Source organism: Mauremys mutica, chromosome 4, assembly GCF_020497125.1.
Source record: "Mauremys mutica isolate MM-2020 ecotype Southern chromosome 4, ASM2049712v1, whole genome shotgun sequence".
NCBI lineage: Eukaryota > Metazoa > Chordata > Testudines > Geoemydidae > Mauremys > Mauremys mutica.
The window spans coordinates 94755297-94985986 of NC_059075.1; the positions used below are offsets into that span (position 1 = coordinate 94755297).

At 41.9% G+C, this 230690-nt stretch overlaps 3 protein-coding genes across 9 annotated transcripts; 1 reads left to right on the forward strand and 2 right to left on the reverse strand.

Annotated features, from left to right (window-relative positions):
* Positions 1 to 2221: 2221 nt before the first annotated feature.
* On the reverse strand, positions 2222 to 75599 carry OVCH2 (ovochymase 2). Of its 3 annotated transcripts, XM_045012770.1 has the most exons (23): positions 75326 to 75599; positions 74599 to 74688; positions 32664 to 32761; positions 28980 to 29089; positions 28139 to 28230; positions 24086 to 24258; positions 22151 to 22246; positions 20895 to 21046; positions 19934 to 20129; positions 18165 to 18188; positions 16429 to 16519; positions 16187 to 16320; positions 14929 to 15069; positions 12378 to 12508; positions 11705 to 11798; positions 9936 to 10067; positions 9600 to 9671; positions 8766 to 8952; positions 7237 to 7306; positions 5959 to 6154; positions 5372 to 5523; positions 4854 to 5019; positions 2222 to 2848 (listed from the first exon to the last, which is right to left on the reverse strand). In XM_045012770.1, the coding sequence occupies exons 3-23, from the start codon at positions 32752 to 32754 to the stop codon at positions 2808 to 2810; spliced, it is 2541 nt and encodes an 846-aa protein (XP_044868705.1). In that variant the 5' UTR covers positions 32755 to 32761; positions 74599 to 74688; positions 75326 to 75599; the 3' UTR covers positions 2222 to 2807. The 3 variants fall into 3 exon arrangements, with proteins under 3 accessions (XP_044868705.1, XP_044868706.1, XP_044868707.1); XM_045012771.1 differs by lacking the exons at positions 74599 to 74688; positions 75326 to 75599 and adding an exon at positions 72291 to 72315; XM_045012772.1 differs by lacking the exons at positions 28139 to 28230; positions 32664 to 32761; positions 74599 to 74688; positions 75326 to 75599 and having other exon boundaries at positions 28980 to 29076.
* Positions 75600 to 75995: 396 nt separating this feature from the next.
* On the reverse strand, positions 75996 to 164618 carry FAR1 (fatty acyl-CoA reductase 1). 5 transcript variants are annotated; one of them, XM_045014738.1, is made up of 12 exons: positions 164457 to 164607; positions 123913 to 124107; positions 117296 to 117471; positions 114188 to 114367; positions 105844 to 106021; positions 104339 to 104383; positions 104121 to 104248; positions 103565 to 103632; positions 100968 to 101139; positions 93245 to 93374; positions 81709 to 81836; positions 75996 to 79009 (listed from the first exon to the last, which is right to left on the reverse strand). In XM_045014738.1, the coding sequence occupies exons 2-12, from the start codon at positions 124099 to 124101 to the stop codon at positions 78847 to 78849; spliced, it is 1557 nt and encodes a 518-aa protein (XP_044870673.1). In that variant the 5' UTR covers positions 124102 to 124107; positions 164457 to 164607; the 3' UTR covers positions 75996 to 78846. The 5 variants fall into 5 exon arrangements, with proteins under 5 accessions (XP_044870673.1, XP_044870675.1, XP_044870674.1 ...); XM_045014740.1 differs by having other exon boundaries at positions 104130 to 104248; positions 164457 to 164606; XM_045014739.1 differs by lacking the exon at positions 100968 to 101139 and adding an exon at positions 101461 to 101632 and having other exon boundaries at positions 104130 to 104248; positions 164457 to 164605.
* A 57237-nt stretch (positions 164619 to 221855) lies between these two features.
* On the forward strand, positions 221856 to 222620 carry PTH (parathyroid hormone). The gene is made up of 2 exons (XM_045012855.1): positions 221856 to 221941; positions 222332 to 222620. Exons 1-2 carry the CDS (start codon positions 221856 to 221858, stop codon positions 222618 to 222620), a joined length of 375 nt encoding a protein of 124 aa, XP_044868790.1.
* The last annotated feature ends 8070 nt before the right edge of the window (positions 222621 to 230690 follow it).

Genomic DNA, 230690 nt, shown 5'->3' on the forward strand with positions numbered 1-230690 from the left:
TCCTCACACTTTCCCTAGGTTTTATAGCCTTAGATTTTGAAGTATTTTCATGTGCTCTGGGAGCTTTTGGTATGGTCTTGACAGAATATTTTCAGTGGAGGGAAGACTCTTGTCAAAGGTGCCTGACACATAGGTTTGGAGAGCAATATTCTCTTTGTTTTGCACAGTTGCCTAAAACTTTCTCAGTTGCACCATAATAAAAAAAAATAAAATCAGAAGACTGAGACCCAAACCCTCCAAAGGTTAGATTGCAAACAACTGAGTCAGACTGATAAACTTAGTGACAGATCTCTGAAGACAACGGGGATTTTGCCATTCAAATGGCTATAATCACAATTGGGCTCTTTACTTGTATTCTGACTACTTACCTTAGTCATTAAAATATTCTCTGACTTGATTATTCTTTAAACTAAATATTGTACCATTATATTTATGATCTTTTCTAAACTGACTTTTGGATGCAGATTTTCAAACACTCAGCCATGCACAAAAATGCATGTGCAATTGTATGGCTAATTTGCATTGACAGTTGCTGAAATTCCATCTGCAAATCAGGTTCATGCAAGTTGCCATGTGGGCATTAGGTAAACAACTGTGGTTTGCATGTGAAAATATCTGATTTGCAAGGACCACCTTGTTACAGTATTTGCATGTGTAGCAGTTCTGTGTATAATTCTAGGCTTTTGACTTGGCAGATCTGGCCCTTGAAATGCTTTTAAATTAGTTAAGTAATGCTAAGAACTTTTCTCATTACTTGTTGAGCTGATGTGATCAACTATTCATGTGTTCAAATATTTTAGAATAAAGAAGGGCAAGTGGTTGACGTTTCAACAGTGACAATCCTACATCTTACACATCCCTGATGTACCTTGTCCACATTCCCAACATGGAGTGGCTGATATTGGACTCAAATAGTAAAGAATTCAAGTAGGGTAATGTAATTAATGCAAATCAACTTGGGTTTATGGAAAATAGTTCCTGTCAAAGTAACTCAATTTTTTTTTATGAGATTACAAGTTTGGTTGATAAAGGTTAGTGTCGATGTAATATACTTCTCTAAGGCGTTTGACTAGGTATTGCATGACATTTTGATAAAAAAGATGGAATAATATAAAATTAACATGGCACACATTACATGGATTAAAATCTGGCTAACTGATAGCTCTCAAAATATAATTGCAAATGGGGACTCGTCATTGAGCAGGTGTTTTCAGTGAGGTCCCACAGAAAACAAAATCATCACTGATAAAATTTGCAGATAACATGAAGATTGGGGGAGTGGTAAATAACAAAGGAGAGTTCACTGGTTCAGTGCAATCTGGATCACTTGGTAAACTAGGTGAACTAGGTGCAAGTAATCAATATACATTTTAATACAGCTATCTGTAAAAAATATGCATCTAGGAAAAAATAACATAGGCCATACTTACAGGATGGGGGACTCTATCCTGAGAAGCAGTGACTCTGAAAAAGTTTTGGGGGCATGGTGGATAATCAGCTGAACATGAGTTCCTAGTGTGACATTGTGGACAAAAGAGCAAATGCGATCCTGGGATACATAAACAGAGGAATCTCATGCACAAGTAGAGAGGTTATTTTACCTTTATATTTGGTGCTGGTGTGACTGCTGCTGAAATAGTGTCCAGTTCTGTGCCCACAATTCAAGAAGGACGTTGATAAATTGGAGAGGGTTTAGAGAAGAGCCATAAGAATAATTAAAATATTAGAAAATATGCTTTATAATGATGAGCTAAATAGATTGATAAACTAAAAGCTCAAAGAGAAGGTTAAGGGGTGATTTGATTACAGGCTACAAGTATCTACAGGGGAATAAATATTTAATAACGGACTCTTCAGTCTAGAAGAGAAAGATGTAACGTGATTCAATGGCTGGAAGTTGATGTTTGACACATTCAGACTGGAAATAAGGCATAATTTTTTAATGGTGAGAGAGTAAGCAGCCAGTGGGACAATTTACCATTGGCATCAATGGATTCTCCTTCACTGACCATTTTAAAATCACAATTGGATGTTTTTTTTCTAAAAGATCTGATCTAACAGTTATTTTGGGGAAGTTCCATGGCCTGTGTTGTACAGGAGGTCAGACAAAATGATCACAATGGTCCCTTCTGGCCTTGGAATCTATGAGCCATAATGGCCCATAAGCAGTTAGACTCTACAAAAGTTCATGCAGCCATTTTCAGTGCATAACTATTTTTATTATACGGTCACATATTACATATAAAAATATTGAGCCAAATCCTACAGTCCTTTCTCAGTCCTTCCAGTCAACATGTCTATTTCTGACTGAGTCACTACTAAAGAGGGCAGCCTAACAGAAACTAATAGATGAATATGACTGATTTCAAGCCCTCTATCAACAATTCATAAAGTGTAGTTTCAAAGCCAGACACAATGGACCTGATTCTCCTTTCACTTAAACTGATGAGAGTCAACGCAATCAATGGAGTTAAACTGGTGTAAACAAGTTAAAGGCCCAGTAAAATGTACCAAAAAAACAAAACAAAACAACTCTGCTAAATTTACAGGATGTTGATATTATTAAAAAGATGCAAGGGATTAAAATGAATATGTGACCATGAAACGCATCCCTTATCTTACAGATCCACTGAGTTTTCTAAATACAAAATGAGGAGCTTAATGTCCAAAAGCCACATTCAAAGGAATTTTAATCTTTACTTGGAAAACTGTAAACCACTAGAAGGTCGCTAGAGGTCATGGCGAATTTCCTTGTGAAGGCAGAACTGCTGGAGCAGATGATGCGAGGTACCAGATCTTCACTGAATTTAGCTGTTGTCTTGAAAGTTTGGAAATCCTTGTGCCTTGCCTGCATATGGTAGCAATGCATTCATATTAGTGAACAGCACAGAAAGCAAAGCTGTTGCATCAGTTCTATACTGATTATATTTTATGTAAACAAGCCCTCAGCAAGAATTTCTGTAGTTAAATGTTACCAAGACTGGCAATTAATGTTAAATTATCTTAACTAGCAGAAGTATTGCAAAGTTTAAAAATTGCTGCTAAAAAAAAAAAAAGTCACCCCATGGGGCAGAGAAGTGGATTATTCTGCATTCTAACTCAGCTTTCTTGCTGTAGTGGCTATCACAACAAGTTTAGACACCTGCAGCCAGATCCTCAGCTGGCACTAATCATCACTCCTACACTGAAGTCAACAAACCTGCTCCAATTTATACCAGCTGATGATCTGGCCCATAAAGAGATACCGTCCCACTCAATTCATGTTACTGAGTAAAAAGGAAAACCACCAGTACTGTAACAATTATGTCTTCTGTACCTGAAAAACAGATCTCAAATTGAAAAAGCTGGAGCCTGATTCTACTCCCATCGAAGTTGATGGTAAAATTCTCATTGACTTCTGCAGGAGCTCCTGAAAACTAGCCTTTTTATTTTAGTCAATACAGGTTCTTACATGACCCTCATCACTGTCATATTTGAGCACCTTCCAATAGTTCACTGAGTGACATGACTCACAAGTGTCACGTTCATTTCATTCCCTCCCTCTCCTATCTTCCTTCTAACACCTGCAGATTTCTGAAATTATGTTAAACTGTAATGTGTGACTGCCCCAAAAATACACAGGTTAAACAATGGGTAACTTAACTGAAGCTAGACTCAGACGACCATCAATGAGTTTGGAATTTGGCCTTTACTGTATGGGAACGTGTTCAGACAGATTAACACACTATAGGTCAAATTCTGCCAAGAGTTACACTGCTGGAATCCTACTGACAGAGGAGAAATCTGCTTTCCTTGACAGACTTATATGCTAAGTTTGTATTTGTTATTTGGGGGTACACTACAACAAGGCCTGTTAGAACTGGTCTTTTGAGCTGTATAGCATGAAATTGAGTAGATCTAGAAAAATGACAACTGGAAAAACTTTTAAAAGATTCCCTGGTGAAAACTTCCAAGGGTTCTCAACTAACCTGTCAAGACTACACGTTCATACATTGGAATAAATGGAGATGCCACTGAAATTGTTTTGTCATCTAGTGTCATTACATTTCGAAAAATTGGAAAAGCAAAGCAGATTAAGGAAACACACTACTGACTTGAAGAAATAGAATCAAAGGTAGGAATAATAATATATGACAGGGGTAGCCAAACTTACTGACCCTCCGAGCTGCATATGATAATCTTCAGAAGTTTGAGAGCTGGGCTCAGGGTGCGCCTGTCTGGGCTCAGGGCTTCAGCCCTGCAGGGCGTGCTTGCCTGGACTAAAGGTAGGGTGACCAGATGTCCTGATTTTATAGGGACAGTCCCAATTTTGGGGTCTTTTTCTTATATAGGCTCCTATTACCCCCTTGCCCCGTCCTGATTTTTCACATTTGTTGTCTGGTCACCCTAACTAAAGGGGAGGGTCTTGGGCATCAGAGCTTCAGTTGCAGTGGGGCTGAAGCCCCAAGCCCTGGTGGGCATGGCCCGCAGGGCAGAGGCCCCGAGAGCCCCCCTCCCACTGGGCAGATGCTCAGAGCTCTCTCTCCCCCATCCCCAAGTCTGGTAGGTGGAGAATGGGGTGCGGAGGGCTCTGAGAGTTGTACTTTAACTGTAAAAGAGCCACATGTGGCTCACGAGCTGTGGTTTGGCCACCCCGATATACGATGAAGAGTCAAGGCTGAGATTTTCAAAAGTGACTACGATTTTGGGTGCCTCCATTCCCGGGTGCCCAACCTGAGACATGTTAAAGGGACCTGCCATTCAGGAAGTGCTAAGGACCTGTCCTCTGAAAAGGACTAGGCCCTTTTAATGTGCCTCAGGGTGGGCACCTAAAGCAAACTCCGTGGCTTCTCCCCCCCCCACCCAATACATACCAGTATTGTTAATATAGTGATTGATCCAGTCAATGAAAACAGCAACGTTTGTATATACTCCTGGGTAGTTTTTTCTTCCACAACCGAAGCCCCAGCTTATTAGTCCACTCAGAGTGTAAAATCCTGACTCTTCTGAAGGACAAACTAATGGTCCACCTGAGTCACCCTACATGGTAAGAGAAAATAGTTTATGTTACAAATTAACATTGCCTTTTCAATATGCTGCCATGACAAACCTTGACTCATTATATGTTTGATTCATACTTAACTCATTTCTTTTCATCCTTTTTTATCAAAGGCTCAAGATGTGCCATTTTGGGGACGTGTGGGTGGGTGTGTAATATGAATAGCTGATGGCACTGTTGGAATGCCAAATTGTTTCACAATGTACCAGGTAAGTAATTTTTGTCCACAGTGAAGCAAACCCTTCCACTCACATCTCAGCACTCCCTATGTCAGAATCAAAGATCTTTTCAGTTCCCTGATAAGTACAATAGTGGTACTTTGTGTTAACTTACTGTGCACGAGTCCTTTCCCTCCTCCAGAGGGAATCCAGCACAGAGCATCCGCTGGGTCACCTTGCTGGGATAATTTACATAGTAATTCTGACATGTCTCAGAGACTAGGATTGGGACTTCCAGCTGCTGAAGTTTATTGGACTTTTCTCTGTCTTGAAATGAAAAATATCTTAAAATCAGCAAAAACACAGACTCGTGATGAACACGGATATATACCTACCTCCTGCCATAGACACGAGCGCTGAAAAATACCCCTGGGATCACCATGCCCTTCCTCCTGACAACGCAGGATTGCTCTCTACAAGACATTCTATCATGCTTTGTCCTATCTTTAAATGTTTCAAGTGACAATGTTTCCAGTACTCCCCCTCTGCAGACTGTACCACATTTTAATATATCTGATTCTTATCATGCCCCATTCACACCTCACCATCCATGTAATCAAGAACAGCTCCCAATTAACACATTACTTTTCTAGGAGCCAAATAAAGATACGATTCGCTGTCTCATGTGCCCTATAGTGTTTGTTAAAATATATCTGCAGTATGCAGTATGCACAGCCCCATGAAATGAAAAGTCTTGCATACCTTCATTATGAATACCCCACCCTGTGGTGGTGCACACCCTAGAAGGCTGAACCACCTCATCCTTCTCAGGCAGGCACACTGGACGCACATAGTGATTAAACTCCAGGGGCTCAGTCAATTGCAATAATGCAATATCGGAATCCATAGTGATCTCGTTAAAATCTTGATGAATAATGTACCGCTTCACTGATCTTCTCTAGAAAAGGGAAGACACAGCAATTCATTGAATGATCTGGGAGCCTGGTGCTTTAAATCATTCCAGTTTTATGAATGTGCCTGGAGCTCTGGTGATGGTGTATAAAGAACAACCGAGATTATTAATGATTAAGGCTGCATGTCTGTCACAGAGGTCATGGAAATCATGGATTCTGTGACTTTCCATGACCTCCGTGACTTCTGCAGTGGCTTACCTGGGCGGGGGGGCTCCCCAGCTCCCACCAGCATGGCCCTGCAGCTCCTAGGCAGCATGGCCAGTGGGGCACCACCCCTGCAGCTCCCATTGGCTGAAGTTTCCAGCCGATGGGAGCTGCAGAGCCAGCGCTTGTGGCAGGAGCAGCGCACGGAGCCCCCCCGGCTGCCCCTCTCCCCGGGTAGGGAGCCTGTCAGCCTCACCGCCTAGCCCCCTCTCCAAGCACCAATGTGGGGGTCCCAGACCAGCACCCCAGCCTATCTCCCCGACACCCACAGTCCCCTAGCCCAAGTTTTAGTTAGGGGTATATAGTAAAAGTCATGGACAGGTCATGGGCTGTGAATTTTTGTTTACTGCCTGTGACCTGTCCATGACTTTTATTAAAAATACCTGTGACTAAAATGTAGCCTTATTACTGATTAACCGCTTGAAAGCAGCTGTCTTGTCATGATAGGTAAGGGATACACATGTAGGACATTCAGGAACTAAAGTCAGCAGAATGGGATGCGGAAGGGCTGCACACAGACTGAACTGCCACTGTTCTGTGACAACAGACAGTGTCTGTATTGGCAACGATCACCAGGTCTTACAGAATGTAGAGCTAAGATACTGGAGCAGTTGTGGCTGAGCCATTCCTCCACCATGAGCTTCCCCCTTTGCACCCTGCACACTTGTGAGTTGGGAGCAGTGCTCAGAGTTTGGGGCTCACTGCTGCTCACTTCCAAGTTCTGTACTGGCACCTAAACTTCCTCATGCGCATGTGTAGCCTCCATTAACATTTGCGCAGCAGCTCAACAATCTGCTGCATCCTCCATGCTACCAGTTAGTGAGAAGTATTTAATGTACAAACCAGGTTTAATTCATAATACCTGACTGTGCTCTTGCTCTGTAATATCATGGAGTCCAGCAACCACCATCCATAAATCTCTGTACTGTTCCCTAAAGAAGAAGAAGAAAGCAGGAACATTCTCAGGGCTGTTCTCACCATGAAGTTTATTTAACAATCTCTGGCATGATTAATCCTTAAGAATCTAAGATTAAAATTCAGGGGCCCAATCCTATCCCATAAATCAACGGGAATAACTTCAGTAGCAGCACGATCAAGTCCTGTAACTTGGCAGTGTGATTAGGCAAAATAATAATTTGAGCTAGGAAGAAAGAGCTTGCGGGGTCTGATTCGTATGCAAAGCATCTAGAGAAGCAGCAGGACACAGACATGCTAGGGACAAAACCAACACTTAACACCATTTTTTTAGTTTCATGTCAGTTTTTCATTAAACAAAATTAAAAATGATTAGCAGAATCACAGAGATCAAAAAACACAACAGAAAAACTCTGTCATACCCTTTACAGTTGTTTCTCTTTTTGTTGAGACAACAAAAACGCTGAAGGATTGACTAAATCAATTAATGCAGAACCACTAGAGGCCATATAAAGATTCTGATGGGATGAGATCATGCAAAGTAGAATTTTCCTCTGACCACAGTTCTCATAGGGTTGTTTTCTTTTCTTTTGTTTTTTTAAATACAGCAAATCAGGACATGTGGGGTAAAATTTCCAAAGCCACCTAAGTCCCATTTTCAGAAGTGGCTTAGGCAGTTCAGAGAATAAGTTCCATTAAAAAAAATCAGCGGGGTTTAGGACCCTAAATGCCTGAGTCACTTCTGAAAATTTGACCTCTGATCTTTAAAGACAATCTCAAAATTATTTGAAAATGGACCAGAATTTCTAGGGTCAACCCTGGGAGAAGAAGCTCTTGCAGAAAGAGAGCCCCTGCTGTGGAAAGAAAACCTGATGGTAAGAACAGGAGGATCTTTATATGTGCTTTTCATTAAATTAGAAAATGAAAACAGTCATATAAGATTCATTACAAATGATCTAGAAAACACTCAAGAGAGTTACAGTACTTTTTGGAAAATATATTTTTAGAAGGAGCTGCTGCTGCTCAGGTCTATGATTAACTCCTTCCATAAAAGTGTCCTCCCCAACACCGGTAACAAGGAGTAGGATCTGTGGGTTTATGAGCTTCTTAATAATGACAAGCCTATCACAACCCTCTGGGCAGATAGACCAGGCCTCCTGTTGATATCCCAGGGTCTAAACAGATTCTGAGGGATCTTCTGGATTTTTGGATGGGCCCTGGCAGTTCATGCTATGGAGAGGCACAGGACAGTCAGGGAGGAATTCCCCAGGGCTGGCAGATAGATTTGGGGAGTATAAATCTTGTCAGTATCCCTTTAAGTGTCAAATTAATTGTATGAGAAGATGTTAGCTGCCCATGCTTTACACCAATCTAATAGAACAAAATCCAAACACATACATCACATTGTACATGACATCTTGTGATAAAGAACTCCCCACAGAAATCTTATAGTATCTTCTTCCCACATGTACCTACTTATAATTAAAGCAGTGAGCAGCTGTGACAACCCACTCTTTGGTAAGAGCTGCTCCTCCACAGATGTGCTCGGCTGAAATCTGTATGCTGACCTGCCAAGGCCATGAGTAGGGGACAGCTTCCTCACCACCCATTATCCTACTGAAGAGAAACCTGGGCTGATTTGAAGGCACTCCACAGATGTCATCTGTTATATGGAACAGAAAGGGTTTATATACTCAAGGAGAGTTCAGTTTTCAGTTGGGGATAGAGTTTACTGTGTTTACTGCATTTACTGTGACGGTAGCCTACCTCAACAACCTTTTTCCTAACCCTAAACCTCCCCCACTGCAATGCATCAAAACGTGTAGGGACACCACTGCCAAGAGAAGATGTTCATTGCAGAAACAGAGCCTATTTATAAGAGTAAGATCATCTACAGTACAGTTAATTAGCCTTAGGTCTGCAGTAAATTGAGGATTCATCCCAGTCTATAAACCTTTAGGGGTAAAAAGACAATTTCTAAAAGTACAGGCATGTTTCTCCAGTGCCTGGTGTTATCATTTACACTAGTACAAAGTGGTTTTTTGCAAAATGTTACCAAATCAAAATAGTGGCATTTTAAACCCACATTTTACTGGTGTGAGTGATCGCACAAGGTGCAGCACCAGAGAATCAGGCCCTACTACTCTAAAGCCAACTCTTTATTTCTTTATACCTTTATTTCTTTAGTAGTTCTTAACTGGAGCATCTTGGAGCAACTCAAGGTACAATCATAAGCCATTCTTCTCCCCTCCTTCCCACCCAAATTGTACCACATTCCCACTGAAGAAGGCGTATCACAGGCTGACTTACCTGGAATTTCTGTGGTGGTATTTAGACCCTCAGAAAGTGCTGCTTCATTGTTCAAAGCTGATATGTTTAAATCTAGCAAGTAAAAATAGCATATTAGAGCATTTCAAATGAAGTTACTCCTGGTTTTGTCACAGACACAAACTAGTAATTTCTTGTGATTTTAGAAACCTATCTACAAGGGGACAACATCTGATGATGGAAATCTTCAGTTACATTTTACTGGGAGACTTACCCAGAGCAAAACCAGGTGAAATACCAAGATTCACTGCAGAGCCCCAATGCTGCCCTCAAGGCAAAGCAGGCTGTCACATATACACTATCTTTCAATTCTTTTACCTGTTACATGAATGAAGGAGAATGTGGCTCGGAATCCCCCAAAGGTCTCGGTTTCATCTGAATGAAAGATGATCAGCATCATGCTGGAGGTGCTCAAAACAGGCGCTGGGACAGCAAACCCACAAGACCTAGCTAAAGACAGATCCAAGATTTACAAATGATTAAATATAACTCTTATCATATATTTTACTGGCAACAGAAGAAAAGAGGAAGGAGGAAAGAAGCAGCACACTTTTTCCAAAACACAGATATGATTGGAAAGAAACCTAGTTTTGTATATGTTAGAAAGATCTCTCATGGAACTCAGCAACAATATTTCGATCCAAATTCTGAACTTCCCAAAAATCCAAGGAGTTTGGATCCAGGACTTTGGTTCATAAATAAAGAAGCAATTTGCAAAATTCAATTTTGGGTTTAGGTTTTCAGATCCCTCCCAGGTCTCAGGATAATTAGATCTTGGTCCATGTCTAACCTCAGCTATCAAGATGAGGATTTGTGGAGCATTCGTTCATAGATTTATATCTGCCAGCTCTGTTGTGGGTATTTTGTATCCTTTTCATCATGTTTCACAACTGTGGGAGTAATACATTGGGGATTTGGCTTTCCTTGCATCCAAGCATTCTACTGTCATTAACTGATCAAGTTATTACAAAAAATGAATATAATTTGTTATTTACAAATGGTACCATACTGTTAGACATTCTATGTCCCTTTTCCTCGCACCTTCTCATCTCAAAAAAACTACTGTTACCTTCCAAAGACACAAAGCTGCCCCCAATAGTACAACAATATTCTCCAGCTGCTTTCAGATTCCTCCAAACAAAGCCAATTTTGGTCAGTAAAGAGCAATCAAAGCCTACAGGTGAATTCAGCCTTGCTATGCTGCTGCAAAGGGGCTGAAAGTAACCATAAGACTATCCTGGGAAATATCCCCAGTGCAGGAATCCCACTCCACCCAATCCCATGCATGAAACGGGCTGGAGTGGCAAGGCATTGGCCATGGCAGTCCTGTACTCCTGCACAGCCTATGGAAGCCATTGCGGGAGGTGCAAGTTAAGGCAATCCTGAGGGCTTCCTTAGACCATCCAGGGCCCAAATGGTCCCCAACAGTCCCTGAATAAAGAGAGGCACAAGCTACATCCCCTGTGCCTTTGCTCCAACACTAGCACCAGCACAGGGATGAATTGGGCCTATTATGTATTCCAAGCCCTGGACAAACCAAAGAACAAGTCCTTGGGCCCAGTTCTCCTCTAACTTACTGGTACACTGCCATAAACCAGGAGCAATTCCAGTGAAGTTAATGAGAGTTACACCAATATTTCAACAGGGATAGTGAAGAAGAACAAGCCCCTGAAAAGCAAACTGAACTCAGGTCACCTCAGGTGTTTTGTATAATCAATGTGTCAAACACCAGTGCTGCAAAACAAATATCTGGCAGTATTTCCTAAGCACTGCATTTAGGATACAATTTAAATATCTACATCATTAAAATCTTGGATATATGTTTCTCTATCTAAGTAAATGGATAGTAGATAATGTTCCTCTGAAAAGGATCAGTGGTGAAAAATGTCAGTGTGTACTGTACTGAGAAGAGTATTCAGTTCAGCATCTAGTGGCAGTAGAGGGGAATTGCTCTTTTTTGATTTGTTACTTGGCTTTACAGGCTGTCAAGTTTTTACTTGCTAAATTATAGTGTTTGGAGATACAAAATGAGAACAACAGAAGCCAGGTCTGAATTAATGACCTGGATTGAAAATCAAAAAACAAACCTATTTCTTCCTCTTTTGTAACATCCTCATATGCTGTTACAGAGTCATAGGAGCAGTCTTCATTTTCCTCTATTTCAAAATACTCATATGTAAGCTTAAAAAGAAAAAGGAAAGAATTAGATTATAGAGCTAGTAGTAAGAGATGGGAAGACCGATTACTGATCTTTAATACCCTCTAAGGTCCCCTTGCTCCTCTAAGGACAGGATACAGTCCCCTGATAGAAGATCTATGCGATATTAAACTGATGCTCTGTTTTGTCTTCAACAAAAGGCTAATAGGAGGAAAATCATTATGTTCATAGCTAATAAGAGAAATATACTTTTAATTTACATTAGTAATGAACCAAAACACCCAATTCAAACATCTCCAAAACTTTGGAGAAATCTGCATTTAGACCTGGATCCAGATCCACAATTTGCAACTAGTGCAAGCAGGCCAAGTCTAAATGATTCCAAACTTTGTTACAGTTCTAACAAATCTGAAATATCATGAGAATACAGCTGCTTTGGGGGTGGAATGTAACAGCCATGCACTGGACCCAGCAGCACAACACAAGAATTGAAGGTGCAACTAAAGTAAGCTTTCGTTGCCAGCGCTTAGAGTATGACTTATATCTTTCCAAAAGAAATGATCTACACAGAATGAAAGGTGTAAGACCTTCCTGCATTGTACCTTGATTACATGGTTCTCTGGAGCATGAACAATCCAGTGACAGTCTGCCAGATTGTTGTAGGGCTCAGGATAGTTCATACTTTGTATCACTCCTCCTTCAAAGAGGACAGCTAAGGACCTGCAGCCAGAATCTAGAAACACATAGGAAAAAAAATCAAAGGGAATCAAGTGTTTTCCTATTAATTGTCCACTTAAAGGAGGGGAAAGTGATCAGGAAGAGTCAGCATGGATTCACCAAGGGCAAATCATGCCTGACTAACCTAATTGCCTTCTATGATGAGATAACCGGCTCTGTGGATGAGGGGAAAGCAGTGGATGTGCTATTTCTTGACTTTAGCAAAGCTTTTGATACAGTCTCCCACAGTATTTTTGCCAGCAAGTTAAAGAAGTATGGGCTGGATGAATGGACGGTAAGGTGGATAGAAAACTGGCTAGATGGTCGGGCTCAACGGGTAGTGATCAATGGTTCCATGTCTAGTTGGCAGCCGGTATCAAGTGGAGTGCCCCAAGGGTCGGTGCTGGGGCCGGTTTTGTTCAATATCTTCATTAACAATCTGGAGGATGGTGTGGACTGCACCCTTAGCAAGTTTGCAGATGACACTAAACTGGGAGGAGTGGTTGATACGCTGGAGGGTAGGGATAGGATACAGAGGGACCTAGACAAATTAGAGGATTGGGCCAAAAGAAATATGATGAGGTTCAACAAGGACAAGTGCAGAGTCCTGCACTTAGGACGGAAGAATCCCATGCACTGCTACAGACTAGGGACCGAATGGCTGGGCAGCAGTTCTGCAGAAAAGGACTTAGGGGTTACGGTGGACGAAAAGCTGAATATGAGTCAACAGTGTGCCCTTGTTGCCAAGAAGGCTAATGGCATTTTGGGTTGTATAAGTAGGGGCATTTCCAGCAGATTGAGGGATGTGATCATTCCCCTCTATTCAGCACTGGTGAGGCCTCATTTGGAGTACTGTGTCCAGTTTTGGGCCCCACACTACAAGAAGGATGTGGATAAATTGGAGAGAGTCCAGCGGAGGGCAACAAAAATGATTAGGGGCCTGGAGCACATGACTTATGAGAAGAGGCTGAGGAAACTGGGATTGTTTAGCCTGCAGAAGAGAAGAATGAGGGGGGATTTGATAGCTGCTTTCAACTACCTGAAAGGGGGTTCCAAAGAGGATGGATCTAGACTGTTCTCAGTGGTAGAAGATGACAGAACAAGGAGTAATGGTCTCAAGTTGCAGAGGGGGAGGTTTAGGTTGGACATTAGGAAAAACTTTTTCACTAGTAGGGTGGTGAAGAACTGGAATGGGTTACCTAGGGAGGTGGTGGAATCTCCTTCCTTAGAGGTTTTTAAGGTCAGGCTTGACAAAGCCCTGGCTGGGATGATTTAGTTGGGTTTGTTCCTGCTTTGAGCAGGGGGTTGGACTAGATGACCTCCTGAGGTCCCTTCCAACCCTGAGATTCTATGATTCTATGATTAACTTCAAATCCTGAACTGCTCCCAAGCAGCACTGTCACAGGTGAACTACAGAAAAAGAAAGGGAGAATGATTTGGCCCATTACTGTGATCCATGCACAGAGGGGACCCTCTCCCCTCAGATCATCCCCCTCCCAGATGGAAGAGAGAGCCATCCCACTGCAGTAATGTAACGTTCTTCTTCCAACCCTTCAGAGAACACTCTGCAGGTACTGGGATCCATGCAGAGCCACAGCAGAATGAGTGTGACAAGAAAAGGCCAGGAAGATGCACTTCGCCTCCCCCTGTACCCCTCACGTTGGAAAGGTAACATGGCCAATGGATGTGCTTCCTCCAGATGGCAATCTCCTTTAAGAGGAGTGCTGGAGGGAGTTGCCACACAGTTGCAGAAGCCTTTAAAAAGGAATCACTCTGCCAAGGAATGAAGCAAACAGAGTCACAGAGACACAAGGCCTCTCTCTGCTTGATATGGGGATCTTCCAGATTTGGAGGCTGGCCCTGGGACTTGTTCCATGGGGAAAACAAACCCTACCCAAAAATATTTCCTCCTACTTAGCAGTCTCCCTTGGACTCCCTGCTAGGAAGGAGTGATTGGACTCAGGATCGTTTATAGCATCTTTTGCCTGAGGATCTCTGTCACGTCACAAATATTAATTAATTAAATAAGCCTTAGAACACCCCTGTGCTATAGGGAACAGGATGTGATCCCATTTGATTGGTGGGGAGGAAATTACAGGGGGGCCTCTCACTGCGACAATCTCTCTCCTGATTCTTCATAGCAAAAGGGTTTTTCAGGACAGCCCCCTGGTAGTCCCATTTGCAGTTAGTTCCCTTGTCCTCTCCATCCCATCATCTGCTTAGAAAGAGAACTCACACACCGTCATCCTTTATGCTAGTGCTTTTTCAGCCTCAACCCAAGCCTCAGTCTGAACTTAATCAAGATCCATCCCCACTTTCTCAGGCCATGTGCCTGACAATGCAACTACATAGGTCTCAGAACAAATAACTTCATTGTATAAAATCCAATGCATTCTTGAATTAACAGGGAGGATATAATACAGCACTAACACTTACCAGGAAGAGCATCTGGTGAAAGAGCTCTGTACACCATTGAAAATCCAGTTCCAGATACCTTGTTATCAGAGACAAATTTCAGCTTTATACCATTGGAGCTGACCAAAATGGGTAGTGGAGAGTCAACCCCACAGAATCTCCCTGCAAATTACGTATTTATTATTAGAGAACGATCATTTTTAAAAAAACATAGTAAAGTTAGTTGAGAAAATATATACACATCAAAATAATAAAACCTCAGCTACAGTATTTGGTCATAAAAGAAATCAAAAGTACAGATATAACTAGAATTCTTACAGCCCCCTCAGTTTGCGCTTTTCAAAAGTCCAAAAGCTTTTACAGCTAAAAGCTAGAAAAAGCCCCAAAGCTAGAAACCAATATCCTCTGTGCTGGCCCATTATCATTTCACTGAACCTCCAGTTCCTCCTGCAAACATTTTCCCCCAATAAATTGCAATAACTAGGTAATACCACTCACTCCTGCATGAATGGTCAGCAGGCTTTCAACCAAGGAACTTTTTTTTTTTTAAAGTTTTAAAAAAAGTTAAAAAAAAAAAAGCTAACAGGCTTTATTTTCTGGAATTTATAAAATGGCTCAAGGCAGCTCCCGCTTTAATATTTACAATGCAAAACATAACAGTAAATGCACAAGGGACTGTACAGCATGGCCACTGCCTGGCAGAGGGCTAGGAACGCTCCAGTAGCCACGCTTGAGGCCAGGAGGGGCTCTGTCTATTACTCAGCAGACAGACAGCTCCCCGGCACTCCGGACAGACAGGGTGGGAGCGCAGAGTGAGCAGGGCAGCATAAGCCAGATCACTGGGAGAGCACGCACTGAGGCAGCACAGCCTCCCGGAGCTCACAGCAGCAAGCACATCACACTGCTGCTCTGTACATTTCAGCTCCCTTTCTCGGACGGTGGTCAGGCTCAGGTCCCACTGCTCCGAACCTTGCACTAGTGCAGCAGAAGGAAGGGACCCCAATGGGGCTGCAGTGGACAGAGCTGCTCTCAGACAAGCCTCTACCACTTGAGGTTAAAGGGTAACACCATTAGCTAGCAGAAGTAGTAAACTGCTATCATCTAGTGGCCAAGCTCTTAGAGGGAGACATAACATATAACTTGCAAGCATGAGTTCAGTGGGATCAGTGACATCACATACACAGTCTGACACCAGTAGATCCAGTTTCTATTATAACTTTAAATTTCACTGAAGGACTCTATGAAAATATTTCATAGAATCACTTAAAAATCAACTCACCAACAAGTCTGTCATCTTTCGAATACACTGACAAAGAATCATAGTCACAGAACGTGTCTGACTCCACATCAAAGTGGGAGAAATTAAGTAGTATATGCATTCCTTCTGGGACCAGCAGAGTCCACACACACAACCTGCAATGACACAAACTGGATGAGTTCTTGTCTGCAGTCAAACAACAAACTACAGCTGCAAGATCATTGTATGTAGCTTCTGAAAAAGGAATGCTTGCATCTACTCACTGGTTGTTTTGATAGAAATGTTTGGTACTTTCTGGGAAATGTAATTCACCTTCATTGCTGGGGAGTTTACCATCCTGGATGCTACATGATGCTGCATTGTGGGGGTTTGAAATGAAACAACAGAAAATCAGGTTTGACATACAGTCATCTGCTACTCCCAAAAGCTCATCTGGCATGTAAGGAGGATTACGAGATTACAGTTTTAAAATTTCCAGATACATTTTTGTCACAAGATTAGATTTGTATTGTGTCTCCCTCCTGCTTACCCCTTTATTCACAGATATGTGAACAGACAGCAAAGTTTTGATGCACAGTGAGGCCCAGAAAAAAAAAAACAATCTAAATCCCTTTATATTTGTACTATAAGAGCATTAGTGCAACATTTTTATCATAAGGACTGTCAAACAATTAAAAAATAATGACAATTGCAAGATTAAAAAAATAGTCACAATTAATCACAGGTTTAATCGCACTGTTAAACAATAATAGAATACCAATTTAAATGTATTAAATATTTTGGATGATTTCAACTACAACACAGAATACAAAGTGTACAGTCTTCATTTTATATTATTTGTGATTAAATATTTGCACTGTAAAAAAACCAAAAAACTGTATTTTTCAATTCACCTCATACAAGTACTGTAGAGCAATCTCTTTATAGTGAAAGTGCAACTTATAAATGTAGAATTATTATTATTATTATTTTTAACATAACTGCACTCAAAAACAAAACAATATAATACTTAAGATCCTACAAGTGGAAGCATGAAGGAGTATACGAATGTTTAGCGTATCTGGCACGTAAATACCTTTCAATGCCAGCTACAATAGTGCCATGCAAATATCTGTTTTCACTTTCATGTGACACTGAAAATAAGCAGGCAGCATTATCTCCCATAAATGTAAAACTTGTCTTAGCGATTGGCTGAACGAGTAGAACTGAGTGGACTTGTAGGAGGTAAATTGAAAAATATACTATTTCTTTTGTTTATCTTTTTACAGCGCAAATATTTAAAATAAAAATAATAATATACAGTGAGCACTGTACACTTTGTATTCTCTGTTGTAATTTAAATCAATATATTTGAAAATGTAGTAAAACCACCAAAATATTTATAATAAATTTAAATTGGTATTCTATTATTGTTTAACAGTGTGATTAAAACAGTTTTTAATAGTGACTATATTTTTTAATCTAGTTAATTTGTTTTGCATTAATCGCATGTATTAACTGTGATTGACAGCCCTATAGATAAACCTACTTGTTTACTGAAGAGTTGAGTACAACTACATAATAGAAAAGAAGAATGCAAACCCCAAACTCTATTTTTTACATATAACATTTTAAAATATGCTCACTCTGTTTCTGGTTCTCATGTACTATTTGAGTTTTCATTCCTACACTGCAGGGGAATATTTAACTATTTTTTAAAATATCTGTTTACAAGGAATGCAAATAAAAATGAATGAAAACATTTTTTTTTATATTAGGTGCTCTAAAGGATTTTTTTTTAATCCCATTGATCTTTCTGAGGTCAACCATATTTAAGCACGCTCTTAGGTGCTTTCCTGAGTAAAGACTTAAGCATGAACTTAAAAAAAACTTTAAACACATGCTCAAATGCTTTGCTGAATCAGGGTTTAATTGTTTACAAGATCAGACCATAAATATGTATTTTCCCCCATCATTTGCCTTAATATCTCTAACACAGGTAGAAGTTTAAAGAACTCACCTGTAGAACTTTTCATTTTCAAATCTAATTTGGGGAAGGAAAAAAAAAGGGATTTTAGAGAAGCACATTTAGTGTCATGACAAATCTTCTGTACACTTTGCCCTTATTGAAATGAATAAGTTTGTAAAAACTACAGTGAATTTTAATCAAACTTCTTTTTTCAATCAGAAATTGCTAACTCTGGGCCAGACTCTGCCACCTGTAGGGCTTGTCTGCAGTCACATGAAAGTAATTCTGGAATAAGATGGGGGTGTGAATTTTAAAATGGGTATTCCAGAATAACTCCATATGTGGACACACTTATTCTGGAATAACAGCACTTTTTATCAGTTTAGTTTAATCTATTTTCAAGTGGATTAAGCTAGTTCAGAAAAAGGCATTCATTCTGGAATAAGAAAGTGTGCCCACACACATAGCTATTCCAGAATAACTCATATGCAGACAAGTCCTTAATCAAGTAGAGTAGCATCCTATTCTGAGTAGTCCCATTGAGTTGAATGTGATTACTTGTGGAGTAAGGTACTACTTAGCAAATTAAGGGGGGCAGAATCTGGCTGGTAGTGTCATAAAAATGACATTCTGGGCCGGATGCTCAGTTGTACTGATCTGACATTGTGAAGGGGCCATAAGGTGGGTGCAAATGGAATTTATGATATTTTATGGGCTGCTTCTAAAGCACCCCTTTTTATGTTGAGCTAGGTTATTTCCAAATAATTTAAGCAGAATAACAAAAATAAGTAATAAAGAAAAACAGTATATGAATAGGGCTAATACATTTTCCACTCAAATGTTTTCTTGATGGAAAATTGGAATTTCAATTAAATGAAAATCTGCATGCTTTCCTCAAGACATTTCAATTTTTCATTAGAAACCAAAACTCTGAAAACAAAATGTTTGGTTTTTTATTTGATTTCAGTTTTTTATATTTCAGTTTTTCAAATCAAAAGTTGAAACTTTTCAGTGACATTTTCACTAAAAACTTTTTAAAAAAAATTTGTTTAAATATTCTGTGGAAAAAAACATTTTACAGCCAGTACATGTGAATCTCAGCTAATGCATATTTGTCTCCACTCATACTCCCACAATCCTTGATCTCATTTAAAGAAAATAGCCCAAATTTGAAGAAAATATTAGCTCAATTTATAACTGCTCTTTAAGTAAAATTCACCCTTGTGTAGAGTGACAGCAAAAAGCCTATGCACTATTTAAGTCATCAGCCCCATTAATTTAGAAGTGGTAAATAATCCTCATGCTGACCCTCTGCAAAAGAGGGTATTTCACCCTCTGTTACAGCGAGGGAAAAGGTGTGAGAGGTGGAGAACTCATGCAAGTATGGACTTCTCCATACAGTTACAATGCCTGACTCAGCACAGCTCACTCAAGAAAAGCTCCCATTGACTTCAAGAAGTGCAGGTTTGGGCCCAAAAGATCACCAATATTCTGCTGTAAATTAATGAAAAGGGTGTAAATGAATGAAAGTTCCATTTTAACACACTAACTGAATTCAATCCTTGAAACTCAATTGTTTTCCAGGGAGAAGATAAAATAAAATAATAGAATAGTCACCATTTGCAACAGTTCTAAACAATGACCTTTCTATTCTATCAGCAATCCAAGTGCTGTCCAGCTAGACACATAATGAAATCCATAATAGTTATTTGCTATGAAGCAAAGCTTAAAAAAGAAAAGAAAAATTTGGAGCCATGAAGAACACACCAGGAAGTCATTACTCCTACTTATTACTAAAGTATTTATGGAGGTTTTATTACCAGTATTGACGTTTTCTTGAATCCAGGAGAGCACCTTACGGAGATCTGTGAAAACCCCTGGTGATCCTCTCTGATCATACTTTTTCCTCATGTTATCATTCCAGCTCCGAGCACATCCCATACCCCAGGAGGTCACCCCAGCTAGAGTCCAGGCACCATGCTTACGCTTACACAAAAGAGGGCCTCCAGAATCACCCTATAATAAAGGTAACCCATCTTAATATAAAGCATATATATGACTAAGCAAGCATGAACTCCCACTGGATGATTCCAGAAAAAATCCAGCTGAATTTTGTACAGGAGTAATCCCCCAGCTATTTTAGGGCATGTCCCTTTAAGACAACCAAGGAAATGAGACAGTGCCTCCACAGCTGGACTTGCTATATTTAGTCAGGATCATTGTGGGAGGGAGGAAAAAACAGATAGACAAACATGTTCCCTGCCTCCAAAATGCATGTCCACATTTTTTAGTGCCAGAGTGGGATGAGTTATGGCCTTAGCACAGAACTGAAGCGAGGAACTCTTGAATTCTAGTTTTGATTCTGACACTGACTCCCTCTGTGGCCAGGAGTGTGTCATTTAACTTCTATGCCTCAGTTTTTCCTTCTTGATAATCAGAGCACCACTTTGTTACTTACCTCCCTGGGGTATTATGAGGCTTCATTAGTTAATGCTTATGAAGTGTTCTGAATATGGGAAGATTGCACTGGGACATGTTCCAAAAGGCTAACCTGAAAGGTTCTCCAAACCCTAAGTAAGTTCGAGGAACCCATACCACAAGGGATGTGAGAATAAAATGGAGTGAAGTCATAAATGGATTATACTGGCCATCCTTGAAGAGTTAAAAATATCAAATGGATTACAATGCCTATCGTATTACAGAGTATGTCTATTCACTCAAACACAGACACACACACATGTGAGCTACAGCATGGTCTGCAAGGCTATCTGTTCCACCAACCTGGCATGCATCCTTTCCTCCATCTGGAAATCCAGCACACATTAAAGTGTCTCCTCGGATCGGATTCCGTAAGGTTGACAAAGCTCTAGAACATTCCTTGTTGCCTATGATTGGCAAGTCTACTTCATGCAAGACCTGAGGGAGGATTCCATCTAAAAAAGAAAAAATAAGGAAACTAGTTTGCTAGACATACTGAAAGGTGAACTGAAAGTTCAGTGGATAATGATAGTTTTTGTGGGGGGGTTGGTGAAGTTTCATATTCTAAATGTTGTATTTTGAGAAACAGCCATTGTGTATATGAATGTGTGAAGTTTTATGTGGATGTATATATTTCAAATCAAATATTGATCCTTGGCTGCATAAAATTTCAGCTGTCTTGATTTGAAAATGTAGGCCACTATCCAGTAGTGACATCTGTGCAGGCACTGGGATCTGCCCATGCAGAGGCCATTGCAGGATAGGAGCCTTAGAAAACATGTTTTAATTAAAAAAAGACCACTCTTAAAACAAAAATCAGCTTGTTTCCCCTCCAAAAAGTCCTGTTTTCATGCAAAACCTCCCCCTGACCTTTTCACCCTATGAAACTGGATTATTTTTGTAACTATGAAATACAACTCCTGATGTTAAGATTTTCATATATACCACAGGTGTATTTTAAGTGTGTTATAAAACCCTTATTGATACATATAGAAAGAATTTCAGTTCTCCTTTAAAGAAAAAGCAAAACTATTCCACCCTCAGACAGTTGAACTAAAAGAAAAGTTCAAATGTTCAAAATAAAATACTTGGATATGTAGTAGGACTTGAATTTATACCGCCTGCTTCCACAACCTCCTTTGGAAAACTACTGGTACTTCTGTAACAGTCAGGGTGAAATTTACTCTTGTGCACAGTGCAGAGGGGCCACACAAAGCCATTGTACCACTTAAGCCCTGTTTTGAGGTTCCAATTCTGATTCTTAGCTGCTGTTTTCTTCCTGGCCCACTTGTGGCCTAGATGCCTAAATTGTCTGCGTTCTGACTTTCAGATACAAGCTGACCCAACCTAATATGTTACAAAACTGAAGAGTCAGAAAAATGTCTAATGCAAAGCCTTATAATCCCAGTTAAAAGAACTCTCTCTCACAGAGTTTACACCATTTGTCTGGTCTGTAGATCTGATGGGCTGCACATACTGCTAAACATCTAAATAGAAAAGAAAATAAAGGAGCTTATAAGCAGTACTAAGAAAATTAAAAAGTTACTTCAGTGGCTTACTCTCTTTTAGACGGCCCCAACCACAAGTGGTACAAACATCTCCCGGCTCAAACTTTTCACCCACATCAGGAAGGCAGGCTGGGAAAACTGATGAACCTACCATGAATATACATGGAATTTCTTGTTAAACATTTGAAAGAAGAGCCTAAGTACATAAGCTTTGTTCTACTTCTCAACTAATCCTTTAAATAAAATAGCACTGCAGTTTATCGTGACATCTATCAGAGGGTTAATCTGAAAAGACAGCTGTTACAAGCTGCTGGAAACTCATTCATGCCTCAGTGTATGCCTAATGGTCTCGGACGCTATTCGGTGGTCCAGAGACATTTACACAGAGCACGTCACCGGCCACCATCAATACCAAGAGTGAGCCGGTGTGACTCCACGCACCCGCAAGGGGGAAGAGACCTGTAAACTTCCCCTGTTGGACTTTATCCCCTGAGCCCTGAACCAACCAAACTGAACTCTGCCCTGTGAGGGGCACCCTATCATCACTACCCAGTCCGCTCATTTATTCACGCCCACGACTATCCATAACCTGTTTGTATGAGTGATGTGCCCTCACTGCTTGCTGGCTGTACCTTGAACCCACCCACCGTATACCCCGCATTGGGGACATGACAGACTGTGTATATGATAACCAATGCCTGTTTTTCAAAGCACCTCTGAGGAGGTTACCTTCTTTCCTGGTGCTTTATTGGATGAATGTATTCTTTTAACCTGAGAATTCATTGGTTCATTGTGTTGCCATTTGTTAGCTTGACAGAATGGAAGACCAGATTAAGTCAGGTATTATAGACCCAGGCCCTCAGATTCTCAAATTATCTGTCTATAACAGAATCTAAATTTTCCTATTAAAAAAAAATCTGGTCCTCATGGTCGCAAAGGAAACCATGCAAATGTGAACCAAATGTAAACAACATAGTAATGCGTGCCTGAGTCTGCAGAGAACCTGAAACAATAGGTCTGAGAGAGATAACTGGCTCATGCATCTCAATGTGGTGTTAACACCAAGACACACTGCTCCAGAAGGCACTGTCAACGCTACTCCAGGAGACATCCCTGTGTAAAATGAGAGAGTGCAGTGGGCCCAGCTCACCAACCCTGACTGCTGGAGTAAGTACTGAAAAAACGAATGCAAGCTGCTGTCCCTGCCTCTGTTTCCTACTCCCAAATGGAGATGGGTCCATGCTGTCACTACTGGGGTTACAAAGAACTCCATGTCTTTTGTCTGCCTCTATGGGAAGGAGAGGGGAACTCCAGTCACCTCTACTGCAAGTGGTTAGTGGGGTGATGACATGGCAGCAGGACCATAGAAACGGCCTATGTCATGTTATGTCTAGGGCCATAGATGCTGGAACAAAGGGTGCTACCACACCCCTGGCTTGACATGGTTTTCATTATATATGGGGTTTACAGTTTGGTGCAGCAGCTCTCACCACCCCCTGTATACAAATTGTTCCAGCACCACCGTCTTGGCCCTGAATTGCCTTAATCTGGCCCCACTGGAACATACTGGGAGTGCCACTCGGTGGACACACAAACCTAATTTCTTTTCAACACAAGCATTTCAGTTAAATACTTAGGGCCAAATTCTAACACCTGTACTCCCAATGAGTAATACCCTATTCTTCAAGGTTCTGCTCCATGTGATTAAGTCTATTCAACTCAGTTATTTTTCTGACTTGCCTCCAGACCTTTAATTACTCTTTCTCCAAAACACAAAGGCCATACACACTGATGTATTCTTTTTTCTCCGTCTCCATTATGCTGCATATATTATGGTACAATTATTTTTTCTGTGAAGAAATGCATTTAAAATTATGCATAAAATATTTCTCCTTAGGAGTTATGCTTTAACAAGAATGTTTAACAGGGAGGTCTGTGAGCTTGATATTTATAATTGCAAACTATTGTATAGAATTGTGGCCTTACTAAAGTTGAAAGCACCATCCAGCTTCACAAGGGCAATATCATAATTCATTGGTCTTTTGGGGTTGAAATTTGGGTGTTTAATGATGGCTTTAACTGGTAGCGTCTGCTCTCCTTCGTCCACGAGACTTAAATCATGTTCTCCAGCAGTGATGTTCAGGTAATCGCGTAACTGTCTGTAGGGTAGAAAGTAAACGTTTAAAGAGTAAAAGTAGAAAAACGCGACAATGAAAAATATAGGCATTCTTAGGTATGTCTGTACTGCAATCAGAGGTGAGATTGCAGCATGTGCAGACACCTCCAAGCTAACTTTACTTTAGGTAGCAGTAAAGCATGGACTTCAGCATGGGCAAGCTATCTGGGTAAATACTCAGCATCCTGAGTGGGCTTGTACAGCCCATGCTGAGGCCTGTGCTGTTGCAGATTGACTGCTGTTGGTACTGAAAATACCTGAGGAGCTAGCTTGAATCCAGCTATCACACCTCCAAATGCAGTGTAGACATCCCCTCAGTCTTTATAACATACAACTTTGATAAGGACTGCCATTATATAGCACTTCCCATCCACAGATCTTAAAGCACTTTACAAACATTAATAGATTATCCTCACAATACCCATATGAAGTAAGCAAAGATGGGGAAACTGAGGCACACAGTAGTGACTTGCTCAAGCAAAACAGCAAGTCAGTGGCAGACCCAGGAACTTCCTTATTCCTAGCCCTGTGCTCTCAATATTAGATCATGATTTTTTTTTCTTTCAGTTGGGAAAACTAAGCCAAAGAGAAACTAACCTGTGACTTCCCCAGGATCATCCAGTGAGTCAGTGGCAGAATCAGGACTAGAACCCAGATCAAAATATTCCCAGTTCTGTGTCCTAACAGTAAGGGTGAAATTCACCACTGTGCAGAGGAAAGCACTGCCCTTCACACTATTTAATTCCCATTTGGACCCTATTGTGAGGGCATAAGTGCCATTAAGTGGTATATCATCCCTGTGCTGGCTCTCTGCATAGAAATGGATTCCAGCCTAGATCTCAATGAAATTAGCAATGCAGTACAGTAGTTACACAAAACTACTGCACATATAGATTAGACACTTCAGTAGTTAGGAAGTGCTGGTTTTCTATAGAGAAATTCAGTTTTCATCTCCTTAGGCTGGGATTTACAAATGCACCTAAAGGAGTTAGATGCCAATTCTGTGGCAAGTTAGCACCTAACTCCCTTAGATGCCTCTGAAAATCCCAGCCTAATTTGTTAAAATTATTTACAGGTAGTAACCAGACAAGGCATTTTCCTATTAACGGTCAAAACTGAACCCCCGTCCCTTTGATGAATCTGCTCAGTGATATGAGTCATTCTTAATTTTTTAAAAGTAACTGTTATACATTTATAAGCATTGGTAGCTTTCTGGTCTCTTAATGAAAGTGCTACTTCATAGGGCTTAAGCCAAGGGACAGAAACTGAGGCTAATTCAGCTCCTTCCTCTCCCCTCAGCTCCCTTCTGCGCAGGGCTGGCTCCAGGTTTTCTGCCGCTCCAAGCGGCGGAACAAACAAACAAACAAAAAAAAGGCCAATCGGCCACTCCGTTCTTCAGTGGCAGTTCGGCAGCGGGTCTTTCACTCCCTTTCTTCCTCTTCGGCGGCACTTCAGCGGCAGCTCAAAGAGGAAGAGAGGGACTGAGGGACCTGCCGCCGAATTCCCGCTGAAGACCCGGACATGCCGCCCCTTTGTATTGGCCACCCCAAGCACCTGCTTCCTTAGCTGGTGTCTGGAGCCGGCCCTGCTGCTGCGGGATCTTTAATTACTATGTGTGACCCAGGGACCCCTTGATGCCAACTGGCAGAGGACACAGGGAGTATATACGGTTTTACAGGGATCCCTTGATTTGGATAGATTCATAATAGTTCACCGAAAGATAATATGTAGGGTCTCTACTGAGAGCCAGTACCTCATAATCATCATTGTGACATGTATGGATGGATAATTAAGGAGTTATGTATCTATACTGAAAATTATGTTCTTAAGCTCTTGGAGGCAGGTCACCAGGAGGTGACATACCTCAGAAATGTTCCTTTCAGGCAGGAGGTAACAGACATTTATCTCCCTGTCTGGCCATTTGGGTAGTGTGTATTGTATGCCTCACAGTGTATGCCTATTTGCATACTGAGCTAAGGGCTAAGTAAGGCTGTGAAAAAACACCTCCCGAGCGACAAAAGTTTTAGCACTGAAAAGTGCCAGCATAGACAGCACTTTATCACCAGGAGCGCAGCTCCTAGCAATAAAGCTATCACCCCTCATTTGGGGTGGTTATTTATCATCGGGGCGGCTCTAGGAATTTGGCCGCCCCAAGCACGGCGGCATGCCGCAGGGGGCGCGCTGCCGGTCGCCGGTCCCGCGGCTCCGGGGGACCTCTTGCAGACGTGCCTGCGGAGGGTCCGCAGGCATGCCTGCAGGAGGTCCACCGGAGCCGAGGGACCAGCGGACCCTCCACAGGCATGACTGCGGAAGGTCCGCCGGAGCCGCCTGCCGCCTTCCCAGTAAAATGCCGCCCCAAGCGCGCGCTTGGCGCGCTGGGGTCTGGAGCTGGCCCTGTTTATCATTGCCAGGAGAGCTCTGACCCAGCGATAAAGCGTGACTACACTGCCCATGTCACAGAGCTGCCGCTGCCATGCTGTAACGTGGGCAGTGTAGACATACCCTAAGACTGCAAAAATCGACAAGAGAGGAAATCTACAGGATGAAACAAACAGCAGGGAATTCCCTACTTATGAATAAAAGACTAAGGGTTGTTCTGGTATATCTTGGAGTGCAAAGGAACACACTAGGCCTGTCACCAAGGAAGCAAGTTGACAGCGAGCTTGTCTCAGAGAAGGCCACAGCCAAGCCGGGCTGTAAAGTGCTGCAAGGATTTTGGGTGCTCAATACTCTACAAGACATGATTATGTGTAGGCTCTAGAATGTGTGTTATTTTATATTTTATGTAACCATTTGTTTCCAATACTTCTCTTTGGTACTACCCGAATCTCTACTTTGTTAAATAATCTTATCCTTGATTTCACAATACACATATCTAAGTGCTGTGTGTTAGGTGGAGTCGTGATCTGAGGAGGAACTGGCAAGCTGGGGCATGCTGCTTCTTTGGAAGCAGCAAATCTGTGACTACTGCAAATATGCAGTCAGTGGACCAGAGGCTGGACACTCCAGAGAGATGCTTGGTGGGCTCAAGGGTTGGAGTGTGCCAGTCGCTAATCTATAGAGTGACAATGGAACCTGCAAGCCTTAAAGAAGAGAAAGTGCTTGTGTTGCCCGTGGAAATAGGGAACTGACCTACAACAGGCATAGACAAGGCTTCCTCACGCTAAGGGCAGGTTGTAGCGAGGAGCCTCATAACCCTGGGTTCCCTCAAGATGGGTCATACCGTGGGAGGCTAGATCAAGGGTATCAATCATTGCTAATTGCGAAGAGACTCTCCAGCAGCAGTGCACTCCCTCGTTCTATAATGGGACCCAGTTTGTACTCAGAGGTAAGAGTGCCACATACTGAGTCTCTAGCTCTCTTCCATTAGCACCCTGGATTTTATTGGACATCTTTCATCCAGCAAGATTCCAGTTTTTGTTAAGGTCTGTTTCTTTTGAAGAGCCTGATCCTGCATTTCAAAATTCCCGGTTATTTCACTGGAAGTTTGTGGCATGCAATTAGGCAGGATTGAGCCCTTAGTGTCTTGCATTATGCTGCCTCTAAGTAACCTTTACAGAAGTATTACACTCCATTGGTATAACTGGATGCATATTCCCACCCCCGAACAACACAGCTGCTCCTTACTACTCTTTGGGTGTATTTTCCTCTTTTAAATTGCTTGTGAACTTTTATGAGTTCTTTTCCACACACCACCCCCCACCCACCCAATAAAAATTCAATTTGCAACCAGTATTTTTCAGATGGAAAGGTTATTGGTGTCTGTAAACAATTTCCACGGACAAATGCTATAGCGCAAGCACTTTTACTAGCAATACACTTTTCTTCACTTGCAGCCCTGTAGTGAAATTCCTCATCCATACCTGTCTAAAACACAGTGAGCTGCCGTGACCACCCATTGAGCAGAAACAATGGTGCCTCCACAGAAATGCCTTTGCCATCGTTTCAAGGAAACCTGCATTATAAAGAATGCCTGTCATGTTAAAAATCTGTACATCTGATCTAATCTAGGAGAGAGAGCATTCTCAAAGCCTTCACCACATTACAGTTAACACTGCTTAAGAAAATTCAACAATACTTCTTGGCATTTGGGTGGGGTTTGGTGTCCTCAGCTCTTAGAACTCCCATTGAGCCCCAGTAGGTGTCTAGTTTTATCTCCAAACAATTTTGTGACATGAGTACAAATTATATATATTTCACAGAGGCAAAAAGATGGACATATTCAGCAGGGGACTGGGTTGTTTAGACTCTATACATTATTGATCCTAACTCAGACAAGTTGCCAGAAGCCTTCACAGCTGTTTGGTGTCCTATGTGAAATGAGTTTGTGGTCTCAGACCACCAAACAGTACAAGACACCACCCTCTTCCCAATCACTACATTCTCTGGAGGTATGTGATGGTTCTTTTATTTTCTAAACAAGTTCACCCATTCCTATTTACAACAGACCAGCTACAGACTCCCTTTAAGACCCAATAATAAACATAACAAAAGTTTCTAGGAACTTGGAGAGAGTGGAAATTATTCCTGCCTTCTGTCTGCTTCACTGCTCTTGCTAAAAGCAGCATGGAACTCAACAATAGAGCACCAGATGTGCCAATGAGCACAAAGTACCCCGGCCTTTCTGCTTCTGTTACATCTATGAAAAGTTGGGCCTTTGTTCCCAAAGTGGCACAGGATAAAACCGCATTTTCTTGCGCTAACCTGCCATGGATGCGAGCCTTGTTTCACCTGGTTCCCACCAACAATGCGAGTAAGGTGGTTGAAATTATTCCATGGCTTCATTTCATGTGGCTTCTGTCCACACCTAGAATCTGAACAGTACCAAAACCAAATCAAATCAAAGAAAAAGAAAGAAAGAAAATGAGTTTGTGTGTATCATTCTGTTCTTGACTCTCTAGCACCAAAGATTTCAACACCAACAAGTATGCAGACATTCAAGGGTAGAATCAAGTAGGAGACATAAGGGACCAATCCTGTAGTCCTCTCATATAATCAACTCCCACTGAACACTCATTAATGTGCTTGGTCTCTATAGGATCAGGAATAATTCTGTGTTTCCTCATTGCCTTTTTATTCTGGATCTAAAATGCTGCAGCTGCACCACTGTAGCGCTTCAGTGAAGTAGCTACCTATGCTGACAGGAGAGGCTCCCCAGTCAGCATAGGTAACCCACCTCTCCTAGAAGCAGTAGCTAGGTTGATGGGAGAATTCTCCTGTCGACCTAGCACTGTCTATACCAGGAGTTAGATCGGTTTAACTGCATCGCTCAGGAGTGTGGATTTTTCCCCTAATGTCCTCATGTAGACCAGGCCTCAGGTTCTCCATTTTTTGTGCCTGCACAGTCAGAAAGAAACTTCAGCTTTCAAGGTGACAAAAGCTGCTCCAGTGCTGCTTTTCTTCAGCCCTGCTTTGAAGTACTCACAAATCCAGGGAACAGTTTTGATATGTTCTAATACATCATGGGACACTGATATTGTGAGATGTCTGTTTGCTCTGCTCTGTATTTCTGAGTAGTGGCATCAGCTTCCTTCATTTTGAGAGGGGAGGGCAGATTTGCATTTTTTCTTACACTATGAAGCCATTTTTAGGCTTTCCCATCTTTTCCTCCGATAGCTGCACTCCCTGTTTTTCAGATTGTAAGCATTTTATGGGGTCATTCATGGTAGAGGGAAGATAGGGACTCATTTCTACACCCTGTGAGACAAAGTGAACCCATCTTCAAGCCCGATCCTCCAATCAGTTTCACACTGGTGGAATACTTCACCTGTCCAGAGCCTTACTGACTTCAGTGGGGCTCTGCTGAAATGCAGGAGTGCAGCTCAGGCTGCGGGATTAGAGCCTCAGAATTTGTCTTACATTCTTGAATTTGCCACCAGCAAAGTGCACTTTATTGGCTAATTAATGGAGGGAAGCAGTGGAGCAAAAGTCTGACAGAATTGGTTTAACCTGCAATTGGTTATAGATTCATAGAAATGTGGGGCTGGAAGGGACCCCGAGAAGTCATCTAGTTCAGCCCCCACCCTGTGCTGAGGCAGGACCATGTAAACCTAGTCATCCCTGACAGGTGAGTGCCCCCTCATGTAAAACCAGCTCTATCTCTAAGTACTTCATGCATGAGACCAGTGACTCACCCCATGGCTATATGTTCTGAGATCTGAAGGCAATCACTAATGTAGAGAACTTGTATTAGACCAGCCAAGAGCAACTGTTTACATACTACAGGAGCTCTCCATTTGGGTGTTCTCATGTTTTATTTTTACTAATATGACTTTTCTTCTGCCATGAACAAATATTAGGAGGCAAACAAAGAAAAATATATTTAGGAACACTTAAAACCCCTTTAATCTGAAATTCCCTTTTGGGAATGAATCGCTATTCCACTAACTCCCTCAATTATTGGACCATGCATTTAGCCAAACTTTTTTGCATCCCTCAAAACATTTTGGACAAATGGGGTTGACCTACCCACTACATAGGCTTTGATAAATCAACAATTTATGGGTGGACTTTTCAAAAGCATTCAGCACTGGCCTAACTCTGCTCCCACTCAGCTCGGCTCTCTAAGGCAGAGATATATTTATATATTTTAAATGTGTGGTACAGAAAAAACATTTACAGCAATAATATGAGTTTATAGAGGTTTATTGCAAAGCTAAACGCAATCCTTCCAACTTCAGCAACTACTTGCAATCTGTATTAATGAAAAGGGCATTTTTTGATGCATTTTCCAAACCCAGCATATTACCCATAATTCCCATTTTTGCTTTTCTATTTTAAACTGTGTGAAAATTTTCAGTGAAGTCAAAAGTCTCCAAAGCACTTAACAGACCATGTATATAGGGTTATCTCAACTATCTCTGCAATGCAACCACTTGTGTGGCAGAATGCTGCAGTAATATGTGCCATCATTTAGGATACCAAGAGTAGCTGGCTGTATTTGTAATAAAATGCTCCAGGGACACTTTTGACTTCAATATGCGTGAAAACATTAAAATAAAAAAAACAACATGGGAACTATGGTAATTTGCTGGGTTTGAGCAATGCAACTCCAAAATTTCCCTTTTCACTAGTTCAGCTTTGCAAGCATCTGCCAGAACTGGATGGTTTGCTGCAAGCTTTGGCACTCCGCCACCAATAAAACTTAGTCCTATTGCTATCAGAATATTTTGTCTACACACACACACACACACACACATTTTACAAAACAACAATTATATTGCTGCCTCAGTGAATCAAGCCTGATATTTAATTTACCCTTTTGCACAAGTGAAATTGAGTTCACAAAAAAAATATAATTGGCCTGATTCTGATCTCATATGGATTTACTGCATTGGAGTTTCTCTGGATTCTCAGACTGTAATTGAAATCAGACCCAGCTGACCACAGGCATATTTTTGTATTATACAGTAAGAGACTGATAGAAATCCACAACATGACTGTTAACACTTCTAATAATGATTGCCATATTCCTAAACCAAACAGCAATTAAAAAAATCATGAAATGTGATTAAATTGGACACAGTTGTGAAAACAATCCAGATTAGTCATTATATTTCTACCTGGTGTGGCTGGAGAGACATTTCCAACAGTGGCTTGTGTCTTGACACCCATATAAAAAGTGAAACAAATAATCTACATAAATGAAATAATTAGGAATATTCAGGATTTCCCCCCCCCCCCCAAAATTGGTCCAAATGGAGTACATTCTGGGATTTTAAAATACAAGACAATTTAAAAGAGGAGCTAGTCCAAGTCATTTCATTTCAACTGAAGTAAAGACTTTGGGTTGGTAACATACAATTGGCATTGAAATAATGACATCAGTTTTAATCTGGAGACTACATCTGTACAGATTTTGGTGCAAACCTGTGAAGGTCTTATTTTGATTTAGTTCAGCTTGTTAAAGGAACAATTAAGCTAAACCGAAAAATACTTTTATTCTCAAGTGTCCACTCATAGTCAGGCAGTGACATAACAAAAGGAGTGGATTAAACCTCATACTGTAGACCAGCGGTTTTCAAACTTTTTGAGCTGAGCCCCCTCCCCCCTTCGAGTTACAATTTTTGGTTGCGCTCCCCCCTCAATCACACAAAAAGAGATTAGTCACAGGATGGAGGTGGCGTTCCCTCTCTGAGCCCTGCCATGCCAGGCTGAAGCCCAAGCCACCTGGCGTTGCTGCTCGCCACCCCAATGTTCCTCTGTGTCCCTTTAGAGGGGCGCACCCAACAGTTTGAAAACCTCTGCTGTGGACAGACATGACTTAGGGTCAGATTCTCAACTGGTATAAATTAGTGTAACTCCTTTATTTCCATGGAACTAGACTGTTTTACACCATCTGAGAATCTAGGCTTTTGCCTTTAGAAAATGATTAAATTTTGATCCTACCTTTTTGTAGACGCAGTGGCACGGAGTTTCCTTCTCTAAGACAAACTATCCCAATCACGAATAAAAGCAGCTCGCCTAGGGCTACTGGCATTTTGAGGCTGTAAGTGACCAAGTAAAGATGGGAAGAGTTTTTATAGGGGGAAAGAAGAAAATAACGCTGTGGGAGACCAGCAATTGACTAATTAAAGTGAAGGTTACTCATTAATCCAGCCATAAAGCGTTTACTGGGCACAACTAAATTTTCCAAATTTAACCAAGCATGATACCTTCATAAACCTAAAGTTACTGAGGTCTTTGTTGCTAAATATTTTCTGAAGTCTCACAGAAAAAATAAACAGACAATTCAAGACAAATAGCAGAACCATAAATTATTGCATGCTCCCCTAGCTGATATCTAGCTAATACAGTACACATATAATAGCATCACACCCGAGAAAACCAATTGGTTGTAATTCTAGGTCACTACAGTTTTCACAGTTCTTATTGCTGGTGTATGTGAAGTTCACTTACTGTATTTTACGTTTGCCAACACAGCAGATCTGAGAAATATATTGACTATGGTACGCCCACATCTCCATGGTACGCCCACATCTCGAATACTGTATACAGATGTGGTTTCCTGACCTCAAAAAAGATATACAGGCACTGGAAAAGGTTCAGAGAAGGGCAACTAAAATGATTAGGGGTTTGGAGAGGGTCCCATATGAAGAAAGATTAAAGAGGCTAGGACTCTTCAGCTTGGAAAAGAGGAGACTAAAGGGGGATATGATAGAGGTATATAAAATCATGAGTGATGTGGAGAAAGTGGATAAGGAAAAGTTATTTACTTATTCCCATAATACAAGAACTAGGAGTCACCAAATGAAATTAATAGGCAGCAGGTTTAAAACAAATAAAAGGAAGTTCTTCTTCACGCAGCGCACAGTCAACTTGTGGAACTCCTTACCTGAGGAGGTAGTGAAGGCTAGGACTATAACAGCGTTTAAAAGAGAACTGGATAAATTCATGGTGGTTAAGTCCATAAATGGCTATTAGCCAGAATGGGTAAGGAATGGTTTCCCTAGCCTCTGTTTGTCAGAGGATGGAGATGGATGGCAGGAGAGAGATCACTTGATCATTGCCTGTTAGGTTCACTTCCTCTGGGGCACCTGGCATTGGCCACTGTCAGTAGACAGATACTAGGCTAGATGGACCTTTGGTCTGACCCGGTACGGCCGTTCTTATGTTCTTATTATGTGTTCAAGCTGTACAAGACACAAAATAAAGACTGTCCCTGACTCAAAGAGCCTATGTGTAAAATTTTCAAAAGTGCAGAATCAAAGTCCTATTTTCAAAGGGACATAGGCACCTAAGGCCCAGATTTTTAAAGGTATTTCAGTGTTGTTCAACTCAGCGTTGCCAGGTCTAATTGATATAGATGACAAGGTCCCATTTTCAAAAGTGCCTTTGACACTTGGGGAGAGAGAAGGTGGGTGAGATAATCTCTAATATACTGGAAACAACATGGCTACAGCACCGCAAAACAAACTTGACACTTAAGAGTCTCTTTGAAAAAGTCAAAGGGACTTAGGCTCCTAATTCTTGAAGTACTTTTGACTCACAATGACACTCAAGTTCCTAAATGTTGGTCTCATTTTCAAAAGTGACTTCAGTACTTAGGAAACTAAGTCCCACTGACTTTCAAGGAGACTCCTAAGCGCCAAGGTCACTTTTGAAAATGGGACTTAGGGCAGTGCAACACTTGTAATGCTGAGTGAAGCAACACCTAAATACCCTTAAAAACCTGGACCTTTGGACCTGACATATCACAGGAACCTAAGTCTCATTGTGAGTCAAAGTGTCTAAGTCATTCTTGAAAATGGGACTTAGGCTCCTAAATCATTTTGCTGCTTTTGAAAATTTTGTACTAAGGAGCCTAAACAAGACAGACAGAGTAGACAGGTTGCACTGAGAAGCCTAGAAAAGAGAATGCATCACCATTTATTCTTTTTTTTCCTCATTAAATTAGTAAGCAACTATAGTCTGGTTTGAAATATTTGGAACAAAATAAAACAGATTTGACCAAAATATCAGTATAGCAAAAGTGAACTTGTGTAAAATACATAAGGACCAAAATTAGGTATCACCACAGTTTGTGTTATCACTGAAGAAAATAAATAATCCTAGGAAATCTGAAAGACACAAATAAAGGTACAAGTCTTATCTAAACTGGGAAAAAAGATGTACTCTTACAATGATCACTAACAGATTGTAAAATCTTACTGCAGTCAGGGCAAGTTAAAGTTTTACCTCAGTTTAGCTTGTCAACGTAAATCCTAGGCTCCCTTAGCTGTCATGTTGTAAAAGACACCATTTTTCCTAGTGTAGCCATACCCACAAAAAACAAAAGGCAATAACACTCTTTCCTGCACAGGGTGTACATTAAAATCTGAGACAAGATATGAGATGAACAATACGTACGTATTTCTATATATCTCGCTATCTAAAATCTTGAGCAAATTCAGAGTCCACCGAAATACACATATCCACACAGGCTCTAAAAAATGACATAACTCCACACTGCAAACAGATAATGTGCCATTTTTTTTCCTTTACAAAAAGGACATTTCATTACTAAGATTATGATTACCATTTTCATAGGGCACATATATTTTCTTTCATTCATTCACGCTCTGAAAATAAATAATTCCCCACTGATCACATAAATATGATTTTGCCTGTTAACCTCTAAATCTCTTCCGAACATGTTCTCATGTGCAGTGCACATGCCACTTTCTAATCAGCCATTAATTTCATAATCTCACACTCCAAACTACACCGCTTCAGCACTGACCACTTGATCCATTATTCCGTTATAGATTCTTGCCATTCGCTTCCTGATTTTCAACCAAACTCAACTGTATACAGATCTTATCCTAGAAACAGCCTTGAGCAGCTGCTCTTCTGCTGAAAAAAGATCCCGTTTCCTTGCTGGTCCTGAGGGCTGCCTTTTTCTGACTCCTTGTACCTGCTTTGCAAAGTAAAGAATAAACATCAACTGCATATAATGAAGAGGTCACTGATTAGCCCATCACAGTGACATCTTTCAGGATCACAAAGTCTAACAGCTACAGTGTAACTACTTATTTTTCCATACGACACTGAGCCTGACATATCTATTTCTCATTGGTAATATGACAATGTATTCACACAGTGTCACTTACAATAAGAATAAGCAGTCAGCTCGTTTGGAATTTAGAATACAGAGAGGAAACACTTACTGTGCAGTGACCTAGGAGGTCCAAGGGGAACGGCACAGAACAACATGTACTATACACTCTGTCTCTTGTCTAAGACAACAAAAGAGGAGCATAGGCTCTTGCCTTCTCTAACTGCTCTTTGTTCTCTTCTTCCACTGCCTATTTATCTTTGCCCTGCTGCACATTGGATAAGATGCAATAGCAGCTCCAGACAAAGGCACTGATAAACCCATCCTCATTCTCCATTGCTTGGCTGCTGTCGCTCCTATAACTTGCAACCTTGGCAATCAGCATCACAAGTCTCATTCCATACAGACTAAACATGGGCCAGAACAGAAACCCTGAATTTGATCATCCTCTTCTACGTGTTCAGAAGCCAAACCCAGATCTAGATTTGTATTTTCCAAATGGTCACTATATTTATAATAGGTCAAACCAAACCCTTGAACCCAAAAGCCCAGGAACTTTGGGATGTTTGAAATCCAGGTCTGGATTTAACAGCTTGAGCCCATCTCTAATCCCAGTATTGCAGTGCTGGCCAATGCCTGACTGCCCGTCCTGTCACTTTTCCAGCTGTATATTTCATTTTCAGGTATTATAAACAAGTTTGAATTCCATTGTACTTCAAATGCACCAGGGCCTTGCTTCCTCTCTCTCAGATTATCACACAAAGAACACATTTACCAGCAAGAACAGGCAAAGAAGATGGAAAATCCCTGTCTTTAGAACTGAATCTTATTCAGTTGAAGCCTAAACACTTTTTTAGTATTACAAAATTTGAAACAACTCTGGTTGTTTTGCAGAAGAACAAAAAATACTCAAAACTTTCATTACATAGCAGCTAAAGTCAAACAGCAATGGGCAATTGTCTTTATTTGATCACCGCTTGAGCAAGCGGTTATTTGTTTCAGTGGCATAAAGATTTGGACCCAAGCAAAGGCAGGGCCCCATTTGCAGACATCAGAGCGTCAGAAAGATCAGAGGCTGTGATTTGCCTCCCATTTTATCCCACTACCAGAAAAGGACACTGGGTATGGAGTTTGCCTCACTTCCTATCCAACACAAATGATTAGGTGGTGAGTATGCTCACCCTTTGGTCTTACTGCCACAGGACAAAAAACAAAACAAAGACACCCCAAGCAGTTAATTTACAATCAGTTCCAATGCTGGAGGGTATTTAGGCTGCTAGAGGTCTCACAGGAAAGACTTTTAAATGAGCAAAACATTTTTACAATGAGTTAAAGCTTTTAAAAGGTCACCTAGTCACACTTGTTAAATTGCTCATAAGAGATCATTGGCAAGAATTCAAGTTTTAATGGTTAGACAAAATTAAAACTTGGAACTCCACTAAGTCACTCATCCATAGATATTACAATTTCATTACCCTTGTAAATCCAACCCTTCTTATTTGAAAGGAATTTGATTCAGGATGATTTAGACAGAGCTGCCCCTGGAATTTAATTCCCGAGGGCCTGATTTTCCTCTCATTCCAGTTTCACCCCAGTGTAACTCTACTGATTTCAAATTGAGGGCTTGTCTACACTGGCACTTTACAGCACTGCAACTTTCTCGCTCAGGGGTGTGAAAAAATAACCCCCGAGTGCCGCAAGTTTCAGAGCTGTACAGCATCAGCGTAGACAGTGCATCAGCGCTGGGAATGCAGTGGAGGTGGGGGGTTTAAGAGTGCTGGGAGAGCTCTCTCCCAGTGCTCTGCTGTGAGTACATAAGCCGTGTTAAAGCGTTGCCGCGGCAGCACTTTAATGTTGCCAGTGTACACTAGCCCTGAGTTACTCCTGATTTGCACCTGTATAATTTAGAGGGGACTCAAGTTTGTCCAAAAGAAATAGCTGCAACTATTACATAACATTTACCAAAGAATATAAAAACAGTTGGTTTTACAGCTTCTGTTGTTGATTACACACAAGGAAAGAGGCCCTTAATAAAATAAAAGCACATCTGCAATTTCAATAGGCTAGTTTCCTCTTTTAGAGAATATGTACTGTACAACATCTGAGAAATGTTGACCTTTCATCCACTTACATAACCAGACATTCCTTACCATACTTCAGTGATTTATTTATAGGAGGGGGAGTCAAGGAAATTCCCCTCTTGAAACTATCCAATCTTTGGCTGTAAATGTTCAATAACTTTCCAGCCAAGAAATGTACTTTTCCCCTACCTTCCTTATATATTTAATTGTGGGTTGTGTTATCATTTGCTAAGTATATTAAGACATGCAATTTAACTCCATCCATGGCTTGGAGATATTTACATAACTTAGTCCCCACCTCTAGGAAATTTACAAATAAATCACTGGAGTAGTTATGCTGTTTCAGTCAAGAATATAGGGCCTGATACAAAGTCAGTTGAAGTCAGTGGGAGTTGCTCCATTTGGATCTGACCCATAGTTGTGTTCTACAGTTTCTCTTTACTTTTTTGGGGAGGTTTAGTTTTAATTTATCACACATAACAGTCAACTTCAGCCCTCAGCAAGTGGGTGCAATTCTCACGGACTTCAGTGGCAATTGCATCCACTTATGCCAGGGCTGAATTTTGTCCACCTGGATTTTATATTATATCACATCTACTATCACAGAGGAGAGTGGAGGAGACACAGAAATGATAACAGCTGCAGACTCCGTGACACACTTTGTGAGGGACCAGGACTGGGATCCTAAGGTGTTGATTAACACTACTAATGATTAAAACAATCATAACTGTGACATATTGAAACCATGCTCCACATAGCGTATATGGCAGGAGTACTGAAGTACCCTTTACTAGTTGGTTGAATAATCCACCAGATAGTGTGCAGTTTGAACTGACTCCAAAGTATGTACAGTAAGTAGCAGAGAGTCTGGTGACATAAAAAAGGGAATGGGCGAAAATGACCATGAATGTATGATCAGTGGTAATTTATAGCAGTGGGTCAAGATCACAGTATATAGGATTAAAATGGAACAGGCTCAAGCCTACCTACTCTAAGCACTCTCCAGAGATCAATTGTAACCTGGAATATCCTCCTATCACGTGAGGACAAGAATTGCATAACATCAGAGCAGAATCCATAATGTTCAAGATTTTCAGATTGTAAGGCTAGCAGGGGCCCTTCTGATTATGTAGTATGACCTGTATAATACAGGTGATAGACTTTCACTCAGCAATTCCTGTGTCAAGTCTGTGACTTCTGGTTAAGCTAGAGATGTTTGATCATTTAGGTTCATAGACAGAACTGGGTACATATCGCCAAAAGGATTTGTGGACAGTTTTTCGGATGGAAACTGGGAATTTGAACTGAGTATTTGCAATCCTTTTTATTCATTTTCCACAAACATTCAGACCCATGACTTTTAAACTGCAAGGATGTTTCTGGAAAGTGAAAGTCTTGCTGATGCTCAGGCAACTACATATTTGGGCAAAATCTGGTGTCAGAAGTGTTTGTCAAGTGCCACTTTAAAATCTCTTCGATTTCCCTTTGTCTGTTAGTAAGAATTTTAATCATCCAATTAAGAAGAACCACCAATGACTTAAATGACCAATAACATGCCATGAATAACAAACGGCAATAACTGAAAACTCACTTCTGGCAAACAGTTTCCAAACAACCTGTGAGATGTATGTTCACACAGAGCATCCATTTAACTATTTGAAATCCCCTGCCTTTTGTTTTGGTGGGATCCACTTGTTTCTTGTTTGTGATGGAATTAGTAACTGCTTTCAGAGGAGGCTGAAAGTCTTTATCTGCTTTAATTAGAACCCTGGGGAACGTACTAGGCATGCTACAGCTTAAATCTCTTAGTTCTGTCAATAACTCATACACACTTACTAAAGGGATCCATAACTTTTAACAGTGTCTTTCATCTTCAACCTTTACTACTGTTTGCTATTGTTCCTTGCCCCCCCGCCCCAATTACTACATGTGGCATTCAGAATGGGCATAGATGTGTTAAGTGAGTGCTTCTGCAAAGAACCACCAAAAAAACCCATGAACCAAACATCTCAGGAACCATAAGAAAAAAGGTCATAGTGCATTTTTCTCTTCCTAATTGTTCATATACTAGCACATATTTTCAGTCTATTGTGTATTATTAACAAAAATTGAGAAGCCCTATGTTAAACCATGGAGACCACATCTTCGCAGCTTGTCCTACTGGCCCCCTCTCCTCCCTCCCAAGATCCCACATGTGATTGCAAAATATCCCTGCTCCAATTACCATTGCTTACAAAGAAAAGTAAAGGAGTGAAATCCTGGCCTCACTAAAGTCAACAAGAATTTTACCATTGACTTTAGTGAGGCCAGGTTTTCACCCAAGGTGTTTAGACATTTTAACTTTAACATAATAATCACTTTGTCCTTCTTGAAAATAATTGATGACTCATACTGTCTCCTTTGGTTCTTCCTTTAATCTCTCCCTCCCATCTTTTTTGTTCCTCTGTCCTCCCTTATTCCTCTATACAGGCTTCCTGTTCCCCTTCTTTCCCACTCCTCTGTACCTGCTGTCCGGTGCATGGTTTACCTGGCATGTATTACCTTGCCACCTGCTCCTCCTCCATATGCAACCTATCTGGCTCCTTTCTCCCATATTCCCCCCCGCACATGCTGTCAGAAGCCTGGTCCCATTCACCACTGGACACTGCCTCTCCTGAAGTTTACTCACTAGCAGTTGCTGGCTCCCCTTCCTCTCCCACTAGCAGCGTTGGTGTTTCTGCTCCCTGAGGCCATGTCTACGCCAGAAATACCTGGATACTAACACCAGCCTAGGGGCCAAGAGGGGCTCCTTGATGTGTCTTTTGCTTTGTATACAACAATAATATGAAGGAACCACACATAAGCAGAGCCTAAAGTGGTATGTTTACTGAATATACACAAAATGTGAGGTTCAGCTACATATGCACACCGCTATTCTGACAGGGCTCTGGAGACTCCTAAAATATAGAACACGGTGAGCATCACTAGGGCTCACAAACTATATCAAGGGATATTCCTATTCACCAACTCCTCTTTCTGACCATAGCAACAGGCCCTAATATAGCCAGTAGGCTGGCTCCTTCTTGTTTTTCCTCAGATTGATTGCTTACTCACAATGAAGAGCTTAGAGGCTTTAGAAGAACCGGGAAACAAGAAGCAGGTGCCAACACCGTGTGAGCTGCCTGCTCTCTGCAGATTCCCAGGCAAGTGCTCTTCAGTTTGAGAATCACTGCATGAGGGCATTTAACTATTGAAATGTGTGTTTAGCACTTTATCTTTGATCTGAAATAGTTCACTCTACCTTATCTAATGTGGGGTACATGAAGTGGAGTGCAGAACAAGATCTGAGAGTACTGCATTGTGGTGCAATGACAGAACATTTCCATTCATCTGTTCCTATTTATAACAATAATGTGCTTTTCACCTGGGTCTATTGTACCAAATTTCTTAAAGAAACTCATACTGCAGGAAATAAGATTCTTATGGAGGGAGTGTTGCCTAGTGATCAGAAAGGGTAACTGGGAGCAACGTGTTATGGGTTCTATTCCCGCTCTGCCAATTATTTATTATGTGGTTCTGGGCAAATTGCAGCATGCATATGCCTCAATTTAATCCTCTGAAATATGGGAACAACAACAGCAGCCTTACAGGAGCTGCAAGGTTTACTTTGTTAATGCTCACAGTGGTACTTGGAACTCCCTGGATGAAAACCAGGAAGGGTCTTATTTATTTATTTATTTAAGGCCCCTTTGGCAGCATTAAAGGAGCCTTAAAATGGGAGTAAATGTAAGTTAAAGTTAGTCGTAAGTCTCTTTTTACACTGCCGGAAAAGACTAAAGTGGCCTTAGTGGTGTAATTGAGAATCTGCACACACACACACACACACTCCCCCCACCCAAGTATTATTTAAACCCAAAGACAAATTCTCTTGGACTGAGACTGCTTGCTAAAGACTTGGTTCATTCACCAGTTCCTCCCCCACTACCATTGTGCTCCCACTATCACCTTCTATATAAACTGAAAGGGCTAATGTTCTTGCTTCACATGGCAACATTTAGTTATGCTTTATTGCTTCCAATTAATTGAAGTAAGGAAGCAGATGGAGATAACTGTGTCTAACAGTGTTTTCTCTTGATTTGCTGTACCCTTTAAGTACTTATGCTGACCCTTCAGAGCACAGAAACAGTACAATGGCAAGACAACTGGCTCTGTATTCAAAGGGCTGTGCGCTTGCAATAAACACACAGAAATTCCATGGGCACCACTTAGGACCTTTCTCCCCAGGCTTTCAACTTTCAAAGCTAGCTTCTAAAATTGCAACAAGATCAATTTGCTTGCACAAACGGTGGTGCAATTTTTCGAAGCCAGCTTTGAAAAATCCACTACCTGTGAATAGAGGGCTAACAGGGATAATACTCCTTCCCAACTTCACTCTTTTGGGACCACTTCGGTTTTTCCTGGTCTCCAGTGAATTTCTGTTACTGCTGAGCTAGCATGACTTATTCTATTAGGACAGACATGGGCTTCTCTATGACAAATATCAGAGTGAGCTATACTTTGAAGTAGTTTATATTTGAAGCTGTTTTTTCTTACCAGTACTGATTTTACTCTTAAGGTTAAAAAACAACAACAACAAACAACCACCACCACCTTCTATCACAGAAAGGTGACCAGTGTTAACAAATGCAGAGTAGTTGCAAATGCTATGAACAGTACAAGCATTTGAGACTGACAAAGACCAAAGACTTCCTTTGGGTTAGAAACTGCCCCTAGATTTTCTGCACAACTGAATAAGGAAACAGGTAATAACTTGCACTTATCTACTTCCTTTCATTTGAACATCTCAAAGTGCTTCACAGCCAGGCAGTGCCCCGGCATGGAGACCCATGGGCCTGAGCGTGCAAGGCAGCTCCCACCTGCTTCATGTATGCCAGCTCTCAGCAGGAGGTGATGGTTTTCAAACTCCACATGTTCCCCATGCCACCCCATTTTTCCACCCCCATGGCTTTACACCCTGGGTGGCTGTCCCACTCACTCCGCCCTGGTTACAGCCCTGACACCCATGTTACATAGGTGTCGTTGACGATACAAGGTAGCACAGAATCAGGCCTCATGTTTCCAGTTAGCCTCTCTGCTGTTTTGCATTAAGTTAATTGCTGTCCCATATTTCACATATTTATTTCTGCAATGCTCATTATCCTACACATACAGAAGAGTCTGAAACTGCTTTGCCAGTTAGAAGCTGAATAACATTTTCTTTAAAACTTATTTTACACCATACTCGTGACAGGGAAAAATCATTGCTATAATTTCACTGGTTTAGCAAAACAGACATCTATCAGCCAAGCTTAGTAGAAAAAATATGTTAGCTTCATGGACAGCGTGTACCACAATAGTTCTGAACGTGAGAATCACAGAGCTATGACATTTCCATTAGGAACACATAAAGAGGGCAGTTTTCTAAGGCAACTGGACAGTGAACTCTCCCTGCCAAGAACATCCTTTACTCAGTTTTCTGGACATATGTTTCTCCTCTCTTGATGGCTCTCATGAGAAGGATTCTGAGGAAGTGATATTGCTGCTCTCTATAAATGTTTCATCCAGATCATGCACAGCTGTGGACATTTTCTCTCTGGGCCTAATCCTGTGAGAGGCTGAGTGCACTCTGAGAGTCAAAGGTTTTCAGCACCTTGCATGATCAAACCCTTCTCTGACAGCTGGGAAGATCAAAATGAATGTCTTTTTGAAATTCTGACTTGAGAAGAAATATTACATGCTCTCAATTACTTGTTTCTTCTCTTTGTTTTGTAACATCAACGGAGAATCAGCAAGTCATTCTTATGTGCAATTTTACAAGAGACAGGCAAAGGAGGACCATGGAACATGTTCTTTTCTTGAGCACTTCCTCCTAGGACTGTTCTAAGAGGATATTCTACGTGTGATTTCACAGCTCACAAGTTTGGATTGTGCCAGCACATTTATTTCTTCTGAAGTTCAAAACAATTCAGAAGAGGAGCAATTTCTGCTGACGCTCAAATCTACTTAGATGACATTTATATTATACACATAAATTGCACATGCCTCCATCTAGCCAAATCAATGGGCAACACATTCATGGTTCTACATAAAAATCTAACAATGTGATTATTTTGATTGCCATGATTTTTCATACTCCATGCTGAATGTGTTTAGAATTTAGTTTAATGTGTGACTAAGACTGGAGGAAGGCATCTAAGTTGTCATGAGATAAAAGGGAAGGTCCTTTCATGGACTGAGATCTGGTTAAAAGACAGGGAACAAAGGGTAGGAATAAATGGTAAATTCTCAGAATGGAGAGGGGTAACTAGTGGTGTTCCCCAAGGGTCTGTCCTAGGACCAATCCTATTCAACTTATTCATAAATGATCTGGAGAAAGGGGTAAAAAGTGAGGTGGCAAAGTCTGCAGATGATACTAAACTGCTCAAGATAGTTAGGACCAAAGCAGACTGTGAAGAACATCAGAAAGATCTCACAAAACTAAGTTACTGGGCAACAAAATGGCAAATGAAATTTAATGTGAATAAATGTAAAGTAATGCACATTGGAAAAAAAATAACCCCAACTATACATACACTATGATGGGGGCTAATTTAGCTACAACAAATCAGGAAAAAGATCTCGGAGTCATTGTGGATAGTTCTCTGAAGACATCCATGCAGTGTGCAGAGGCAGTCAAAAAAGCAAACAGGATGTTAGGAATCATTAAAAAGGGGATAGAGAATAAGACAGAGAATATATCATTGCCCTTATATAAATTCATGGTATGCCCACATCTTGAATACTGCATAGAGATGTGGTCTCCTCATCTTAAAAAAGATATACTGGCACTAGAAAAGGTTCAGAAAAGGGCAACTAAAATGATTAGGGGTTTGGAACGGGTCCCATATGAGGAGATATTAAAGAGGCTAGGACTTTTCAGCTTGGAAAAGAGGAAACTAAGTGGGGATATGATAGAGGTATATAAAATCATGAGTGATGTGGAGAAAGTAGATAAGGAAAAGTTATTTACTTATTCCCATAATACAAGAACTAGGGACCACCAAATGAAATTAATGGGCAGCAGGTTTAAAACAAATAAAAGGAAGTTCTTCTTCACACAGCACACAGTCAACTTGTGGAACTCCTTGCCTGAGGAGGTTGTGAAGGCTAGAACTATAACAGGGTTTAAAAGAGAACTAGATAAATTCATGGAGGTTAAGTCCATTAATGGCTATTAGCCAGGATGGGTAAAGAATGGTGTCCCTAGTTTCTGTTTGTCAGAGGGTGGGGATGGGGGTTAGGTTCACTCCCTCTGGGGCACCTGGCATTGGCCACTGTTGGTAGACAGGATACTGAGCTAGATGGACCTTTGGTCTGACCCAGTACGGCCGGTCTTATGTACAATCTTAAACTGCCGAGTAATATACTCATAATAGCAGATGTTCTCTATACTCTGCCTTAGGCAGACACAGCAGCCAGTTAAACTATTACATTTTTGCTTGGAAAGGTACTGAAACTGTTTATGCTAACAACGATGCTGCTGCTCCAGTGAAAATGATACATGTGCCCAGTAGCATGATACCAGCCTCCAAGCCCATACATCAGCAAGCTGATATGCATGGACTGTACTCCAGGTGCACAACAAGATCTTGGTATCAATTATTTTGTTTTTGCACAACCCATTTATAAATGTGTCACTGCTAGCAGCCTCATACAGAGATCCAGGTGGGACAGAGTCCAACCAGCCCTATCACAGCTACTGGACCTATCAAACTGGCTCAGGATTCCAGAGAGAGGAAGTGTTAAGCCAATCAGTGCGTTCTCTCCCAGGCAGTTAACAGTGAATATTTTAGCTATGGCAGGAAGCTGGCATGCAACCAGGGACTATTTGCTCTTGGCTATGCTTGGTCTCCATGGCCAAATAACTCTTACCACCTAGGACCACGGCTAAAAGGCAATCAGTAGATGGAAGAATCAGACAACAGCCACAATGGACAGAGATTGGCATCATCTTTTGGGATTAATGCAGGTTTGCAGCCCTCAGTTGAGGTAAAGTTTTGTAGCGGCTAAAAGGGATGATGCAAGATAGTTACAATGTTCTCATGGAAAAGAGATACAGAGAATAGTTCAGTGCAATATTAAAAGTTGAGTATTATGATCATACTGTTGCCCCTTTTCAACTCTAATGGCTACTCAACGTTCGGGGCCTGAGGATGTTCCAGTTGGAAGTATAAATTGATGGAGTCTGGTATTTGCTTTGATGCAATCTTGTTTATTACAAGAAATGCACAAATTTCTGCTTCACAGAATGCAGGAGAAAGCAAGAACAAAGGGAGCCTCTTTAGCCAACAAACCCAGAAGCTTTCTCTAGCTTTTTTCAGGGTCATATTGTGCTCACAGGCTACTGCTTGGCCTTCTTGTCTTTGGCCTCTGCTTCTCTCTCTGTTCCAGTTTCTGAGAGTGCTGCCCTCTCTCTCACCCCCCCCACCCCCAAAACCTTATATCCACTCAGTCCAAACCCCCTGGGTGTTTTTTCAAAGCCAGCTTTGAAAATTCCACTACTCATGAATAGAGGGCTAACAGGGATAATACTCATTCCCAACTTCACTCTTTTGGGACCACTCCAATTTTTCCTGGTCTCCAGTGAATTTCTGTTACTGCTGAGCTAGCATGACTTATTCTATTAGGACAGACGTGCTTCTCTATGACAAATATCAGAAGGAGCTGTACTTTGAAATAGCTTATATTTGAAGCTGTTTTTCTTACCAATACTGATTTTACCCTTAAGGTTAAAAAAAACAACAACCCATACACACATCCTTCTATCACAGAAAGGTGACCAATGTCAACAAATGCAGAGTGCCCATGACCATGGGGGGATGAAGGGAGAAGACATCTTATTGACTCAGCCTGAAAGTTATGTTAATTAAAGAGTCTGTACTCACCCAGTCTCAGAAAGATTTGTGATCAATGTAGTCACCCATATCTCTCAAATATGACAATACTATTATTATTTATATTGCACTAAGACTCCAAATAATCACTTAAATCTTACATAGCACTTTTTAACCATAAATTTCAAAGCACTTTACGAAGGTCAGTAGTGCTATCCCCATTTTACAGACAGGGAAATTGAGGCACAGAGTAGTGATATGAATTGACCAAGGTCACCCAGCAGGCCAGTGGCAAGGCAAGAAACAGAACCCAAGGTCTCAGCTCCCAGTCAGGCACCTTATCTACTGAACCACACCACTAGGTGTTTTCCAAATACAGAGGTAGACACTCCCACCACCAAAGACCACACAGTCTAAGAAACAAACAGGAGAGGACTAAGACGGACGGGCAGGAGGAGCAAGGTGAAGGTGCAGACAGTATTTGTTAGCTCCAGGCTGGAACCTTTCAGAGACTGCCCTGTTGCAGGCAGGGGAAGGTGGAAGCCTGCTGGAGGAATGGTGGAATCTCTGGTGCCAGGAAAATGGGAATGACAGAGGGCTGTGATGGTGGCTGCTGCCTGTCTAGATGCCCATGGAACTTGGAGGGGGTGGGTGTCCAGGAGGAGAAGTCTGGAAAGGCCCTGCCCTCATGCCTACACAATGCTCCCATAGCTGCCATGATTTCTCTGGCCACTAAGGAAAACAGGAGTAATAACTTATCTTGTAGCCACCTCTGTGCTTCTAGGTGCATGTAACTGGGTAAAAAGTATTCAGAGCCTTGACACAGCACAGCACTATTAGTACCAGTTTTTGAGTAAACTGCATAACTGTGACACTACAACAGACCGTCCCCTCTCACTCACAATAACTGGCCTTCCTGGCTACTGAAAATGTGGTGCAGGATTTGGAGATCATTAGAGGGCACAAACTCCAAAGCAGAGAGGCCCTCCCATAAGAATGTCTTGCTGCCTCTCCTTGTGCCCCGGGAACAGTCAACCAGTGCAGTCCAATGGATTGCAGCTGCCACCAGGGGGCATAGTGAGGGGTGTTTTCAAAGGTAACTAGATTCTAAATCTAGGTCAGTGGTTCTCACTTTTTTGGGGGGCGGGGGGCAGACCACTTGAAAATTGCTGAGGGTCTCGGCAGACCACTTAATGATCTTTCCAAATGTTGTTTGGACCGTTAGCTAACTTTTGTAAAGCACTTTGGATAAAAGCGCTATATTAAAAACAATTTTTTTTCCTTCTACAAATAAAAGCACACAATTCATATTTTAATATCAGTAGTCTCACCTTTCTAATGCGATGGATGTGCCCTCTCTCCCCCACTGTGGCAGCCCCTGAGCTAGGGCTGGGAAGGAGGGGGGTCTCTCCCCTGCGACAGCAGCCACAGAGCTGAGGCTGGGAAGGAGGGGGGTCTCTCCCCGGTAGCTGCAGCCCTGGAGCTGGGGAAAGTTGTCTCTATCTCTGGCTGTCGCAGCCCTTCACGTCCCAGGTTTCCCCTATCCCCCTCTTCTCACCCCACTGCCCACTATTCCCCCCAAGGCCACCACCTCACCTTACACATGCATCTTCTCCAGGGTCCAGGCACCTAATTAGTGGAGCCATGTCTGCGCAGCTCCACTAATTAGGTGGGTGGCCCTTCGTTCTCTCGTGTGCTGCCACCCTGGCCTGCACTTTAGAGGGAACTACCTGTGGACCACCTGAATGAAACTCGCAGACCACAGTTTGATAACCCCTGTTTTAGGTCTTCATAGATAATTATCAGCATCCTGAATTGCACCTGGAAGTGAACTGGAAACAAATGAAAGGCAGCAGCGTATGGAGCATCAATGTGATGTGCTCATGCCACCCTTCTCCACTTAGAGGCTGCCAGCCATGATCTTCCCTCACTAAGCCTCTTTTGACTAGTATCCAATGGTTGTGGCAAGCAGAATGCCTTGCGATAGTCTAGCATGAAAGTGACAAAGCCATGCAGAACTGTGGCAAAGTCTTCATTACGGGAGAAAGGGTTACACATTCCAGGCCAGCTGAAGATGACTAAATCCCTTCAGACACTCCCCCCAGCCTAACAATTAGGAGTCCAGGAGCATGGAGGGCTCTCATAAGAGCTCTAGACTGTACCTCCCCAAGAAAAAAAAACACGTGACCACAGATTCTAGAGCTCTCCTCTCCTCTCCTCTGTGCTACTACAGGCACAGCAGCTATGACTAATGCTGCAGAATTGCCTCCTACTAGCCCAGGCACAGCCAAGCTGTTTGCAGCTGCAAATGCTGAGCTATGGCAGTCTGAGTATTAAGTTAAGGGTATTATGATCTGGGAGTCGTGGTGGGTCAGAACCTCAACATGAATCAACAATGCAATGCTGTTGCAAAAAAAGCAAATGCAGTTTTGGGTTGCATTAACAGAGGCATGCAAGTCACTGGTGGGAGAGGTGATAGTACCACTCTACTTGGTGCTGGTTAGGCCTCAGTTGGAGTATTGCATCCAGTTTTGGTCACCAATATATAGAAAGAATGTAGAGAAACTGGAAAGGATCCAGAGGTGAGTGACAAAGATGATCAAAAGGGATGGAATGCAAACCATATGAGTAAAGGCTGAAGGAACTGGGTATGTTTAGTTTTGAAAAGAGGAGATTAAGGGGGATACATGTTAGTGGTCTTCAAATACTTGAAAGGCTGCCATAAAGCAGATGGAGAAAAATCGTTCTCTCTTGACACAGAGGGCAGGATAAGAGGCAATGGGTTCAAAAACTACAGCATAGCAGATTTAGAATAGATCTTAGGAAAACCTTCCTAACTAACTGTCCATTGTCCTGCTGTTCTTACAGACTGCCTAGGCAAGTCGTGGAATTTCCTTCACTGGAAGTTTTCAAGAAGAGGCTGGAGAGCCATCTGTCTTGGATGGTTTAGACACAACAAATCCTGGGTCTTGGCAGGGGGTTAGAGTAGATGACCCTTGCGGTCCCTTCTAAGCCTTCTAAGTTCTATGATCTAACTGGGACAAGAGCAAAATCCACTTCCAGGATGTGATTGACCATTATTATATTTATGCAAATTAGTCTCTTGACCTACAACATCATTGATACTCTGTTCCTAGGCAGTTATAGAGCAAAAATGGACTACCAAGCCAAATTGTAACAGGGATGAGATCTTCAGATTCCAATCCAGTTGTGACCTAAGCTTGAAGAGGAATCTCCATCTCCAGTTGTGAAAGAAAATTTCATTGTTTCAGCTGCCACCAACACCCTACTTGCAAGCTAAGGGCCCATTCCTGCATTCCTTGTGCACCTACATACCCACTAACTTCAGTGGGCATTTTTGGTACTCATGGAATAGAGGATCAGACTCTGTATGGGCATGTGACCCAATGGGAATTGTGGGTTCTGCCTATTTCAAAAGGGAGTGAGGTTCAATTCAGAGAGACTCCAACAAAGCTGTGTCACTTCCAACTACGCTGAGGTGCACCTGAGAGCACAATTTAGCTGGACATACTTATTCATCCAGCTGCCCCATTAATATAATCAGACTTAGTCATTTTACATTGGAAATAAGAGGTCACTAAAGTGTCTTCATCCTTCTACATGTTTGCTCTGTTTTAAGTTCTGCCATGAGATGGCAGTGCAATACCATGGTGATTGATGTGATCTATATCTGACATCTTCAGACTGCCAAAGACGGGGAGGCGAACTAGTTATAACAACAGCACAACACTCCTCTCCCCCTCTCCATATTTAAGAAGTTCTTTAAAACAGCCCCTGAATTTCCTTACTCTACTGCCTTTGATTAAGCTAGCTGGGAGACACCATTCAAACCAGATGAGATATCTGAAATCATTGCAGGCAGAGTATGAAAATCTAGTTCATAATTCTTTTAATAGATTCTTCAAATTACTCCATTTTTCACAATCTCATGTCCTATTAAAGGGCTATTACCTTCAAATTTCCCCCTCATTTAAATTGCCCACAGGGTGGGTACAATGTTTTAAATAGATTTTTAGGAGAAATTTTGAACTGTTTTCATAACTGCAGAGAGACCAAGTGATTTGTGATGATATAATGTAACCATAAAGCAGGTTAACATTTCATAATGAATAACAGAAGCAACAGTTTATTGTACATTTCTTACTGTATGAACCCATGTGAATTTATAGACTGATTGATTCAGATCCCTGGGCACAAGGGAGTGCAATTTACAAACCCCTTCACTCACACAGGGAAACTGAGCTGGAGGAAGGAACTGAGCTAGGTTTTCCTGCAGCTTGACATTCTACTATGTTCCATAGACCTGTGGAGGATACCACGGAGATGTATTATGCCCACTGCCTAGCTTTGCCAGACAGCTCTCAACCTCCTGGAGAAAAGGGGTTTGTAGTCTGCATGCACAAATGCAATGCACTCCAGGAACACATTGCTTAAGTTCTGCTGGCAGGCAATGAATCAAGCTCTGTACAGTTTCCCCCATCAGTGAAATGCAGCCCCTGCTGGGGAGGAACATGGCAGGCCTTATGCCTCAGTATATACTACATGACAGGTTTAAAGACAGAAAGGGAAGAACAGCTTTCCAATTGAAATTGAGAGGTATTTAAGAACAGGTGGAATATAATTACTGGGGCTGGCCAGAAAACAAAAATTCTGTTTTGCAAAAAATTTTGAGGTTTCACAATTTATTTTTCACTTTTCTTTTTCTTTTGTTCTAATGACTTTTGAATTACTATTTTTTTTTGACAAAACACATGGAGACAGACAGTCATAGACACACTCCACAACAGCCAATAGCTCAATGGTTAGCGCATTTGCCTGGGATGTGGGAGACCCAGGTTTAAGTCCCTGCTCTCAGTCAGACAGACAGAGACGTGGCAGACCCAGGCAATTGGCTATGCTAGGGTTTCTGGGTCCAATAAAAGATTAAGTCAAACCCATACACTTCTGCAAAAAGTTTCATTTTTGACAAATGGGCATTTTCCATTAAAAAAAATTCCCAACCAGCTCTAGTAGTTATCCAGACTGGAACTCAGACAGGATTCCCACATTAACTTGCAAGTAGACCTTCCCATAGGATCTTTCATGACTGTAAATGGCCAGGATTGTGGTTTTATGGCTCCTCCAGCAGCCTAATGGCTCCCCGGCACTCTGGTCAGCATTGGTTTAGTACTGAATCAGAGGAATGATCAGCATCTAATGAATTGCCAGCACCACCTCTTGTAACAACTGGATTTTACTGGGAGGTCCCCCATTCAAGTTCTGTGCCTGCATAGCACATCTTATTTATGTTTGTATGGATCCAGGTTTGAAAAAAAAATGCAAAGACATCTAAAAGAAATCTGTATAGGTGAAAGATCTTGCAGTAAGATGGACACAGATTAATATTCACAAATTATCCTATGGACTTTGCATCCTATGGGACTTTATTGGCATGTGAAACAGACACCTTTTTACTGAGCGCAGCATTATGTTGATAGCACAATATCTGCTACCAGTTCTACAAGAAAGTAACCAACAGATACCAGCTTCCTGCAGAGAAACTGGCTAAAACCGCCAAACAACAGTATTTCTTATGTTGAGGGCACACAATGCACCCCTTTTCCTCTAGGAAAGTGCCATAGCAATCCTCCGGAACACTGCAGCTCACAATTACTGCAGAATATCCTAGAGTTGTGTGCCACTCCGTACCAGATCATAGTTCCAGAATATCACTAGCTGCACTGTTCCTTGCCCTAACGGAATATGCATTGGGTGCATCACTAATTGAAAGGATTGCACAGCTTGCTTTCTTTTTCCTCCCCTCTGTTCTAGAGAGAACCCATCAAAGACAAAGCACTTAGTTTTCCCTCAGTAATATTGTCACAACTGATTACACCAATATAAATAATCAAGCAAACTTCTACACTGCTCAAACTACTTCTCACAGAGGGATGACGAGGAAAGAGACAGCTATAGGTATTTCTTTTTAAATACTTGGGAAGTGCTGAAATATTACAGTGATGCATCCCCTGAATAGTAACTTTCAGTGAGGCTCATATTAACCCAATACTGCTCCCCAGTACCCAGCCAAAGTAATTCCATGTGCTGTGGGGGACAGAAGGGACAGGAGCCATCTCCCCAGGGCTGTGGAGTAGAAGCTTGATCCTGCACCACTGAAGTTGTTGACTTCAGTGGAAGCGCACATCTTAGAAGCAAAGCTGTTCCTTTGTCCTTGGTAGCTTGTGTGCCCTCTGCATTCCCTACTCCCCCGGCCCCAAAAAGCTGCTGCATGCCCCATGGTCTAGAGCCCTCCCCTGGCCTTTGGGATCCTGCCCTGCTCCCAGGCAACAGAAACAATCTAATCCTAATCTAAAAGTCCAAATCCTGTCCCTCCTCCACAGTAGGAAATAGTTCAAGTAATTTCTAGTACAGCAACCTTTCAGAAGTGCTGTGCCGAGTCTTCATTTGTTCACTCCAATTTAAGGTTTCGCATGCCAGTAATACATTTTAACGTTTTGAGAAGGTCTCTTTCTATAAGTCTATAATATATAACTAAACTATTGTTGTATGTAAAGTAAATAAGGTTTTAAAATGTTTAAGAAGCTTCATTTAAATTAAATTAAAATGCAGAGCCCCCCGGACCGGTGGCCAGGACCCAGGCAGTGTGCGTGCCACTGAAAATCAGCTTGCGTGCCGCCTTTGGCACGCATGCCATAGGTTGCCTATCCCTGGTCTAATATTTTAAATATAGTGATTATGACCAGGAAAGCAACCATACAAAAAACTGCATGCTCTTCCTCAACAGATAGAGCCTCAGTAATACATCAGCAGCCCCCCCATCAGCTCCAGCCCCCACCCCAGCACCTCCCAACCACTGGCATCCCCGCCAATCAGCGCCTCCCCCTCCCTCCCCGCACCTCCTGATCAGCATTTTTGTGGCATGCAGGAGGCTCTGGCGGGGATGGGGGAGGAGCGAGGGCACAGCATGCTCAGGAAAGGGGTGGGAGGGGTGGAGTGGGGGCAGGGCCTGTGACAGAGCCAGGGGTTGAGCAGTGAGGACCCCCCAGCACATGGAAAATTGGAGCCTGTAGCTCCAGCCTGGGAGTTGGTGCCTATACAAGGAGCTGCATATTAACTTCTGAAGAGCCGCATGTGGCTCTAGAGTCGCAGGTTGGCCACCCCGTATTAAAGGGCTATTACCCTCAAGTTTCCCCCTCTCATTTAAATTGTCCACTGTGTGGGTACAATGTTTTAATACTTTTTGAGTCCCTGGCTGACCTCTCCCTTAAAGAATAAGCCTGACACTCTGCTGTCTGGGGGCCACCAGAAAGGGAGCACCTTGGAATTCACAGGAACGATAGGGGAGAGGGAGTGAACTGGCAGCTGCAAGGGGCTGCTAAGAGTAAACAGCCAGTTTCTGATGCTATGGGTAGCACAAAGGAAAAGGGACAAGGGGAAGGATGGTCCAGTGATGAGGGCACAAAACTGGGACTTAATAGGCCTGGTTTGCATTTGCTGTTCTGCCACAGACATCCTATTGACACAGTCTCTTTCTGCCTCAGTTCCCCATGTGTCCAATGAGGATAATAGAACCTCCTGACCTCACTAGGGTCTTGTGAAGATAACAACATTAAAGACTGTAAGACTCTCAATAGCTAGGAAAAGCAGCACCAAGGCTCCATGTAGTCAGCAGGGCTGGGGGGACTGAATCAAGCAACCCCTCCTGCATTAGAACAGCACAGACCTTTGGGGTTTGATAACCTTTCTACAGGTTTGAGCTTTTTAAACCTGCCATAGTGAACCCTACATCATTAACTGTCCAGCCCACTATCCTATAGAATTTCAGAGAAAAATCATATCCCTGCTATAAATTCTATAGGATAGCAAAATAAACAGAAAGGATTTCACTCATTTGCTGTTAAATTCTGTTTTTAGAACAGTTTTTATGGAGCCTGATTCAACTTCTATAGAAGCCTCTTGGTTTTGTTGTTTTTCTTTTCTGTAATATTTCATAGAAGTCTAAAACCAACAAATCACATTAGCCCCACCAATATTCATCAGGGAGGAAAGGCACAGGCATATAATCTATAGAGGGATGCAGGGATCCTCACCCCAAGAATCTAGGTTAAAATGCTGCTCTCACCTCTGATAAATTGTCAAAATGATTTGCTAGGTCTCCGATCTTCCCCACAAACCCACTGTGGGCATGGCTACACCAACTTCTTTGCTCCCTGCAGCAGGGGGACCTCTGAAGTATCACAGAGGGAGAAAAGACACAGGCTGTGTGCATCTGGAGAGACAGAATGAATCCCCCATGCTCAATACAGGCTGGGAGAGGAGCAAAGGGGTTTAGGCATATTCTATGGAAATAGCATATGTGCTCCTGGATCAAGAAGTTGGGTGAAGGGTAGTGGGAGGAGCAAGGGAGAAACCTGGAAACCTATGACTGACTTAACAGGCTTCTTTATTGGCAATGTTAGGCCTTGGCGACAGCTATGTCTTTCTCCCTGTTTTGCAAGTTCTTTAGCCCAGTGGCGCCTGAACTGGGGGTGGGGGTGGTCATAGCCCTCAGACTTTTTGAAAGTGGACGGGCCAGGCATGCCAATTTTCACAGAGGCGGACCCTGCCCTCTTCCCCTCCAGTGTGGAGCCCAGGCAATTGTGGGAGCCGCGTGGACCCTCCACCTGCCCACAGTGTGTGTGCGGGGGGTGGGGAGGCATGTGCAGGCTGAGAGCAGCCCATATCCCCACCCTCTAGGCTCCTCACCTGCCCCATGGCAGGTGGAGGATCTGCGACAGCTCCCCGTGCGGCTCTTCCCAACCCAGCTCTGGAGAGCGGTGGGCCTTGGAGCCACAGCCTGGCCATTGTAAGAGTCACGCAGGCAGCTGTGGGGAGACACAGACCCGCCACCTGCGCTGGGCAGAGGGACTGGGGGTGGGGAAACGGGACAGGGGTTGCTCTCTGTGGGCACACGACTGGCAGATGGATGGTCCACGTCTCCGCCCCCCCCCCTCCACTGCCCTCGCTGCTCTTATCAAGGCTGGGCTGTGGCTCCAAGATCCTGCCCCCAGACAGAGTCAGGTTGGGGAGAGCTGCACAGGCAGCTGTGGGGCTCCTGGGTCCCTCCACCTGCCCTGGGTGGGGGAAGGGATACTGGCAGGGGGCTGCTTTTGGCCCCACCCACGTCGGGGGGTGGCAGTCTCCCCTCTCTTGCTCCGGCTTCACTGGGGGCGGGCCCTTGGCAGGGAAGAGAAGGGAAGGGGTCCCGGGGAGGAGGGCTGTGGGGCCCCCCAGCCCCTCCTCACTTTTGGGAAGGCTCCAACACCCTTGCTTTAACCCCTCAAGATATGTCTACATTGCCCATTGAAGTGAGCTTCCCAGGCTAGGTTGGCAAACTTGGCTTAGTGGGGTGTGCACTAGTGATATAAAAATGTGCAGACAGTGCTTTGAAGCCATGGCTCAGGGGCTCAGGCTCTGAAGCATAGGGAAAAAGGTGTGGGGAAGGGGCTGCACCACTGTAGCACTTCAGTGTAGACACTACCTATGACAATAGGAAGGCTTCTCCCATCAATGTAGGTAATCCACCTCCCTGGGAGGCAGTAATAAGGTCAATGGAAGAATTCTTCCAGTGACCTAAAACGATCTGCACTGGGGGTTAGGCTGGTATAGCTAGAGCTCTCAGGGATGGAGCTGCTAATGGCCATCCTCTGCCAGTGCCACCCCACAAGAACTCCCTGGGGTACAGGCCTTCCTGGGTGAGAGGAGTTATGGCCAGGAGTTCCTAAACTGAGTCTTCCCACTTGTAGGAACAGCCCATAGCTAACACAGGCAGCCAGGAGGAAATTAGGCTGCTCTAACGTGGTGGGGGGCTGAACTAGCCCCAGCAGAGGACAGGCATAAAGGGAACATGAAACTATTTTTGCCCTCCCCTGCTCAGTCCCTGTGCTGAGTTCAGTGTTGCTGAGAGGATGAATTTGCCTCCTTCCCCTTCCCCCACCATGTCTTTGGCATTTGTGATGAACAATTTAAAACAGAGGCAATTTCAGTTTCCATTTTAAGCAAAATAAGAATCATGTATGCAAGCGGGTTTGGGGAGTTTCTGGGAAAGTCTTGGTCCACTCTTTACTGCCCCCAGTGGAGGAGCAGATTGATCTATAGGCCAAAGCATTCATTCTTCATTTCAGGAGAGCTGAATTAGGTGTATCTCTATATATTAAAAATCCAATCTCATAGAACTGGAAGGGACCCTGAAAGGTCATTAAGTCCAGCCCCCTGCCTTCACTAGCAGAACCAAGTACTGATTTTTTGCCCCAGATCCCTAAAGCCCCCTCAAGGATTGAACTCACAACTCTGGGTTTAGCAGGCCAATGCTCAAACCACTGAGCTATCCCTCCCCATGAGTGACAAACTCAGGAGGCGCAGCCTCACCTCCAGTTACCCACATCAAATAATCCTTCTAACTGCACACATCTGGCAGGTGATGTTTGAGAGACCCATACCTGGGACAAGGACATGGAACGGGGTCAAGGGTGAGAAGTACTGGCAGAACCATATATGGGGATTTGCAGAGCACTGCCCAGAGGAGGCCTCGCTGAAGCCAGAGACATTAGCCCCTCACTTTCATGAGCTGCCACTTCACATAAAAAGCCTAAGAAAAAAAGTAGTTGGAAAATAGGAATCCATCAGCAATACAGACTTAAGTGCTTGAAGGGGAGGAAATAATAATGTCTGCCACTGGCCTATGGCTCCTTTTTCCTTATCTCCAAACTGAGACATGCCTCTCCTCCATTCTGTACTGAGAAACCCCTTTTGACCAACATGATGCAAAACCAAGTTGCCAGTTTTGCTTACAAAGTCAATTCCTTTTAGGGAATGTAACCTTTCTTCCTGTGTAGCAGGCTTGATGGAGCCTTGTGTTATGTGAAGGGCCCTTACAGGCAGGTAGTCTGGACATAAGGAAGTTGTGGCATCCCAAGGCCTCTGCACCCCTCTAATTTAATCTGTGCAGGTTATGGGGTGGTTCCACTGACTATCAACAGGGATACGGCTAGTGAGAGGATGGGGCGAGGACAAACAGGTAGTGTGTGCTGATTCCACCCATCTCCCAGTGGCTCTCTTACGGAGCCCCTATTTTATGTACACGCTCACACACACAGAAGGTCAAAGCCCCATTGTCCTAGTGCAGTACAAACGGAGGGAGATAGGGTCACTGTCTACGTAGTCAAGACAAATAGTAACAGACAACATAAGCAAACTATGTGATCAAAGACTATTTCATGTCCTTCATGGTTTATTGATATTCTCAGAGCATTTTGTGTTCAGGACTGGTTTAGTTACTGATGTGAGATGATTTTCAAGGACAAAACTCCAGTCACATGTGAGTGCAGAGTACAAAGAAACCTCATTTACCCTTGATCTTTGTGTAAACTTCCCATTGATAGCAATGCAATGTAGTTGTAGCCGTGTTGGTCCCAGGGTTTTAGAGAGACAAGGTGGGTGAAGTAATATCTTTTATTGGACTAACTGTTAGACAGACAGCGCGCGCACGCTTGTCTCTCTCACCAACAGAAGTTGGTCCAATAGAAGATACTATCTCCCACCCGTCTCACTGACAGCTATGGCAGTTTCCAAGTAGACTGAAGTAATATGTAGTCGTGTAGCACCCGCACTCCTAATACCAGGCAAAGCCCTATGCTTCTATTAAAAAAAAGTCAGATTTTCTGTGTCCATGAGCAGACAGGGCCTTCATTTTTAAGGGTTTCATCTGCAATGTAGCCACATTCTTAAATCTTTTACTGTACTGGGGCTCCAAGGCCTAATCCAATGCCTGCTGATAACAATCGAGCTACTTGACTCCAATGGGCATTTAGACTGATTCCTTCACCTGTCTGGTTGTTTTCCAATCTATAAAATGGCTGTAATTATATTTCCCCACCCCAAAGGGGGGTTGTGAAGCTTTAGTTAATTAACATTTGTAAAGCACTTTGAGATCCTTGGAAGAAATGAGCTACAGCAATACAAAGTATCACTGGCATAATACTAGTTTAGTACTCCACCAAAACATGCTTCCCAATGTAGGCCTGGATTCTGTACCATTAGTCTCAATAGGAGCCGAGACAGGCCCAGAGTCTATTTGCTAAGTTCCATCCTAAAAGGAACTTTAGCCACAGATGCCAGAGTTTGCCATGGAAATACTGACAGTATCTTAACCACCGGGGTTGCAAGTGATGTTGCAGGTATGCAAGTTACTTGGTACTAAGCATCAGAATTTCTCTGCCTTGGGTAGGAGAAAAAGAAGAACCAGTGCCAAGAGTTGGGTGTGCACAGTATTACTTTACAGTATGTAAAGGAGATAAGCAGGCGTGCAGAACAATTACACACAGAAGCTATCACAAATGAAATTAACAATCCTGAAAGAACTGCCCAGCAGTGATAGATCAGTGTCTAGAGTTGTAATTTGCTAGAACATAGTAACAGTATTTGCTTTTCAAAAAGTAAAGTGTACAATAACTATCAAGCCTTGCCATCCGAAATGTTAGATAAGAGCAGCAAAGTTCTAAGAGCAAAAGACATTTGCACAATTCCTGTTTTTTAAACTTTCCCTCTGGTCCCTCCTACCCTTTCTGTTCAGAACATGAATTCGTCAGTCCACAAGTTCAATTAAGCAGCAGCAGCAGCAGCATCTGTGATCCTGTAATTAAAGCTGTGTCAGCACTTCCACCCTGAAACATCACTTTGCTGTGCTTTCAACTCTCCTGCAAAAATTAACTCCAGAACAAAGCTCAATACAAACAAATCTCAGTTGGGGAGACAAATAAAAAATAAAATAGCTTTTCTACCAACATGCACAATTTGTCAGCTCCCATGTCTGTGTTCAGCTGAGTAATGAGATCGAAGTCCCATATATGGGATGTAAGTGAACATATTGTTTTCCTGACCACTACCACCTCCCTCATCCTTAATCTCTTCTTGTTCATCTCATTCACGGTCACCCTTTACCACACGTATACAGGGCCGGCGCAACCCATTAGGCGACCTAGGTAGTTGCCTAGGTCGCCTAACATTTGGGGGGGCGGCAACCACAGTGGACGGATCTTCGGCCACCCTGGTCATCGTCTGTATTTTGGGGGCAGGACCTTCCGCCGCCTAGGGCGCCAAAAAAGCTGGTGGCGCTCCTGCATGTATATAAAGTTTTGTGTCTGTTAAAGCTTTCCAGCTGAAAGTCCATTTACCATCTGTCAGCCATTCAAAATCCTGGTGATACAAATGAGGGTCCTATCTTCCAATGTGCTCTGTGTTGTCATCTCCCACTTGCTGCTGAGGAGCAGAGACTTCAAACCTTTATGCACATGAGCAATCATATTAAGTCAATTGGGCTGCTCACAGAACTATTTGTCTGAGTAACCATTTGAAGGATTAGGCCCTCCAGACATATTCCTTTTTCAAGAAAGCTCAGTAGGGGTTTGGAGAAGACTATCTCTGCAAAAATACTCTAATTTGTCAGCACCAGGTGCAGTAATTAACTTAACCCTTAAGTAAAAGTGAATCACTATCTTGGAGACATAAGTCAGTGTATAGTCTTGTAGTATATCTATGTAGTATATTTCCAGTATATCTATAATGCTAAGGTTGGCACAACCGTCCTTTTGTTCTCCAAAAGGTATAGGAAACATCCTGTTGCATATTTTTCATTTGGTCACTTTTGGCTGATAACAATTAGAACGTCACATGGAGAAAAAGTAGTGACACTGAAAAACTATACGTATTTTGAAGGTCTGCAGGCAAACTATAGTAAATCCTGAAGATTAATTGCAATTAGAGATGCTAATTTTTACATTGCAATGCTTGTCTTTTCCAAAAATGTATCGCCAATAGCCATAATGTAGTATTTACTGTTGACAAAGAAATACAGCTTTAAATCAGCTGTACTTTGCCCTCAAAGAACTACTTGGCTATATCACATTACAGGAAGTGCTATCAATTGTGTGGTAATGTGAAAGAAATGGGTGGTTCCGTACACCAGCTATTTTTTGTTTGTTTTATTTGTTTGCCTTCAAACTCCACAGTAGTGGATTATATATATAAGTGGTATGTGTCTCCTGGGGTCATAGGACTGCAAGCCTCTGTTACTAGAGAACAGGGGTAGGCAACTTATGGCATGCGTGCTGAAGGAGGCACGCAAGCTGATTTTCAGTGGCACTAACACTGCCCGGGTCCTGCCCACCGGTCCAGGGGGCTCTGCATTTTAATTTAAATTTTAAATGACGCTTCTTAAACATTTTAAAAACCTTATCTACTTTACATATAACAATAATTTAGTTATATATTATAGACTTATAGAAAGACCTTCCAAAAACATTAAAATGTATTACTGGCATGTGAAACCTTAAATTAGAGTGAATAAATGAAGACTCGGCACACCACTTCTGAAAAGTTGTCGACCCCTGCTATAGAACATGCTAATTGCCAAGTAGCACAGATCTGGGCTTTGTGTTTAATACTGTTTCCAATAAACAGTTCTAATCTTTACAGACATCATTTTCTTTTATTCATTCACATAGTAAAGACAGGACAGGCAAGCCTTACAGTTTGATTGGCTAAGGCAGATGAGTAATTATGCATCATTCCTTCAAAACATTGCACATTTTTTCGCTAGTGATCTTACTAATTTCTATAGTCCCTATTGTTATGGCAGCCCCTTATAGGTTTACATTAAATATAGGCATGGCTACCTAGTATCTTAACATTATTATTTGTATTGTTGTAGTGCCTTGGGGTCCCAGTCCTGGAACAGGAACCCATTGTGGTAGGTGCTGTACAAACAGAAAATAAAAGATGGTCCCAGCCCCTAAGTGTTTCTAATCTAATACTACAGCACATGCGGTAGTCAAGGATGAAAAGCAGTTTTAAATTAGAACTGTCTGCACATGTTCACCCCTTTCAGCTGAAACCTTGCAAGCTGTTCAGTATGGACAGATCCCTGCACAGAGCTCCACTGACTTCACTGGGGCTCTACATAGGTGCAGATGTCCACCCAAGCAGAACAGATTACCTGATCAGGGCCTAAATGCACACCTACAAGAGTAACGTACATGGCTCGCTATGTCAAAACTCTCATATTATCAGCCAAAACACCAGTGTCATACCTTTCACTCCTTTGCCACACTCTTCAATAGCAAGTTTTCATTTGTCACTTCTGGGCAGGTTTAAAAGTAGAGACTTGCAGACATGAATTCAAGAAAAGTAATTTTGAAGTGGTTATGGTGAGTGTGATGCTCTGTACCCTGTGGGAACACTCTACACCCCCATGTTCATCTTTATAAAATGATTGTGTGGTCTCCAATGCAAAGTTTGTCATGTTGGGTGTCTTCGGAAGGCTCATGATGCACTGAGCATGGTTTTAGTGATGTTATAGTAACTGTTATAGTAATGTTATTGGTTGTAATTTCATGTATATAGTTATGAGGCTGAAAATGTATCCTCAAGGCTTAAAGCAAGCCCATGCAAAAAACTCTCAAAGAACAGAGAAGCGGTTCACATCTCGTTAGGGCATGGATGGGATAAACCCAGCCCAGCTTCACAGGAACAATGGACACTGGCTTAGGCGGGAACAAAAGAAAGAATGTTAGACCAGGGGTCTCAAACATGCGGCCCGCAGGGCTATTTTCAGCAGACCACCCCCACCCCCCCAGCCTACCTCCAGGCCAGGGGTGGGCAAACTACAGCTGCAGGATTCCCCCCCCCCCCCGAGCCCCACACCGCTCCCTGAAGTGGCTGGCATCACGTTCCTGCGGCCGGGGAGGGGTGGGGGGGGGGGAGAAGCAGAGGGCTCCATCCGTGTGTTGCCCTGGCTTCCAGGCACTGCCCCCCCCGCAGCTCCCATTGGCCAGGAATGGGGAACCATGGCCAATGGGAGCTTTGGGGGAGGTATCTGGAGGTGCGGCAAGCAGTGTGTGGAGCCCTGTCTCTCCCCTCCCCCAGGGGCTGCAGGGACATTGTTCCACCTACTTCTGCACCCCACCCACCAACTCTCTGCACTGAGCTCCCGCCTGCACCTCAACCACCTGCCCTGAGCTCCCTGCTGCATTCCTGCCCTGCGCTCCCGCCTGCACCTCAACCCCCTGCCTGCACCCCAACCCCCTGCCCTGAGCCCCCTGCCTGCACCCCAACCCCCTGCCCTGAGCCCCCTGCTGCACCCCAACCCCGTCCTGAGCCCCCTGCTGCACCCCAAGCCCCTGTCCTGAGCCCCCTGCTGCACCCCACACCCCAACCCCCTGCCCTGAGCCCCTTGCTGCATCCTACACCTTCTGCACCCTGAGCCCCCTGCTGGCACCCCAACCCCCTGCCCTGAGCCCGCACCACACCCCTCATTCACCCTGTGGGGGCAGGGAGGGGATGGAGTTGGGGTGGGGACTTCAGGACAGGGGTTAGAATGGGGGCAGGGAAGGGGTGGGAAGAGGTGGGGCCTCATGGAAGGGGTGGAGTGGTGGCAGGGCTGGGGGCAGCGTGGGGGGTGTCAATGATGCAGCCCTCGGGCCAATGAACTAGCCCTCATATGGCCCTTCATGGTCATTTGAGTTTGAGACCCCTGTGTTAGACCGTCGAGGGAGTCACCCTCTTCTTAACTGTGATGAAGTAATGCTCACCTGACTCTGAAAGGGGGGGGGGGGCGCAAAGCCAAGAGGAAAGAAAGGACAAGATAAAAGGGAGAGACATTTGCCATGCTCTCTCTCTTCCACCTCCATCTACAGACACCGCCACCACCAAGCAACTGAAATGCTAATCAAAGGGAAGAGCCTGACTGAAAAATAATCAGCCAGCCTGAGGTGCGAAGCATCTAAGTTTGTAAGGGGACTGAAAGTGTTAAGATCAGCTTATAATGTGTTTTGCTTTTATTTCATTTGACCAAATCTGACTTGTTATGCTTTGACTTATAATCACTTAAAATCTATCTTTATAGCTAATAAATCTGTTTGTTTATTCTACCTGGAGCAGTGCGTTCGGTTTGAAGTGTGTCAGAGGCTCCCCTTGGGATAACAAGCCTGATAAATTGACAAACTTATAGAAATGTAACAAATAAATTGATAAACTTATAGAAGCTTGCAGCATCCAATGGGCATAACTGGACACTGCAAGATGGAGGTTCCTATGGTTGTTTCTGGGACCGGAGATATTGGCTAGTGTCATTCGCTTGCAAGTAGCTGGGAGTAGCTTACATGCCCGAGGCTGTGCATGAACAGCCCAGGAGTGGGGATTCTCACAGCAGAGCAGGGTAAGGCTGGCTCCCAGAGTCAAGGATTGGAGTGGCCTAGCAGATCACTGGTCCAGATAACACCACATGGGAACGTCACAGTGAGAATTTCAGAAATGAGGTTTATTTATTTATTTTTATTTTTAATTATCTGAGTGTTCAGTTGCCTCTCACATTCAGCTCAGAGGACATTGTTTTTACTGTCTGTGGACAGGTCCATTTTAGATAACCTATTCTGTCTTGACACTGCATGTCTAGCTCATCCTCAAGGATGCCTGACATGAAAAGGTTACCCATTAAACCTGGATGCCAAGCAACTGTGAAGCTACTTTGAGTGAAGGGAGCATCTGTGTTCAGATTCCTCCAATCTGAGTTATATGCCAACTGTACAGATCATTGCTGGCACTGTGGGGACTAATTTCTTGCATTTCAACAAAAGTCCAACAAGCAAGAAATAGGATTTTTCCTACTTCCAAAATAAGTTAGAGAAATCAAGTGCAATCTTGCCATTTTAAACAAAAACTAAATGTGGATATTTGTCAGTATTGCCTTATTGCTCTGACACTGACTGGTTTTAATAATGCCCTGTAGTCCCAATACTTTTATGGTAAAGGTTAAAGTAAGGATATAATTAGAAGCAGGGTTATTTGACAAGAGTTTCCACCACCTAAAAATAAACAAACAGAAAAATAAATAAATAAATAGTGGAAGGTGCCTTTATATGCTACAGCTCTGTGTTTCAGTATTTCTGCTCTGTCTATGAAGTTTGGCATTTGCCCACTTAAAAAGTATTTTTAGTTTACAAACTCATAGAATTTCATTTAAATCAATCACAATATTCCTTTCACATGGGCTCCAAACTAATACTGGACATTAGTTTCTAAAAATGATAGCTTAACTATGCTTTTAAAAAAAAAGAATAATTCTTTTTCAGTATATATCTAACCCAAATTCAGATCATTACTAGAGAAGCTTTTATAGTACTCGATTGCACGACATACATTCTGTCACTAAAATACTCTCAGCAACCTGATTCTCTTTATAATTCCAAGTCACATTCTCTGCTACTTAGCCCATTGTACTCCCAGGCACAGGTTGCTTAGCATCCAGTATTTGCTCTGGAATGTACAAGCCAGCATGAAAGAGTAACTAACGCATCCGGAAACTGACTTATTAGGCTAAGTGCAGCACATTCCTATTAAAAATGAATGGGCTTGGTTTTAAATGAGGGTCACAAACAGTAAAAGTTACCTTACAGGCTTCTTTTTCCAAATGAAATATTTAACAGAGGAAAACCACAGGTGTCAGTGTCAGAGATTCATTTTGTAGTTTAAAAACTGCAACTGCATATTAAAAACAAGTTAGATTAATTCTGCTTGCTACTAAACCTGTGCACTTTAGGTAAGAACATAGTTTAGAATGATATTTGTTGTAGCCATGTTGGAAGGAGAAATCTTTCATTTGTTTCCAAGAACAATATTAGTCATATTCCTGCTCAACAAGAAAACCTAAACCATGTTTTATTTAGTTACTAATGTACCTCAGTCACTAAAATATTTACAACCAAAAATGTACTACCTTTTCAGAACAAAATGCTGAATGCTTGGCTCCCCAACCCAGCACAAAAGCCCCAATCCTTAATGTTAACTGAGACAACAAGATTTCAAAAGCTGGCTGAAACAAAGTGCTCCAAAAGAATGCCAAACACAGATTGTGGTGGAACAAGAGAAAGTAGCTCCAGAAATCTGGACCTTCCACTGAGAAAGTCCTATTGCTGAGAAATGATTAAACCAGAAAGAGTGTAGAAGCATCCTGAAGAAAAATGTGGGGGAGAATGGTGCTCTCTCAGATAGCTGGGTCACAGATTATATGAAGGCTTAAAGTTGAGTGAAGAGCAGAGGCTCCCTTGGTATAAAGACAGAAGATTGCAGTTTGAAATCTCTCCATGAATCCTCTACTACTGGATTATTTAGGGGGACTGGTATTCAAGTTTCCAGTTGAGAAGAGGTTACATTTAAAGCTTGAGACCCTGCGCAATGGGGAATTTTTGACACAGTGTGCCTGCTCACTTTTTATCAATTACACTGGTGAAACTCATGAACTTCAGTGGGGTTGCACAGTTTTAACCAATGGCAGAATATGCATCACTGTGCCTTAGTTATTTATTAGCCAGAAATTTAGCACTACAGGTGTATATTGGTGCTTTACAAAACACAAAAAGAGCAACTCCCTTAGCTATACTGCTTAATGCCTATGTTAAATAAACAGGAGACAAAATAGGGGGTCTTGGGGCAAGAGAGGTTTGAAAGACAAAGCCTTACAAAAGGATGGGGTTATTTGGAAGGTTCACACCCACCCACACCATCCCAGGAAAGTTACACGGCATTGTTGTTTTTAATATATTTAAAACTATAGTTTAAGCACCTCCTTAAATAACTGGGTTTGTGAAGAGACTTGAAAAAGGTGGAGGCATAGCAAATGGGTCAGGAAGTGTCATGCCTCCATCTAATCACATGTACTAATATATCTAAAAACTTTATGAGAATCAGGAAATAGTCCCTTACTGTACACATACAAGAAAAGAAATTATTTGTGATTGCTTTAAATCATCTATCTGACCTAGTTTCTCCCATACAAGAGTTGGCTCTGCAGTGTATATTCCCCCCACTCAGCCCTTTCTTGTATCATTCTCAAATACCACAGCCAGCCAGCCAAGCAGCCTCCCTTCAGGAAGCCTTCCAACTGTCAAGTTTCAAAGAGAATCTCCCAGAGGGGTAGGGGAACAGCAGCTGGGGTTGCCAGCAAGGACTGCAGTGCCCTATCATTAACACTTTAATACAGGCAAGGCACCATCTGTTTCACTGCTTCTCCTCCTCCCCCAAAGTCCTGAAGCTAAAAGTATTTCTGTAGGATGGACAAAGTGGAAGAAGGGCCCATTGGGTTAGCAATGTTGGAGCACATTTACTGATGCACCTGGACTGGGTAGGTGAGGGAACAGTTTTGGGGAAAATTAAAAATATACAAGAAACATACTTATCACATTTTTCTATTTAGATTGTAAACTATATAGGGCAGGAACATCATCTTCCTGGGTGTTTGTACAGCTCTGAGCACAATGAAGCTTTTATTTTAAAACCTACCGACCGCTATGCCTACCTTCATGCCTCCAGCTTCCATCCCGGACACACCACAAGATCCATTGTCTACAGCCAAACACTGAGGTACAACCGTATCTGCTCTAACCCCACAGACAGAGACCAACACCTAGAAAATCTCCTCCAAGCATTCTCAAGACTACAGTACCCACACGAGGAAATAAGGAAACAGATCAACAGAGCCAGACGTGTACCCAGAAGCCTCCTACTGGAAGACAAACCCAAGAAAGAAACCAACAGGACTCCACTGGCCATCACATACAGTCCCCAGCTAAAACCCCTACAACGCATCATCAGGGATCTACAACCCATCCTGGACAATGATCCCACACTTTCACAGGCCTTGGGTGGCAGACCAGTTCTCGCCCACAGACAACCTGCCAACCTGAAGCATATTCTCACCAGCAACTGCACACCGCACCATAGTAACTCTAGCTCAGAAACCAATCCATGCAACAAACCTCGATGCCAACTCTGCCCACATATCTACACCAGCAACACCATCACAGGACCAAACCAGATCAGCCACAACATCACCGGTTCATTCACCTGCACTTCCACCAATGTAATATATGCCATCATATGCCAGCAATGCCCCTCTGCTATGTACATCGGCCAAACTGGACAGTCTCTAAGGAAAAGGATAAATGGACACAAATCAGACATTAGGAATGGCAATATACAAAAACCTGTAGGAGAACACTTCAACCTCCCTGGCCACACAATAGCAGATCTTAAGGTGGCCATCCTACAGCAAAAAAACTTTAGGACCAGACTTCAAAGAGAAACTGCTGAGCTCCAGTGCATCTGCAAATTTGACACCATCAGCTCAGGACTAAACAAAGACTGTGAATGGCTTGCCAATTACAGAACCAGTTTCTCCTCCCTTGGTTTTCACACCTCAACTGCTAGAACAGGGCCTCATCCACTCTGATTGATCTAACCTCATTATCTCTAGCTTGCTTCTTGCTTGCTTATATATATACCTGCCCCAGGAAATTTCCACCACTTGCATCCGAAGAAGTGGGTATTCACCCACGAAAGCTCATGCTGCAAAACGTCTGTTAGTCTATAAGGTGCCACAGGATTCTTTGCTGCTTCTAATGAAGCTTTTAGGTGCTTCTATAGAATACATGTAATAATAAAAGGAACACTGTCGAGATGTATCAGGGGGTAGCCGTGTTAGTCTGGATCTGTAAAGCGACAAAGAGTCCTGAGACACCTTATAGACTAACAGACGTGTTGGAGCTTTTGTGGGTGAATACCCACTTCGTCAGACGCATGCACCACAAAAGCTTATGCTCCAACACGTCTGTTAGGCTATAAGGTGCCACAGGACTCTGTCGCTTTTTACTGTCAAGATGGATAAGCTTCCCCTCATAACTTATCAAGTTATCCACCTCACATGCTCATGATCTAACTCACCAGTTGTCCCACCTAGAACGGGGATCACCACACATTCCTGTCTTTGGGTTTTCATTTTTTTCTTTAACTTTCAAACTCAAACTCAGAGTGGGATTTAGAACCTTTCACTGGTTTGAATCTGGATCATGGCTGAAGATATGTAAATTGTTGCTTGCTGCTGTTACTTGCTCATGTGAAATTAACTGTAGTCTCAGTGCAAGCCCTATGCACAAATGTAACCACAAGCCATCACTGACAGGATCAGCAGAGAAGCTAAAGCACAAGTGAGCATGAAGACAAATATTGAAGCCTCTTGTTTCTTGGTCACAGACATATTGGCAAGGTGGCGTAGGGAAGTTTGTGCAGTTGTCAATGATGTATCTGTTCTGTGCAAAAATAGTTCTCTAGTTCTGGTACATTTCACGGGAGCTAAATTTACTTAAGAACCTGAAAAGCAATTCCTCTATACTCCTGTTTGAAACAGAGTTGTCTCGTTGTAGCCAGTCAAGTTGAATGATGTTCAATTCCCCTTCTACTGGCTAGACATGAATTTAGAAATGAAAAAGAATACAAGAACATTAAAATGGCCATACTAGGTCAGGCCAAAGGTCCATCTAGCCCAGTATCCTGTCTTCTGACAGTGGCCAATGCCAGGTGCCCCAGAGGGAATGAACAGAACAGGTAATCATCAAGTGATCCATCCTGTCGCTCATTCCCAGCTTCTGGCAACTACATGCTTGTTGACTCCTTCAAAGAATTCTAGTAGATTGGTGAGGCATGATTTCCCTTTACAAAAACCATGTTGACTCTTCCACAACAAATTATGTTCATCTCTGTATCTGACAATTTTATTCTTTACTATATTTTCAACCAGTTTGCCTGGTACTGAAGTATGCCTTACTGGCCTGTAATTGCCAGGATCACCTCTGGAGCCCTTTTAAAAAATTGGCATCACCTCCATTAGCTATCCTCCAGTCATTTGGTACAGAAGCTGATTTAAATGATAGGTCACAAACTACAGTTAGTAGTTCTACAATTTCACATTTGAGTTGCTTCAGAACTCTTGGGTGAATACTATCTGGTCCTGGTGTCTTATAACTGTTTAGTTTATCAATTTGTTCCAAAACACAACTGCTACTCTGAAACCTCAATCTTGGATAGTTCCTCAGATTTGTCATCTAAACAGAATGGCTCAGGTTTGGGAAACTCACGGCTGAAGATGTGGGTGAAGACTGATTCAAAGAATCCATTTAATTTCTCCGCAATGGCCTTATCGTCCTTGAGTGCTCGTTTAGCATCTTGATCTTCCAGTGGCTCCACTGGTTGTTTAGCAGGCTTCTTGCTTCGGATGTGCTTAGATTTTTTGCTATTATTTTTTGAGTCTTTGGCTAGCTGTTCTTCAAATTCTTTTGGGCCTTCCTAATTATATTTTTACACTTCGTTTGCCAGAGAGTTTATGCTCCTATTTTCCTCATTAGAATTTAACTTTCACTTTTTAAAGGATGCCTTTTTTGTCTCTCATTTCTTTTTTTTACTTTATTGTTTAGTCACGGTGGCAGTTTTTTGGTTCTGATTATGTTTTTTAATTTGAGGTATACATTTAAGTTGAGCCTCAATTATGGTGTCTTTAAAAAGTTTCCATGCAGCTTGCAGGGATTTCACTTTTGGCACTATACCTTTTAATTTCGGTTTAACTAACTTCCTCATTTTTGTGTAATCTCCCTTTCTGAAATTAAATGCTAGTGTTAAGCTGCTGTGGTGTTTTCCCCGCCACAGAGATGTTACATTTAATTATTTTATGGTCACTATTACCAAATGGTCCAGCTATAGTCACCTCTTGGACCAGATCCTGCACTCCACTTAGGACAAAATCAAGAACTGCCTTTCCTCTTGTGGGTTCCAGGACTAGCTGCTTCAATAAGCAGTCATTTAAGGGGGCAAGAAACTTCATCTCTGCATCCCATCCTGAGGTGACATGTACCTAGTCAATATGGGGATAGTTGAAATCCCCCATTATTTTTTTTATAGCCTCTCTCATCTCCCTGAGCATTTCACAGTCACTATCACCATCCTGGTCAGGTGGTCAGTAATATATCTCATCTGTTATAATCTTATTATTAGAGCATAGAATTACTATCCATAGAGATTTTATGGTACAGTTTGGTTCATTTAAGATTTTTACTTCATTTGATTCTTTCACATATAATACCATCCCCCACCAGCATGACCTGTTCTGTCCTCCTGATACATTTTGCACCCTGGTATTACTGTGCCCCATTGATTATCCTCATTCCACCAAGTTTCTGTGATGCCTATTACATCAATAGCCTCATTTAATACGAGGCACTCTAGTTCACCCATCTTATTATTTAGACTTCTAGCATTGGTATATAAGCACTTTAAAAAGTTGTAATAACAGACAGCTAAAAAGTGACATGATGTAATTGAATGGGACTCTTTCACTGGACTGTTTCTCATCAGATCCTATCCATATTTTTATCATCTTCCATCCTCTCCCCTTTACTAGGAAATAAAGAATCTCCATTAATAGATCTTCCCCTAAAGGATGCCTCTGACCGAACTACATGGTCCGCCGCACCTGTCGGCTTTCCCCCAGCCCTAAGTTTAAAAACTGCCCTACGCTGGTACTTAAAAGGTCAATCTGGTTCCATTTTGATTTAATTTAATTTAGCATTTCAGAGAATGCTACCATGGAGGTCCTGGACCTCAAGTCATCTGGTCCACCCCAATACAGGATGGTTCCTTCTATGCATTCTCTTTTGCTTCATAGTTATTTAATAGTTCCCAAGCAATAAAGCTTCCACCACTTTCCAGAAGAGGCTTTAAATTTAATATTCTGCCTACCAGTAAGATATTCCTAATATTTAGCCTGAATTGCCCCATTTTATAATATCACCCATTACTGCCCTTGTACAGTAATTCCTCGCTTAACGCTGTAGTTATGTTCCTGAAAAATGCGAGTTTAAGCAAAACGATGTTAAGTGAATCCAATTTCCCCATAAGAATTAATGTCAATAGGGTGGGGGTTAGGTTCCAGGGAGATTTTTTTCACCAGACAAAAAACTATATATTATATAGATATACACACAGTATATGTTTTAAACAATTTAATCCTGTTCACAGCTATGATGATTGTGAAGCTTGGTTGAGGTGGTGAAGTTAGAGGGTGGAAGAGGGAGGGATATTTCCTGGGGAATGCCTTACTGCTAAATGATGAACTAGCACTCGGCTGAGCCCTCAAGGGTTAACACATTGTTGTTATGTAGCCTCTCACACAAGGCAGCACGAACACGAGGGAGGGGAGACAGCATAGCAGACAGAGACAGACACACACCTTGTGTGTGGCAGAGAGAGAGAGAGAGAGAGAGATGCACACTGCCCCTTTAAATAAGCTGACCCACTCTTAAGTGCATTGTCTTTTTAAGTGGCTGCTGCACAGGGAACTTAGGGGAGCAGGGGAGCTGATAGCGGGGCTCTGGTACACCCTGGTTCCAAGTCCCCACCAGCTAGCTGCAACGGGCTGCTCTTCCTGCAAGCAGTGGACAAAGCAGGCGGCTGCCAAACAACATTAGAAAAAAGAGCATTGCACAACTTTAAACGAGCATGTTCCCTAATTGATCAGCAACGTAACAATGAAACGTTAACCAGGACGACTTTAAGTGAGGAGTTACTGTACCAATCTAAATATTTCCATCTTTCATATGCTTGTAGAGGACTGTTATACTCTCTGCCCCCTTCTCATCATTGCTTAGCTGTATGTTTAGCTTTTAATCTTTCCTTATAAAGCTGCTCCACACTCCACTTTTGTTGCATACTGGAAAAATGAATAAAGGAGAGAGCATTCAGTAAACTGCAAGCCCAGAACTAAACATTATATTCCAGGTGTAATCTCACCAGAGGCATACAGAAAGGGACTGTCTTAGCCAATTACAAATTCACATAAATTACTGTCCAAAGATCTCTTGACATTACTATTTTCCAGGTTTATCACTCCAATTGATTACCTGGGTGTAGGGGAAGTTTTGACCAGCTGTATTAGCTTGTATTTTACCAAAATGAATCATTATTACTTACTTGCATTCTTTCTCCTTTCACTAATGCTCCAAACTAGGATCAAGGGGTCCCTTAGGGTATGGCTACACTTACGGTTTGCAGCGCTGGTAGTTTGCAGCGCTGGTCATCCAGCTGTGTAGGAGCAGCGCTGGTGTGTGGCCACACTCACAGCTACCAGCGCTGGTGTGTGGCCACATTTGCAGCATTAGCAGCGCTGTTGGGAGTGATGCATTATGGGCAGCTATCCCAGCATTCAAGTGGCCGCAACGTGCTTTTCAAAAGAGGGGGGTGGAGTGGGGTCTAGTGTGACAGGGAGTGGGGGGAGAGAGAGTGTGGATTTTTGGAGCCAACACTGTGTGTTTAGCTTCCTGCCTTGAAAAATCAGAACATTTTTCCGACCCCTTAGTCTTAACTCTTAATTGCAAACAGCCTGCATCCAACACGACTCCCCGCTGTTTCATTCGCTCCCTGCCTGCCTCTCATTTGATTGTTTACAGCCAGGTACAGATGATCACAGCAAACAGGAGCTCCGTTTGTTTTTTAGATAAGCGGCAACGGAGCTCCGCGGAGCTCATTCACAACAAAACAAAGAGAGGCTGCATAACAAAACAAAGAGTAATTTATAAAAGCATTCTGGGATACATCCTTATACCCTGGAGGCCAATCACAGCGCTGGTGTGTGGCCACACTTGATGACCAGCGCTGCAGCACCAGCGCTGGAATCTTTATTCCCCATGCTGAGTGAGGTGTACGGCCAGCGCTGCAGCCAGGGAGTTGCAGCGCTGGAAGTGCCCTGCAGGTTTGGCCACTTACTAATTGCAGCGCTGGTGGAGGCTTTCCAGCGCTGCAACTCGCCAGTGTAGCCATACCCTTAGAGATTAAAGAATGATACTTCAGGGTTTTTTATTTAATGCCTTACTTGCATCATAACATCAACAAGTTTTGTACATTACTGCAACCTTTTAGCTATTTCACTTATTTTGCATGTGAAGTCCAGTTTACAGTGCCACTGAAGTACTATTAGGAAGATTTATACAGGTCAAGTCCAAACAAGTCAACAATGCATGTGGATGGGAAGAAGCAGAGTAGATTGTTGCTATGTCTCTCATCCCTTTCCAGGGAGACCAAGCACTCACCTAGCAATTCTAGAATATTACAATTCTAGATTTTGTGTCATCTTCTGTTTCACTTTCTTAAAAGGAGAGAGACTAGATTACCCTCAACAATGTTGGGGTTTTAGTTTTTGCTCACTAGACTGCTATAGAATGCTGGCTATGATGGTCAGAGAAATGTCACATACTGCACTTTTTAAAAAATGTAAGTTTTTACTATCTGTATCTCTACAGTGCATATCAGAATGAAACCCAACAATAAAAATAAAAGTGTATTCATTTTTGGGAAAATCAGAGTGTCCTTACAATTACTGCCATGAGAGGAACAGCCATTCAATTAGTAAGTGAAATTAAAGGCCACTGTTAGCAGCCACCATACTAGAAGTTGATAGGATGCAATTAGAAATAAGAGAAAAATCCCACACATTGCATTCAAACCACCATTCTTAATGCTTTAAATTTTCTCAGTACATTTCTAAACTAATCAGAACTTTTAACCTCACCAATTAGTCATTATTTTCATTTTCCACAGTAATGCACACAGTTAAAATTGCTCAAAGCTGTCACTGTTTCAGCCCTTCCATATCGTGAAAAGACAAGATGGTAGTACAATTACTAATTATCTATCAATATGAGTCACAGATCTGTTGAAGGGTAGAGAAAGCCAAAGAGACTGCCAACCTTGTACCACAGAAAGTAACAAGATAGTGTTGGAGGAAAAATGTGTTTGAGCTTATAAATAAATCCTGAAAGTGGAAGCACAGTTAAAATTTACCTTGAGGGGACAGAGAAATAGGACTGGTGGTCAAGTTAACTAACCTTTTATTTATCCAGTCACCTGGAGCAGACAAAAGAAACAGCAAGCTTCTTCAAACAGACAAAGCCAAAGTAGATGCATTGCAAGAGGCACTATAATAAATTTAAGAAAAGCTTGAAGTTAAAAAGGAAAAAATGAGGCCCTCTGAACCCAGTTTGCCCTCTCCCTTATACAGATCACTACACTGCAGATTCGAAGCAGGAGTGGGTAATTCACACTTACACGGTTCACTGAGCTATTGCATAGCTTCTAGCAAGTCACAAGTACTGTGAACACTTGCTTTAATCTTTTCCATATTAAGCTTTTTTTTTTTTTTTTTTTTTTGAAAAGGACAGCATGAATAGAATATATTTTAAGCATTTGCCAACATTTGTCTACAGCAGTGTCCTAGCTTCGTTTCTGTATTAAATTATCAGTTTGTCCCCCAGTATCATATGAAGTATGCAAATTTAGTGCTAGTTAATATTTTATCTACACCTCTCATCTCTCCTATATAACAGGATACATGTTTCCTTAGATCTGACATTTACTTCAGTCTGACACAACCATCCCTGTACATTATTGTAAATACTAGATCAGGAATTTATGAAGGAAGGTTATCAAATTTGGTATATTGTTTATAGTTTCCTGCAGTACAAATATCTGAGTCTTAGACATTAGAAAAGTGTGTGTGTGTGCGCGCGCACGCGCGTGTGTGAAGAATTAACAAATCCAACCTATCATGCTTACCAGTGTAATCTTTCAAAGGGCAAGTGAAAACAGGCATGAATGTCATGCCTTAGCCCTGGTGAGTTATGAACACTGTTTTTGTACAGAGCTACACTTCCTCCTGCATTCTCCTCAGAAGTTCCAGGTTTTCCATCTCTGTGGTACAGTGATTGCAATTCACTCACACAAACTTAAAGACTACAGCTTATTGCAAAGCCACGGTGTACTGCACATTTGGTGGGAATAAACTTGCGGTGTTAACTAGTATTTCCTTAGCTTTCATATTTAGGTTCATTTTCCTCCTAACCTTCAACCCTTTTACCTGCAAAAGGAAGTATTCATGCACTCAGATATACAGAAATTGACATTACCAACAAAGAGATGGTGATAGTTAGTAACAAACTTCAATATAACCAAATATTCCTAGCTATGCACTTGAGCAATACCTCAAAAATCTTAGTCTGTGCTCTGTCCTCTTAAATAAAAACAACAGCATGAGAGTATGATACCCTTACCAATTAGACTTTCTGTAAGAAAACACAAAAATGCATATGTAACCACAAAGAGCTTATCAAGATAGTATAACCTTGAATTCTGTAAATCCTATTTTCAATTAAGTATTCCACACAATTTAACTTAAAACTTGAGAAATTCAGTATATGTAAAGATGCAATAAATATTATAAACGGCATATTTAAGGGATTTGTTTATTTTTGGTTTACAAACAAAGGCACCCGATGTTTCTATTGATGTCTTATAAAAGCTTACAGATTTAACATTTCTTTTAGAGTATCTGTTCCTATGGCAGAAAATCCCATTATAGGAAAAAAGCACTTTTCCCTTGGTCCCATATTTTAAATACCGGTATACCCGTTTAATGACCATCTGTTTTCACACTGCTCTTCCTCCTACTTAACATGTCAAATTTCACTGTTATTTAGTGAGTTACAGGACATGTTAACCTTACGGTATCAAAATATAGATCCAGTATGTTCTCATTAATATTTATAGTTCTGGAAACAGAAAACTGCAAACATTAATACGAGAAAAAAAAAGCAAAAATATAGTGTCCTGTATGGGAAAAAAGTGCCTTCAGATAAAATTTTAATGGCTGATTCATGTGGAATGACAGAATAAATGTACTTAATGTGATAAGTCACTATCATGAATTAAACAAGGTGACTGATGAGTTTGTGTATGAAACAAAAATAGTAATCCACAGCTAACCATAGTCTCAATTATAAAGAAAAGCCTGGGGTTTTTAAATGGTTACATTTACATGGGAAAGATTAGAGATTCTTATGCTCAAAATGATGCAATTACTTCAGTCATTTATTCATTCAATAGCAGAGATTCCTTTAAAGAGTGCTATGGACAAGAAAAATCAATTCAGTGGCTTCATAGTTCTCAGTTGCTCAGTTTAAAAGAATTATGTAAAAAACAAGTTATTGTTACAGAGAGAAAAAGTTGTTTAACTATTAATTTCACAATCTTGATATATTTCGGCCTCTCTCCAAGTTCACCCACATACCAAGACCAGAAAAGGTGGGTCATTAGATTCCAGGCACTTTCTGCAGAAAATCTACATTTCATTAACAGTATATTTTCAAGTCCAATAACAGAAGATGCACAGGGAGGCAGCTATGACAAATACATTAGGAATATTACAGTTAAGTGTAACACTCTGAATCACAAAAGCCAGAATTTATTGTAGTTTCAACCATTGTCAGAGGTCTCTCACACTTCATGGTGTGGTCCTAAACCATTATAGTTTTGTATCACTGTAAAGAATATACACACAAGAATCTTTAAAAGGAGGTAAGGTTTTAAGTACTTACTACAGAGTATTTAGCTTCAACAAAGGAAGCTGTTCTTTCCAAAATTAGATATACACCCACGTGAAATAAAGTGTTTTCCTTTCAAGTTAGCTTTTCACAAGAACAGCAAAATAAGCTCATTGCACATTTACTTCAAATGGGAAAAGAAAACAAATATGTATATATGTTTTATGTAATTTTTGTATGATTAATTCAAAATTTTCCTTTCCAGGCATATTCAAAAACACATACTGGATTTAAGTACAGCATAAACTGATCATTTTAATGAGAACATATCATGTAGGTGTGCAGGTCAGTGTGTCAAATAAAAGCAATGTTAAAAATGTTTTAAAATAGAACTGTAGGCAATTGAGATATAAAGGGAAATTCATTAAGTGTTGCATCAAAATAGAATTCAGCTGTTTCTTGCAGTTAGTCAATACGTATTTCTCCTGCTAAAACAAAATAGACATGCAGAAAAATAGATTTCTTCAATTTTAGCCAAGAGTTTGCTACTAAATATTGTAAACTTAAAAAAAATTCTTAATTTATTTAAGATGTGTAGGATTCCTCTTCTCCCTACCTCCCCAGTGAAATGCAGGTTTGTGTTGGATCATTATTTAATGTGTTGCTTGCAAGTATGTTAACTTCAATCCTTCACGTAGTAAGATAATTTTGTTGGGATTATGATTATGGGAGATAGCATACCTTGCTAAACCATTTTTATTGACGGAGAATATACAATTTGTTTTAGCCAACCAGAACTTAAAATATATTCTATGAATAATATAAATAGTAGCAAAGACTATGGAAATTCCTCTAGGAGAGGTTATTCTTGAACTAGGTGTGTAATTATTGTCTCTGTGTTCCTGATCTAGCCATCATCTAGGGCGAAGAAATTCAACAGCTTACATTTCTGTTCTTTTCACGGTTATTGTTCCTTTTCTTTTATTTCTTTTTTCAATACAAGGATTGATTTTGCTTTCAGACACGCAAATGGTTTTCACTAACTTTAATGGGAGTTTCATGACAGTGTATAAGGGCAGAAATAATCAGTGTGTGCATTTTGAAGACTAGATCAGACAACTAGCCTTTCAATTAAGAGAGATGCATTTCTTTTAATGAAGGAGTCTTCATCATATCCTTACCATCTTTGAGGAAGGAAGTGAGGGAAAGGTGATAAAAGTCAAGAACAGAACAACATAAGGAGCTATCAGTAATTTACAAAGATCCACGGTCACTCATATGGGCTTGTAAGGGCACAAAAGTCACTAATCTAGGAGAGTCTCAAATAAATAGGTCTACAAACTGAGTCAATATTTTGTTCTTACTGAATGTGCCTATTTACAGTAAATATTAAAACCAGAAGTTAATTGTTAAGGCAGATTTCAATCAAATGCATTCCAGAACTGCACAGTTATATTGGTCAATAATCCAAATGTTTCTGCCCAGGCCAAAGAGTTAAACTTGCTGTGGATAAATTTTTGTTTGTAATGCTAACACATTTGTCTAATGTCAATTTGATCCAGTATTCAACTGTTTTATTCTCTAAGTTTTCATGGAATACACAATTAAACATTACATATACTGTACTGTATATTTCACACTCCAGGTCTAAGATGATTTCATGTTTTTACAAAAGATGAGATGACTAAGTACATTTTACAGGCTTTGTGCAGTTAGACCACCATATGCATAGATGTCCTAATGCTAAAATTCTTCTCTTCAGTATCTCATAGTACTGGATGCTCTAAAGTAGGAGAGGAACTTGTAACACAGACTAACCACGAAGTACCAGATGTTTCTCGCCATTTGTGATCTTGCAATAAAGATACGCCAGATCAGGATCACAAGGACTGTATTGAAGCCATAACGTATGTTCCTTAACCTGGGAAAGAATTAAAGAAAATGTAAAAATTGTAAGTGTTGAGAAAACACTGAGCTGTGCAGATGCAAGATGCTATAGAGTGCAACCTCTAATTGATTATGGAATACAAGGCATTCCACGCTTTTCACACCCCAAGTAGCACTGTGGGCCAAATTAACTGAACGAAGGGGCAGCAGCTCATCTGCAGTTATCCCAGACGGCTGGGACCAGACTTAATCATTGAGAAAGGGGCTTGGCAAGAATGGAGAGGAAAGCCACATAACTGGGTTAGTGACTGTACTACAGAATAAACAGAAATATAATATGTCAACAGTAAAGGATATTTATCAAGCAAATTCAAGGCCAACACATGGTTGTTTTCCCATGTATTTTTAGACAGGACACTAATCCTTAGTTTCCAGAACATGCACCATTCATTTCTTTAACAGGTTTAGCATACACAGTACTGACTGACTGTGGCTGACAAAAAAAATTGTAGGTTTTTCAGCTATGGGAACCCTAGAACGCACCTACAACTTTAGACGTACTCCTTTTGAAGACAGAATCTCAGACCATTTAAAAAAGCTTAAAAATATTTAATTTTCTTTGTAATGCATCTCTGAAGGTAGGTAGTTTTCACAGGTGTGAATCCAAGATGGTGGCCCTAAACCATGTAACAGGACTTTGTAGCTTCTCTAATCCACGGTCATTCAGTTTTTGGTCTTTTTTATTTAAAATAAGCACAATTAGTATGAGTACTGCAGATATAGCTCAAAAAAAAAAATGAAGTCAACTAGCAGACACGATAGAACTACTTCACTCTCTAGATTGGCTGAATCATTTCCCTGTTTAAAAAAAAATAGTTATAACACTATTTGTATCATATAAAAAGTGTTCTCTTGCTCTCTGACTGGAGAGAGATCTGTTCTTAAGGTAGACATATGTAATTAAATTGATTCTTCTCTTTACGAAGCTAGATAAACTGCTTAGTGAATTTTAAAACTACTCTGTTGGCCAAACAGACTTCTTCACACCAAACGAAAAAAGACATTGTGACTAAGCACTGTAAAAGTTGCACTGAAATCTACATATGAAGACTAAGTTTATGAATTTCCAGAGCACATATCACTGTAGCATCTGGACAAAAATATTTAAAATGTTCTCATAATCAGTGGTGTAGGATTTATGTATGAAAGTAGTGGAGATAACAATACAACTTTATACATGGAGATACTATGGGACCTCTATAGTAACACAGAAGAAAAGTTACTGACAAAGGAAGCCATTCACAGTTTGTGATAAACAAGTGTTGCTCAGTATCAATGTGAGAGATGCTGAAGACAGTCAAAGCTGCCTTAATGCAAGTGATTTAGTGGCTTTTTGTTTATTTTCACGTAGTGTCCAATTCATCTAAGCGCCATAACTGTAGCTACTATATTACTGCGCTTCCAGACACTAGATGACACCAATTTCTCTTCTCACTCTTCCTTAGTAACTGGCGTCAGAACTGCTCAATAGACAAAGCTCTGGTGATCTTTAACTGGCTCTTCTGCTGTGCAGCTTAGTCTTTTTTTAAATCTTACTAGAGACAAGACATAGTAGCACACTGCTCTTCCCATTCTCTGCCAGAATGGCCAGAAAGGGTAAAAATGGTTTTACTGATTACAAGCTGTGTAGAACTGGTATGTTCTGCATGCAGATTGGTCAGACCACTCAGAAAGAAAGTAGGCCAGCCTCTCTCATTCACTAAGTCCTAACAAATTCACATATTGAAAGAGGTAGAATTGACTGGCTACCAAATTTTGACAGTAACCCAGTTGGCACTGTGAAAGCAGATGGAAGGATCCCAGCCAAAGCTCAGGCACCCAGGAAACAGACGAAATTGCGTTGCATGCCATTTTTTTTTTCCAAAGCTGGTATTTGCCCACCTACTGCAGTGCAGTTACTGTTTCATGTCATAGCCAAATGTCTCTCTCTCTACAAAACTAAATCCATTCTCTTACTCCCACACTGCCAAAGCCTATCCATCCTTCATCCAGGGAAACAGTTCTACACAGTAGTAGTTTATCTGAAAAGCCAATCCTCTGCTAAGCCCCCACATCAGTTCTAGATTCAAGAAGTAGATTCCTTCAAACTCTAGGCAGCTGGTGGCTGTATATGGCTAAACAGGCTCCCATTCTGGACTGAACACCAGACCTGAGAAAAAGGACATTCCAGAGCCCAAACCTCTTTCAGCTCAGAAAGAAAAGTTTAATATAGAAAAGTCTATCTCTGACTGAAGCATGCTTAATACTGAACTGGACAGAACAGTTCTCATGGCAACAATGCATTGCCCATTGTATGGGGACGGAAGGGTGGGGGGGGATGGAAGGGTGGGGGGCAATGTCAGGGGGTTTAGGAGGGAGAGCAGAGGAGCTACAACAGAAGGACTCAGCAGACAGCAGAACCAGTTGAGAGAGTGGCTCCTCTATTCCAAAGTGAGGGAATACAAGACAGACCCTTTCATTTCCACACAGAACCAGTCTTCCAAAGCATTACAACAAACTCTGATAAGAATGGATTGATCACTTTGACAGAGGGGGAATAGATTACTCCATTAGAATTATATTAAAAAAGCATGATTAAGCCATAGGACAAGAAGGGACAGAGGTAGACAAGGAAAGGAAAAACAATATGCAGAAAGGGTAATATATGAAGAAATCACTGAAATGCAAACCTACTTCTTCAAGTGTTTCCTAGCTGCAGGGAGACCAGACATTTCCTCATTCAGTACATATTTCTTAGTTCCCATACAGTAGTTCTCCATGTACTCTGCCCAGTGTAACTGTCGAACATCAAAATTAAACACCTACATAAAAAGAGAACCTAATGGTTAAAACTTTTAAGAAAAAAATCATTACATTAACTTTACACTTCAGTCTCATAATGCAACAACAAAAATTGACATGTCATGGTCAGATCTCCATCACAAAATGATTGCAAGGAAATAATTGTGTCCCGTGCTTTCATAAAAAAAATACCCGGAAGTGCAAAGATCTAGATTTTATTTTCTGGCTCTACCACAGGCTTAATGTGTGACCTTCAGCAAGATAGCTAGTGACTCATTTTCCCCATCTGAAAAATTTCTTATAAGTGTGTTGCTTGGTCTTACAGAGTTTGTGGGTCTGTCTATATTGCAATTAAAAACCCATGGCTGGCCCATGCCAGCTGACTTGGGCTCACAGGGCTCAAGCTAACAGGTTGTTTAACTGTGATTCAGGTGTTCAGGCTGCAACCTGGGCTCTAGGACCCTGTACATCTACACCACTGTGAGCCCAAGTGTAGACAAACTGTCTAAATATCAGAGGGGTAGCCATGTTAGTCTGGATCTGTAAAAGCAGCAAAGAGTCTTGTGGCACCTTATAGACTAACAGACAGTTTAGAGCATGAGCTTTCGTGGGTGAATACCCACTTCGTCGGATGCATGCATCCGACGAAGTGGGTATTCACCCACGAAAGCTCATGCTCCAAACTGTCTAAAGAGGCCTAGGCATTTATACTACTGTTTTCCATTGTGAGGTGTTCAAATTGATGGCATGTACATTATTCTTTAGTATTATTTAACGCCACAATAGATTGAATGGTCTAAGATTTTGTTATTTTAGTCCTTCAACCATTTTCTTTGTTACCTATGCAGTTCTTTTAAAACACTTGACTTGTAGGACTTTACATTCTGTATGTATTCTATGTGGTTACCACCTAGGAGTTTCTTCATCACTCTGGTAGCTTTAGGAACTTAATTTTTCAGTGTGGATTTCTGGATTCCCTAATATCAAAAACAGTCTGTGATGTCAGTCATGACAAGTCTCTTAAAACACTACAATTTTCTAGAGGTTTTAACCTTACAAATGCTACAGATTTCCGAAAACAGAACTAGAGAGATCATGACAAGGGCAAAAGTCAAGTAAACAGTTCTGTAAGCTGGAAAAATGTCCTTGGTAATTTATCCAGATTCATAAAGTTGATATTACATATGCTAACTCCTTAGCATCCATGCTGCCAATTCACAAAATAAGCAGCTTCACAGTTCTCTTGGATCACTGGAAAATATCAGGAAAAATAAACCTCCTAGAACTGAGGAGACAGTCTCCTCTCTCCTAACAATTTATCTTATTTCAATATTCAAAATATTGAGAAGATTAACATACATTTCAAGACATGTATATAAAATGCAAATGTACTGAAACAATCTAGAAATAAAACTTTCTAGTGCCAATATGAATTATGCTTGAAAGCTCTCAAAATTAAAAGTTTTAAATCATAATGTTTAAGATATTATATTTTCATTTCACATCAAGAAAGTCCATTATTTAACTTTCAAATTGTTCAAAAATTACTTTGGGCACATTCTTCAATTTTAGGAAACTTCTCTGTAGGCAAAGGCTATTTGGTGGCTTTGCAACAATCCAAAGTATATTCCTATTCCCCTTGAAGGTCAGAACAAGAGACTAGCAGTCCAGAATTGCTTAGTTAAGGAAGATGATCTGGGATTAAGTTTGAAAAAACAGATACCAACTGGCTGTTCTGTTTGATCAAACAGTATAAAGTGCAGTGTGTCCACTCTCCCATTAAAACCTGCACAGCCTTCAAACTTAAAATCAAAACACTACCACATCTCTAGTTTAATGGAAGAGAAGTAGCTGCACTAGGTTTTTATAGTTATTTCAGACATTTTACCCTGAGTTTTGGGATGATTTTAACTTTTAATCATGTTTCCAAAACCTATTCTTTATCATTTGCTTTTTCTAGGTTACTTTCATTTAGTATCACTCAATAATATTCCCAGGATATTTTATATAACATCAATGTTAATCAATGTAATACTGTTTTTATTTTACATTGCTTTACTCGATGCATGTTTATCTTGCTTTTTACTAATTGTTTTAATTAACTTTCACATTTTGCACCTCACCATTCGTTTATGATTGCATACACATGCTCTAGTCCACCTTCATCCAGAATGAGCATGCATGCACACACATCCCCATCAAAGGAGGAGGAAGGAATAGAAGAACAGAGCTTGATTTTTAATCGAAAAAAGAAATGGAGAAGGAAATCATCAGTTCAAAGCCTCCAAACCAAAATAAAACATTTTTGACAAATGAAAGTGCTTCCATCTAGATGCGTGTGTATGTGTTTTAGCTGTGCTGATGCCTAGGTACTATGGATATGAACCTATAAGATTCTGAGGAACAGTATCTTCTGAGGACTTTCAATGGGCTTGTTCAAATGGGATGGTCTTCTAGTGAAGAACTGTATTAGCATCCACAATGCTGGCCACAACTGACCAGGACAAACAGGTTTTAAGCATCATGTCTGCTAACACAACTCTTCATAATACCATTTAAACATGATGAAATCATCTAGTAAAGACCAGCCCAAGGTGAGTTGTAGGTGTTCAGCATCAACTAGTATAAAATAATGCTACTTCTGTTCATGGTAAATGAGGCTTAGTTACCATTTAATAAAAAAAGTGTTTGGAGTTCCTCAGATAATTTGCACTCTTTATAGTGAGTTTATTATAATTACATTTTCCCCTCTCCGTCTTAGATGTACTTTTTCAGAGTGAATCTTACCAGTTTACAAAGTGCTAGATTACGTACTTAAGATACATGTACTCCACAAATGTATCCTTGCTGTAGAAGACATTCTACAGGTAAAAGAACCATATATTCCTGCTTTAGCAACATCTTTCACACTATCTGAAGACCACTTGGTAACTCAGGAAGAAGACAAGAAACTTTGCATAATTTTTTTCCATCAGTGCAGAAGACTGGGTTAGGTTATGCCAAAACTTTACTTATAGAGAAAGAACCAGCTGCCATGTTTGGCTTCTTCTGCCGCAGTCTGAGTGTACGTAATCACATTAGTGAGAACAAAAAGGCCCAGGCACATACTAAACAAAGACACCTGTGTCAGAAGAGACACAGGGCAATTAAAGTTATTTAGTTTTAACTGCACTTCCTGAATTTTGGTCCAAGAGCCTTATTACTGCTATATAAAGCAGTCCTTGAAAGAGATCAACCCAGGGCTGATAAAAAACCTGGAGCTTGTTTTCTTTGTTCCTGGATTTATGTACTTTGTACAAAATGAGTAAACAAGCATATATCTGTGGTCTCAAAGATTGCTCTGAGATGCTTCTCAAACGTTTTCTTGTTTTGGAAAAAAAGACTGGGATTGTAATAGAAGAGTGACTCCTGATCTTTTTCCAGGCCCTGTCCCTAGAAGCAAGACTGTGCTTTAACTATTATTGTTGTTAGCAGATTTCAGGATGGTTTTCCCTAAATAACGTGGATGTGGATTTATTTTTGTCTGAAAACTATATTAAAGCTCAACTAAGGCATTCACCCACATCACTTATTTTAATCCATGTTAGAAAAAAGTTCTTAGATTCAAATTTAGTTTTTTTAAAATTTGTTTGGACTAGACTGAACAGGAAAGTATTGAGCCAAGTCATTTATACAGGCCCTGGCAAAGGTCTGCAATCCCTGCGACATTTCATTGACAAGCCTCTATAAGGTGGCCCCTGCATTAAATTAATCCAAAAGGCGTAACTCTACACTCCTATAGGCCAGATTCCACTATAAAAGCAAATTTTTCTTGGGCATCAGCATACAAGAGAATTTGCCAATTGAGAGAAGTTCAGAGTGCTTATGAATTTTGCACTCCCCAATAGATCCAGCAGGTCCTCTGGTCAGGTTGTAGGATATGGGTCAGGTTGGGTAATAGCATTTAACTTCCTAAAGTCCACACACAACCTCATGGTTTTTATCCTTTTTAGGTACCATCACAATAGGAGATGATGCCAAGGAACTTTTTGATTTAGTAATCACCCCCATATCCAGCATGCTTTCCACTTCCTCCTGAATTTCCTTCTGCGTGTCTCTGTTAGCATGATATGCTTTGCTACGAGAAGGGCATAGCCCTGAGTTTCAATGGAATGGACAATCTTGTCAGTTAAACCTGGCTGGTTGGAAAATACCTGTCTGTGGTGCTTCAAAGGGGCTAAAATCAGGGCTGGATTACACAATAGGCAGACTAACCACGTGCTTAGGGCACCAGCAAAGTAGGGGGCACCAAAAAAGAGGGTTTTTTTGGAAAAAATTTGGTATTTGATATTTACAAAAAAAAGCATCGAAGTAGTCATCATGGGAAAAAAAATCAGAACTTTGTTAGACTTCCTTACACTCCACAACACACACTTCCCCCGTTTTTATGTTCTCTTTTTATTACTTATCCCCACCTAAACCAGGGGGGGCGTCCTACTAACGTAGATCAAAATAATGCGACGAAATCAGATTCTGTTATGTATTGCCATAAATTTGTTTTATTATTGATATATTCTTCTGAGTTATATGTATGTGATTCTTTTTTCTTTCATATATATTGTTGAAGTAGAGAAAGAACTGACAGGGATTTGTAAGGGATCTTAATGCATGACAGTCTCTGTTAGCAAGAGTTAGGCTAACTGTAACCCTAATAACGCGAGATTTGTAGAAGCGAGGATTGTGTGAGGCGAGTGGAAAAGAACTGTGTGAGAAGTTGTTGCGACCTTGTGTAGATAAGAGACTCCAGTCTACATTTTGTATTAAGTGAGAAAAACAAGATATGAGGATGACCTATGTATAAACAAAATGCAGCTGTTGCTTATTATTGTCTGTAACAAAAGTATAAATGCTTGCTGTAATTGTTTACCTGTTGAGAGACCGGTCTACGAAGGGGAGACCCTATGTCCTAGTGCACTCTCTCCCTGCTGTAGCTGCTAAACAGAATAAAGTATCTGACTTTGCTGTACCCAAACAAATAAGTGAGAACTAAGTTTTTCTCCGACATTTTTATTATATAATATATATATATATATATATATATATATATATATACATATACATATACATATACATATACATACACACACACACACACACACACACACACACACACACACACATATACACACACAAAAAATAGTGTATGTTGTGTAATTTTTTATTTTATTTTATTTTTTTAAGTTCAGGTAACTGAGATAAGGGGCAGTAACCAACTGAGTGGAGCACAGAAACGTAAACTGGCGGAAGAAAAGAAAAGAAACAAAACATTAGTGAAATTTTCCAAAATCTTCCAAAGCTGACATTTTTCAAAGCAAATCCATCAGAAGCAACATCTTCTCTCAGTAGCACAGACATTGTTTCAAAACCTGTAGGTGTTTCAGAGACTGAACCTTCTCCTATTGGTGAAACAAACACCATTCCAGAACATGTGGATGTGTCAGAGACTAACTGATCATCCTACTCCTGGTGGTAAAACAGACATTGTTCTAGAAGGTGTGGATATGTCAAAGACTGAACCGGCTCATGCTGTAAACAATAGGAGAATAGATCCCGGTATGTGAGTTGATTTCAGTACCGATGTAGCAGCTTACTGGATAGATCGTGGACCAAATGACTGTCAACACCACACTGGGCCATTTGAGAAATCACATCGGACTTTTACCAATGGCAAACAAACAAGATACTGTCCACAAAAAATATTTTTCGGCATGAAAGCGAATGGTGAGAAATACACTCAAGAATGGCTACTGTATTCACCATCAACAGGGTCTGTGTACTGTTTTGTTTGCAAACTTTTTGCATATAAACCTTCAACATCCCGGTTTGCTGCAGATGGATTTAGTGACTGGCAGAATACTGTTTTAATTGTGAGTAGTGCTATTTCCATGTTGTTCAGAGATTCAATGTTGACATATTTAAATCGAAGACAGGGATTTGGATTGACACAAAAATTGGAAGAACAAATTAAAGGGGAGCGTGAATACTGGCAACCTGTCTTGCAGCGTGTTATAGCTGTTATTCAAACATTAGCTGAATGTGGTCTGCCTTTCCGGGGATCAAATGACACATTTGGATCATTGCAGAATGGAAATTTCTAGGGATTGTTGGAGCTTGTGGCTCAGTTTGACCCATTTTTAGCAGGCCATATCACAAAATATGGGAATGCTGGCAAAGGTAACCCATCATACTCATCCAAGACAATATGTGATGAACTCGTTGGTCTAATGAGTGACAAAGTTCATTCAGCTATTGTGCATGAAATAAGTACTGCTGGGTACTTCAGTTTATCTGTCGACTCTACACCTGATCTTTCACATATTGATCAATTGAGTATTGTACTAAGATGTGTCTCCCCCACAGATGGAAAACCAGTTGAACGATTTATAACATTCCTCAATTTGAAAAGCCACACTGTGAAGAAATGGCAAATCAAGTACTGCATTATCTGTGCCAAGTTTGCAAAATAGATTTCTCAAAGTGCAGAGGTCAATCTTATGACAATGCTGCCAACATGTCAGGGTGTTATCAAGGAACGGAGAAGCAGCTTTTAGAACAGAACAAATATGCCATACTCATACCATGTGCTGCACACTCTCTCAATCTTGTTGGCCGCAGTGCTGTTGATTGTTGTCTGGCGGCAGTAAGGTTTTTCTCAACAGTCCAGTTACTTTATACATTTTTCTCTGCCTCAACACACCGATGAGCAGTTCTTAAAACATATTTGGGCAATGATCGTGTGTTGAAATCTTTCTAATACTCGCTGGGAGGCACATGCAGTGGCAACAAGTGCAATTCTGGAGTCCTACTCAAAGATTGTGAATGCAGTAGAAAGTATAGCTGAAGACCAATCACAAAAGGGAGAAACTATACGAGAGGCAGAAAACATTGCAAACAAGATGCAGGAACTAGAGTTTGTATTCATGTTGACCATGTGGAGTAAAATTTTACAAACACTTTTACCACACAAGTCAAGCTCTCCAAGAAAAAGAACTGGATTTGAAAACATGTGCAGACCTCTGTCAATCATTAGCAGACGACTTACACACTTTGAGGAATGATTTCAAAAGATTTGAAGACGTATCAAAAGATATCTTGCCTAACTACAAAGCAGCCGTCATGCAAGCGAATCAGGAAAAAACAAGCAAATGATAGAAGTGCAACAGAAACGACACTGAATCCTAGAGACAAATTTTGCGTATCTACTTATTACGCTATAATTGATACACTTGAAGCTCATATGAAGAGGAGAGGTGAAGTGTACAAAGAAGTATCAAGTAGATTTTCTTTTCTAAATGATATGGACTTATTTGATGAGCAATATTCACAAGGTTCTCAAAAGCTAGTTGACTCATACCGTTGACTTGAACATGAATCTCTGTTGAGAAGTACGGCAGTTCCACTGTTATATGCGCGCAAAGTTTAATGAAACAGGAAAAATGAAATTCAGTCACATTGATCTTCATGACACAATATTGAAAGATGGAATACAATGTGTATTTCCAAATGCAGAGATCTCACTATGTATTTTTCTAACATTGATGATTACTAACTGCTCTGCAAAACACTCTTTCTCAGCTGAAAAGAATAAAAAACCCTCAGAGAACAACGTATCAGGGCAGACTGGATTCACTTTCCCTATTGTGTATGGAAGCAGACATGCTTCGTCGAGTCAGCTTCGATTAACTTATCCAGAATTTTGCATACATGTAAGTTGTGTCATTTCGAAAAATAAAATTTTATTTTATGGTATTGTTTTTATTTTGAATTACATATGGGGGGGCACCATAATCTTTTAGTGTTTAGGACCTCTAAAGGTCTTAATCCAGCCCTGGCTAAAATCTCCTGCTTCTGGATTGGGATCAAACCCTCACACATCTCAGTGCTCTCCAAAAGAATCTCTTCCTTACCCTCCCTGACCAAATCAATTGAAGGGGCAGTAAATGTTCCCTCATCAGTACAACAAATCATATTCACTAGCATCTCCCTTTCATGGTAAGCTTTCAATCTATTGACATGTATAGTTTGTACAGCTCCCCTGCCATGGCACTTCCTTACATCATAAATGACCTCATTCACTCAATCATCTGAAAAGGTCTTTTCCCAAAATCCTGCATTTTGTTTTTCCTCACTGGAATCAACTCTAACACCAAATCTCCTAAGTCAAAAGATCTTTCTTCAGCATGCCTGTCATACCAAGAGGTCTCAAAAGGCTGATTCCTTTCAAAGTTCTGCTGCACAAAATCCATCATAGCCTTTAAATTCTCTTTAAAATGAGTGACTACCCCCCTACAGGCTGGCCTATCTCCTCTGTACTGCCCTCCCAAGAGCTTTGAATAAAATCTAGGGGTATCCCCGCATTTTCTATAAAGTAGATTAAAGGGGACAAAGATGACAGATTCTTAGGGAATGCTTCTATATGCAAACAACAAATAAGGGAGTAACTCATCCCAGTCATTCTCTCAGCTGGTAACATACATCTTCAACATACCTCTCAAAGTCCCATTAAATCTCTCCACCACATCATTAGTTTCTGGATGATAGAGGGCAGCCTTTGTATGCCTCACTCCATACAATTCCCATAACCTTTTGAAAACTAGACATGAAATTTGCGCCCTGCTCTGACAAGATTTCCCTGTGAAAACATGCTCTGCTAAAAATGGTTTAAAAGGCAGTAGCTGCCATCTCAGCTTCGATATTCACCTCATGTATAATCAATTGCTTCTGGGCCACCAAATCAAACAGTTTTTCATATCTGCCTTCAGTCCCTGCCCCCCTTATCCATTTTCTTATAAAATTACACATTTTACGCACATATTCAACAAGTGATACTGTCAAACATCTTAAGCTTTCTATATTTCAATTGATAGGACTCAGATGTAATTTTAAACCTTTTCAATAGATTTTCTTTTACATCTTAGCATCACCTTCCCCCATATCATTAAAAACTTCTCTAGCTTTCCTGATTAAGCTGGTCAAGAGGATAGGCATTCACTTATCCTCTGCGATCTTGTGGATACCATACAGTCTCAAAACGTGGACAGGAACTCTTCCACACAGTCACTCTCTTTGTAAATCAGGCAGATTTTCTCCTACTCCCTGGTGCTGGGGGCAGTGTGGGGGGAGGGGGAGGATGCCCCAGTATTTTCAGTTGCAATGTGTGAGCTCTCTCCTCAGCCTCCTATTGTTCCATGAGTCTCTAGTAGGCTCTCTCTTCAATCTGTTTGTTGGCTGGTGCCATATGTTCCATCTGTCTTCAGTGTGCTCTCTCCTCAGCTTATCTAGTATCCCTGATCCACAGCTCTGCCATCATTCTCTCTTGCTCGCGTACTTCCTGAGCTGCCAGGTACTGCAACTTGGCCTGTTCCTCTGCAGCATCTGGGGAAGCAGGGCACTTGGACCCCTGGTCAAAGCTTATGAGCAAAGCTCTCAGTTCCTAATCTGAGGCTTTTAATGGGCTATCCCCCTATTTTTACATAACTTCCAAGGCCTTTTGTGTCAAGACCATGATATGGCTGATTCACTCATTGCAACTAATCTTTAACCCTTAAAAACCTCTCAAAAGAGTTTAAATTTAAACTTTTAACAGCACTGGCGTTATGATCTAGAAGCCCAATTGACCTGTGGCACGTGAATCCCGCAAACACTACACCAATTTTCACACCGTCTGGAGTGACCCATGACTATGCATGCCAACTGCAGGGTGGAGTGTTAAAAAGCAGGGCAGACACCCCAAATTGGTGGTATGTTCTATAATTAGAATTCACCAACCCAGTAACAAATGTGACCTCCTAAACCACTATAATAGTCTTATCTGGCGTTACAGACAGTCCCCTTGGGCATTCCAGTCTATCTTGCCACCCAGACATGCTGGACTTAGTGACAGTTGGTTGCAATACATCACAGATCACAAAAGATTCAGGTGTCTTCCAGTCCCAACAGACCAGTCATTTACTCCAGGTCAATTTGTATCTCAGACCTCAAACTAAGACAATGCTTATAGCCAATCCTATAGTAAACTAACTATGGATTTGTTAACTAGGAAAAAGAAACGAGCGTGTTATTTACAGGTTAAAGCAGACATATAAAGAAATGAGTTACAGTCTATGGTTCCAAAAGCTGATAGTTGTAGCAATCTGTCAGCACTGAATGTCTTTTAGGGCTAACCGATACCAAGCAGCATGAGGATCTCTTACTTATGTTTAGGAATCTTTGACCCCCAGAGTCCAGACTGCATAAAAATCCAGCTGCTCCTTGTCAGGAATTTTTATGTACCCTCACCCGCGAAGCTAAGCTTATGGGACGAGTTCATGCGCAGACCTCTCCTTCCTGGAGGGAAGTTAGAAATGCAGTCAAAGTCTCTGTTCTTTAATGCTACACAATATATAATTTGCCTTCAAAGGTCCATCCTGTCTATAGGACAAGCACTTTACCTTAATCAATGCTTCTTTTATGCTACACAATTACAGAGGTTTATAATGCAAACACTCAATATAAGCAGCAAAGAGTCCTGTGGCACCTTATAGACTAACAGATGTTTTGCAGCATGAGCTTTCGTGGGTGAATACCCACTTCTTTGGATGCCCGAAGAAGTGGGTATTCACCCACGAAAGCTCATGGTGCAAAACATCTGTTAGTCTATAAGGTGCCACAGGACTCTTTGCTGCTTCTACAGAACCAGACTAACACGGCTACCCCTCTGATACTCAATATAAGTTTATACCATGGGCTACAGAGATAAGTCAGATCAATACATGCAGCATCCTACAAGCATTTCATGAAGTCTAAACACAAAACACATTGTTATAAATCCAGTACCCATCTTAACCATGCTAACACATAGGGGAACTAGATTGACAAATTCCTGATGCTAAAACAATGTTCAGCTGAGGCCTCAAGCCCTGGAAAGAGCTGGTATCTGGTCTGCCAGCATCACAATAACCACGCAAGGTCCTACTTCTTACAGACCACAGTATGGAGCCATTTTTTACTAACAAAATGGGGGGGGGAGCTACTTTCATAAATTGTTTCAGCAAGCATAGCTCCTTTCCCCTCATATGAAAAGAGCAGAGTTATTTAAAAAAAATCAAGTTATGCTGCTGCCTAATATTTTTAAAACTGCTTTCTCCATATTACACCTTACCACACTGGGGCAAAAAAATTTATGATAGGTGTGTGTGTTTTCAAAGACCATTTCACCTACCTTATTCATGGTGTACACAAAAATCACAGACAGTTATAGTTAAACAACCAGTTTTGTTTTGTTTTTTTAAAATTAATTAAATTAATTTATTTTAATTAAACTTCCATTACCCAGTCTTAAGTAAATAGATTCACTTCTTTTAAATCCTTAAATGACTGATAAGAGGTGTATTACACGAAGATTACTTGCCTTTTTGTCTTCAGGGCTTAGTTGGTTCATTAGCATATTGACATTCTCAGTGTTCCAAATCCAAGAATTGCTTGTAAAGTATTCTATTAACATCATGGCCTTGTGAAGACGGGTTATTGTTTTCATCATCCTATTGCCCAAGGAAAGGGATTTACAGATTACAATAGCAAAAAAACATATCCAAAACGAACATACCCATACTGTCCAAACCACCTCTCAATTTCCCCATAACACAATGAATTAATACCAACACAGGAACTCCCAAATCACCCAGCAAACCAAGCATGTCCACCTTTAACAGATAAATAGAATATTCCTGCATATTTTATATTTTTAAATGTACTGGAGATCCAATTTTTGCCAGCTGTTGCAATCTGAAATTTTGATTCAGCAACCTAAAACGGTGTTCTAATGGTTCTACCTTTCAAAGTATTTAGAAAAGAAATATAACAAAAGACGACAGATATTAGAAGAACATCTTCCTACTAGCTTTTCTTGCAATTCTAAAACATTAACAGGTTGAAAAGACTTATTATTCGTAATAAAAATATCTATTCTTATGCATAATAATTTAACTTGATGAGAAGTATTTACAGCCAAATTCTATGGTGTGGCTGATGGGGGGCAGGGAGAGAGGAGGAAAAGGAGGAACATGTATGCAAAGAAGTTTGTATTTGCACTCCCCTAAGTCTAGTGGCAGCTCAAGTTCAGGGGAACTGGCCCAAACTAGAGCAGCCCTATTATGGCTAGAAATAGCCTCAAGTAGCAGAGGATTGACATAGCAAATGCATGGCCTGGCCCTGCTGCCAGTCCTTGTCTCTACTTTGCTGGCCACAGAGTGAAGAGTGGTTCAAGGAGGGTCCCCCTTGAGAGGGGCGATCCATTCCTAGCTGGCAATGCCTACAGAGCAGTGCAAAGCAGCCACTCCGGAGGATCTAACCCCAAATATGCAGAAATATTCTATCATCCTTTATTGCCCAACTTAAGCCACTTTGTAAAATATAACATTTGGAGTACAGTGGGATTCAATTATAAGAATCGATCTGGGCAAATTCCTTGTTGACCAGAACAGCTGAACATGGATCCATGAAACAATGAGTTTTGCCCAGAATGGAAGTGTCCATAACAAGCAAGTTCTGTCTTGCCAGGACAGCGAATTCTGCTTGGTATTGTAATGCCAAGGCTAGTCAGTCAAGTTATATCTGGCTCCAAATGGCGCTTATACAAACCATCATCCTTTACCTTACTAGCTCACAAAAGGATCCATTTCTTTCCTGCTTTTGCAGACTCCCAATAAATCATTTCCAGTCCGATCCTTATAACTGAATACACTGATCAGTGTAAACAAGGGGAAGGAGAGGAACAAGAAACAAAACCCACCACCAATATGAAACTGCTTTTGGACCATAACATTTGCTTCAGATAACTGAATGACCATTCACAGTGAGCAACAAAGGTCACTTACAGGTAACTGTTCTTTGAGAGTTGCCTCTGAGCAGTCACACTTATAGGTGGGATATGGTGCTCTGTGAAGTTGAGTCAGGGAACCTCAACCAAAGCAGAGTCCATTGAACTATATTAATGCACCCCTTAGTGAGGTCAATGGCCAACATCAATGTATAAGGGAGTTCAGCTATTCCCCCCTCCTCCTCCCTGCCCTCAGTTTTTTCTCCTGGACCATGGAGCCCCAAAATGTGAAGAGAATTCTGAGATAGAAGGGAATGTGGGCAGGAAGCATAAATGCACAAGAGATTCAAACAACAGTTACTAGTAACTTTCCTTAAGGACCTCTGTGCATTCCCACTTGTGGGAGAATCATGAACTTCCTTGTCCACAAGAGCTGAGTGCTTGAGATCTTGTGCTCTGATTTTTTTTCATGCCCTCAGAAATGAGGTGCTAGGAGAAAGAAAAAATCCTCTATTGGAACTGGATACATCTGTTGTCCCTGCAGGAGACTGCTGGCAATGAGAAGGGTGTGAGCAAGCTATCTACCTGAATTGAGCAGGAACTTTCAGATAGGGAGAAAAAGTCCACCCTTCAGTTTTGGTTGAAAGATATCAAACAGGCAATCCTGCTGCAGTGTGTGGGCCATCCTGTTCAGTGGCTCATGGAACCCTTCAATGGTTTCTCCACCAGTAAGTGTTTTCATCTGCTGATGTCTCATTAATAGGGAGGTCATTGTCATCATCCTGTCTGAAGCTGAAGTGGCAATTCCAGTAAGGATAATGAAGCAGGTATGGGAACTGATGGATTTATCAGCAAGGCTGGAGTTCAAGGTGAGGCTTCTGGTTGCATAGTTGCCACTGCCAGCAGAAGTGAAAGTTGTTGTGGCAGAAGCAAAGTCACTGGGACCAGGTGCAGAGACCATGCTGATGCCACGTTTGTGCGGTGAGACAGTCTGACAAACCATATCAAACTGAACAATTAGGGCTCCCTAAGGCACCCCATAGGGAATCCCACCAGCTGGAGGAACCCAGAATTATTCAGATGAGGAGGTGGGGTGTGGAGATCATGAAAGTTCCTCTTCTGGCGTACTGTCAAAGGGAGTGGCCTTGCCCAAACCAATCAAATAATGCAGATGTCTGATTCTCAGTAAATGAATGAGCAAGTAGAACTTGGCTTAATGTCTTAGGCTGCTCTGAACATTCTGAGACTGCAAATGGGAAAGGGCTGCTCTTTCTTCAGACAAGAGAAACTAAAATTAGACTACGCTAAACTAAACAGGGAGATTATACTAAGCAGAAGTAGCAAAGTTCCTAATGCTCCTTGTTGCAGAAGAAAAGGAACTGAGAGAGATAGGGAATACCCTTCCTTATGTACAATAAGATGTTAGTAGTTGACATCACTAGGAGACACTAGTGCAACTCCAGTGGACACGGCTTTGGCAGAGATTCTGTAATTCGACTTCAGGGGGCACCATTCCCCACCCACAAGTGGGAATTCAGAGGACACAAAGAACATCAAGTTCCACTGTGACGACATTAACAACCTGAAGTGTTCTTTAAAATACATATTTTAGATTGTTGCAAAGACGATTGTTAGACATATGTAAATAAACATAACATACACAAATAATGAGGCAATAGAACAATATGATCAGATAATACTGCATCACACTTTCTCCTAGCAATCATAAAATGGTTAGAGTTTTTCAATATATTTCTTTATCTCAAAGAACTAAATGCCAGCCATGGTTAATGAGGCACACAGAGAATGTGCCAATAATTTGTAGAGGTTAGCCAGTGCTACTCATCCCATACTTTCATGAGCTCAAAATTAAGTAAAAGAAAAAATAGAAAATATATTAAATATGAACAAGGATTTAAAAACAAAAACAGTTAACTAAGCAATTCAAATATGTAAAATATCAAAAGTACAAGTTTCATTCAAAGTTCCCTTGCTTTATTAAAGTTTTGCACAAAAAATAAATAAATAAATCTAGAAAACATCTCCACGTTACAAATAATTCTATTGAAAAATAAGAGCTAGTGCCTTCATTAAATCATAGCTCTGCTGATGTATAAGCCTTTGGATAATCTTTTATTGTATTGCTCTTAACTCTTTGCGGGTGTTTGCATATGTATTCTACGTACAGAAAAAGTTACTGAGAGAAATCTGCCACCTTAAATAATTTTTGCATAATTTTGCATAATTTTTGCAGTTTCTTCATGAGGCATGGAATGAAAGTGCAGGAGAGAATTTGTAATAAAACAAACATTTATATCTCCCAAACAAAATAAGGACAGAAGATCTCAAACAATTTCTTAAAGCCCTTATCTAGCTGCTTTTCTGCTAGAAACTTAATTCACTGCTTCTATATGTTCCATTAGGTAGACCACTGGTAGGTCCTTGGCCACAAACACCGCAGTGTAGTTCAAACACCTGCAATGTTACGATCATGACTGGAGAACATACCTGTAAAGTTTTAGTGTGCTGTGGAACATAGTCATATAGAATGGCATATATTCATGCCTAAGTACACAGCAAAGAGCTGCATCAAAGGAACCCATAGAAAGGAAAGGCAGATATATGTGGTGCTGGAATGTGCCATGCATCAGTCTCTTATTTCCTTCATGGCTGCTCAGTATGTGAGTAGTAGGGAATGGTGCAGCTGGGCAATATGCTATGTTCTATGCTATGTAAGGAATTGGGATTGCATACAAGCTAAATATGCTATACTTCAACGGAACTCCAATATAAGATGTGGATGAAAGAAGCGGCAATAATTCCCTCTTACTGGCTTTTATACGATACAGAAGGTGTATGCATGCACAGATGGGATGGATGTCAAAAGGGAGACAGCTAAGGCATCACTTCAGTTCAAAAACATGAGGATGGGGATTCAATACTCTGGTCACACTAAGGCTTGAGCACCACAAATGCCTTTTAAAAACCAAAACCAAAAACACACACACAAAAACCGAAGGAGAAAAGTACCAGAGACATGCGATAACCGAGTTGTAAATGCAAAGCTGTAAGGCCAGGCCAGGCCAGGTCAGGCCTGCTACAGTGGTGAAGTTGGACTACATCTTATAACCTTCCAGATCATAGACACTGTGCTCTCTCCTCTAAACCAGTTGGTATACAATAATGATTTCACCAGGACTCTTGAAACATTAGCTGTAATGAAAACTGTTGTGCCATTTGACAGCCTGTTTTAAGGTTCAGTTAGGAAGAAAACACCAAGACAACAGACCTGGAGGTGACTGAGGACAGACCTGAATAATTATAGCATTAGTTTCTTTAAAACTGTTTTTTTTTAAAGTGCCTAATAAGCTTTTAAATTCCTTGTTAAATTATGTCAATTTTTTGGACCAAAATTCCAATACAAGTGTACAACATTTATGCATCAGTTGGAATCCTACATATCTTTCCAACAACTCTGCAGTCTTCACAGATGCATCAGGCTTGGAAGGGAAAGTTTTCATGCCCAACAGAAAAATACACCTCCATTTTCTGAGTAAATGTACCCTTCATTCACTCATGGTTTATAATACATCAACAACGTGTGGGGAGTTTTACAGGCAAGTTAAAATAATCCCTACTCTAGATAACCTGGATTTGAAATAAGATCACATAAAATGATATTTTTAACCCTGGCTACACAATTTATCACTTCATTTTTTATTAAAACTACTTCAAACAACAGCTTTTGGATAGATCTCTAAATTCATGACTGCCGTATCTTCCATCTTTCTACAGGGATACTGAGTTAGTGTTTGTAAGCAGTTTGAAATCCTCAGATAAAAGATGCTGAATTATTATTTGTAATGCCTAGAGGACAGGGCATTATTGTGCCCTGTATAAACATACAAGTAAGGTAAGTGCAAAGCATTGTTAGGTTTTTGGGGTTTGTTTTGTTTTTAAATAGAAGTGGTCAGATTTCTTCACACATAGCACATTCTGAGCAAAGGATGTGCTGCCAGTAACACTGCCAAGAATGATTATTATACCATTTACCAAAAAGAACAGCATTTGTATAATTATAAAAATCAGATTGGTCTCACATCAATTCCTATAAGAAAAAATAGAAGAATTTAAGAACAGCCATATTGGGTCAGTCCATCAAGCCCAGTATCCTGTTTTCCAACAGTGGCCAGTGCCAGGTGCCCCAGAGGGAATGAACAGAACAGGTAATCAAGTGATCCATCCCCTGTTGCCCATTCCCAGCTTCAGACAAAGAGGCTAGGGACACCATCCTTGCCAATCCTGGCTAATAGCCATTGATGGACCTATCCTCCATGAACTTATCTAGTTCTTTTTTGAACCCTGTCATAGTCTTGGCCTTTACAACATCTTCTGGCAAGGAGTTCCACAGATTCACTGTGCATTGTGTGGAAAAAATACTTCTGTTTGTTTTAAACCTGCTGCCTATTAATTTCATTTGGTGATCCCTAGTTCGTGTGTTATTAGGAGTAAATAACACTTCCTTATTTACTTTCTAACACCAGTCATGATTTTATAGACCTATAGATACAAGGCCTACAGTAATACTGTTTGCACAAAATTTGGGGCAAGTGTTAAACCCCTCCACCATCCCTACTTCTTCCTGAAGTTTTTGTATGACACTGTAACCTAGGTTAACCTAAGAGTTTTAAATTGCTTTTAATTTTTCTAACATTTCCTCCAGATGCAGAAATTCTGATAAACAAAAACAGACACCTCAAGAATAAAAATGTTTAAAGTGCTGACATGATTAAATGAAGCATGTCAGAAAACATGATTTGATCATGTAAAGCAAGACTAAGAATTTGGAAAGAAAATTCTGTGAACACAAAGCTCCTGCTGTTACTTTGATGAACAGTTTGTCGGGAATGTCATACAACTTGTCTGAACTGTAGGAGTAACCTCAAGAAAGTTTTTCTACTTCTGTTAAGATCTTCCTTCTCCTTTGGCAGTATCATACATCAATTACATGACAAAGCATTGCAGAATAAAAATTATAGTGGATTTCTCATTTATAGTATGTCATTATTTGCATATTAGATACCGCAGTTGAACACACACTTCAGAAAATCATTTTAAGTGTGTTAATACTCCAAGACACAGCATAGAAATAGCACATAAAGGACAATGACAAACAAAACACTACTGTGAAGTAGTTACAGGGAGAACAATATTGATGTCAGTTTGACTGTACAGATTTCACCATGTTTGGAAGACTCTGGGCTGCCCTAACTTGTGCCATCTAGTAATGGAAGCCAAAGGCTAGCCAGATGGAGTGGAAAGTTACTAAATGTATACATCAATTATTATAAGAAATTATTATTTGTCTTCTGGTAGCACATAGAGGCTAGAGCCCCACTGTGTTATGCCTTGTACAAACAAAAAAAGAAAGAGATGGTTCTTGCCCCGAACATATTACAGTCTAAGAAATGTTATTGCATGTTATGTGCAAACGGGAGTGTTTTCTTCACTTTTTGCCAATACCTTTTATTGAGACAATTCCACAGTCAAGCAGGTCTGGCATATGTTAAAAAAATCTTAAAATATTCCTACTGGCCAATTAAGAGTCATTTTTTAAAAATTTACTGATGAAAAAAATCTTTGTTTTTCCCAATAATAAGATCTCGATTCTGGGATAGTGAATGACTCATTTATTATATACACTATTTCAACTCTCCACTATGATTGCAATGTAGTTGGAAAATAAATATTTCCAAAAACAGGCTTGCCATATAAATGCAGCAGAGAAGTCTAGAGGATTGTACTGCTTTTGAAGTCTGGAACAATAGAAAGGAAGTAGTAGTTAGACCTCACTCTGTGTAATTTAGTTTTTATTTATTATTTAGCTAAAAATTATATCATTTTCCCACTTCAAAAAGTTAGTCCAATAAAGAAATTAAATATTATAAACTGAACGGAATGTTGAGATAATACAAGTAATTAATTATCTGGAAAAGTCCTGCATATAAGATATGAAACTGCATCATCCACAACAAAATATAAAAATTGTGTGCCATGTTTGTGGAATTTCTCTCTCCACATTCAGTTTATAATAGCAATAACGACCTCAGAGCAGGACATTTCTTAGGGCTTAGTGACTGACTAGCGTTACCAGCCTGAGGCACAGCTCAAAGTCAATTCTTCCTAGACAGTCATTAATCCTCTCGGAATACCCAGCCAGTTGATTGTTATTGCTTATATTAGTAGATCTAAGGTAAAGCTCATGCGATTATCATCTCTACAAGCCTCCACCACCTTTTAGCACTGTCCTCCTTACCACGGTTTCTGACCTGTCAACCTGAGAACAACATCGTGCAATAATGCAGGTAGTATATGGCTGACCGCAGTCCAATACTGATGCAAAAGGGGGTTGGAACGGATATTAACATTGGGGCGCCTTAGTGCTTGTTCTAAAGGATTCATCTTGAAACTCAAATTTAGGTAATACTCTGTAGGAAAAATAAGGATCAAAATATTTTGAATATTTATTATTCCGAGAGAGCCTGTAGTTAGGTCTTGAATTCAAGTTATCCCAACATCACAAGGATTATTCAGATCCCAGAACAAAATAAAATACCCAGACAATGCATTCTCATTACTGGCAGGGAGTGAAAAAGTCTTGAATTCAAAGATCTCTTCTTATTTAGAGATGACTCGACCTTAATAAGCAAGCAAAATCTGGAAAATAATTCAATATTAATATACATTTTCATGTAAACATGGGTTTGTTTAAACAGAGGAACAGGTAAGACAGCGCTAGTCACCATTACCTTGGGCTTCTTCCAGTAATCCTGAGGTAGATATCATACAGGAATGCTGGGGCCTTATGGCTTACAGCAATCCAGTAATGATATAAAAGGTGATTGGAGGTTAGATTTACATTGGGCCGTCTGAAGGCCTGTTCGAGAGGATTCCTCTTGAAAGTGGAAATTACATGGTATTCTGAAGAAGAAAAGTTGTGTAATAGGTTTGATGATAACCATGTAAAATTTAATGGTTTTCAAAGTACATTACAGTAAAGTACTTACTCTTAATGTTACTTCAAATATAAAAACTTTCCTAACATTTCTGCCACCCCACCCATCAACTAAAACAAAATTATGAAACTGTTCAACTTGAATTGCTATTGGACTGTCACTCTTTGTCCCAAGAGGTACTTCATACACCCACAACTCTATTGTTTGTTTTTAATATTGTACTTCACTGTAGCATCTCTCTTTCTGTTCCTCTTTCTTACTTAAGAAAAAACACTACTCAATCTTCTGGTTGTAAACAATTTAAATAAAATAGCTTTGTATACTATATATTTAGCAATAATCCTAATCCTAATCTGTTATAGTACAAATTATTTTAACCTTCCTTTTAATCATATCATAGGCATTTCTAAACATTTGATCTGCATTTCAAAAGACATTTTAACAAATGGTTCACTTCTTAAACATTTAAAGAAAAAACCTGTATTAGGGTTTTATTCTGCATTTCTTGCACATCCAACACTCACTGAGGTCAACAGGAACTTCAGCTGTGAAAGACATGCAGGATTGGGCCCTTAAGAAGGTACATGCATATTTACTTCAGCTTTCTAAACATCTCCCATATTTTTCACATTGTGGTAAGAACACATTTTCTCCAAGGAACCAAAGTAAATTGTGATTTAACTAAGAACCAGTAGTTCTCCAACCAATTTGCTTGGAAGATTAAATGGTCGAAATGTTTTTATTTATTTATATATACTCAGAGAGGGTGTGTGTGTGTGTGTGTGTGTGTGTGTGTGTGTGTGTGTGTGTGTGTGTGTGTGTGTGTGTGTGTGTGTGTGTGTGTGTGTGTGTGTGTGTGTGTGTGTGTGTGTGAAACTGCATAAATAAGAACAAACTCAGTACATAGAAAATCCTTAGAACTAATTTTAAACTAGCTACAGGGCAGTCTGTGAAATGAAATATATAAATATTTGGAATAAATATATTCCAAACCTATTAAAACTTCTGATCATAAAGATAAAAACATATGCATTAAAATGTTAGAAATCTTACATTTTCATATAAGAAAACAAACATTATATGTCTAATATTAAAATACTGCAGAAACAGATTAGACTAATTCAAAGTATGTTAAGAGTTGAAAATAGGTGGCCAAATTTAAGGATTATTTTTCTGTATTTGATACCTCATGTAACTACCTAAAGGTAAAAACAATAACTACATCAATCTGACTACTCAAAAGCAAAGTTGCCATCATACCTCTCAAGTGTGCTGCTCTGTGCAAAATCCATCTCACTTTTGGACTATTGTTCTATTATTTGTTACTTGTATTACTGTAGTGCTTATAAGTCATGAACCAGGACCCCACTGTGGTAGGCACTGTACAGACACAGAACAAGAAGTTCTAGATGCGTTTAGCTAGACTGCCGCTAAACCCAGCGGTGAATACCTTGCCAACATCATGGGGTCTCTACTGCTCCCTGTGATCAGTGCTTTACTCACTCTACCCACGAACTGCAGGCAGATTAGGTTGTGGGAACTATTAGGAAAGCTGTAGGACTTCCACATTTCAGATGAAGGTGGGACTGGGAAGAGCTACTACCAGGAAAATAAACAGTGAATGGAGGGGGAAGAAACAGGGAACAGAGGATAAAATTAAAAAGTGATAGAACACATTGCAAAGTTGAGAGGTATGACAGCTGAATTTCGGATTATAAAAATGCTAACATTTTAAAATCCGTGCTCTCAAGTCCTTTCAGAGAAGTTACTAAAGTTGATACAAGGGCTTTATAAAAATACACATTATCTAACGGCCACATTTTGGGCCTTTTATTATTCAATAAAAAAATTTCTATTGAAGTTTACAGAGAACACGTATAGAAAGAACACAGCATACCAACTTCACCCCAGTGGAAAGGATTGGTGCCACCTGTTGTGCAATTGTACACCATGATGTTTCTTGGTCTGAAAAAACCATCACATATAATTAATTAAAAATAAATTAAAATTTGGTACACAATAGCCCAAACCAGAATTATTTATCCAAATCAGTCTTGTCCCCTGAATTCTGGAGTTTGGATAAGGGGGGGGGACCAATCTAATCACCTTAATTTTATCTCCATACTTCAAGTATTTTTCTTCCCAACAGCTGTTGTAATAATTCCTCTCTCTCTCATGAAACAAATATTTAAGCTTCAACTCTAATATTTATAATTTAAACTGACAGCTATAAGGATCAGGAAGGAATTTCCCCCTCATCTACAGTATTGCACAACTGACTAAACACATTATCAGATACTGGCCATTTGCTTAATGGGCTAATATGGTGAATCCTAAATTCCATAATAGTGTGGGAAAAGCAAACTATAGACGAGCAGTTAATAGATGGTTAGGTTTATAAAAACATCACACAACCACTTTTGGGGCTAATTAAAAATGAACTGCATTGTCACCTGCTATACCTATTAACTCCAGAATACCAAGCTGCAGCCAGTGTTGTGTTGACAACTACATCTACTGGAACAAGATCTGCAACTGCACTGTTGGAGGCTCTCATTGTTCGAAGAATTCCTTTTCCTGCCTTAAATAACAAAAACAGAAGAGACACCAATAAAACATTTCAAGTAATGTGTTTCCTTTCAAAGACAGTTGTATTAAAATGTTTACTTACCGCAATAAAAAGACCACTGGGCCCATTAAAGTTATCAATCCATCCCTATTGTGTAAAGAAACCAAAAGCAATTTCAGTAGAAGTTTACTGAGTTCAACATAGAGTTTGTATTTGACAAACATTTACTGTCACAATTTAAAGGAGACAACATTTTACTTCCTCACTCCTACTTTTGTTTCAAATATAAAAGGTACTTTCAGTTTGCATACCTGTGACAGCATTTAATTAACAGCTACAACTCCTCCAGCAGAAGAGCCACACGCAATTTAACTAGCTCCTCAAAATGAGCTGCTGTGTATTCATTTCTTTCCAAATAAATGGTGGGATTAAAATAATTTTGTAACACACGTTTACAGTTTGAAGGAAGTTTCCTAACAGCAGCTATAAAGTCAAGACATACTTTGACCTGAGAAGTAGATAAACAATTTTGCTGTCCCTTATTAGATTTCTTCCACTTTCTAGAGGAGTCTCAATTTTAAATGCCTACATTCAGTACCAAAAGGAAGGACAATTCTGATTTTGGTGATCTGTAAGAGCTTGAGAAAGATTCTCCTGAGTTAGGAAAACAGCCCCAAAACTAGTCACAAAAGGACTAGCCCAGATTGGGAGAAATGTCAGATAGCATTCAGCTGCTAAAGCAACATCTAAAACACTCCCTTTCCTATGGCTGTCATGTAGGGTGGCTATGAACAGGGGGCGCTCCAGGGCATCTCTGTGCTCTGTTAATCCCCAGTTTCTGTTGCAAGTTGAAGGGGAAATGGGTCAGTAAAGGCATCTCCAGGATCAGGAAGCACAAATGTGGCAAAGAAAAATAAAAGATCAAGGCTTTAGTTTTGCATGTGTTTTAGTCACTTAGAAGTCATGGGAACTAACTGATGAGAGAAACTTCAGTTCTTTATAGATACACAGAAACTCACTGAAGTCAAAACTACTTTCCTCAAGGCTACACTATTTAGTCTCCTTATCAGAAACAGTTCTGGATATATATATAAATATATATATATATATAAATATATATATATATATAAATATATATGAATATATATATATATATATGAATATATATATATATATGAGAGAGAGAGAGAGAGAGAGAGAGAGAGAGAGAGAGAGAGAGTGTGTGTGTGTGTGTGTGTGTGTGTAAAATATCACTTTAGGAAAGCATCATATTCACTCCAGTAGTTCGAACTTAATATACCCTTCCTGCGTTTTAACAAATATTTCTTAATTCGCTTGATAGGCCCATACAATCCAGAGGTCAGAGTAATTTATCCTTTAAATCTATGGGTTTCTTATACAAAAACCTACACACAGAAAGCTGTCAACCAAATTAGGCAGATTTGTAACTCAGTTTGCTATCCACAAGTGACTAAGTTTCAACTTGGATTTCTATAGACTTCTGAACTAGATCCCTAGCAACATAGGCTATCAAGGATGCATGCATAGGTTACAGGTCAAGAAACATGGATTGTAGAATATTCAGAGGGAGGCTCAAAAAGACTTACAGGGAAAGGCTCCTTCCAGCTGGCACCAACAATTGACGGCCGTATAATGGCTATGTTTAATTTTGCACCTTCCTGCTGCACAACATATTCTGCTAAGGCTTTTGTATATGTGTAAGTATTAGGTCTGTCTCCTATCAGTTTTGGAGTAATGTCATTCACTAGACCATCATCCATCCACCTAAAGAATCAAAAAGGACAATTTAAATACTGTACAATTCACTTAAAAGGAGTACATAAGTCTGAAAGAAAGCAGAGAAATTAAAAACAAACTTATCAAGAAAAAAATGCTTATGACTGCCTCATTTATTTCAAAGCAACAATCATAAGAAACTGAAGCTGTAAAGTTCCACAGAAGCAATGTAGACAAAGAATGGCATAAACACAGTAAAGCAAGGAATTTTGCTGTAGTGTTTATTGGTAAGTTTTACAAGTTGCATTAGGAAAAGCTTTGGAAGTAATTTAATACTGCCACTCCAAAGCTCTGTAACAGCCCTAGTGTCCAATACCAGATCATCAATGAATTTTAAAACCCAATAGCCTGATTTTCAGAGATGCGTAGCACCATTTTGCACAAAAGCTAACAAGCATAGCACCTCTGAAAAATCAGTCCTCAGATAAATCAGCACTTTTGACGCTGGTATGCAAGCACATATATGTAGGTTGTACAATAGTGACGTTCTGCAGACAATTTACACCAAGCTCAGTTCTGCAATCTGTACAACTCCCTCAGATTTCACTTATGAGAAACAGTTTCCTTTATTTAGAAGCCAAAGCCTGATCTCATTAGAAGCAAAAAATAACAGTTGAACACTAACAGTATTTAGCCCTTAATGCTCACTCTGTTTAATAAACAGCTCTCTCAGACTGGAGGTGAGTAAAGTGTGGAAGAACTGTACTGAAAGAAGAGTTTGATGTCAATTTCAGGAGACTAAGGGCTGGTCTATATTAGAAATCTTGCACCAATAAGGCTAAATTGATTTAAAACCCACTACACTTAAAAACAGATTTAAAAAAAAATCACTTATCTCAAAGCAACATGGGTACAAGCAATTTAAACCTGCAAGTGTGTCTAAAAATAAGGGCTTGCACTGGTGTAGCTTATTTAGTTATTCAGGTTAAAGTTTTCTTACACAGACCAACCCCTTTATGTTTAGAAACATTGCAATGTGCTAAATAAAAGTTTATTTTGTGAATTGTGTTAAAAATCTGAAGGGTTATTTTTGAAGGAAGAAGAATTTACAGGAATTATTAAATGGCAATATAAAAAGAAAATGGATACAAAATTGATCTCTGATCAATACAAGATTTCTCAAAAGCAACAGATCACTGCACAAGAAAACCCACAACTGAATGTACTGTGCACCACCACATTTCCAGAAGTTCAATTGCAACACAAAAATTGATAGACAAAATAAAATAATATCCAGTAAAATCCCAGAACTGCTTGCAAACTTGGTTTAAAATAAAAGCAAAACATACTTTTTAACACATATCAATTCACAATTAATTCTCCCCCATTTTTCTGTAGTGCATTAATTCATACCATATTTAAAAAAAAAAGAAGTGAGGGGACAGTGCATATTTGATACACAATTAGTGGACTTGGCCCATTAGTTATGGCTAATGACGAGACTGCCATCTTCAAGATTTTATATTGCCACTTTTCTGCCTACCCCCTTCTCATTTAATGTTTACATTTTCTGCTACATGCCAGCTATATACGTTAAGTTATTTCCCAATTTTCTTGGCTCTTCCAAGATGATGTTAAACATAGTTTTTCCAAATAACATAATGAGCAAGGTGAAAAACCCTCCTATAGGCATAGGCTCAAACTGAGAGAAGTCATGTTAGTTGGTGTGTAATGAAGGCCTGTCTGAGCATAGAAGTATTACCAGTTTAAATTAAATCAATTTTTAAAAAATTTAAAAAGACACGCCTTTAGTTAAACCGGTGCAACTGTGTGCGTGTAGACAAGGCCTGAAAGCTTCCTTACACCTACTTAGATCACCTTACAAGGGAGCCTAAAATGGTGTAAGTTACATACTAAACATTTAGAAGGTGAAAACTGAAATAGACTACTTCTTACACCTTGTCTAGACTTGCTGAATATATTGGTATCTATTAAAAACGAGTTTTAAACACCTTTAAAAATCAGCTAGTTTTGGCAAAATCAGGGGAGACCATAACCAGCTATCATGTTTTTAAAAGGTATTAAAAGCTGTTTACATCAGGTTTTCCATAAATTTTGAGCCAGAGAAGGGACCACTGTACAAAAAAGGCCACAGAACATTTAAACAACACTTAAAACACTGAACACTCTTTTTAGACTAGGAAAAAAGATGTTTAAGGCCTTTTCTGTACACACTCCTCTTGCTTTACCCTTCTCTTCTGGCTCCTTAGTATTAGTTACAATTTAGGTCCCCTTACATTTAGTGAATCAAATCCAGATATGATGTGCAAGGGTGTATGTAATTCACACTTTAGTAGGTAGGCCTGGATCTACAGAGGGTTAAAAAAATAAAGCAATCTAAAGGGAACCTAATTTGGTGCATTTTAAATGTTTTTCAAGGTGCGGGACAGAAAGTTACAGTAAACTACAACTTAGTTTAGCCCATAAAGATCCCTTCCCATGCTTTTATATGCAGTGCTCTCCAGCTCTTGTCTTTGCAGCGAGCACTGAAAAGGTAGCAATCCCGCCACACTTGGGCCCAAATTCTGCCTTGCCATGTACACATGCAAACCCCTAATATATTTAATGAGAGCTGCACACGCATCAGGGGAATCTCATCCTTATTTTCCAACCCTTTACTTCATCTGAATGCTTCCCCTGTTTTTTAAACTTAACCTAGTCCTGAAGATTCTTGCACTGTAACAGCATACTGCACAAATGGGATACCACCCTTCCTTCAGGGGAGGGACCTGGAGAGAAAACCACAAGTAACGTTTCTAAGGGAAATTATGGTAGCACAGGCTTATTAACAAGCGGCTCACAGCCCATCCCCTGCTTACAGATCTTTTGGATGCATGTTTCTCTGCACCATGTCACAGAACAATGGCTGCCAATGTTTTTTGGTCCATTTTCTTCCATCTTATTTGTTTAGCACCTATTTAGGGTTTTTTTATTTTTTTAAAAAGAACCAACTTTTATACCTTTTCCTGTGTTTTGTGGCCCTGCTTCTGTTTCCCATTCACTAGTAGGCCACACACAGTTTGAACCAGGACTGTCTCAGTGAGTCTGTGGTGTTCTTGTGGAGTCACTGAGTGCTGCAGGTTCCCTGGTTGCTGCCTTCACTTTCAGCCCAATTTACATGAACTACTCCTGTACCCACATTAGTGCCTGCTGTACATTCAAGCAGCCGTCAAAAAGCTACTCACTCCTTGACCCACATCCACTAGAGCACATTTGCAGTATGCACGCATAGGAGAGCATGTTGCACTGCCAGTCAAATGACCCCATATCCTTTTCCCTTTTTCAACACCCCCAGTGCTTTTCTCCACATCCCCAAGTTTGTCCTTCAGCTGAATTCTGCAGGCAATTGTCCAGGTTTTCAGACAGTGTTTATATGCAGTAGCAGACCAGCAGAAATTACACTGAGTCCTCCTCTACCAACAATACTCAAGTAACAGTAAAGGAATTGGTTTCTAGCTCTGCATTTCTGAAAAACATGATTTTCAACCAATATATAACTCCCATAACTAGTTATAGATTTATAAGTGTGCTGTTAACTAAGTATCTTGTTCTGGGTGCCAAACAAAGAAAGGGATAAATTATTCTTTAACGTACCCATCTATAGTTCTAGTTGATTACCTGAGGAGCACATATGCATGTGCTATAAAGCCGAAATGATAATCTGATCTAATCCATTTGATGTGAGTATTCCAGATATTTTCCAGAAGAGTCACACATCAAAAAAGGCCAGAGATTGTGTGACACTTGTGCTGGCTTAGTATCATCAAGTGGTTAGGTTCCAACCAAACTAGGGGTTGTGGCAGCTGGTGGAATGTAACATACACTGCAGTGAAGCATGGAACTATTTTTTTTTGTGGTGGTATGTTCCTAAATTTATCTTGAAAAATAACGCATTCTCCTTCCTTCCAAGCCACGCAATGCTTAGACTTCTTATGCTTTGAATAAGCAATTTCTACTGTATTTCACACAAGAAGTGTTTTTATTTACATAGTCCCAACATCTAACACATCAAGAGGTTGCTGAGTTACTTCCACATTTAAATAGCTATCACAAGGAGAGGTACTTATGTCTAAGCCTCTGAGCACCAGTCTCAGGAACATGGGAGTAACTCCCCTTTATACAGAATGACATCTGGCAACAGGATTACCCAACACTAACATTAAAAATGAAGGAAGTTATTTATTAGAAAAAGTACCAAATGCACACAGTATTCATTTTGACATGCATTTGGTACACAGGGTGAAAGGATTTAAAATTAAAGTGATTTAAGTCACCAATTTTAATTATGGTTTAAATCAGTAAGTAGGAAACCTTGATTTAAATTGATTTTAATCTTGTTTTGCATTTGAATTTAGTTATTTACCCTAAAAGAATGTTTAGTCTCCTGGTTGGTAATCATTAAAATGAGATTTGCAATTAACTATAGCCTTTATAAAAATTTTGTTACTTTTTGATTACCAGGATACCTTACATTTAACTCCATATTTTAAGAAATTATATAGTTTAATATACATTTAGTCTGTCTTAATTTTTACTTTATTTTATCATGTTAAGAAATGCATCATTCATCATTTTCTATTTATTCAATTTTTTAAAATAAACTCCTGACTTGTGTCAAACTCCATTTGGATAGAAAGTAAAATTCAGTTAAAATGTACAAACAACAACATTTTAAAATTATGTATTTAATAAACAACATCAAATGCACCGGGTACCTAAGAACAAAATTTATTAAAATATGTTTTGCATTTAAAATTGATTATTAAAAAAGAAAAGATGATCTGTAGTTAGTAAATTGAATTGATTCTTGAGGTGACTAGAAACACTTCAGCACTAGGAGATCTCATCCTTTCACACCTCTGTTTTATGCACAGACTAAGAGAAAAAAGCTTTCCTACCTTTTTTGATTCTCAATCACTCCGTTTCTTAATTTTGAATCAATTGGTCATGAAACTGAAGTAGTTGCATAAACTGAAATGAAGAATATTCTCTCTGCCCTTGCAGAAGAGAACACTACTGTAAAAAACAGGTTTAGCATTTCAACTAACTGTAATTTCAGGTGCCGAGTGACTATCACCAGTTCAGCAGTATGACTTTCTTTACAAGGTCAGTAGCAAACATTGTACTGCTTAATTTTTCTTTTTTTGATTTGTGCTTTTAAAAATATTACAACAAATTGGCAGTAATAATTTCAAATTAAAAATTAAATGTTTATTTTTAAAAAGGGAAAGTAAATAATTTTTAATACCATTTTTTCCCACCATGCTTGTACAGCATCTCTCATCTGAGCATTTCAAAGCATTCTACAAAAGGCCAAGCATCATAATTCCTACCTCACCGATGTAGTATCATGACCAGTATACAGCTGGGGAAACTGAGGCATTGAAAGGCTAACATACATCGTCATGGTCACACAAAAGCAGCAGCAGAACCAGAAATACATTTCATCTCTCTCAATATCCCTCCCATATTCTGATGCTGCCTTCTTTTCACTTTAGATGCATATATTTATTCATGAAACCTAAGCATCAGCTTTGAAATATTTAGGCTTCTGGAAACAGGTTCAAATTCTGTGAAATTCAATTCAGGCCTTAATTCTTTAAGATAGATAATGGAGTATCATTAAAATGTGTTCTATAGAGGACTTTTTCATGGTAACTTAACACTGAGGTCTTACCTATTCTACCTGGGCACTGAAGACCCCTGTTTGGGTCTTAAGGAAGAAAGATTTATACAACATTTTGATAACTGTTGTTAATACTAATTATGCAGTCACTTGTGATGCCACAACATATGTTGCCTTACACAAGACCCTTATCAGTTATTAAAATAAAAAAAGTCTTTCCCCACTCAACCAGCTTTTAGTTTTGCCAAGTTTTTCACACATTAAATTAGTTACATGCTAGATTCCTACCAGCCCAACACCTTCTTCCCTGTATAGGCAGTTAAAAAATTTAAAAAAGTAATTCTACACTTCCATGTGTAAGCTCCCAAATAGTCAACTTCTATAAACTGATGTGAGGATTAAGCTCATTTCAAGACTCTGATTTTACAGAGGAAGTTAGTGCAAAGAGAGTACAGTGATCATTTAGATATATTTAGTTTTTTCTAGTTGGTAAAGCTAAATTTCTAATTTCGTAACTCAATTATCCATATCCTGTCTGTCCTTATGTTATCGGGTTAATACATAGTACTTTTATCTGTAGCTTCAGATTAGCCCAATAATGCACGCAATCAACTTACTTCAAAAAGGATTCACAATCTTTCATTACCCAGGCTTCTAGTTACTTGGACAAAATCCAGCAAAGCTGCAGTAGAAAGCAGTGTCTTATTTCTGCATTTAAGTGCATGCTTGTCTGAACTCTGATCCAATAGCCTTTCAATCAAGTGCTAAACAGACTATCCAACCCCTAACTTTGTCTATGAAGTATTCACAGCACAGTTAATCCATGCCTTCAGATTCATAAAAAAAAAATCTGAGAATTTCTACAAGTGTTTCTTGATGCTCCAAAATAAGAAAAATGGCAAATGCATTCCTGTGAAAAAAGTTTTCCTACACTATATTTATTATTTCTATTACTTCTGCCATAACAGACAGCCTTTTTGAAAGGCTCATATTCTACCCACCATCATCCGCCACTTTACATTTAAGAGATCAAGTTGAGATCCAATTAATTAGAACCTAATAAAAAAAAAAAATTTGGACAGTTACCTTAAAGAGAAAAATTGCCACAAAAATTGATAGGGGAGTCAAGGGCAGTTACAATTCTTGAAATTACTTTGAGGAAAGATATCAACTTGAAATCTTTTTGGACCTACATTTATTGTAGAAGTAAACAGTGAAAATGGTCAAGAAAAACTCAAATTTATCTTCAATATTTGTTACAGTAATCTGAGGTTACATACAGCAAAAATTACACCTTTGTGAAATTTATTACACGGATGTCCCTTTAATTACTATCCATGGGTATTCTTTATTCTCTTTACTAGAATCAGATTCTCTTTTCTCCCCTACTGAAATCCAGGCTACTAAACCTTACGTTTTATTCCAACTCACTCAAGCTTTTTGTCTATCCTCTGCAGCAGCTTCAGAAGATTAACCCACTAGAACCTAGGACTAGTTACAGTTGGCTAAATGAAATCTTTTGTGCACCTTACAGATGGGCAGCTAGTTTTGGCTTGTTTACTGCTTTTCCGACTTGATGCTAGGTCTCAAACTTTACTGTATTTGCCACAACTATACCACACATCTGAGTCAGAGGGAGTTTACCCTTCATATAGTTTTGTTTTATTCATTGAAGTTTGTTGGGCAGGAAGTATACTGTATTTTCACAATTGGAAGGGGGCTCTGTCTGTCTGCTCTCCAGCTATCCCCTCAGAGTAGTCAGAAAAACAGCAAGGGATTAATGAAGAACAAGTTTAGTTTTGGCTATTTCTGACATCAAGAGGTTCTAATACAAAGAGCAAGAGGTTACCCTTCGGTCACACTTGCCCATCACTACAACCATTCATGGCCAGGTTCAATTCTTGAGTCCAAATTTGATTTTTTTTAAAAACTACTCTTATTTCAAATACAAAAAAAAACCCCACTGATCTTCAATTTCTTTTAACGAGATGATGCCTTAGTGAATTGGAAACTGAAGTTTAAAGTATTCTAAAGTTGCATGGCTTTAGGAAAACAAAGATTTGTTTGGTTTGAACTTTAAGTTTTGCTATATTTTATGTTTACATGCTAGAGTATAGACATTTAACTTTATACTGAATTGCTAAATAATAGACACTATCTTTTTATTAGGATTGCTTGAGGGGGTTTTATAGGGTTGCTAGAGCTTTAGAAAGTTTTAACTTTTGGCATCTAATTGTATGTTTAGTTTGAGATATTCAATATTTATCATTTGGCTTCGAGGAGGTAGTACTCTGTATGGAAAAACAGACATTTCTCTCAATTCTTGAGTAAGTGATCTAAAATAAGTCACGACCTTCCTATACCTTAGTTTCCTCATCTGTAAAATGGAGATAATTGCCTCACCCGTGTTGTAGTTTTTTTATATTATGCTTTTCAAAGCCTTTTATCAATGTGTAATAATACTGGAAAAGAGAACAGCAAGTGGGTGTGGATTAGTCAGGAAAAAACTATAAAGATTCAAAACATACTCTAAAGAACCTATCAGTTTCTTGGGGTCAACAGGGGGTGGATATATGATTTCTTCAATGTGCTTTCGATTGCAATAAGCATATGCTGTTGAAACATGCATGAACACCTCCAAATTCTTCATTCGCTGGGCCAAGATGACGAGCTGTTGTGTGGCAATCACATTTAACTGAACAGCATCTCTGTTAAAGAAAATAAACAAATGAAGATGAGTAAGAGTAATCATGTCAGAGAATCATAAATTGAGGTGAAAAGTCTCATGTGGTCATCTATTCACATCCCCCTACCAATGCAGACATAACATTTTCCCACATCTTGTCCAGTTGATTTTTAGGTGTCCCTAGAAATGGCTTGCACCACTTTCCTTGTAAGACTGTTCCAGTCTTAGAACCCATAATATGGAAGTTTCTAAGTACTCAGTCTAGTTTTCACTAATTTCATGCCACTGTTTTTAGTTCTATCCTTGTGTACCATCTAAAAAAAAATTCCTCTGCTTACATAGCATACACTCTAGTCAAGTTATTAAACTTCTTTATTTTCCTAAAATAAAATCCTTCTCAACTAAAAACAAGGGAGTGAAAAATGTGTATATGACAATCTATAATGCTAGACTCTCTTGCTTCCTTCACCTCTCACCCTCACACAAAGTGTCTAACCCGGTATCAATAGATATTCATATATAAACCTGCAGAGCCATCCACATCAGGCAGTTAACACATCAAGCTGGGCAAGATCTGCCCTGGTCAATACTTCAGTGGGAGGTCTCCAAAGACTTCATGTTGGCAAGTCAATAGGTGAAACTCTCCCTTCTGAGTCAGTGCTCAGATAATAACCAGATATGCGGGGGAGGGTTGGGGGCAGGATGGGCATTATGTTAGTCATGGGGGTCTTGTATAGAGGAAGGCAACCAAAGATACCAAGGTATTGATTGCTTCTTATTAAAATTTCCATGGCACTTTCCGAAAGGCTAGGGATGAATCCAACTTTAATTTAGCTAGTATCTGGGCTGTGACTTTCTGGATACACAAATTTCACCTATAAAATTTCACATAAGTAAGGTGTTCTTTCCATTTCTATTATATTACTATGGGCTGTTGCCTTCCTCCCCTGAGTGGCATTTCAGTAATACGTGGACTATTTATAAGGCTGTCAAAATTCTGTTGGAATAAAGTGCTATATTAACATTGAATACAAGTTTGAGGGTTTTTTGGGTTTTTTTGCTTTAACATAAGTAGAGTTACATAGAGATGAGTTTTTCAGTAATCTCATATCAATTTTTCAAACATTGCACCCCATTGCAGCAAAAGCACAATCATTTTACAAAATAATAATAAATAATAATATAATAATAGGAGCTATACCTATCTCCTAGAACTGGAAGGGACCTTGAAAGGTCGAGTCCAGCCCCCTGCTTTCACTAGCAGGACCAAGTTAAATGTTATCTTAACAAGTATTAGATTTTTTCATAACCTATTTTGGCTTCAATCTTCAGCGTTTTCAAAAGACCAAAAGAATTGACCCATGGAAAATTCCCTGCATTTCTAACTTAGGAAATGGAAAAAGTTCTGAAACAAAGTCCAAACATGTTCTGTGCTTGCTTTTTAGTTCAGAAGATGAATATTTTGAGCTTGAGTCAACTCTCTGGGTGCAGGAGAGAGATGAGGCAGAGACTCAACAGCAGGGGAATTAAGTTCTGACCAAGGGCTTCCTAGGGGGACTTGTCAGCGAAGACTGCCCAAGAGAAATATCAGTTCAGCACACTTCCAGTAGCCCTTCCCAGCCAGCCCCGTTCACTTGTGTTCTGCTTCAGGAGATTCCAGACCTGCCAGCAGAGTGGAAATTACAGGAGGCTTGAGGCATTATGTCCCCAATCCAGAAGGATTTTTCACCACTAAAGGCCTCTGTAAACCTAGCTCTTTAGCTAATTCCTATGTTGGTGACACAAGGGAACTGCTTAATTAAAAGAATTTGTGAGAAGCAAGTATAGAAAGGGGGTTTGCTCATTTTCATCATGTAGCATTCCCAGAGGGCCATGATCAGTATTTGCAAGGACTCAGAAATGAGGGGGTCCTAACCCTGCCTTTCACTCTTATATAGCTAAGTCTCTTTCCCTCCTCCTCCCTGAAGAGATTTCTCATATAGCAATAAAAGTCAAAAATGTACTGTAACATTTCAACATTAAAAAAAATTTCTACTAAAAATGGATATACCAAAGCTTACTTTATCTCTTTTGCTTTTGTTAGTCCTTTTCTTCTACAAGAGTCTTTTCTTCAAGCTTTCAGTAGTTTTCCCTCAATCTCTTTAGAAATCTTCCTAGTAGTTTTCGCCTCACTCTTCCCCTTATTTCTTATTTCTCCCCACACTTCCTCTAATGTGTATTGCTACCCCTCTGCCATTACTTTCTCCTTCCACCTCACCACATACATCTTCTCTTCCCCTGCACCCACCCTTAGCATATATTTGATTCTCTGACCCCACTGTCAGATGAAGCAGCAAGAGCTAGAATTTTATCCCCATACTCTCAGAATGAGAACATTTTTGTTCTCAGTACACCCTTACCTTCCAAAAAGGCTGACCATGAAATTACATATACCTGTGCACTCTTTTTATGACCTGGTTCATAAAATGGGTGGTGGTTCAGCTCAACTGCTGAGCCAGATGAATCTTGCTCTAGCCCATCCACATCTATTTGTTATCCACCAGCTAGACATATATCAGGAGCCATCACAGCAGGAGCTCACAAGACACATGAAGGTGCCAAGACCAGTACAAGCAGCAACATTACTTAACTTCCTGTACACCTTGTGCCTGTACTAAGCCTGGGGACTGGCATAATCTTCATATTGGTCTTTCCGCAATGATGGACCTTTATATTTATTCTTTAAATCCTAAGGGTTAAAACCTTCTTGGGGAGTTTCCTTATACAGAGGAAAAAAATTAAATTGACTATATGCAGTGAAACTCAGGAAAAACCAAGGGGTTTTTTTGTTTGTTTATAAAATTTTGCAGATAAATGTTATTTTCAAGCTGGTGTCCCCTTGAGGAATACACTAATATAATTAAGTTACATTAGGGTGGTTTTTTTTTTTCATATCAAGCTTTATACTCACCTCAGTGTTTCATTGAATCTGACTGTAGCAGCACAATGGAATACAATATTAATGCAGTCTATGAGCTTTTCTTTGTCCTGCTCACTAAGGTCCAGTTCAGACTGCGTAAGTTCACTAGGAACTGCTATTATTTTCTCTTTAAATTCAGGCTGTTCATCTCTTAACCTGTCAAAGAGCTGTCAAAAGAAAATCAGGACTAAAAATAAAAATTCACACAAAGATTTCAGAAATGAGTTGTTTTTTTATGTAGCAGGAAAAGGGGCAATTAACTAAAAATATTTTCTGCCTATAACATGGAGTTATACTTCCCTCAAACATAATGGATATTAAAAATATGATTGTAAAATTTCATATCACATATCAGTACAAGTTGGGACGGGCAAGTTATTCAACTGGCAAAGCAGCCAGTGAATTTTGCAGGTCATTCCAAGTTAATGATAAAACTGAACATGCATGATGTTTTATTTTATTTTTTTAAACTTTATTTATTGGAACTACTTTTCCTGTCCTTAAAGCTAAACTCCTTAAGCTCCCACAAGTCCAAATGCTCAGGGCTCCAACAGAGCCATAGAAAAGCATCTAAAAATTAACTAAAGTAGCTATAGTCAACTTACAGTCTACTATCTCTGGCCCATTCAGGGCTAAAAAGCAAAACATTTTACCCCATTTTCCACTGTATAATACTGCAGTCTAGAAGTGAGAGGATTCCAGATATCAGTCTTTAATCCCATGACATTTAGGTCTAGAAGATGTGTTGATGACCCAAGAATGAACACACGCCATGGGCTTAAGCCAGGTGTCATTCTGGGGAAAATTTCACAATTGAGAAAGAATGAATAAAAACCCCACTTCTCTTGCAGTTAGTTGCAAAAGAGACGGGAGGATTTAAGATTGCTCAATGGGTTGGAATGTCAGAGTAAATCCCATAAACAACAATTTAGTAGGCAGATGAAAAATGAGGCTGTTAGAGAGGCACAATAAATGTGTTAATCACATCTGTATTTTAATCGCATGGATTACCACCATATAATTTGGTGTATTACATACAAATACAAAATCCTTGTCTTTTTTCCCCTCCATTAGATGCCCAGAAAATTTACAGGGGTAACAAACCATAGCATGTGGAACTTCCATTGCTGTTAGTTTTAATGTATCAGTACAACAGAACCATAGCGTTTACGTCAATATCCCAGTCAGACAGGAAGTTCAGTTTAGATTAACATCAGTTTGAACAGATCATAATATCAAAATGTTTTAATCCAACATCACATTAACAAAAATGAAAGAAGCCTCCAGTTAGGTAGCAGCTACTACTACTGAAAGTGTTGTTTAAAGACTGAGCTTTCAAGGTTGAACTTTCTATGAAAAGGGGGGATAACTTTGCTAAGACACCTAATTTTGCAAAACAAGTAATGGTGAAGTCTATGCTTTTCAAATACTACTTTTTGAACATATAAAGTGCTACTGGAAATCAGAGTTAAAGATGTCAGATGCTGTGTAGCAAAGAACGTCTCTAGACTAGTGGCGAGAACCATGTGGCCCATTGGGGTAATCTGATTGCAGGCCGTGAGGTATTTTGCTGATGTTGACTGTCCACAGGCATGGCCCGCCACTGATCCCAGTGGCTGCAGTTCGCCGTTCCTGGCCAATGGGAGCTGTGGGAAGCGGCAAGCCACAGGGACCAACGCAGATGGTCAACGCCAGCAAAATGTCTCGCAGCCTGCAATCAGATTACCCTGATTGTCTACAGGTTGCTCACCACTGCTCTAGACATAAAACTTTGTGCTGAGTTCTTCACATTTATACAGACACATCAGAAGCTATTTGGTCAATCTGAGACTTCTTCGAGCTAAAAACACAACTGCTATTCTTGTCTATACCATTATATAGGTCAGTGCATGGTAGTAGCGTAAAGCTGAAAAGAATAAAAAAGGAAAGACTCCTTAGTTTCTATAACCAAATGGCAATTGAAACAGTAAATGAAATCCAATGAAGTGGCTAAGCATCTGGCTAGGATTTAAATGCTCCTGAACTCTTGATTCCTGTATCCCCAGAAGGAATTGAGAACAACAGCCATGCTTCTGGATTTAACAGAGGTTCTTTGTTCCTCAAAGTTACTTCAATTGGAGTAGGAGAGAAGTTGGCTGAATGCCAATATAGTTACACTGAAGGCATGAACTGATAGTAAATCAGTTTTCTTTAATCAGTTAAAATGGGGAGGAACTGGCTGAGAATTTGAAAGTGGAAGGCAGCTTAGGTGAAAGTTTTCATGAAATGGTAGAGCTCATGATTCTAAGGAATGGTAGGAGGGAAAACAGCACAATAAAAACAATGGATTTCAAAAAGGCAGATGTTAGCAAACTCAGGGAGTTGGTAGGTAAGATCCCATGGGAAGCAAGTCTAAGGGGGAAAAACAGTTCAAGAGAGTTGGCAGTTTTTCAAAGAGCAAACTACCCCACTGAGTAGGAAAGTTAGAAAGTATGGCAAGAGACCACCCTGGCTTACCCAGATCTTCAATTTTCTGAAACTCAAAAGAGTCCCACAAAAAGTAGAAAATAGATCAAATTACAAAGGATGAATGTTAAACACCACAAATATGTAGGACAAGATTAGAAAGACCAAGGCACAAAATGAGATTAAACTAGGTAGAGACGTAAAGGGTAACAAGAAAACATTCTACAAATACATTAGAAGCAAGAAGATGACAAAGGACAAGGTAGGCCCACTACTCAATTGGGGTGGGGGAAAGGGGTGAGAGAGAGAGACAACAACAGAAAATGTGGAAATGGCAGAAGTACTAAATTATTTTTGTTTCAGTTTTCACCAAAAAGGTTAGCAGTGATTGGACATCTAACATAGTGAATGCCAGTGAAAATGAGGTAGGATCAAAGACTAAAATAGGGAAATAGATTAAAAATTACTTGGACAAGTTAGATGTCTTCATGTCACAAGGGCCTGATAAAATACATTCTAGAATATTCAAGGAGCTGACTGAGGAGATACCTGAGCCATTAGTGATTATCTCTGGAAGACAGAGAGAATCCAGAGTACTTCAAAAAAGGCAAATATAGTGCCAGTCTAAAAACATAAGGTCTGTAATTCCCCAGGTTCTCCAGTCAGCTTAACTTCAGTACCAGGAGCAAATAATTAAGCAATCAATTTGCAAATATTTAGAAGATAATGAGGTGATAAGCAATAGTCAGCATGCATGGTCAAGAACAAATTGTCTCAAACCAACCTAACAACTTTCTTTGACAGGGTAACAAGCCTTGTGGATAGAGGGGAAGCGGTAGACGTGCCATATCTTGACTTTAGTAAGGCTTTTGATGCTGTCTCGCATGACCTTCTCATAAACAAACTAGGAAACACAACTTAGATGGAACTACTGTAAGTTGGCTGCATAACTGTTTGGAAAAACTACTCTCTGGGAACGGTATCAGTGGCATATCCAGTGGGGTTCAGTTCTGGATCCAGTTCTGTTCAAAATCTTCATCAATGATTTAGATAATGGCATACAGAGTACACTTAAAGTTTGCAGACGATACCAAGCTGGAAGGGGTTGCAAGTGCTTTGGAGGACAGAATTAAAATTCAAAATGATCTGGACAAATTGGAGAAATGGTCTAAGTAAATAGGATGAAATTCAATAAGGATAAATTCAATGTACTCCACGTAAGAAAGAAAAATCAATTGCACACATACAAAATGGGAAATGACTGCCTACGAAGGAGTACTGCAGAAAAGGGATCTGGGGGTCATAGCAGATCACAATCTAAATATGAGTCAACAGTGTAACACTTGCAAATAAAGCAAACATTCTGGGATGTATTAGAAGGAGTGTTGTAAGCAAGACACGATAAGTAATTCTTCCTCTATACTCAGCGCTGATTAGGCCTCAACTGAAGTATTTTATCCAGTTCTAGGCACCATATCCCAGGAAAGATGTGGACAAATTGGAGAAAGTCCAGAGAAGAGCAACAAAAATGATTAAAGGTCTAGAAAACACGACTTATGAGGGAAGATTGAAAAAACTGGGTTTGTTTAGTCTGGAGAAGAGAAGATTGACCGCAGATATGATAAGAGTTTTCAAGTACATAAAAGGTTGTTACAAGGAGGAAGGGAAAAAATTTTCTCCATAACCTGAGGATAGGACAAGAAGCAAGGGCAGTTGAGGTTGGACATTACGAAAAACTTCCTGTCAGGGTGGTTAAGCACTGGAATAAATTGCCTAGGGAGCTTGTGGAATGTGCACCATTGGAGATTTTTAAGAGCAGATTAGACAAACACCTGTCAAGAATGGTCTATAATCTAGATAATACACCTCAACCTCAATATAACGCTGTCCTCAGGAGCCAAAAAAAATCTTACCGCATTATAGGTGAAACCGCATTATATTTAACTTGATTTGATCCACCGGAGTGCGCAGCCTCCCCCGCCCTCCCATTTAACCCAAATTCTTATTTTTGGGCGGCGGGGGAGGGGAGGAGAGGAAGATAAGAGATTCAGGCAAAATAAATTTGCCCAACTAATTAGAGTACTACATCTATTCCCAAGATATGGACATCAGCAGGGAGGATGAAGAGGAGCAACGCTGGGTAAACTTAAGTTCTTAAAATCCATTGATCCTTGCTCTGAGGAGTTCCTCAGAGCAATTTACCTTAGCTCTCAAAATGTGACTCATTGTCCCGGGTGATGTATACCATTTACTGTTAGCAGTCCCTAGAACACTGGTGTAACTGAAGACAGGAAGGCTTCATGGGAGTGTTTGAACAGAAGTACAAATGTGGAGTTGTGCTGGACACAGAGGAGATGCCAGGTGATATTAGGATGAGGTCAGATACTACTATATTGCCAGTTATTGCTACATCCAAGCCTCCTGATGTGCAAGTGAGAACTCTGGCAGCCAACCATGGTTGATTTTATTCAAATCACTAGTCAGGAAGACTCTATTTAATCATGGATTTCTACATAAAAGTGCATTCTTGTTGGTTGTTATAACCTTAATACATGTTCTTCACAACTCGGAGATAGATGAGATAAAAGACTCAAACTGGGTCTGCTTACACCCTGCTGCCATTAAAGGTTTTCCTTTCTAGTGAGAGAATAGTATGGTAGATCTCAAATCAATGAAGGCTACACTCAGAAAGATCTCAAGACTTCTGAAATATGCTGCTCAAACGGTTTCACTTTTGTTTCTACTGCCTGTCCCTCCCTTCTCACATTTATCTCCAGACTTCTCCTTGCCCAGATCTATTCCAGACCCAACAATCTATTCACTGAACTTTTTGAAACTTTGCACTTTTAAACAGCATCACCAGCATTATTTACTTTCATTAGCCCAAAGCACCAGGTACCCAGGGTAGCAAAATATTAACAGTTACTTTGTCAAAGAGAAATCACTGAAATTCCAAAATTGAAAAGAGGTTTCATAGGAGGCTCACATTGTAATGTAGATTACTAACCAACCAAAATTCATGGGGAGTGGGGGGTGCTAGATCTCCACAACTCTATTATAAAAAAATCTACTGAGAATATTTTGAAATGTGGGTATAGCTTATTTTGATAAGTTTAAAGAAATAAGCTATATTGATAAGCACCTCCTCTATACAGTATAACTTCATGCACACTAAGGGGTTGCACCAATTTGACTGTATTTCTAAACTACAATAGTTAAGTGGTACAGAAACTGTAGACAAGGGTAATTTAATTTCACTGTAAACCACACATTTAATTTTACATCTTCTGCAATATTTTCACACCGTCTTCCAGCTAATTCACCTTGGGGAAGCTCTAAATAATAATAAATACTACCTAGCTCTTAGAGTGCTTTCCATCAGTAGACCTCAAAGCACTTTCAAAAGAAGGGATTTTTCTCCCTATTTTACAGATAGGGAAACTGAGGCACACAGAGCTGAAGTAACTTGTCCCAGGGCATACAGCAGGCCAGATGCTGAATTGGGACTAGAACACAGGTCTCCTGAGTCAGTGGTCAATGCTCTATCCATAAGGGAAAACACTACCTCCCTACAGGTGACTACACATTTTATTAGCAGACTGTAAAACACAAGTCATTTACATGACAACCATTTGACATTTCAACACTGCTTTGTACTCTAACACACAAGATAGCTGCATTAAAAACAAGACCTTTTAACAAAGCTGAAAGTGGGTAAGACGCTCCACTTGAAATGTACATCCTCTTACCCTCACTGTAAAACCTATCACTGGGCTTTTCATTTGAATGCAAAGCACAAAAAAAAGGCATGAGCAGAACTTAAAAAAACAAGCATATAATATGGTATATGACATTCTAAGAATGTGTATCTGTCCGCAAGTTTAAATGGCAGAAAATAAGCTTCATTATGCTCATCTGCTGTATGTGTCCATCTGTCTCCAGAAGGGAGATGTCTATTTTCCTTTAATTTGTTACAAGTCAATGCAATCCTGATATTTAGTTATCAATACCACAGCAGTCAGTTATCTGGAAGTTTGTACAGCAAAAAACCTGTTCCAACATGTTGATGGTTGCTCACTATTTCAGAAGTTTCTTTACAATGGGAAAAAGAGGTTTGTATCACTTTTTTAGTCAGTTAACACAAAGAGCTTCCAGAGACATACCTTACAGCTGATCATTTCTTCCATTCGTTCTTGAGGCGTCTGTCCTGCTTTATGTCTCACCAATATATAAACTGCTTTCACTTTAGGGCAGGACCTCAGTAGCTTTTCCAGAAGCACCTTTCCCATGAAGCCAGTAGCTCCTGTGAGGAGGACATTCTTTCCTTCATAGTATTCAGGGATGGATACCATTATGACCTTAAAGTTTAATAAGAATACATTAGAAAAATGTCACTTTATGCAGGCCTTTAGATCTGTACCTCCTTCATTATAATGCAAAGCTATGAACATTCAGTCCTGTGGTTGAAAGTAGAAGCTCATTGACCACATTCTTTATCTATTGGTATCCCCTTCCTTCTTACACAAGTAGGTCTTAAGTTTAAGCAAATGCCATAGGTTTTAGAAGCAATTCACAGAATACCTTTTAAATCTTTTACACGATCTGGATCCATGCTACTGGCACAATTCAAGATTTCTCCCTCTGCCCCATCCCAATTTCTCCCTTCGTTTTTGGTTATTCAGAACTGGCTCTAAGTATTTAGCCAACAATATTTTCTTTCATTAAGTGAAATAAGCCACCTGCTTTGCACAGCTAGATAGATGGAGTTTTAAAGAGACTGTACAATATAAACAAAAATTGTATATACCCACTTTAAGTAACCACTCATAGGACCAATAAAAACTTGGTGGCTGCTACAGAAAGTTTAAGGTAAGTTTGTTGTCTGTAGTGTGCGTGTTTGTGGTATCCTTGCTGCTGGACTGGTCACGTGGTCTGTCTGTTTGGGGAACTGTGTGCTGAACCTAGCAGCCTGCTAGGCAAGGCTGAGAGCTTCTTAATGAGGCTTTGATCCCTAAGTCCTTTAGCATCCATCAACCCTTACCCAGGGGGCGGGGCTACTCAGGAAGACCAGGGCTTTAAAAAGCCCGCTCCTAAGCGGCCAGAGGAGCTAGTGAACAGGAGCGGCTAACAGGAGAGTTTTGCAAGGGAGTTCTCAAGGTGAAGGAGGAGCACTTACGTGACCCTTGGAGTAAGTTTGTTGGGGGTGGGGGGCAGCTAGATATACTTAACATTCTTTAAACTTAAAGCCAAAACCACCCCCTGATAAAAACTAAACATCAAAGGAATGAGCTACAGGAGTAAAAAGAGAATGCAGGTAGAAGTCCAGCAACAGAGTGGGGGCTATTCAGTTTATTGCACTGAATAAAGCATGTATGATATGGGCAGGTAGTGTATATGTGCATTTGGTGCATGGAGCTCCTAGCCCTCAGAGACTGTGTACGGGCTTTGGAGACCAGAGTGGCTGAACTGGAGAAGCTAAAACAGACAGAGAGGTACGTATATGAGACTTTCCAGGACATCGTAGAATTGTCCCACCTCCAGTCTGACAGCCTTTGTGCTGTTGAGGAGGATGAAAGTGTCAGGGAAGGAGAACATCCAACTGGAGCAGAAAAATGATTCCATAGTTCGGACCCTCCTTCCAGATGATGTCGCAGTATCCTCTCGCACTGAGGATAACTCTCCAGGGAAGGGAACTCCAGTTATTATGAAGATACAGGTAATAGTTATGGGTGATTTGATCATTAGAAACATAGATAGCTGGGTTTGTGATGATCAGGAGAACTATATGGTTCCTTGCCTGTCTGGTGCAAAGGTTGCAGATCTTGAGACATCTAGATAGATTTATGTGTAGTGCTGGTAAGAAACCGGTGGTCGTGGTAAGGTACCAATGACATACAGAAGGATAGGAAAGAGGTCCTGGAGGCCAAATTTAGGTTACTAGGTAAGAGATGGACCTCCATGGTAGCATTCTCTGAAATGTTTCCAGTTCCAAACGCAGGGCCAGTTAGATAACTGCAGGGTCTAAATGTGTGGATGAGACGATAGCATAGGGAGGAGCTTAGATGTGTTAGGAACTGGGGAAACTTTTGGGAAAGGGGGAACCTATACAGGAGGGATGGGCGCTACCTAAACCAAAATGGAACCAGACTGCTGGCACTTAAAATTAAAAAGGTCATAGAGCAGTTTTTAAACTAAGGGCTGGGGGAAAGCTGACAGGTGCAGAGGAGCATGTTGTTTGGACAGATACATCCCCTAGGGGAGGATCTATTAATGGAGATTCTCTGTGTCCTAGTAAGGAGGAGAGATGGAAGATGATAAAATACAGGTAGGATCTGATGAGAAACAGTTAAACAGGGGGGAAAAAAAGAAAAAGAAAAGTCCCATTCAATTACATCATGTAACGGCAGACAGCTAAAAAGCGACACGTTTTTAAAGTGCTTATATACAAATGCTAGAAGATAATAATAAGATGGGTGAACTAGAGTGCCTTGTATTAAATGAGGATATTGATATAATTGGCATCACAGAAACTTGGTGGAATGAGAATAATCAATGGGACACAGTAATACGAGAGTACAAAATATATCGGAAAGACAGAACCGGTTGTGCTGGTGGGAGAGTGGCACTATGTGTAAAAAAAAGTATAAAAACAAATTAAGTAAAAATCTTAAATGAACCAAAACGGTACCATAGAATCTCTATGTATAGTAATTCCATGCTCTAATAATAAGACTATAGCAGATAAGGTATATTACCGATCACCTGACCAGGATGGTGATAGTAACTGTTTCAACTATCCCCATATTGACTGGGTACATGTCACCTCAGGACAGGATGCAAAGATGAAGTTTGACACCTTAAATGACTGCTTCTTGGAGCAGCTAGCCCTAGAACCCACAAGAGGAAAGGCAATTCTTGATTTAGTCCTAAGTGGAGAGCAAGATCTGGTCCAAGAGGTGACTATAGCTAGAACGCTGGGTAATAGGGTTAATTATGTTATGGTCATTAACATCCCTGTGGCAGGGAAAACGCTACAGTGCTAGGCTTCTGGAGTATTTAATTTCAGAAAGAGGGACTACACAAAAATGAGGAAGTTAGTTAAAGCAAAATTAAAAGGTACAGTGTCAAAAGTGAAATCCCTGCAAGCTGAATGGAAACTTTTTAAAGACACCATAATTGGGGCTCAACTTAAATGTATACCTCAAATTAAAAAACAATCAGAACCAAAAAAGTGCCACCAGGGCTAAACAACAAAGTAAAAGCAGCAGTGAGACACAAAAAGGCATCCTTTAAAAAGTGGAAGTTAAAATCCTAACGAGAAAAATAGAAAGGAGCATAAACTCTGGCAAATGAAGTGTAAAAATAGAATTAGGAAGGCCAAAAATAATTTAAGGAACAACTAGCCAAAGACGCAGAAAGTAGTAATAAAAAAAAATTGCTAAGTACATCCAAAGCAAGAAGCCTGCTAAACAACCAGCGGGGCCACTGGACGATTGAGATGCTAAGGAGCACTCAAGTATGATAAGGCCATTGCGGAGAAACTAAATGAATTCTTTGCATCTCAGGGGGATTCCCAAACCTGAGCCATTCCTTTCACATGACAAATCTGAGGAACTGTCCAAGACTGAGGTGAGATTAGAGGTGGTTATGGAACAAATTGATAAACTAAACAGTTATAAAACACCAGGACCAGATGGTATTCACCCAAGAGTTCTGAAGGAACTCAAATGTGAAATTGCAGAACTACTAACTATTGTTTGTAACCTATCATTTACATCAGTTTCTGTACCAAATGACTGGAAGATAGCTAATGTGATGCCAATTTTTAAAAAGGGATCCAGAGCTCATCCGAGCAATTACAGGCTGGTAAGCCTGACTTTAGTACCAGGCAAACTAGTTGAAACTATTAGTAAAGAACAAAATTGTCAGACACAGAGATGAACATAATTTGTTGGGAAACCGTGCCTCACCGATCTACTAGAATTCTTTGAGGGAGTCAACAAGCATGTGGACAAGGGGGATCCAGTGGGTATAGTGTACTTGGACTTTCAGAAAGCCTTTGACAAGGTCCCTCAAAGGCTCTCAAGCAAAGTAAGTGGTCATGGGATAAGAGGGAAGGTCCTCTCCTGGATTGGTAACTGGTTAAAAGATCAGAGGGGCAATCGTGTTTGCCACTTTTTATAGATCCAGACTAAGAGTCCTGTGGTACCTTATAGACCAACAGAAGTATTGGAGCATAAGCTTTCATGGGTGAAAACCCACTTTGTCAGACGCACCATGCAAGGCACTGCATTTAGCCGTGTGGAGTGGAAATCCATCAACCCATGCGTCTGATGAAGTGGAGCATAAGCTTTTGTGGGTGATTACCCAATACTTCTGTTAGTCTATAAGGTGCCACAGGACTCTTTGTCGCTGGTTAAAAGATAGGGAACAAAGGCTAGAAATAAATGATCACTTTTCAGAATGCAGAGAGATAAATAGTGATGTCCCCCAAAGGTTTTTACTGGGACCAGGCCTATTCAACATACAGTTAAACCCTGTTATCTCGACGGCCTAGGGGTTTGCCAAAAGCCATCGAGATAACCAATGATCGAGATAAACCCCTATCCGCCCCCCCACCCCCTCCCTGCCCCCTTACCGCGCTGCCTGCACGTGGCTGGATCCGGCAAAGCGGAGCCGGGCGGACGGACGGACGGACGGACGGGCGGGCGGGGAAGCGGAGCCGGCGGGCGGGCGGCAGGCGAAGCCGGGACCAGGTATGTGGGGCGGGGACGGGCAGGGACCAGGTATGCGGGCCGGGCGGGCGGGCGGGCGGGGACAGGCAGGGACCGGGTATGCGGGGGCGGGGACCGGCGGGCGGGGAAGCGGAGCCGGCGGGCGGGCGGCAGGAGAAGCCGGGACCAGGTATGTGGGGCGGGGACGGGCAGGGACCAGGTATGCGGGCCGGGCGGGCGGGGACGGGCAGGGACCAGGTATGCGGGCCGGGCGGGCGGGGACGGGCAGGGACCAGGTATGCGGGGGCGGGGAAGTGGGGACCGGCGGGCGGGGAAGCGGAGCCGGCGGGCGGGCGGCAAGAGAAGCCGGGACCAGGTATGTGGGGCAGGGACGGGCAGGGACCAGGTATGCGGGCCGGGCGGGGACGGGCAGGGACCAGGTATGCGGGGGCGGGGAAGCAGGGACCGGCGGGCGGGGAAGCGGAGCCGGCGGGCGGGCGGCAAGAGAAGCCGGGACCAGGTATGTGGGGCGGGGACGGGCGGGGACGGGCAGGGACCAGGTATGCGGGCCGGGCGGGCGGCCGGGGCCGGGCCGGCACCAGGTATGCGGCGGCGGGGAAGCGGGGACCGGCGGGCGGGGAAGCGGAGCCGGCGGGCGGGCGGCAAGAGAAGCCGGGACCAGGTATGTGGGGCGGGGACGGGCGGGGACGGGCAGGGACCAGGTATGCGGGCCGGGCGGGCGGGGACAGGCAGGGACCGGGTATGCGGGGGCGGGGACCGGCGGGCGGGGAAGCGGAGCCGGCGGGCGGGCGGCAGGAGAAGCCGGGACCAGGTATGTGGGGCGGGGACGGGCAGGGACCAGGTATGCGGGCCGGGCGGGCGGGCGGGGACAGGCAGGGACCGGGTATGCGGGGGCGGGGAAGCGGGGACCGGCGGGCGGGGACGCGGGGCCGGCGGCCGGGCGGCAGGAGAAGCCGGGACCAGGTATGTGGGGCGGGGACGGGCAGGGACCAGGTATGCGGGGCCAGGCGGGCGGGGACAGGCAGGGACCGGATATACGGGGGCGGGCGGGGAAGCGGAGCCGGGCGGACGGCCGGGCGGCGAAGCGGGGAACCGCGGGGCTGGGGAGCCGGGGAGCGGGCGGCTGGGGACACGGTGGGTCGGGGACGCGGGGAGCCGGGCGGCTGGGGACGCGGGAAGCGGGCGGCTGGGGAACCGCGCGGCTGGAGAGCCGGGGAGCCGGCGGCTGGGGACGCGGGAAGCGGGCGGCTGGGGAACCGCGCGGCTGGAGAGCCGGGGAGCCGGCGGCTGGGGACACGGTGGGTCGGGGACAGGCTCGAGATATTAGGGTTCGGCAAATCGACATAACGGATGAGAAACTCATAAGCCAAAGAGGGAGTCTGGCGGTTCCACTTGTAAACCGTCGACTTAACAGGATTGGCAAGTTAACCGAGGTCGACATAAATGGGTTCGACTGTATTCAGAAATGATCTGGAAAAAGGGGTAAATAATGAGGTGGCAAAATTTGCAGGTGAAACAAAACTACAAGATAATTAAGTCCAAAGCTGACTACAAAAGGATCTTGCAAAACTGGATGACTGGGCAACGAAATAGCAGATTAAAGTCAACGCTGATAAATGCAAAGTAATGCACACTGGAAAACATAATCTCAACTATACACATTAAATGATGAAGTCTAAATTAGCTGTTACCACTCAAGAAAGATCTTGGGAATCATTGTGGACAGTTCTCTGAAAACATCCGCTCAATGTACAGCGGCGGTCAAAAAAGCAAACAGAATGTTGGGAATCATTAAGAAAGGGATAGATAATAAGACAGAAAATATATTGCTTCTATATAAATCCATGGTATGCCCACATCTTGAATACTGCATGCAGTTGTGGTTGTCCCACCCCCAAAAAAGATATATTGGAATTGGAAAAGGTTCAGAAAAGGGCAACAAAAATTATTGGGGGTATGGAATGGCTTCCATATCAGGAGAGGTTAATAAGACTGGGACTTTTCAGCTTGGAACAGAGACTAAGGGGGTATATGATAAAGGTCTATAAAATCATGACTGGTGTTATTTACTCCTCATAACACAAGAACTAGGGGTCACCCAATGAAATTAATAGGCAGCAAGTTTAAAACAAACAAAAGTATTTCTTCACACAACACACAATCAACCTGTGGAACTCTTTGCCAGAGGATGTTGTGAAGGCCAAGACTATAACAGGGTTCAAAAAAGAACTAGATAAATTCATGGAGGATAGGTCCCATCAATGGCTATTAGCCATGGGAGGGATGGTGTCCCTAGACTCTGTTTGCCAGAAGCTGCGAATGGGCAACAGGGGATGGATCACTTGATGATTACCTGTTCTGTTCATTCCCTCTGAGGCACCTGGAATTGACCACTGTCGGAAGACAGGATATTGGGCTAGATGGGCCTTTGGTCTGATCCAGTATGGCTGTTCTTGTGTTCAGATCATTAATACACGATCACATGTGGATACTTGAAAAATGTTCAGTGAAAACAGGACCCAGGTATGCCAACTGCTGGCTCTAAAAGATTCATACTAAGAATTTCTGCTACAAATTAAAGGCTCATCAGTTGGAAGAAAACAGGAGGAAAGAGACCTGGGTACACTGCTCAATCACTGGCCGAATTCAGACCACTGACGTGATGCGGCTGCAAAAAAGGCAAATGTGATCCTGGGATGCATCAGGTGAGGCATTTCCAGTAGAGACAGACAAATATTAATGCCATTGTACAAGGAACTGGGTAAGATCTTGAATATTGTGTACAATTCTGGGCCACCCATGTTCAGGAAAGGTTAACTCAAATTAGAATAGCTGAAGAGCAGCGCTACTAGGATGATTATGGGGATGGATAGCTTATCTTATGAGGAGAGAGGAAGAGCTCAGCTTGTTTAGCTTAGCAAAAAAAGCAGCTGAAAGGGGATATGATTACTTTCCATCAATACATGGGGGTGAAGTGTAAACAGCAAGAAGGGTGAAGAGCTATTAAAGCTAAAGGACCACACAGGCACAAGAAGAAATGGATATAAACTGGCCATGAACAAATTCAGGCTGGAAATTAGAAGAAGGTTCTAACCATCGAACAAGAGTGAGGTTCTGGAACAAGCCCCCCCCCCCCCCCCGGGTTGTTTGCCTACACAACTCCTCACTTTTAAGAGCGAGATGGACAAACTGATTAATTTAACTGTATGATGGGGTTGCTTGTGATGGTAAGGACAGGGCTCAACAGCCCTAGAGGTCCCTCCTGGTTTATAGCTTATTTTCCTAAAGCTCATGCTTCAGGGCTTCAGACAGTTACCTGCAGTAGTCAGGAAAGGATCCCCCTCAATGCCCGCAAGGATAAGTTTTAGGGGGAGGTCGGCCTGGTCTTCTTCCCTCTGAAGCATCAGACACCAGGAAATCAGACAGTGGATAGGTTAGCCTCAGCACTGGTGCACTTCGGTCTCTCCTATTCTCTGTCTTGGTATATAATAGTATAGTGTCCAGTGGGCAGTAATACTGTGGTCTAATTTCAGTTGTTAGGATTAGTGTGTGCGTGCTGGTGGCTTGTGATAAAGGTGGTCACACTAGATGATTTTGTGGTCCCTTCTGACCTTCAATTACTATGACAGTATACACCCCCCTGTTGCAGCAAAGTCCCCTATACCAAAAAGCACAAAGAGGGCAGGGAATGTTAGGCTAGGTCTACACTGAGCACTTTACAATGGCGCAAGCTGTGCCCTTATATGGTGCACAGTGTAGCGTCTGTCGCCGGGAGAGAGCTCTCCTGGTAACAAAATATAGCCACCCTGCACGAGGGGCAGTAGCTTCGTCAGTGGGAGAGTGGTTCCCACCGACAAAGAACTGTCCAAATCAGTGCCTTTTGTTGTCAAAACTTTTGTCGTTCGGGATGTGTTTTTTTCACAACTCTGAGTGACAAAAGTTTTAACAACGAAAGTGCAGTGTAGACATGGCCTTAAATAAGTACCTGTAAAAATAAGAATTAGTACTTACACCTCAAAGATAATGTAATAATTCCTTACAATAATATCACTTGTGTATTGGAACATGCATACAAGCCAAAGATTTGGAAAATTCACAAAATTGCACTAAAGAATTCCCCCACAAGAAAAGAACAAAACCTGGGGCTTGCTGTGAAAGGTCAAGTGTTACTCCAAATTGCATAGTACTCACAGGATAGCATGGAAGTGCTTTGCTTCGGTTTTCAGAGATACACGAACCTTTTCAACGATCAACTAAAATTCTTGTTCCTACCTACATACCCACTATCACAATATTTCTCAGTCTTTATTGTAGTCCAATCTTGAACCTGTTGGGAGTCAATAGGTGTCCCACTCATTTGGCAAACATTTGGTTGAATCCTTTAATATATTTCAGGAAGACAACAGAATTACAGCTTCACATAACTGAAACACCTCCCCATTCCAACCCCTCACACACAAAAATTGAGGACTTGAAAATAGAGGTGGGTGAATTTTGGCCAAAAAACTGTTTTTGCCAAAAAGCAGATTGACTGACCGAAACATTGTGAATGTGTGTCTAATTTTGCCAAGTTGTTTCATCTGGAAAAGCTAAGCGTAAAATAAATAAATAAGTTTGGTTTTGACATACTCTACTGAAAATTTTCTAATTTTTTTATTCAACATTTACTTCAGGTTTATTAAAAACAGAAAATTGTTTTAAAAAGCTCAAATTTAAACAGTTCATTTAACCCAAAACTAAATTTTGATTTTTCAAAAGGGCCAGCAAAATAAAATAAAATAAAATTTTAAAAAGTCAGTTATTCATACAGTTCTATTTGCAAGTGCTAGTTAACAGTATTAGTTTTGGTATGGCTTTTTATTACTTGCAATAATTTAAAGCCAAACAAAGCCAATCCTAGGTCCCTGAGGAAAAATTATTCTTCAAGTTCTTAATAGCAAACAGAAATAAGCAAGCTGTATCAATACGTTGACAGCATCAGCTGTTTTATGGACAACATTAACCTTTTGTTACAGCCAGGTACTGATTAGCTAGAGATACTTAATGTAGTACTTTCCTCATAAGTTCACTTTTTTTTTTTAAATAAAGATTCTTACTATCAAATATAGTTGCTTGGATTCAAACAAACAAACAGAGCACAACAGAATTTATTCAGTCTAGTCTCATTCTCTGTGCTCCTGTTATTAAACTAGTTACCAAACCAACAATTAGAAAATGTCTAATTAGTTACCTGTTAGTTTTTCAGCCATTTCTTTACAAGCAAAGTTGGAAAATATTGAAATTTTTGCAGGAAAATGCATGTAACTTTTAAAAATATATTAAAACTAACAAAAACCAAGATTTTTTTCTGCTTTGGGTTTACAGAAACTAAACCAAGACAAGGGAGTGAAAGTGAACAAAAGGAACAAAGTCAGTGAGAGGAGGAATTAAAATTACAATTAAAACAGATATCTAGATGCATACACATCTGAACTTGGAAAATTCACATAAAAATCCAAACTCACAAGGTTGGGCCCATATTTAGATTATGGTACTTAGTATTTAAGTAGTACATTATTTTTTCAGCATCCTGTACTGACATCTATCCTCACCACTATACTTGGACGAAATTAAGTAGTATCCCCCTTTTACAGATGAAGCCAAAGATTCTTCCCCAATGTTATCATAGTAGTCAGGACAGAACCAAATTTAGGATTTACAAGTTCACTCCTTCCAGATGAAAGTTAGAGGCATCCTTGTTGCAAATGAAGTTTAATTGAGTCAGAAATGGACACAGGGATAGTAGGATGAGGCAAAATAATAAGATATCCACGTTGTGTGCATTCTAACGTCTGATCATAATACATTCCAAAGCACAAATCTCACCATGATGTGACAAGTATGCTGCACCTAGTAGATGTATGTACTATTCTTTATCCAAGGCCCATGTGTTATGGGGGACTTGCTGTATACTAAATGAGGTGCAATACCAAAAGGCTAGCAAACCCAAGAGACCTAGAGTATTCTTTGGTTTCCTGCTATAAGCTGTTTAGCAGCATACGTTTTAAAAGTCACAGACTACAGATTTTACAAGAAAGCACTTTAGCATAAGCGTCACATAATACTCACACACACACACCCTTGTTTTGAGTTTCAGCATGCTCAAGGTGTGGCTGAAGTAAAGACCTCAAAAGACTATTTGACTTTCTTAACTAGCATTTATCCAAGATCACAAAGGAGGAAGTCATAGGGAGAAAGACGGCAACTGAAAAGTCATGTCAGAATCTCAAGAGGCAATCCTCGACATTCATTCCACTGACCCTGACACATTAGGTCAAATTTTAAAGCATCTCTTTACAATTAGTTATAGATGCAGAGAGTAAGTTCTAGTGACTAAAGAACTGGGCTAGGAAAAAGGAATATATCTTGAGTTTAATTCCAGATTTTTCACTAACTCTGACTGTGATCTTGGGAAAGTCAACCTTTGTGTTTCTGCTCTTTCAAAATTATTTGGTGAAGTTTAATATACCAGACAGTCCACTGCTCCTGGAAAATAATTACTCCTACTATTTAAGGAGTATATCTTTAAAATAAATACTATAACATGTGACTTTATATTTTGTTACGATGAAACAATTCATGAATACAGAAATATCTACCTTAACAGGAAGGTTACTTATTAGTAACTGGATTTTGTATACACAATTGCCTATGAAGATCTGCATTACAGAATTTGTGTATCAAGCCATTACAACCAGAAAGTCATTGGTGGGCGGAAGAGGGGAGTTAGTGCAGATCTACACAAAGAGTATATTCAAAGAATGTTATTCTCATAGCTGACCCACACTTCTTACCCAACTAATGATTACCTTACTAGAACAGCTAATGAAAAGAGGAAGGTTTTAGAGTAGGTGGAAGAAGAGGAACTGAGAATGCCACAAGGTAGACTTTTCTAACTAATCTTAAGCATTGATCTGCAGTTCCATGACTCATCTGAACCACTGCAAGCAGTAAACTGTTAAGACATGCATGAAACATGACACTGCCTACTCCAATAGTGAGGAACTGCAGCATAATTTTCCACACAGGAGAAGATCTAGCGCAGGGGTCAGCAACCTTTCAGAAGTGGTGTGCCGAGTCTTCATTTATTCACTCTAATTTAAGGTTTTGCGTGCCGGTGATACATTTTAATGTTTTTTAGAAGGTCTCTCTCTACAAGTCTATATATTATATAACTAAAGTACTGTTGTATTGTAAAATAAACAAGGTTTTCAAAATGTTTAAGAAGCTTCATTTAAAATTAATTTAAAATGTTGATCATACACTGCCGGCACGCTCAGCCCGCTGCTGGTCTGCGGTTCTGTTCACCTAGGATGGTAGCGGGCTGAGCGGGGCCTGCGGCAGGGACCCCAGCTGGAAAGGGTCCGGCAGCCAGAACCCCAGATCGGCAGCAGGCTGTGCGGGGCCAGCAGCCGGGACCCCAGACTGGCAGTGGGCTCAGGGTTCCATCCGCCTGCTCCTGCCAGCCGGGATCCCAGCTGCCAGACCCGCTCGCCCTGCTTCCGGTCTGGGGTCCTGGCCCTGCCCACATACAGTGGGTACCTACCTTCTCCCTGGTTCTGGCCCATTCTCTTCTTCTCTCTGCACTGAGCTGAGGGTGGGAGTGCACTGAGCACAGGGCTGGAGGTGAAGGATCTGGCCAGGAGCTAGAATGAGGGAAGGGGCTCAGGGTTGGGGCGGGAGGTTTGGGTGTGTGGGCACTTACCTGGGCAGCTTCCATTTGGTGTGAGGGGTGCAGGTGGTAATGTGGGGGAGGGGTGCAGGAGCTCCCATTTGGTGCTCAGGGTGGAGGTGAGGATGGGGATGTGCGGGGTGCATGGGATGTGGGGGGGTGCAAGAGTCAGGGCAGGGGGGCTGGGTGTGTGGGGGGTGCCAGAGTCAGGACTGGGGTCGTGCGGGGGGTGAAGGAGTCAACAGAGGGCTGGGTCCATATGAGGAAGGTACAGGGCTCAGGGCAGGGGCCTGGAGGGCGTGGGGGGGGGCAGGGCTCAGGGCAGGGGGCTGGGTGACTGCCCCCCTCAGAACCTCCAACCCCCACGCTCCTTGTCCCCTGACTACCCCCTACCTGTCCCCTGACTGTCCCAAACTGCCCCCCAGGACCCTATCCCCTATCTAAGCCTCCCTGCCCCTTGTCCCCAGACCCCCTACCTGTCCCCTGACTGCCCCTAACCTTATCCACACCCCCGCCCCCAGACAGACCCCCCCGGACTCCCATGCCTATCCAACCACTCCCTGCCCCCTGAGAGGACTCCCAGAACTCCGGACCCATACAACCCCTCTCCACACCCCTGCCTCGTGCGGCTTGCCACGCCAGCAGGATTTTTAATAGCACACTGGAGTCCCAGCAGGCCACAGCGTGCCATTAAAAATCGGCTCGCGTGCTGTCTTTGGCACGCGTGCCATAGGTTGCCGACCCCTGATCTAGAACTATAGTGATAATTATGCCTGCTTTTCATCTTCAAGATTCTTTACAAACAATCCTCACAATACCCGTGAGGTAGGTGACTAAATAATATTCTTAAATCAATATCAGGCTGTGTAGCAACACCACCAGTATCCTTGATACTGAAGTCATTGTCCAACAATATTCTACAGTGCTTTTCTGCCCATGCTTCCTCAGAGCCTCCTCTTGTATTGAATTATGAGCCAAGTCATTTCTAGCAAGCAGTCCAGCTACCTGAGTAGGCTAGGTTTCAATTCTAGATGTTCAGGCAGCAAGGCATACGGCTTGGTAATTATTTACTAAAGATTCTTATCCAAGAGCAGAGAATGAGAATATGAATTCTTGCACTGTACACATTAAAGGACTATATGAAGCACCTAAAGCCACACCCATACACCTGTGACAGTCCCTGGACAGAACAGCACTTAAATCTCCAACTGGACAAGTATTTTGACCAAGTTATCATCTGATAGAATTCATACTGGAAAGAACTTGGAGCAAGTAAGCTTTTGAAATAAGTTCACTTGAAAAGGCAGAGGGCAGTATTGTCTAATAGTAACTTGAGGCTACACTCTCATCCTTAATTACTATGAACTTAAAGAAAAATGACTAGCCCATTGACTTTATTAGTCATTTCCCCTTTCAGCTTTGCATTAAAGCACAAGCTTCTTGTCAAGTGACTCATTATGTCCAACATTCCTGCTTTCACTCCTACCTTCCCCATCTTCTCCTATGGGGTAAGTCTACACTGCAATAAAAGACCCAAGGCAGGCCCAGGTCAGCTGACCTGGGCTCATGGGGCTCAGGCTGCAGGGCTATGAAACTGCAGTGTAGATGTTTGGATTCAGCTATAGCCTGAGCTCTGGGGCTGCAAGGGGGTAGGGCCCCAATTAATAACTATTTTATAGCCCTGCACCGTGAGCCCAAGTCAGCTCACCCAGGCCAGCCACAGTTCTTTTATTGCATTGTGGACATATCCTCAAGCACTTCGGTGATTTCTCTTATGTTCCCCTTATGCATGACAGTGGGCAAAACACAAAAAACCACACAGCCATTATCTTTTTTCAAAAATCTCTCAACACTCCCTTTTGCTGCTGAGCCTATAAAATCCTGCCTACTAATGATTGCTAGGAAGGTGAAAAATTGTAACCATTTATCTTTCTCTTCCTTCACTACTCATTCTATCTCTGCCATTTCCTTACCCTACCTCCATCACAACATAAAACTGAAAACTGTACTAATACACCAACATCTTCAGATGCTTTAATGCTATATCCTCATCCCCAAACCTTTGTACACTTGTGTTTTTTATTCTAAATTATATGGAGGGTAAGAATTGCCTTTGCTGCTATTATTTATTTCTAATGTAGTGTCCCAAGGTCTCAAACAGGATTTCAGCCTGTTTGTATAGCACTCAGTACAAACAGGATTAACATATTTTAGTCTCTCAAAAGAAGCATTTTGTAATGATACCTATTTTAGTAAACAAGAGATATAGCTTATGGCAGAGTCTGATACTAGAAAAGAAAAAGAAAAGAAAAAGACAGCAGAGGTCAAGAAGTTCCCAGGCATGATTGTTTTAGACTGTGGCCATCCAAGCCTCTATTTTGTTTTATGAGGTGTTACCTATAGTGATTTATCAAGACTGAAATAACTCAACTGCAATGCTAAAACTTGTACAGCGCCACTGAGCCAGTAAAAGCCGTAACAGTGCAGCAAATTCACACAGTTTCTGTTTTTGCTGCACACGGTATACCATGTCCACAGAGAGTGCTCCTTGCAAACATTAAACCAGTGCTTGCTGTCTACGCAGACACTGAACCAAAGCAGAGCAAGCAACACTAATGGATGACATGGTGCTTAGGGATTGCACTTGCTCTGAGCAAGGCTAAGGGTGAGTCGATATCAATGCACTGTACATAGCAACTTTTGCACTGACTGTGTTACAGGAATACTTATGGTTGCAATAGTGCTTGCAAAAATCATACCCGTTAGCATATGCAGGGACTGAAAGCCAGCTCATGAATAATCTGAGGTTATCTGAAGATGGATGGTACTTGTATTAAAGATGTAAATTCCACTGGCTAGCCATGACATTTTTGACATTAATTAAAATTTTAAGGAAAAAACTAAGATTATCTAACACCGTGGTTCCCAAACTTTTTTCTTCGTGGACCACTTGAAAATTGCTGAGGGTCTCGGCGGACCACTTAATGATCTTTCTAAATGTTTGCACCATTAGCTAACTATTGTAAAGCGCTTGGGATAAAAGCGCTATATTAAATTTAAAAAAAAGTGGGGGGGTTTCTGTTCTACAAATAAAAGCACACAACTCATATTTTAATATCATTAGTCTGACCTTTCTAATGTGATGGATGTGTCCTCTCTCCCCTGCTGTGGCGGCCCCCGAGCTGGGGCTGAGAAGGATGGGGGGGGGGGTGTCTCTCCCCTTCTCCCCCACCGGGGCAGCCACAGAGCTGAGGCTGGAAAGGAGGGCCATCTCTCCCTGGAAGCCTCAGCCCTGGAGCTGGGGAAAGTCGCCTCCCTCTGGATGCTGCAGCCCTTCATGTCCCAAATTCCCCCCACTCCCTCTTCTCACTCCATTGCCCTCTATTCCCCCCACAAGGCCACCACCTCACCTTACACGTGCATCTTCTCCAGGGTCCAGGCACCTAATTAGTGGAGTCATGCCTGCGTGGTTCCACTAATTAGGTAGGTGGCCCTTCATTCTCTTGTGTGCAGCCGCCCAGGCGCACGTACCTTAGAGGGAACTATCTGCGGACCACCTGAATAGAGCTTGCGAACCACAGGTGGTCCATGGACCACAGTTTGAGAACCTCTGGCCTAACACTTAAGGGATTCTTGTTACCTTTTCTTCTTAGAAGCTCCCACCATCATTGTTTGCAGCAGGTCATCTTTGTCTGAAAAATTCCTTTCAGATTTGGATGAGATACAAAGTGCTAAAAATCACCATTAAGCTAGAAAGAAGTGCTTTTTTTCCCCTGGGTTAACCAAATTATTTATATAAAACAGCTATTTCTTTTACAAACATCCAGATATTCCTGATCGCTTCAGTGATGTCAAATATAGCACTTGCAACACCAAAATTCTTATAAAGTAGTAACTAGTCACTTGGAATCTGGCAGACTGACAGTTGCCATTATTCACAGAACTAGTAACCAGCAAGAGTGGGAAGAGAGATTATGCAAATGTTTTTTTAAAGGTTCTTGATTTAAAGCAGAAATAATTTAAACAGTTGGGTGACTAGCTTATTTCTGTACTGTCTGTTCACATAAAAGACCAAGACAATTTTTTCTTAACTGTGTATTTCTGTATCCTCCATGGGAAGCTTCTGCTGAACACTTTTGGAGAGAATTTATGTCAGTGTAGTTTAGCCCAGAATTCAGGGCCTGCATTTCATGCTGAAAATTCAGAGATGCTTTGAATAAAATGTTCAATAAAAGGTTCCTTCAGCCCACCTCCGATGGACGTTAAAACTCCCCAGGCACTTTAAAAAAAGACAAATGGGGAACAATAAGTCTAGCTTCTTGGCCAATATTTCCTCTTTCAGTAAAAGGTTCTAGTGTCTAAGGCTGAGCAAGTACTATTGTAGGGCATATAATGGCTGCTCTGTTTTTCTTCAGTGAGTGCAGCAAATATTTAACTCATTGCTTCGTAACACACATTAAGATCTCTGAATCTCTAGATAAAAGATGCTTCTGAAATCCACATTGCTATTTTATAGCAAGTGTTTTGCTGAATCAGAAGGATATTTCTAGATTTGTCTGGACACAGAGGATTTGGCTGCCTTAGTAACAAAGTTCCAAAGGGAGGATCATCCCTCTATTGTCTGACGCTTTCTTGAAATTCTGCATTAAGAGTTTAGCTCCAACAGATGTTCAAGTTTTAGTTTAAGTCCAATAAAAAGAGACAAGAGTGGGTATAAGAAAGATGAGATGGGAAATAATGGTACATAATGCTAACAAGTGGACCATTTAAGACTAGAAGCATACCTAAAATCTGAGCTGTGGCAAGCACAAGTAGCAGGTGTGACGTTCCCATTATCTGGGCTGGTGATCTGTTAGGTCACCCCAATCCTCAACTCTGGGATCCAGCCTTAGCTTGCTCTGCTGTGAGAACCCCCAGTCCTGGGCTGTTCACACACAGCCTCTAGAATGTAAGCTGCTCCCAGCTACGCGAGTGAGCACTTTTGGCCAGCCGCTGCTTGGACTGTGCAACCGAATGACATGAGCCAATATCTCCGGTCCTAGACACAACCCTAGGAACCTTCGTCTTGCAGTGTCCAGTTATGCCCACTGGATGCTGCAAGCTTATGAGTTTGTCAATTTAACAAAGAAATTGATATGTACCAGATCAAGAGGAGTCTGACATGCTTCAAATCAAACGCATTGCTTCAGGTAGAATAAAAACAAATAAATGTATTAACTACAAAAGATAAAATCACTTAAAATGTAAGTCAAAGCACAAGAAGTCAGATTTGGTCAAATGAAATAAAAGCAAAATGCATTATAAGCTGATCTTAACACTTTCAGTGCCCTTACAAACTTAGATGCTTCTCACCACAGGCTGGCTGGTTGCCCTTCAGCCAGGCTTTCCCCTTTGATAAGCACTTCAGTCACTTGATGGTGGTGTCTGTAGATGGAGGTTGGAGAGAGAGAGAGAGAGCATGGCAAACATCTCTCCTTTTTATCATGTTCTTTTTTCCCTCTTGGCTTTGCCCCCACACTCTTCTTTCAGGGTCAGGTGAGCATTACCTCATCGCAGTCCCAAACTGACCAAGGGAAGGCGGGGGGGTGACTCACTCGAGAGTCCAACAGATCCTTTGTTGCTGCCTAGGCCAGTGTCCTTTGTTCCAGTGAGGCTGGACTGGGTTTGTCCCATACATGCCCTGAAGAAGTGCGAACTGCCCCTCTGCTCCTGAAGAGTTTTGCCTGGGCTTGTTTTAAGCCATGAGGACACATTTTTCAGCCTATATACATGAAATTACAACCTATAACATTACTATAACAATGCTCAGTGCATCATGAGCCTTCCGAAGACACCCGACATGACAAACTTTGGATTGGATACCACACAATCATATTATAAGGATTCACTTGGGGGTGGAGGGTGTATATAGCCCCAGACTGGGTAAGGACAAATGGTCATAGAGAAGAAAAACAACAGAACAAAAAAAAAAAATTACCACCCATCAGCCTTAAACTATGTTACCTTGCAAGAACACTAAAACACATAATCTATGACAGATTGAGGTCTGGTGCTAGACTAATGAGTACTGAAGAAACTAAAGGGATTCAGGATAAATTGGCCAGCCAATGCTTTTTCATTAACTTTCCAATGTGGCCAGACAAGGTTATTGTCAGATGAGTCTGAGCATGGGTTGGGTCACAACATGTTTTGCTGTGGTTGATATTTTGTTCTCACAAAGAGAAGTTAGGTTTCAGAGCGATAGCTGTGTGTAATCGGTCGCGTCGGGGCTCAACCCTCCTACGGGCCGGAGGGGAGCCACACCGACTCACTCCACGTCTTCTGTGGAGCCGGCTGAACAATAATAATCAGTGTTTAGAGGCTCAGGCCCTCGGTTGCAGAGGCTGAGCAGCAGTCAGTATAACGAGCTCAGGCCCTTTGGATAAGGGCTGAGCAGCAGACAAAGTCTGAGAGCTCAGGCCCTTGGTTGCAGGGGCTGAGCAGCAAATAAACAGTACAGTGAGCTCAGGCCCTATGGAGCAGGGGCTGAGCAGCAAATAAACAGTAGGCGTTTAGGCCCAGGTCCTTGCACCTGGGTGAGGGGGAAAAACTACCACCCGTGAGTGGGGTGGCAGGGGGAACACAGGCCCGCCCACTCCACTGTGTCCCAGCCCGGGGCCCTAGCAGCGGCTATCATGGCCGCTGGTCAGTGGGGTCCTGACTGCAACACACTGACATCGGGACCTCTGCCTCTGTAGCCTGACAGGGGTCGGCTACCCCCGGGCTACTTCCATTTTTCCCCTCAGGGCTTACCTCGTCCGGGGCACCAGCTCCAGGCCAGTCAACCTGCATAGGCTCCTCCAGGCCAGGGCTTGGTGGCAGGTCTGGCAGCTCCTCGGGGAAGTCCGGCCAGGCGTGCTCAGGTGGCTCCTCCGGGTAACAACAGGGGCGGGGAAGCTCCGGCGGCTCCTCTTCGTAGCGGGCGCGGGGGAGTTCCAGCGGCCCCTCTGGGTACCTGTCACGGGGAAGCTCCGGGGGTTCCTCGTCGTACCGGGCGCAAGGAAGCTCCAGCCAGTCAGGGCAGCGGCCTCGGGCCCTGGAGGGTTCCCAGGCAGGAGTGCCCGCCGGCACGTCTGCTCTCGGCGGTGGCTGGGCCCTGACTGAGCTCTGGCGGCCGGCTTTTCTACTTCCTGTCCCGCCCCTTGACTTCCGGGGGGCGGGGACTGGTGGTGGTGGCTCCGCCCACTTGGGTGTCTGTAAGGGAGCTCCCTCCTCAGGGCAGGAGGGGAGCCACACCGACTCACTACACTGTGTTAGTCTGTATCAGCAAAAACAACTAGGAGAACTTGTGGCACCTTATAGACTAACAAATGTATTTGGGCATCAGATTTTGTGGTCTTAAACCCACTTCATTAGCTGCATGGAGTGGAAAATACAGTAGGAAGATATATATAGCAGTACATGAAAAGTCTCAGACTTAAATGTGGCAATTCTTAAAAACAAGCAAACAAACAAAAAATACACCTTAAAAAAAAAACTCCAATGAGAAACTGCAGAACTGGAATTAATTTGCAAACTGGACACCATCAAATTAGGCCTGAATAAAGACTGGGAGTGGATGGGTCCCTACAAGGGAAAAAAAAACAACCCTAGTTTCCCCATGCTAATTTGCCCCTACTGTTACTCACACCTTCTTGTTAACTGTTTGAAATGAGCCACCCTGATTACCACTACAAAAGTGATTTTTCATCCTGTTGATAATAGCCCACTTTAATTGATTTGTCTTGAACCCACACTTGTAAGGCAACTCCCATCATTTCATGTACTGCTATATATAGCTTCCTACTGTATTTTCCACTCCAGGCATCTGATGAAGTGGGTTTTAGCCCACGAAAGCTTATGCCCAAATAAATGTGTTAGTCTATAAGGGAAATTAATGAATATCAATAATTGGCCCACATGCTTTCACTAACCCTGAGGGTCCAGGATCTATTTTATTTGGACAAAACCCACCCAGTATATCCTAAACTTCCGTCAGCAGAACTCCTCCAAAGAGGGGTGGCATGTTGTCTTTCTGTTCCAATGTTAGTCAACGGACATAACCTCAACTGTGAAATAAATCTTTACGGTAGGAGAGGAGAATAGAAACCCTGCATCAACAATACTCTGTCACCAAGCTAAGGCCATCTGGATCATTTGACTAGCCCATCATTGATTCTACTAACTGCATTTAGCCAAAGGAACATAATCTTAGGCTTCCTACAACTACAGAATAGTTACTTTTTACATGCTATCTCTAGTTTTTTAGATTTAGAATGCATCTTCTTCCATTGCATTCTAGCCTTCTTCCCCACAAGGTCAACTCATAGGCAAAGTGTAAACCACAGTAATCTGCAGGAGAGATGGCCTAAACCAGTGGTTCTCACAATCCCTTTCACACAGCAAACCTCTGAGTGCAATCCCCTCCCCCCTTATAAATTAAAAACATTTTTTTAGGTTTAAACACTATTATAAATGCTGGCGGTAAAGCGTGATTTGGGGGTGGACGCTGACAGCTCGCAACTCCCCACATATTAACCTTGTGACCCCCTGACGGGTCACAACCCCCAGTTTGAGAACCCCTGGACCAAACCAACAATGCACTGATCCAGTAGCTGGACAGTATTTATCTCTCCAGCCTTGGAATTCAAATGGATCTGTTTGGTTCTGGATAACTATCAAAACAGGATCTAGGAAGGTCTTGAAGTAAGGCTGATGTAAGCGTTTGCCAGACCATGACAATGTTATCACTACACTCCTACCCTGTCAGACCCTAAAGATCAGTGTATGCCCTACTAAAAGAAGTCAGAAGCCACCAGAGAATTCCCACAGTTGTCAAAGAGGCCATGACATCCCAAAACAAGTCAGTCAGCATTGTCAAAAGCAATAAAGGGTTGGTCTGTACATCACCAGAATCCCTAAATTAATCTAATCCTGAAGAACAAGTGTCACAATCCCATTAAGTCAGTTTGAATGGGATACATCCACATCGCTACACCAGCAAGGTGAATACCTTCCAACAGACTACGTGAATATGTAGGCAAGGCGGGGCAAGTACATTCCCAGGGTTTCTTTCAATTACAACAGGCTAATTGTGTATTCCCACAATCTGATATGATCAACTAACCTAATATACAACTACTAAAGGAAAGAAACCTTGTCTATTTTTTATATTAGTCCAGAACTGTAAATCGGTTTAAGCCAAATAAAAAAAAAAAGATGGTCAGCTAGAAGCTTACATGGCTAGATGAACTGTAGTCTGATGATCAAGAGGCATAACAGGCAATAAGCAAAGTCACTTCCTCAAACCATTTTCAATTCCTCCTAAATCCTTGCTCTTTCTCCCCACCTTGACTTACCTTTAAGAGCTTATTACATACTGACAATTTTTGTCATGGTTTGTACATGACATGACAGTCATGAATTTTCTAGATACAGCATTATCCTTTTTAGTTTGAGTAAAACACCTATCTGAATGAGGCTGTGAACACTAGGTTTACAATTCTGAAGCAGCACTGCTATTAACCCTGCTTGCTATATATCTACTCCTGGGGGAATTCCATACCAAAAATTTAAGAATTCTGCTCCAAAAAATTAAAAATTCTGCACACAATATTTTAAAATTCTGCATATTGTATTTGTCAAAATAACACAATATAATCACACTGGTTTCAATTATTTCGGCAATTTATTTAAAATATAATATAATGGATGGAAAATGGGAGTGAAGAACATTAAAGGAAATCCCCAAACCTCGTTTGTCTAATAATAATGTAGCTAGGTTTGATGCTTTATTTCTAGTTATTAGTCAACAAATATATGCAGCCATATGCTCAGTTTTACATCATAGGCAACTGAAGAGCAAGTGAGGGCTGGTGAATCAAACTCACCAGGAGCAGCCAACCGTGGCCACTGGGAGTTGCGGGAGGCTGTGCCTGTGGACAGTCAACATCAGCAAAATGTCTCGCGGCCCACAATCAGATTACCCTGATGGTATAGTTCATTGGTGGGCAACCTGCGGCCCATCTGTCAGGGTGAGACACTGCTTGATTCAAATCCTGTTTAGTTTATAGAGCTTAAATAAAATAAATTCAGTCTCTTAGGTAATCAACTTTGATCTCTACACTTGCTCAGGGGTGAAAGTAACTTACAGGATTTACCGGTACTGCCGGATTCCCGAGGGGGCGTGGCCTCAACTGGAAGAGGTGTGGCCTCAACCGGAAGAGGTGTGGCCTCTCAAGATTTAAAGGCCCTGGGGCGGGGAGCCCAGAGCCCTTTAAATCCCCGACACGGAAGCCGGTGCGGTCCGGCACGTACCGTTTCGGCTTACTTTCACTTCTGCACTTGCTACTTATAATCACTTAAAATCTATACATCTTTCTGTAGTTAATAAATCTGTTTTAAAATTTACCTAAAATTTACCTAAAATGTACCATCTTGTACTGGTTTCTGACCAGTACAAGATGGTACAGTTCTGGGGTGCAAGACTGGGGAGCTGGAGAGAACTGACTGGAGCCTCACTACTGTTGGTTCATGAGTGGCTGGGAGAAGCATTCATATTATTCAGTTGGGTGTGTCTCTGCCTGTGGATGTCTGTATAAGTGCAGTATCTGCCACAGGTTTATAACTTGGCAATAGGGTCAGTGTGAGAGGCAGCCCAGGTCAGTTTTCATACCTTCTTTTCTTGCCAATCCATATTTTCCACCATAATGTATTAACATTATATAAGGAATTATGGATACTCACCAATTTTACACTTTAAAGTCTATGACCAAACAAAGGGAGAGATACACGTTCTCCCCTAGACAGGAGGGAGACCGCTATCTACCTGTCTCCTCTGTAAATTAAGCACGATAGAATCCAAACAATGAAAGCCCCATTTACTTATGAAGTAGCAGTGGGAAGGGAAGTCCTCAGAAAGAGAACAGAAGCATGAGGTCATCCAAAGATATAAGGAGAGAGTCAAAAACATCATGGCATCTATCACTGCACGGACACATGGAGCCAGAGCTCTTGCAAGCTGAGAGATAGGTCCTTCAACCAACAGTGTTGAAGTCTCTGAGGACTGCACATAGGTGAGAAACCCACAGACAAAGATCTTTCACCAACAAAGTCAATGGAAACCAGCACGTGACAGAGAAACTCAGCCATGGCAGGAAAGAAAGAGATTGGTAAGACATCTACCTTGAATCAAGTGTCGCTTGTTGAGTTAAGCCTAAGGGCTTGTCGATACATAAAACGCTACAGCGGCACATTTGCACCACTGTAGAGCTTCAGTATAGACACTACCTAGGCCAACCTGAGGGATTCACCATCGTCATAGGTAATCCACCTCTCCAAGAGGCGGGAACTAGGTTGACAGAAAAATTCTTCCATCAATTACACTGGGATTTAGGTTACCTTAACTATGCCACTCAAGGATGTGAATTTTTCATGCCCTGACCAACATAGTAAACTAATCTCATTTTCTAGCTTAGACCAGGCCTTAGCCACTAGAAAGCATATTTTACTTTTATTTGCTTATAACTATTTTCTTTATCCCTTGTACTTAAAGTAAATTAAAACCTCTTTTTATTAATACACTTGTTTTACTTTCACTCTAAGCCAACCAACCCAGTGATGTGTTGGAACTGAAGTGATTAACTCCAGTTAAAGCAACAAGCAGCTGTTCTTTTGTCTCTTTAAAAGGAGCAAAGAACCTTAGTCTTCCCTGAGCATCCCAGGAGAGGGATGGACACTGCAGGGCAAATGATTTGGGGGAAATTCAGGACTGGGGGTGTCTTGGGGTCACCCTACAAATAGTAACCAAGGCTGGTGGAGACCAGGGCAAGGCTAATGTGTCACAGGCAAGCTGCTGGGGTCACAGTGCTGAATCAGGACTGCAAAGCACACAGACATTCAGGAAACTGCAGCACACTTGTCTGCTGGCTGTCTAGGCTGTGAGTCACAGCAGCAGAGCATCTAAGGTACCCAGGCTTACAGGGCAGGTGGGGACAACCTCTCACTAGTCTGGAATGCACTCAAGAACATGAAGCCAGCCATTGGGTGAGCAAGGATAAAAATTCTGGCTTTGCTGAGGATAAAGTGTAGCTCAGAACATCATACTAATTGTATTGCAACCCAAAATATTGTGGTCTACCCCAGCAGTCTCAGTTACACTCATACAAACAGGCTTAAAAAGATGAAACCTGGCAGTTTCTCCCCAAGAGAGTCATGGGAAGTATGAGCAATAGCCAATCACTGCTCTTTCAGAAGCTGTCCGAGGAATTAACAGAACCAAAATACAGTAACCTCTTCGACCCATGTCATACATAGCAACACACACTCACTATTGTCCGATATAGATATATATTGATTATATGACTGATTTCGTGTCCCTAATTAGCACTCTGAAATCTGGTAGGTTCTTGTCCCAAGATCAGGCCTAGCATTATCAGAATTACTGTTGTGAGTGTTGTCATTGGTGTGCACATTGGGGCTCCCATCTAGGGAAAACCTTCTGTAACTAATAGTTTTATTAACACAGTTAGCAAAGTTACAAACATTCCAACCCAGTAAGGTAGGTAAAGATAGCACAGAATGATCTGAGCATCTATATACTTACAGAGCAACCAGAAGTTTTAGATATCTTCATCTTCCCCCTCACCACCATCATTAGTCATCATTCTGGCATCTCCCAGGGTACACTGGCCAGGATACAGGTTTTATGGTGTGTTATACTGTTGCCACTATGCCTAATGCATATTCAGTAGGGATTTCAGCCCCTTTACCTTATTTGTAGTTCCTCACCTGTCTCCCATCAGTTATTAATCCTTTTACCTCAAGCTTAACAACATGGATACCCATTAGTTACTATGGCATTCTTGTATTCAGACATCTGCTAATGTTCCAAGATGGTATGAAGTAACATCTTGTAGTTACCTGTCAGCAGTTAAGTCATTATAGAATTCTATCTTGTAATATCTTAAAATCTAGGGTTACTCTTGGGGCTTGGCTATACTTGCAAGTTAGAGCAAGTTACAGCCGCAGGTGCCCTAACTCCTGTTGCAATCCGAAACAAAGTTATGGCTTTGAATGGCCAATTGTCGGTCCACGGCCATCTTGTCCTGTTAAAAGGACAGGACTGCCTCCATCTTGGACCAGGTTCTTGTTGTATAGGAGAGGGCAGAGACTCAATCCTGCCCAGCAACACTGGCTGTGTATGTTCTCCTGTTTTCTTTTTTTTTCCTCTCTCCTGCTGGGCCATCTAAAGGTCAGGCTAGTTCTGTGTGTGAAGGCCTGGTTCTGCCCGGCAACCTGTTTTTTGGGCCGGTCGTCTGGAGGTCAGGTTAATCCTGCCCAGCGACTCACTTTCCCGCTCTTTTTGGACCCAGTCATCTAAGGGTCAAGCTTGTTTACTTGTCAACTCCAGTGTGCCGTGTGCAAATCCTGCCGACGTGGGGTGGCAACAGCTCGAAGCCTGGAGGGAGGAGGGACCAGGGAGCCAATCAGATACCGACACGAGGGAGTGAGACCTCTCAATAAAACTAGGTTTCCCCCCAAAATTTGTGTGGAGCATCCGCGTGTTAGCTGAAGGACCTGATCACCCTTTCGGCCAGGGTCTCCTCCCGGTAAAGCGCGCTCGTGTCGTATCGTTTGGATTCGTTTTCGTTTGGACCCGATCCCTGTCAGCTCATCATGCTTCTGGTGTCTGTTCTGCTGGTCAGCTGCGCCTGGAGTGCGGTATTTGCTTTTTGATGTCTGACAGTTAGCTTATCTAGCCTCTTGTTTTTCCCCTCCCTAACTCAGTACCAAGTATCTACTCAGGATGTCAGGATTGTATTAATGAGCTCAGAATTACACAATTGCTTAGCTAGCTTGTATAATTGTTCTAGTTGTTAGAAAATTGTTAATTGCAAACTGTTTTATGTGTGTGAATCACTGCTCTGTCATTGTCCGGAGTGAATGAATCTGGGAGCTGTCTCCACCTGGAGATTAGCAGACCAAGGGGTTCCCGTCCCCGCGGTCTGAGTGAGTGGAATCTGCCCAGCTGCAGCCGCACCACACTCTGGGTTACCCTTAGTGTGAAAGCAAGGGTGGCTGAGGCAGTGGCCCGTGGGTCTCTGTTCTGTGTTGCACCGGGTACCGCCCTGACGAACCCGATTCCTATCTTGTAAGATTGGTGTGTCTGCCTATTTGGTGTGGTGAGCAGTACAAAGTGTATTATTACTGTGTTTTGGGGTGTGTTTGTAATTTTGATACCATCCCAGCCAAAGTTGCCTGCTCCCCCGGCCCAAGTTGTAATTATCCCCCAAATAAACGCAGCCACTTGGCTTTTCACTGTTATTCTGGTCCTGCCTGTTTTTCCTCACTCAATACCAAGCTTAACGGACCGCAATCTATTTCGGACAACTCCAAACCCATCCACACTGGCAAGACACCTAGAGCGCTTGGACTCTGCAGCTGGAGTGCTCCTGGTAATCCACCTCCACAAGAAGCATAACACTTGCTACGCCTTGGCTGAAACGCCCGAGCGTCAGTGTGAATGAGGTGTTGCATTACTGTGCTGTGACCGGCCTCTGGAAATGTCCCATAATCCCGTTAAGTCAAGTAGTCACTCTTCTCATTGTTTTGAACTTGGCTATAGGAATGCGGATATCCCCTTTCAAAGCTCCATTTCCGACGCCGGCATGCTTATCTGCTCTGGGACAAAACAACCATTACTGTGGAATGCCGCTTGCTGTGAGCATGTGAGAGAGAGGTGATAGGGAGGGGGAGGGGGTCTGCTGCTGTTTGAACATATAAGACAGCATGCTGACACTCAGCACCCCAAAAACCCCTCTCCCCCCCAAATACACACAACACACTCCCTGTCACACTCCTCCCCACCTCACCCATTTGAAAAGCACATTGCAGCCACTTGAACGCTGGGATAGCTACCACAATGCACTGCTCTCTGTGGCATTGCAAGAGCTGCTAATGTGGCCACACCAGTGTACTTGAATCTGACAACGTGAACACACTGCAGCGCTTTCCCTTCTGCGCTCTCCGAGGGCTGCTTTAACTCGCAGCGCTCTACATCTGCAAGTATAGCCATGCCCTTGGTTAGCTTATGCTTTTGGGACCTTATGCCTTGATTAATTTAACTAAGCTATCTTCCAGGCCTTGAAGCTAGTAAGCTCATTGCATTATTGCCTTACTTTATACCTATGCCTCACCTAGCAAATATCTATACCTATAGGGTATATCAGGGAGGGCAAACTTTTTGGACTGAGTGCTGCATCGGGTTTTGTAAATTGTATGAAGGGCTGGTTACGGGAAGGGGTCGTGGCCCCCACCTCCTATCTGCCCCCCCTCCCAGAACTCCTGCCCCATCCAACCCCGCCCTGTTCCCTGACGGCTCCTCTGGGATCCATGCCCCATCCACACACCCTGCTCCCTGTCCCCAGACTGCCCCTGGGCCCCCGTTGCCTCATCCAACCCATCTTCTCATTCCTGATGGGACCCCTGCCCCATCCAACCACCCCTTCTCCCTGTTCCCTGACTGCCCCCAGAACCCTTGCCCCTGACTGCCCCCTGCCACCCCATCCAACCCCCTCTCCTTCCTGACTGCCCCTGGGACCCCTGCCCCCATTCAACCCCCTGGTTCCCCCCCGACCACCATCCACACCCCCACCCCCCGACCACCACTCCGACCCCCCTTGCTCCGTGCCCCCTTTCCACACTGCCCGGAGCACCAGTGGCTGGCGGTGCAAGGCCACACTGCCATGCAGCACAGAGCACCAGATCAGGCCAGGCTCTGCAGCTGCGCTGCCCCAGGAGCTCGCTACCCAGAGCAGTGTGCCAACAGTGGAGTGAGCAAGCTGAGGCTGCGGAACAGTTGGGGGTGGGGGGTGGAAGCCTCCCAGGCCAGGAGCTCGGGGGCCGGGCAGGCCGGTCCCGCAGGCCGGATGTGGCCCGCGGGTCATAGTTTGCCCACCCCCGGGCTACACAGTCAACAATATCAGACTGCTGAACAATCTAATAAACCCAACATAATCATCTGACCATTGTTCAATCCAAAGATGAGATAATAAGACAGAAGACTCTATGCAATCTCCATATCAACATGAAATAGTCTGATTATGCTAAATACTTAGACTGGATATTGGCATTTAAAACTAAAAGTACCATACTTTCAACTTTTAGTCTGTCATTGGTGTGCTGGCATTTTCCCCTGGTAATTTTTGGGATGGCTTCCTCAAGAAATGTCAGAACAGTGGACACATGAAGAAAGCAATTGATGACTGGTGTCCTTCACATGTTAAAACATACTACGGATATGCTTGTTGTAAACCTAACAAAAAATAAGCGAGTTATGGATTTAACAAGGACCACATAGCCAGGGATTAAGAGAGCAATTCTAATCTAAAAAGTGACTGAAGATGGTACCGTTTTACTCAACAGATCTGATCCCTGTGTTCAGAGTCAAACATGCTTACCTTGGCAATTAATGTAAGCTTTTTATTTTATTTTATTACACTTTAGTTAACAGTAAAATTTGATTTCTACATGTGAATAGATGGATTAGATGCAAGTGAATCCCTACGTAAGCCTACAGAATTTATTACTGTTGCTGCATGAGAACAAAAACAGTCTGATTCTTAGATTTTAAAAAAAATCTATTAGCCTATGATCTTTCTACTTGTAAACTGAGGATACTTGAGATAGAGTAAGTAGACAAGAATAGAACCTCATAAGGCCACTTTTAGAGTGTTATATTTCACAGTCAAATCATACTTGAATTCATTGTGCAGTCTCCGGAATCATACAATTCTCAGACTTCCACCATACATCACTCAAGCAGGAAGAGACAAACTGCAGGCCAAACAACCAAGTCCCAGATGAGCAAGGCAGAGACCTATCACAAGTAAAATTAATGAAGATCTGGACCAGGAACATGATACCTCAGTATCCCCAGTGGCATAAGGTGCGTGGGGACAGATTGGCCTACAAAGGCCACCACTTTATCATGAAGGGGAACTGGTGATAGGTTTAGCACTTACATCCACCTCCTAAGTCAGCAGCTGACACTCAACAGCTCCTACCTCCTCTTAGTGCTGCAGGGACAAGAACAGCAGTCCCAGGAAGGAGATGGAGTCTATTTGAGCAGCAGTTGCTATAGAGGAGAACTAACTCCTTTCAAGTGCAGGTCTTCATCCACCAATAAAAGGAAATTGAGTGGGGGAAGTGTTGGTGATGAACTGGTGGTGAAGAATTGCAAAAAAAAAAAAAAAAAAAAAAAAAAAAAAAAAACCAGTAAGAGGAACAGAATGGGGAAGGGGAAGGAGGAGAGGGTAAGATTTTAGAATCCCCCTTATTCAAAATTGTGGAGGCGAATCCTCCCTCCAGAAAGATAGATTCCTGATTACAGCCAGAGGAAACAAAATCAATTATGTTGATGTTGACCATGCAATCAGCCCAATTAAGCAGCAAGCCATGTTTAGCAGGGTGCGATTAGGTACAGTAGTTTTTCCAAGCAAGCTACAGAACATGTCTTTCCCCCCGAAATCCTGTTAGGAATGCAGACAGTTCAAGAAGTTCTGCCATTACACTCAGATAACTTCATTATTCATTCTAAACAGCCACTATTAGTCTATTAATTTGTATTTGAAATCCATGTGAGGGGGTATACAAACCCCACACCAGGGTGGGGTAAGAATCTGCTTTGGGCTACAGATGGCCCACCCCACCACATCTGCACATCATGTAAGGGCTGGAGGAGTTAAAAGGAGGGACCTCCACACAGATGGGGGAAACCCTGGCAGAAAATAGGCTGTTGAGCTCACCAGAGAGAGATCTGTCAGCCAACATAGCCTCTACCCCTGAAGAAAGGAGAACACAGATCCTCTGGGCTAAGAGGGAGAAAGACAGTTCTTCTTCGAGTGATTGCTCCTATGCATTCCAGTTAGGTGTGCGCGCCGCGTGAGCACGGCTCTTCGGAACATTTTTACCCTAGCAACTCTGGCGGGCCGGCTGGGCGCCCCCTGGAGTGGCGCCACTATAGCGCTGGATATATACCCCAGCCGGCCCGTCCGCTCCTCAGTTCCTTCTTACCGCCCGTGACGGCCAGTTGGAACAGTGGAGTGCTCCCTTTCCTCCACAGCCCTAGCGTTTCTCTACTCTTGAGTGTACATAGTTGTTTAGTTTACTTAGTTGTTAGTTTAGTTGAATAAGTTTAGTTAGCTATAGTATAGAATAAGGGAATAAGGGGGGTTTACCCCTCTTCTTCTGCAACCGGTGCGGGCTCATGCCCAAGGCACCGGGGTTTAAGCCCTGTGCAACTTGCCAGCGGCACATGCCTGTCGGGGACCTGCACGACTCCTGCCTGCGCTGCCTCGGGGAGACCCACCGTCCAGATAAGTGTCCTATCTGCACGGCCTTTAAGCCTAGAACAAGAAAGGAGCGGGACAGTCGTTTAAAGCAGCTCCTTATGGAGGCAATGCTCCAGCCTCCCGCACCGACCCCGGCGGCACCGAAGTCATCATCGGCGCGCAGCGCACCGGCGGCCCCGAGCCGCTCCGGTACCGAGGCTCCTCGACCTCCGCAACCGGCACCGGCGACCCGGCACCGTTCCCTCTCCCCAACGAGGAAACGTAAGCCGGCGAAGACAGCCTCGAAGCCGCATCCTCCGGGACCAATAGCCCAGCCACCACCGACGCCTCTGGTACCGGCTGTGGCAGTGCACATACCGTGCACGGTACCGTTGACTCCGGCGCCGCAAGGGACGTTGAGTCCGGTACCACCCTGCTCCCCGGTGCCAACCGCGGTCGAGCTACAGCTCCCGTCCACGCCCGAGACGTTCTCGACGGCGAGAGAGCTCATCGAGCTCACAGAGGCACCGAGCCTCCGGCCCCCGGCACCGCCGGTGCGGGCTGTTAAGTCAGCGGGTAAGCCGGCAATGATGCGGCCTCCTTCCCCTGACGGACGGGATAGACGGCGCTCCAGGTCTCGGTCTCGATCCCGGTCCCGAAGACGGTCACCGTCACGCCGCTCCAGGTCTCGGCACCGCTCACCATCGCGGTACCGTTCACCTTCTCGGCGCCGGTCGCAGTCCCGGTACCGCTCAACATCGCGGTACCGGTTGCACTCCCGGAGACGCTCCCGGTCGCCAGCCCGTTGGCACCGCAGAAGGTCCGATTCCCGGCACCGTTCCCGGCACCGTGACTCCCGAAGCCACTCCCGGCACCGCCGGTCGAGATCCCGGTCGAGCTCCCGGCACCGGTCGAGCTCCCGGCACCGCGGCAGTCGATGGTCCCGCTCTCCATCTCGGCACCGCGACGACCGGCACCGATCCTCGGCACCGTCCGGGGACAGATTGCCAGCATCGACGGCGCAGTCCGTGAGCGCCTCCGCTCCTCCGTGGCCGTCTCGTCACTCCTCGGTCGCTTCGCGGGCAGACAGCAATGGCCATCTTCAGGCTGCCCCGCAAGGACAAGTCCACGGTGCGCAGCAGTGGGGCTTTTGGGTCCCCTGGGCCCAGTACGAAGCTCAAGGGCTCCCTTTCCCCCCGCGGACCCCAGCCTCCGAACGCAGGGGGCCAGAGGCCACAGTGAGCAGGCCGCCCCCATCACCACCAGGTGAGGCCCAGTCGCCTCCTGGTCCTGCGGAGCATCCGCGGTCCGAGACAGCTGCCCACCCCATAGAGGAACCACCTTCGGAGGCCGTGGTCCAAGGTCGGTCCTCGTCATCCTCGCCAGACGAGGCGGTGGCGGGGGCGTCTACGGCGGACCCTCCACCTATTGACTTGCGGGCCCACAAAGACCTTCTTCGCCGGGTGGCAAAGGCTATTGACCTCCCCGTGGCGGAGGTCGCTGAGGATGATGACCCGGTGACTAATGTAATTGGGGCTGAGGCCCCAGTGCGGGTGGCCTTACCATTCATCCGCACTATTCAAAAGAACGCCACTACCATCTGGCAGTCACCGGCGTCCATCCCTCCCACCGCTCGCGGTGTAGAAAGGAAGTACTCCGTTCCCCCCATGGGGTATGAGTATTTGTATACCCATCCTGCACCAGACTCACTCGTGGTCCAGTCGGTCAACGACAGGGAGAGACATGGCCAGCCAGCTCCAGCACCGAAATCCAAGGAAGCTAGGCGCATGGATCTGTTGGGCCGAAAGGTCTACTCAGTGGGGGGTCTCCAGCTCCGGATCGCCAACCAGATGGCCCTCCTCGCCCGATACCATCATGGTGTCCCTGGCGAAATTCTCGGAGCTGCTCCCGACAGCCTCACGCCAGGAATTCTCAGCCCTCCTGGAAGAGGGCAAGAAATCCTCCAGGTCCTCCATCCAGGCCACTCTGGACTCGGCGGACTCGGGAGCCAGAACCCTGGCCTCAGGAGTGACCATTCCTTCTGGCGTGGTCCCAAATAACAACGGACAACTGGGTGCTTCGTACAATCCAGTCTGGTTACCGCCTTCAATTTGTTTCGCCCCCTCCTTCCCACCCACCTTCCCCGTCCCTCTTCAGGGACCCCTCTCACGAGCAATTCCTCCTACAAGAGGTCAAGACTCTCTTGAGCTTGGGTGCCATAGAGGAGGTGCCTCACGACATGGGGGGCAGGGGATTCTATTCCCAATATTTTCTCATCCCCAAGGCGAAAGGAGGTCTATGTCCTATACTGGACCTCCGGGAGCTCAACAGGTACCTGCTCAAGCTCAAGTTTCGCATGGTCACCCTGGGGACCATCATTCCCTCCCTGGATCCGGGAGACTGGTTTGCCGCCCTCGATATGAAGGACGCGTACTTCCATATCGCGATTTACCCTCCCCATCGACGCTACCTGCGGTTCGTAGTCAACAACGCGCACTACCAGTTTGCAGTGCTGCCATTCGGCCTGTCCACCGCGCCGAGGGTCTTTACCAAGTGCATGGCAGTGGTTGCCGCAGCCCTCCGCCGTCGTCGCATACACGTCTACCCGTATCTCGACGACTGGCTGGTTCGCGGGACATCCCGACAGCTGGTAAAGGACCAGATGACAGAGATACTATCCCTATTTCGGTTCCTCGGCCTTCTCATCAATGCCGAGAAGTCCACCCTAGCTCCATCGCAGCGGGTGGAGTTCATCGGAGCGGTCCTCGACTCCAGTTTGGCCAGGGCCTGCCTCCCTCGATCTCGGCACCAGACGATGGTCTCCATCATCCGGGACCTTCGCACCTTTCCCACAACAACGGTTCGGTCCTACCTGCGCCTCCTGGGCCACATGGCGTCCTGTACGTTCGTCACCGCGTACGCGAGGCTCCGCCTTCGCCCTTTTCAATCTTGGCTGGTGTCGGTATACCGCCCGCACCGCGACTCGATAGACATGGTAGTCACCGTCACAAAACCGACACTCGCTTCGCTCAGCTGGTGGCTGAACCCAGAGGTCGTGTGTGCAGGAGTCCCGTTCCGCCCTCCTCGCCCATCCGTCACCCTGACCACAGATGCCTCGGCGTTGGGATGGGGGGCTCACCTGGGCGACCTTCACACCCAGGGTCTCTGGTCGCCCCAAGAGCTCGCTCTCCACATCAAGGTCCGGGAGCTGCGAGCGATCCGTTTGGCGTGTCACACCTTCCGCGCCCGTCTGCAAGGCCGCTGCGTGGCAGTGTTCATGGACAACACGACGGCAATGTTCTACGTGAACAAGCAGGGCGGAGCCCGCTCCTCCCTCCTCTGCACGGAAGCGATGCTCCTGTGGGACTTCTGTGACCCACTCGATTCACCTGGAAGCGTCATTTCTTCCAGGAGTGCAGAACACCCTGGCCGACCATCTCAGCAGGTCGTTCCTCTCCCACGAGTGGTCCCTTCGTCCAGATGTGGTACACACGATTTTCCAACGGTGGGGATTTCCCCAGATAGACCTGTTCGCCTCCAAGGAGAACAGGAAGTGCCACCAGTTCTGCTCCTACCAGGGTCGCTCTCCGGGCTCCCTGTCGGACGCATTCCTTTACTCATAGACGGATCACCTCCTCTACGCCTTCCCTCCGTTCCCACTCATACACCGTGTGCTACTCAAGCTTCGGAGGGACAGGGCCCACCTAATACTCGTCGCTCCGGCCTGGCCGAGGCAGCATTGGTACACCCTGCTGCTCGAGCTCTCCGTTCGGGATCCCATTCCCCTTCCATTATGGCCGGACCTCATCACGCAGGACTTCGGCAGACTCCGCCACCCGGACCTACAGTCCCTCCATCTTACAGCTTGGTACCTGCATGGCTGACCCACGCAGAGAGGGACTGTTCGGCGGCAGTACAGCAAGTCCTGCTTGAAAGCAGAAAACCTTCCACTCGCTCCACCTATCTTGCGAAATGGAAGCGCTTTGCGCTCTGGTGCAACCAGCGCGGCCTTAATCCCTTCCTAGTCCCTATCTCTACAATCCTGGACTACCTCTGGTACCTTAAGGAACAAGGACTCGCGGTCTCCTCCTTGAAGGTGCACCTGGCAGCCGTGTCCGCCTTTCGTCCATCCATAGAAGGTCAATCCATCTTCTCGAACCAGATGGTTTCCCGCTTCCTTAAGGGCCTGGACTGGTTGTACCCGCCGATACGACGTCCTATCCCGGCCTGGGATTTGAACCTGGTTCTGGCCAAGCTTATGGGAGCCCCCTTTGAGCCCTTGGCCACGTGCTCCCTGCTCTACCTCTCGTGGAAGACGGCTTTCCTCGTCGCTATAACGTCGGCAAGACGGGTGTCCAAGCTCCGTGCCCTCACGGTTGGTCCGCCGTATACTGTCTTCCACGGAGACAAAGTGCAGCTTCGACCACACCCGGCCTTCCTCCCTAAGGTGGTGTCGGCCTTCCACCTCAACCAGGAGACCTTCCTTCCGGTCTTCTTCCCGAAGCCGCACGCCTCCCCTCGGGAGCAACAGCTTCACACCCTGGACGTCCGCAGGGCTCTCGCTTTTTATATCGAGCGGACGAAGCCCTTCCAGCGTTCGACCCAGCTGTTCGTAGCGGTTGCTGATCGCATGAAAGGCGAGCCGGTCTCCTCTCAAAGGATTTCCTCCTGGGTGATGGCATGTATCCGGACATGCTACGAGCTTGCTCGCGTGCCAGCACGCCGCCTCACCGCTCACTCTACGAGAGCGCAAGCCTCGTTTGCCGCCTTCCTGGCCCATGTACCCATCCAGGACATCTGTAGAGCGGCCACCTGGTCTTCTGTCCACACCTTTGCTTCCCACTACGCGTTGGTGCAACAATCCAGAGACGATGCAGCCTTCGGCTCCGCAGTCTTACACTCTGCCACGTCTCACTCCGACCCCACCGCCTAGGTAAGGCTTGGGAATCACCTAACTGGAATGCATAGGAGCAATCACTCGAAGAAGAAAAGACGGTTACTCACCGTAGTAACTGTTGTTCTTCGAGATGTGTTGCTCCTATCCATTCCAGACCCGCCCTCCTTCCCCACTGTCGGAGTAGCCGGCAAGAAGGAACTGAGGAGCGGACGGGCCGGCTGGGGTATATATCCAGCGCTATAGCGGCGCCACTCCAGGGGGCGCCCAGCCGGCCTGCCGGAGTTGCTAGGGTAAAAATGTTCCGAAGAGCCGTGCACGCGCGGCGCGCACACCTAACTGGAATGGATAGGAGCAACACATCTCGAAGAACAACAGTTACTACGGTGAGTAACCGTCTTTTATACTGGAGACCCAGTGAACCCTGGAGCGTACTGTGATACTTCCAAGGCTCTCTGAAGTCAAAGAGACCAATATCCTTACTGAAGCTGCCTACAGGTTCTCATTTTTCTTTTATGCTTTTATTTAGCCTCATTTGCCGACTCTGGACTGGCTTGTTTGTTTCACCTGGGACCCTGAGAGGGGAAGAAACATTCAAAAAACCTTGAGCAGAGGGCAGCATGACAGCCCCTCTAGACTGACATATTCTACAGCATCCACAAGGGTAAGGATGCATGTGCACTCCCTATGTAACCCCTAAAGGGGAGCTATGCCAAGGTCAGATTCATGAAAATGCAGTTATTACATTTATGTATAAGCAAAGATTCATTAAAACCATCTCTGCAGTTTCCATTAAATTTACTTACTATTTTCATAGTTTTGAAGCTGGTAAGACCACACCACCCTTTTAAAGCATATATTCACCTTTTCAGTAAGAATGTGATGGTTCATTTAATTGTCCCACAAAAAGGTACAGCATAAAAATATTCAGGTTGCAAGTGAACAAGTTATATAAAATATATGAACTCCTTCTCTGACTCACCATCCTCCCAAAAATATTAGATTGCTTTCCCCTTTGACAGAGTCATGCAGAACCAGTGCAAGCACGTTGCTGGGGTCTCCAACCCAAAGACACACCTCTAACAATTAGATCCATTACTTAGAAAATGATGCCCCCTCCCAAAAAAGAACTAATATGCAAATATTACATTAATAAGAGTGGTATCACACCTGAATTGAACAGCTACAACTTTTACTGTGGCACTGGATTTTTTGGAACCTCACCTTCAGGTATTGTTTGCCTGAGATAATACTTCCTCAAAACTTGCTTCTGAAGTATTAGAGACGACACTAGAGCAAAAACTGACAACCTGTTCTCCTTAAACAGTATCTGCATGTCTTGGTGGCATAAACAGGACACTAACCACTAAAGTCTAACCAACCACTAGCAAGTAGGAAACATTCACTAGTAGGAATGGGCCCCCTAAAGCATCTTTCTGCATAATTTGGACTATATTAAAAATAAAATTTATAGCCTTCGTGATTATGAAGATACACTGCATTCACATTTGGAAGGCTAAGTGATACAGTACTGCTTTTCTTTGCTCACAGACAAGTCCTGTTCTGCTGCTGCTACTCAGGTAGCTTTTCCAAGCAGCTTCAGAATCAAACAAACAATACTAGTAAATGGCACAGCTGCTACCCAGAGCCAGGGAAAAGCTGTGAAACTGACAGTGTCAGTTTCACACTTCAGATGCTCAGAAAGGCTATTAAACTACAGCAGAATCAAGAACTAGAATTATTCACAGAGAAGCCTAAAAAAAAAAAAAAAAAGTCTGAAAAGCAGCAAATGAAAGAGCGCCCTCTGCTTACACCAGCCAAGAGACTGGATAGACATGCCCTCTCTACAGCTATGAAGCTCTGTAGTGGGAGAGCAACAGAGAGCTCCTTTGCCTTTTCAGGAGACAGAGGTAAATGGTGGTACCTCAAGTTTACAAGACATGCATCAGCCTCTGCTTACCAAAGATAACAGGTGTTACCATCTTAGGGCTTGAAAAATTTACGAACACGTCCAGAAAACCAAACCCATTACTGTCCCACAACATTCAAGTCTCCTTACCACTCCCCAATACTAAATGACTAGAACTGGGATAGGAAGGTTTTTCATCTTTAGAGAAAATTATTTTAAATTTAAACAGCTACAATGTGTGCCAATATCACAAAGTTATGCCTATACTTACCTTGAAGTATCACTTATGACAATTAAGTATTAGAATAATAAAAATCAACTGTTTGACATCTGTTCTTTTCAAAGTAATGCTAAAAACATATACATTTTCTCCCTAATGCCTCAATCTGGCTCTATAACCTAAAAAACAAAACCATAAAATTATCCATCACTGGAAAACCAGTTTCTCCTATGTGTACAAAAGCTTTTCAAGGGGAAAAAAGTGGTATATGTCAAAGCTCAGTTAAAGACCAAACAAACATAAGAAGGAATTGTAACAAGGTTTCTCACTCTTAAAGCTCATGACCAGATATTGCAATACACAGAGTAACACTGCACATTACTTTAGCCCCCTGCATTCATAGTTCAAACACAATATGGATGGCAGAGATTAATGAAACAAAGCACTGATTAAGATTACATTTTATGCCAGAATCTCTTATTTTAATAGTTACTATTAACATGCTTAAGAATGCATACATATATGAACCTTTCACCAAAGCATTTCATGCTGCTCAGGTTTCAGAAAGATTTTGTTTCACCAATTTCATGCTAGCTTACTATGACTATGAGTTCACCATTAACTTCTAACGTATTAGGGGATTCACACTAAGTGCAATTAAAAAACCTCTCCAAAAGGTACCTATTGCACAAAGGCAACTAGGCTTTAAAATGTTGTACATAATAGGTGCCAGCACTTTCGTCAAGCCTCAGGCCACATCTACATTATGGGCACCATAGCTATGCCATTGTATTCTGGAGTGTAGACACAGACTACAGCAACAGAAAGGGATTTTCTGTCACTGTAGAAACTCCACCTTCTTGAGTTGCAAAAGCTGTCAAACATTCTTCTGTCAACCTAGCTACATTTATGCTGAGGGCTAAATCGGCACAACTACGGCACTCAGGGGTGTGTAATTTTCACATCTGATTGCAATAGCTATGTTGACCTAAATTTTAATTTGTCCAAAGACAGCTGGACAAATTAATGAGTGAAACTTTATGGGAGGGCTGCTTGTGATGGAAGGAGGTAATGCTCAGCAGCCCTGAGGGTCACTTCTGATTTATGTCTTAAGATCCTAGAAGCTCATGTCCCCCAAAATATTCTACGGGGGAGGTTTGATCATCTTCCTCTGATGCATCAGAGATAGCCACGACTCAAGATGGGAAATTGAACAAGGATGGCCAGGGCTCTGAAGTAGCACCAAGCATTCTCTGTCTTGGGTGCTTGGCTGTCTGGGTCTTACTCACATGTTCATGGTCTAACTCATCACAATATGCAAGGTCAGGAAGGAATTTTTTTCCAGGTCAAACTGGCAGTGACTTTGGGGTTTTTTGCCTTCCTTTGTAGTGTGTGGGTTCTGCACCACTTGCCAGTATTATCTAGGTATATCTCATTTAATGATTTCCCTATCGTTGTGGGGCCTTGAGCACCAATGCACCTTGGTCCCTCCTATTCTCTGCCTGTGGCATGTAATAGTTTAGTCCTCTATGGGCTGTAATACCTTGATTTAGTTTCAATTGTTGGAATTGGCATGTGGGTGCTGGTGGCTATGATATCTAGGTGGTCAGCCTTAGTATCTAGCCTTAAACAGTATGACCAGACCTCAGGCAAGAAAGTCTCCCTTTGTTTCCACTCAGCAAGAGCTGTCAATACAACACTTCAGAGTTCCACCTCCATCAGCTCCTGGCCTATGGCAACCTAAAGCCCTGGGGCATCAGAGCGATTATAACCCCATCTATGCCTTTCCGCACTCATGTGGAAGCACTGGACAGAAAAATCTTCAGATGAAGAAGTGGTCAGTTTTAATCCCCATCCTCTCATAGACTCTTGGATTGCAGGAAGTGAGGTTGTGTCCCCTTCCTTGAATGCTACTCTCTGCTTCCCATCCAGTAGCTGCTACTTCTAGCAGCTTCCCTTCCCTCATAGCTGTTTTAATGCTGCTATGATAAGAGCAGCAAGTTACACTGGGGGAGGGGGGGGGAGAGACAGAATGCCTCTGAGAAGTGGTTGCCAGGCAGGGAGCAGAGAGCTGCTTTGTAGGGAAGGACAGTGCTTTACTCCATGCAAGGAGGCCCAACCAATAAGAAAACACTAGTAAGAGAAAAAGTAGGAAGTATATGATGATGAACTAACAGTAGAGTGCGTGTGTTGCTCTCTCTGCAATACCCCTCTTCATATACAAGACTACCAGGAGGAGGTATGGGGGAAAAAATCCCCCTTCCAAAAGCGACTGAAGTCCAAGAAATACACAAGCTGAGAGAAGTCATTTAACAGCAGGCAAGAGTTTCATTTAACAGCAGGCATGTAGTCCTACATATGCAAATACAGCAGCATTATAGTGTCACATTATAGGGAACAGAGCCATCAATCCACATAGCACAAAAAAGTTTATACCTAAAACACGACAGTTAACGTTTAGGACAAACACACCCATAGCATCATGAGGAATGCATCTACAAAGCTCATACAATTTGAGGAGGAATCTGTGTTGATCCCCCTGCTGTCAGACAGGAAACCCCAGTACTGCCCCTATACCAGAGATAGCCTCAGCCCCAGTTACTGCTTGGCAATGCTGCCCCCCCCTCCCGTGCTCCCCCAGCGCCAGAAGCGCCTCCCCCACCTGCCCAGAACACCCACCCGAGTAGTCCCCGCACCTCCCACCCCGGCACGCAGCCCCAACACCCCCTGACACCGCCCCCAACTGCCCTGCCCGGAGACAGCCCCCTCCCTCGGCAGCGGGAGGGTGGGGGGGGGCTCAGCGCTTCCGCCCCCCAGGACACCAGCGCTCCCACCCCCACAGGGGGCTCCCCGCCCGCCCAGGCCCGCTCACGGGCGGCGCCCCGTACCGTTGTGCTGCCGCTAGCGCCGCTGAGCCTGAACGTCCCCCGCGTCGGATGCTCCCAGCGGCAGCCGGCTACGTCCAGCCCCGCCCGTGGCTTCTCACCCTGCCGCCCCGGCTGCCTGCTTCCCAGAAACCCGACAGGACCTGGAACAACCGCTGTCATTGGCCGCTGCGCGGCACGTGCTATCCACCTTCCTATTGGCTCCCGCGCACGCCACTCTCCGAGCGAAAAGCGCCGCTGATTGGTAGATTCTCGGAGCCAGCGGTAGCGAGCTACCTGCCCGCGGGCTGAGGTCGGAGAGAAGCCAATAGAGGGGGGCCGGGTGGGGGCGTCGTTGGTTGGCCGGTAGCGGGCGCGTGAGCCGCCCTTGCGGGGCCGCTATAAGCGGATGGGCCGAAGTCCCCCGGCCCGTCGGTGCTTCGCTGGTGGGAGGGCGCCCGCCGCTGGGCCAGGCGGTACCGGTCCCCCAGCTCCCCCCCCAGTTCCGCATTGCGCCCCGTCCCGCCACAGAGCCACAACACGCCGCAAAACCTCATGGCCCAGCCACACGGTACTGACCAGTCCCGTCACTAGCCACGCTGCCGAGCCCACCTCACACCATGGCCCTGCCATCGCTACCACAGCCCCAAATGCCCCTCGCTACAACTCATACCCAGCCCGGCTCCCTGCCATTGCACACAATCCTCCCGCCTGCCCTGTGTCCTCAAACACCACCCCATCCACACCAGAGCCAGTCGCACCAGCCTACCCTGCCAGCTACCACAAGACCACTTCCTACCGCCACTTCTTGGCCCTGCCGTTCACCCCACAGTCCCAGCTAGAGTTGCCAGGTGTCCGGTTTTTGACCAGAACGCCCCATGGCAAAGGGACTCTTGCGGCTGTTAAAAGTCCAGTCAATGGCGCAGCGGGACAAAGCAGGCTCCCTGCCTGCATGCTCTGCATGGCTCCCAGAAACAGCAGCATGTCCCCTCTCTGACTCCTATGTGTCAGAGAGGGGACATGTGTGGAGGGGACAGCAAGGAGGCAGCAGAAGGGAGAGCTCCTGTATATTTGTGTGGGTCACAAACTGAAGCCAGGGGGCTCCACATGCTGTCCCTGCCCCAAGCACCGCCCCTGCAGCTCCTATTGGCCGGGAACCGCGGCCAATGGGAGCTGCGGGGGCAGCACCTGTGGACAGGGCAGCGCACACATCCGCCTGGCCACACCTCCGCTTAGGAGCTGGAGGGGGATATGCTGCTGCTTCCGGGAACTGCTTGAGGTGACAGAGCCTGCACCCTGATCCTCTTTCATACCCCAACCCCCTACCCCAGCCCTGATCCCCCTCCTGAACCCCAAATCCCTCATCCCTGGCCCCACACCAAAGCTCACAGCCCAGAGCCACCTCTCACACACTGAACCTTTCATTTCTGGCCCCATCCTGGAACCCACAACCCTGTCCCACACCCCAACCCCCTGCCTCAACCCGGAGCCCCCTCCCATACTCCAAACCCCTGCCTTGGCTACACCCCTCAGTCCGGAGACCCCTCCTACACCCTAAACCGCTCATCCCTGGACCCACCCCAGAGCCCGCACCACCAGCTGAAGCCCTCACCCCTTCCTGCATCCCAACCCACTGCCTCAACCCGGAGCCCCCTCCCACACCCTGAACTCCTCATTTCTGGCCCCACCCCAGAGCCCGCACCCCCAGCTGGAGCACTCACACACACCCTCACCCCAAGCCCCTGAGCCAGCCCAGTGAAAATGAGCGAGTGAGTGAGGGTGAGGAGAGCAATTGACAGAAAGAGGGGGGATGAAGTGAGCAGGGGAGGGGCTCTGCTGAGGGGCGGGGTAGGAGACAAGTCAAGGGTGTTCAGTTTTGTGCGAGTAGAAAGTTGGCACCCCTAATCCCAGCCCGCCTGCCACCGCACCATAACCCTGCCATTATGTCATAGCCCTGCACAATGGAGCCACTGTTCTGGGACACTGTAAGGTCCCACCACCTCCTCTTGCACCATTATTCCATTTTACAGAACTGTGGTCTTGCCATCATGTCACACACCATAAAAATACTTCCCACTACTGCACCATGACCCTGTGGATCACATCATGGACCCACATCCAAACACCACCAGACTGTCCATTCTGTGCACCTGTAGTTTGGCCCTCTAGCACATTTGTAACATGCAAGCTTTAGTTACATGATCCGATTACTATTCTTTTCCAACAGGACCCTGCTTCATTCAGGGTTTACCTAATTATTATCTATTAAAAATGTTGTTTTCTCCTCATTGTTCAGTATGTGGTCCCGGGCTTTATTTATTGCACACTATACAAACCCTGCTCTAAACACAGTATTATAAAATTTCCTCATGGGTCTTTCTATGATGCTTAGTACTAGGAAATTTTTCAACAAAACATATTTCCATCTGAAAATGCCAATTTGTTGAAACCCAAACAGGTTCAAGTCTTTGCTCTACCTGAACAGCCCAGGTAACTAGCATAACCACTGGGCTGTTGGCTATTCTGGGGTTGTTTCTCTCCTTTTCAGTTTTGTTCTGATGCAGAATCAGAACAAATTTTGAAATCTCTAAATATTTTGCTAAATGGAATTCTTCTTTTCTAGCCTGCTGTACTCATCACTACAGTGTCTGCGTACTTTTCACACTCCATTTTACACATAGGGAACTGAGGCACAAAAATATTAAGATAAAAATTTCCACTAATTTTGGGTGCCCAATGAGGCAAATTGTGCCCTGTTACACCAGAATAACTCAGTGTTTACACTTGTTTACACTGGTGTAACTTAGAGCCTAATTTGGTCCACTGTGTATGAGAGCATCAAATTATTTTTGCAGTTTTTATATCAGTTTCCCTTCAACACCTTATTTCTCTCCCTCTTGAGATAGGTAAACAGTGTAGGTTTCATTTAGTGTGGGTCACAAACTGAAGCCTTCATTGTCCGTTTGCAGAGATTAGCACCTACAGACTTTGAAATCCTGTTGCACTTGTCAAAGATCTAGACAAGAGTACTTTTTTGGGAAGGAGGGAGGGCTTTCTAGAAACAGTATCCTCTTCTATACTTCTCATGAGGCAGCATTCATGTTAGATTGCTCTATTTTGATCTTTAAGGCCCAAAGGAGATTTCAACATGAATGCTCACCCATGAGAAATATTGAGGTGGATGCTGTTTCCAGAAAATTCTACACTAAAAAGTTCTGTCTCCTAGGAATTAAATTAAAGCAAACTACCAAACTGGGATGGAAGAAATCATCTCTACAGGGAACATACTCAGTGAACACAGTCTTCAGGACAACCCAAAAAAGACAGAAGCTATTTTTCAGATGGAAACCCCATAGGACAAAGTAGCACTTGAGCAATCCATTGAGATGACCACATATATGTGTATATTCACTCAAACTTGTCAAACTCTACTCCCACTATTTCCTGACAGTCAATTGGATTTAGTGCAACTGCAAAATTTAAATAAATCCTGTCATACTAACTTGATATCTTTTTTTATGAGATTACAAGTTTGGTTGATAAAGATAACAGTGTTGAAATAATAGATTTCTGTAAGGTGTTTGACTTGGTATTGCATGACATTTTGATTAAAAAACTAGAACATTATAAAACTAACATGGCACACATTAAGAGATTAAAAACTGGAAAACTGATAGGTCTCAAAATGTAAATGGGGAATTGACATCAAGTGGGCATGTTTCCAGTGGGGTCCTGCAGGTCATTGATTCAGAACCATATGGATCTCTTGGTAAACTGGGCCAAGCAAATAAGGTATGTTTTATTATAGCTATATGAATATATATACACATCTAAGAAAAAAAGACTGTAGGCCATACTTTCAGGATAGAGGACTCTATCCTGGGAAGCAGTGATTCATTTGGGGGGTTGAGGTGGGTAATCAGCTAAACATGAGCTCCCAGTATGATGCTGTGGCCAAAAGAGCTAATGTGATCATAGAATCATAGACTTTAAGGTCAGAAGGGACCATTATGATCATCTAGTCTGACCTCCTGCACAACGCAGGCCACAGAATCTCACCAGGGCCGCCCAGAGGGGGGGGCAAAGGGGGCAATTTGCCTCGGGCCCCGGGCTCCGCAGGGGCCCCCAAGAGAAGAGCGGAGGCTCCCGCCTCCGCCCCTCTCCTGGAGCCTCAGCGCATCAAGCGCCGAGTCTCCGGCCGAGCCCCTGAGCCCCGCCCCGATCCGAGCCGTGTGGTGAGGGGGCGGGGCTGGGAGCTCCAACGGGGCCTGAGCCCCGCCCCGCTCAGAGCGGCGTGGGGAGGGGGCGGGGCAGCTGCCTCCGCTCGGCGTGGAGCTCACAGCCCCGCCCCCTCACCACGCGGCTCTGAGCGGGACGGAGCTCAGGCCCCGCCGGAGACGGAAGTTACACAAACACTTGTTCGAACGCTATGGTGGGGGGATCGGCTCTTTTGAAGAACCGGAAAGAATAGTGAGCAAGGAGGCAGCAGAAGGGAGAGCTCCTGTATATTTATATGCATTGCAGAGACTGTTCAATAGGGCTTTCCCTGCATCTCCTGTCCAAGAGATGGCTCAAGTGAAACAGAACCTGCTGCCTCAAATCTGGAACTGGCAAGACTAGCTATTGGCCAGCCATGAAAGAATCCCATGTGAAAAGTCAGTTTATAAACTGTTTAACAGGGGAACTTCATAACTTCCTGGTGAAGGAAGATAACATACCAGATAAACGTAAGGACCAGATTATACACAGTTACACATGTGGAGACAGAAATTGGGGTTTCCTTTAAAGGTATCAGCTGTTAATTCCCACCTCAGGGTGACTTCTTTATAGTAGATGCAGCATTTCACAGAGTGATTACTAGTTAAGTGGCTAAAAAATTGGAGGCACCCCACTTGGAAGCTATTCACAGGCATCCTGTGGGTCAGATAAGAGAAACTCCCAAGTGAGTCCTGGGCCAGATGGCATTTGCAGGCATTGGAGATGGAATTGCCCAAGCAGCAGGGGTGGCTCCAGGCCCCAGCACGCCAAGCGCGTGCTTGGGGCGGCATGCCGCGGAGGAAGCTCTGCTAGCCTCCAGGAGGGCGGTAGGCAGGCTGCCTTCGGCAGCATGCCTGCAGAGGGTCCGCTGGTCCTGCGGCTTCGGTGGAGCCGCGGGACCAGCAGACCCTCCGCAGGCACGCCTGCGGGAGGTCCACTGGAGCTGCTGGAACGGCGACCAGTAGAGCGCCCCCTGCGGCATGCCGCCGTGCTTGGGGCAGCAAAATGTCTAGAGCCGCCCCTGCCAAGCAGAGAGAAGCCACAAGTTGCTGACGCAGCAACCACTATTAGAATAGTCCATGTGATGAGCTGCCCACATACCTGTTATTGCATGTCTGGAGATGTCAGTGGCTGGAAAACCACAATGCTGTTGGACTCAGGATCTGAAATAAGCCTGGTTCATGGAGAACACCCAGTGCTGAAGTGGAAGAAAATGGGTACTGCAGGAATTAAATTGGTGCCTATTAATCATCAATCACTGCAGACAACAGGAGAAATCCAGCTCCCACTGAACTTGGAGTCTCTGCATACTAAATGGATTTTGTTGCTGTGACCTGAATTTCTAGTGGTAGTGTATGGGAGTTGATTTAATCTGATTTAATTACAACAACTCCTGGGGTGATAATAGAACACATTTGTACCTGACCAATGTACAGATTATGTAACTGAGGTGTTGCAAGTGAAAAAAAAAATCAGAACATCAGGACAGTGTCCATTGTAGCTGGTATCTCAAAGCCTGTCACGAGGCAGAGGTCAAGAACTGTGAAGCATCTCAGTCAGTAAAAGAGCTTGAAAGGAGCATCCACAGAAAGCAACAAAAGGGAGTGATTAGAACAGCTGCTTTTACGGTATGCTAATATGTTCTCAAGGAATATTAAAAGCTTGAGAGATATGATTGGGTGCATCATTGGATTGTGCTTTGATTTAGGGAGTGTTGGACCCACTGACATATCAAGTAGCAGTAAAAGAAAAGCTAAAATCTCATGATAGAGGATGGCCTAATTGTTCAATCTACTTTACCTACATTCCCAAGTATAATTGTGAGGATATGTGTTCACTGAAGGAGGCTATTCAAGATAACGATGTACTTCCCCACATAGACACTGGATAAAATGTCAGGAGCAAAATATTTTAGTCATTTCAATTTGGTAGCTGGATGCGATCAGTTTAAAATGACACTTAAGGATTGAGAAAAAAATTGTCTTTGCGCCATTCCTATGGATAGAGCCCTGCAAATCCGCAGATATCTGCGGATACCTGCATCTGCATCTGCACAGGTTGTTTTGTTTACCATCTTTGCAGATCACAGATTGGATACAGATACAATTATTCGGATTCAGCTAATACCAGTGAAAATTCACTTTGCTTTTATATGGCATTGTCAGTTTGTCAGTGCAATTTGAAATGGTCACTGTGTCACCCTGCTGCACTTCCTTGCCAGTTGCCTCCAGAAAAGATTCCAAACTCTGTATTTGAAAAACCAATGGAGAAAGAAATTCAAAAGAAATTAAGTACTGGTGCATACAGTTTGAAGGGAAATGAGAAAGGCAAATCACCAATTTAGAATAAATTCAGATTTCTTATTGATGAAAACAGAGATACTGTGGCTGGATATATCCTTTGTGTTGCATACAAAAAAGTCTGTGCTTTTACTAGCCATAAAACCCCTACTTCAAACTTAAATGTAGTCTGGAATCAGGATCCAGTTTGCAGAAGATACTCACCAAGAAATGTGTCATTATCACACAAGACATGAAGACAACTGTGACTTGGGAATTATTGAAGTTTATAACAACAGACATAAGGCCTTTCGAGGTAGTCAGCGGTGAGGGATTCCTTGCAAATTTTCAGTGTTTGATTAACATGGGTGCCAAATATGGTCAAATGGAGGCACATGCACTAATACCACATTCCACAACATCAGCCTGGCATGCTGCACTCATGGCAGAAGAAAACAAATCTCCACAGCATTGAAAAACATCCTTGGCACAGTGGGGTTACCATCAATTTATGGAGGCATGATTACAGAAAGGTTGCCTATTTAGGAGTAACTGTTCATTACATAGACCCACAACAGTTCGGAATGGTGGAGCGGGTGCTTTGTGTTACTCACTTTGACAGCGGGAAATCAAAAACTGCAGAGAACATTCAATCAGCTGTTATTCAAGCACTCAGAGGATTTTATATACATAGCATTACCAGCTAGATGGTTTTTGTTACGGACTGGGGAGCAAATGTGGTTGCAGCCCTCAAGTCCTATGTGCAAATAAGCTGCTCAGCACACACATTATAAATATCGTACTTGAGCACACTAACAAACCGGGAAGCCAGAAAGAGGAAGAAGTAACCGAACTGATCCACACAAGCCAAAATCTCAGTACTACTGACTTCAAAAGATATGTAGAAACATGATGGAATAGCTAACTACTCATGTTTAAGACAATCAACAAGCAGTGGGAAATTTTGACAGAAAAGGGGGATACTCAGCTCATTGACCTCATTGTTAGCCTTGACCACAACACCTTGAGCATCTTAAAAGAGATCCTGCAGCCTTCAAAGAAGCACCAGAAATGCTAGAGCAATCAACAACAGCGCAGTCTCCACTTGGTGTCCATTTGGTATGAAAGGCTAAAAAAGCATCTTCATCCTTCTACCACTGATGAAGATAGTCTAAGTCAACTCAAATCCAAAGCCTTGCAATGTCTCATTGAAAAGTTTGAAATCAAGCCTTTGCACTGAGTAGCAGTTTTCCTATGCCCATGAATGAAGAGGATTAAAGTTTTCACTGAAGAGGAGAGACAGGAAGTTTATCAAGAGACCAAGAAGCTTGTCTCATTGCAGGAGAAAAATATTCTTCTTTTGTCAGCTACACAGACACCATCACCAAAGGAGACAAAATGGTCACATACAGAGTTTGAGGATTTGGCTAATGAGTGTGGAAGTGACGATGATGAAGTGTCAAAGTATATCACTCCGAAGCTGACAAAGAATGAAGATGTGCAAGTGCTGGAGTGGGGGGATACAACACAAGCATAACTTTTCCCTTCTCAGCTGAGTTGTACGGCTTGTGCATTCCATCCCTGCATGTAGTGCATCCTCTGAGAGCGCCTTTCAGTCTCTGGTTACACAATGAATGAGAATTGTACTTTACTTAAGCCAGAAACTGGATGACTTAATTTTTTTTTTACACAGTAATATTTTAAAGAAAATCAGCTGTCCCGAGGAAGACATCTAAAATGAAGTCTCACAGTTCAGGGTTGGTATAAGTCACAAGTTAAATAGACAGCCGACTTTTTTATTTTATAGTTCAGTTTGTGATTTTGAGCATTTACTTGAGACGTTTATTTTATTATTTTTATATAAAAGGCTTTTTGTTCTGTTTCCTGTTGTATAATAAGACATGTTTAAAATAAAATACTAATAATAACAATAATAATAATTTGCACATTTATTAAGCCATATAGCTTTCTTATATAATACCCACACAGGCACACAGATGCGCCTCCTCACAGGCGCAGTGAGATAGGGTTCTGGTGCAGATGCGGATACATATAAAGGTGGAGTGTGGATCACGAGTCAGAGACAAGTTAATTATCACAGATGTGGATTAGGTGTGGATCCAAATTTTTGTATCCACAGAGGACTCTACCTATGGATTGTCTTAGTTACGCAAAATGCCTTTTGTATTCATGAATGCACAAGGGACATTTCAGAAGGTAGTAATTATCTAATCCAAATTTTGAGAGCTGAAGACATGCACACATACTCAGATGACTCCATGTTTCCATAAAACATGGGAAGAACATCTGGTAGTAGTGGAAAGGATTCTACAGATTTTTAAAGAGTCGGGGTTAAAACTTGCAGGAAACAAATGTCAATTTGCAAGGAGTTCAAACATATAGTAAGCGAAGATAGGTTGGAGCCCCAACTCTAGAAGCTGAACGTTATAAAGGATGGGAGGTTCCTACAAATCTGAAAGAGGTACAGAGGTTTTTAGGTTTCTGCAGGGTCTACAGGAGATTTGTACAAAATTTCACTGAGTGGACAGTATCATTATACTAGCTAAGAGTGACTTTGTCTGGACAGAGGAACACAAAAAAGCTTGAGAATCACTGAAGGAGAAGGGTTTCTAAACTATGCTGTGCTATGCTTAAAATTCTCAGACCCATCCTGTCCATTCATGGTAACCTGTGGTGCCTCAAAGATTGCTTTTGGATTGCATTTGAAAAATTGATGAGTATAGTAGGTACAGAGCAGTGGCTTTGGGAGGTCAGGAGAAATATTCAGCTTCAGAACTGGAGTGTCTGGCTGTTGTGGAGGACCTCAAGTTCTGTTTATTAGCTATGAATTTCACACTGTACACAGACCCCAGTACTCTTCTGGGCTCCTTACGAAGCACAAACCAGAAAGGTGGAAAGTGATTCACAAACTGTCTGAATATACATTCACTGTTTGCCATAAACCTTGAAATCAAAATGTGTTTGCGGATGCTTTCAGCTGAATGAGGACAGTGAGAATAGATTCTGCCAATTCTACACTTAATCAGGCATTGGCTTCTCAATGTTTCAATGTATCAGTTTCTTTAATATAAAACAAATACCCCATTATATCTTGTGGAAGATTAGGTTTCTTGTTGAAGATTAGGTTTCTAAATCACATTTATAGTCAAAATAGACAGCATGGTTCAAACTATCTGTAACACTTCTTGTGTTCAGGTTACCTCGGCAACAGAATTTACTGAAACTGAACTGGTCTGTAAGCTTTAATTTTTTATTTAGTTTTTTAAACTTAATTGACACCACTTTTTATTTTCTTAATCTAATCATAAATGTATCCTGAGTGCTGGCTGGGAATTTTCCATCTACATTTTTGCAACAGAAAATGCAGTTTCTCCATAACTGAAGTTTCCTGCAGGTACACTGCTTTTGCTGAAACTTTTCATCAGGAAATGTTGACCCAAATCTAGATACTTCAGTTTGCCCAACCAAATCAAAATGTTGTGTTTCAGGTATTTCAACATTTATCTGTGTCTGCCTGAGGTGCCTGATGAGCAGTAGTGCTGATATTTTGTGCCCCCATTTGCTTCTACGGACTGGGCTCTCCGACTGGACTACCTCTCTCATGATGCACCACAGGCTCACTTCTAGTTGAAAAGACACTCTGCATCATAAACATTCTCATGATGCGCTATGGACAGATACACAGTCTGGCTGGGGAGCCTATTCAATAGAGGAGAATGGGGGCAGAATATAGTAGAACTACAACTCCCATGGCAGCATAGGGTGACAGATCAGTGTCAGACCAAGGAAAAATTAAACATTTTGTTTCACTTCAACCAGCTGAAACATAATACTTCAGGAAAGTTGAAGTGTTTAATTTTCTTCTAAAAAGTGTTATGCTTTTGACACTTCTGAATAGAAACTTCAGAACTTTCTGTTCCATAAAAGTTGTCTATATTTTGACTTTGTCCCAATTCAGGACTAAAACTTCAAAATATCAGAACTCCCCCTAGATAAAAAAAGCAGAATTCATTCAACTCTAATTATACTTTACTATACCATAGCAAATACACCTTGATCTGCTGTGTCATTGTGAACTTATAGCCATAAAGCATCAGAGAAATGAAAAGGGTATAAGAGGAAATTATTTTACAACTTAGCAAGAATTTGTGGTTAAGTTTGACTAGTTATTCAACCTGCATTTCCTTTGTCTGAAACACAGAAGCAGCATCTGACATGGTTTTTAAAGGCTTAGGCCTGAATTATGCCAAGGATTCTACTCCATGTATGGAGATATAACACTAATTCTGTCAGGTTTCAGAGTAGCAGCCATGTTAGTCGGTATCCAAAAAAAGAACAGAAGTACTTGTGGCACCTTAGAGACTAACAAATTTATTTGAGCATAAGCTTTTGTGGGCTACAGCCCACTTCATCGGATGCATGCAGTGGAAAATACAGTAGAAAGATATATATATATACACACAGAGAACATGAAACAATGGGTGTTACCATACACACTCTAACGAGAGTGATCAGTTAAGGTGAGCTATTACCAGCAGGAGAGAAAAAAACGTTTTGTAGTGGTAATCAAAATGGTTCATTTGCAGCTGTTGACAAGAAGGTGTGAGGAACGGTAGGGGTGGGGAAATAAACATGGGACAATAGTTTTACTTTGTGTAATGACCCATCCACTCCCAGTCTTTATTCAAGCCTAATTTAATGGTGTCCATTTTGCAAATTAATTCCAATTCAGCAGTCTCTCATTGGAGTCTGTTTTTGAAGTTTTTTTGTTGTAATATTGCAACTTTTAGGTCTGTAATCGAGTGACCAGGGAGACTGAAGTGTTCGCCGACTGATTTTTGAATGTTATAAATTCTTGACGTCTGATTTGTGTCCATTTATTCTTTTACGTAGAGGCTGTTCGGTCTGGCCAATGTACATGGCAGAGGGACATTGCTGGCACATGATGGCATGTATCACATTGGTAGATATGCACATGAATGAGCCTCTGATAGTGTGGCTGATGTGATTAGGTCCTATGATGGTGTCCCTTGAATAGATATGTGGGCAGAGTTGGCAACGGGCTTTGTTGCAAGGATAGGTTCCTGGGTTAGTGTTTTTGTTGTGTGGTCTGTGGTTGCTGGTGAGTATTTGCTTCAGGTTGTGGGGCTGTCTGTAAGCAAGGACCTGCTTGTCCCCGAAGATCTGTGAGAGTGATGGATCGTCCTTCAGGATAGGTTGTAGATCCTTGATGATGCGCTGGAGAGGTTTTAGTTGGGGGCTGAAGGTGATGGCTAGTGGCGTTCTGTTACTTTCTTTGTTGAAGCAGCAAAGAATCCTGTGGCACCTTATAGACTAACAGACGTTTTGCAGCATGAGCTTTCGTGGTAGAATACCCACTTCGTCGGAAGGCATCCGACGAAGTGGGTATTCTACCACGAAAGCTCATGCTGCAAAACGTCTGTTAGTCTATAAGGTGCCACAGGATTCTTTGCTGCTTTTACAGATCCAGACTAACACGGCTACCCCTCTGATACTTTCTTTGTTGAGTCTGTCCTGTAATAGGTGACTTCTGGGTACTCTTCTGGCTCTGTCAATCTGTTTCTTCACTTCAGCAGGTGGGTATTGTAGTTGTAAAAACGCTTGATAGAGATCTTGTAGGTGTTTGTCTCTGTCTGAGGGGTTGGCGCAAATGCGATTGTATCATAGAGCTTGGTTGTAGACAATGGATCATGTGGTGTGGTCTGGATGAAAGCTGGAGGCATGTAGGTAAGTATAGCGGTCAGTAGGTTTCCGGTATAGGGTGGTGTTTATGTTAATTCTGTGTTTTCTATGTTGTCAGTACATTAGGCAAGTCACAATTCTGTTCCACTTGCCTCATCTCTAGAGTAGATAAGAGATACCTGTCTTAAATGCTAGCAGCTGTATGCCTTTAATCAAGCACCTGAAAAGTACTATTAATAATTGTATTGGTCAAGATAACCATCCATCCTATCTTGGAGCTTATAGGATAAGATCCTTCCATACTAGAGCAACATTAGTAATTGTGAGTAATACCATAGTGAATTTCTCCCTGAAGATGTCTGCTTACTAGGTCCACACCTACAATAGCTAATAGGCTACTAGGGCACATGAACACCCTAGCCACACCCTTTCCCTCTCCAGCCACTCTTCTTGTACCAGAAGCTCTTGCAAGGGATGGATGTGTTTGCCAGGGAGGGACTTCCTTTACATGGAGGAATTCTACACAGGCCATTCTGGTATCTTTGCAGCTCTCTTTTCCAGTACGAAAAGACCATAATACAGCAATAAACTCAAACTGGTCTGAGTGTGAAATGAGCAGGCCAGGCAAAGCTTCTGTGGATTGAAACAGTGGATCACGCTGAACACACAGAAAGTAGTTTGTACTGTGGAACACTTCACAGGCTTTGCTTTCCCTCATCTACCCCATGGCAGGGGAATGAGCCTTGGCTGGAGGGCCGGAAGGGTTACAGTGATAATCTCTGCACACTAACTCTCTTCCATCCAGAAAAACTGTTCTATCCTTCCTTTTGTTTGTTCTCACTTAATATTACCTAAAGGACAGAAGTAGCAGGCTGCAAGAGCAAGTATTTCCACTTTTAGTGAATACTTGGTATTGGTGCAGAAAGCTTCATTCCTTAGACAAGCATTGATTGTGTAATGTCTCTGCCAGGACTATGACAGTCTGTTACTCAATCAATTCTCATGCTAGGTCTCAGCTCAGAATTTAAACTTGTGTAAATTGACAGAAAAACTAGGTGAGTGGTTTGAGTTATCCAAAAGATTGGGGGGATTTCCCAAGATTCCAAATGACAGTTCTACACTCCGATAGTCTGTTACTCCCAAAACTTCAAATCTAGTTCCCTTTGTAAATCCTGGTGAAATGTAAAACCAAGACAAGTTTGAAGAAAATGGGTTCAGCACTTGTAAAACACTAGATATTTTCAATTCTGTAGTGTATTCTAGAGTGACTTGAGGATACAACTTTTATGGATTAGTGCCATGGTCTGGGGTACAGGTCAGAAAGGCTGTGTTACTGCTTATATTATAACCCTGAGTGCCCCAAAATCCTTTTGCTACTTGAGGCTCCCTGCCTGGCACACACACATAGGCAGCAATCAGGATGCACTGCGTGTTCTGTACAACTTTGATTTAATCTTTTTTAATCCAACAGCCTATCAGCAGTTATCAGAGACACACTTTTGTTTTTACCAGACTTGGTTAACGTTAGCAGGTGACCTCAAAACACCCCAGGTCCTGAACTTTCCCAAACCCACGTGCTCTGCAATTTTCAGCCCTCTCCTGCAACATTCAGAGGAATAATAAGGTTCATTTTCTCCTTTAAGGAGACAACACTCAATAGCTTCTCATATTAACTAGCATTAATGTTGACTGTAATTCAAACACAACACTGTTGATTTAGATTAAAAGTAAAACAAGTTTATTAAGAAAAGACGATCGCATTGTAAGTGAGTTCAAGTATAAGAGATGTTAGAAATGGTTGCAAGCAAATAAAAGTCAAGCTTTCTAATTACTAAAACTTAACCTAGTAAAATAAAATCTTTGTACAAGATGTTTTTTCTCATCCACAGTCATCCAGCAATATGGCTGACCCTCCCACTGCCGCGATCTTCTCCAGAAGCCTGAAGTGCTGGTTCCTTTGTCTTAGGTGAAAGAGATACGTTGGGATTCTTTGCCCCTTTCTTTTATAGTCCAGTAAACCTTTGAAACAGATTCTTCTGAAGGTTATCCCTCAAAGTAAAGTTTATTCAGGCCATGAGGAAGGCAACATGGAGTCTGGTGGTCAGGGCTGGCTCCAGGGGTTTTGCCGCCCCAAGCAGCCAAAAAAAATAAAATAAAATAAAAAACCCGCGATCTGTGGCAATTCAGCAGGAGGTCCTTCGCTCCGACCGGGAGTGAGGGACCCTCTGACGAATTGCCGCCGAATACCTGAAAGTGCCGCCCCACTCTGGAGTTGCCGCCCCAAGCACCTGCTTGATAAGCTGGTGCCTGGAGCCGGCCCTGCTGGTGGTGAAGGAAGCTCCATGCTGTTGTCTTCCCTCATTGGTGTTTGCAGGAAACAGAACAATTTGCATTTTAGCAATCTCTTCCTCTTGATGGCCCAGTTTACTGCTTATGTGTAAATTGAGGTAAACCCACATTCCTTTGTTTAGGATAGATCTGTTTAACACCTTTTACCTAGGTAAGGCTCTCTGGTCTTGAACATGTGCTAGTAACATCATACAGAGGAATTCATAACTTTACATATAATGTTACTACATACTGTGACAAAGTTCCTTCTCTACCTTGGTAGGTCCTGCGGATTTGCTCGCCTCAGAGATCTTCCCCTCTGGTGGAACCCACAGTCCGGGTCAACTCCTCCTGTGACTGATCAGGAGTTGGGAGGTTTGGGGGCAACCCGGGCCCACCCTCTACTCTGGGTTCCAGCCCAGGGCCCTGTGGACTGCAGCTGTCTATAGTGCCTCCTGTAACAGCTGCATGACAGCTACAACTCCCTGGGCTACTTCCCCATGGCCTCCTCCAAACACCTACTTTATCCTCACCACAGGACCTTCCTCCTGGTGTCTGACAATGCTTGTACTCCTCAGTCTTCCAGCACTCACTCTCAGCTCCTTGCGCCTCTTGCTCCCAGCTCCTCACACGCACACAACAAACTGAAGTGAGCTCCTTTTTAAACCCAGGTGCCCTGATTAGCCTGCCTTAATTGATTCTAGCAGCTTCTTGATTGGCTGCAGGTGTTCTAATCAGCCTGTCTCCTTTAATTGTTTCCAGAAAGTTCCTGATTGTTCTGGAAGCTTCCCTATTACCTTACCCAGGGAAAGGGGACCTACTTAACCTGGGACTAATATATCTGCCTTCTATCACTCTCCTGTAGCCATCTGGCCTTACCCTGTCGCAATATATTTTACCAGGATATTATGGATCAGCAAGTTATTAGTTTTCAAATGATACCTCACAAGGCATATTTTGTACAAAGGAGTGTTTAGAGTCACAATGAATCTTAAGAAGATACCAGTTAAAGACATCTTAATCTGCTTGCAAATCCAGTGGACCACAAGTTCCCTAGAACAGGGATTTCAAACTCAGCCCACGGGCCATCTGCAGTCCTCGAACCTCTCCAGTGTGGCCTGCAGGGCTCCAGCAGTTTTGGGGCCGGGTCTCTCCCTTGGCCCCATCTGCCACCCCCGTGTGCTCCCCCCTTAGGGGCCCTGGCAGCGCAGTAGAGCTGAGTGGTGTCTGCCTGCTCACTCCAGTGGTTGCCGGCCCCTCCCTGCAGCCCAGGGGCAGGGCGGGACTGTGCCTCTATGCGCTGCTTCCACCCCAAGCACCCCTGTGGCTAATGGGACACTGGGGGTGGTGCCTGGGGGCAGAAGTGTGCAGAGGCCCCCCCTGCCCCGCCTTGGAGCCCCAGATAAGTGCAACACCCCTGACCCCCTCCCAGAACCTGCACCCCTTCCCCACATACCCGCTCCCTCCCCCAAACTCCCTTCCAGAGCCTGCACTCCCTTCCCACACACACCCTCCCACCCCCAAACTCCATCCCAGAGCCTGTGCCCTTTTTCCCCACCCCTCCAGACCACAAACTCCCTCCCAGAGCCTGCACCTGGTCCCCACATCCCCTCCCACTCCCAAACTCCCCCCCCGAGCCTGTGCCCCATCCCCACACACTCACCAGCCCCAAACTCCCTCCCAGAGCCTGCAACCCCTCCCCACACTCCCCCAGCTCCCAAACTCCCTCCCGGAGCCTCCACCCCATTCCCACACACCTCCTCCTGCCCCCAAACTCCCTCCCAGAATCTGCATCCCATCCCCACACCCCCCTGTGACAGATTTCTGTTACCAATCTGCCTGAGGCTTCAGGTGATCAGGCTGAGGCCACAGGATTGTTTGGGGAGGAGATGACGAAACACACCAAGTGTCTAAGTTTTAAAGCTTTATTAATAAAATAATAAAATAACAGTGGAGAGTGATGGGTGCTCCCCACGTCACTCAGAGGAAGAAAGAAAGTGTTAGTGTCCCAAGCCCTAACCCACTTTCATACTCACACACATTCTACCCAAGGCTGGCCAAGCCGGGGTGTAGTGTAAGAAGAAGAGGGGGAAGGGTGGACGGGAGTTCTGTCCTGGGCCCAGGTTGTCCGAGGTCCGCTGTTGATCTCTGAATTGCTCCAGCTCTCAGGAGGGTTTTAAGTCCTGGGTTCCTTTGGGGGTGCTCCGTTCAGGGACCTCTGCTCCTGATGCTCTTTGTACCAGTCAAACCAGCTCTCTGTGATCTCCTCAACTTTCCCAAAACACACCGGCTAGACTTTGTTTTCCTCCATGCTGGCCTTCGCTTGCCTCGTTTGTTATGGGCTGGCTCTGCAGGTCTGTTCAGCTGAATCTTCCTTTCTCATGGCTGTTTGGTGGATTCCGGGCCCCTCTCTTTCTTGGCAGACAGCCAAGAGTCAGATGTGTGCTGTGGCCTTGAGCTGGCTGGAGTCAGCGTCTTATCTTCGGGCCTAGCAGGAACGTGGAGTTAACCCGTTCTCTGCTCTCTTCCTTCTTCCCTCTCTGTCCTCTCGCAACCTGCAAAGGAATCTTCTTTCCATACTCGCACCTTTGACCCTTCCCAAAATGCCCTGCGATGCTTGTAACAGTGTTAGCAATATACAGTGCTGATCTGCCTTCCCCAGGGGACCCCTTGAGGGAGGGGGCTGTTGGGGTGTGACACCCCAGATCCCCTCCCCCACCCAAACTCCCTCCCAGAGCCCAACCTCTCACCCCTTCTGCACCCAAACTCCCTCCCAGAGTCTGCACCCCAATGCCCTACCCCAGACCTCTTCCCCCACCCAAACTCCATCCCAGAGCCTTAGGCAGGTAGGGGCAGAGTTTTTGGAGGGCGGATTCTGGGTGGCATGAGTGACATTGGCCTGCTGGGAGGATTTGAGGACTGGCACTGGCCCTGAGGTAAATTGAGTTTGAGACCCCTGCCGTAGAACAACTCTGTATCAAAAAACTCTTTAAGCCAGTTATGTACAGATAAATTAAGGATGTTTTAAAGATGGCTGTACTGGAGCCACTAGGACTGAAAACTTTCAGTTTAAAATTTGGGTGAGAACAGCATCACTAAATCAGGGCCCCGTTTATCATAAACCCAGAGTTAAAGCTCTTATTAGCATTTCAGCATAGGCACAGATCTAAAGTAGTAAGGGCAAGATAAGTAACTCCACTTAAAGCAGTTTACAGGGTTTGCTGGTGAAGCTGTCATTTCACAAACTCTGCAAGCTGAATATCACCACTACGCAGGGCCGGCTCCAGACCCCAGCACGCCAAGCGCGCACTTGGGGCGGCGTCCTGCGGGAGGGCGGCAAGCGGCTCCGGTGGACCTCCCACAGACGTGCCTGCGGAGGGTCCGCTGGTCCCGTGGCTCCGGTGGAGCATCCGAAGGCATGCCTGCGGGAGGTCCACCAGAGTCACGGGACCAGCGGACCCTCCACAGGCACGTCTGCAGGAGGTCCACCGGAGCTGCGGGACCAGCGACCGCCAGAGTGCCCCCCCCGCGGCGTGCCGCCCTGCTTGGGGCGACACAAATCCTAGAGCCGCCCCTGCCACTACAGAAGTTACATGCTCTAAGGCAGAGTTTGTAAGGTCTCCAAGAGGAAGAGCACCGCATAACTTTACAGAGAAGTTAAATACATATTGCACAGATGTAATCTATTCCAATTTTTCTTGTTAAATGTAAATTTTAATGCAAAAAGACTTGATACATAGATCCTTGCTGACGTGATCAGCCCACTGATTTCATCCCATTGCAGAGGGAGGTCATTATTAGTTCTGTATACCATTAAAAATACAGGATGTCAACCTCAGCTTCTGGAAATTTGTAATTTTGGAGTGTCTCTGTCTTCAGCTTAATGTCAGCTATGTTTGAGAGCTGTAATGAGATCCATTTGCCCATCAAAATTTCAGTTGGGACAAGGATCTGAGCTGTGGAGGGAGAACAGTGGTACATAGATTAGTGCTGACAGGATCAGGATGTGGACAGGATGCACAGTGATTAGCTCTGGTTTTAGAATCAGAAACGGTACTGATTAATCCAGAGGAATTAACGTGTGAGTGTACACAACAGAAAATTAAATTCATAAGTATGTATTTAGAGTGATGTACTGTGCAGCTCATTATAATGGGCTCAGTTTTGCAAGTCAAAAGCAGATTAGACATTGGAATTCCAGAAGGTAGTGCAGGTGCCAGTCAATACTGTGCTACATTATGTAACCTTGGCTTCCCTGAAATACTATGCCTGAAAACTTCTGCTACAAAATGGATAATTGACTGTTCTCTCAACCCCCACCTAACTGAAAGAACAGGACCATAGCCTATCATTAGTAGACTGCCCTGTCTTCAAGACAAACAAACTGTACTACAAAGGCAGCTCACTTTAAGAAGTGATGGTCTCATTGGGAGATACAAAAATTCCTTTCCCCAGTACTGTTCAGCTGAAGCAGCCTTAAAGAGCCTTTAGCTAAATCTGAAAGAGGTTCTAGGAAGACATCATAAGAATGACCATTCTGGGTCAGACCAATCGTCCATCTAGCCCAGTATCCTGTCTTCCAACAGTGGTTGATGCCACATGCTTCAGAGGGAATTAATAGAACAGGGTAATTATTGAGTGATCCATCCACTGTTACCCAGTCCCAGCTTTTGGCAGTCAGAGGCTTAGGGACACTCACAGCAAGGGGTTGCATCCCTGACCATCTTGGCTAATAGCCATTGATGGATTTATCCTCCATGAATTTTATCTAGTTCTTTTCTGAGCACAGTTATAATTTTGGCCTTCCCAACATCCCCTGGCAACAAGTTACACAGGCTGACTGTGCATGTGTGTGTGAAGTACTTCCTTATGTTTGTTTTAAACCTGCTGCCTATTAATTTCATTGGGTGACTTCTGCTTCATGTGTTATGTGAAGGGAATAAATAAAATTTCTTTATTCACATTCTCCACACCAGTCATGATTTTATGGACCTCTCTCATATCCCCCCTTAATAGACTCTTTTCTAAGCTGAACAGTCCCAATCTTTTAATCTCTCCTCATTATGGAAGGTGTTCCATTACCTCTAATCATTTTTGTTGTCTTTCTCTTACTTTTTCCAATTCTAATATATCCTTTTTGCGATGGGGCAAGCAGAACTGTATGCAGTAGTCCAGCTGCAGACGTACAATGGATATATAGATAGTGGCATTATGATATTTTCTGTTTTATTATCTAGCCCTTTCCTAATGATTCCTAACATTCTGTCCATTTTTTTAACTGCCACTGCACATTGAGCACATGTTTCCAGAGAACAATTCACAATGACTCCAAGATCTCTTTCTTGAGTGGTAATAGCTAATTTAGACCCCATCATTTTGTATGTATAGTTGGGATTATTTTGCATTACTTTGCACTTATCAACATAGAACTTCATCTGCTGTTTGGTTGCCAAATCACCCAGTTTTGTGAGATCCCTTTGCAACTCTTCATAGTTATCTTTGGATTTAACTATCTTGAATAATTTTGTATCATCTGAAAACGTTGCCACTTAACTGTTTATCCACTTTTCCATATCATTTATGAATATGTTGAACAGCACAGGTCCCAGTATAGATCCTTGCAGGATCCCACTATTTATCTCTTTCCCTCATGAAAACTGTATTCCTACCTCCCCCTTTTTTTCCATCTTTTAACCAGTTACTGATCTAGGAGGGATCCTTCCCTCTTATCCCATGACCATTTACTTTGTATAATAGCCTTTGGTGTGGGGCCTTATCAAAGGTTTTCTGAAAGTCCAAGTACATTTGATCACCTTTGTCCACATACTTGACGCCACACTGAAAGAATTCTAATAGATTGGTGAGGCATGATTTCCCTTAATAAAAGCCATGTTCACTCTTTCCCAACATATCATGTTCATCTATGTGTCTGATAATTCTGTTCCTTACTGTAGTTTCAAGCAATTTGCCTGGTACTGAAGTTAGGCTTACCAGCCTGTAATTTCCAGGATTGCCTCTGGAGCCTTTTAAAAAAATTGGTGTTGCATTAGCTATCCTCCCAGTCATCTGGTAAAGAGTTTGATTTAAGCAATAGGTTACATACCACAGTAGTTAGTAGTTCTTCAATTTCATGTTTGAGTCCCTTCAAAACTCTTGGGTAAATACCATCTGGTGACCTATAACTGTTCAATATATCAATTTGTTCCAAAACCTCCTCTACTGACAACTAATTTGGGACAGTTCCTCAGATTTGTCACCTAAAAATAATGGCTCCCTCACATCGTCTGAAGTGAACACCGATGCAAAGAATTCATTTAACTTCTCTGCAACAGCCTTATCTTCTTTGAGTTCTCCTTTAGTACCTTGATCATCCAGTGGCTCCAGTGGTTGTTTGGCATGATTCCTGCTTCTGATGTATTTAAAAAAAATTGCTTAGTTCTTTTAGATTCAAATCACCTAACCATTTATTAGTGTTTAACAAGTTAAATATATGTGAAAGCACCTGTACAACCATTGTAAATAATATTTTTAAATCTGCTGTTTGCAGATATAGGACATTGTTTGCCCTTTCCATTATTTATGTTGTGGGTGGTGACTGATTACAAGCCTGCAGTTCCTGGTTACTCCTCTGATAGTATTTGAATGGCTCCATTCTGTGCACAGGTATTATATATTAACAGAATAAAATAAAGATGGATACTTGCCCATGAATATTTGTCACTCTAAAGCCTGAGTACTAAGGTGATATTCTCCAAAGGAATTCTGGCCCTCAGTCTTCATAGTGGTACAAAGCAATAGCTTTTCATCAATGAGGGCATTTCATAGAATTGTAGGATTGGAAGGGACCTTGAGAGGTCTTCTAGTCCAGTCCCCTCATGGCAGGACTAAGTATTATCTAGACCATCCCTGACAGGTGTTTGTCTAAAACCTCTTAAAAATCTCCAATGATGGAGATTCCACAACCTCCCTAGGCCATTTATCCAGTACGAAACCATGCTGACAGTTACAAAGTTTTTCCTAATGTCCAACCTAATCTTCCCTTGCTGCAATTTAAGCACATTGCTTCTCCTATCGTCAGAGTTTAAGGAAAACAATTTTTCTCCCTCCTCCTTGTAACCACCTTTTATGTACTTGAAAACTGTTATCATGTCACCTCACAGTCTTCTTTTCTCCAGAATAAACAAACCTAATTTTTTCAATCGGCCCTCATAGTCATGTTTTCTAGACCTTAATCATTTTTGTTGCTCTTCTCCAGGCTTTCTCCAATTTGTCCACATCGGTCCTGAAATGTGGCACCCAGAACTGGACACAATACTCCTGCTGAGGCCTTATCAGACAAGAATTACTTGTCGTGGCTTGCTTACACCACTCCTGCTAATAAATCCCAGAATGATGTTTGCTTTTTTTTTTCCAGCAGTGTTATATTGTTGATTCATATTTAGCTTGTGATTCACTATGACACCCAGATCCCTTTCTGCAATACTCCTTCCTAGGCAGTCATTTCCCATTTTGTATGTGTGCAACTGATTGTTCCTTCTTACGTGGAGAACTTTCCATTTGTCCTTATTGAATTTCATCCTGTTTACTTCAGACCATTTCAAGATCATTTTGAATTTTAATCCTATCCTCCAAAGCACTTGCAGCCCCTCTGAGCTTGTTTCATTCACTCTGAGACCAATTTTTCAGTTTTTCATTTTGGTCACTGAACCAAAAAATGAATTATTCACCCAGCTCTACTCACAATACAACTTGTGAGCCTCATCCTCCTTTCTCTACTAACCTTAACCTTCCACTTAGTTTAGAGTGACAGTTATGTGTGAGAAATTACCCCTCACAGTATGAACCTCTGCCTCTAATAGTAAAAAATAAAAAAGTAATAATAAAAATCCTGTGCAGCCTACTAAAGTATCTTGAGACAGTAGATATCTCAGTGAAACTATGGAGAATGGTTTGGATTCTTCCACAATGACAAGAAATGATAGGGTCCTAAAAAAAGTGTGAATCTGTGATGCGCGTAAACGAGCTCTTTTCCTAATTCAATATTTCTCTTAATAATTATGCTTATTAAAAGCAATGTGGTAAAGTGGTCTGAGCACAAGACACTTTACATTGGGAATGCCTGACTTCTCATGTCAATTGAACAGATCTGGCAAGCAGTGATTAAGTGAGAGGTCACTGTCTCAAGAGTCTTGAAGTCAAACTGGTATAACTTGGTGTTTCACAACTCAGTCAATAGAAAACAAACTGCCCTCAGTCCAAGCATTAAAGTTAGGGTTAGTGTATGTACTGCTGGGGAAGGTGTCATCATTTATGTTGAGCATGGTGATTTTCATGTCCCAGAAGCTGTTAAACTGAGTTTTTTGTTCAAATGGGAAGTATAGTTCTTCTGAAACACTGACCTCTAACACATTTTGAAAAGTTCTCTTGCTTACAAATTCTCCTTTGAGAAGTGACAGAAGTGTAAAGTAGGTTAGAGATAAAGCCTGCAGGAGGAGAGCTCTTCTTTCTGAGATTTTCTGGGGCTCATAAAAAGAGTGTGGTGGCAGGAGTCTACCTGTGTGAAATATGGGAGTAGTTGGTGGAGTGGGCCTGAAGGAGATGGGAATACTTTTATCCACCTGGAAAGCTTTAAGCATTTTGCCTTTCCCTGTCCACCTCTATCACCTCCACACATACAACTCCTTTCATGCTCCCTCTATGCTCCTCTTCCTGTCTACTCTCCCCTTCCCCAAATACCAAAACGTCACTTTTCCTCAGCCGGACAAACCAAGTGTGGGAATTTCTAGGCCAAGCTATTTGGGAGATGACACACAAGATGTTAAATTTGTTGAATAAACTACAGATAATTTAGTTTTCCGAAGCCGATGTGTCACAGTTTAGATCAACTGCACCAGTATTTCCCACTCCGTGGTCCTGCCAGCGGACCCACTTTAAGGTTTATGGCTCTCCAGCCATCATTTCTCCTCGGCAGAGACATGCATTTCTCTCCCACCGGACCAGGGTATTTCCAGGCTGCACAGTTCCCTGCCTACAGTGTGAATTATCCAGCAAGTCAAACTGCTTAAGCCAGCCTGCTTTGCCTGCTCCTCAAAGGCTATAAACAGTGTAATTGCCCACAGTTAAGTTCCCACACTGCTCTTTCTAAGCAAGCATATTTATTTTTAAAGTAAAAACATTAAAAACAATAAAAGAACCTACACACGTGCTAATAAGCTTAGCACAGGTTACCCCAACTCCACCAATGGGTCTGGCAGGTGAACAATCCTTCAGATCCCTCACAGGGGATTTTCTGTGGTTACAAATTTATAAGACCTTTTGCTCAGAACAAGAACATCGATAGAAGGTTTAGTCCTTTCTTTATACAGCTTGGACCTTTTGATCTGGGAATAGGTAATTCATAAAAAAATGGCTTTCTTAGGGCAGAAGGTTGGGTCAAGTGGTCAAAATTGGCATTCCCTTCCTCTCAAGTATTTCCTTGGCATTCCACTCAATCAAAAGTTAATCTTGTCTGGCCCATTGTTTAAAATAATCCTTTGATGCTCATAACACTTCCCAGGGTTTACATTTGTCATGTCGTCCCTGCTAAAAAAAGCCACAATAATACATAAACTTATGTCCTTTTAATACATCAAGTAGTGGCTGAGTGGCTAAGGGGATGGACTAGAAATACACTGGGGTCTTTCCAGCCCCCCCCCCATGGGTTCGAATCCTGCCAACTATGGAAATGTTAGTATACTGTCATTGCGGGGAGGGATAGCTCAGTGGGTCATTGCCACATGTGGCGCAAGTATTAGGGACCAGAGGGACCTCTTCCTTGATGAGCTCTGACCTGAATAATACTCATCTGAATTCTGGGAGGGGAAACTTAAGAATGAGGAAAAAATGTTAGTGCAGCCAGGAAAAAGAGAGAGAACACAAAAGATAAAATGCCATACAGTCACATGAACCAACAACAAACAGACTTATCTCTTATCTCAGGTGGGGCAGTGTTCCTCATGAGAGATGTCAGAGATAGGAGATTTGCAGTGTTGCTGTAGACATGTTGGTCCCAGGATATTAGAGAGACAAGGTGTTGAGAATATATCTTGGATTGAACCAACTTCTGTTGGTAAAAGAGACAAGCTTTTAGAGCTTACAGAGAGCTGTTCTTCAGGTCTGGGAAAGGTACTCAGTGTCACAGCTAAATACAAAGTGGAACAGATTGTAAGGAGTTTTGTTGTAAGATACCATTGAAGTGGGCAGTTAACTCCTTTGCAAGTGTAGGACAAAGGAGGGTTAGTGGGTTATAGATTGTTGCAAGGAGCCACAAATCAGTGTCTTCATTGAGTCCATGTTTTTTAGGGTCTAACTAAGTTATGAATGTAAGGCTATATCTCCACTACATCCTATATCAACATAATTTATGTAACTCAGGGGCATAAATAAACCACCCCCTGAGTGATATAAGTTACACTGACATAAGTGCTCATGTGCACAGTGCTATGTCTGTGGGAGAGCTTCTGCTGCTTGCCAAGGTGGTTTTATTATGCCGACGGGAGAGCTCTCTCCTGTCAGCATAACGTGTCTTCACCAGACATGCTGTAGCAGTGCAGCTACACTAAAGACATGGCCTAAGACAGGCTCATCTCTTGAAGATTTTGTACAGATTTCCTTTGAGGATAAGGACCGAGAGGTCAGATATGGAGTGATTGTTTTTGAAAAGCAAAGACATTGTTATGGGCTTCTGCCCTGGCACGTGAGCCAGCGTGAGGGCACTGAGCAGGAGCACTTAGACACAGATCTTCATGAAGGATAGAATCAGCAATGGAAACCATTCTTGGAAGAAGCTGCTTGGATTTCACTGATAAATCCCCAATGGCATAATCTTTGCACACATTCCATTTATGTCTTGCCCTAACTTGCTAGTTTCAGAATAGCACTAGTTGTGCATATGGCTATGCTGGTGACTATGAGGAAAGGGCTTCAGCAACCTGGCACAGCAATGGTTAGAAGGAGTGAGGTGTGAGGACAAACTCTGCACCACCCTTACAGAAACCAGCCTGATAAGTGAGGACTCACTGAGCTGTTGCAGGAGATAATAGTTCTGAACACACTTACCTCTACCACTTCCCCATGAAACAGACTTCTAATGTTTTCCCTTCTATAAAATGGGGATAATAAGATCTGCTTGACAGAGGTATTGTGGGTGGTCTTTAATGTTCATAACTTGTTGAAGATTAATTGAATTCTATAAAAGTGCTGAGTATTATTTCAATTCCAGATCTCCCCAAATTATGTTCCTCAGAGCGTCTGAGAGGTGCCATTTATATCTGTATAATTAAATTTGGAGCATAGGTAAATATTCTTGGAGCAAGTAATTTTCCTGCCTTTTTTTTTTAAGGGTCTGTCCTCACAGCATCAGTAGTGGGGAAATTGTGGTGTTACATAGAATCATAGACTATTAGGGTTGGAAGAGACCTCAGGAAGTCATCTAGTCCAATCCCCTGCTCAAAGCAGGACCAACACCAACTAAATCATCCTAGCCAGGGCTTTGTCAAGCCAGGCCTTAAAAACCTCTAAGGATGGAGATTCCACCACCTCCCTAGGTAACCCATTCCAGTGCTTCACCACCCTCCTAGTGAAATAGTGTTTCTTAATATCCAACCTAGACCTCCCCCACTGCAACTTGAGACCATTGCTTCTTGTTCTGTCATCTGCCACCACTGAGAAAAGCCTAGCTCCACCCTCTTTGGAACCCCCTTCAGGTAGTTGAAGGCTGCTATCAAATTCCCCCTCAGTCTTCTCTTCTGCAGACTAAATAACCCCAGTTCCCTGAGCTTCTCCTCGTAAGTCATGTGTCCCAGCCCCCTAATCATTTTTGTTGCCCTCTGCTGGACTCTCTCCAATTTGTCCACATCCCTTCTGTAGTGGGGGGACTAAAACTGGACGCAATACTCCAGGTGTGGCCTCACCAGTGCTGAATAGAGGGGAATAATCACTTCCCTTGATCTGCTGGCAATGCTCCTACTAATACAGCCCAATATGCCGTTGGCCTTCTTGGATATGAAGGAAAGAGCACCATCTAATGGCGAACAATCAGGGCACATATTGGGTTAGGAGAGAACCAAGATTTCAATAAATTGCAAAAGGACAATACTTAAAGATCTTTTTGCTCTTTGATTTTAATTGGAAAATGTGTTGACAACACATCATCAAAGTATTAAGGGGGAAATGCTGCCCTCAGTCTACATACTACTGTAGCACAGAATAAATTGGTTTGAGATCTTCAATGGCTTTGTACTGAGAATATGTTCTGCTAGAAATAAATTATTGTCAGTAACATGTGATCATGATGAGATCTGCCTGGCCCCCATGCAGGGGCGGCTCTAGACATTTCGCCGCCCCAAGCACGGCGGCACTCCGCGGGGGGCACTCTGGCGGTCGCCAGCACGCCTGCGGGAGGTCCACCGGAGCTGCCTGCCGCCCTCCCGCCTCACCGGCGGAGCGCCCCCCTCGGCATGCCGCTCCAAGCACGCGCTTGGCGTGCTGGGGCCTGGAGCCGGCCCTGCCCCCATGTCTGAAACCAAGGAGTCTCTTTTTCCACCACTTTTGTAACAGGGCCTGGGTACAGTCTGTCTATGGCCTCTGCTGCCAAAACCATAAGACCTTTGTATTCCCCAGTATGAAAAAAGGCAGATCCCCTATTAATGTAATGAAGTAAATTATTCCATATTAATGTAATAATTCCTTATTAATTATTCCCATATTAATGTAATGAGAAATTAAAGGTGGAATAATTTACCATCTTTGATGGCAAAGTCTCCTCTTGTGCCAGCCCATGACATTGGAATACTACTGTCTTTCAGTACACACCAACACATATTTATGTCATCTTTCCAGGGACAGCACAAAAAACATCCATTTTCCTTTTTAATCTTATGTGAGTGATGATTTATGTATTGACTGTTTGGCAGGAATTATTGGGGGCTTCTCGTTCATCTGTGCTAGGATTTTTTGGGCTATATTTCCTTTGTCTCATTACGTTTGTTAGACAGTTAGAGGCCTTTGGAGATGGGTGCCCCATTGTGGAAATCCCTACAGGACAAACTTCACTTGGGATATTTGTATGAGGGAAGTATGAAATTCTTGGTGGTAGAGTAGTAACTTTATTTCAAGGATAATCGAAGGCTAACGACATTAGGAGGTAACTTTAACCAGGGATATTCTTAGGGTCAACCTCTATCCTTGGGTGTGCATTTGGAGCTCTGATGGCTCAGTGAAGTCAACAAAAAACATATGTAAACAAAATTTTACTCTCAGGAATATTGGGTTTCTGTTGGGGATTTAATTATTGAAGGGGTGGGAAAAATTACTTTAGCATAGGTCAGTGGTTCTCAAACTTTTCCATGAACTACTCCACCATCTAGCCCCCTATTCCTTAATAGTAATGCTTCCCATATCAAATATCCCTGTCACTCCCTCCCCCCAAACAACTAAATGACAAATTGTAACAAGTTTCTTGAATTTATAATGTTCCTTGAAATATTTCATATCGTGTTCCAAACAGCATAAAAGTCTTTAGTTAGGTAAAAACAACCTATTATTATATTGTCATTCATCTCGGCTGTATTTGCTGGGTATATGTATGTGGGTGAAGCAAAAGACTGCATTGCTACTGCAAGACTTTCATAAGTTCTCTATCATACTTCTCTATATTTAGAAGCTGACACAGTTTAATCCAATCTACCTTAGTTATGAGCACTGTCGCCGCTGTATCAATGAGCAGGTCTTCAGAAGTGTGTTAGTTTGGAGGCTGGCATTGTACTGTAAGAAGATAACACTGCATTCAGAAAAGTGCTATATAAGAGCAAGGCTCCATTGGTAACATCTTATTTATGCCTTTTTTGTATTCAGAATTGCACCTGTTTTATTTCAAATTGACTTAAAAACTGATTTAGTTAAACTGGTGCAACCTGTGTATTAACTCTATTCAATTTAAGTATCACTTGTGTCAATTTAACTCATGTTAAGATAAGTTGATGCAAGTTTAAATAGAATAAAGAGTGTTTAAACATAATTTTTCACCAATTTAATGAAACTATCTTAAAAATCACAGCTTTAATTAAACTGGTAAAAACCTTAATTTAAAAAGTATTTTTAACATCATCTTTTTATCTGTGATTTCTGACAGGATGGCTCTTGCAGGTCTGCCACGGATGTGTACATGCGCATCTTAGTGAGAGTCAAACGTGGCATTCAAAAACTGTGTCCTTATCCTGTCAGATATTTTCATTGTAAAAGCAGAGGAAAAGCAAGAATGTCTGACAAGAATGATTTCCCAGGAGACCATTTTTTTGTTTGCTTTGCAAACTAACTGTAATGGTTAAATGGATTTCTTTGGTGGTCTATACAAACAAGAAACATGGAGTTAATTATCAATGTTAACTTTGAATACAACAGTACCAGCTGACAAAGAACAAACTCCATGCATGAACTATAAGAGTAATACATGCCATTTATCCATGCTGCTATTTCCTCCTTCTTCTTCTATTTGTGTTAACTGATGTCACACTGGAGAGAGAGCCAAGTGGTGTGATCAGAACATCTCTGAGATCCGTATTTCTCTCTTCTTATGTGTATAAAACAGGGGTCGGCAACCTTTCAGAAGTGGTGTGCCGAGTCTTCATTTATTCACTCTAATTTAAGATTTTGCGTGCCAGCAATACATTTTAATGTTTTTAGAAGGTCTCTTTCTATAAGTCTGTAATATATAACTAAACTATTGTTGTATGTAAAGTAAATAAGGTTTTTAAAATGTTTAAGAAGCTTCATTTAAAATTAAATTAAAATGCAGAGCCCCCCAGACCGGTGGCCAGGACCCAGGCAGTGTGAGTGCCGCTGAAAATCAGCTCATGTGCCGCCTTTGGCACTTGTGCCATAGGTTGCCTACCCGTGGTATAAAAGATCACAAAGATTTAGAAATCTAGAGCAAGACCCCTGAGTGGCTTTTCCATTAACTTGCTATGTCATCTTGAGCAAGTCACTTAAGCTTATTTTAGCCTCAGTTTACCCACCTTATTTACTTTCTCCACACCAGTCATAATTTTATAGACCTCTATCATATCCCCCCTTAGTCGTCTCTTTTCTAAGCTGAAGATACATAAGAGTCAATTACCTCAGCACCATCAGCCAGCAATGGGGAAACTGTAAATGCTAGACCCATCATTCCAAATCCATCTCTTCTGGCCTTAGACTCTATTGACTACACTGGAGTTACATCCAGGTTGAACTGGGTCCAGTCTCTTCTGTTAATACAGCTTGTTCTACTGATGGCCCCGGCATCTTTCATATGGTCAGCTGTCTGCTTTCTTTTCTTAATAGAAGGCCCTTTGTTAAGCCATTTCCTTCCTCGCCCACATGATGGGCTTGTCCCTCCAATAACAATACTTAGGTGCCCTGTGTTATTGCATTTAGTAGAGGCAGCAAATCCATTCAGTGCATTCTTGTTAGTGATTGGATGGACATGATTAGATACATTAAATCTGTTTATGAAAATGTTCTCTCCTCTCCACTTGATGGCAGTATTGCAAATAGGATACTCAGAAAGTGCATCACTGCAGAGCAGTGGTTGCACCCAGATACCTTATTTTAAGCATCTCAGAAATTTTTGTCACACTTTGAAGCACTATAAAGAAAAGCTTATTTAGAACTAGGGACAGAGCAAAGAGGTTTCATTATGGGTGTTTTACAATCTATAATTATAGCCTTTCCCCAGTATTGGCAACCTAGACAATCATCATTTATTGCTTAATTTATAAATAAATCTGATTGGGTTGATTTCCATTTTTGATATGTCAGTCCTACATTTTTCTCCTTCTTCATGATCCAGCTGCTAATGTGTATTAAATCCCTTTTCAGGAAATGTTGTTGAGGATGGTAGTCTCACAGACTGATAGAACTCCACACTGCTCCCTTGAGGAATGAATCAGAAAGCTTTTATTAATGAGCCACACTTGAACTGAAAGTTAAAAATGAGGGGAGGACTAAATGTGAGTCACACAGTAAGCACATTGGTGCAAATGTCCAATTAGAGCCTTAAGCCATCTCTGGTAGCTGATGGTCACATTCTGTCTACGTGCTGAAGGCCTCTTCACCCTTTGAGATACTTGGATGAAAGGCACTCATAAAGTTCAAAGTATGTATTCATATGAGGGCAGAGTTAATGTTATTGTTAGGTGGAGGGAGGTCCGTCTACCTGTGAGGCGGGTTGCTGCAAGTATATGGAAGACATGAGAGAGACGAGGTAATATCTTTTATTGGACCAACTTCTCTTGGTGAAAATGACAAGATATCGCTACGGTTAGCTGTGGGCACCTTAACTGAGATTTTCCTAACCCTTTTTTTTTTAAATTCCTACCTTTACCACTAACAATATTGGAGATTTTTTGTTTTTGATTTTCTCAACAACTAAAAAAATACTTTGAATTTCTATAGCACTTCTATCTGAGGTGCTATAGAACATGTAAACATGAATCAGTTAAGCTTCACATATCCCCTGGCAGGTAGGGAAACACCGAATTAATACCTTCCTTTTACAGCTGCAAGCATGGGGTGCTCACCACCTCTAATGATCAGGCCATTGGCCAAGCTCACACAGTAAATCTGTGATAAAGCCAGAAATAAAACCTGGGTCTCTTGGGCCCAATTCTCCATTGCCTTGCATTTTGTGTCTCCATTTACACCCACGCAAAGTGCACCTATTTGAGCGTAAAATTCAGACTTGTTAGTACTTTACAGACCCTTTGCACAGGTGCACGACTCCACCAAGGCAAGGCAGAGGAGAATCGGGTGCTCTGACTTGCAGTCCTGTTCTTCAGCTACAGGACCATCATTCCCGGCATACTCCCAAGGCCTTTTTCTGCAGTGCTAGTGTCAGTGTTGAACCACTTATCTCCCACACTACACTCTGTATTTCAGCCTCCAAAATTGACTAATGTGATTCTGCCCTTGTAGAAAGCTCACTTCTGTAAATCTCTGCCCTGCAGTTTAGAAGCTTGTATTGAATGTCTGAACTGTTTTCTATCCCCAGTGGCTTGTGCTACATACTGTAAGAAACAGAGAGGGGAAACAATGATTATTTACTCAATGGAAAGGAACAGAGCCAGTAGGGCAATAAATATGATTTTGATGCTTCCAAGAGAACATTACAAAAACAATAGATGCTAGAAAATTAGGACTGTTGATTAATCACAGTTAACTCACACAAATAACAAAAAATTAATCACGATAAAAAAACTAGTTATGATTAATCGCAGTTTTAATCGCACTGTTAAACAATAGAATACTGATTGAAATTTATTAAATATTTTTGGATGTTTTTCTACATTTTCATATATATCTATTTCAATTACAGCTCAGAATATAAAGTGTACAGTGCTCACTTTATATTATATTTGATTACAACATTTGATTACAAAATGATATTATATTATATTTGATTAAATTTGATTACAAAATTATAAAGAAAAGAAATAGTATTTTTAATTCACCTCATACAAGTACTGTAGTGCAATCTCTTTATCATGAAAGTGCAATTTACAAATGTAGATTTTTTTTTGTTACATAACTGCACTCAAAAACAAAACATTGTAAAACTTTAGAGCCTATAAGGCCATTTAGTCCTACTTCTTGTTCAGCCAATTGCTAAGACAAACAAGTTTGTTTACATTTATGGGAGATAATGTTGCCCACTTCTTATTTACAATGCCACCAGAAAGTGAGAACAGGCATTTACATGGGACTTTTGTAGCCAGCACTGCAAGATATTTATGTGCCAGATATATTAAACATTCGTATATCCCTTCATGCTTCGGCCACCATTCCAGAGGACATGCTTCCAGGCTGATGATGCTCGTTAAAAAAATAATGCATTAATTAAATTTGCGACTGAACTTCTTGGGGGAGAATTATATGTTTCCATCTCTATTTTACCCACATTCTGCTGTATAATTCATGTTATAGCGGTCTCGGATGATGACTCAGCACATATTGTTCATTTTAAGAACACTTTCACTCCAGATTTGACAAAACGCAAAGACGATACCAATGTGAGATTTCTAAAGATAGCTACAGCACTCAATCCAAAGTTTCAGAATCTGAAGTGCCTTCCAAAATCTGAGAGGTAAGAGGTGTGGAACATGCTTTCAGAAGTCTTAAAAGAGCAACACTCTGATGCAGAAACTAATGAACCTGAACCACAAAAAAGAAAATCAACCTTCTGCTGGTGGCATCTGACTCCGATTATGAAAATAAAGATGCATCAGTCCGCACTGTTTTGGATTGTTATCGAGCAGAACCCATCATCAGCATGGACACATCCTCTGGAATGGTGGTTGAAGCATTCATATGTCCCTTCATGAGAATCTTTACGTCTGACATGTAAATATCTTGCGACACTGGCTAGAAAAGTGCCATGCGAACATCTCTTCTCACTTTCAGGTGACATTGTGAAGAAGAAGCAGGCAGCATTATCTCCTGCAAATGTAAACAAACTTGTTTGTCTGAGCGATTGGCTGAAGTAGGACTGAGTAGACTTGTAGGCGCTAAAGTTTTACATTGTTTTATTTTTGAATGAAATTATTTTTTGTACATAATTCTACATTTGTAAGTTCAACTTTCATGATAAAGAGATTGCACTACAGTACTTGTTCTAGATGAATTGAAAAATACTATTTGTTTTGTTTTTTACAGTGCAAATATTTGTAATAAAAAATAAATACAAAGTGAGCATTGGACACTTGGTATTCTGTGTTGCAACTGAAATCAATATATTTGAAAATGTAGCAAACATCCAAAAATATTTTAATAAATGGTATTATATTATTAACAGTGCAATTAATCACACGATAAATTGTGATTAATTTTTTTAATCGTGTGATTAATCATGATTGATTTTTTAAATCACTTGACAGCCCTATAGAAAATTAAGCTACTTGATAGTTTCCCTTTCAGTATGATCAACTTTTTTTTGTCAGAAGTCCTTGCATTCATGGCAGAAGGAAATCCCACCATTGATCAGCATTATTAGTGATGAGGGAGAGTTGTGAAACAAAATGTATGCAAGAGGCAAAGCAGTAAAAAATGTTTTTATGGTTGGGTGGAAAGAATAATGCACTTATTAATTATAAATAAATTGGATCGCTTCTGACAACCATAGGGTCTGCATCCTTTGTCCCTTCTGCAAATAGTTCTGTTTCTAGCATGGTTTTCATTTGCTTCCAGATGTTATCTTAGGGTTTTTGGTTTTTTTTTATTCCTAGTTCTATGAATATCTTTGGTCTGAGAGGAGGCTTTAACTGTGGGTTAGAAAAATCAGGTCTATCAGGTTGCATAGACAGATCTAGTCAGATCACTGTAAATTTGAAGGATGACATTCTTACTCCCAATTTATAATTCAGTGCTGTTATGGTTGCTGCATCTCATCTGTTTTTGGATCAGTTTGACAAGAAGGTGCTGCAGAGTGTCTTTAACAGATGCAAGAATCTGCAGGCAAAACAATAGTATGGCCTGTCCTCACCTGCTTAGATTTTTGAAAATGTAACATAGGTTAGTTAGCTCCGATAAGTCTTAGAATGGGCTGGGTTACCCAGATGTCTCCTTAAACTTTTAGAGTTTAGTTGCACATAGACACATTCTCAACAATATCTTTGATCTTTTGTTAACCTTGCATGAATCATTTATTGGTTTGACAATTTGACAATAAATATGACAGTAAAAATTTATAAAATAAATATCATACAAAATATTGTACACTTAGCTCTAGTCTTCAGATGGACATGTCTAACGGCACGGGTTATACAATAAGGGTCTGATCCAAAGCTCATTGAAGTCACTGGAAGTCTTTCAATTAACTTTAGTGACCTTTGAATCAGATGCTAATAGTGGAGAACAGCTAGAGGAGAGACTAAAAGCACTGCTTTGGTAAACTTATTTTCAATCATAGTGGAAGAACTTGCCTTTGCATTAGGACTTTGGGGGATATTCTGAGTAACCAATGTCTTTTCCAATACCTCATTTACTATATAGGGATCAGTTTCCAAAGGGACCTCAATCCAATCTCCTTAAAATTGCACCCTCAAGTTTTGGATAAATACCTGATCCATTAAAGTCAATGGCAAAACACTGACTTCATTGTGGCGAGGATTTCACCCTCTCTATTTACCTGTTAGCAATGGTGCAACTTGCATTTGTTAATGCAGCCTGCATTGTATAGTCAAAAGCAAGGAGTTGGTCAACTACCCTACCTGATCTGCAGGCCATGCTCTACTCCTCCCAGTTACATCAGCACAATTCCATTGAAGTCAAAGGAGCTTCACCAGTGCAACTGAGAGGAACATTTTGCCAGGTGAGTGCAAATATGACTTGCACAAGCATATCTGAGGTTTTGTGCTTGCAAAAATTTGAATATAAACTGAGGGTATAATTTTAGATGCCACTTGTGGAAATTTGGCCCCAGAATTTACATTGAGGGGAATCACAGATTTTCCCCCACAGAATGCATAGTCCTTGACCACTACAGAGAGGTTTTACACCCATAGAATAGAAAGCAGCCTCTGCAGCTGCAAAGCCCAGGAAACTCACAGAGCTTCTGTAGACCAGACCAATTCCAATCAAGATTCTCTCCGTTGGGTAGTCCAGAGTCTGAGGGCCAGTCCTGGGCCCACTCCATCTTCTTTGCATTACAGTGACAGCTCCCAGATGTCTCCAGGATAAGGAAACATAAATATGTCATAGTGCAACCTTTGCCACCCTCCTTGCGTCCTCCTGCTCTGAGTGCACTGAAATGCATTACAAATTGCTTCTTTAAAATGTGATACAAAGGAGTGTGGGGGCAGATATGATCTGTTCAAATGATACCTGCTTCCACATAATATCTTATATTTCTGCTTTGCTTTTCTGGTTCAATATGCCAACAAAAACGGCTGAAAACAAAAAATGGTAATATAGATAAAATGATAATGCCAGCCAAGGAAATCACATGCAAGACAAAGAATGCCCTTCATGGTACATCCGTCTCAGCAGATCCATCCTTGATTGCAAATGCCCATGACTAATAGCGTAGGTTTGATAATGCTGAAATATGTGTTATCGATGTGCTGTAAAGGCATCAGTTTCATAAAATATTTCCTGTCTCAGTCTGCTGCTGGCAGTCAGCAAAAGCCTGTAAGAAAAAGAGGCAAGAACTTTACTGTTCCAGAATCCCCAATGAGACTCTGAAATTTATCGTATTAATTGATACAGTTGTGAACAATCATAATCATTTATATGATCAGATATAACCGCAACTGTGTATATGTAAAACCTCATTGTCCTGCAGTGTTATACATTTTGAAGTAGTATAGGTTCTTGTGATAAAAGCATGTATATGAACAGAGGGTATATGTGTATATATAATCTGAACATATTAGTGTAATTTTATGTCATCTATACATAGCTATACAAATTAATATTATCCAAGATGGCAGAACCTGTGGAAAGACTGGAAAACACACCAAGAAATCCTCCACACACATAAGTTTAAGAAGATATAAAGCTAAATTGAAGTCCTAGAAATCTCTCACATTGCATTGCTCTGAGCATTCAACAGCAGAGCAGTTAGATATGAAACTGTATCAAACCTGTCAAGACCAAATGCAGGCTGCAATGGGTGACAAAGCTCTAAAATGAGGGGTGCACACAAATTATTCATGCAGGCATGTTTAAATGTTGTAGGATTCCTTCTTTTCACATAAATAATTATTTCTGTAACCTCTGTTTCATGTTACTTTATACCTGGTCTAAGTAACTTTTAACAATAAAAGTGAGAGGACACTACATTTGTGTAGAATGTAGGGACCTCTGAGACTCAAATGAGTGATGTACTCTTAGGAATATGGTAAATACTATGCAGGATCAGACCCGAGGTCTACATAGTCCAGTATCCTATTTCTGACAGTGGCCAGTACCAGAGGAAAGTGTAAGAACTCTGCAATAGGCAGATGTGGAATAATCTGTCACCTACATTAGATCTCATCCAGATTTCCAATCATTAGAGATTGTCTTAAGCCCTGAAACATAGTGTATAATAGCCCTTTCACACAATGTTATTAATTTTGATGACTCTGGTTAGGCAGTTTATCCATATAAATGTTTATTCCCACTCATTCCTTAAGAGTGCTTTGCTTTTAATTGCCTTTCTCTTCTTTTCCTTTAATTTAGTGTCTTTTTTATTAATAACAAGCCTCAACCTATGCTACTCACTCCATAAGTATGCCCTTAAAAGGCAATGCGGAGAGGAATTATTACTTCCCTAGTCTTGCATATGAAACTGCCAAGTAAACACCTCACTCTAGGATCGGCTATTTTTGCATCAGTATCATACTGGAAGCTCATATATAATTGGTTTTATATCTTGCAGATTTTTTTCCCTCTCACTTCATCTGGTGGTAAAATAGGGAGATCATTAAAAGCCCATCCTTCTGTTAAAAATAGCAGTCTCTTCTGAACATGGAGACATTTGAAAATCTTTTTTTAATGTTTCATGATCTTCACTTTGAGCTAAAAAATGTAAGCTGTGTTTTTATGGGTGAGAAATATTGATATGATATGCTCACTTGATTAGTTTAAGGCTATTAACAGTCCAGCCACAGAAGTTGCTGAGTGACTTGTTAGCACCTGTGTTTCACAGTCACAGAAAGGACTAGGATGTAAGTGAATGCCAGTGACAACGTATTTATCATACTGCTTTAGTGAGATAATACAGAACAGTGTTTTATTACATGACAAAATGGAGGTGGAATTGGCACCAGAAATAACAGCTGTCAGTGTGAGGCCTCCCAGCAATCCAAAGAATGAGAGTCATGCCGTTCAATGTTTATATTTTTTAAAGAGCTTTTACTTTATGGTTTAAGAGAACATACCTAGACATTAAGAGAAAAGTATGTATTCAATATAAATACACCCCTCTCCTGCAAATGTGTTTGGTATTGACATTTCTGGAGAGCTCAAAACATGGGAGAGATGTGGTCAGAATTAAAGTGAAAATCTGAATAACATTGAACTTGAGAAGCGTGGAGGAAAATGGTCTTTTGAGTAATATTAATGTCTGTGTATCCCAACACAGGGAAGAAAATGGGCTGTCAGATTCAGTAACAGTATCATGGGACGCATGTTCTCATAAGAGTTAGGCCACTCTTCCTACTGTGTTGTTCTCCATAAGGCACAGTGAGCTTGTGTGTAGCAACTACATTATTTTTATTTAAACATGAAGTAATACAACCGTGGGATACTGCTGCAAAAGGCAGCCAGCACTGTCTGTTCTGCCCCCTGCGGTTCAGGACCCTGTCTTCCAAAATGGAGGCTGGCCTTTGGTCTCTGCAGCCATACCCTTGCACAACAAGTTACATCACATACCTACCTTCCCCTCACACAGTGAGGAGCTTGAATGGTGCAGTGGCACTTCTCACCACAGGTGTATTTCACCCTCTGTGATCTTGGGCAAATCACCTTGTGTGTGTCTGTTTACCCATCTGTAAAATGGGTAAGACATCTCTCCTGTTAGGGGTGCTGTGAGAACTGCTTATTGTCCCACTTCTGGAAAACGTATGAGGTTCAATTAAACCTGATGCTGCATTAATGGTACTGCTGGTGCATGGACACCAAGTCACTCCTGCATAGAAGCAGGAATCAGGTTAAGGAGGAGACTATGCCTCTGAGTGCCTCCTTAACATGATGAAGCTCATGATTAAGTGCATGTCTCCTTAGATATACCCCTTCCCAAGACCTGCCTCTTTTTTAAAATCTGTGAACTTGCATGTCTGGCAGCAAGTGGACAAGAGCTTTGAGACCTGTTACTGCTCAGTGCCAGAGGATGATGTCTAGAACTTAGTTACCTGGGTCCATGCATAGCTCCCAACTGCACTCATGAACTCTGCTTCATGTAGCACACACGAACTTAAAGGATCAAGGCCTTTGTACAGTTTCTGAGGAAAAATGTTTCCCTTACAGGAGAGGAGTCTCCTGAAGGGGACAGTTAATGCTGACATGAAATCCTGTGGAGACACCAGATCTGTTTGGAACTCTATTTACATCTTTATGTGCCTAAATACCTTTGAAAATCTGGCCCTAAGCCCCTTTATATAGCTCCCCTGTCCCTGTTCCTGGCAGCTTGGGCCCCCTCAGATTCTGTATTATTATTGGTTTCAGAGTAGCAGCCGTATTAGTCTGTATCTGCAAAAAGAACAGGAGGACTTGTGGCACCTTAGACACTAATAAATGTATTTCAGCATGAGCTTTTGTGGGCTACAGCTCACTTCTTCGGATGCATAGAATGGAACACACAGACAGGAGATATTTATACATACAGAGAACATGAAAAGGTGGAAGTATGCATACCAACTGTAAGAGTCCAATCAATTGAGATGAGCTATCATCAGCAGGAGAAAAAATCTTTGAAGTGATAATCAAGATGACCCATAGAAGGTGTGAGGAGAACTTAACATAGGGAAATAGATTCAATTAGTGTAATGACCCAACCATTCCCAGTCTCTGTTTAAACCTAAATTAATTGTATCTAATTTGCATATTAATTCAAGTTCAGCAGTCTCTCTTTGGAGTCTGTTTTTGAAGTTTTTTTGTTGCAAAATTGACTCCCTCTTTCTTCTGCCTCTACTCACCCCCACTCACCTTAATGGGTGTAAAAGGCACACAGAGGGAGTTAAAGTTAGTTTCAGACAGAGATTTCCATGTGAAGTCCACTAGACCCAAAGATATGTAGAGATCAGCTACTCCTTTGCTCAATGGTATGGATGCAAAATGGCTTCTGTGGGCTGCAAAGGAGGAGGGAATATGCCACTGAACTGCAGTCTCCTGCCTCCCACAAGTTGTAGGGCTTTTCCACCATTTTTGCTGCCTTTTCTTCCCTCAATGGTCTGGAGCAGAGAAGAGCATGGGGCTTGTATTTGTTATGCTGATAAGTCAGTCAGCAAGCTGCAGATCCAAATTTGCAGAGGTATTTCAAAGCTCCAAACCTGGAATATTTTTTTAAAATCACATGTACTAGAGACAATTGCCATTTTCCAGGAAAAGAGACCAGCTTCTTAGCTTCTGCTATAATCTTAAATTCAGCTACTAAAGTAAGGGACAAATCTGCAAATGTGCATGAAGGAGTAAATAGGTGGACTAGGGGGCAAAACCGGATCACCAGATGCTTTTGAACAGATCCCGAAATCTTTTTATTTACTTATTATCATTATTGTTATTTTTTTATTATTATCTCTGGAGTCTGGACTTTGCTATAGCTTGACCAAGAAATTTGGACCTTGACAAAAAATAATTGACTACTCCTGCGTGCATGGTTTTGTGTGTACTCAGAGCCTGATGTGCATGTGCTGCTTAGATATTTGCCCACATACATATACCTATGCTCACACAGAGCCCTGATTTGTGCATCCATGTCAGGCATGCAGAAATGCTGTTTTTAAGATTTGGTTACATTTTAGCCTTACAATCTCCATTACTGTCTGATATATCAGATCGATGCCCTATTTTACATGCATTTTAACAAATATTGTCTGAAGACAATGGAATAGAGATCCTCAGCTACTGTAAATCAGCATAGTTCCATTGATTTCAGTGCAGCTATACCTATTTACATGATCAGAGAAACTGCTTTAAAGAGTTTTAATTGTCATCTAAAAGGATGCATTAATTTAAATTTTTTTTAAAGAAACCATTTTGCAGAGCAAAAAAATGTACAGAGAATCCACAAGTGATATAAATGATCTATTTTTGGAATCAAGCATCACTGAAGATCTGAAAAAGGTAACTGGTTAGAATTATTTCTAGGGAAGCTGTTCCTAGAGTTACAGACACTGGCAGGCAATAACAACCAACAGTTAGGACTTGAAGTGACCATTATACATCTTATTTGAGGATGGTTGTGTTCACAGAACTCTCAATTACAATGAGATTTTAGAGCTGTACGTTCACTATTGTCTTTGAAATGTTTCACACATTGCTGCGCACAGCCAACTATTTCTCATTACATTCTGTTTGTGCTTTTGTATCCCTCAAATTATTAATTATTTGTGGTAAAGTAATGCCTAGAAGGTCCAGCCAAGATCTAGGCTCCGTTGTGCTAGGTGCTGTACAGACACATAGTAAAAGATAGTCCCTAGCCTGAAGAGCTTAGATTCTAAATAAAGTAGGTTTCCCTATTCTATAAATAGGCATGAAATTTTGGATCCTTCCCACAGGGAAGTCATTGGAGGGGATTAAAAAGGAGACTTTACTGCAACTGATCCATCTGCATTGAAGCCTTGTGCCACCAAGTGGGCTCTTAACCTCTAAAGCCAAGTCTCCAGAAATCTGGCTGTATAGTTCCCCAGGAGAAGACACATATGTGAAAGTGTACATGCATTATGGCATGCACAAGTATGAAATGTGTTGTCAGGCCTTATGCAGAAAACATGGTCTATCCCTTAGGTGCCACCAGACTCCTCGTTTTTGTGGATACAGACTACATGGCTACCCGTCTGATACTTGGTCTATCCCCAAAGAGTATAACATACCAGGGCATAGGCACCAACTCTGTGGGTGCTCTGGGTCTGGAGCACCCACGGGGAAAAAATAGTGAGTGCTCTTGCACCCACCAGCAGCCAAGCTCCCCCACGCCTGCCCCACCTCACCTCTTCCCCACCCCTGAGCGCGCTGCGTCCCCTCTCCTCCACCTACCTCCCAGTGCTTCCCATTGCCAAACAGCTGTTTGGCAGTGCTTAGGACTTTCCAGGAGGGAGGGGGGAGGAGCGAGGACGCAGCATGCTCAGGGGAGGAGGCGGGGAAGAGGAGGGGCAGGGACTTGGAGGAGGGGGTGGAATGGGGACAGGAAGAGGGCTGGGAACAGTGGAAGTCGGTGCCAATGTACCAGGGCCTTGTAGAGCGGCAGGACGAGGCCCCAAGTTTCACAGACAAAGGATGGAGACGAAAGGCAGCAACATCAAATCATGCAATGTGGATTACATAGGTGTGGCATGCTTGTTGGCTCTAATATTCGGGTGTATGTATTACACCCACACCCACACTGATTTTATATATTTCTTACGTATTATAAAGTAGGCAATGGAGTAAAATTGGATGGTTGGTGGTGAAAAGAAGACCAAAAACAATGAGATATTAGGAGCGAAGTGAAGGAGAACAAAGTTGCTTGGCACACAGGAGAACAACAGTTCCTCAGATAGGGGTCAGCACAGAAAAATGCATGCAGACATGAGTGGGAAGCGACAGGATTCAGTCAGATAGACAATAGTACCTACCACTTAGTGCATTTAACCTGCAGGTATCAAAGCTCTTTATACAGACTGGTATCATTACCCCATTTTACAAATGTAGATGCTAAGGCACAGAGGAGTTAAGTGACTTGGTTAAGGCTGCACAGCAAATTAATGGCAGAGCCAAGAATATAACAGTTTCCTAACTCTTGGTTGATGCTCATACCCACTGGACCATAAGAACGGCCATATTGGGACAGACCAAAGGTCCATCTAGCCCTGTATCCTGTCTTCCGACAGTGGCTAATGCCAGGTGCATTACAGGGAATGAACAGTGTAGGAAAACATTGAGTAATTCATCCCTTGTTGTCCACTCCCAGCTTCTGGCAATCAGAGATGAGGGACACTCAGAGTATAGGGTTGCATCTCTGACCATCTTGGCTAATAGCCATTGATGGACCTATCCTCCATGAACTTAACTAGTTCTTTTTTGAACCCTGGTATAGTTTTGGTCTTCACAACATCCTCTGGCAACGATGCTGTCCAAGGGAAACAGTTGGTAGAGTGCAGTGGAAAGCTGGGGTGTTGCAGAAAATAAGGGTGTATGTATAGGGCATTATTCTCCACCGCCTGGCACCTTCTGTCATTGTTTACACTTGGTGTAAAGAGAGTGTAAAACTGATTCTGATTTGGTAGCATCTTACACACACTTTACACAGGTGTAAAACACAGTGCAAGATGCAAGGCAGTGGAGAATCAGGCCCTTAGAAAAGAATGTGAAGATGTCGACTTTGAAATTAACACAGATTGAGAGAGAAAGCCAGGGAAGGGATTTGAGCACAGGAGAATATGAGAAAAAAAACTGGCCATCCAGAGAACTTTAGTTGAGACATGTAGCATTGAGTAGGAAGGGAAGAGATGAGAAGAAAGGAGGCCATATGAGAGGACATTACAATAATCCAAGCAAGACATAATGAGCTTCATAGTTTCAGAATAGTACAGTCAATCAGTTCACAAAAACTACATTAACAATTAGTACTAATTGGCTCCTTTATTGACAGTCTTAGCTAAGAAACCAAGGACTGAATGAGCTATGGAGTCTAAACTAGCCTCTCACTTCTAGCTCAAAATAGAGATTGGGATAGGGACAGAAACACAGGGTCATAGTTGGGTGAATGGAGGTCCCTTTATACTTTTCTCAGACCTTTGATGAATATTTGTGCTAGGGAAGGAAAGGTCTTAGATGATATTAACTATGAGGAAACAGATTAAAACAATTAATCAATCAGATTCAAAGATCTACCTATAATCAACCTCACAATCCCTGCTTATGAAATCAGTGACAAAAGTTAAAAATCAGTATCTGTGAATCCACAATTAATTGAGAGCTAAGGAAATTATCTACAGCATGGTACAGATGCTGAGAATACCTAAAGAAACACAAAATAAAAAGGATAATAATGAAACTATTTTACCTATTGCATGGATAGGCTTTTTATTTAATTTAATTTCTGGACCAAATCATTCTGTAAATACAAGATAAAACATTTTGTTGGCCATTGTTATAAATGAAGTAATACCTGTATAAAAAGAAAGAACTATGCATTTTAAGAGTGTAAACTCTTTGGGGGCAGGAATCATCTTTTCATGATGTATATGACCCCTAGCACAATGGGGTTTGAATCTTTGTAGGCTCTACTGTACTACTAAAATATAATATTTAAAAATACTGTAATGTTTATTTAAATAAATAAATAAATACTAAAATTCTGTAATGTTTATTTCAGGGAGAGTTGCTTTAGACCACAATAGAAAACTACAGTGCATAAATACTTGTTTTGTTGCGTATTCCTGAATGCTGACAATGCAGAGCCTTTCAAACATTTCTTTTTCATTCCTTAGAACTTTGTAAATCTTGTAGCCTGCAAATCTTTGGAACAAGCTTATGAGCACATGATCTTCAGAAAGCACAAGTTAATTCTCAATGGAGAGCTCTCTTTTACCTTCCTTTTTTTCTAGTGCACCGATCTGCAAAGTGATGAGTACATGCAATCTCTCAGTGACTTCAAAGCAATGGAGCTACTACACATTTCCACTACTGCAACCAAGAGTGATTCTTCAGCACTATATATAGTTTTATTTAATATATGGTAGCTGAACAGAATTAGGAGTGTTGAACTCACTAGATTTCTCTTTAGTTGCAACCTACTCAAAACTGGAGATCACTTCTCCAGAGGTGAAAGCTAATGTGTTGTTGCATGACATTTTATTTTTCCTTGTCTGTGGACATTCTCTCTATAAAGTCCTACAAAAAGCATGACTATTCTTTACTTTTCAATGTATTAATTTACACAAAATGAAAAGAAAACATAAGCAACAATCACTAGCAGTTAGGTGCTCTTTCTCTGTCTCTTAGATCTTTCTGAAACCTAATTGATAACATTATAATAAGTGTTGAAAGAGAGATTAACTGCTGGCAGATGCACAGAGCATGGGAGAGCTGGCATATATGTAGGAGATCAATTAGATTCCTCACACACAGGACCTCTTGACAGCTGTTAAAAAAACACTAACCATGGATCACTGTACTAACATCGAAATGTATTTTAAAATCAGCCATGCTTGGTATCAATGTTACACATTCAGTGCAACATTCACAAAAATAAAGATGGCTCATACTGCACAAATAACTGAGGTCCATATCCGCCTATCTCTTTTGTGGCACAGAAGGAAGCAAACAGATGGTGAATGTGCAAAAGAGATTTTAGGGAGGGGAAATCAGATATGCAGTATGGTTCGCTGTACTATGTAGCTGTTACGTGCTCCTCTGTGCATATGGGGAAGCAAGAGGTGAAGAGCCTATGATGTGAAGGGGACAGGGCAATGTTGTCAAACAGAAATTGCCATGTAAATTAATGATGAGAACTCCTCCAGATTTTCCACATATTATCAGAGGAGGCAGTACTGCACAGGGGAAGTGGGAAGTAGCCAGTGGCAGGACAGCACAACAACCTGAGCTGTGGCATGGGATGAACAGAAAGGAATGGGGTAGCAGTAAGGGGACACATGGATATCTGTAAACTGTATGAGTTAATCAAATTCTATCTATGGTTCTGTGAGTTCAACTGGCTGTGCCCTATGCTGATGTTGCAAGATCATGTGCCCTGCCATAAAGATGGGAGAGTTTGGTGGATTCACCCACAAAATAATTTCTCCATATTTTCAGGTTAGTCTTCCTGTTACATGGGAGAGAGAAGTTATGGCCCTAAATATGTTCTATTTCCACTAAAAAGATTTTTTCATGTTAACCCAGATTCACAATACATTTTAATAAAAGATGATAGAAACAAGATTATGGATTTCAATCCTACATTCATACTTCTCTGGACATCCATATAGAAAATGGGAAACTCTTTTCTTTGCTCATAAAAGGACTGATGATGTATTCACAAGTGGAATGTGGAAAGGACTTTACTCCCTAGAACAGAAATATCACATTCACAAGCAGTGTTGCAAGTGAGCTGGGATAGTCAGGATTCCTACACTAGATTGGTCCCTAATAAAACTGAGCATTTACCAAGAGTTACCACACCACAACCTCTGAGAGAGTGAGGTTAATACCTTTCCTAATTGTAGGAAAAGTCAGAAATAGTTGACACCATAAGTACCAGAAGCAGGGCACAGCATTCAGGAAAATCCTGCGCTTGGGTTGCATCACATTTTGCAGGAGAAACACAGAACCTCAGATTAGAAGAATCTTAGCAAGACAATGAAGAGGACAATATTCTGTTTTAGGGTATGTCTAGACTAGGAAGATAGGTGGTGTGTTAAAATGTTGAGAGCTATCCCTTAAGGTCAACAGTGAAAAGCTAACATGTTTTAAAGGTGTTGAACCATGTCTATATTAGAGGCTAAATGGTGTTTTAAAACATATTAATTAAACCCTATTAGCAAACCCATTTTGACACAACACTTTTTTCTATAATCTATGCAGTGTTGTTATTTTTTAAGGATACATCATAATTTATTATTTATTTGTGGTGGCGCTATGTTCTAGGCACTTTACAGACACTTGAGGAGGACAGTCCTTCTGGGAATCTCACAGTCTACAGACAAACAAGTAAAAAGAGGTCAGGGAAGGGGAATAACAATAGGTAATTTATATACAGGTCAACTTGATTCATTATAGACAGCATAGTTGACGTTGATTTTCAAGAAGGACTTAAATGTGAACAGGATAGGGGTCTTATGGATGAGCTTGGACAGGTTGTACCATGCATAGGGAGGTGCATGGAAGAAGACATGGAGATAACTGTGAGAATCTGACAATCAGGGGGACAAGGTTGGGAGGATTGGTTTCACAATATGTTGTCCTAGGAAGATCCCCTCCTAGTTCTTGACCAGGACTTTGGATCAACCAAAGAAGAGCCCACTTCCAAATAATCCATTCCTGTTTCTACCATAGTTCTGTACATGCTGGGGCAGGACTTTGTGAGATTTAGTTAATGTTGTGTAGAAGCTCATATGGTCTGGACAGGTTCCATAAAGCTGATAGTTGCTTCTTTTTATAACAAGCTCATTGCAAAGCAAGGAGTCAGGCAGAATTCTTGAGATTTGGGTCCTGTGGTCAAGTACCTGCTGCTAGTGCAGGACCCATAAAGGAAATGCACCTTGATTCCATGGTACCCCTTCTTCAACTCCTCACACTATGTTGCAGTACAGAATTGGAGGGAAGTAAGAAGAATGGCAATATCTGGAAGTTGTGCAACTCTAACCTGGCCAGTGTGCCTGAGAGACCAAAGTTTTGGTTGATTGGATCCTCTGCAGTCTTAATCCTCTAGTCCTACTGCATCATTTGAAGATCACTATTCATAGGAAATGGCACAGGTGTATTCTCTTGTTATTGGTGCTGCCTCCATTTTGAAATCATTGCCCTCTTGTTCATAAAGCATGGATACAAACAGTGAGACTTTAAATGGAAATCACTGTTAATTAGCAAATTGCAGATAAACATTATGGTATTATCCAAATATAAGAATAAATTAAAAAGCATTAATGCGGAATAGCAGTTATCCTGGGGATTATCTCTCTCATTGAAATTGTAGCTGAAATACTACAGTATTATGTTATTTTGCTTGTTTGATTTTAAATCTACATCCACCTACCCTTTCTCCATCTTCCCATTGGATCATGCAGAACAACTGGCCCCAGGCACAAGAGCTGTTTGGAGGGCTGCTAAAGCTCCTTAACCAGCACAGTGCTTCACATCTTTGTCCTCCCATGAACCAGAACATCCAGGTTTCTGGCTGCTCTTCACCACAGGCACTACTTGTGGACTGCAAGGTGAACTCCAACAACCCCCGCTCCAACCCAGTCACTCTCCATTGACTGTAAATTCATAGATGCAGCCATCATTCAACTGACCCGCTTCATCTAGCATGTTTTTATTGACACTATTTGCTTTTGCCTACCTCACAATGCCACCTCTACTCATTCTCCTGATCCTTATATCAACTCTCCTTCCTCTTCTCCATACCTGTTCTCCAATCAACCATACCATGCTATCTTCCTGTCCTTCCCCGCCATCCCTGGTACCTCTTCCATTCTTGCCCTTTGCCAACTTCCTGCTACTGTCTTTCTCATTGATGCTTAAAAATAGCCTGTAAACAGTCCTAATTTGTATTAAACAGAAAAACCCAGTACTAAGATCTGCACTAACTTGAATAATGTCAAAATTTTTCTTTTTACTGTAGAACTTGTTATTCTATCATCCCTCCCTCCCATTGTTTGTTAAACTCACTCATACATGTTGTCTTTAGACTGCAAACTCGTTAGGGAAGGGCCATGTGTCTGTACAGCACCTAGCACAATGGGCCGTTAGTAAGCCAAATAATTATTTGCCAGATAATCAATTTTTTATCTATATTGCTAGCTGAGAAACTGCAATCTTAGCACTTCTAAGGACTTTTCTTCACTGAAGCAAAGGTCTGACGTTATCATTCATTTGTAAAATGAGCTGGTCATTCCCATGCTGTGTCATCAAGCTGTAGAGAATTTACTCAGAAATTATCAACTCATCTGCAAAGATTGCAAAAGTATGGAAGTCTCACCTTGAAATGTCTTTTGAACAGCAGGAATGGGAAAATATCTGATTGCCTGTATAAAACATCTAGACCAACCCCTATTCAATACTGTACTGTTCAAAGCCACGTAAGAATGCTTTATGCAGTATTAGCAACCCCCCGCTAGGTCAAACTGATACTCTTGTGTATCTATGGTTCACCAGCCTCTCATTTTTGGGCCAAAATGAATGAAAATATTCAATTGCTTAAACATACCTTTGGGGATGTCTTAATTTATTGTAAATCAACAGGCTTTGCTGATTGTGCTGATATATATCTACTTACTGTAGTGATACATGATCTAGAAACACCATAGATGGATGGGCGGATGGCAAGAAATGAGCTGTGACTGTCTTAACACTAGCCTTTTACTGAGAAGTGGAAAAAACGGAATGCTAGGCAAGGGTGATGTATTTCAAACATTCACATTAGGGAAGATTTTCTCTGAAGAAATTGATAAACTAACAACCTTTCATAAAATCTGTAAGTTTAATCATCAAATAGACCCCAGACTATTAATAAATGAAGGTACCAATCCAGGGTTCTATGTAATGTTCTATAACAGTTACCTGTATCCCCAATCAGGGGCATCTATTTGATCATGTTAGGATATTAAGTCTATAGTTTTGTTTTTGAATCTATAGATCCTTTGACTAAGATCCAGTGTAATACAAGTGTCTCATCTAACACATATTCTGTCTGATGCCTATGCTCTGCAGGTGTAGGAAGACAGACTTGAAGATCTAATAGGTCTTCTCATTCTCCATTTACAATGATCTGTGCATGTCTATGTTTAAACTTTCTGAAACCTGGGTAGGGCATTGGAAACTAAGAGCATCAGCTGCAGTTGAATTTCCCTGGAATTCTTCTATCAGGATGCTGAAACTAGCTCTCTACTGAAGAGTCTAGGGATTAATAATTATAAACCTGCAAATCTCCCATGATCCACATGTAGCTTGAAGAAACCACTAGAGACAGTGGCTATCCAAGTGGTGGCCTCTTATCTCTGCACTGTCATCTAGCCCCTGCAGCTTACTGACAGCCTGTCTCCTCTGCAGAGCGATGCTGCCTGTTTCTTAACCTCTGAAACTCCCCTCAGGGAGGGTGTGTGTGTCACAGGACAGATGAGAACCTATACACTTTACTATAGCATTTGTGTGATGTAAATTTCCATAGCTTTGTTTCATGCAGTTGGTAGAGGGAAATTATTCCATGAAGCATAGATGGCTGCAAGACTTACCCCTTCCAACACTTCGGAACCCTAACACAGCACCCAGGGACATGTTTCTATGGGGTTTGAGGGCATGGTGGCATGCCAGCCTGCCAACTCTCCTCTACTCCATGTACCCTCAGGCCAAGATCGAAAGATTTCATCTCCCTTCTTGCTGAAGTCAAGGGGAGCACAGACCCCTCTATCTTCCTTGCCAGTCCTTGCACTCACATCACTACTAATCTGACTGGGTTCTGCTATAGATCTATGCACTGTTCTTGGGAATTAGCATGTTTTGGGGAATTAGGCATTTTTCTTGACTTTGTCACTTTTAGTTTTTCTGCCTATCTAAGGGAATGATCCTACCTAAGTTATTCTCCAACAAATGTACCTATCTTTCCACCTGGACTTGAATACTAAGGCAGTGGCTCTCAACCTTTCCAGATTACTGTGCCCCTTTCAGGAGTCTGATTTGTCTTGTGTACTCCCAAGTTTCACTTCACTTAAAAATTACTTGCTTACAAAATCAGACATAAAAATACAAAAGTGTCACAGCATACTATTACTGAAAAAATGCTTACTTTCTCATTTTTGCTATATAATTATAAAATAAATCAATTGGAATATAAATATTGTACTTACATTTCAGTGTATAATATATAGAGCAGTATAAACAAGCCATTGTATGAAATTTTAGTTTATACTGACTTTGCTAGTGCTTTTTATGTAGCCTGTTGTAAAACTAGACAACTATCTAGATGAGTTGATGTACCCCTTGGATATGTATACTCCTGGTTGAGAACCACTGTACTAAGGTATATTTGTCAGTGCAATGGAAAGATTTAGTCTTTTGAGCATAAGGATACTTAAATAAAAATAACATTACAGGTAACCTGACTTCTGATTTACTCTGGTATAGCTAAGAGCAGAATTTGTACTGTAGATCCTAATCAGAAGACAGATAGCAGGAAAACATTTAATCATAGAACAAGAATGCTACTAGAAAAGGCAGCATATGCATTACAGTAAATGGCATTACGTATTGATAAATACTGCATAGACTATAAAGACTGTAGATTTAACTACAAGCAATAGCATTATGGGCAGTGATATGATTAATAGACAGTGATACTGGAATAAAATGAGGTTATGTGATAATGGGCTTTAGCTATTTTGGCCAGAGCAGCAATCTGATGTAACCTCACAGTGATGCCAAGACATTATATTTCTAAAATATGAAATATTTACCCACTCAAAATTCTATTACAAATGATTTAATTCATGTCTATTTCAGTCATTTGGTATAACAGGAATAATCTGAGGTATGTTGATGAAGCTGAAGAATTGAAATGCACAGAGCTCTTAGAGTGAAATTCACCCCTATGTAGGGGGCCAGCACAAGACACATGAACCACGCAAGTCTCACTTAGACACCAAATGGTGCATGGGCCTTGTGCTGGCCATTTGAACAAGGGTGAATTTCCCTTTTATTGAATAGCTACCATCTAACTAGCTCAGGGAATGTAACTGTTCTGTGCTTCAATCACTCAAAAAACCAGCTACTTCATAATATCTTCTGTTTGTAAAAGTTCACAGTCTTTAATGATAAACTGATTTATTGGCTAACATGAAGGGGCCAAATTCAACCTAACTCTCAGATGCTTATCCAAGTCATGTTAAAGTCAATAGGAGTGTTTCCACTGATTTCAATGGCATTTGAATGAATGGCCCAAAGTGAGATAGCCAGCCTGGGTGCAACCCAGCCAAACCCCACACAGTTGACACTCCAGAGTTCCTCCTTGGCCCCAGCAGCAGGGCAGGCATTCCAGGGCGGGGTCTTCCTGACCTCTTACACATCCATACCCCTCTGGAATTATTTGTGCTCCTCGCTTGTGTAATCTATTTGGGTGGCTGTGCAGGGATTGTGTGTCCACTTCTAGGATGACAAAAAGAAAACAGGCCCCAATTAAAGCAACTTTTTACATTGTTAAATGTGAACCCGTCTGTGCTAAAAGTATTTAAGGCTAGCATTTGACCTATAGATATTTTCAAATTTGGGATCAGACACCAAACTTCTGATTTTCTGACACCAGGTATGAGTACAATACCACCCTCAGATCTACAGAATAAAAATATTATAAATGCTTGGTATTAATTATGTCTTATATTCAGCAGGGTAAATATATTAAATTTTCAGTTTGAGTAAGCTAATACCTCACTTTACTATCATTGTGTAGTAGTTTAAAGTATAGTAATTTACCCACATTTTAAAACTCTGAAATTACAATTAATTTTCTCCTACACAATTCTATAAATAACAAGACATTAGGTCTACAACTGATATCACAAAAGAAGTCATTTATATGTATATATATATATATATATATATATATATGTTTGTATGTATACATTGATTTTGGAACTAAGCAAGGTTTTTCTTATTGTTTCTGATACACAATGCCATTTCTGTTATTGATCAGTGAAGCATGTCTCTGTAGAGAATAAGATGTACCTCATCTTCATGACTTTCCTTAACAGCCATTGCAGCATTCCTCTGGGTATTTTGACCAAGCTTGAGATTCTTCTCATTAGAGAGACATGAGGTAACCAGGGTTCCCCATTTAGGCTTCAAAACAGCCATGTAATGCTATATGAAACTCTATGCAACCAAGGTGTAGGGTGGCATGCAGAGAGCAAAGACTCATACATTCATGATCATATCATCAAAACATGGCATGTCCACTGTAGATCACTATTGAATATGCCTAATCAAGGGTGACAATGTGGATGTGCTGTATGCAAGGCTACAGTAGGTACCCTTTTAGTTACATCATATATTGCATTTAATCACTGCAAACTCTAGAAAGATTCTGGATTACTGAGTAGTGAGTACTATCAAGATAATCTGACTATGTGAGATTAAAGCAGATTGAGAGCCAAGATCCTTGGATTCTCTTCTCCTCTGACTTGATTCTGAGTAATCTCAGCACTTAGCCTCTCTTTGCCTAAATGTCCCTAGTATATAGACAACACCATAACACTTAGCTACTTCCCAGGGGAACTGGGGAAATTCGTGCATTTGTACACCACTTTGAGATCCTTAGATGAAAGGTGCTGTAATATTGCAGTGAAACATTAGTGCAAGCTGTTATTTCTGAACTCAGATTTAGCAGTAGCTACTAATAAATGAGTTGCATCATACTGTCATAGGCATTTGCTAAAAGCTGTATTAGCCTCATTCTGAATTCGACATGAGGCCTTTCTCTTTTTCATCATTAACTGGAATCTGGCAATTGATTAAAGCTTCATCTACCTGCAATAACCCAAGAAACACCTAAAGATACATCACATGGCTTACATAAATTACCAAACATGCGGCTGAGGCATTTGAAAAGCCACAAATCTTGTCAATCAAATGAAGATCTAAAGAGTTTACTGTCACTTTGGATCCAGATTGTGTCAAGACAGAAACATTCCTTAGACACATTTAGAAAGGTTGCCTCACCACAGTCATCCAGTGTGTCATCATTTACCCTTCTCCTTCCACACAAAAAAATCTACTAATATCCTCCTAGCTGCAGTGATTAGAATGTGTTTAACGTGGGAGCTCCCACTCTGTGTGTATGTGTGTGTGTGTGTGTGTGTGTGTGTGTGTAAACAATAGGCCAAAAGCCTAATATCATAACTCAGATGAAAATAATGTAATTTAAGACTTTAACCTTAATTAGCGTTTTAATGCATTAGGAAGCTACTGGGATGTACTTTTATGGGGATGCATATTTAATTTGTGATAATTTATTCATGTCAATTAGGGGTCCATCCTACAAGGCTCTAGCCTTGATCCAGCAAAGCACTTAAGCTTGAGTTTCATTCTCTGCTGAATATAACCCCATTTTCTGCCAAAATGAATATAATTCAGGAAGGATGTTTGTGTATGAAAGTCTGCATTTTAAGAATGACACTGTCCTCTGCCTCCCTCTGAAAAAATTATCTTGCAGATAATATGGTTTATTTTCCAGCTTGGAGCCTGATTACATTGTGGCACAAACACAAGGCAAGGTGGCATTCCTCCTGCAAACGTAAGAGTACAAGTTTCTTCATGCTGACTTGGTTAAAGAATCTGTGCAATCCGTGTGTGAAGGTCAGGGAAGGGTATTTCTATGCCTGATCAAGCTCTTCAAAAGGTTGTAGTCAGCGCTTCCCTCACACAGTGAGATTCCACCATCTTCAGTCCCTAAGGCTATGTCTACACTACCACAGTAAGTTGACCTAAGTTACACAACTCCAGCTACATGAATAATGTAGCTGGAGTCGACATAGCTTAGGTTGACGTACTGAGGTGTCTACACTGCGCTGGGTTGATGGGAGACTTACCTTATTCTTCTTGTTCAGGGTGGAGTACCAGGGTCAACCAGAGAATGATCTGCCATCGATTTAGTGGGTCTTCACTAGAGCAACTAAATCGACCCCCGGTGCATCGATTGCCAGACCATTGATCTCCAAGCCCTCTTCCTCTGGAGTGCCTTTTTGTTGTCTGATGCCTGTAGCTACAAAGCCTGAGATTATGGAGAAGTCATTATTCTAATACACTTTTGACTAGATGTATATTGTTTCATTTCTAAGATCAATAATGGTAGATTCAGAACAGCAGACATGTCTTCTGCAATGATTAAACAAGGCCTATGTTACAGTATCAGCCTATACACCTCTATATGTTATTTCATGAACTTTAGCAGACATTTTACATTTTAAAAACATTGAAAACAAGTCACAAAAATCAATTATATCCTCTCAAGAATAATCTCTGAATTTTTTCACCTATTGATAATGATTTGTTACCAAGTTTTCACAGAATCAAGTAACTTGTTATTCGTATGTGCACTATGCAAAAGAATATCACCACCTAGTTTAAAGTCCTTATTAAAGACTTTCAGAGCACAGTAATTTATATTTTAGAAGTAAATTTGGGTGGATGTGACTTTTCACCAAATTTTATGCAATGATAACAGGACAAAGCATTTGTGCACTCAGCAACATTTCTTTTGAAGGAGAGGGCAGAACTGTTGCCTAATTGTTATAATGGGAAATTAGAAAACAGGGCCCCTGGGCTCTGTTCACAGCTTTGGTATTGACTGTCTCGGAAGAGTCACAAACCTCTTTGTCACTCAGTTTATCCATACATAAAATGGGGATAACATTTGTATCTCTCTCACAGTGGTGTGATGCTTCCCTTGTTCAGGCTTATGAAGTAGTTTGAAATTCTCTGATGAAAGTTACTAGTTAAATACAAAATAGTCTATAACAAAGTAATAACAAAACAATTCAGTTTGTTCAGTTTAACAGCTACATTACATTCCAGCTAATCCTTCATATGCTTTTCTTGCTTTCAAATATTATTTCCTCTGGATAGTAGCAAGAAAATGCCTCATTTACAATGGAAACTATATTTAGATTAAAAAAATTCAGATGAGGTGCAACTTTCTTGATTTGTTTTGCTCCATATGAAACACATATGTCAAAGCCCCTAGATCTTGCAAGCTTTCATAGCTCAAGTTTCTATTTAAATCAATGGGAGTTCTATGTAAGATTCCTTTCAGGATCGAGCCTTTTACTGGTACAATGGAACATGAAAGTATGTGATTACTAAAGCTTCAGTCCTGCAGTGTGCTCTGTGTGGGTGGGTCCCTGTGCCTTTATGGTGCCCCACTGACTTCAATGGGACTCTATGGGGTGCAGGGTTTCCACTTGCATGGAGCTCTTTGTTGTAAGGATTGGGCCTTTAGTTACATCATCTCTCCTATAGGTTCTATAGAGATATAAGAATATGTACACCTTATCAAACAGCAAGATGATGTTATTCAATCTACCTACTTTAGGACCCTACCATGCTTTCACTGACTTCAGGATGGGATCTTAGATATTTGAAATTGTATAGATTATGGTCAGATGTAGACTTTTTTTTTTAATATGACATACCTGTGCCCACATACATTTTCACATAAATATTGAAATTCTATTGAACATTACATTGGTGCAATCTTTTACTATATTTTTTTCAATATCTATATATTACTTAATTTATCTCAAAAAACCAGTTAGTCAGGACTGTGGCCCAAATTCAGCAAGTCAATGAGACAACTCACATGTTTAAAGTTAGGTACATGTTTAAGTACCTTGCTGAACTAGAGCCATAGTGTGCAGTTGAGGATATCAATTCTAACTATTTCCCCTTTGTTAGATGGATAAGAAATAACAAGGGTCAGAAATCCTTTTGTAAAACCAAGAAGCAGTGGGTCAAGTAGAAATTGCAATTTAGCTATTAAAATATTTGAATATTTGATCCATTTCATTAGTATTAATCTGTTCTATTTTGCAGCATGTGCATTGAAAGCAAGTTTCAATACTGAATTAAAGTTATCAACTGAAAATAGTTTTTCTTTCTTTTTTATTGAATAACAGTTATCTAGATAAGGCTATTTAGGGGTTGAAAAGTAAAGGCTACTGAAACATGACATTTACTTTATTTGGTCATTGCACTTCACTTTCAAATGACTATCTTTAGTCATCTGTGGACTCATTAACATTTAAAACTGATCAATAAATTAAGGCACTAACATAATTTCTTTACTTGCATTTTCCTCCTAACCCAAATTCAGATTCTCCAAAAGTCAAACTCCTTCACAGTTACCCAGGATACTTTCTTTTAGCCTAACCTTTCCTTTCTCTCTCTTTCTTTAAATGCCCAATTAACAAAAAAGCATAAGATTGGATGAGGATTGGATGAGGATCAGGGGGCGTGTGTTGGGAATGACATCAACTGAGACAATAAAAGGGCTTCTTACTTACTTAGAAGTTCTATTTTAAAGTTACATTTAAGGGGTCCACTAGACCAATTCAGTAGTCTTTAAATATACTCAACATCAAAAGAGAGTCAGCTGCTGACTTATCTGAAGCAGAAACCTGTTTATTTGGTAAGTATGCCATATTTTCTTTTAGGATACACTAGATAAGTGATTTTAATAACAAATTATAATTCAGTTTGTGTATTTTGTTTTCTGATTAGGTTAAGCATAAAATGGAATTAAAGTGAAAATCTGCTGTTTTTAAGATTGTTAATTGAATCAGATTTTTAAAATTCAGTTAAACGAATAAAATTCACCTATGATGGTGGATTAAAGAAATAACTCAAAGTGAATTCAACCACTGGATTTAAAATAGTGAGTTAGATACTGTGCTTGGAGTATATTCATGCTATGATGTAAAACATGGTACTGTAAATGCTTTTCTGACCTACAATAAAACTGTAAAAATCAAACAGGAAAGTAACTGTAAAAATGGCATTGTAGGATTCTATATTTATTCTGCCTCAGTTACTCCACATCAAATTTGATTGGTTTACAATTCAAAAGATGTTTTTCTAGCTATCATCACTAAGCACTCAAATTGGAATCTGAAATTCTAAGTTATTTCTGCCTTTCAAAGTTATTTCTGCCATCACCAGTACGAAATATTCTGCAATTATAATTCAACTGACAATTCTGTTGATGTGCAAATCAAAATAAAATCCATCTCTCTTCCATAGCTATATGACCTATGCAGTACTAGAAACTGTAAAAACTTGGGGCCCAATTCTAATTTTTCTTATATCAGGTTATATAGGGACTAACAACACTGACCTCAGTAGTTATGCCAATGTAAAGCTGCCATAAGAGAACCAAGGTTCTTGGTTCTATCAGCAAAATCAGCAAAGTTTAATGACACACAAGAAGCAGACAAAATCTAATACTTTGCAATTTACATAGCTGTATACAGGTATTTCAAGGAGCTTTACAAATATCTCCATGAGACAGAAATTAATAATAAATAATACTACTTTGCAACTAAACACTGCTTTGCATCCAGAGATATCAAAATGGTGGGTACTGTTATGCCCATGGTAATATGGGGTAATTGAGGCATACAGCGGTTAAGAGACTTGCCCAAGATTGTCCTGCAAGTCATTATAAAAATTAGGAATAGAATCCAGTTCTTCTGATACCTAAATTCCTTGTTGTAACCACTACATGTGAAAGACATTTTTACACAATCTCTTTTCTGACTATACACATGTTCAACACTTTTCTCTGTACCTAACCCTAACTGTTCCCCTAGTTTAACTGGTTTGAAATTATTTGAAACATAGATTTACAAATTTCCTTCTTTTTATCCTTACAGTTAACATGATTTCTGTTAAAGATATGGCTAAGACTGCAGTCATTGTATATGCAATTTGTTTCTTTGCAAAATCTGATGGAAGACCAGCGACGTGAGTATATTGCTATACATTTTTTTAATCTGGAGATATTTTTACTAATATTCTTTACTTTCATCTTGACTGATTACCTGCCTATCATCATCTGAAATCTGGCATCAAGTACAAGAATTAAAATAAACAATGCCAGTGGCCAAACAATATTGGCACAAAACTAGACCATTTCCCTCTTCTAACCTTCCTCCCTCTAATAAATCCACCACCAATTAAATATCACTACTTCCCCTCCCACCAGCTGACTGTATATCCCCTGGGTAAAAATCCAGGTTGAATAAATATGCCTTGCACTGCCTCCCAAAAGTTCCCAAACTTGGGCTTTAGTGGAGATCAAGAATTCAAGGAAAGGCCATTATGAGATTGCTACTTTGTTCACCCTTCATGCAGGAAGAGGTCAGTGAGTGAGATGCAACTGATGCACAATTTTGGGGAGCACCTGCACACTGTGGAGAGACAGGATTGGCTTCAGCAGAAACTGCAGGATGTGCACAGTGCCCCCGAGGCACTGGTGGATGCTAGAACCCAGAGGCCCCGAAAGAAGGATGATATTGTTCTGGGAGAGATCAGAAGTCGGAGGCTGCTCCCTGAGCGTTTGCAGGCAGGAATGCAGAAGAAACCTATTGTTCTGGACAAAGCCTACATGGACAACATACTCTTCAAAACAAAGTCCCAGTGAAAGAGGCATAGCATTATAGCGGTCCAAGTAAGCACATGTCTGTAAGTCACTGAGTAACTAGGGCATTTTATTATTATTTATTATTTGTATTACATTAGTTTCTAGGGGCCCCAACCAAGACTGCAGCTCCATTCAGCTAGGTCCTTTACAAACATAGATTAAGAGATTGACCCTACCCACCATCTCAAATGTTGATAATTTTTGAACATCTAATTCAATCGCTAATGGGTACCATTTATTTCCAATGTTTAAAAAAATGTATGTTTAAAAAACCAAACAACCAGGAGGTTTAAATATAAATAGTTACAAAAAAGGCAGAGTTAAAATAATTTAAGGCCAGAATCTGCCTCTCTTACTCACATTGAATAGCACCTTAACCCAATGGAATCCTCTACAGAATAAATTACTAATCAACCTAAGTGAGGATGGCAGAATCTGACCCCATAATAAGAAGGGCATCACCAGTTCTATAGGGACTTAAACATGTGCTTCACGCTACACACAGTTACCAGGCCCATTGATCCACTACTCACAATGCATAAAGTTAAGCTCACATCCGTTTACAAGATCAGGCCAAGATTTGGGAAGTGTTAATTACACATAAAAATAAAAAAGAGGACTTTAATGTAAAAAATATTAAAAAGATAAAATATGAACATAGGAAAAACAAAGATTATAAATTATTAAAAGGAAAGGGCTAGAATTAAAACTAATTCTATAAACAATAGACAAATCAAGGGTTAAATATAATATTAAAATAAGGGAAAGGTTTAATTACCCAACAAAGGCCAAAAGGATAGGATTTATAACATAAACAATAAAAGGAGATGTAGTGGCATGCATCTAGGTGTGAGGTTAGGTAACACAAAGTGGGAGTGAGGTATGGGTCAGACAATTAAAATTAAAACCAAAATCGTACAAAATATTTTCATCCCCTCTCTTGTCTGTAAATTATTCACTCTCTAAATTGTCTGTAAGCTATCGTAGGCCCCATGTGTGAGTAACTTTATGCATGTAGGACTAATAATTCGTATGTTACTCACGTGCATGCATAAGTATTTACAGGAATGGGGTAATAGATTCTAAAATCCTTGCAACCGATTCCCATTACCCTGTGGAAATCATTGCCACAATATACCACAAGGCTGAGAGCTTAGCAGAATTCAAAAAAGGATTGGACATTTTTATGAATAACAAAAGGGTCTATAAGTTAAATTGTAAGGATAAAAAAAGAATAGCAAACAAAAAATCCTTAGCCTGAATTTTGGAAGGGATATAAACCCTCATGACCTATGAAGGAAGGCTGAAAGAATTGGGTTTGTTTAGTTTGGAAAAGAGAAGACTGAGAGGGGACATGATAGCAGTTTTCAGGTATCTAAAAGGGTGTCATCAGGAGGAGGGAGAAAACTTGTTCACCTTAGCCTCTAATGACAGAACAAGCAATGGGCTTAAACTGCAGCAAGGGAGATTTAGGTTGGACATTAGGAAAAAGTTCCTAACTGACAGGGTAGTTAAACACTGGAATAAATTGCCTAGGGAGGTTGTGGAATCTCCATCTCTGGAGATATTTAAGAGTAGGTTAGATAAATGTCTATCAGGGATGGTCTAGACAGTATTTGGTCCTGCCATAAGGGCAGGGGACTGGACTCGATGACCTCTCGAGGTCCCTTCCAGTCCTAGAGTCTATGAATCTATGCTTTGGAGCATAAACAAACTTCTGACTAATGGAGTTTAGGAAGGAACATTTCCTGTAATGTTTTCCATAATTGTCTGCTGTGGAGTTTATTGCACCTTCCTCCAAAGCATCTATTAGAGAGCACTATCAGAAGCAGATACTGGACTAGATGAGATGAACTATTGGTCTCAGCCAGCCTGGCTTTCCCCATGTTCCCTAGCCATTTTGCTAGCCATGGAAGTAAACATTTTCAACACCACCCACTCCCTGCAATGGCCGAGGGGAGGAGGGAAAAAAGGGCTGGCCAGTCAATGAAGCAAATGGAAAACGGCCAGCCAGGCAGAGCATAGAGCAAAAGTTAAAGGCAGAGGGGGTCACAACAGCACAACGCTCCCTAGAAGTTGGCACCGAGGGCGCCCCTAGAACCTGCCCTGTTCCCACGTAATGTTTATTTGTCTGTTTGGTGCCTTCACACTTTGAGAAACCAGTGAACAAATAATAAATAATAATTTCAAAATATAAATTCAAATCTTTGGCAAATTAGAAATGTACTTGCAACTAGTGAACTGTATTTCATTATCTTGACTATACTTTTACTAATGTAAAGGCCCCAATGCTACAAACAGATGATGCGCTAATGCAGACCCTGCACCTGCACAAAGTCCCATTACAGTGAATGGTACGCGATGGGTGTTTAGGGTTCTATGATAGTACATCTATTTGTGGGACTGGGGCCTTAAAGTGCACCTTCTATTTATTCTTTTGTTGTATGTTTGTGCATAACTTATAAAGGAATAAAATTGCATTTTTGTACCTATGTCTCGCTTATGTATCACCAAATAAAATGGACCAAAAGCTCTTGGACATTATTATAAAGCATAACGAACTCTGATTTTCCTGTCAGTATTTATATCGGTAAATGCGCGGATGAGATGATGGTGTAGGGAGGAAGGTTTTAGATTTATTAGGAACCAGGGAACCTTTTGGGAAAGGGGAACTTATACAGGAAGGATGGGCTCCACCTAAACCAAAACAGAATCAGACTGCTGGCATAAAAAATTAAAAAGGTTGTAGATGAATTTTTTTAAACTAAGGGCTGGGGGAAAGCTGACAGGTGTGAAGGAGCACATGGTTTGTGTGGAGACATCCCTTAGGGATGAATCTATTAAAGGGGGAACTCTATATCCTAGTAAAGAGGATAGGAAAGAAGTTGGTAAAGTACAGGTAGGAACTACTGAGGAACAGTCAAACATAAATCCCATTTAAATATAACATGATGGGAAGCAACTGAATATGGATAAAATGTACAAGTGCTTATATACAAATGTTAGAAGTCTAAATACTAAAATGGATGATGGGTGAACTAGAGTACCTCATATTAAATGAGGATATTGCTATAATAGGCATCGTGGAAACTTGGTGGAATAAGGATAATCAATTGTACACAGCAATACCAGAGTACAAAATATACAGGAATGACAGAGTAGATTGTGCTGGTGTGGGAGTAGCACTATATATGAAAGAAAGCAGAGTCAAATAAAGTAAAAATCTTAAATGAATCAAACTGTACCATAGACTTTATGGACAGAAATTCCACGCTTGAACAATAAGAGTATAGCAGTAGGAATATACTACTGACCACCTGACCAGGATAGTGATGGGACTGAAATGCTCAGCGAGAGTAGAGAGGCTACAAAGGCAGAAAACATAATAATAATGTGAGATTCCAACTATCCTCACAGAGGGATGCAGAGATAAAATTTCTAGACATCATAAATGACTGCTTCTTGGAGCACCTTGTCCTGGGATCCACAAGGGGAGAGGCAATTTCTTGATTTAGTCCTACGTGGGGCACAGGATCTGGTCCAAGAGGTGAATATAGCTGAACCACTCAGTAATAGCAACCATAATGTTATTAAGTTTAATATCTGTGTAGGGAGAAAAATGCCAAAGAAACCCACCACAGTAGCACTTAACTTCATAAAGGGCAACTATATAAAAATGAGGATGCTAGTTAAACAGAAATTAAGAGGAGCAGTCACAAGGGTAAAAGGCCTGCAAACAGCATGGAAACTATTTAACAGAAGCTCAAACAAAATGTATACCCCAAATAAAAAAACAGTAAGAGGACCAAAAAAATGCCACCATGGATAAACAGAAAAGTCAGAGAGGCAAAAAGGCATCCTTTAAAAATTGGAAATCAAATCTTAGTGAGGAAAATAGAAAGGAGTATAAATGCTGTCAAGTGTAAAAGTATAAGAAGACAGGGCAAGAAAAAATGTGAAGATCAACTAGCTAAGGACACAAAAACTAACAGCATTTTTTTTAAAAGTACATCAGAAGCAGGAAGCCTGTGAAACAGTCAGTGGGGCCACTGGACAATCAAAGTGCGAAAGGAGCACTCAAGGAAGAGAAGACCGTTGGGAGGGGGGACGGGAGAAGGGGATTCTTTGCATCAGTCTTCACTGCAGAGGATATGGAGGAGATCCCCACTCCCGATCCATTCTTTTTAGGTGACAAATCTGACAAACTGTCCCAGATTGAAGTGTAAATAGAGGAGGTTTTGAAACAAATTAATAAGTCACCAGTATCAGATGGTATTCCTCCAAGAGTTCTGAAGGAATTCAAATATGAAATTGCAGAACTACTAACTGCATCCCACCACTTAAACCAGCCTCTGTAAAAGATGACTGGAGGGTAGCTAAGGTAATGCCGATATATTAAAAAAAAAAGTCTCCGGAGGCAATAGTGGCAACTACAAGCCAGTGAGCCTAACTTTAGTGCCAAGCGAATTGGTTGAAAGTGTAAAATTATCAGACACACAGATAAAGATGATATGTTGGGGAAGAGTCAACATGGCTTTTGTAAAGGGAAATCATGCCTCATCAATCTATTAGAATTCTTTGAGGATGTCAACAAGCAAGTGGACAAGGGTGAGCCAGTTGATACAGTGTACTTAGACTTTCAGAAAGCTTTTAATAAGATCCATTACCAAAAGCTCTTAAGCAAAGTAGGCAGTCATGGGATAAGACAGAGGGTCCTCTCATGAATCAGTAACTGGTTAAAAGATAGGAAACAAGGAGTAGGAATAAATAGTCAGCTTTTACAATGGAGAGAGGTAAGTAGCGGGATCCTCCAAGGATCCGGACTGGGACCTGTGTTATTCAAAATATTCCTAAATGATCCAGAAAAAGGGGTAAACAGTGAGGTGACAAAATCTGCAGACAATACAAAATTAGTCAAGATAGTTAAGTCCAAAGCTGACTGCATAGAGTTATAAAAGGATCTCACAAAACTGGGTGACTCGGCAACCAAATGATAGATGAAATTCTGTGTTGATAAGTGCAAGTAATGCGCATTGGAAAAAAATAATCCCAACTATACATACAAAATGATGGGATCTAAATTATCTGTTATCACTCAAGAAAGAGATCTTGGAATCATCATAGATAGTTATCTGTAAACATTCATTCAATGTGCAGTAGCTGTCAAAAAAGCTGACAGAATGTTAGGAACCATTAAGAAAGAGAGATAATAAAACAGAAAATATCATAATGCCACTATATAAATCTATGGTACACCCATAGTTTGAATACTGTATGTAGTTCTGGTCATCACATCTCAAAAAAGATATATTAGAATGGAAAAGTTGCAGAGAAGGGCAATGAAAATGACAGGTGTATGGAACAGCTTCTATACAAGGAGAAGTTAAAATGACTGGGACTGTTCAATTTAGAAAAGAGATGACTAAGGAGAGAATATATTAGAGATCTATACAATCATGAACAATGTGAAGAAAGTGAATAAGGAAGTGTTATTTACACTTTTTCATAACACAAGAATTAGGGATCACCCAAAGAAATTAATAGGCAGCAGGTTTAAAACAACTGGAAGTACTTCTTCATACGATGCTCAGTCATCCTGTGGAACGCATTGCCAAGGGGATGCTGTGAAGGCCAAAGGTACAAATGGGTTAAAAAATTCATGGAGGTTAAATCCATCAATGGCTATTACCCAAGATGACCAGGAATGCAACACCATGCCGAAAGGAAATACTGTTTCCCGAATTTATTACATAAATATTCCATACATGAATCACTACTGAATTATTATTGAAACAATGGGCACAATTAAATCAGCAATCATGGCAGATGCTGACTCCTGCCAGCCCTAAAGAGGTTATGCATACTCCCAAAAAAGACATTCCAAAAGCTGTGCAGAACTAATATCACAATAATTGTTTTACTTTCAGGGGAAGCAGAACGATAGTACAGCAATGAAAGCATGCAAAATATACTCCAATAAAAACTGAAGAAATTGTAAGGTCAGTTGAGAAAACAATTGTTGTTTTCGCTGCTGCTGGCCTTGTCTCCTCTAAACACTGCTGTTGAATATTGCTGAGACTGCTTCTTAAACAGCATGTAACATTTGACTCCTTGCCTAGGTAGCACATTCTTGATTCTAATTACTTTGTCTTTTGTGCTGGCTTTGTTGGCATTTTATTGTCCTAATGATGGATTTCCAGAATAGTCTGGTTTACCTCTCTGTTGTTAAATGACAGAAAGTGAGAGCTCATTTAACTGAATCATATTTTGCTGCATGCAGTAGTTAAGCTTCCAGTTTCTTATATGCCATTTAATGTTAGAAGGGAAAAAAGCTTCATGCACATATCTCATGTAAAGTTTAAGACTTATTTGTTGATGATTCCCTATCTGAAAAGGTTAGTTCCAAAAACTCAGCCCTGATAATGCATTAGGCAAGGCCAGAGATATAAATTCACTGAAACTTCAGAGCAAACTTTAAAGGGCAAACCAGGCAAAGATTATATTGAGTTTCAATCTCAGGAATCAGAGCAATTTTGTGAACTTTCTCCACTAGTTTGACATCATCCTTTGCAAAGTGAATGCTAGCAATGCATTCTTATATCTGGTACCCCCCAAACTCAGGTTGTCATGCATGTTACTGGAATAATTCTGCCACAGTTCATATTACATGGTTCTAAGAATTGAACAATTATTAAAATGTATAAGATTGTGTCCAAAGGGGGCTCTATTCTTTTCATCTCCCCGCATTTCCTTCTTTCCTCTTCCTCTCTCTCCATCCTCTTTTCTTCCAGCTTTCTAAGGGAGAAGATGTCACTGGTTTTAGACTGTAAATTCTTTGGCGAATTGACTGTTTTTGTATGTGTTTGTACAATGCCCAGTATGATGGGGGTGACTGAGGTATCAGCCTGGGCACTATCCTAATATAAAATAATTAATAATAATACTGGATAAGATCCTTAGAAAAGAGGTGAGCATTGAGTTTAGACCTGAATGCACTCAGGCTTGGGGTCAGTTTATTCTCCTCCCTTATGGAGCATGCACCAAACAACTAAGCTTGTCTAGCATGTGGAACATAATAACTGTCTAGGAGAGCCATGGATGGATAGGTGATCCCTGAGGTAGCACAATCTCAGTCTATTAAAGCATTTATAAATTAAGAATAGGATTTTGAATTCATTCTTGAAACGAACTGGGAGCTAGTAGAGGCCCTCTCTTGATCAGATTTAAATGCTTAACCTTCATTTTGTTTAGATTTAACCTCAACCAAGTCTTTTCTCATCTATGTGCAAATTTCTGCTAGACATGGAGATAGCTGCGAGATGGTGGTGTATATTGTAAAGGATTAAGGGAGTCAAGCATCATTTGGTTATTGGTATTTGAGCCCATAAAGTGTCAGTTTCTCATAGCATCTATATGTAAATATGGAAAAAATGGTGGTAGAAAAGCAGTTGTTCAGCAGCACCCTCTGAGTATAGCCTTCAAGGAAAGATTTCAAAGCATTTCCCTTGCCCCTTGTCTCATCTCTTAAGTGGGACAAGTATCTTATAACAGTGAGGTCTAAGTGTATGGGAACAGATGTTCTTTATCCATGGATTGCAGGAGACTATTCATCTGCACCACCAACACTGTTTCAGATTTATTCCTGGCCAGAATGGAGCGGATCTAAGATTGGCTTGAAGTTTGTACTTGCGTGCTTTGTGATTAGCTTGCTAAGAAACAGATTTGGTACCAAGATAGATCTGTTATGTGTCATAAAGGTTTCTTTGGGAATGGGAGACTCTAGCAGGTTTTAAGGTGGGATGTAGTATTCCTTTTTCAAACATGGTGTTGACAGTCTCTATTACAAGGATTCTTCTCAGAGGGATAGCCGTGTTAGTCTGGATCTGTAAAAAGCGACAAAGAGTCCTGTGGCACCTTATAGACTAACAGAAGTATTGGAGCATAAGCAGGGCCAGTGCTACCATTAAGGCGAACTAGGCGGTTGCCTAGGGCGCCAAGATTTGGGGGCGCCAAAAAGCGGTGCCCCCAATTTTCTTTTTACAGCGTTCCTCCTCGAGCGCGCGGTTGCTG

Excerpts from the sequence above, each read along its gene's own strand:
- OVCH2 (XM_045012770.1), bottom strand. The coding sequence starts at position 32,754 with ATGCCAGTAGCCCTAGGCGAGCTGCTTTTATTCGTGATTGGGATAGTT. Across the intron at positions 24,259-28,138 it reads GCTCACTGTGTTTTAGACAG|ACAGTTACGCGATTACCTGA; the intron begins GTATGGATGAGG and ends TCTACCCTACAG. Across the intron at positions 20,130-20,894 it reads GAGGAAAGGATGCATGCCAG|GGTGATTCTGGAGGCCCTCT; the intron begins GTTGGTGGAACA and ends CCTTTATTATAG.
- FAR1 (XM_045014738.1), bottom strand. The coding sequence starts at position 124,101 with ATGGTATCCATCCCTGAATACTATGAAGGAAAGAATGTCCTCCTCACA. Across the intron at positions 117,472-123,912 it reads AAGAAATGATCAGCTGTAAG|CTCTTTGACAGGTTAAGAGA; the intron begins GTATGTCTCTGG and ends TTCTTTTGACAG. Across the intron at positions 101,140-103,564 it reads TTTCCACTGGGGTGAAGTTG|AGTATTACCTAAATTTGAGT; the intron begins GTATGCTGTGTT and ends TTTTTCCTACAG.
- PTH (XM_045012855.1), top strand. The coding sequence starts at position 221,856 with ATGATTTCTGTTAAAGATATGGCTAAGACTGCAGTCATTGTATATGCA. Across the intron at positions 221,942-222,331 it reads TCTGATGGAAGACCAGCGAC|GAAGAGGTCAGTGAGTGAGA; the intron begins GTGAGTATATTG and ends CCCTTCATGCAG.